A 261,980-nucleotide genomic window follows, 5' to 3' on the forward strand; every position below is an offset into this window, starting at 1 on the left:
AAACAAAACAAAACAAAAACAAGTAGCAAGTAACTGAAATAAAGGAATACTCTAGTGCAATGTTTGCCCTAGTCTGACTCTGAAGGTAGCAAAAAAGAGGCCAGACCTAGGTCTTCCAGCTCGAGTTTCCCCTCCCCCAGGTCCTGTGGCCTTAGGCTCCTGGATTGGCAGGTGCAGGAAGGCTCGGGTTTCCTGCAGCAGGAAGATGAGTGACAGGGCTGGTGATTCCTGGAAAAGCAACAGGCAGGTGGACAGTGAGCAGCAGTGCTGCCCTAGGACTGAGGAGGGACAAGATCTCCCCATGATTCTATTCTGGCCATTCGGTTGGGCACATTGCACTGGGGACGTGGGGCCCCTTCTCCCACACAGCTCTCCTCTCCCACAAGCCTGGGCTAAGAGCTGCTTTGAGCTGCCTGCCTGCAACTTGGAATTTTACTGCCCCCTTTGGGAGCCTCTTAGGCCTGGGTTGGAGTCCCAACTGCAACTTCCTAGTTGTGCGATCTTGGGACAAGTCACTTTACCTCGTGGAGCCTCAGTGTTTCCACCTATGAATTGGGACTAATATCTCCTTAGCTTACTAGACTCAGGTGCAGAAACTGAGATGATTCGGGTCAAGAGCTCAGAGATAGGCAGATTGTTTGTGCTCAGGGAATATGATCCTTTCACCTTACTCCCCACCATGTGCATCAGGTGCCAGTGCAGAAGGTAAGCCCCAGCATTGTGAATGGGTTTGTTCTTCCCATTGATGTCTCCTTTGTGTCTAGCTGAAGTGAGTTAAAACAAGCATCCTGGGGAAAACTCGAAGGGGTGTGGATCTTAAAGGGTAACCAGAGGACAGGTGCAGCGGCTCATGCCTGTAATCCCAGCACTTCAGGAGGCCAAGGCAGGAGGTTCAGCCTGGGCAACATAACAAGACCCTTGTTTCTACAAAAGATAAATTTAAAAATTAGCTGGGTGTGGTGGGGCACACCTGTGGTCCCAGCTACCCGGGAGGCTCAGGATCCCTCCTGGGATTGCTTGAGCCCAGGAGGTCAAAGCTGCAGTGAACTATGATCACACCACTGCACTCCAGCCTGGGCGACAGAGAGAGACTTTATCCATTGAAAATATATAAATATTGAACCTGGGAGGCAGAGGTTGCAGTGAGCTGAGATCGAGACATTGTGCTCCAGCCTGGGTGACAGAGCAAGACTCCGTCTCAAAAAATATATATATATATATATGTGTGTGTGTGTGTGTGTGTATAAAATGTTATATATGTGTATGCACATGCAGGAAACGACATAGAATTTGCAGGTATTTTTAGCTGCTGGAGCTGCTGCCTCCTCCACCCCGTGTCTGTCTCTGAGGGTCACTGTCCAGTTCTCAAAGCAGAGCTGAAGCAGCCACCCTGTGTGTTACTTCCTGGGCATGGAAGTTCCCATGGGCGCATCCTCTGGGGATGGCACAGAGACTGGCTATCTGGGTTACCTGCAGCCTCCGCAGGCTCATTCCCTGGAAATTGGGCCCCGGTGTTCCAGGCTGAGTGGTTTTGTCGGGGCTGAGATAACATCCTCTTCGTCCTCAGATGCCCTGAGAGTCGGGTGGATGCTGGGCATGGGGAGGGGAGGGGAGGAGTGACAGCCTCCTGTGATCAGCCAACAGGCAGAACTCCATGGGCACGGTGAGGAGGGGAGCTGGGTGTTTCCAGAGGGTGGGCTTCTGCTGCCTCCACAGGGCCTGTGGCTGACTTCCCCTCTGGCTCAGGTTTCTGGGTCTCATGAAGACACAGGTCTTAGGAGTCAGCAGGAGCCTCAGAAAGCATTCAGTCCAAAGCCTTTATTTTCCAATAAGGACATTGAGGCCCACAGCAGGTTAGCAACGGCCCTTTGCACAAACAGTGGCAAAGCAGCCCCTGTTCTGCTGACTCCTAGCTCAGTGCTCTCCCCTCTGCCCTCTAACCACACTGTCATGGAGTCAGATATAGCTGGTTCAGGCCCTGGTTCTGCTACTTTCTTGATGTGGTTGCTAAGGCTGTAGCCATCATTTCTCTATTCCATCATCTGTGAAATGGAATCATAATATGAACCTCATGGGACCATTCTGGGAGTGAAATAAGACATGCAAGGTACCTGGCTGAATGCAGTAGACAATGCAAGTGCGCAGGGAATGTTTTAAGTTGACCCTAATTGCTGACTGTGTGCCCAAAACCATTTCGGTGCTCTCATTCATCCTCCCAACTGTCTCTCAAGGCAGGTGCTAGTTCAACCTCACTTTACAGAGGAGGAAACAGAGCCACAAACTCATTGAGTAAGTCGCCCAAGGTGGTGGCAGAGCCAATCCAATCAGGCAGCCTGGATCCTGAGTCTGTGCTTTCACCGGTCCCTAGTGGACCCCAAAGCCGCTGGGAATTCAAGCTGATTATCCAAGGTTGTGTCATGGTATGCAAGAGGCATTGATCTATCTGTAAAATGTTAGGACTTAGCAGGACTCCTGCAGGTTAGGAACGGGAGACTCCCTAGAAGTGATTCTCAACTGGGGGCTCTGAAAATGGAGTTGGGGGCATAAGTTGTCATGATGACTGAGGCCCACTGCTAGTATGTAATAAAATATGGGGAATGTCTTGCAATGCACAGGACAAAGAATTATACAAAGAATTGTCCTGCCCCATGGCCAGTAGCCCCAAGTGAGAGACTTTCCCATTAACAAACATCCAGGGACCGGAAGTGATAGCTCATGCCTGTAATCCCAGCACTTTGGGTGGCCAAGGCGGGAGAATCACTTGAGGCCAGGAGTTTGAGGCCAGGAGTTTGAGGCCAGGAGTTCAAGGCCAGCCTGGTCAACATAGCAAGAGCCCATCTCCACAAAAAATTAAAAATTAGCTGAGCATGGTGGCACATGTCTGTAGTCCCAGCTACTCAGGAGGCTATGGTGGGAGGATGGCTTGAGCCTGAGAGATTGAGGCTGCAGTGGCCATGAACATAGCACTGCACTGCAGTCTGGCAACAGAGCAAGATCCTGTCTCTAAAAAACAAACAAAAACAGAAGCATCTAAGGCACGAGGGACTGTCTTGTGAGGACAGAGCCGAGCAGTGCAGGCCTCTGATCTGACAAGACATTTGGGGAGAGGGAGCCGGGCACCTGCAAACTTCAGGTAAGGCTCATGCATCCCCTGGGTGCCTCATCAGTCATCCTGGAAAAGAAATAAGAAGAAAGGATAGGATTAGATTAGGTCAATGTTTAGGCCAGGCGCAGTGGCTCACGCCTGTAATCCCAGCACTATGGGAGGCCAAGGCAGGCAGATCACTTGAGATCAGGTGTTCGAGACCAGCCTGGCCAACATGGTGAAACCGTAACTCTGCTAAAAATACAAAAATTAGCTGGGTGTGGTGGTGGCATGTGCCTGTAGTCCCAGCTACTCGGGAGGCTAAGGCAGGAAACCTGGGAGGTGGAACCTGGGAGGTGGAGGAGGTTGCAGTGAGCCGAGATTGTGCTACTGCACTCCAGCCTGGATGACAGAGTGAGGCTGTCTCAAAAAAAAAAAAAAAAGATTAGGTCAATGTTTCACAAACTTTGGTACCTGTAAAAACATTTATCATTTTAACAGTTATGCATCTTACTATGTACTAGAAAAATAACTAAATAACTAGCACATCAGATCCATGATTAAACGAATATTCGTATTGTCCTTTTAGTACATAGAAAATGTTACGTATTAGGACCAAGGGTAAGTAGATGGGATATTGTGATATGATAAGAAATATATATATATAGGTCTTTCTCCCAGCTCCTGGCCAGAGCTACTAAAACCCTTGTACTTTCCTAAGTGATAGGAGTGAAAGGACCATCATGTATGACAATATTTGTGTTTTTGTCCCCAGGACCTGAAATAGCTCCAGGGTAATAAAGGTGTCATTCATAACAAGCCCCTTTTGTCCATAGCTGAGTCTGTGTTAGTGAGGAGACTTTTTTTTTTTTTTTTTTTTTTTTTGAGACAGAGTCTCGCTCTGTCACTGAGGCTGGAGTTCAGTGGCATGATCTCAGCTCTCTGCAACCTCCGTCTCCCAGGTTCATGCAATTCTCCTGCCTCAGCCTCCCGAGTAGCTGGGATTACAGGCCTGCTCCACCATGCCCAGCTAATTTTTATATTTGTAGTAGAGAGGTGGTTTTGCCATATTGGCCAGGCTAGTCTCGAGCTCCTGACCTCAAGTGATTCGCCCACAGCCTCATAAAGTGCTAGGCTCACAGGTGTGAGCCACTGACCTGGCCTAATGAAGTGACTTTTGAAAAGGCCAGAGACTGGGAGACAGTGTCAGGATGGGGCTGGTTGCCATGGGAACCAATCATTTTTGTTGGAGCTTTCAGCCTCATCCCTGACCTCAGAGGAGGAGAGGATCCAGAGGTTGGGTTAGTTACTAATGGCCAATGCTTTCATCCATGTGCCTACATAATTAAGACTTCATTAAAACCCCAAAGGACAGGGTTTTGGAGAGTGTCTGGGTTGGTTAACACATTCAAGGTGCCAGGAGAGTGATGCGTCCAGAGAGGGCATGTAAGCTCCACTCCCTTCCCCATATCTTGCCCCATGCATTTCTTCCATTGAACCATTGGAATGGAACTTGGATCCTTTATCATAAACCAGTAATGTGCATAAATGTTTCTCTGCTTTTTTCTTTTTCTTTCTGCTGCAAGTGTCAAGTAAATGTTTCTTTGAGTTTTGAGGGCTGTCTTAGCAAATTATTGAACCTGAGAAGGGGGATTATGGGAACCTCCAATTTGTCAGACAGAAGTTGTGGGTAACCTGGGGACCCACTGTTTGTGATTGGAGGCTGAAGTGGGGGACAGTCTTATGGATCTGAGCCCTTAATCTGAGGGGTCTATATGAACCCAGGTAGCTACTGCCAGGATTTAACTAAATTATAGGACACCCAGTTGGTGTCTGCAGAGATTTGGGGAATTGCTTGGTGTGGAAAACCCGCACTTTTGGTGTCAAAAGTGAGACATGATCTTGCTCTGTCACCCAGGCTGGAGTGCAGCGGTGCAAACACAGCTCACAACAGCCTTGACCTCCTGGGCTCAAACAATCCTACCACCTCAGCCACCCAAGGAGTTGGAACCACAGACATGCTCTTCTCTGTGGGCATAGAAGAGAAGAAGGTGTGTTTCCCTTTGTAGTTTGCTTTTTAGTAGGTCTGCAAAAATCAGGGAAGGTTATTAGAAAATGACAGATAGCTGGGGAACTCTAGACCTTGGTTCCCATCAAGCCCTTGCATTCTTAGAACAGACATTAAAAACCCTGTCGTATCCCAGCACTTTGGGAGCCAAGGTGGGAGCATTGCTTGAACTTAGGAGTTTGAAACCAGCCTGGGCAATGTAGCAAGGCGCCATCTCTACAAAAATTTAAAATTAAAAAAAATAAATAAATAAGTCAGGTGCAGAGGCTCATGGCTGTAATCCCAGCATCTTTGAAGGCCGAGGCAGGAGGATCCCTTGAAGCCAGGAGTTTGAGACCAGCCTGGGCAACATAGCAAGACTTCATCTCTACAAAAAATGTATCAATTAACCAGGTGTGGTGGCACATGCCTGTGGTCTCAGCTACGTAGGAGGCTGAAGTGGGAGGATTGCTTGAGCCCAGGATATTGCAGTGAGCCATGTTCATGCCACTGCTTTCTAGCCTGGGTGACAGAGCAAAATCCTGTATCAAAATAATAATAATAGGCCAGACACAGTGGCTCATGCCTGTAATCCCAGCACTTTAGGAGGCCGAGGTCCCACCCAAGGCAGGTGGATCACCTAAGGTCAGGAGTTTGAAACCAGCCTGGCCAACATGGTGAAACCCCATCTCTACTAAAAATACAAAATTAGCCGGGCATGGTGGCAGGCGCCTGTATTCCCAGTTACTTGGGAGTCTGAGGCAGGAGAATTGCTTGAACCCAGGAGGCAGAGGCTGCAGTGTGCCGAGATCATGCCACTGCACTCCAGACTGGACAACAGAGTGAGACTCAGTCTCACAAAAAAGAAGAAGAAGAAGAGAGAAGGGGAGGATCGCACTCTAATGCAGTCTCCCTTCATTGGTGCAGGGGCTACAGTTGTTTAGGATGTAACTGAGCAACTTTGGTGACTTCCACTACTTGTGGTTTTGCAGGCACACAACACGGAGTAAAGCCACTTCGGAGGTGAAATCTCCAAAAGCTCAAGGCCAGGTATCTTCTGACCATGCTTCTGTCTCCATGGGGTGGAGGAAGACATAGACATACCCTCCCCGGGACCAAAGGCAGGGTTGCCTCAGCAGAGAAAGCGTAGAGGAGATCGGGGCCTGGAGAGTCAAGGAGAAGTCCCCGCTGCAGGCCTGGGGCAGTGGGGCCTTTCTTCCTAGTTGCTGAACATGCCTGTTAGGGATTGAATTGGTGAACCCCAAGAGATGGTGAAGTCCTTACTGCCAGTACCTGTGAATGGATGGTATTTGGAAACAGGGTCTTTACAGATGATCATATCAAGATAGATTGAAATATATATACATTTCATCATATATATGCAAATATATATATAACTACCTATGTCTATCATAGTCCAGGATTTCATAAGCCTGGTGTTTTGGAATCTGGCCTGGGGTGGGATCTCAGCTCCATCATACACTCTTCAAGCTCATGGTGAGTGTGGAGGAAACAAGAGGCATTACTACCACCACCTGGCACCCAGGGCCAGCCTCCCACTGCACCCCAAACACGCTCCAGAGTTGAGTAGCAGCTTTCCCCTTTTTATTGTTTCTACTGAGCTCCAAGAAGTTAATTAGCTTATCAAGTTCACACTGCCAGATCATCTCACTTTTTTTTTCTGGAGATTCCAGAAATATGGTTTTTATGTGAAATGTCTTGACTTTTGAATTACTATTTTTTTTAAGCAACAAGAAAAACCATTGTTGAGGCCAAAGAAAACCCATCTGTAGACCAGTTGTGGCCTGTGGGTAATCGGTTTGCTTTGGAGTTGGGCAGGCTTGGATTTGCGTCCCAGCTCTGCCACTTACAAGATGCATGACCATGTCACAGTTGGTGACATCCTCATCTGCAGAAGGGCAATGACAGTCACTCTGTATGATTGCATTTAATTGATTGATTGTTCCTGTGAAGGACTTGGCGTACTGCTGGTGCTCAATAGACAGTAGATCACGGTTATTGTTATGGCAATGACATTAAATGAAATCAGGACTATGGTAGGCGGAGGTGTTGGAGGGAGGATGATTATTTTGAGCTTGACAGGTTTTAAGTGTTGAGGAGACACCCAGATGGAGCTGTCCAGAGGCAGCTGGACATGTGGGTGGGGGCTGGAGATTTTCATACGGGGGAAGGGTGTCTTCCATTGAGAGTTCTCTTTACATGGATGTGAGACTTGTTTTCCTTTGTATAACTTTGTGTTTTGAAAGTTCATGGGCTTCTGGTCACTGCCTCCATATTGGGTGCTCTCATGGTTGTGGTCATTGTTTCCTGGAAAAGAGCACAATTCCCTGGACAGGTTGCTTTTCCATCGGGAGGTAAATCTGCAAAGAAAAGGTCTAACTGGGGTTGATTCTTAAGGAGAAACCACAGTGCGTGAGGCAGAGAAGGATGAGGGTAGAGGCTCCTCACGTATCATCATGAACGACGAACAAGGAGTTCAGCGGATGTCAGCCAGCATTGACCAAGAATCCTTCTCCACCTGTGGGGCTTGCTCTCACTTTTTGGAACTCCAGTTAGGAGAAAGGAGCTCTCATTGCTGTTCTGCTTTGTATTAAATATTTTCTCTGTGACATTGCCCAAGTCACCTCTACCTTTGGACGAAGGGTCATTATTTGTAAAGCAAGTATGTTGGGTATGTTATGGTATCTCCATACTTGGGCTGTTATTACTTTGCTGGAGGTACCATAATAAAAGACTGGGTGACTTTAACAACAGAAACTTATTATCTTACAGTTCTGGAGGCCAGAAGTTCAAGACCAAGGAATCAGCAGGGTTGGTTTCTTCTAAGGCCTCTGTCCTTGGCTCATAGATGGCCATCTTCTCCCTGTGTCCTCACATGGACTTCCCTCTGCGTGTGTCTGTGTTCTAACTACCTCTTATTATAAAAACACCAGTCATTTTGGATTAGGGCCACCCTAATAATCTCATCTTGCCTTAATGACCTCTTTAAATACTCTGTCTCCAAATATAGTCACATCTGAAGTACTATGGGTTAGGACTCCATCATATACATTTAGAGGCAGAGAGGACAAGATTCATCCCACAGTGACTCATGCCTATAATCTCAGTACTTTGCTAGGCCAAGGAAGGAGAATCACTTGAACCCAGGAGTTTGAGACCAGCCTGGGCAAGATAGCGAGACCCCATCTCTACAAAAACTTTAAAAAGAAATAAAATAAAATAAAATAAAATAAAATAAAATTAGCTGAGAGTGGTGGTACACACCTGTAGTCCCAAGTACTCAGGAGGCTGAGGCAAGAAGATCTCGTGAGCCCAGGAATTTGAGGTTGCAGTGAGCCACGATCACACTGCTGCCCTCCAACCTGGGCAACAGAGCAAAACACTGTCAAGGAAGGAAGGAAGAAGGGAGGCAGGGAAGGGAGGGGAGTGCAGGTGAGGGAGGGCAGGGGAGGATTTTAAATTGTGGTAAAAACACTTAATAGAAAATTTACCATCTTGGCCTTTTTTAAGTGTTCGGTTTTGTAGTGTCAACTATACTCACATTGTTATCCAGCAGATCTCTCGAACTTTTTCATCTTGCAAAACTGAAAGTCTATACAAATTGAACAACAACTCTCCATTTCCTCCTAACCTCAGCCCCTGGCAACCGCAATTATTTCTGTTCTCTGAGTTTGACTTCTTTAGATACCTCATATAAGTGGAATCATACAGTATTTGTCTTTTTATGTCTGGCTCATTTCACTTAGCATAATGTTCATCTATGTTGTAGCATCTCATTTGCCAAGGCAGAATAACATCAATCATATGTATCTACCACATTTTCTTTATTCATATATCTGTCGATAGACATTTGGGTTGTTTCCATCTCTTGGCTATTGTGAATAATGCTGCTATGAACATGAGTATATAAACTATAGTTCTTGCCGGGTGAAGTGGCTCACGCCTGTAATCCCAGCACTTTGGGAGGCCAAAACGGGCAGATCACCTGAGGTCGGGAGTTTGAGACCAGCCTGACCAACATGGTGAAACCCCATCTCTACTAAAAATACAAAATTAGCCAGGCGTGGTAGCGGGTGCCTGTAATCCCAGCTACTTGGGAGGCTGAGGCAGGAGAATCGCTTGAACCCAGGAGGCGGAGCTTGCAGTGAGCCGAGATCGCATCATTGCACTCGAGCCTGGGCGACAAGAGCAAAACTCTGTCTCAAAAAAAAAAAAAAAAAAAAAAAAATTAGTTCTTTGGGGTATATATCCAGAAGTGAGATTGCTGGATCACATGGTAATTCTATTTTTAATTTTTTGAGGCGGCTCCTTGCTGTTTTCCATGATGCTGACCCATCTTGTGTTCCCACTAACAGTGCACAAGGGTCCTGATTTCTGCACATCCTCACCAACACGTGTTATTTTCTGGGTTGTTTGTTTGTTTTTGAGACGGAGTTTTGCTCTTGTGGCCCAGACTGGAGTGCAGTGGCGTGATCTCAGCTCACTGCAACCCCAGCCTCCTGGGTTCAAGCAATTCTCCTGCCTCAGCCTCCTGAGTAGCCAGGATTACAGGCACCCGACACCACGCCCAGCTAAGTTGGTATTTTTAGTAGAGACGGGGTTTCACCATGTTGGCCAGACTAGTCTGAAGTCCTGACCTCAGGTGATCTGCCCAGCTGGGCCTCCCAAAGTGCTTGGACTACAGGTGTGAGCCGCCACACCCGGCCACTGGGTTTGTTTTTTTTGCTTTTGATAGCGGGCATTCAACATTTTCGTTTTATTCCTCCATGAGAACAAGTAGGATTGGACATCTGTAGACGGTCTCACTTGAACCATGGTGAAGTTATGGTTCTGGGAAGTTAAATCAGTTGTCCCAAAGCACAGGGCTCGCCAGTGAATGAATTGAATCAGAGGGTTGTGTGGTTGTGTGGTTCATAAAGCATGTCCTTCCCAATAAGTTCCCTGGCCTTTAAATTTGCAGTGCTTCTTTAAGAAAAGAAAGGAAGGGGAGAAGACCAGCTCCTTGCTTCTAAATTCCTGCCTGTTATGTTTCAAACAAGGGGGGAATAATCTACAGAGGATTGTTGTTCTTGGACCCACAAGCCAAGCAGCGTTTACCTCCACCTAGAAGGAAGCCGTATCCTTGCTAATACCCCAGACGGGAAATGTGTGCCCAGAAGATTAGCTCCATTGTGTGGGCCTGGATGCTTTCCACTGGCTTTGTTTATGGGACAGATTGTTTTTGCTAAGTTGTTTGCTCCGGTGAGTCTCCAAGCTCTTGAGGCCCCCTGGCCCTGGAGAGGGTCAGATTTACGGGTAGTCCAGAGCTTGGGCAGGAAAGGCCCGCAAAGGAACAGGTCCTCTGGGAGATTTCTGGAGACTGTCTGGGGCTCCTTGGAAAAGCAAACTTGTGGCCTCATTTTATTTTATTTTAAAAATGGGCTATGCAATGGGTGTTGCACTGTTCTTCCTTCTTGACTGTGGCACTGATATTTTTGTGCTGCTGTCTACATGTTACCACATGTTATGTCTGCTCACCTCTGTGGAATTCCATATGTGTCGCTGGGATTTGGAGGGGACTTTGGGTTGTGTTTTCCCCATTCTTTCTGCCAGAAGCATCATGCATACACGTAACAGCACAAGCTCTCAAGCACCCATTTGTTCCAAATCGGTTAGCAGATGGGTCCTACAGAATGTGCAGTTAACACTCCCCATTCAGAGGCCACGAGGCATTTCTTCTCGGGTGGTCCCGGCGCTGTGGTCCTGTGTCTGGCATGCACTGTGGATGCCAGCTGCTAGCATGTGCTCTTTCTTCATTGTTCCATCTTCCTACCCACCCACCCAGCCAACCAGACCGCCTCATCACCCTGAGGTTTATGCTGTTCCCAAACCTCAAGAATCTAGGCCAGGCAGTCTGGCAAAGAAAGATATAGAAATATCAGGCTGCTTAGCATCTCTGAGCCTCAGCTTTCCTACCTGTACAGCGGCATGATACGGCGGCCCTGGCTCCTGAGGTTATTGAAGGAAACAAGCATATCATAGCTAAAGCATTTAGCCCAGCACCCAGTACCTGGAAAGCCCTCAATAAATGGCTCCTGTGATTTCCTACATGCCCACTTTGGGCCGAACCTTGTGCTAGGGACACAGGGAGATGAAATGAGACATAATCTTGCCTCTAAGAACTCACTGTCAAGTGAGAAAACCTCAATGGACAGACTAATCCATATAGTGCTGTGATAGGAGCACTCAGTAGGTGACTAAACCAGACTGGGAGTATCAGGGAGGTCTTCCTGGAGGAGGTGACATCTGAACTGTCACCTTATGAGACTTATGAGACTGAAAAATGACTTCTTCTGCCATTTAGGTGATCCCACCAAAACACGCTGGAGCCTCACATGACAACACCTGGTGTCCAAGTCTCCTGTAGTCACTAGTAAAGGCCTTGTCATTCATTCATTCATTCAGTCAGTCAATCAGTCAGTCTACTAAGTGTCAATAAACACCCACTGGTGACAAGATGAGCCTCACCTAGGTTCTCCACAAGCATTAAAATGAGGCCTGTCTCTTTCCTGTCACCAAGCTGCCATTCAGGTCGCAGTTGGCTCTAGGTGTCTCTCATGACAGCGTCCATGGGAAAACAGTGGGGTGGAAGGCAGGGAGAGTCTTGCGGTCCCATGTTGAGCATGTGACCTTTGTCATGCTATTCATGGCGCCAATCTTCACTTTACCCTCATAATCCTGGGAGGTGGCCCTTATTATTCCCATTTTAAAAGCAAGGAAATTGAGGCTCAGAGAAGGTAGGTGGTTTTCACGGTGACTTCCAGTTTGCTTGTCTGCTAAAATCTGGAGAAAGTAGGAATTCTGTGTACCAGAACTAAACAGTAGCACACACTGTCTCTGCAGCTCAGCTGTGCAAAGCAAAGGTTGCTTCTGGATGGTCCATAACTGCACCAATCTTCCTCCCAAGTTTTGCCCATAAGGTCATCATTGATTGAGAGGAACCAGAACCTGCCAATGAATGATATTGCCATATCCTCTTGGTTTGAGAGACTTTGTCATTTCTGAGTTCCTTCTTCTCCTCTGTCTCATCAAGGTGGCATTCTGGATATACAGAAGAGAACCCAATGTTTCAGAATACTGCCCAGGAGGCCCTTGCTGACCTCTGTGACAATAGGGTCCCTTGCCCCCACTCTGTCCCAGCAGGCCACAGTTGCTGGGTCTACAACCGGTAGGCTCCTGGATAGCTGGTGGTCAACTTAGTCCACTCAAGGCATCTTCCCACTGACCAGCCCTGCCTTGCCTTTTTCTGGTGCCAAATTTCATCTGGGGTCTGGTTGCCATGCACCTTTTACCCCTGTCTTATTTCTGGTCGCCGTGTGGCTCTGAGTTTGAGAGCTACTGCACCCCTTCTACAGCAAGTTCAGTCTCACTTATTATCACCATCAGCACCCTTCTATAGATCCCTCCATAAGGTACCTGGAACATTCTGGAAACTTCTGAATGCAAAATTTGAGCCCTCCCTCTGCCTAACTCCGTTGTAGGCTGATATTAATGTTGTCTCTTTCTAGGACATCACATGAAAAATGATGCAAAAGCTCTTCTGCTTTTGGCGTTCTCCAAGCCCTAACACTCACCTCCTAGGAGTTCTGCCTAGATCCTGACACAGCTGACCGCCACTCAGCTTTCTCTCCCTCTTTGTCTACACTCTCCACTCCACTGGACTGGAATAGGTTAACCTTAAAAGCGAGGAGGGAGGTGACTCAGAGAGTGAAACCAGCAGACAGATTAGAGAACATATATCAGCAGATATTTGAAAACCTTACCTATTATACCACCTGCCAAGTTATTGGGAGGGTTAAATGCAAGAATATTTGTATGTGTTGTCTGTACAAATGGGGAAAGACCAAAAGAATAGAAAGAACGTAGGTTTCAGACTCAAATTGCTTGGATTCACACTCTACCTTCATCAGATAGAAGCAATTCATGTAAACTCTCCAAACCTCAGTTTGCTCCACTGTAAAATGGGAATGACATCAACCTCTATCTCACTGACTTCTGAGAAATGAACAAAACAGTACCTCTGTGTCCATTAGGGCATATGTTTGGATGCTAATAGTCAGATTGCGGTGCCTGTGTCCTCTGGTGCCCCGTGAATGAAAGTGAGTTTTTTTGTGAAAGAGAAGAGGGAAATCGATGTTAAGTTCCTAATGAGTGGTACTGGCTGTAGTTGGTAAAGTGGTCTCAGCAGAATGTCTGGTACAGAGTAGATACCGAAAAATATTAGCTAGTAGCAGTAGTACTGGTCATGAAGTAAGTCATGTGCGATCTGAAATTTGGGACTGGCATCTACTTTGTTGCAAGGCAATTAGGAAAGAAAAACTGTGGGATCCCTTGGAATCACCCCGTGTGACCATTTCAGTTAAGACAGTACTTACTGTTTCTCTGTCAGATCCCTCCCTACATGACACATAGTAGGTTGTTGAATGAGGCCGGGTGTGGTGGTGCACGCCTATAGTCCCAGCTACTCTGGAGGCTGAGATGGGAGGAACACTTGAGCTCAGGAGGTTGAGGTTGTAGTGATCCGTGATTGTGCCACTGCACTCCAGCCTGGGTGACAGAGTGAGACCCTGTCTCAAAAATATTTACATATATTTTGTTGAATGAATGAATGAACCTCTTTGATCCCAGTGGGCTGTAGCCCATCCCCGTACAACACATGTTGAATTTCCATCCCTATAAACTTCAAGTGACCTCCGAGTGGCTTTCACTGGGCACCAGTTGCAATGGACAGTTCTGTTCTTCTTCCCACGGTGCACAACAGCAAAACCTCATATTGGGTTTCATTTCCAGCATTTCTTGGCCTGCCCTTTGGAATATGCCAGGCTTTATGCACCCTACCCTTTTGTGTGTCAGCATCTCTCCCCCGCTCCACCCCCTAAAGGTGCTAATCCCCCAGCTCACTGTAAATGGTATGACTTTCTTCCAACTGCCATGGTCATGTTTCTTAATCAATAGCCTGACTTGTCAGCACCGAGTAAACACAGCTTTGATTTGAAGGGAAGGAGGAAGCCAGAGGACATGGCTGCAGAAGCACACAGAGAAGGAATCCTTTCTTCCATAAATTAATTACTTCATTAAGTCAATAAATAATAGCAACTCTTTATGCAGTGATTATGTGCCAGGCACTGCTCTAAGTGCTGTATATAATACATATTGACTCATTTAATCCTTATAATCTGTCAAGGTGTTGTGACGATCCCTATTTACATGTAAGGGAACTGGAGAACAGACAGGTTCATAGTTATTGAACTCAGTCATCAGTCAGGCCCTGTGCCTAGTGGCTGGAGATGTGGTTGTGAATAAGACAGACATGAATTCCTGTCTCATAGTGCAGAGAGTATACTAAAGGGATATGGATGAAAAACACACAGCTAAATTTACATAGGAATCTCACCTAGTATGTCGATTAGGGATGCTTTTGCCTGCAAGTACTAGGCAACCTCACTATAGTGGCTTAAACCCTAGGGCTTTATTTTTCTCTCTGGAGCAGAAAATGAGAGGATGCTGGTGCTGGTTCTATGGCTCAAGGATCTTCATGTGTATGGTCTTTCCCTTACGGTCATAGGATGGCTGGACAGCTCCAGTCATCACCCTTGTAATTCAGCAGGAAGATGAAGAAAGGGAAGGGGCAGTCCCTGTATCAGGGAGTGATAGCCAATTTCGGCATCTCTCCTGGGCCAGATGTGGGTCAGATGGCCACCTCTGCCTGGGTGGTCACTCAGGAGAAGGGCACTATATTAGTCTGTTTTTATGTTGCTGTTAAAGGCATACCTGAGACTGGACAATTTATAAAGAAATAGAGGTTTAATGGACTCACAGTCCCACATGGCTGGGGAGGCCTCACAATCATGGTAGAAGGCAAGAGGCATGTCTTACATGGCAGCAGGCAAGAGACACTGAAAGCCAAGCAAAAGGGGAAACCCCTTATAAAACCATCAGAACTCATGAGACTTATTCACTACCATGAGAACAGTATGGGGGAAACTGCCCCCATGATTCAATCATCTCCCACTGGGTCCCTCCCACAACATGTGGGAATTATGGGAGCTATATTTCAAGATGAGATTTGGGTGAGGACGCAGCCAAACCTGCTCCCGGCCCCTCCCAAATCTTGTATCCTCACATTTTAAAACCAATCATGCCTTCCCAACAGTCCCCCAAAGTCTTAACTCATTCCAGCATTAACTCAGAAGTTCACAGTTCAAAGTCTCATCTGAGACAAGGCAAGTCCTTTCTGCCTATGAGCCTGTAAAATCAAAAGCAAGTTAATTACTGCCTAGATACAATGGAGGTACAGGCATTAGATAAATACACCCATTCCAAATGAGAGAAATTGGCCAAAATGAAGGTGCTAAAGGCTCCAAGTTCAAAATCCAACGGGCAGTCAAATCTTAAAGCTCCAAAATGATCTCCTTTGACGCCATGTCTCACATCCAGGTCTCACTGACGCAAAAGGTGGGTTCCCATGGTCTTGGGCAGGCACTGATGGTGAAAGTCGGTCAGCCAACCTACAGTGTCAACCACAGGAAATGCGATGGAAGAAATCAAACAGGTTAATGGGATACAGGGCTCCCGTATATAAAGTGGTTGGGGGAGGTGATGTTTGAACAGAGACCTCGTGACCAAGAGCCAGTTCTGCAAAGACTTGGGACAGAATATTCCATACAGAGGACATCACAGTGCTAAGACCCTCACTTGGAAACAAGTGTGGTGAGGCCTTGGAAGAGAGAGAAGTCCAGGGTGGCTGGAGCCTGGGAATAATGGGCAGTGAGGCAAATCCAGACGACAGAGGAAGACACAGGGGCCAGAGTGTGCAGAGTCTTTGAGGTCCTGTGAGAAGTTTGGATCTTATTCTAAGTGTGGTGGGAAGTTACTGGAAGCTTTTAATCAGGGAATCATATGATGTGATTCATGTCTTCAAAGGAATTATTGGGGCAGAAGAGCTGTTGTGAGAGTCACGAGGTTGAGACTTAATTCTGGGTGATGATACAGCTTTTCCCAGCTCCCACCTTTTCTGCTTCTTGGACATCCACCACCCCCCTTTTGATTTCAATGGAGATCCTGGAGGGCTGGACTGTGTCCTGCTCATCTGCCTCCCTAGGACCTATGCAGAGCCAGGCACGTGGCAGCACTTGGTAAACACTGGTTGAGCCGAACTGGACAGAGGCTCTACTCTATTCCCAAGCTCCTGTCAATCACACTCCAGTCTCATGGTTTTTGGCTATATCAGTGGCTCTTAGCTGGGTGAGTTTGCCTCCCAGGGGACATTTGGCAATGTCTGGAACCAAATTTGGTTGTCACAACCAGAGAGAGAGAGAGAGAGAGCAGGGGATGCTACTGGCATCTAGTGGGTAGAGGCCAGGGATGCTGCTAAACACCCTACAGTTCATAGAATAGCCCCCACAACACAGAATTATCTGGCCCCAAGTGCCAATAGTGCTAAGGTTGAGAAAACTTGGACTAAATCTACATGCCAGTTCTATGACTTCCTTAATGTTTTCCTTTAAATTAACTTACTTCTTAAATGAAAAACATTAAAGAAATCAAAGATCACTCCCCTAAATAAGAAGCCAGTGTCACTTGCCATAAATAGATGATAAGTGAAACATAAATACTCAGAAAACAAAAACTGATTTTATTCTAGCTGGATATTGTTACTAGTACGAGGCTCTGAGCCTGAGGCTTCGACTATCTTTGTTAAAAAGAGAGTTGGGTCAATGTCATGAAAGACTGAGGAACTGTTCCAGATTAAATGAGAGTGAAGAAAAATGACACATAAATGCAATATGATTGCGGATTGGATCCTGCATCAGAAAAAACTAAAATGACTGAAATGACTTCATTGAGACAATTGGCAGACTTTGAATATGGATTGTATATTGGATAATGGCATGGTATCAAGATTAAATTTGCTGAATTTGGTAACTACAGTGTGGTTATGAAAGAGAATGTCCTGTTCTTAGGAGATAGATGGAGTATTTAGGATTTTTTTCTTTTTTTTTTTTCTTTTTTTTTGAGACGGAGTTTCACTCTTGTTGCTAGGCTGGAGTGCAATGGCATGATCTCGGCCCAGTGTAAGCTCTGCCTCTCTGGTTCAAGCGATTCTCCTGCCTCAGCCTCCCGAGTAGGTAGAACTACAGGCATGTGTCACAAGGCCCGGCTAATTTTTGTGTTTTTAGTAGAGATGTGGTTTCACTATGTTGGCCAGGCTGGTCTCAAACTCTGGACCTCAGGTGATCCACCCACCTTAACCTCCCAAAGTGCTGGGATTACAGGCATGAGCCACCACGGCTGGCCAGGAATGAAAGATCATGATATTGGCAACTGATTCTCAAATGCTTTTTTAAAAAGTGTGTGTGTGTGTTGTATGCATGTGTATATACACGTAGACTTATAGATACGTATATACCGAGAAAGACAGACAGACAGACACACACAGAGAGACAGAACAAATGTGGCAAAAATGTAAACAGAGGTAGAATCTAGATAAAGTGTATATAACAGATTATTTTACAGTTCTTGCAACTTTTTCTGTAGTCTTGAATTTTTGTAAAATAGAAATTAAAAGCAAGCAAGCAAACAAATAAAAACGCTCCTAAATTTACCTCTAACATGACCAAAGTCTCATTTTTTTTTTCTTTTTTGATACAAAGTCTCACTCTGTCACCTGGGCTGGAGCGCAGTGGTACGATCATAGCTCACCACAGCCTTGACCTCCCAGGCTTCAGCAATTCTCCCATCTCCCTTGATGCACGCCTGTAATCCTAGCTACTCCACAGGCTGAGGCAGGAGGATCTCTTGAGCCCGGGAGTTTAAGTCCAGCTTAAGCAGCATAGCAAGACCTCTATCTCTAAAAATTAAATTTAAAAGGATTGAAAGCAAACAGAAAGGGGAATGACTTTCTCACTGTGATTCAGTGTTTTCACTCAAAGGTCAGTCCAGCCAGAGGCTGCTGCTGGCTCAGCAGTCGGGCCCTTCTCTTCAGTCCAGTAAAAGAACTAGTTTACAGACTCAGTTTTCTCAGCTACAAAATGGAGATAACACAGCATACTCCAGGTGCAGAATGAGGGTGGGTCTCCCTGCTCTTGGAGGTCTGGATAATACTGTCTTGACTCGCCATCCCCACCCGCATTCCAGACCCAGGGAAATTCCCTTGCAAAGATGTCATCGAATTCCTGGCACCTTACATTCTCACTGTCACCTAGGGCTTGACTTCCTCCTGTGTCAGCTGACTTATTGTTCTCCCTCTGATTCTTATGGCGATTTCTTTGTGTTTACCATCACAGGAATTCAGTCCTGTGCTGTGATTTCCAACACACACACAAAGACAAAGACACACACAAACACACCTGGACACACACAAACTCACAAACAGAGGCACACAGAGATAAAGACACACCGAAGCAGAAACAGACACAATGGTACACATAGACTCAGAGACAGAAACATTCACAGACGCAGACGCAGACACACAAAGACACACACAGACACAGTCATATAGACATGTACCTACAGACATACAGACACACATGGACACATTCATATAGACACACACCATAGATGTACAGACACATGCACACACAGACATTCACAGGCACACAGACACATGCATACATACCTATGGGCATACGAACACAGAGACACACTCATACACAGACACAGACAAACAGACGCACTCATACTTACCCATGGACATACAAACACAGAAGCATTCATACAAATACACACATCCACACATACAGACACAAAGTCATAGATACACTCATACAAATACACACCCATGGACATAGAGACACACACAGACAGTACACTCATACAAATACATACACACAGACATACAGACACACGTATATGCACTCATACACACACATACAAGACACACACATAGATATACAAACACACTCATATAGACACACATTCATACACACACAGACACAGACACACACACAAATACACTCATACAGAACACACTTACTCACAGACACACCAGACCTGCCTATGTGGCAGACTTTACAAGGTTCAGGGGCTCTGGAAGGAGTTTCCAATGTACACTTATGAGTATTGGGTATCTTTCTTCAGAATCCCCCAAAATCCTTCCTTTCCAATCTTCTTTTACCTTGCCTCCCAAATATTCTTCTCCACCTTTTTTCTGATCAGAACGATTCATTTATTTTCAACTCCCTGATTTTGAACTCTATCCTGGACTTCCCTTTATACGTCTTCCCTCTGGTGAAAGTGCTCTGCTAAGACCCAGGCCTTCCAATCTGGTCTCTTCCTCTCACATCAAATTTTGCAAGGGGAAAAGATCAGCAGAGAAATGCATTTCCCCATCGAGGTGAAGCGCACCCCCTACCCTTATACAACCTTAAAATACAACGTGGTCATACTTTGTTTTATTATGACCATTTAGAGAGAGTTTTGCATGGGGCGTGCTGATGGTTCCTTTGTTCTTTACCCGGTAGGATTGTTGGGAGGATTACATGAAATGAGGGAGGAGTCATGGTGGCAGTGGTGGTGTAGACAAGGATTAAGGTTTCTACTCTTGTTTAAAAAAATTTTTATTGATACATAATGATTGTACATATGTATGGGGTACATGTGACCTTTTGATGTATAGAATGTGTAATGATCACATCAGGGTATTTAAGGATCCATTATCTTGAACATGTATCATTTATCTGTGCTGGGAACATTTCAAATCTTCTCTTCTAGCTCTTTTGAAATATACAGGCCGGGAACGGTGGCTCACGCCTGTAATCCCAGCACTTTGGGAGGCCAAGGCGAGCGGATCACTTGAGGTCAGGAGTTCGAGATCAACCTGACCAACATGGTGAAACTCCATCTCTACTAAAAACACAAAAAATTAGCCAGGAACGGTGGCTCATGCCTGTAATCCCAGCAGTTTGGGAGTATGAGGCAGGAGAATTGCTTGAACCCTGGAGGCGGAGGTTGCAGTGAGCTGAGATTGCACCGTTGCACTACAACCTGGGCAACAAGAGTAAAACTCTGTCTCAAAAAAAAAAAAAAAAAATACAATAAATTGTTGTTAACCACAGTTATCCTGCTGTACTATCAAACACTCAAATTTATTCTTTCTATCTATGCTTGTACCCATTAACCAAGCTCTCCTCATCCCCACTCCAACACTTTGGGAAACTACCATTCTACCCTCTGCCTCCTTGACAGCACTTTTTTAGCTTCCACACATGAGTAAGAACATATGATATTTGTCTTTCTGTGCCTTACTTATTTCATTTAACATAATGACCTCCAGTTCCATCCATGTTGCTGCAAATGCCAGGATTTCATTCTTGTTTATGGCTGACTGACATACAATGTTGTTCCATTGTATATATACATTTTTCTTTTTTAGAGATGGGGTCTCACTACATTGCCCAGACTGGTCTCAAACTCCTGGCCTCAAGTGATCCTACCAGCTTGATCTCCCAAAGCATTGGAATAATGGACACAAACCACTGTGCCCAGCCCTGTGTGTGTGTGTGTGTGTGTGTGTATACATGGATATATGTAATATCCATTTATATCATGTCTATATACACATTTACATTTTCTTTATCCATTCATTTGTTAGACAATTAGGTGGAATCCACGTCTTGGCTATTGTGAATAGCACTGCAATAAACATTGATGTAGCCGAGGCAACACGGTGAGAACTTGATTCTACAAAAAGTATTTTTTAAAAAAATTAGGCCAGGCACAGCGGCTCACACCTGTAATCCCAGCACTTTGTGAGGCCAAAGTGGGCGGATCATGAGGTCAGGAGTTCAAGACCAGCCTGGCCAACATGGTGAAACCCTGTCTCTACTAAAAATACAAAAATTAGCCAGGCTTGGTGGCGGGCGCCTGTAATCCCAGCTACTCAGGAGGCTAAGGCACTTGAACCCGGGAGGTGGAGGTTGCAGTGAGCTGAGATTGCGCCACTGCACTCCAGCCTGGGCAACAAGAGTGAAACTCCATCTCAAAAAAAAAAAAAAAAAAAAAAGAAGAAGAAGATGATGATGATGATGAAAAAGGGGGAGGAAGGAGGGGGAGAAGAAGCAGAAGTTAACATGGGTACAATATTATTATTATTAACTAATCTATAGACTGTATTCAGCTTTCACCAAGTTTTCCCTGTAATGACTTATTTCTGTCCAGGATCCCACATTGCCTTTAGCCATCAGTTCTCCTTAGTCTCTTCCAGCCTCTGACAATTCTTCAGCCTTTTCCTTGTCTTTTATGACTCTGACACTTTTGAAAAAGACTGGAGGGGTGTTTTGTAGGATGTCCCTCCACTTGGGTTTGTCTGATGTTTTCTCATGATTAGATAGGGGTTATGGGTTTGGGAGAAGAATCGTAGAGGTGAAGTGCCCTTCTTTTTGAATCATATCTATCATATCAATGTATCAACGTGACTTATTACTGGGGATGTTAACTTCAACCACTTGATTTATGTGGTGTCCGTTGGGTTTCCTCGCTATAAAGTTACCATTTTTCTTTTTGTCATTAATTAATCTCTCGAGGGAGATACTTCAAGACTATCTTGTTTCTCCCCAAACGTTTGCTCACTTAAACTTTAGCATCCATTCATGCATCTTACCTGCAGCAATGTCTACTGTGGTGTTCTAATGGTGATTTTTTTATTTCCCTCATTGCTTCCACATTTATTAATTGTTTTGTTTGTTTTGTTTTTGAGACAGAGTCTCACTCTGTCACCCAGGCTAGAGTGCAGTGGTACAATCTCGGCTCACTGTAACCTGCGCTTCCTGGGTTCAAGTGACTCTCATGCTTCAGCTTCCCAAGAAGCTGGGATTACAGGTGCACACCACCAAGCCCTGGTAATTTTTGTATTTTTAGTAGAGACAGGGTTTTGCCATGTTGGCCAGGCTGGTCTTGAACTCCTGACCTCCAGGAATCCCCCAACCTCGGCCTCCCAAAGTGTTGGGATTAGAGCTGTGAGTCACCACGCCTGGCCTATTAATTGTAATTCTTCTTAAGGAAAGAGTTCCTTCCTTCTTTCTTCCTTTCCTTCCTTGCTTCCTTCCTCTTTTCCTTCCTTCCTTCCTCCTTTTCTTGCTTACTCCTTTTCTTCCTTTCTTATTACTATGGACTCATGGGTATTTATTCTATGACTTATAATCCAATATTACCATTAGTTTGTTGCTCAAATTGTTCCAGCTCTGGCCATGAGGAGCTCTATATCCTTCCAATAAGCCCCCATTATTTTTTGAGCAATTCCCTATTTTCTGGAACTGCAGGGTATTCTAGCGGTATTTTGTATTTTCTCTGCTCCAGTTCTGGAAGTAATCACTTCTCCAAGGAGCCCTGGTCTCTCCTTTTTGGAGAATGGTATTTAGAAACCAAGATCTGAGTGGTAGGTGTGCTCACTGCTACTGGAAAATCTTTGCTGCTGGGGTCTCTCAGTGTTCAGAGCTTGAGAATATATTATGTATACCAATCCATGCAGGCATGGATATCTCTATCTGTCTGTCTGTCTATCTATCAATCTATCTATCTATCTATCTATCTATCTATCTATCTATCTATCTATCCATTCACCCATCTATCCACCTATACCTATCTCTACATATTAAGAAACCTTTAGTTCATACCAATACTGCTGATTTCAATTCATCATCACAGCACTCAGTCTAACATCCCTCTTTTCCCTATTTGTAACTTTGTTTTTTAATTGAAAGACTGATGCTTAAATCCTGGTAAGTTGTAAAAATATGCTCCCCTCTCACCCTTGCTCTCATCTTTTCTCCTGTGGAAATGGTTGACATAAGAATGCAACACTGAATGCTAGATATTGCAGACAGAGGCTACAGGAAAGAGAGCCCAGCTGACATCATGGTCCATCCTACTGCAAAAAGCACTAATTACACATTTTATACTTTATCGGCAGTGGGGGTGCAAGAGGGTCGGCTCAGGCTCTGGAATGTGAGCTCACTGTTCCAGCCAAAAAATGAGTCAGTTGAGATGGGAATGCAAATTTATTTGAGCAGTTGTGTGTCAACATAGTTCCGGAAAAGAAAAAAAATTGTGTGTGTGTCTGTTTTCTGCTCCAGTCTTCTGGAAAATACTGTCACCCGATGGCCCTCTTACTTTGGCGACAATCTTTGTTCCTGGGGGCACCTTACCTCTTGTCTTTTAACCTTCTCATTGATTTCTGTCCCCTTGATCTTCCAACACACATGTTGTTCCCTTTCCTTTTCTTCTGACTTCCCATCTTTATTTTCCTTTTCACAGACCCTGTGAATTTTCACCTCCAAGCAGATCCTAGTGGAAACCATTCACGGCTGGATCATCAGAATCTTTTCAATCCAAAAAGCCAAGTTTACATTTCCCTTTATTTTGTTGTCTGGGACTTGGTTTTTTCCTTAAGTTCCCTGTTCTTGTAATACTTTGGGTGTGGAGGAATTTTCTGTTTTTCTGTCTTTTCATAACAGTTCAGAGTTGTTCACTATGAAACCCCAAGGAATGCCTCGCTAAAAACCCAAATTCCGCCTACCACACTCTGGATATGTGAAAAATAAGTACGGAAAGGTGAGATTGGCTCACTCTGATGGCAAATGGAGCACTTGTTATTCAAAACTAAAGGGTCCAACTCTGAGCTCCTCCTGGGAGGAAAGAAAATAAGCGTGTTCCAGATATTATTCCTTTTAGTGTTATCAACAATTCCAGAGGCCCATGGCCCTGTTTGGGATCCTGCCATTCCCAGAGCCATGGGTGGGGGCCACCTTCACAGTGACCTGAGCTGACCAGGAATAAACCCAGAATACCCCAGAGCGGGGAGATGTCAAGTCAGTGGGAGGGAGAGCCTACGGAGAACTCGTCTTTTCTTAGCCATATCCAGGAAGCCTGGATAGAATGGGCTTGGCAGGCACCAACTTCCTGGGGAGCCAACCGGGCAGCTTCCCGGGGGTGCCAGGAGTGCAAAATCACCACCAGGGCACTGAACCATCACAAGACAATGAAGAACTCATTTCGCGAATTCCAAGAACACTATCCATTCTCGGAAGGAATCTTTAGCAAAGTCACTCAGGGTTGGCGGGAAGAGAGGGAGGATGTGGTGAGTAATCATAAGAATAACGGTAGCTACAGGGGCATGCTATGTAGTTGTAATAATAAAAAGAAGAAGGCAACAATAATAGAAAGAATGAAGGCAGCTGGAATTTTGTCCAACTCTTCCTTATGAGCCAGGCAATGTGCCGAGTTTGTTGTACACATTAATCTCATTGAATTCTCACAATGACTGTGTGAGGTAGGTACTGTCTCAGATGTCATTTCCCATCTGGGAAACAGGTCCAGAGGAATGAAATATGGTGCTTGTAGCTGCAGAACTATAAAGTGGCAAAGACTGGATCAGAACTCTCAACTTGCCTTCTTAAATATTCTTCTGTGTGGTCTTACTGAAAGGGCCTTTCTTTAAACTAATACATATTTATTTATTTTTTATTTTTATTTTTATTTTTTGTCTCACTCTGCCTCCCAGGCTGGAGTGCAATGGTGAGATCTCAGCTCACTGCAACCTCTGCCTCCTGGATTCAAGAGATTCTCGTGTCTCAACCTCCCGAGTAGCTGGAATTACAGGTGCCTACCACAAAGCCCAGCTAATTTTTTCTATTTTCAGTAGAGACAGGGTTTTGCCATGTTGGCCAGGCTGGTCTTGAACTCCTGGCCTCAAATGATCCGCCTTGGCCTCCCAAAGTGCTGGGATTACAGGCATGAGCCACCACGTCCAGCCTAAACTAATACATATTTAATCCTTTGTATAACTCATTATTAACATAATATTTTTTCCTTTTATTTTTATTTGCCACATAATAATTGTACATATTTATGGGATACAGATATTTTGATACATACAGACAATGCTTGAATCAGTGTAATGATCAAATCAGGGTATTAACGTATCTGGCCCCTCAAACATTTATTATTTCTTTGTGTTGTAAATATTCAAAATCCTCTCTTCTAGATTTTTGAAAATATACAATAAAATATGTTAATTATAGTCAGCATACAGTACTACAGAAGGCTAGAACTTACTGCCCCCATCTAGCTGTAATTTTGCTAATCCGTTAATCAACCTCTCCCTGCCCCCTCTGCCAGCTACCTGGAAGGGTCTGCCTTGTAAGCTGTAGGTTTTGGTTTTGCTGAGCTAAGTATTCAGGTGGTCATGGCTGATATTTTAGTATAAGTGTTAAGATGCTAGTCAGATGACCCAAGGACAGGACGACAAGCTCTGCCTTCCACACAGATACAGTCTAACAACCGAGGCATCCAGTCGACAGGTGCAAGGCCATTCGCAGGGCCACACTGTGGGAGATGGTCACAGCACATCAAACTGAGTGTTCAAGGATTATGCCTACAAACCCTGAGTGTTCCAGTGTTTGGAGGCAAGGCTGTGAGAATGGAGGAAAATCATGCATGACAGAAAGACAGGCATGAGCCAAAACACAGAGGAAATGGCACAGCATGTGCCTAGAAAGAGAAGCTTGGAGTTGGCTAGAAGATAGGGTTCACGGTGAAGGGGAAGACAAGAGCTAAAGCTGGAGAGACAAGCAGGGGCCTTGTGCGAACCAGTGGGGCCTTGGACTTTAAATATAGAAGGACCTGGGTCTGAATTCCAGTTCAGCCATGTGCTCACTGCATGATCATAGGCTACATTTCAGAACCCTTCTCAACTTCAATATTCATATCTGGAAAACAGAGAGACATGTATTTATTTATTTGCTTATTTATTTATTTAGAGATGGTGTCTTGCTCTGTCACCCAGGCTGAAGCACACTGGTACAATCTCAGCTCAATGCAATCTCTGCCTCTTGGGTTCAAGCAGTTCTCAGGCCTCAGCTTCCAGAGCAGGTGGGACTACAGGCGCCCGCCTGGCTAATTTTTGTACTTTTAGTAGAGATGGGGTTTCACCATGTTGGCCAGACTGGTCTCGAACTTCTGACCTTAGGTGATCTGCCCGCCTTGGCCTCCCAAAGCGCTGGGATCATAGGTGTGAGCCAAAATGCCCGGCTGAGACACATAATTTTATGATATATATGGTAGGCTGAGAACCTATACACCCGGTCTTGGGTCACACAGTCGATGCATGGATTTGCCAGGAAGCACATCTATTTTTATTCCAGGTCAAGCTTTACAGTTCATAAAGCTCTCATATATTCTCACTTCATTTCGCAGGTTTCAGGTCTCTTACCCCATCTGAATTGTCATTTTTCTCTCTCGGCACTAGTCTTCTCCAATCTATGTGGCCCTCAAGGGTAGGGACCACATCCTATTGTACCATCACAAGTGGTGCATGGTAATACAGGGGTCTCAGGCTGGGCAGTGCAACAGAATCACTGGGGAGCTCCAGAAATCTGCAGAGATCTGGGCCTCATCCAAGGTGTGTTGAAACAGAATCTTTAGGACTGCTGCCTGAGCTTTTTCTCTTATCCAGGTGGCGTTTGGAACCACAGCAGAAACATGTTCAAGGGATTCAGTGAGCAAGTGACCAACCTAGATATATCAGGCGGGATAGGCTAACGCATGCTACGACAGCCATCAAACCAAAGTTTGTGTTTTGCTCATTATGTGCCCACGATGGGTTGGCTGAGGGCTCTTCTCAACACAGCCACTGTCATCCTGGACACTGCTATTTGCCCTGCCAGAGAGACAGAGCTCTGGCCCAGAAGAGATACATACTCCCTCCATTCACACTCCTAGGCCAGAGCTACTCAGATCACCTCACCCAAGTGGAACAGGAAGTACAGCCCTGCATGTGCCCAGAAGCCGGGAAGCCTGAAATCATTGGTGAACAGCACAGATAACTACCAGGTTCTATGAAGCTGGCATCACTGACTTCATTTCACAGTGAGACTTAAGAAGCTTGTTTAAGGCCAGATAGCAAATACGGAGCTGGATTTGAGTTTTTTTTTTTTTTCAGTCTGGCTCAAGGTCAGGCTTTTTTTTTTTTTTTTTTTTTTAATGTAACAAAGCTGGGTAGTGCATGGCACTCAACCTAGTGGTTAAAAGCCTGGAATCTGTACTGCCTCCAGACCCTCATCTCTACCACTTACCAGATGTGCAAGCTAGGCAAGTAAGGGAACCACTTTATACTCATTGAAGAAAGAGTCAATGGAGGGGGAGGGCCAAGGAAGGATGTATTTTCTGGAATGAAGTGTTGGGAACCAGGCAGGACTTGCCTGAGTAGGATTGGTAAGGTGGGAGGGAATAGATTTTAAAATTGCACAGAATTTAAGGTGGTTCCTGACATAGCCAGGAAGGACGCATGCTTATTCCCCAGAAATTGCTCCCTTCCTTCCTGTACCAGTGTAAATATTTGGGCTTCAAAGAACAGAGAAGCCAACTAGAGTTGGTTTGACCACATACATTAGCTCAGGGAAGAGAGTGGCCAGGGCTTTGTGGGTCTGGGGTCAGTCCAGCAGCTTGGTGATGTCATCAAGGACCCAGATTCTGTTTTGTTTTGTTTTGTTTCTTGAGATAGGGTCTTGCTCTGTCACCCAGGCTGGAGTGCAGTGGCACAATCACAGCTCACTGCAGCCTCAACCTTCCAGACTCAAGCGATCCTCCTGCCTCGGCCTCCTGAGTAGCTGAGGCTACAGGCACATACCACCACTCCTGGCTAATTTTTATATTTTTATTTTTTTGTAGAGATGAGGGTCTCGCTACGTTGCCTAGGCTGGCCTTGAACTCCAGGCTTCAAGCGATCCCCGTGCCTTAGCCTTCCAAAATACTGGGATTACAGGTGTGAGCCACCCACCCAGCCTCCAGGATCTTTTGGTGTCTCTGCCATGCATGCCCTATCTTAGGGTTCATTCCCATCACAGCTGCGGGGAAAGTCATTGGTGGCAACGGAGGTTCCAGGTAAGCAGGGGGAGTGGGCTGGCTTCCTGGGTTCTCCCTTACAGCAGAGAAAGTTTGCCTCCCCACTATCCCCAGTGAGCCCCTGTCCAAGTCTCACAGGCTCTGATTGGTTTTGGCCTGTAAGGGGTCGACGTCCTTGGATGAAAATGCGAGCTGGTTTAAGTAGAATCGGGAATGCAAGAGAGGATGTTAGGTATCCCACAGACACTGGGAGGGCCAGAGAAAAGAACTTGAGGCTAAGCTTCTAGGAAAAATGCCCCAAACCACACTGCAGGCCTGGCCGGATGAACCAACCTCCACCCTGCTCCTGTGCCATGAAGCATCAGTGCCAGGAGACTGCCCTCACTGTAGCTGCCGCTGCCATCAGCACGGGGCCCACCATGCCACTGGGACACTATCGACCCTGGAACCACTATCCCCAAAGCCGGCTGCTTCTGCCACTAACACTTCAACATTCTCATGGGGTGCCTCCGGGTGACAGAGCCGACATTATACGGCTTGTGTTCGTTGCAAGGAAGGCAGGAGATCTGCATCTCGAAATCTTCTCTGGGGTGCCTGGATTTACAATGTGAGATTTCCTCAAAGACAGATAGGTTACAGATATGATGCTGTCTGCTACATCCTGCCCATCTTTGACCCAGCACTGGGTGCGGCAGAGGTGACAGGATGAGCTCAGACTGACCAACAGGAACGATGAGTATCTGAGTACCAACCACGTTGCTCACAACACCCTTCTGCTTCTGGTCTGGTTTCTTTCTCTCCACTGCCTCCATGTGCCCAGGGTGCACATGTGTCTCAAGATGTCTTATTGTTTTTTAAAATCCCATGTATTATTATATATTACGCCCAAATCACATAACCTATTGTTTTTTAAATTATAGTTTCAGGGGCACACGTGCAGATTGGTTCTATAAATTGCATGTCGACAGGGTTTGGTGTACATATTATGTCATCACCCAGATAATCAGCACGGTATCCAATAGGTAGTTTTTTGATCCTCACTCTCCTCCCCAACTCGACCCTCAAACCCAAGTGTCTGTTGTTCCCTTCTTTGTGCCCATGTCTGCTTAATGTTTAGCTCCCACTTATAAGTTACAACATGTGGTGTTTGGTTTTCTGTTCCTGCACGAGTTCACTTAGGATAATGGCCTCCAGCTCCATCCAAGGTTCCTGTTGGTCAATCTGAACTCAGTCCTACCACCTTTACTGCACCCAGTGCTACGTCAAGGATGGGCAGGATGCAGCAAACAGCTGTCTTATCTGTAGCCTATCTATATTGAGATGTCCATCCTGCAAAGGACATGATCTTTTTCTTTTTCATGGCTGCATAGTATTCCATGGTGTATATGTACCACATTTTCTTTTTTTCTTTTTTCTTTTTTTCTTTTTTTTTTTTTTTTTTGAGACGGAGTCTTGCTCTGTCGCCCGGGCTGGAGTGCAGTGGCCGGATCTCAGCTCACTGCAAGCTCCGCCTCCCGGGTTTATGCCATTCTCCTGCCTCAGCCTCCCGAGTAGCTGGGACTACAGGCGCCCGCCACCTCGCCTGGCTAGTTTTTTGTATTTTTAGTAGAGACGGGGTTTCACCGTGTTAGCCAGGATGGTCTCGATCTCCTGACCTCGTCATCCTCCCGTCTCGGCCTCCCAAAGTGCTGGGATTACAGGCTTGAGCCACCGCGCCCGGCCACCACATTTTCTTTATCCAGTATACTGTTGATGTGCATTTAGGTTGATTCTATGTCTTTGTTATTGTAAATAATGCTGCGATGAACATACACATGCATGTGTTTTTATGGCAGAATGCTTTATATTCTTTTGGATACATACCTAATAATGAGATTGCTGGGTCCAATGGTGGTTCTGTTTTAAGTTTATTGAGAAATTGTCAAAGTGCTTTCCACAGTGGCTGAACTAATTTATATTCTCACCAACAGTGAATAAACATTCCCTTTTCTCCACAGCCTCGTCAGCATCTGTTATTTTTTGACTTTTTAATAACAGCCATTCTGACCAGAGTGAGATGGTATCTCACTGTGGTTTTGATTTGCATTTTTCTGATGATTAGTGATGTTGAGCATTTTTTCATATGCTTGGTGGCTGTGTATATGTCTTCTTTTGAAAAGTGGGCCGGGCGCAGTGGCTCAAGCCTGTAATCCCAGCACTTTGGGAGGCCGAGACGGGTGGATCACGAGGTCAGGAGATCGAGACCATCCTGGCAAACATGGTGAAACCCCGTCTCTACTAAAAAAATACAAAAAAATAGCCGGGCGAGGTGGCGGGCGCCTGTAGTCCCAGCTACTTGGGAGGCTGAGGCAGGAGAATGGTGTAAACCTGGGAGGCGGAGCTTGCAGTGAGCTGAGATCCAGCCACTGCACTCCAGCCTGGGCGACACAGCGAGACTCTGTCTCAAAAAAAAAAAAAGAAAAGTGTCTGTTCATGTCCATTGGCCACTTTTTAATCGGGTTGTTTTTGGTTGTTAATTTAAGTTCCTTATAGATTTTGAATTAGACCTTTGTAAGATGCTTAGTTTGCAAATATTTTCTCCCATTGTGTGGTTTGTCTGTTTAGTCTGTTGATAGTTTCTTTTGCTGTGCAGAAGTTCTTTAGTTTAATTAGGTCCCATTTGTGGATTTTTATTGCAATTATTTTTGGCATCTTCATCATAAAATCTTTGCTGGGGCCTATGTCTAGAATGGTATTTCCTAGGTTTTCTTCAAAAGTTTTTATAGTTTTAGGTTTTACATTTAAGTCTTTAATCCATCTTGAGTTGATTTTTGTACATGGTGTAAGGAAGGGGTCCAGTTTCAGTCTTCTGCATATGGCTAGCTAGTTATGACGGCACTATTTATTGAAAAGGGAATCCTTTCCCCATTGCTTGTTTTGGCCAACTTTATCAGAGATCAGATGGTTGCAGATGTGCAGCTTTATTTCTGGGAGTTCTATTCTATTCCATTGGTATATGTGTCTATCTTTGTACCAGAACCATGCTGTTTTGGTTACTGTGGCCTTGTAGTATGGTTTGAAGTCAGTAATATGATGCCTCTGGCTTTGTACTTTTTGCTTAGGATTGCTTTGGCTATTTGGGTTCTTTTTTGGTTCCATATGAATTTTAGAATAGTTTTTTCTAAGTATGTGCAGAATGTCATTGGTAGTTTGATAGGAATAGCATTGATTCTGTAGGTTGCTTTGGGTAGTATGGCCATTTTAACAATTTTGATTCTTCCTGTCCATGAGCGTGGAATGTTTTTCCATTTGTTTGCGTCATCTCCGATTTCTTTCAGCAGAGCTCTTTCCCCTCCCTGGGTAGCTGTATTCCTAGGTATTTTACTCTTTGTGTGGCTATTGCAAATGTGATTGCATTTTTGATTTGGCACTCAGTTTGGATGCTATTGGTGTATGGAAATGCTACCGATTTTTCTACATTGATTTTGTATCCAGAAACTGTGCATCAGATCTAGGAGATTTGGGGGCTGAGCCTATGGTTTTCTAGGTATAAAATCATCATATTATCTACAAACAGGGGTAGTCTGACTTCCTCTTTTCCTATTCGGATGCTTTTAATTTCTTTCTCTTGCCTGATTGCTCGGCTAGGACTTCCAGTACTATGTTGAATAGGAGTGGTGAGAGTGGGCATCCTTGTTGTGTTCTGGTTCTCAAGGGGAATGCTTCCTGCTTTTGCCCACTCAGTAGGATGTTGAAGATGCCTCTTAAAGCCCGGTGTGATGGTGCACCTGTTGTCCGAGCTACTCAGGAGGCTGAGGCAGGAGGATCACTTGAGCCCAGGAGTTCAAGGCTGTAGCATGCTATAATCACACCACTGCACTGCAGCATGGGCAACATAGCAAGACCCCATCCCTAAAGAAATTTTTAAATGTATTTTAAGGCTCTAGTCCACCCTGCTCGCCCAGCCACCAACACTTAGCACTTACCTACTCTTTGCTAATCTCTAGAATGCTCTCCCCTCTCCTTCCTGCCTAGTTCTCTCTGATGCATCCTTCAGAACACAGTCCAAGCAAGTTATTTCCTACCCTTCCATTCAGCCATATTTTTGTCATTTGCTCTTCTTTTTCATTCTACTTACTACATTGTATTTCAACTTTTATTGGTTTAATTATTTAACTAACATCTCCCTCTTTCTCTAGACCATAAATGCCACAAAAGCATGGACTATACCTGTCTTGCTCATAGTTACTAACATACTAACTGGCACTTAAGTGCTTAATACATTTTTTATTGAATGAATGTGCATAAAACAAACCCCATTAGAGGACTTTATACAATTCCTCTTGGATCAAAAGACATTTTAATAGTGCTTTTTATGGAAACCATACCTTATTTTTTATTTTTAATTTATTTTTATTTATTTATTTTTTTGAGATGGAGTCTCACTCTGTTGCCCAGGCTGGAGTGCAGTCACGTGATCTTGGCTCACTGCAGCCTCTGCCTCCTGGGTTCAAGTGATTCTCCTGCCTCAGCCTCCTGAGTAGCTGGGACTACAGGTGCATGCCAACACACCCGGCTAATTTTTGTATTTTTAGCAGAGATGGGGGTTTCACCATGTTGGTCAGGCTGGTTGTAAACTCCTGACCTTGTTATCTGCCCACCTCAGCCTCCCAAAGTGCTGGGATTATAGGCATGAGCCACTGTGCCCGGCCTATTTTTTATTTTTAAAAATCTCTTACTTTTAAGCTCTGTTGGACTTGATGGAAACCATACCTTAAACCTTTAGGGGCGTGCATATGAGAATCATCTCTGTTTGTGTTTTTGTTTTTTATAGAGATGTGGTCTCTCGCTTGCGCCCAGGCTGGAGTGCAGTGGCACGATCATAGCACCCTGCAACCTCCAACTCCCTCTCCCTCCCACCTCGGCCTCACCAGTTGCTAGGACTACAGGCACAAATCACCATGCTTAGCGAATTTTTTAATGTTTAATTTTTTGTAGAGACAGGGTATCGTTATGTTGCCCAGGCTGGTCTCAAACTCCTGGCCTCATTGGATCCTCTCTCCTCAGCCTCCCAAAGTGCTGGGATTACAGGAGTGAGCCACCATGCCTGACCAGAAGCCCCGTGGTCTTGTTATGTCCGCCCCTTCCCCATGAGGGTCACTTCCACAGGGAGCCATTCTCATTGATGGGAAAGTATAGCACATCTTGTGTCAGGACAGAAACCTGAATTTGGCACAGCAAGGCCTGAGGGCAGTGGCAACTTCAGTTCCTATAAAACATTCCCTCAAATAATCATGATGTCACTTTGGTGTTAACCCCTTTTTTTCTTTTTCTTTTCTCTTTTTTTTTGAGACAGAGTCTCGCTCTGTTGCCCAGGCTGGAGTGCAGTGGTATGATCTCTGCTCACTGCTAACCTCTGCCTCCCAGGTTCAAGTGATTCTCATGCCTCAGCCTCCAGAGAAGTTGGGGTTACAGGCGTGCACCATCACAACTGGCTAATTTTTGTAATTTTAGTAGAGACAGAGTTTCACCATGTTGGCCAGGCTGGTCTCGAACTCCTGACCTCAAGTGATTCGCACACCGCAGCCTCCCAAAGTGCTGGGATTATAGGCGTGAGCCATGATGCCCAGCCTGGTGTTAACTCTTAACCACACCAAAATTCTCTTAAGAAGTTTCAGCTCCATTTTTTCTTTGCTTTTGTTTTTGCCTATGAAGTGACTTCCAAGTCATATCTTTAAAAATATTTGGGTGGCTTTTACCACATAAACAGAGTCCTTTATAAAGCAGACTGCCCCTCCCCCAGGAAACTGGGAAGAGATTGCTTTAGGAGAAATGGTATCCTTTCGTGATTAGGGGGAAGTACTGGAGTAATTCTGTCCATTTCGAAAATATTTATTGTTCTCAGAATTATTTATTTCATTCGGAAATATAATTTAAAAACTAATTTTATTTTTATTATTTTTGAGACAGAGTTTTGCTCCATCACCCAGGCTGGAGTGCAGTGGTGTGATCTTGGTTCACCGTAAGGGTTCAAGCAATTCTTGTGCCTCAGCCTCCCAAGTAGCTGAGACTACAGGCGCCCACCACCATGCCTGGCTAATTTTTGTATTTTTAGTAGAGACGGGGTTTCAACATGTTGGCCAGGCTGGTCTCAAACTCCTGTCCCCAGGTGATCCTTTCACCTCAGCCTCCCAAAGCGCTGGGATTACAGGCATGAGCCACCACACCTGGCCTAAAAACTAATTTTATTTCTATATCTGAGCCCATCCTCCTACTTGAATTGCTGTTTCTATTGGGCAATGAGGAAAGGATGAAATATCACAGAGAATCCACCCATGGTAATAATAGCTATGATTTACTGAGTGCTTAATCTTGTAAGGCGCTTTTCCATATGCTTCACATATATTAAGTTGGCTAGTTTTCCCTACTCATGTCCTTATTTTAGATGAGAACACTGAGGCACTGGCCACCCAGAGGAGAACATAACAGCATCTTACACTGGAGTCCTGACCTCAGGGGATTTGGGGATTTCCTGTTTCATAAAGATACAGGCTTTTGGGGTAGGGAATAGCCTTGTTGGTCATGAAAGCCAAAGTTTGTGCGTCTGGAAACAGGCTGATCTGGGGTGGAAGGAACCACTGACAACTGTGTGTCGAGTGTTGTTGTGTGTTGTTGTGTGTGTTTTTGGGCACGTCCTCTCACCTCTTAGGTTCTTGGTTTCCTCATCTGTAAAATAGTGACAACCATAACTTCCACAGGGGATTTGTGATGGTTGATTTTAGGCATCTGTTTGGCTGGATTAAAGGATACCCAGATGGCTGACAGAGCATTATTTCTGGGTGTGTCTGTGTGCGTGTTTCCAGAAGAGACTGGTGTTTGAATCAGTGACTGAGTAAGGAAGATCTGCCTTCATCACCATCAGCTGAGGGCCTGGATAGAACAAAAAGGTAGAAGAAAGACAAATTCTCTCTTTTTCTTCCGGAGCCAGGACACTACCTTCCCCAGTCCCTCGACATCAGAAGTCCAGATTCTCCAGCCTTTTTTTTTTTTTTTTTTTTTTCAGACTCAGTCTCACTTGACGCCCAGTCTGGAGTTCCATGGTGCAATCTCAGCTCAGTGCAACCTTCTCTTCCCAGGTTCAAGGAATTCTCCTGCCTCAGCCTCCCGAGTAGCTGGGATTACAGGCACCTGTCAGCACGCCCTGCTAATTTTTGTATTCGTAGTAGAGATGGGGGTTTCACCATATTGGCCAGGCTGGTCTAGAAATCCTGACCTCAGGTGATCCACCTGCCTCAGCCTCCCAAAGCACTGGGATTACAGGTGTGAGCCACTGTGCCCAGCCCAGGTTCTCTAGCTTTGGACTCTAGGACTTGTGCCAGTGGCTCCCAAATTCTCAGGCCTGCCACTTCGAACTGAGAGTTACACCATCAGATTCCCTGGTTCTCAGGCCAAGACTGCGATTGAGCTATGTCACCAGTTTCCCTTGCTTTCCAGTTTGGAGATGGCACATTGTAGGACTTCTCAGCTTCCATAATACATCCCGTTATAAATCTGTATATTTTTTTCTTTTTTAGAGACAGGGTCTCACTCTGTTGCCCAGACTGGAGGGCAGCAGCACAGTCAGAGTTCACTGCAGCCTCGAATTCCTGGGCACAAGAGATCCTCTCACATCAGCCTCCAGAGTAGCTGGAACTCCAGGCATGTGCCACCATACCCGACCAATTCTTTTTATTTTTTTGTAGAGACGGGGTCTCACTATGTTACCCAGGCTGGTCTCAATCTCCTGGGCTCAAGCGATCCTCCTGACTGGACCTCCTAAGGTGCTGGGATTACAAGAATGAGACCTGTGCCCATGTGTATCTATAAGCTAGTAGTTGTGTTTCTCTGGAGAACCCTAATACAGGGTTGTTGAGAAGACTAAATAAATCAATAAATAGCACCTGGAGCAGGGCTCACCACCTTGTAACTGCCCATCAGGTGTGATTTTCCTTCTTCACCCACTTCCTCCATCTGGTGAGTTGAGTGAGGTTGAAATATGCAAGGGCACCCATATGCTCTGGCCTGTACAAAGCAATTATTGCCGGGGAGAGTGGACAGGTTTGGAGCAGGGCAGGCCAGCTCTTGCTGGCATTGATGTGATGATCAGGTGGGGCTGGGTAAGCCCATGCAGACCCTGTTGCAGGTGGAAGGCTACCTAGAACCTCCAGGGCTCCTGATTTTACGGCAGCTGGTCCAGATGAGCTAGCTCATGCTCCCTTGCTTGCAGAACAGGACCTTCCTACAAGTTGGTGCTGGGCTCCAGACTCAGACCCAGGTTCAAATCCTATCTCACAATGGAAACAGGCTACTTTCTCCACCTCCAGGATTTCAAGAAGATTGCTATGACCTTGATATGCCCGCAGTAAATGTTAGCCCCTCCTCTTTACAAACAATTATTATTACATTAAGACTTACTCCTGGGAAGAAGTCATACTTCTCTCTGTGCTAACATCATGTACGTTCTGATTCTCTGTCCTGTTCCTGTGTGCCATTCCATCATGCTCTCTACCAGCAAAATGCCACCAGTCTAAGGAGGAGACAGAACCGAATAAAAATAGCCACAGTCTTCAGAGCCTGCACAGGGGCTGGCACAGGGGCTTCACAAACCTTAGGAAGTTTGTGCAGTGAGGGAGAAGCACTTTACTGTCGCCAGCTCCATTGAAAACAGAGAGATTGTAGCAAATGACTTCCCAGGAGCTCCTCCTCTCACCTTGGTGAATCTTGGAAGAGAATGAAGACTGGGGCTGAGAGGCAGCGCCTTGAGCCTTGGCAGGAAGGAGGGACAGGGCCTGGGGGCTGTCACTGAGGTGCAGAAATGGGGTTTGGGCTGGGCATCAGACAACACCAGATTCCAACATTGGCTCAGCCAATTCCTGGCTGTGTGACATGAAGCCGTTACTGTACTTCGCTTGCCAGGCCTCCATTCTTCCCCTCTCTAGAATGGGGAGGCTGGTAATACCCACTATGGGGGGCAGTGTGAGGACCGAAGGGGGCTGTTAAGTGCTCGGCGCGCAGCGAGCACTCAGGACGGGTGGCAGCGGTCACCTTTGTCGCCGCCGACCAAGCCTTTGCAGAGGCTCAGGGCCGAGCCCCCGGACATGCGCATGCGCACGCGCACCCGGCCGGCCAGGTGAGACGGAGGCGGCCGCCTTGCACCTGGGCTTTAACCCTTCTCCATCACGGGGAGTGGGCGGAGTGCACGCAGGGAGGGAGTCGGGGGCAAGTAGCGAGAGCGGCCGGGCTTGACCCTTGAGGCGGGGTGGGCAGCGTCCGGAGAGCGCGCCGAGCCGCTTCCAGCCTGGGGTCCGCGCGCGCCGCGGGGAGGGAGGGGGAGTGCCGAGGGGAGCGAAGTCTCGCGAGATCGCGCGGCGGCGGCGGGAGCGGCGGCGGCGGCGGCCGGGGAGGTGAGCGGCGGGCGGTGGCGGCCGTTGGGGGCTGAGGCCGGGTGAGAGCGGCCGAGACCGAGGGCTGGGTGGGGGAGCTGGCCCGGTGAACGTCCCGCGTCCCAAGCGGCCATCCCTGTTAGTCCCCGCAGCAGCTGCGGCGCCGCTTGGTTCGCGCGGTCCCTGGGACTCGCGCGGGGCGGGACGGCCGGGGCCGCGGGCCGGTGCTCCCTTCAACCGGACCTAGCGCCCGGGCGCGACCCCGGGGCCGCCTCAGTGTCCCTCTCGACTGCGGGGTTGGCCCCGCTGACAGTGGCAGCAGCATTTATTGAGCCTCTGCTGTGTGCCGAGCACTTAAGTTGCGCGCTTCCACCCCGGGGCTGCACAGAGAGGTGGAGCGCCCGGGCCAAAGCCACACTGCGGAGAGGCGGTGGGAGGGGACCCGGACCCCGGCACCCCCTTCCTCCTCCCACCTCCGACTTCCCACTGCCCTCAGCCCTTCTCTCTCGGGATCCCGATGGGGCTGTAGAGGGGGTGTCTGGGAGCGCCCTGAAATTGGATGAAGCTTGGTGTATGGGTTTCTCGGGAGAGAGTTTTTCCAGGGCTTTTGTCTCGTTCCTAAAAGGGTCCCGGATCCCCAAGTGGTCAAGAACCATTGTTTGGCTCTGCATGGAAGCAGAGGTGGGCTGAGAGCAGCGGGCGTGTGCTGGTGGTGGGGTGTCAGGCCCAATGAAGTGGAGTGTTGGAGCCCAGGGCTTGCCTTAGGCAAAAGAAACACTTCTCTAAAAGTTTAATTTTCGTTTCAGCACGCGATTCCACTCTTGGGAACAGTGGTTCTCAACCTTGTCAGACTCAAGGTCCCTTCTTCCCCTTTGCAGCAAACATGTCTAAAGCCCACTTTACTACCCTGAAATGAAATTCATAAACAATGTAACCTCCCTACACACATCACTGAAAAGCAATATAATGGTTTGATTGAAGTGTAAGGGTGAAATAGAGAACAGTATATGACAGATGTTGATGTATCATTCACATCTAGGGCATACGCTTATGCTAGAAGATAGCATATACTGGGGTGCTTGTGTCAGCTTCTAATGAGTACGTTTGTATTGGTTAAAAAAATTATGAGGCGCTGTTTCAAACAAGAGCAAGCCTGGGCAATGTAAGCAAGATTCTGTCTGTACAAAAAAAGAAAAAATTAGCGTGGTGTGGTGGCGCACACCTGTAGTCTCAGCTGCTCGGGAGGCTGAGGTGAGGGGATCTCTTGAGCCCAGGAGTTCAAGGCTGTAGTGAGCTATGATTGCACCACTGCACTCCAGCCTGGTCTACAGAGTGAGGCCCCCACTTCAACGAAAGAGCAGAGATGCAGACGGAGGTTGGGGGGAAAAACACCTAGGCTGGAATAACCTGTTTCTTGCGAATTAAAGAGAGAAACAACCTAGACTGAACTAGAGATAGCATGGCAAGACAAATAACGGACTGTCTCATCCACATATAAATACTAGCATAAGCCCTCCACGGATCCATATTTTTAAATTGTATTGTAGAATATCTTTTGTGTCACACACTCGAAGGGACAATACTGGCTTCCTAGCAATTACCATTGGTAATAATAAAATATTTAACAAGGTTGAATATTTTGGGTTCAATATCAGTATCTCACTTGTTTATATATTCTCAGTATTCTGATATTACAATTGTATGTTAATGGTGTGTGGTGTGAGGAAACGATCGCTAATGTTTAGACAGTTTTCCCTTACTCTATTTAAGCTTTCCTTGCTACTTTCTCCTACATTACTGGCGTTTCCCCGCAATTTCTTGTAAAAACTTTTAAATATTATAAAGTAATGCCAGTTTATAGTGGGCTTAATCTGCCCATTCATTTGAAAGACTCTTGTACCAGGTGAATCTTCGTTATACAGATGTGTCCCACCTATGTGTTGTGTGAAGTCTTTTAGATCCAGGCCCCCAGTCTCTTTGATAACTAAAAATGTTCCTTGGGGGCAGTTCCAGCTCCTTGGAGAACCACTCCAAACAACAATGTTATCTAGTAAATTATTATAGGAATTATAAAAGGAAATTTAACTGACAGTTTTTGCTGAGTTTCTTTTTTCTTCTTTCTTTCAGAAGTGTCTGACGTACAAAAGCATGCTTTTGGTTAGTGGCGCTTTCATTGATTATTCTAGAATCTCAGGTGGGAGGCCATGTTAGTACCTGTGTCCCTCTGTCTGAAAGATTGGCTGTGTTTAATGGAAATGTTGACAACTAAACACTTGAATCAAGTAGCAGATTGAGGTTAGAATGGAGTTGGGAAGCAACAGCAATAATGTGTAGAAATAAGTCTTAGCTAAGTGTAATGTAAACTAGTGTAATCACCTTTTAAATAGCTTCGTCTGCTTACTAATATCTGTGTTAGGGAATTTGGAAAATGTAGATGTATTCAAAGGTAAAAATTAAAATTACTTGTACTCACATATGCCAGTAGTCCTCATGGTGTGATTTGTTAGGAATTGTCTTTTCATTTCAAACTCTGTTAGTCTTGCTGCATGGGGGAAAATGCAAGTAGAGTTAAGAAAGTTCAGCTCAGACCATTTATATGTTACCTAAGTATAAAATTTATATATGTTACAGTGTTCCCTACATTGTAACATTATGCATTTAACTCTCGCTTTAAAAAAAATTTATTTGGCTTTTTTTTGGTTGAATAGATAAGTTGTTTCTTGATGTAAGATGTTTATTATTAGTTGCGTGTTACGTTTGAAAGGTGCTATGGAAACAGACATGTAGGTAATGACTGTTGTCAAAACAGAAGGTTATACTTTAAATTATCTAGAGTCAGAGACACTGAACACCTTTGAGATGGAAATTTATCCAAATTGAGAGTAATGAATTTATATTAATTTGAGCAAGTAGTATGTTGTTCCAGGGTAAAAGAGGTCATTACTGGTTTTTAAAATCAGAACTTTAAAAAATATTCACCTGTATGTAAAAAATGTAGATTGAAAATGTTCCATTTTTCTAGGCATAGGGGATAGATTGTCGAATGGATAAAAGTTCATGCCTTTATGAAGTTTTACATTTGAGAGATACAAATATTAACTAGAAAATGAATACTATGCACATATCTCTGATTTGTAATTAAGGTGTTTTATTGATTTTTAAGATACATATGTGAGATAGAATGACATCTTAAAATTAGCACGTTGTTGGCAACTTCTTAGTAGGACATTAAATAGGAGTGTGTCTTGAAATTGATGGCATGTTAGAGTCAATGAAATAGGGAATATGTAAAAATTATTACATAATTTTACTACATGAATAGGGAATATGAAATGATGATTAATGTTTAACACCAAAAACTTTATTCAAAGGGTGACTTGCAATATGAAGATACACAACATTTCTAGACCCTTCCATTTAAACTAGAATTCTTTACTAAGAAGATTCCTGTAGAGATTTTCTCTTCATGTAAAACAAATGGAGAATCAATGTTTGTAAATATAAGAACCGTTTTTTTTTTTTGAAAATGTTTAAAAGGAAACAAACTGCTTGATGAATGTTCACGAAGAGCAATGGTGTGGTTAGTGTGTTTGAGGTAAAGTTAATCAGATAATATAATCAGGCAGTTGTATGAATATGGTTTTTTTGTGTTTTTTGTTTGTTTCCATTCGGGAAGACCCACTTATACATGAAAGTTTTCTCAAATGGGACATCCTTAAATTGGATCTCAGTGAATCATCGTTGTTATTGTTGTTTAAGAAATATATTTGAAAACGTACTTACTCTGTGTGAAGTGCACAGTTTTTATGGGAAGCTAGTTCCATGGTATACCTTAGCTAGGAAACCTGTGTAAGGACTTTTTCTGTCTAATGTTGAGTGCAGGTTTCACAGCAAACTCAATCACGTGAAGACCCTTTGCGTACCTTCTTCCCCAGGTGGACCTGGGCTTTACGTTCTAAAATGTGGTCCCCACACCATCAGCACATCAGCAGCATCCTGGAGCTTGTTTGAAATGTGGACTCTGAGCTCAGCTCCAGACCAACTGGCCCAGAATTTGCATTTTAAAAGATCCCTTCCTGGGCAATGCACATGAACATGTAAAAATCATGGGACCAGATCTGTGTCTGTCAAACTTGAGTGTGTATTAAAAGGATTGCTAGCCGCCGCCTCCAGAGTCTCTGATTCAGTAGGTCTGGGCTGGGCCCATAGAATTTACATTGTTAACAAATTATCCGGTGATGATGATTCTGCTAGTCCAAGGACCATACTTTGAGAACCATTAGAGTAGAGCTCCTTCTCTTCACCTTTTTCTGTTCTCTCTTCTAATTCCTCACCCCAGCTTTTAAAAATAGATTATTATAATCATATACTTTGGCTCATTTGGAGGAAAGAAAAGCACCTTGTCTTATAATTTACGGTGATAGCCACACTAAAGTTGCTTGACACCAATGTCAGAGAAAATTTAGACTCTGGTTTATAGGTAGTTCTTTTTCACTTCTTTTTGCAAGGTGCTCTTAACATTTAGAAATTCTTTTTGTGTAGACAAAATGTTCATATGGTTCAAAAATTAAAATGATACAAGGCATATTTTAAGAAATCTAAATTCCAGTTGTCTTAATTCTCTCCATAAATAACCTTTCATTTGTTTCTTATAGATTTTTTTTTGTATAGATACAGATACAAGCAAATACTAATATACTGTATATACTCTTTTTATATAAAATATACAGACTGTGAACATTCTGCTCCTTACTTTTTTTTTAAAGTTAATATTATCTTGACATATCTTCAAATAGTATATAGGAAACATTTTTTTACACTGTTTTTCTTTTTTTATTTTTTTTGAGACAGAGTCTCGCTCTGTCGCCCAGGTTGGAGTGCAGTGGCACCATCTCAGCTCACTGTAACCTCCAACTCTCAGGTTCAAGCGATTCTCCTGCCTCAGCCTCCCACTGGGAGTGGGACTACAGGTGCACGCGCCACCAGGCCTGGCTAATTTTTGTATTTTTAGTAGAGATGGCGTTTCTCCATGTTAGCCAGGCTGGTCTCGAACTCCTGATCTCAGGTTAGCCACCTACGTCGGCCTCCCAAAGTGCTGGGATTACAGGCAAGAGCCACTGCACCTGGCCCAGAAAACGTTTTTCTAAACAACTGTAAAATATGCGTTGTTGGGCTGTTTAGCCTCCAGTGATCAATATTTGAGTTGTTTCCAGTCCGAGACTCACAGGTGACACTGTGCTGAATAACCTTGTGCACATATTTTGCATATTTGCAGGCATTATCTGTTGGATACATTCCTAGAAGTGGGATTGCTGGTTAGTGGGCAATGCATTTGTAATTGGTATAAATACTTTCTTCTTCCAGAGCTGCACTATTTTGAGCTCGCATAAGTAATGTATGAGACTCCTTATTTCTCCATAACCTCTCCAATGGTTAACCTTTGGATTTGTGTCAGTCTCGTAGATGAAAAATGATAACTCCATGTAGTTTTAATATGCATTGCTGTCATTATGAATCGGGCTGAGCACCTTTGCATGTGCTTAAAGGCTATTCGTATTCCTTTTTCTGTGAGCTATCTGTTCATGCTCTTTGCACATTTTTCTTTTGGATTGCTTTTTCTTACCAATTTCTATGAATGCATAAATTAGAGAGATTAGCCCTTTGTGAGGTTGCAGTTTTGCTCAACTTGTCACTTGTTTTTAAAAATGACTTTCATGTTTTTTGATATAAAGAAGGCTTAAATATGGCTTTCTTTACATTTTATGTACTTAACATTAATCTCTTACAGTGTCTGGATTTTACGTCAGAGGCCTCCACGACTTCTGGAATTCGCCCATGTTTTCTTTTAGTGCTTTTATGGTTTCATTTTAACACTTAAATCTCTGATCCATTTAGGATTTATTGTGGTGTTCAGAGTGATATATAATTTAACTTTTCCTTTTTCCATGTGGCCACCAGTTATCTTTACCTATTTGTTTCAGTGTTCATCTTTGAATCCAGTTTATGGTGGTGTGAGTTTTTGGATGTATTGGGGTACATCTCTGCACTTCCTATTCTATGACATTAGTCTTTCTATTCATATACCAGTACTACATTGGTTTCATAAAATGTTTTAATATCTTTTAAAACTAGTTTCCCCTTGTTGCTCTTTTTTTTTTTTTTTTTTGGCAATTCTTGCTTATTTATTTTTCCATGTAACTTTAGAATCGTTTTGTCTAGTTCCAGAAAGCACCTTTTAAAGAATAAAGATCATGCTAAGTTTATGAACTTAAAATCTATTTGACTTCTCTGAGCCTCAATTTCCTAACCTGTAAAAGGAGCAATAATGTCTGTAAGAATGCTAGAGGGATTAAAAGAGAAAACGTGTGAAACTCTATTAGTGCCCTTGGTCCACTCCCACCATTGTTGCCAACATGGGCTGAGGTTGCCATTCCCTCGTTTTTTTCCCACTCTTACCCTTCTCACTTTCAAAAAAGAAAAAAAGAAAGGACCCATAGAGAAAAACAGTTACAAGACATTAGAATCGAAGTTAAAACTAAGCTCTTGTTCAATTTCAGCAGGACAATTAATGTACCTGAAAACAGAGAACAAACTCAGCCTGGTATTCAAGGCCCCTTCCTGCTTCTTGCCTTGCTGCCTTAGTCTCTCTTGGATGCACCCTAACAATGGTGCTGGTTCTGTTTCCCAGAGGCCCTGTGTTTCCTGGAACCACATTCCTCCGACCCAGAATATAGTGCTACCTAATTCTGCCAGTTCAGATCTGTTACTGTCCCCCACCCAGTCAAAAACAGTATCTGTCTCTGCATATAGCTTGTCCATCATACAGCTTGGGCCTTGATGTACTGTAAACTCTGTAAGGAGAGAGACTGTGTTCGTCCTGCACACCAAATAATGCCCTGCACACAGCAAAATACTGGCAAAGATTGGACATTCAGATGTTTGTTAAATGAGTGAATAATTGACTTTGATCTTTCTTTTGCTTTATATAATGTGTCTAGGTAGCTCTTATTTCACCCAGGATACTGTAAGCCCCTGGAGTACAAAGCTTATGCCCACCCCTCTCCCCTTTTTTTTAGAGATGGAGTCTCTCTCATGCAGGCTGGAGTACATGACACGGGCAGTGGCACAATTATACTTACTGCAGCCTTGAACTCCTTGGCTCAAGCAGTCATCCTACCTCAGCCTCCCGAGCAACTGGGACTACAGGGGCACCACCACTCCTGGCAAAATTTTTTTTTTTTTTTTTTTTTTTTTTTTTTTAAGAGAGACGGTCTTACTGTGTTGCCCCAGGCTAGTCTCAAACTTCAGGGCTCAAGCAATCTGCCCACCTTGGCCTCATCAAGCCTGGGGATTACTGGTGTATGCCACTGTGCCCAGCCAATTAGTACTAATTATTGTCATCATAAATAATGCTGGTGGTGGAGATGGTGAGAGGCAGATTTATTATTATATAATAACATTATAATAAAAATAGTATTTATTGAACATACATTTCAGGAACTGCTTTAGAGTCCCTGATGTGGATTATTTCATGTAATCCTCAGCAGTCTTATGAATTGGGTACTATTATTACACATATGGAAAACAGGCACACAGAGAAGTTACTTACCCCAGATCACACAGGTAGAAAGTGGTAGAACTGGGATTCTAATGCAGATGCTCTGAGCCTAGCACCCCAACTCTTAACCTGCTGCAGTTCTCCAGACTTGTTTGTTGAATACGATTCTTTGAATACAGTCATTTATAGATTCTTGAACAATTTAGGAAAAGTTTTAGTTATACTTTCAAATTTTTACTTTCCTTCCTTACCATTCTATTTTAATAACTTCTATTTTGTTATTTCCAGTTTATCTTAGACTTCACATTCTCCAGGAGATACCACCATGTCTGGCATATAGCAGGTGCTCAATAAAAAGTAATTTTTGCCTTTTTTTTTTTTTTTTCAGGTTCTCAATAAAGGTGCTAAGAAAGAGAATGTAAGACAGGAAAATAAATATTCTTACTGAGGTAAGTTTTTTAATAATTGTTTTAACAAAGAAGCTGTAATTTATTTTTTTTTTTACTTCCTCTCACACTCTGCTTTCTTGAGGTCTAACAGGGAGATTGTTTTAGGAATGGTTAAGTTCATGGAACCTACAATTCTTAAGGTAGATGCCAGGAATGTGGGCTGTTCAAATAAGTTCATTTGACGTTTTCGACCTCTTCGAATCTAATCTTTAAATTCCTGTTTTCTCATGGTTTTAAAGCATGGTACTGAGAAGGAAATCTAGCAAGTAGAAACCCATAGCTATTTGGTGGTTATATATACTTTACAGCATTCAGTGAGTACTTTTTTCTTAAAATAGAGAGTTGAAAGAATTTTAAGCTGCTTTTGGTGAGATAGGAACACTTCTTTTTCTTAAATAAAATTCTGGGGTTTTTTATTATAATAATGAAAAAAAATTCTATCAGTGTAAAACAACATAATGATAAAAGTTAGCATCCAACTTCTGCCACCAAGAAATGATTGCTATTAATATTTTGGTGAACATACTTTTAGAAATCTATCTGTGGATATAGAAGAATTAATATACAAAATTTTAAATAAATTGGTTTCCTGTATATAGTAGCCTTTTTTAATGCAAAAATATGTTTTGTACATCTCTCTGCAGGAATTGGAAAAGATATGCATAATCATACATGATGATTTTACTGGCTGCCTAATGTTCCATCTTTTAGAGGCACCATACTTTATGCCTTTGATGACCTTTTAGATCGTTTCTAGTTTTCCCTTGTTGTAGATAAAGATGTATTGATCAACCCTCTGCTTATATCATTGTATACTTGTTCATTTCTCTTCTTAAATGTGTAACTGCTGGGTCAGAGATTATACACATATAAAATGTTAAGACATGGCTAACCTGTCCTCCAAAGAGACTACCAGTTTCTAACCCCACTCAGAATCCACTAGAGTCCTGCTTTCCATATGCTTGCCCACACAGAGTTTTGTTAATGTTTATGTGTGTGTAACTTTTTTCCAAATTTGTTTATTTTACATAGACAAATAAAATTGTATGTATGTATTGTGTACAACATGTTTTGAAGTATGTGTACGTTGTGGAATGTTTCAATCTAGCTAATTAAATTATGCATTACCTCACATAGTTACCGTTTTTGTGGTGAGAACGTCTTTGTATTTACTCTATTTTTGGAAGAATACAATATATCGTAATTAACAGTAGTCACTGTGCTGTACAATAGATCACTTTAAATTATTCCTTCTAACTGGAATTTTGTATTCTTTGACTAACATCTCCACACCACCACACGCCCCCGACCTTCTAACGCCTCTGGTAACCATCATTCTACTCTCTTCTTCTATGAGATCAACTTTCTCCGATTCCTTATATGAGTAAGAACATGTGGTATTTGTTTTTCTGTATCAGGCTTATTTCACTTAAGGTAATGTTCTCCAGGTTCATCCATGTTGCCACAAATGACAGGATTTCCTTTTTTATAGTTGAATAGTACTCCATTGTGTATATATGCCACATTTTCTTTATCCATTCATCTGTTGATGGACACCTAGGTTGCTTCCGTATCTTGGCTGTTGTGAATAGTGCTGCAGTAAACATGAAAGTGCAGATTATCTCTTTGACATACTGATTTCATTTCCTTTGCATAAATACCCAGTAGTGGGATTGCTGTATCATATGGTAGTTCCATTTTTAATTTATTTGAGAAACCCACACACTGTTTTCCATAATGGCAATAATTTACATTCCTCCCAACAGTGTTCAAGGGTTTCTTTGTCTCTACATTTTTGCCAGCATTTGTTACCTTTTATCTTTTTGATAGTAGCCATTCCGACAGGGGTCGGATATGCAGAAACAGGGTCTCACTTTGTTAACCCGCCTGGTCTTGAACTTCTGGTTTTCAAACTATCCTCCTGCCTTGGCTTCCCAAAGTGCTGGGATTTGAGCCATTGCACCCAGCCACAATCTTGAATAAAATAAAAATGTTGGAGGTATCACACTACCTGATTTCAAATTGTACTATGAAGTTATAGTAACCTTTTATCTTAGCCAGTAACCTTTTATCTTAGTAGCCAGTCCGACAGGAGGCGATATCTCATTGTGGCTTTAACTTGGATTTACTAGTGCTGTTTAACACTTTTTCATGTATTTGCTGGCTATTCGTATGCTGCTTTTTGCTTTTTTTTTTTTTTTTTTTTTTTTTTTGAGATGGAGTTTCACTCTTCTCACGCAGGCTGGAATGCAGTGCTGCGATCTTGGCTCACTGCAACCTCCGCTTCCCGGATTCAAACAATTCTCCTGTCTCAGCCTTGCAAGTAGCTGGGATTACAGGCATCTGCCACCATGCCCGACTGACTTTTGTGTTTTCAGTAGAGACGGGGTTTCACCATGTTGACCAGGCTCATCTTGAACTCCTGACCTCAGATGATCCACCCTCCTTAGCCTCCCAAAGTGCTGGGATTCAGGCATGAGCCACCACACCTGGACATTTTATGCTTCTTTTGAGAAATGTCTATCCAGGCTAGAGTGCAGTGGTGCAATCACGGCTCACTACAACCTTGACCTTCCAGGCTCAAGTGATCCTCCCACCTCAGCCTCCCAAGTAGCTGGGACCACAGGCACATGCCACCACACTCTGCCAAATTTTTTGTGTTTTTTGTAGAGACAGTGTCTCGCCATGTTGCCCAGGCTGGTCTCAAGACTCCTGAACTCAAGCAGTCCACCCGCCTTGGCTTCCCAAAGTGCTGGGATTATAGGTGTGAGCCACCACCCTTGTCCATTTTTTAATCGGATTTTTTTCTTGCTGTTGAGTTAAATTTCTCACATATTTTGGATGTTAACCCCTTACCAGATGTATAGTTTGCAGATATTTTCTCCCATTCTTTAGGAAGTTTCTTCACTGTTGATTGCTTTCTTTGCTGTGCAGAAGTTTATTAATTTGGTATAATCCCATTTGTCGATTTGTGCTTTTGTTGCCTGTGTTTTGGGGTTCATATCTAAAAATCATTGTCCAGACCAATGTCATGGAACTTTTCCTCTATGTTCTCTCCTAGGAGCTTTATGATTTCACATCTTACATTTAAGTCTTTAATACATTTTGAGTTGGTTTTTGTATATGATGTGAAATAAGGATCTAATTTCATTCTCCTGCATGTGGGTATCCAGTTTTGCCAGCACCATTTAGAAGAGACTGTCCTTTCCCCATTGTTTATTCTTGGCACCTTTATCAAAAATCAGTTGACTGTAAGTGCATAAATTTATTTCTGGGTTTTTTATTCTGTTCCATTTGTCTATGTCTGTATTTTAAGCTAGTACCATGCTGTTTGGTTACTGTAACTTCATAGTACAATTTGAAATCAGGTAGTGTGATACCTCCAACTTTTTTATTTTATTCAGGATTGTGGCTGGGTGCAGTGGCTCAAATCCCAGCACTTTGGGAAGCTACGGCAGGAGGATAGTTTGAAAACCAGAAGTTCGAGACCAGGCGGGGCAACAAAGTGAGACCCTGTTTCTGCAAAAAATAAAAATTAGCCAGGTGTGGTCATTTGTACCTGTAGTTCCAGTTACTTATGAAGCTAAGGTGGAAAGATTGCTTGAGCCAGGAGTTTGAGGTTGCAGTGAGCTACACGATTGTACCACTGTACTCCAGCCTGGGCAACAGAATGAGACTGTCTCAATAAAATAATAGTAATATATAAATAAAATAAAGTAAATAAAATAAGAAGATTGCTTTGGCTATTCATATCCTTTGGTAGTTCCATACAAACTTCAGGATTTTTTTCTCTTTCTGTGAAGAACGTTATTGGTATTTTGATAAGGATTGCACTTAATCAGTAGTGCACTTTGGGTAGCATGGGCATTTTAAAAATATTCTTTTGATCCATGAGCATGGGATGTCTTTCCATTTACTTGTGTCTTCAGTTTCTTTTACTGATGTTTTAGTTTTCGGTGTAGAAATCTTGGCTGGGCGCGGTGGCTCAAGCCTGTAATCCCAGCACTTTGGGAGGCCGAGACGGGCGGATCACGAGGTCAGGAGATCGAGGCCATCCTGGCTAACACGGTGAAACCCCGTCTCTACTAAAAAATACAAAAAACTAGCCGGGTGAGGTGGCGGGCGCCTGTAGTCCCAGCTACTCGGGAGGCTGAGGCAGGAGAATGGCGGGAACCCGGGAGGCGGAGCTTGCAGTGAGCTGAGATCCGGCCACTGCACTCCAGCCCCGGGAGACAGAGCGAGACTCCGTCTCAAAAAAAAAAAAAAAAAAAAAAAAAAGAAATCTTTTACCTCCTTGGTTCAATTTATTCCTAAGTATTTTATTTTTTTGATAACTCTTGTAAATAGGATTATTTTCTTGATTTTTTTTTTCAGATAGTTCATTGTTAGTATACAGAAGTATTACTGATTTTTGTATGTTGATTTTGTATCCTGCAAATTTACTAAATTCATTTATTAGTTCCAACAGTTTTTTTTTTGGTGGAGACTTTAGGGTTGTCTGTATGTAAGGTCATGTCATCTGCAAACAGGAACAGTTTTACTTCTTCCTTTCTTAATTGGATGCCTGAATCCTGAAGCCACTGAGGGTATCAGAAGCCCAACCCTGCTGTCGTTGGCTGGCAGTGATGTGGACTGGAAATGGAGTCTGTCTCATAGGGGATACAGGTTTCCACCTGGATCCAGGACAGGTCTGAAGGCACAGTCCCCGGGTACTGGCCTAGAGTCAGGGGCCATGGAGGTCTTCTGGGTACTGGGTTTTATTATGTTGGGCCTGGTGTTAGGATTCAAGGCACAGTCCTATGCTTACTTACCTCTCTTTCCCCCATCTGATGGTATCTCTCTCCACACTGTGCTGCCTATGGTTGGGGGTGTGGGTGATGTGGGTAATGTAAAGCTATCCTTTCTACCACCTTCAGTGTGTCTTTTTTAATTTTTGTGCTATAAGCAGGTACTATAATCTCTCACTTGTTTTTCTTAGCTCTTGAGAAGGTGTTTTCCGGGATGGATAGTTGTTCGAATTGATGTTTCTGCCCTGGGACGAATACTGGAGAGTCTTGTTCCACCATCTTGCACCGCCTTCTTTTGTATGTAACCTGTTAATCTTTTTAATCTTTGGCAATCCAATAGGAGACAAAAACAGTATTTTTTTGAGATAACAAGGTTTCTAATTGGAATATACCTTTTAGGTTTTCAAAGACCTCCAATTTGATATTTTTACTAACGTGAAGAGTTTTCTTATTGAGAAAATACCTGTGGTTCTCATGCATAGATGAAACGCTCTTGGATTTTAAATGTGATGAGAGTGTTGAAGTATGTTGAATTCTTTGTTTTTCATCTGTTGCCTTCATTAACTCATTATAAATACTTTTAAACTATAGGTCAACTGACTGTTACTATTTCCAATACTGAAAGTTTTCCTCCATAGAGAACTCTCCCTTTGTTTTTTACTCACTTATAGTGCAGTTTCAAGAAGCTTTAAGGCTAGGCACAGTATCTAACACGTGTAATCTCAGCACTTTGGGAGGCCGAGGCAGGTGGACTGCTTGAGCTCAGGAGTTCAAGACTGGCCTGCTCAATAACATAGTGAAATCCCATCTCTGCAAAAAATGCAAAATTAGCTGGGCATGGTGGCTCACGCCTGTCATCCCAGCTGTTCAGGAGGCTGAGGCAGGAGGGTCACTTGAGGCTAGGACGTGGAGGTTGCAGTGAGCCAAGAACATGCCACTGCACTCCAGCCTGGGCAACAGAGCGAGACCCTGTCTTGAAAAAAATTAAAAAGATAAATAAAGAAGCTTTAAAGACTACTTTCTTAACATGCCTCAAACATGGATATCAATTGTAGAATAGCATGTAGAATATGACTTACAAACTTGGGTAATGATACTGAGTTATGTGGATTATGAATATGCATTCATATGTAAACCTATGTTTACTGATGTTGAATCTCTTCTGTCTAAATGATTTTAACAGTTTCTGATGTGTGATCTTTAATTTTATATTTGCCTTAGATTTTATTTTAATCAAGTAAGATTTACTTGAGGAAGGTTTCATATGAAACATATATCAACTTTGTCATTGACCTATGGTTGTTCTTTAACTTAATAAAAAGCCAATTAACCATCAGGAGCTATTTCAAACAAGAAAATCAGAGAGCCAGCGTAGGCAATATAGTGAGACCCTGTCTCTACAAAAAAAAAAGTTTAAATTAAAATAAGAAAAAATTAACAGGGCATGGTGGCAAATACTTATAATCCCAGTTACTCAGGAGGGTGAGGTGAGATGATTATTCGAACCCAGAGTTGGAGACCATCCTGGACAATATAGCAAGATCTCATCTCTTAAAGGAAAAAAGCCAATTAAAAGTCACCTTTTTTTCTTCAGATAGAAAATACATCTTCTGGCCAGGAGTGGTGGCTCACCCCTGTAATCCCAGCACTTTGGGAGGCCAAGATGAGTGGATCACCTGAAGTCAGGAGTTCGAGACCAGCCTGGCCAACGTGGTAGAACCCCGTCTCTACTAAAAATACAAAAAATTAGCCCAGCGTGGTGGCAGGCGTCTGTAATCCCAGCTACTTGGGAGGCTGAGGCAGGAGAATCACTTGAACCCGGGGAGCAGAGGTTGCAGTGAGCCAAGATCGCGCCACCGCACTCTAGCCTGGGCAATAAGAGCAAAAGTCCATCTTAAAAAAAAAAAAAAAAAAGGAAAATATAGCATTTAATAATATAGATTGCCTTTAATGTCATTGCTTTTCTTTTCATTCCAAGTTAACATTGTTGACCATATACCACCAAATCAGGGACCAAGTAGTACAACTGGTATTTTAGTCACCGGTTTACATCTAGCACCTAATATAATACCTGGCATGCACACGGCAAACACCCACATTGTGTTTGAAGGAATTAATGGTTGGTAAATACTGTCATTGTTAGAATTAGGATGGAAATGAGAAGTGCCTTAAATTTTAATTTGGATAAGAAAACTAGCATCTGTGATTTTTATATGTACTTAAATCTAAACATAGACAATTACAGTGATACTTGCTACCATAACATTTTGTGACATTTTGTTTGAAATGTTGAATTGGCCTGTATCCCATTTATTTTCCAACTCTGCTTTTTTGTTTGTGTGTCTTTGTTGTTGTCAAGGGAAAAGTAAGTATCTTAACTAGGTAGGATACTAGATCTTGTTAAATAATCAGATTTATGTTTCATAGTATAGACATGGGAAAGTTTTTCATAGTTATGTTATTTGAAGACAAGGCTGAAATGAATGTCCCAAAATAAATTTTTAATTATAATGGAGATACATTGAGCTATATTTTAATTGTGGCTCAGCATTTCATTAAAAATAGAAACAGAGAAGTTGATTGCTAGCCTTTGAGAAGAATGGATAATACATCTTTGTCCAGTATCCTGTCTTTTAAGTCTTTCTGACTCCTAACCAATTTTTCACAGCCAAACTAAACAGAGGAGATGGAATAATTAATAGATTGAAGCAGTGTTTTTGCCTCTCTTTTCATACACTTTGTTTCTGTTGGAATATGGGATTCCAGAGAGTTCATGAGCTAGTTTTAATCACTATTTGAGCAGCAGTTATTTTTCCATGTATAACATCTTATATTGACTAAATAATCCTCTAGCAATTTTTATTTGCACTTTAATTTGCTTAGCATCCCCTTTCTTAATAAATAATCCAAAGTTAAATGTAGGCAGACTTGAAATAATTGAGTCTTCAATAGTAGGGACTAAATTAATGAAGTTTTTCTAGGCTTTAAAACTCTGATATCTTCTTGTGGCTAATGGTATAATCTTGTATTTGTTTTCTAAAATAGCCAAATTTCTGGTTTCTTCAATCTTTTTTATGTGGCAGTGTAGGAATTTGCTTATATGGTAGTTATCATTTTACTGATGACTTTATTTAATTGCATGCTTTAAAGCCCTGATTCTAAAAATACTCCTGGAAAGTGAGGAATTACTACAGTAAACAGAAGTCTTAATGAAAATTAAGGCTTTATTATTTATTTCTCCTCTTAGCTGCATTTGTAATAATTTTTACATTGTACTTAAACAGAAAGTTTAAGACTTTTTCAGCATCTTTAATGACTTGGATTTTGTGCATTTGCAACAGTTTCTTCCTATTTTAGGCACAAAGCTTAAAGTTTAGTCTGGCAGGGGAAGTAGTCATTTGATTGAAAAGTTGGGCAGAGGAGAAAAGTTTTGTCTTCATATACAGAATTTGTAGCAGTAGAATATTCAGATGGAGTTATATTAAACTCTAACCCTGGGAAAAAAAATTGAAGTGCTTGTATGCAGTACAGAGAATAGATCTCTAGCAAAGCCAATGCTCAGGGCTTACTTCTGTAGTATCTGCAGCTGAACTGGTCTCTCCCAAGAGTATTCTCAACTCAAAGTCTTAAGAGTAGAGTTTGGAAAAGGGAGGAGAGAACAGTAGCTTTGGGCCGTCCATGATGAGCTCAATAGTCAGTGAAACTCTCTAGGTTAAGGATATGTACTTAACCTCCGAATGTCCTATTCCCCTTGAGAAATTTCCTTCCTTCCTAACTCTGGGCACTTTGCTTAGTGTTGTGGGATGCTGGAAATTTATCTTGAGTTGAGGAGAGTGAGTCTGACTGTATTGCTGCAGAGTCTAGGCTACTCTCTTTAAATAGATGTCCAACGTGGGAATATGGCTGAAAACCATCAGTTCCTTCCTTATCATAGCTAGGCAATGGCAAATATTAGAAATGCAAGCTTTTCCTTCTTCATTTTGCTCGGAGAGGACACCTAGTTCAAGGTGAAGATTATGTGTTTGTGTATGTTAAACCCAGTAAGTTTTATTTTAAATATATTTCAGTCTGTTCTAATGTAACAAAGTTCTTCAGTCTGATTGTTCTAGCAGCTATCACTCAAACATTAATTGCTGTCAGTGTGAAAGGATATCCTCCTACATCTTTTTTGGCATACTTGAAACCATCCCACTTCCTTTTTCTTTTACCTTAAGAACTGGTAACTGACACTTGAGAATTACAATCAGATTGCATCAATCTTTATGGAAAGGTTGCCAATTATTGCACTGCAAAATATGCATTTTCCTCTAATAGTAAGTGTTTCTCTTCATGTGTCTCTCAGTTCAGTGCTTTTAAATACCTCTTAGGTGAATGAATGCTTTGTGCCATGCCCTGATTTAATACATTTGAAAGATTGTATTCATGGCTTTGTTACCTTCAAGTCTATGTGAGGTGGAGATGGATGGAGGGGAATAATTTATGTAATGCGAAATCTTCATAGGATCTTTTGATTGATTAGATTTCTGTCCTTGGGTAGAAGAAGGATGCCAGTGGCCATTACTTATACTGTGATATAAACTCTAAAATGAGCATGTTCTTTGAAGAGTTAAGAGCAGTGAGGAATTTTATGGTGGGGAATGTACATTGAGCCTTGTACGATGTCTTTTGTGTGCATTACCTCATTTTGTTTTCACAACAGTTCTGTGAGGATAGATTTCATTACCCCAGTTTTAAAGAGTAGAAGGACTCAATGAGATTGTGAAATCAGGACTTGGGCATGCAGCTTGTAGGTTAAAAACAAAACAAAACGGGGCCAGGCGCGGTGGCTCAAGCCTGTAATCCCAGCACTTTGGGAGGCCGAGACGGGCGGATCACGAGGTCAGGAGATGGAGACCATCCTGGCTAATACGGTGAAACCCTGTCTCTACTTAAAAATACAAAAAACTAGCCGGGCGAGGTGGCGGGCGCCTGTAGTTCCAGCTACTCGGGAGGCTGAGGCAGGAGAATGGTGTAAACCCGGGAGGCGGAGCTTGCAGTGAGCTGAGATCCGGCCACTGCACTCCAGCCTGGGTGGCAGAGCAAGACTCCGTCTCAAAACAAACAAACAAACAAACAAACAAACAAAGCAAAACTGTGACTTGAGTACACATCTCTCTGGCTCTAAAATCCATGCTTTTCTTCCCTAGGACAGGGAGAGGTGGTGTTAGAATGCTTGAAAGTTGTTAGAATGTTGCCGTTGTAGACCATGGAAATGCTGAACAGAATGAAGATAATGCTACTTTATGAGCACCCCCACCATCATTTTCACCATCCTCTTTATTTCTAATGCTCTTCAACATCAACTCATGAAGCTGAGGAGCCTGCCAGGGTGTCTGGCTCATCATGTTCAATACAGCAGAGACTTGTTTAATTTAGCAGCGCTCTGAGATGAAAGCTTCATGACTGCCAAGTACAAACAGACCTTCTGCGGGATGTTAATTTGGTTATAGGAGAGAATGCTTGTTTTTCCTTGCTGTGTGCTAATAAAGAAGCTGGCACATTTTTTTCATGAGTAAAAAGGACTTTGACTTGTTAAATCTGTGTAATCAAAGAGAAGTAAGCAGTTCTGATAAACATTTTTCTTTGTGCCGTCTTTGGTTAATTCCATTCTGTACCTGCCAGCAAATTGCAAATTGCATGCTGTTTTGTTCTTTCCTCTTTTTTATTTTGGATTTGGTTTTATGGTTGGTCACTGTAGGGATTTATTGGTAGGAAAATAAACTATTTCCTCATTTGAACAGCTTGTGTGTTTTTACAACAGGTTATCCTGTAGCAAGCAGAATGATTCAACAGGCCTCTGCACAGAGGTGTTACTATATGACTTTGACCATTTTAAATAATAACAGCTTTATTGAGATATAATTCATATACTATAAAGTTTACCCTTTTAAAGTGTAGAACTCAGTGATTTTTAGTATACTCACAGAGTTGTACACCCATCACTTCTGACTAATTCCAGGACACTTTCATCACCCCAAAAAGAAATCCCATACCTACTCTCCATTCTCCTCTCTGTCTCTCTTGCCTCTAGCAGCCACTCATCTACTTTCTATCTCTGTGGATTTACGTATTCTGGACGTGCCATATAAATGGAATCATAAAATATGTGACCTTTTGTGTCTGGCTTCTTTCTACATTGCAGCATGTATCAGAACTTCATTCCTTTTTATTGCTTAGTATTCTATTGTATGGACAATACTACATTTTGCTTATTTCTTCATCAGTTGATGGACATTGTGGTGGTTTCCACTTTTCGGTCGTTATGAATCATACTGCTGTGAACATTTGCGTATGCATTTTCTAGTGGACACAGGTTTTCATTTCCTTTGGGTATATACCTAGGAGTGGAATTGCTGGGTTATATGGTAACTCTGTATTTAACTTTTTGAGGAACTGCCCGTCTGTTTTCCAAAGTGCACCTGCTTTTGTGTGAAGGTGCACCTTTTTCGTTCTCAGCAATATTTGAGGGTTCCAATTTCTCCACATCGTTGCCAACACTTTTCCATGATTGTATTTTTCATAGTAGCCATCCTAATGGATGTGAAGTGGTGTCTCATTATTTTGATTTGCATTCCCTGATCACTAATGGTATTGAACATCTTTTCATGTGCTTTTTGGCCACTTGTATATCTTTGTTAGAGAAATACCTATTCAAATTATTTGCCCATTTTTTAAATGCACTGTCTTTGTATTGAGTGGTGATAGTTCTTTATATATTTTGTATACACACACATACCCCCAAACACCCCCACCCTTATCAGATATCTGAATTGTGAGATCTTTTCTCCCATTCTGTGATTGTCTTTTCACTTTCTTCATGTTGTTCTCTGAAGCAAGTAGTGTTTTAATTTTGATGAAGTCCAATTTTCCAATTTGTTTTGGTTGCTTGTGCCGTTCTCTCTGTCGGAAATTTTCTTTAAGTTAAAAAATTACACCTTATTTCTAGACATCTCCCATTTTAAAAATTTGTACAAAATTAAATAGTTTATTAACTATACAATGAGTAAGAGGTATTAAACGTCTTTTGTGTTGCAGATGTTCTCAGCTCATTCAGTGTGAGAAAACCAAATTTCCTAACCTTACACGCAGTGTGCTTTTTTGTTTTTTAAATCAGAGAGATGTCTTTTGTTGTTCTGCGTCATTCAAAATGCACGCATCATCCCATGAACATTTATGTGTCTAATACATACTGAGCACTTTGTGGGGCTTGGGGATTCAGAGGTGAGTGGAACGTGGCCCTATCTTTAGGAATAGGAACTCACATTGCCATGCTGGAAGCTTCCACAGAGGACCATGGTAGTGCCAGGCGGGGAAGGCAGCAGTCTCCTCTTTCGGGTGAGAATGCTTTATAGAAGAGTTGGTGCTGGTGCTCAATCTGCAAAGATGGGTGGGTGATCAGAACTTTTTGTTACAGTCTATTAGTCTGTCTTCTGGTTACTTCCTGCTGTGTACCCCAAGTACGCTAGCACCAGATACCTCACAACAGCCATACCTAGGATTATTGATATAATAAAATGTAGACAGAGGTGTGATGACTCTGATGCCTAAAAGTGAGCCCAAAGAAAACCACTTTAATTTTTTCAGGTTTTCAAAATCAGTTCAGCATGGGGTGTGTGTGTGTGTGTGTGTGTGTGTGTGTGTGTGTAGTTTTCTGTATAGTCAAAGAGTATGAAATACGAGGCAAGGAGTGACAGTTGCTTGGTTGGAGAGGAAGATTGATTATAGACAGTTGGATGTGTCCCATTAAGGAATTTAGATTTTGCCCTCAGTGATGGGGAGCCATTGAAGAGTCCAGCAGCGGGGAGGTGATAGGGTCACTCTAGTTACTATACTATGAATGCTGGATGCGAGGGGCAGGTCTAGAGACAGGCAACCCATTAGACTGTCACACGAGTCCAGGTGACAGTTGATAAGGATGTGAACTAGGGCACTGGTGGTAGAGTTGTAGAAGACAGAGGCTGGAAATGTTTAGGAGTTACTAGTCAGGGCTCTTGACTGCAAGTTAACAGAAACCTCACTCAAACTATCTTGAGTTAAAAGGGGAGCTAATTGGAAGATTCCTGGAGAAGGTTGCAAAAGGAATGAAGTGCTGCAGAAACCAGCACAATTTCAGGGACCTCAGAGATTAGAAGTGGTACGTTGTCACAGGGCAGGAGCCATCTTCACAGTCACCAACCACGAGGAAGGAAACAGTTTTTCCCTCCCAGCTTTGGTTTTAAAATCCCAGGGGCACTCTTGGCCTTGGGAGTTTGTGCCCCGCTGGCCAGTCACTGGGGTCTTTGTTGGAAGCTCTCTATCACCGTCACACTGAGAGTTCCTAGAAGAAGTGGAGAAGGATTATTCTGGCAGAGCCATCTGTGCACATCCACTCTAGGCATACGGGTTGGACCCAGAGATTGAAACGATCTGAGAATAAGGGAAAGGTCAAGAATGCCTCCCAAGGCTGAGCGTGGTGGCTCACACCTGTAATCCCAGCACTTTGGGAGGCCAAGGTGGGCAGATCACTTGAGGTCAGGAGTTCGAGACCGGCCTAACCAACATGGTGAAACCCCGGCTCTACTAAAAATACAAAAATTAGCTGGGCATGGTGGCGGCTGCTTGTAATCCCAACTACTCAGGAGGCTGAGGCAGGAGAATTGCTTGAACCCGGGAGGCAGAGGTTGCAGTGAGCCGAGATCACACCACTGCACTCCAGCCTAGGCCACAGGGCGAGACTTCGTCTCAAAAAAAAAGAAAAAAAGAATGTCTCCCAAGTTAGTGGCTTTGGTAACCTATGATGGCACCGCTTCTGTCCAGTGAAAAGGTTCAACGGTATGCAAGCCAAGTACAGTGAGTAAAGTTTAGATCAGCTTAGTACCACACTACTCAGAAATTGTGGCTGTGTTACATAGTTTTGTGATTATTTGGTTGACTTGGTTTCCTTCACTATTAGAAGCCCTGAGAGGACAGGGACTGGTTTTTTTTGCTGCAACTCTCCAGAGCCCAGCATACTGAACTTGGCACATAGTGGGCATGCAGTATGTATCTATGTACGAATGAATAAATGCAGGTGACCATGTACGGTAGGCAGTTGGATTGATTGATTGGATCTCAAGTAAGGGTAGGAAACAGATTTAGGAGTTAGTTACCTGTGTAGGGCTAGATGGTTGACAACTCTTGACAGTTATTAGGGAAGGGACCTTTATAAAAGTTTGGATATTGTCTAGACCTGTAATTTTTATGTCCAGGTAATGAAATTGTGCCTTTTCTTTCCTTTTTTGGCCTGTTTAGTTTTTAATGCCAGTAATTATCTGCTGACAATCCTGCCAATGATTTTTTAAAAAATTTGTTACAGATTATAATTAGACTTGTGATAGATAGGAAAATAAAGGTGATAAAGACAGAGATTCTATTTCCTTTTTAAGAATAACTGACTCATGGGATTAAACCTTGGATATGATTTCAGATCACTCCTGTAAACTCTCACAAGAGATGTTTATAAAACACTTGGAACAATACAGATTGTACTAAGAAAATGTGCTTTGGTCAACTCTGGAGATACAAAGCAAGAAACTTAATAAATCAAGTCCTATTTGTGAATGGAAAGGATTGGAAGTTCACCTTAAAAGTAAGAAGTCAGCTTACATCAAGACTTAAATTTTGTAGTCTGAATAGCAGATGTTAACTTAGTTTCATCTTTTATATAAAAATAAAATGAATTATAGACTTCAGATCTTGGCATCTTGAAATCTGACTCCTGATTCCTCTCTCTTAATGACTATTGGAACACTAGACTAGAAATGGAATTTGACTTTGGTTTTTTTACCCTTTAATTTTTGAAGTCAGTGTGCTTCCAACTCTGTCTTACCTCTGTAGTCAGGAAAACCAAACCATTGGTAGCTCAGATATGCTATAATTTTTATTATGTAAATATTAGAGAAGCATAGTTGTATTTATATAAAGAGCGATATTCATACTTGAGGTTTTTTTTTTTTTTTTTTTTTTTTTTTTTTTTTTTTACAATTTAAAGCATAAATACAATTGCATTACTTTTATAGGCTAAGCACTCTTGTCCTGCCACCCTTCCATATGACAAGATATTACAGTAAACTGCATCTATTTTTAGTGTTTTTGCATATTGCCTAGATTCCTTTCTTTAAATTTGCAGTAGAGATGTGAGCCATTTTTATTTATTTACTTAATTTTTCACCAAAGAACTTTCATTAAATTTGGCTTTGAATGCAGGTCAGCATCTTAGCAAGTTGTAATTTAGTAGAGCATTTCTCTCTTAAGAACTCAAATCGAGTTACAGCATCTCAGCTTTTTAAATTAATCTAAGGGATATATAGATATTATGATCTTTTAAAAAATAGCAGATTTTCATTTAAATCACAGATTAATGCTTGTTCTTTCAGATAAAGTTTGAACAAATATCTAATAGACTAAGACTTTGTATATTTTGAGTTTTACCAAAGCGACTCAAAGACTGGGAGAGTATATTTTAGATTTTAATGATGAGGTCAAAATCCTGGATTTGAGTTCTGCATTGTTTAGTTAAGTAATTACATGGAAGATTTCTGTGTCAGGATCCCAGACCCCTGCAAATTGTATCACTTTTAAAATCAGTTATAAAACTGAAGTTTTAAAAATGTTGATTTCTGGAGGCACCCCTTATCAGCTCCTGGAAAAATAATTACAATCTAACATGATACAGCTTTTTCTATTTTCTGAAATGATTCTGTTATTTAAGAAGTAGTCAGCTTTGTTCTTTGCTCATTAATTCTTCAAAGGTAGTGTCATTCAAAGTGGAGAAAAAAGTTCCAGAGTAGATGTCAGGGAGAAAGGAAGCAGCTCTTTTAGATGATGGTAAACATGTGGCCCCGATGAAAGAAGCCTGAGTCCCTTGCAAAGTTTGTCTCTGGGCTTGTCCGGCTCACTCCTGTTGCACGTAAAATGACAAGATTGCTTTCACATATGCAGTATTTCCACTCGTTTAATTTGTTTTTTTAATGACTGATAAATATAATTCAAAAAGGAGTATTCAATAATAGGGCATTAAACAATCTCTATCTAGATTTAGTTGAATTAAGGGAAGAATTTGAGTATAGAAAGTATAAAACAATTAAATGCATTTGTTTAAATGTAGGTAGAATTTAGGCTGAAGTGTTGCCTAGCAGATGCAATGAATTTGATAATTGATTATAAATTTTACATACATATGTAAGGAGACAAGATATTTCTAATGTGCTTCATCTGTAGTTTCTATAGTTTTAAGTAGCTGACAAATCTTGTTTATGCTCCCTACTAAATAATCTTTCTTAATGGACAGAGAATGCAGAAGCTATTCACCTAGTTCTTGCTACTGTTAATAAAATCTGAGTTTCACCTTGCATCTCAAAGTTAGCAAAATGGTGTACAGGAATTCTAAAAGAGTGGGAATTATGTAGTTTGTAAATTTCTTTAATTTATGCGTTTTCCATGAAACTCCAGTATATAAAACAGGTAGAATAAGGGTTTTAGTCAGGGAATAGTGGAAAGCCGGGCTGGCGCTCCGCAGCACTCCAGGAGTGTCATTCTAAAAGCCACTGTTCCATGCTGTCATTAATGAATGTGGAGTCTTTTTTGGAGAAACAAAGGATAAATTACCCATTTATGTATCCTTTTTGTTACAGCTTTATGCTAACTATTTGCTTGTATGATAAACACTGACATTTTATATCAGAATTATTTTAAATATATAAAGCCGCTTTAAACATCACCAGAAATAATAATAGCACTGCTGGTTAGGCCACCCCATAGGTCTAAAATAGTCTTCTTATCTTACCAAAGAGAACTTGCCTGACTTTGCAAGATTATGGTAACAAACGCTACCTGAAAGGCAGTGCATGGAAGGTAAATTGTTGGATATACCTAGTCCTGCCACAGCGTTCCTTCCCATGTTAAGACACGCAGTCAGATTAAAGTGAATTAGAGAATAATAACTGAGAATAATTAAGTATCAAGTGCTTCTGGTGAAATGAGTCCACATTATCAGGCAAGTATGGTTCCCCTTGGGGCCTGGCTTAGGAGACTCCCTAGTAAAGGATTCAAGATGCCCTCTGTGCTATTAGTAATGGGAAATGGCTCTGTGACCTTGGGCAAGTTACTTAAGCTTGTTAACACTCTACCTGCCTGTAATATGTTCCATTATAGAGTTGTTCTGAGGATGAATGAAGATGCTGCATATAAAGTACACATTATAAATTGCCCGCAGATGTTAAGCCATGGAACAATATCTTCCTTCAAAAGAAAGGGCAATAATTGGCAGTGCAGGGATCATGAGATCCGCACCTTTGTTCTGAACTTGAGTAAAACGCAAACTGCATCAGGTGTCATTTCACCATTTTTTTTTTTTTTTTTGAGACGGAGTCTCGCTCTGTCTCTGGGGCTGGAGTGCAGTGGCGCGATCTCAGCTCACTCACTGCAAGCTCCACCTCCCAGGTTCACGCCATTCTCCTCCCTCAGCCTCCCAAGTAGCTGGGACTACAGGTACCCGCCACCGTGCCTGGCTAATTTTTTGTATTTTTAGTAGAGATGGGGTTTCACCGTGTTAGCCAGGATGGTCTCGGTCTCCTGACCTCATGATCCACCCGCTCGGCCTCCCAAAGTGCTGGGATTACAGGCGTGACATTTCACCATTTTAAAAGTAAATACTGGAAATGAAATGGACAAATTTCATCATTTTAACTATCAGCTATTGAATGTCTCTGCTTTTGAATACTTTTCTTACCATTTTACCCAAAACAGAACCATCTTCACTTTTCAAAATCTGAAAAACAAAAAAGAGAAGGTAAAATGACTGAATACTGTGGTTTATTTTTTCATCTTTTGTTTTAATGATTATTGCTTCTCTATGGGAATAAGAATATTTACAAACTGTACTGAATGCAGTATTTACAACAGTGCTTACAAGCAGTGTCGAAGGTAGGTATAAATTGGGTATGATATGTTCAGAACATGTGATGGAATCATGTCAGGTAAAATTTACTAAAAGTTTGTTGGTTAGTACAACTGTTCTTTTGAGAATAAAAACATGACAGTTTAGAGGCAAGCTGAAATTAATTAATTAATTAATTTATTTATTTATTTGAGACAGAGTCTCTCTCCGTCGTCCAGGCTGGAGTGCAGTGGCTCGATCTTGGCTCACTGCAACCTCCGCCTCCTGGGTTCAAGTAATTCTCCCACCTCAGCTTCCTGAGTAGCTGGGATTACAGGCATGTGCCACCATGTCCAGCTAATTTTTGTATTTCTAGTAGAGACAGGGTTTTACCATGTTGACCAAGCTGGTCTCAAACTCCTGACCTCAAGTGATCTGCCTACTTCTGCCTCCCAAAGTGTTGAATTACAGATGTGACTTACTGTGCCTGGCTGGCAACCTGAGATTTAGAAAAGGAATAACTATTTCTAAGGAATTCTGAAGCACGTGTCACCAGCAGTTATCTTTAAGAAGAGATTTTTATTGATTATATGTCCAGTGTAGGAGTTCATTGGATTCTTTTAGAGAAAAAGTCTAAAAGAGAAGTACTACTGCAGGGGAAAAAAGATAATAAAAGGTTTTCAAATGGATGCCCTTAAGAAGCTATAAAATAACTTATATATTGTGGCAAGAGATGTGGACCTTTTGGGTTTTATTTGTGACAAGTTCATAAGCTCACATCTTCTATAAAATGTAACTTTCATACTTGGTCTAGTTAGCATAGAATTCTCTAAAATCAACAATAAAAGATATACTATGGTACAGAATGTTGTCTTTGATACCAACCTTTAGAGAATTTACTTAAAATTTCCTAGTTTTTTTTAAAAAATCACTTTGGTTCTCTGTTACTAAGCTTTTTATATTCTTTGGTATTTGCAAGCCAAAAGGACCTCTTGGAGCTGACAAGCGCCATTCTTCTTGCTGTATGTATAAGTAGTTTTCTTTATATTTGTCCTGAATTCACTAGGTTTCAAGAGATACCTCTCATTCTAGAATTCTAAGCTCTTGGACTACAATTCTTTAGTCATTAGCATTTATTATCTTAACTTTGTATTAGAAGAATCGTTGTTTTAGTCTACCTATGGCCTATTTCCATTTATTTTCTTTAATTGTGTTATTTAAATGCAATGATTATGACCTTATAAATTATTCTAAGAGAAGATGCAAAGTGGCTTTGCAGTTCAGTACTGACCATTCTGTATGAAATCCAGCACTTACGACAATGCCAGACGTATATGTGCAATAAACGTTTATTTGAGTTAATGAATTCCTTTAGGGCAGATTGCGGTTATAATATTTTCAGTATTAAGTGACCAAGCATTCAGTACTGATAGTTTAGCTAAACATTCAGGTTTCATTTGAAGCTAATAAACAGACCACTGTGCAATCCAGGAAGACCGGTTTGTTCACTTTCCCATTCAGTAGTAATTTACTTTTGCAGTTCTGTTTATATAGAGTAAAGGTCAAAGGAAAGGGTGTATTTGAAGCAGTTACAGCAATTGCTTTGCAATAGTGAAAGATTTTCAGTGTGCTCATGAAAAAGGGACAATTTAAATGGGATATTATAAAATTTAAACTGTTCTTTTTGTAAACAGCTTTATTGAGGTATAATTGACATCCAGTAAATCATACGTTTAAAGTGTACAGTTTAATCAGTTCTGACATGTGTACACCCATGAAACTATCACTACAATAAGGATAATGAACATGTCCATCACCCCCGAAAATTTCTTCGTACGACTTTGTAATCCTTCCCTCATGTTCCTTTGCCCCTGTTTCCTGGCAACCATTGATCTGCTTTCTGTTTCTGCTTTTTGTCTCTGTAGATTAGTTTGCCTGTTCGAGAGTTTTATATAAGTGGAATCATACCATATGTACTCTTTTTTGTTTGACTTCTTTCAATCAGCCTAATTATTTTGGGATTTGTCCATGTTATTGAGTACATCAGTAGTTCATTTCTTCTTAGACATGGTTGTATAGATATGCCACGATTTGTATATCTGTTTACTGTTTTTGTTGATGTTGTTGATGTGTTTACTGTTGATGGCCATTTGGGTATTTCCAGTTTTGGGCTATTACAAATAAAATCAATCTGAACATTTATATACAAGTCTTTGTATGGACTCTGTTTTCTCTTAGGTAAATACCTAGGAGTAGGATGGATGGGTGTCTGTTTAACTTTTTTTTCAGAACTGCCAAACTGTTTACAAGTTGTCATTTCCTTTTATATTCCCACCTGCAGTACATGAGAATTCCAGTTGCTCCATGTCTGGAATTTGGTATGGTCAGTCTTTTCACATTATTCATTCTAATAGATGTGTAGAAGTAGCTCATTGTGGTTTTAATTTGCATTTTCCGAATGACTAATGGTATTGAGCATATTTTCATGTACTTATTTGCCAATACTTGGTAAAGTATCAAATATTTTATATGTTTATTTATTGGGTTGTTTGTTTTCTTATTACTGAGTTTTGAGAGTTCTTTGTGTACTCTGGATATAGATTATCAGATTTATGATTTGCAATATTTTATCTCAGCCTATGACTTACCTTTTCACCCTCTTAACATTCTTTCAAAGAGTAGTTCTTAATTTTGATAAAGTTCAATTTATCAATTTGTTATTTTATGCCTTGTGTTTTTGGTGTTATAACTAGGAGCTCCACCTAACCTGAGGTCACAGAAGTTATCGCCTTTGTTTTCTTGTAGAATTTTGATAGTTTTGGGTTCACACTTGGGTATATGGCCCATTTTGACTGAAATTTTGCAATATGGCCCATTTAGATTTAGTTGTTGCATGTGGTGAAAGATGTAGATCAAAGTTCATATTTCTTGCATATGGCCATTTAGTTGTTCCAGCACCATTTTTTGAAATGACTGTTCACACTTCATTGAGTTGCCTTTGCATCTTTATAAAAAAATCAGTTGTTCATATATGTGGGTCTATTTTGGCCTCTATTTTGTTTCATTGATCTATTTGTTTGTCTTCACACCAGTACCACACTGTCTTAATTTTTGTAGTTTTATAATAAGTCTTGAAATCTAGTAGTGTTAGTCCTCCAACTTACTTTTTTATTTTTTTGCAAAGTTGTTTAAGCTATTCTAGGTCCTTTGCATATCCATTTGGAGTTTAGAATCAGCTTCTCAACTTACACAAAACAGTCTGCTGGGATTTTTGACTGAGATATTGACATTATAAGTCAGTTTGGAGAGAATTGACTTCTTAACAACATTAAGTCTGAGTCTTCCAAACCATGAACATGTTATTTCTCTCAATTTATTTATATTTTTTAAAATTTCTCTCGGCAGTGTTTTTAAAGTAGAGCTCTTGCACCTCTTTTGTCAAATTTATTCTATTAAAATAGTATTTTTAAAATTTTCAATATAAAATTATGTGGGGTTTTTTGGTGGGGTTTTTAAAAATTATTATTATTAGTATTATTTTTTGGTGTTTTTTTTTTTTTTTTAGACGGAGGTTCTGTCACCCAGGCTGGAGTGCAGTGGCACAATCTCAGCTCACTACAACCTCTGCCTCCCTGGCTCAAGTGATCCTAAGTAGCTGGAACCTCAGGTGCATACCAGCACGTCCGGCTAATTTTTTGTGTTTTTTGTAGAGACAGGGTTTCACCCTGTTGCCCTGACTGGTCAAGTGATCTGTCTACCTCGACCTTCCAAAATGCTGGGATTACAAGTGTGAGTAACCATGCCCAGCCATATTCTGCATCTTTTCTTTGTTTTGTTTTGTTAGTTTGTTTTTGGGACAGAGTCTCGCTGTGTCGCCCAGGCTGGAGTGCAGTGGCACAATCTTGGCTCACTGCAGCCTCCGCCTTCTGGGTTCCAGCAATTCTCCTGCCTCAGCCTCCCAGGTAGCTGGGATTACAGGCACAGGCCACCACACCCAGCTAATTTTTGTACTTTTAGTAGAGATGGGGTTTCACCATATTGGCCAGGCTGGTCTTGAACTCCTGACCTCAGGTGAACCCACCTCAGCCTCCCAAAGTGCTAGGATTACAGGTGTGAGCCACTGTGCCCAGCCATTCTGCATCTTTTCTAAACTCACTTACTATTAGCTTTTTTTGTAGATTTTGTTGGATTTTCATAATCATGTTATTTTTTAAATGAAGACAGTTTTACTTCTTCCTTTCTAATCTGAGTGCCTATTACTTATTTTTCTTGCCTTATTGAATTGAGCAGAACCTCCAGCAGAACCTGGAGTGTGTAATGTTGGATAGAAATGGTGAAAGTGAGTGGACATGCTTGTCTTGTTCCTCATACTAAAGGGAAAACACTAAGTCGTTTATTATTAAGTGTGATGTTAGCTGTAGGTTTATTGTGGACTCCTTTATCAGGTTGAGGATGTTCTCTTCTATTCCTAGTTTGCTGAGAGTTTTTTTTTATCAGGAATGGATGTTGGATTTTGTTAGATATTTTTCAGCATCTATTGAGATAATCATATGGTTGTTATTTTTTAATTCATTAACAGGGTGAATTATATTGTGTATTGCGTGGCAAACCAGCCTTACATTTCTAGGATAAACCCCATTTGGTCATGTACCTTTTCTTATGTGTTGAATTTAATTTGTTAAAATTTTGTTTAGAATTTTTGTATCTCTGCTTATGAGGGACATAAGAGCCTCTTGTAGTGTCTTTGGTTTTGGTATCAAGTTAATGCTGGGCTAAAAGAACAAGATGGGGAGCATTTTCTCCTGTTCAGTTTTATGGAAGAATTTAGATAGAATTGGTATTACATTTTTCCTTAAATGTCTGCTAGAATTCACTAGTGAAGCTATTTGGATCTGATGTTTTCTTTGAGGGATTTTAAACTACAAATTCAATTTTTAAAATAGATCTATGGTTATTCAGATTATCTGTTTCTTCTTGAGTGAGTTTAGTAGTATCTTTCAAGGAATTTGTCCGTTTCATCTAAGTTGTTGAATTTATTGGCTTAAAGTTTTTCATAATGTTCCCCTATTAGCATAGAATCTATGGTGATGTTGCCTCTCTCACTCCTGATATTGGCAATTTGTATCTTCTGTCTTTTTTCCTGATCAGTCCACCTGGAGGTTTATCAATTTTATTTACCTTCTCAAAGAACCACCTTTTGGTTTATTGATTTTTCTCGATTTTTCTCTTTTCTGTTTCATTGATTTTTCTACTCTTTTCTTCATTGCTTTCTCTTTTCTACTTACTCTCTCTATGGGTATATATAATTATGTAGGTTTTTTTTTTTTTTTTTGCCAAGTTTTTCTAATTTTAAGGGTAAAGTGTTGTTCATTTAAGGTGCTGATTTGAGCTATTTCCTCTCTAAGACATATAAGACTTTGAGGCTCAGAGAAGTTAAGACAGACAGTTAAGATGTATAGCCTCTGTCCTTTTTCTTATAGTATAATAACTATGGTAGGGCAAGTAGAGGTGCAGAGGGAATACACAGAATGGTGCTTAGCTTGTGAGGAGTGGCATGAGGAGACCCCCTTGGAGAAGCTGATGTCTCAGGTATCGTATTTTGGTGAAGTCTGTGGATAAATCTATCAGACCAAACTCAAATTATTAGTTCTTTAAGTTTATTTTACATTGACTACAGATCTCCTTCTTGGTTGCTGTATTGTGAAAAATGAGTTAGAATATGCCAGGAGTAATTCTGCACACAGCTAATGTTCCTTTGGGTTTAATTGACAAATCTACTTTCAATTTCTATTAAGCCTGTTTGCAGTGGTCATGCACTTGCATTTGGCAAGTGTTGCTGACAAGATTCTGTTGAAGAGAAGGAAAACTTGGGGGTAGAGTGAGGTGAGATTATTATAAAGATCTACATCAGTATTCCACTGAAAACTTAGGCTCACTTAGTAACAGGTATTTCTCCAACAAACTATTCCTTGTTTAAGAGAAGTTCCAAGTTTTTTTTAAAAAAAGGATTTTCATCATTAAAAAGTTATAGAATTCTATGATTTTTTAAATAAATGGAGTGAAACCAGCCTAATGTAATAACATCTTCTCAGTGTCCCTATTAGAAAGTTTGAGTTCCTCTCCAATTTAAATCAAGGTACTATATTTAGGTATTTTGAAAAATACATAACAGCTGTTTGCTGAGAGGCACTAATGGGACCGGTGGTCAATTGTAGGGAAGAAACAAAAGGAGAAAAATAGAGGAGTTATTTTCAAATGGCCATGAGGGCAGAGGGTTTGTGTGTATTATTTTAGTTTCTCTTTAAAGAAAAAAAAAGTGCAACCTGAGTCTTTAAAAAAAGAAATTGTGGTTGAAAGAGCAAGCTACTCCTTTGATAGTTTGATTTTCAAAGTTAAAACTTAATTTTGTAGAGGAGAAAACAGCAACTGGGCTAAGCAGCTAGTTTTGTGACAGTGCAAAGACCAGAATCCAGACACTTGAGTCAGGAAACTGGGTTCTAATCCTGACTTTTAATCACAGGCTTAACCTCACCTCTTCGTTGGTAAAGTGAAGATGATAGTGATACCTTTCTGCCAGTTGGGGGTGAAATGAGAAAATGTGTTGAGTTATCACTTGTACATATTTAATATTATTTTGGGTAGGGCATCATTTTCCCCTGCAGAGACTCAAGAAAATAATTAAGGGTCATATACAGATAAGAAGCTATTTACTTTAGAGTTTTTGTGTTTTCTAGAGTAAATCCAACTCACCCATCACATCTGCGTTTAGACTTACAGATACTCTTTATTCTAATTAAAAAAATGCAACTGAATTTCCATGTGTTTATACTTGCTTTAAAAACTGTTAGCTCTTCAGTGTTAAAGATTGGCTCTTCAGTTTCATTTGTTCTCAGACTTTCTGTGTCCAGCATACAATACTGTGTATTAAAACATGGTATTATTTCTCTTGTTACATGCCTTGGAGTTTAATAATATTCGCATAGTATGTGTGTGTGCCTTTTTCCCTTTCATGGTAGGTACTTTAGAACGTGCAGTTTTCTCTATCTGGGGGCATTCTGTTGTGTTAGCTTTAAAGTGAAAGGAGAAAGTGAAGTAGAGCATGTTGAGTGATACCAAGTCTTGAAGTAGAGAGACCATTTGGGTATCAGCTCCCTTTGCCAGGAGTGCCCTCTCTTCCACATCTCCCTCTCCTTTACAATCTTAATCTTTGAGACTCAGCTTCAGCACTTACTTCCTCTTCTCACAACTTACTGCTGGAGTAAGTTATTCAAAGTGTTGGGGTTTCACTTTATAAACAAAAAGTACTCCATTTGTCGTAGGGAATCCAAACCAAAAAAATGAGAATTGTTTTCGTTTATATGCAGTTATTTCCAGCAGTAAGTTGTGAGAAGGACACAAAGAATCCCATTGCTGATCCTTGCCCAGTTGTGTTAAAACCCATCCCCCTGCACACCTCCTTGCTTTCACAACAGTTTATTCTCATCTAATATTCTTTACCACACTATGTTGTGATGTCTGTTTTCTTGTCTGACTTCCTAACCTTAAAGTGAGGGAATAGGTCTTACTCATCTCCATATCCCAGCACCCAGCAAAACTTACTCAACTCCATATCCCAGCACCCAGCAAAACTCCTAATCAAAGGTGCTCAGGGAAATTGCATTGAATAGGAAGCCTTGAGTTCAATGAATAAAGTTCAGAGAGTGATGAGAATATACAATTTATTCTAACAAGGGTATTTCTGCTTCCATATTTGGAGGGTGGATATGGGGGAGGGTGTTTGTTTTTTCACTAAGGAAATGTCTGAGCTATAAGAATCAGTTCAGGGATTTCCTTAGTGCCCTTGACAGCCCTTGTGCCTTTACTCAGTGCTGATTAAATTCAGGGACTTTGTGGGACCCTGGAATACACCCATGGATTCCTGTTTCCATTGCTGAAATCAGGAGAAACGGAATCCTGCCGCAGTGTACTACACTTTTGCTTTAGTTATACACACTGGTCAGTTTGCTACAAATATTGTCTGCTTCTAGTGCCTTTATCAAAGTCAATCCAGCCAAGGATTGGCATAAATTAGATAATGAAATAAAAATGATTGAAATTGAAAGAGCAGTTTTAAAGAGGCAACTGGCCTCTGTTTCTCTTACCTTTACTGTAGAACAATATTAAGAGTTTAAGCCCATGGCCGGGCACGGTGGCTCAAGCCTGTAATCCCAGCACTTTGGGAGGCCGAGACGGGCGGATCACGAGGTCAGGAGATCGAGACCATCCTGGCTAACACAGTGAAACCCCGTCTCTACTAAAAATACAAAAAACTAGCCGGGCGAGGTGGGCGGCGCCTGTAGTCCCAGCTACTCGGGAGGCTGAGGCAGGAGAATGGTGTGAACCCGGGAGGCGGAGCTTGCAGTGAGCTGAGATCTGGCCACTGCACTCCAGCCTGGGTGACAGAGCGAGACTCCGTCTCAAAAAACAAAACAAAACAAGAGTTTAAGCCCTCTGCAGTCAGGTGAATTTGTAACTTCCCTGTGGGAGAAACTCTGCCTGGTTTCTGGCTGCTGAGACATAGAAACCATGATTTAGTATTGACTGGGATTGAGGAAAAAAATAATGAAATGACATGATGAAGTGACATTTGTACTAAAGTATAATCTCCCTACTTCATAGATGACAGTTTCTTTTCAGAGGGTGCTCTTAACCAGAGTGAAAAAACTTATAAAAATTACAAAAGAATTTTGACATGTTATAGAGTGGAGGGTGTGTTTAGGTATGAGGCCAGGCCCTGAACTGAAATTTAGCCAGAAAGACTGAACACTGTGTATTTATTCCGATAGGAAGGACCCCTAAAAATGTGACTGTCTGGGCTGAGCATAGAATGAGCACTTTCTCTTTCCTTACCTTTTCACCATTTCTAAGGGTTTCTGATAGAGACATCAGGGAGCAACGTGACATGGTCTCATGTATTCCTGAAATTCATGTTCTCCACAGCAGCAGAAGCACTGGTAAGCAAGTAGACTTTATAAGGAAGCTTATGCAGATTTAGGTAGACTGATGCCTGTACATTTTACACTCAGGCGGGATGACGTGGTGCAGTTCTATGAGTCTCTTCCTATAGCAGAACCTTAGCTTTCAGATGTATCAGTAAATCTCAGTACTATTTGAAGGCTTCATTATTCAAAGTGTTGGGGTTTCACTTTATAAACAAAAAGTATCCCATTTGTCATAAGAAATCCAAACTAAAAAAATGAGAATTATTTTCTTTTATATGCAGTTATTTCCAGCAGTAAGTTGTGAGAAAGGTTTTTAAAACATAGGCATGAGAACCTCAGTAAATTTTACATGAGATCTTTTCCTTTAGGATTTACTTAATGCATGGATCTAGGCACCACAGTCCATTTTCACGGAATAGGTATTCCATTTATTGGATAGCCCTCCCAATTCGATGTTTGATTGATCATATCTACATTTTGTTGGCCTGCCATGCCAAAGACACTGTAGCTGAATAGTTAAGAGGACACTTGCACTGAAGCGTATTGACATTTCTGCTTCATTATCCTTGTAAGAACTTAGGGCTGTCAGGATGCCATCAGTGCCCCTTTCTTGGTCTGATAATTAAGAATGGAGGGAGTAGATGAAAGTACGAGGCCATCTGTTTAAAAAAAAAAGTAAGTGAACTGATGCCCAGAACTAATGGAAAATTTAATGTTATAGAAGTCAGTAAACTCTCAGAAAGTGAGCATTCTAATTAAGAATGAAAAATGGAACCCGTTATTTCTTTCTTTTGAGTTAAAATAACTGAACTGGTAGAGGCCTTGGGAAGTTCTCATACTACCCCTTGTACCTCATTGCTGTCTTTTAAATTAGACCAGAGAAGTTTCTCCTTTGTCTCTTTCCTAAATTGTTGATGATATCTTTTATAAAAGGTCATTTGTCAGAAAGGAATGATGCTTACTTAAAAAAAAAAAAAGTTACACTTTATATAGCTATGACCTGATTAGATGTATCCTTCTCTTACAATTTTTTTTTTTTTTTTGAGACAGGGTCTCACTCTGTCACCAAGGCATCAGTTCAGTGACATAACCATGGCTCACTGCAGCCTTGAACTCCTGTGCTCAAGTAATCCTCCTGCCTCAGCCTTCTGAGTAGCTGGAACTATAGGCACATGCTACCGTACCCAGCTAATTTTTAAAATTTTTTGTAAAGATGGGGTCTCACTGTGTTGCCCAGGCTGGTCTCAAACTCCTGGCCTTAAGCGATCCTCTCACCTCAGCCTCCCAAAGTGCTGGGATGACAGGTGTGAGCCACAGCACCTGGACTCTTACGGGTATTTTAGATTTGTGAAGTAATAAGATGCTGTCCTTTTGTTAATGAAAACTCTAGTGCATATGAAAAAATAAGCTTTACTGTTATTATTAAAGTTAAGGTGTTCTTAAAGAGGTAAAGTTAAATGCTGTCATTCTGTCTCTTCACACTAAGAACAAAAGCAAGTGATTGTGAAGTGTTTCAGTGGGTTGAACCTTAAGGTAGAGCTTGCCTTTCCTAGCATTATAAGGAGCACTTTCCCTAGTTGCTATGGAAACAAATAAGAATTGTTGAAAGTTATGATGTAGATTGTGATACAGATCTGCTGTGAAAGATAGATGTTGCAAACTAAGTCTCTTAATGCTACCACAATAATGATTTCAAGAAGAAATATTTACTGTACACTTGTGTGTGTGGTAGGTACTGTGCTAGAAACCTGGGAATGGAGGTGAAAAGGCAAGGTTCTCAACCCCATGGAGCTCAGATTCTCCTGGGTGAATAATAAACAGACACATGGACTAGAGCAGGAGGTAGATAGAATGGCAGTGAGTGCCAGGTGCAGTGGGAGTGCTGTTGAGGGGAGTTGGGGAATGCTTGCAGCGACTTTAGAGGATGTGTAGCAATTTGCTAGTAGAGAGGTGGGACGAAGGTGGTGTTCCTACAAGGGAAACTGCATAAGTAAGGGCTGAGAGGTGAGGATTTACTTTTTAAATCAGTTCTTTCAAATCACTATACTTCTTCTTACCCATACTGTTAGGAAATATTCGGGGGATCTTAAATTTTTGCATTCATGGGCTGATCAAGTGTAGACTGAATCAGCCTATCAGCTGTTCCACTTGACTGTGTAACTATATGAGTGAGTTATTTAGCCTCTCCAAAACTCATGGGGTTGCTGTGAGGATTAAATGGGAGACTCTCTCTAAAGGGCAGAGCTCAAAGTTTGACATTTAGTAAGCTCTAAGTAAACATGAATTGCTTTTTGGCAGCAACAATATTATCTTCTGGTAATTTTGAAGGCTTTTGTAAGAGTGAGGGTATCATGTTTTAAAAACATTTCCCATGCTTGCTGGATGACAAATCTTGTTTGTAGTACCCTGTTGAATACCTAGTATGAGCTCAGCATTGGGTTAGGACTCAGTGAGAGGAATTATACATCACTCCTATCCGTAGGCAGCTTCCAACTTAGTTGAGAATGAAAATGGACAAATAGAAAATAAAAGTAGAGTTGTATAAGTGTGCTAAATGGCTGTATACAGGTTTTCAGTATATCACAGTAGTAGTATTGCTTGTGTGGCCCATTTACTGTTTTCCAGGAGGTCTAGGCATAGGTTACTAGAGAGAGAACAGAACATAGAAATGGCAGTTAAAACCAAAAGAGTTGAAAACTCAGAAAAAAAAAAATTAATAGAAAAGAGCTTAGCTGAGTATGGTGGTGCATGCAATTAATCCCAGCTACTCAGGCGGCTGAAGTAGCAGAATCACTTGAACCTGAGGGGTGGAGGTTACAGTGAGCCGAGACTGCTCCACTGCACTCCAGCCTAGGTGACAGAGTAAGAGTCTGTCTCAAACAAAAAAAAAAGGGAAAAGTAGGAAACAGTCTTTTCTGTGTGGTGAACCTGCTGGCCATAAGAGAGAAGCAGTTGCCCCTGTGGTGTGATTCTGGGGCTGACGCCTAGACTCTCTCTCCCATTCACATCTAAGTAATTGAAATTCCATCATTTTGCAGGACCACCAGGAGTAGCCAACCATACATCTGTCATTTTCGTTTTAGCACAAAGGGGTTTATCATATTCTTTCAGTCGTTTTGGACCAGATATAAGGTTTAAGAACACTAAGCTTAGAATAAATGGTGAGCACAGTTGGGGAAAGAGGGTGAATGTACTGGAAGACAAACTTCATTTTGGTCTCTAGGACACTCTCCAACAAATAGTTCAAGAACCAATTCTGCATGACTGCCATGTGCCAGCTACTGTGTTAGAAACTAGGGATAGATGCATAGGTGAAAGGATGAGCTCCTCCACCTCAGTGAGCTTTAGGCTTATGGACAGATGAAAAGATAAAGATAAACAGATAAATGTAATGCACATGGGGAACAGTTGCTGGAGAGGAGGATACCGGGTCAGCATACCCAGTGTGAGGTACACCAAGGAAGAGGGCACAGTAGGCGTTGTTGGGATCTTTAGAAGACATACTTGCCTTTGGTCTAACACTGCTTTATGGTCTTCTCCAAGTGTCTAATCCCAGGTAAGGACAGGAAGACCTGAACTTTTGTTTCAGATATTCGCCACCCCTGCCTTCTATTCCCATTGCTGCTTCTCTACCAGGGACCCCTTTTCTGCAGTGGGTCCAGGCCACAGCAGTGGACTGTGGTTCTTCCAGGGTTGGTGCTTATAGTAAATTGAGCTAACAATTTCTACCTGGCTTCAGTCTTTAGACCAGGGTCACATGCTTCTGGGACCCCTGGATTTGAAAGAACTGCTGGGCCCGATGCTAGATGCTGTGAAGGAGTAGTATTAGGGTGGGTTAAAGAACATTCCGGAAATGGAGTTACTTACAGTTTTGCGTGTCTCTGTTGCTCTTTCCTAGACAAAACAAGTATATATGGAGTCCTCTACCACATGTGATTCTTGAATATTTGAATAAGATGAACTTCCAGCATTCAGGAAAGAACACTGTGAGGACGTGAGGTTGAGTTTCATTATAAGCTTAAGTTCACTTAACAACCCTTGATAGAACATTTCTAAATGCATAGTAGTAACATACTGAATTATGCAGGGAGAGAATTTAGAGCCAGTAGACAACATAATCATCTCTCTGGCTGTGTACGTGTTAGCTGTTAAAATCAATATGTGAGAGATGGTCAAGTAAGCTAACTGCTGGGGAACTTGGCCACTTTGTAGGAGTTTGGAAAGTAACATTTAAGACTTGTACCCCAGGAGGTTACTTCTCTCTCCCCTTGGATTGGAGATTCTGGATCCTTTTTATTTTTATTTTTAAAGAGAATACTCAGTTATTTCTGAGAATAGAAAATAATTAAGTATTATTAGAGTTAGATTCTGAAAAGCTGTATTTATTAGTGAACTTGGTATGTGTGTGTGTATATGTTTTAAGCAAAACGATTTCGTGATGATAGCAGCAACTTCATTCACTAACAAAGAAAACCTTTCCCCCATCATCTCCCCTGCCAAATACAGTAGCTTGATATTTGGGACTTTTAAGGCCAGAAGTGTTAATGTCTGTTATTTACTGGAAGCAAATGTGCACCCCTCTCTCATAATTCGAAAATTGTATAATACATTTTAAACTTTGTACCAATTTCTATTTTATTCGTTATTTTTTCTATTCCTGGCTTGATTTAAATAGTAAAATTATTAGAAGAAATTGTTTGATCTTTGAAGGATTTAAGGCTTACCTGTCTGAAGGCTTAAATATAATTTCTTCATTGTTTCTTAGCAATTTCTATAAAAATATGGTATTATTTTTATACAGGAAGCTGAAAAAGCAGGCTGTTCCCAAGGAAGCTGTTGTGTAGTTCCTTCCTTTTTAAAGTTTAAGCTGAATGCTTTTCCTCACTCTAAGTTCAAGGGCTTAGTTTACACGCATAAAAATAAACTGAACAGCACCTGCCACTTAGTCACAAAAGAGAGTATCTCGAAGCCACTAAGCAAACAGATGTACTCAGTTTGTTTTTGAGATGCTTGAAGTGTGTGGTTTAAAAAAAAGATTTTTAATTTCAAAATGAATAGTATGAGGAAATCAAGAAGAAAACATAAACCAAAAGGTCAGGTTTGATACCTGAATTGGGTACATTTTAATTGCAGAATTGTCGTCACTGCAGGTACTGGTACTTAATACATTCAAATAGTTCAGTACAATCCACTCTAAATAGCTATTTTATTATGGACAGTTTGCCAAAGTCCGTGGTACCTCGTTAAAGTCCTTGTTGACACTGATGGAGAAAATGAGATCACCAAGTTGTCCATTTTTTATTTAGTATAAGTAATTGTCCCTGGTTACCATAAGAACCGTGGAACCTATGTTTGTGTAAACTTATTTCAAAGTTCTGAAGTCAGTAGGAAATTATCTAGAAACTCCTGTTTTATTCATGAATGTTGCCTGTAAAGAAATGTAGAGGCCTTGCTAAAAATTATAGAGTACTTCTTGTTATCAGTAGAGTACTACGAGCTGACAGTATAAAGAATATCCAATACAAATTCCAGTGTTTGCCAGGGAACCATACACATGGCTCAAGATTTTCGTCACAAATGAGCAAAACAGCATCTTAAATTCTGTTCCTGAGTCAGAAAAGGAGAGGAAGAAGGAAACCATAAGGATCAATATGGTTTGCCCTTTAATCTCAAAATCATTTTAATGATCCTTAGAGTAGAGCTTGTGTCTTATTTACTCTACTACCTTGAAATATGGACTTACTAGAAACATCAAAACAGTGTCTGGAGGAGTCTCAAAGTCTGAGCTGGGCTCCCTGTGAAGGGGCAAGGCAAGCTTATCTTCAGGAAGGTCGTGGGGTAAAGCCTAGACCAGCAGCCTTGAAGCCCTGGTGGCCAAGAGCTAACCCTTCTGGACCAGATATGTGCAGAGGCCAAAACCACATGGCTGGTTCCCTGATACAGTTTTTGTCAGTGCGAGTTTAGCCCCTAGGGTCAGGGTGGGCAAGCAGGAAACTGAGAATGGATCCTGTAAGAGGCAGTAGAGTAGTGAAGGAGCTCTGAAGGCAGTCAGGGAGGTAGGGTTCTAGTGCCAGCTCTGTCAGCAACTAGTTTTGTGACATTAGACAAATCTCTTCATGTCTTTGGGCCTCAACTTCCTCCTTTATAAACTGGGGGAGCTGAATCCCATAACCTCAGAGGTTCTGGCCCCGTTCAGCTTCAAAGTGCTGTGATTCCAAGCTCTCTACCGGTACAGCGCCATGCCTTCCATTTTGCAGCAGCCACACCACCCTCTCCTGGAATTTCGGCTTGAAACTCATCCACAGCATGCCATCAGTCACCAGGTTCTGTCCATTTTTTCTCTAGGAAATGTCTTGTCTTTTTCCTTTCTCCTCCTCACTGCTCCACGTGAGACCAGGCTTTGGTTATATTTGTCAGGATAACGACCTCACCCTCTTGCCTTCCACCCTTTCTCTGCCCCAAGGCCCCAAACTCACGTCTATTCCCAGTGCGAATCCCTCCTTTCCCATCCTGTCCCGCCCCATCCCATGCTCTGAATCTCATCTCCCTTAAACACTACTTCCATCGTGAGCATTTTCTTGCTCAGAAATCATCAACTGCTCTGTGGTTTTTTAAGATCCTCTATAATCTGATCCCACCCTATCTATCTAACTTTGTTTTCTCTTTCTAACACACCCTGCAGTGTAACAATACCAATTTTTTGCTGTTTATATAAGCGTTCCATGTTTTTTCCTACTTCCATAACTTCCTTTGTTTCTTTCCCCTAAATATCTTAGCCTATAAATTTAAGAAATTGAGAGATGAAAAGAGATAGTATAAATGAATAAAGTTCTGCAGATTGGAGGTGCAGGTAGTAGAAGGAGAGGTGGGGTTAACCCTAGAAAGAAGAAAATAACATTTGGGAGGCAGGAGGCAAAGACAAGTAGATGTTAAACATGCAGAGATTTTGAGTCAGAGAGAAGGAAGTTTTAAGAAGCTTACTCACATCAAGTGGCCTTTGCCCTTAATAAAATAGAAGCCAAGCTTATCTGCTCAGTGATGACGGATGGTGCTGGGTCCTGAAGGAAGTAGAAAATCCCCACTTGCTGTGGACATTGAGGTGAACATTCACTAGAGGTGAATAAAGGACTTAAGAAACATTGAGAATCCAGTTGAAGTTACTTAACGTGAATTTGGTGGACTCATTTCAGTTTTCTGGATGTGCTCAGTGGTGCTTGGCTTCAAGGACCTGGATGGGCAAACCGAGAGTTGGGCATTGGTATTGCTGAAGTGGCTCTATCCCCTCCACCACCTGCTGCCAGCTTCTAAACTAGATGAAGAGGCAAACAAGAGGGAGGGGCTGACTAACCCGGAAGACGGAGGTGCTGAAGCCTCAGAGAGGTGCTGTGTCCATTCATCCTTCACTCTCCGGTTCCCCCTTTTTCTCGGTCCTCTGGTGCCTCTTTCCTCCTTTCACCCTCACTTGATGGCTTTGCTTCCAAATGCTGAAAACACAGAAGCAATGAGAAGAGAACATCTGCAGGCTCCACTGCCCCACCTACCTGGGTGTGTGCTTGTGCTCACCTGTCCCTCCATATGGTGGCTGGGTGCTCTCAGCTCCCGTCCATGGCGCTCATTCTTACTGGGTACCATCCCCTCTGACCTCTCAAGGGCATTGCTTCACTGATTTGTGTCCTCCCACCCCATCAGTTCTTCACTGTCAAGGGCATTGTGGAGTAGGGGCAGAGGGGGATTTAATGAGTGCTGAAGCTCTGCCGAACAGGTATAAAGAAACAGTGGGATTTAAATGAGTGAGCCTGAAGCAGAAAGAGCAAGAGCCCATATTAAGGGAGGTAGGAAAGGGAAAAAGGCGGTAGGATCAATGGTGTGGAGACCCTGGTGGGGTTAACGGATTGTTGGATCCAGAATTTGAGAGATAGCTAGGAGGGAGTGGTCAGAGGTAGGTGCGTGAAACTGGGGAGATCACGGAGTGTTCCTGGTTTAGGGAATGATCATGAGGTGAGTGGCTGAGGAAGGGTGGGTGAGGGAGTTCAAAGGTAGGAGATTCAAAGCTTAGGGCTCCAGAGAGCTGGCAGGAAGAGTGGTTTGGAAACAACAGTGATGAGCTGGCTGGCCTCCAAGCCTAGTAAAGTAGGAGGATTGTGAGAGGCAAAAATCACCACCACTTAAAAGAACTGCAAAGGAAGCAGTGTCTTCCAGGTGAGAGCCAGGTTTCCCTGCTTCTTCTCTTATTCCACCACAGTCTGTTCTTCACGTAGAAGTCTGATGTTTTCATTTCTATCTGTCCAGGCCTGTGTGACCTGACCCTTAGCTGAGTTTGCTGTTTCTGCTCCATGCACTGGCCTGCTTGGTGTGCCCAGCGCACCAGGAATATTCTTACCTTAGGGGCCCTTTGCACTTGCTATTGCCATCCAGCACTTGTTCTCCAGGTATCTTTATAGCTTGCTCCCTCACCTCCTTCTGGTTTGTGTTCCAGTGTCTCCATGGACAGAAGTGTCAGGGCTTCTCTGGCCACCCTATCTGAAATGGCACTCCTCTTGTCATGCACTCACAGCCCCTTTTCCTGCCTTAGTTTGTTCTTCAGCACTTACCACGATTTGACAGTATATATTTTACTTACTTACTTATTGGTATATTCCACGAGGGCAGAAATTTCTGTCTAGGTTATTATGTCTTTGTTTTTTTAATTTTTATTTATTTATTTATTTATTTAGAGATGGATTTTCACTCTTGTTGCCCAGGCTGGAGTGCAATGGCATGATCCCGGCTCACTGCAACCTCTGCCTCCCAGGTTCAAGCCATTCTCCTGCCTCAGCCTCCTGAGTTGCTGGGATTACAGGTGCCTACCACCACACCCAGCTAATGTTTGTATTTTTAGTAGAGATGGGGTTTCACCAGGATAGCCAGGCTGGTCTCAAACACCTGACCTCAGGTGATCCACCCGCCTCGGCCTCCCAGAGTGCTGGGATTACAGGCGTGAGCCACCGCGCCCAGCCTATGTCTTTATTTTTTTAATTGCTTTTTCCCTGCACCTAGCGGAGAAATTGCCAAATAGCAGATGTTTACAAATATGAGTTGAATGTAGAATGAATGAACGAATGGATCAGTGAACAGATACAGGAGGCCTAAAGGAGGAGGAAATGATTTATTCACAGTAGGTCGTTTCAGAATTCAGGATCTAGAGTGGGTGTAGGATGTGATTGTTATTGTGGGAGGTTGAAGTGGAGAGAATGGGATGGTTCCTGTTGTTGAGGAAGTTGAGTTACTGGGACATTGGATAATTAGAAGGAATTCCAGCTCCTAGCACGATGGCAGGAGATGACATGGAGAGAAAAACTACCAGTCAGGCCCATAATCATTAAGGAATTTAGGAGGGGCTGGGTGATCAATAGAGAACTCTTAACAAAAATTGGAGAAGTGGGTTGGTTTTTTAAAAAGCATGTCCACAAGGAAAATAGCAGTTGTGAATTTTTTTCCTTAAATTTTCCAGATACATTTAGTTAAATGTAAACTCTTTTGGTTTTATAGGTCTCTTGAATTTTTTTAAAAATAAAAAAATTACATACGTAGAACTAATGTGTCAATGCTAGTTTTTAAAAGTATGTTACTCTGACATGGGCTACCAAGAGCCTGTCAGTAAAAATAGTTGCTATGGATTGCCAGTTCCTTTGAATCTTTAGGGTCAAGTACTAGTAGTTGCTTCTCAAACTGTAATAGGTTCAAAATATAGAGTATGATTTATACTGATATATTTGTGGTTGGAAACTTTAATGTTGCCAATGTCTTCCCAATTGACATCTGAATATCTCAATTATGCTTCTGGTAAATTTATTATTTTAAAATGCCCTGCCAGACCATAGTGCTTTACAAAGTTGGCAGCATATTGCTGATGACCTAATTTAGAATTTGGACTCATTGTGAATGTTCTAAATGTTTCAATGTAGAACTATTCATTTTACCTGTTTGAAGAGCATTTTAGGTATGTTTTAATACATGGAAGGATTATTTTCTTCTAGCCCAAATAAGCAAAAAACTTTTAAGTATGTATTTTCAATCTCAATTCCCACATTTATTCTATTTTTAGGTTCTAGCTACCTTCCAGAACATCAGAAAGAGTAGTCCAATTTCAAATAGGATTTCTTCTGGGTAAAAGCTCCTTTCCTGCCTGCAGTTGAGGCTACATTCCACCATGCTTGTGCTGGCTCTGAGCTTCACCGAGTTTTGCCTCCCACCCTCAATTTCAACCATTATTTTATCCTCTTCTCTGGTTTGCTTCAGTTCAGTTTCTTTCTGTCTGTAGTTTTTTTTGGACCAGTAATTTCTAGTTATTATCCTATAGGTCTCAGTTTAAATGTTGCATTTTCAGGGAGGTCTTTGTAGATTCCTTTCTAGTGCATTGGGTCCCTGCTGCTGTGTATTGTCATCACTGTGCTTTCCCATCATAATATGTTACACCTTACTGTAATTATATGCTTCCTGTCCAAATCCATAACTTTCAAGGGGCTATCTGGCTACCTTGTCTGTCTTGTTAATCGCTGTATTTTCAGCACCTAGAATAAATAGTGCCTGGCACACAGAAAGCTCTTCATAGATATTTTTTGAATGAAAGGATGAATGCATGAGAGTGAGTCTTAGGTTCTTCCTTCTTGCCACCACAGCCATGGCTAGTGACCACTTAATGTAAGTATTTGCAGCACTTGTCACCAGTATGGAAATGATCAGCTCTCCTCTACTGGGAAAAGTCCAGTGCTAACAGTTACTGGGAGGATGACCTCAAGTCCTTTTCAGCGCCACTCTGACATTACTTGGAATTATGCTACTGAGGGGAGGATCTGGTTCTTGCTACACATTGTACCTACTCTTTCGTCTGAGCAGCAATGTCAGGAGGAGGAATTATCAACTAAATAAGTAGATTTTTGTGAAATATATATTTTTTTAGTTATTTCCCCAAATCCTACTACTTCAAATCTGCTATCATTACATTGCCAAATTTCTGAGTTTTTAAGGTAGAGTTCCAAAAAATTAATCATGTGTTATCTGGATGTTTCATACTGTAAGTAAGCATAGTGACAGATAAATATTTTGAACAAGTGATCATTCAGTAACCTAATTTGCCCCATTTAATGTAGTTTGATGAAACTTTATTCAGCACCTTATACAGGTCCTCAACACCTTTTCTTAAACTCTGTGGCCCAGCTGCCTTTTAAATACAGGTTTTTTTGAATTTTAAAAAGATGACATGTACTACCCAGTGAAGTTTGGGGCAGTACCCCATAATCAAACATTAATATTTCTGCCTTGAAATAGTCACACTAAATAGGAAATGCACTACAAATAGCCTCAAATCAGCTCAGATTCTGATTTTGCTGCATGTAATTCTGGTCAGGTTGGGTCACAGATGAATTATGAAAAAACTCCCAGTTTTAGACTTTTGGGTCTTTGGAGTTACTTGCAGAGAACTGTAATAAGTGCACATTGTGTTGTGATGATTCTACTGTCTGATCCACCCTTGAGTGCTTCCCCTCCCCTCCATGCTCTGGGCCACCATTAGGATAAGCCGTGACTGTCACCTGGATCACAGGGGCCTCCTCCCACTCCATCTCCTTGCCTCTTGTTCCTTAGCAATCCAGTCTCCAGAGTAATTGGCCTAAAACAAGTTTGGTTCATATTGCTCCTCTTTGTAAATCCTTTCATTGACTTCTTACTGCTGTACAGATGGGGCACACATTTCTTAACCCATCATACAAAACTCATTGTGATCTGGGCCCATTTTACCTTTCCAGCCCTTCAATAGCCACTCCTTATTTTTTTTTTTTTTTTTTTTTTTTTTTTGAGACGGAGTCTGGCTGTGCCGCCCAGGATGGAGTGCAGTGGCCGGGTCTCAGCTCACTGCAAGCTCCGCCTCCCGGGTTCCCGCCATTCTCTTGCCTCAGCCTCCCGAGTAGCTGGGACTACAGGCGCCCACCACCTCGCCCGGCTAGTTTTTTGTATTTTTTTAGTAGAGACGGGGTTTCACCGTGTTAGCCAGGATGGTTTTGATCTCCTGACCTCGTGATTCGCCCGTCTCGGCCTCCCAAAGTGCTGGGATTACAGGCTTGAGCCACCGCACCCGGCCCTTTTTTCTTTATTATACTTTAAGTTCTAGGGTACATGTGCATAACGTGCAGGTTTGTTACATATGTATACTTATACCATGTTGGTGTGCTGCACCCATCAACTCGTCAGCACCCATCAATTCATCATTTATATCCTGTATAACTCCCCAAGGCAATCCCTCCCTCTTCCCCCCTCCCCATGATAGGCCCCAGTGTGTGATGTTCCCCTTCCCGAGTCCAAGTGATCTCATTGTTCAGTTCCCACCTATGAGTGAGAACATGCGGTGTTTGGTTTTCTCTTCTTGTGATAGTTTGCTAAGAATGATAGTTTCCAGCTGCATCCATGTCCCTACAAAGGACGCAAACTCATCCTTTTTTATGGCTGCATAATATTCCATGGTGTATATGTGCCACATTTTCTTAATCCAGTCTGTCACAGATGGACATTTGGGTTGATTCCAAGTCTTTGCTATTGTGAATAGTGCCGCAATAAACATACGTGTGCATGTGTCTTTGTAGTAGAATAATTTATAATCCTTTGGGTATATACCCAGTAGTGGGATGGCTGGGTCATATGGTACATCCAGTTCTAGATCCTTGAGGAATTGCCATACTGTTTTCCATAATGGTTGAACTAGTTTACAATCCCACCAACAGTGTAAAAGTGTTCCTATTTCTCCACATCCTCTCCAACAACTGTTGTTTCCTGACTTCTTAATGATTGCCATTCTAACTGGTGTGAGATGGTATCTCATTGTGGTTTTGATTTGTGTTTCTCTGATGGCGAGTGATGATGAGCATTTTTTCATGTGTCTGTTGGCTGTATGAATGTCTTTTGAGAAATGTCTGTTCATATCCTTTGCCCACTTTTTGATGGGGTTGTTTGCTTTTTTCTTGTATATTTGTTTGAGTTCTTTGTAGATTCTGGATATTAGCCCTTTGTCAGATGAGTAGGTTGCAAAAATTTTCTCCCATTCTGTAGGTTGCCTGTTCACTCTGATGGTAGTTTCTTTTGCTGTGCAAAAGCTCTTTAGTTTAATTAGATGCCATTTGTCAATTTTGGCTTTTGCTGCCGTTGCTTTTGGTGTTTTAGACATGAAGTCCTTGCCCATGCCTATGTCCTGAATGGTACTACCTAGATTTTCTTCTAGGGTTTTTATGGTATTAGGTCTAACATTTAAGTCTCTAATCCATCTTGAATTAATCTTTGTATAAGGGGTAAGGAAAGGATCCAGTTTCAGCTTTCTACTTATGGCTAGCCAATTTTCCCAGCACCATTTATTAAATAGGTAATCCTTTCCCCATTTCTTGTTTCTCTCAGGTTTGTCAAAGATCAGATGGCTGTAGATGTGCGGTATTATTTCTGAGGACTCTGTTCTGTTCCATTGGTCTATATCTCTGTTTTGGTACCAGTACCATGCTGTTTTGGTTACTGTAGCCTTGTAGTATAGTTTGAAGTCAGGTAGCGTGACACCTCCAGCTTTGTCCTTTTGACTTAGGATTGTCTTGGCAATGCGGGCTCTTTTTTGGTTCCATATGAACTTTAAAGCAGTTTTTTCCAACTCTGTGAAGAAACTCATTGGTAGCTTGATGGGGATGGCATTGAATCTATAAATAACCTTGGGCAATATGGCCATTTTCACGATATTGATTCTTCCTATCCATGAGCATGGTATGTTCTTCCATTTGTTTGTGTCCTCTTTTATTTCACTGAGCAGTGGTTTGTAGTTCTCCTTGAAGAGGTCCTTTACATCCCTTGTAAGCTGGATTCCTAGGTATTTTATTCTCTTTGAAGCAATTGTGAATGGAAGTTCATTCCTGATTTGGCTCTCTGCTTGTCTGTTACTGGTGTATAAGAATGCTTGTGATTTTTGCACATTAATTTTGTATCCTGAGACTTTGCTGAAGTTGCTTATCAGCTTAAGGAGATTTTGGGCTGAGATGATGGGGTTTTCTAAATATACAATCATGTCATCTGCAAACAGGGACAATTTGACTTCTTCTTTTCCTAACTGGATACCCTTGATTTCTTTCTCTTGCCTGATTGCCCTAGCCAGAACTTCCAACACTATGTTGAATAGGAGTGGTGAGAGAGGGCATCCCTGTCTTGTGCCAGTTTTCAAAGGGAATTTTTCCAGTTTTTGCCCATTCAGAATGATATTAGCTGTGGGTTTGTCATAAATAGCTCTTATTATTTTGAGGTACGTTCCATCGATACCGAATTTATTGAGCGTTTTTAGCATGAAGGGCTGTTGAATTTTGTCAAAAGCCTTTTCTGCATCTATTGAGATAATCATGTGGTTCTTGTCTTTGGTTCTGTTTATATGCTGGATTACGTTTATTGATTTGCGAATGTTGAACCAGCCTTGCATCCCAGGGATGAAGCCCACTTGATCATGGTGGATAAGCTTTTTGATGTGCTGCTGAATCCGGTTTGCCAGTATTTTATTGAGAATTTTTGCATCGATGTTCATCGGGGATATTAGTCTAAAATTCTCTTTTTTTGTTGTGTCTCTGCCAGGCTTTGGTATCAGGATGATGTTGGCCTCATAAAATGAGTTAGGGGGGATTCTCTCTTTTTCTATTGATTGGAATAGTTTCAGAAGGAATGGTACCAGCTCCTCCTTGTACCTCTGGTAGAATTCAGCTGTGAATCCATCTGGTCCTGGACTTTTTTTGGTGGATAGGCTATTAATTGTTGCCTCAATTTCAGAGCCTGCTATTGGTCTATTCAGGGATTCAACTTCTTCCTGGTTTAGCCTTGGGAGAGTGTAAGTGTCCAGGAAATTATCCATTTCTTCTAGATTTTCTAGTTGATTTGCGTAGAGCCGTTTATAGTATTCTCTGATGGTAGTTTGTATTTCTGTGGGGTCAGTGGTGATATCCCCTTTATCATTTTTTATTGCGTCTATTTGATTCCTCTCTCTTTTCTTCTTTATTAGCCTTGCTAGCGGTCTGTCAATTTTGTTGATCTTTTCAAAAAACCAACTCCTGGATTCATTGATTTTTTGGAGGGTTTTTTGTGTCTCTATCTCCTTCAGTTCTGCTCTGATCTTAGTTATTTCTTGCCTTCTGCTAGCTTTTGAATGTGTTTGCTCTTGCCTCTCCAGTTCTTTTAATTGTGATGTTAGAGTGTCAATTTTAGATCTTTCCTGCTTTCTCTTGTGGGCATTTAGTGCTATAAATTTCCCTCTACACACTGCTTTAAATGTGTCCCAGAGATTCTGGTATGTTGTATCTTTGTTCTCATTGGTTTCAAAGAACATCTTTATTTCTGCTTTCATTTCGTTATGTACCCAGTAGTCATTCAGGAGCAGGTTGTTCAGTTTCCATGTAGTTGAGCGGTTTTGATTGAGTTTCTTAGTCCTGAGTTCTAGTTTGGTTGCACTGTGGTCTGAGAGACAGTTTGTTATAATTTCTGTTCTTTTACATTTGCTGAGGAGTGCTTTACTTCCAATTATGTGGTCAATTTTGGAATAAGTGCGATGTGGTGCTGAGAAGAATGTATATTCTGTTGATTTGGGGTGGAGAGTTCTATAGATGTCTATTAGGTCCGCTTGGTGCAGAGATGAGTTCAATTCCTGGATATCCTTGTTAACTTTCTGTCTCGTTGATCTGTCTAATGTTGACAGTGGAGTGTTGAAGTCTCCCATTATTATTGTATGGGAGTCTAAGTCTCTTTGTAAGTCTCGAAGGACTTGCTTTATGAATCTGGGTGCTCCTGTATTGGGTGCATATATATTTAGGAGAGTTAGCTCTTCCTGTTGAATTGATCCCTTTACCATTATGTAATGGCCTTCTTTGTCTCTTTTGATCTTTGATGGTTTAAAGTCTGTTTTATCAGAGACTAGGATTGCAACCCCTGCTTTTTTTTGTTCTCCATTTGCTTGGTAGATCTTCCTCCATCCCTTTATTTTGAGCCTATGTATGTCTCTGCATGTGAGATGAGTCTCCTGAATACAGCAGACTGATGGGTCTTGACTCTGTATCCAGTTTGCCAGTCTGTGTCTTTTAATTGGAGCATTTAGTCCATTTACATTTAAGGTTAATATTGTTATGTGTGAACTTGATCCTGCCATTATGATATTAACTGGTTATTTTGCTCGTTAGTTGATGCAGTTTCTTCCTAGCCTCGATGGTCTTTACATTTTGGCATGTTTTTGCAATGGCTGGTACCGGTTGTTCCTTTCCATGTTTAGGGCTTCCTTCAGGGTCTCTTGTAAGGCAGGCCTGGTGGTGACAAAATCTCTAAGCATTTGCTTATCTGTAAAGGATTTTATTTCTCCTTCACTTACGAAACTTAGTTTGGCTGGATATGAAATTCTGGGTTGAAAATTCTTTAAGAACGTTGAATATTGGCCCCCACTCTCTTCTGGCTTGTAGAGTTTCTGCCGAGAGATCTGCTGTTAAGTCTGATGGGCTTCCCTTTGTGGGTAACCCGACCTTTCTCTCTGGCTGCCCTTAAGATTGTTTCCTTCATTTCAACTTTGGTGAATCTGGCAATTATGTGTCTTGGAGTTGCTCTTCTGGAGGAGTATCTTTGTGGCGTTCTCTGTATTTCCTGAATTTGAATGTTGGCCTGCCCTACTAGGTTGGGGAAGTTCTCCTGGATGATATCCTGAAGAGTGTTTTCCAACTTGGTTCCATTTTGCCCCTCACTTTCAGGCACCCCAATCAGACGTAGATTTGGTCTTTTTACGTAATCCCATACTTCTTGCAGGCTTTGTTCATTTCTTTTTCTTCTTTTTTCTTTTGGTTTCTCTTCTCGCTTCATTTCATTCATTTGATCCTCAATCGCTGATACTCTTTCTTCCAGTTGATCGAGTCGGTTACTGAAGCTTGTGCATTTGTCACATATTTCTCGTGTCATGGTTTTCATCTCTGTCATTTCGTTTATGATCTTCTCTGCATTAATTAGTCTAGCTGTCAATTTTTCCACTCTTTTTTCAAGATTTTTAGTTTCTTTGCGCTGGGTACGTAATTCCTCCTTTAGCTCTGAGAAGTTTGATGGACTGAAGCCTTCTTCTCTCATCTCGTCAAAGTCATTCTCTGACCAGCTTTGATCCGTTGCTGGCAATGGGCTGCGCTCCTTTGCAGGGGGAGATGCGCTCTTATTTTTTGAATTTCCAGCTTTTCTGCCCTGCTTTTTCCCCATCTTTGTGGTTTTATCTGTCTCTGGTCTTTGATGATGGTGACGTACTGATGGGGTTTTGGTATAGGTGTCCTTCCTGTTTGATAGTTTTCCTTCTGACAGTCAGAAGGACTGTCTGTTGGTCTGTTGGAGATTGCTTTAGGTCCACTCCAGACCCTGTTTGCCTGGGTATCAGCAGCAGAGGTTGCCGAAGATAGAATACTGCTGAACAACGAGTGTACCTGTCTGATTCTTCCTTTGGAAGTTTCCTCTCAGGGGTGTACTCCACCCTGTGAGGTGTGGGGTGTCAGACTGCCCCTAGTGGGGGATGTCTCCCAGCTAGGCTACTCAGGGGTCAGGGACCCACCTGAGCAGGCAGTCTGTCCGTTCTCAGATCTCAACCTCCGCGTTGGGAGATCCACGGCTCTCCCCAAAGCTGTCAGACAGAGTCGTTCGCGTCTGCACCGGCACCCTGCTTCCCCTGTTGGTCTTCAGCTGTGCGCTGTCCCCAGAGGTGGAGTCTACAGAGACAGGCAGGCTTCCTTGAGCTGCTGTGAGCTCCACCCAGTTCGAGCTTCCCAGCGGCTTTGTTTACCTAAAGCCTCAGCAATGGTGGGCGCCCCTCCCCCAGCCTCGCTGCTGCCTTGCGGATAGATCGCGGCAGACTGCTGTGTTAGCAGTGAGGGAGGCTCCGTGGGCGTGGGACCCTCCCGGCCAGGTGTGGGATATATTCTCCTGGTGTGCCTGTTTGCTTAAAGTGCTGTATTGAGGTGGGAGTGACCCGATTTTCCAGGTGTTGTGTGTCTCAGTTCCCCTGGCTAGGAAAACGGATTCCTTTCCCCCTTGCGCTTCCGGGGAGGCGATGCCTCGCCCTGCTTCAGCTCTCGCTGGTCAGGCTGCAGCAGCTGACCAGCACCGATTGTCCGGCACTCCCTAGTGACATGACCCCAGTACCTCAGTTGAAAATGCAGAAATCACCGGTCTTCTGTGTCGCTCACGCTGGGAGTTGGAGACTGGAGCTGTTCCTATTCGGCCATCTTGCTCCGCCCCCCCTTATTTTTTTTTAACTTGCAAACATACATCTTCTGTTCCATAGTCCTGCTTGCCTATTGACTGTACCTTCTATCTGAAATAGCTTCTTTATCCTGCCTCCATCCTCGCGTCCCTTTTCTAACTCATCTATTTTTCAGGTCTTGGATTCGATTTCACTTCCAGGGAAACCTTTCCACTCCTAGTTCTAGATTGAGTACACTGCCTTTGTGTTTGGGCAATGTCTCATGCTCCTGTTGCATTGTGATATAATTATGTTACTAATTCTCTGGAGCAAGCATCTCAGCCTTAGCACAATTAACTTTTTTTTATATGCTTATTTCATGACCTGGTGTTTAACACCCTCCTGAGCCTCTGACACTTGACCTGCTGTGCGTCTCATACTTGGCCTCTGACATTTGCCTTGCTTTAGCAGTCAGCTTCTAGGCGTGGTTCTAAATAATACTTACCAGATGTCTCCACCTTGCCACTATTGACATTTTGAACTGGGTAATTCTTTGTTGGTGGGGCGGGGGTGGTCATTGTAAGCACCATTGTAGGATGTTTAGCACATCCCTGGTCTCTACCCATTAGATGCCAGTAACCCTCCTTCCTATTGTGACAACCAAGAATGTCTCCAGACATTGTCAGACATCCTCAGGGGTGGGGAGGCACAGTCACCCATGTTTGAGATCTACAGGTCTAGAAGGAAGACTTTGAGGAAGGGGCTGTGCTTAAGGGCATCTTCATATTCCTACCTTGGCACACATGGGTCACCTTAAACATATTGAATTAAATTAATAAGGCGGGAAGGAGGGTACTGGGCAAGGAAAGGGATGGATCTAGCTCAGCTCTCTCGGGACATGGCATGTGAGAATATATAGCAAATGATTTTCAAGGGATTGAGGTACCATACCTAAGGGGATCAGACTCTGTTCTTCTCTTTGAATAACTACTCCTTTTGCCTTTGGGCCATCCCCCAAGGAATTATTTCGTCCCTTAGAGTTACAGGCCACAGAATCTCCTGATCTGCTGGAGGCTGCGTTAGAATCAACCAGGAAGCATTTGTTAAAGCACTGTACAAATAATAGGCACAGATAGGAATCACAAGCAGTCCTTGTCCTCGAGGTACTCCCAGCCCAGTGAGAAAGACACTGGTGGATTTTGCCTCTCTGTCCAGAAGACCCTTACATCCTTCCTTTCCTGGCATATTCCTACTCCTCCTATCCAGTCTTGATCAGGCCTTCCTAATATATGGTCCCGTAGCATCTATTCTTTTCCTTCACTGCAGTTTTCACAGTTTTAATTGTATGGTTTTTTCTGTGTTTTACTTAAATGTTTCTATTCCTTGAGACTAAGTTCAATGGAAAAAGGGACAATGTCTGTTGTGTTCATTTATGTTTCTCCAGCTCCTGGCACAAAAACTGGCACATTATAGGCATTAAAAACCTAATTTATAGACAAATAAGAATACTTGTGGCTGTCCCTCCTAGAACGTGGATTCCAGTGGAGGAGATGGTGCCAACTGCAGTGTTCAGTTCTGTACCAAAGGGACAGGAAAGTGCATGGTTGGTTTTGGGAGTGAGATGGAGAATAATCTGGACTAGAAGTACCTGGGATGACTTTATAGGGAAAAAAAAGTTAGAAAATCAGGAAGACGCCGGCTGGGCGCGGTGGCTCAAGCCTGTAATCCCAGCACTTTGGGAGGCCGAGGCAGGCGGATCACGAGGTCAGGAGATCGAGACCATCCTGGCTAACACGGTGAAACCCCGTCTCTACTAAAAAAATACAAAAAACTAGCCGGGCGAGGTGGCGGGCGCTTGTAGTCCCAGCTACTCGGGAGGCTGAGGCAGGAGAATGGCGTAAACCCGGGAGGCGGAGTTTGCAGTGAGCTGAGATCTGGCCACTGCACTCCAGCCTGGGTGACAGAGTGAGACTCCTTCTCAAAAAAAAAAAAAAAAAAAAAAAAAAAAGAAAATCAGGAAGACTAGACAGGAAAAAAGAAAAGTCATTCATAGGTTTAATATAAAGAGACAACCATTTTGGTAAATTTCAGCCTCTTCCCCCTTTTTCTCTTTCTTTAAAAATATATTACTTCATACTTTGAAATATTTCATGAATACAGAAAAACATAGAGAATAATATAACCTCACCTAGCTTAGTCAAATCTTAACATTTTGCTACTTTTGATTTACATTAAAACAAAAAATGATAAAAAATAAAATGGAACATTGCACATAGAGTTGATTCTCTCTGTGCGCGCCTCTCCCAGATGGCATTTCCCCATCTTCTTTTTTTTGTGTGTGTGTGTGTGTGTGTGTGAGACAGGGTCTCATTCTGTCACCCAGGCTGGAGTGCAGCAGCATGATCTCGACTCCACCTCCCAGGCTCAAGTGATCCTCCCACCTCAGTCTCCTGAGTAGCTGGGACTACAGGCATGCACCACCACACCCAGCTAGTTTTTTTTTTTTTTTTTTTTTTTTATAGAGATGGAGTTTTGCCATTTTGCCCAGTCTGGTCTTGAACTCCTGAACTCAAGCGATGTGCCTGCCTCAGCCTCCCACAGTGCTGGAATTACCAGCGTTAAGCCACTGTGCCAAACCTCCCCATCTTCTTTCTGCAGAAGAACCATCATCCTGAAGTGTGCGTTTGTCTCTCCCATGTGAAAAAATGGGGGAGGCCTGGCATGGTGGCTTAATACCTGTAATCCCAGCACTTTGGGGAGACTGAGTTGGGCCGATTGCTCGAGCTCAGGAGTTCAAGACTAGTCTGGGCAATGTGGCAAAACCCTGTCTCTACAAAAAGTACAAAAATTAGCCAGATGTCATGGTGCATGCCTGTACACACTATTGAGATAGATAGATAGATAGATAGATAGATAGATAGATAGATAGATAGATAGATAGTGTAAGTATTTACATATATATGCACACACACATATATATAAACTATATATTGTTTGTATATTATTAAAACAATTATTTGGCTTGAAGATTTTGAACTTTGCATAGTAGGGTATCATACTGTATATGTATTTCTGCGGCTTGCTTTTTTCATTTAGCCTTTGGTGTGAGATTTAGCCATGTAGATTTGTATAGCAGTAATTCTTTGAGTTTTGTTGTATGATATTTTAGGACTAGACTACAGTTTCTCCGTTCTTCTGTCAATGAGAGGTTTTTGTTATTTTCAACATTGTGGTACCTGTCTCGTGCATGTTTGACAGCTTCTCTAGGGTTTGTACTATTAAAAGAAAAACCTTAGACAAATTAAATATAATAGAATTTAATTGAATGAAGAACAGTTTATGAATCAGGCAGCCCCCAAACTAGACTAGGGTTAGAGAAGCTAGGATTAGTGTAGTCATGTGGTTGAAGATTTATGGACAGAAAAAGAAAAGTGCCATACAGAAAATGGAAGTGAGGTACAGAAACAGTCAGATTGGTTATAGTTCAGTGTTGGTCTTATTTGAATATAGTTTGACAGTTGACTGCCTCTGATTGGCCGAAACTAGGTGGTTGGCACAAGAGTAGGTTATAGTTTGTTTATGTATTTAGCTAGGTTATAGTTTCTTATGTATGGAGAAACCTTTAAGCTGAATTTAAAATATGTAATGAGGCAGGTTTAGACTAAATTAAATTTAGTAGTTTTTCCCTTTTGATCAGTCTCTCAAATTTTCACTTTCGAGAGATTGACCAAAACTTTAGGCATTAGTGTCACTTTGGTTTTAAATTTTTCCAGGAAATAGTAGACGAGTGGACTTTGCAAGGTGGGAACAAGGGCTGCAGATAATATTTTTTTTAAGGGTTAGAGTTAGAGGGAACCTTTTTTTGTTGGAATTTTTTGTTTATAGGAGAAAAACAAAATCTGGTCTGTTTTAAGCTTATTTTTTTTTTTTTTTTTTTAAGTTTTAGTTTGATTATGTCATATTTAGTATAACTTATTGTATTTTGGTTGGTTTGGTCTTTTGGGGCTTAGTGTAGGAGTTTAGTCTAAAATAATGGCCTTGCATAGCAGCTTTAGGCTAAACTGAATGTAATAGCACCTGCAGGTGGAACAGCTGACACATAGGGTCTTAACATTTCCTCAGCTTCACTGGACGTTGCCAGATCATTCTCCAGAGCAGCTTTGAGGTTTTGGCTCCTGACAGCACTGTCTCAGAATTCCTATTGCTTCATGTTCTTGCCAAGACTTGGTGCTGTCAGACTTTCAAATTTTTGCCTATGTGAATTATTACATTTCCTTCATTTCTAGTGAATTTGGGCATCACTTCTTATGTTTATTTGGCTGTTTCCATTTCCTCTTTTGGGGCTTGTCAGTTTTTCTTTTGTATTTTTTTCTTATGTATGTTTATATCCTTATATATTTCAGATTAACCTTTTGATATTTTCCATTTCCTGTTTTCCATATTTCAAATATGTTCTCCATCGTGGCTTATCTTTCCACTTTGTGGTATGCTTTGTTGGTTGCCAGTTTCACGTTATAATCAAGTCATACTTGTCAGTCTGTTCATTTATAGTTAAAGCTTTTTGCATCATGTTTAATCCCTCCGTTCTCTAAGTACTTTGGGGTCATAAAGAGATCCTACCATGTTTTCTTCTGAAAGTTTGTTCTGTTTTTTTCAGTATAGGTCTAATCCATGTGCAATTTATTTTTGTATGTGCATATAAGATAGGGAAAATTTTCCATGTGAATAAACTGGTTGCACAAGCCATTGTCACTGATTGCATAGTCTATCTTTTTCCCCTCTGATTTGTGATGCCACCTTATCACGTATTCAGTTTCCTGAGTATACATGGGCTGCTTCATTTTTTTTATAATACATTCTGTTAAAATAATGTATGCTTGTGTCACTTCCACACTATCTTAATCACTATGGCTTTGTATATTGATACATTATGCAAGGCCCTGTTAAGAACCTTGAGTGGATGGTTATGATTGGAACTTAGTGTGTGGGAGATAGAATAGTGGGTGGTTGTGCTAGGAAAGTAGGTAGACTTGATTTTGTGGAGGGCTTTGAGGAGAACTTTGAGGACACAGGTTAGGTCTGTCTGTGGGACCATGGGTCACTGGGTGCTGGTAGATACAGCAGTAGGGCCTGGGCTATAATCTTGCAGCAGCAGTGAGTGGTTTTTTTAAAGGAGATTTCGGGTTTCAAGAAGTTGTTTGTGCATTCCGCATAAACTCCTATGTATGTATAATGTATTTTTGCAGAAGTCTTTTAACTCTTCTTTAAACTGTTGCTCTCTTAAAACCTCACCTCAAACTTCTCTTACATCAGAAAGTCTTTAAAACTGGTTATTATGAGTATTCTTTGCTTTGGTGTTATAGTCTTCATTTGAAAGCTGGTTCTTAGCATTGTCGTTTTCTTTTTCAGTTAATGTGTGTGGTTTTTTTTTTACATTGAGCTTTAGGCTTATTTTTTCCCCTTTCTACTTTGTACTGAATTGAATCAGAAAAAAAATGAATGCTATTTTTAAGTGCCATTATTCTTTTGAAGAAAAGCTTCCATTTAAAATGTTTGTCTAAACTGTAAGGGGTTTCTGTCAACCACTCCTGCTTCTGCTGAGAATGAGTAATACGACCTTTTTTTCTGTTTTAAAGAACAAGAGCGATGTCACGATGCTCCAAGTGTATGTTGTTGTATTCCTTATTTTGGTGACATTTGAACTCTTATTAAGTAGAATTAGGTCAGTAAAAATTAAATAACTTAGAAAAAATTGACTATTGCTTAGATTCTTAAGCCCTTATGAAAACTGTAGTGCTTCTGTGGTGTTTGAAAAGGAGATACTAAAAGAGATGCAGAATGAGGGGGAAAGCCCTGAACGTGTTTTTGTTTTTTTTTCAAATTGGAAATGTCTTTATTCTCTTTGCAGACTGTAAAGGTAGCACATGCTCATTATAAAAATTTGACGCAATACCAAAGGGTATAGAGTAGAACTCCCCAGTAGAGTTTTCTGCAATGATGGAAATGTTCTATTCTGTACCATCAGTATAGTAACCATTAACCATATGTGGCTGTCAAACCCTTAAAATGTGACAGGTACAACTGTAGAACTGAATTGTTTATTTTAATTTAATTGTAATTGATTTGTATTTAAGTAGACACATGTGGCAAGTAGCTACTGTATGGTACACTCAGAGATAGCCAGTTGGGTGTGTACATTCTCTGTCACTCTCTACCAGCCTCCTGACTTTCTTCTCTCTTTGACCTCTGCTCTGTCCCTTTTTTCTCACCTTCTCTCTCCATTGCTTTGGCATGCAGCCTGCCAGCCTGCCTCCACTCTCCCTGCCTGCCCCGTTCTTTCTCTTGTTCTTTCTGTGTAAATGTTATATATATACACATAGGACATTCTGTTCAGCAGTTAACTTTTTCTGTTTAATTGTGTATCATGGACATTTTCCCCTTTCAGTACTTATAGATGTCTTTTTTTTTTTTTTTAAGTTATAGCATAATTTCACTGGAATTAATGTACCAACATTTATTTTATTTTTTTATTGTACTTCTGGGGTACATGGGTAGAACGTGCAGTTTTGTTACATGGGTATACACGTGCCATGGTGGTTTGCTGCACTCATTAGCCCATTACCTACATTAGGTATTTCTCCTAATGTTATCCCCTCCCTGCAACAGGCCCCAGTGTGTGATGTTCCCCTTCCTGTGTCCATGTGTCCTCATTGTGCAGCTCCCACTTACAAGTGAGAACATGCAGTGTTTGGTTTTCTGTTCTTATGTTAGTTTCCTGAGAGTGATGGTTTCCAGCTTCATCCATGTCCCTGCAAAGGACATGAACTCATCCTTTTTTATGGCTGCATAGTATTCCATGGTATATATATGCCACGTTTTCTTTATCCAGTGTATCATTGATGGACATTTGGGTTGGTTCCAAGTCTTTGCTATTGTGAATAGTGCCACAGTAAACATACGTGTGCATGTGTCTTTATAGTAGAATGATTTATAATACTTTGGGTGTATACATAGTAGTGGGATTGCTGGGTTAAATAGTATTTCTAGTTCTAGATCCTTAAGGAATCGCTACACTGTCTTGCACAATGGTTGAACTAATTTACACTCCCACCAACAGTGTAGAAGCATTCCTATTTCTCCACATCCTCTCCAGCATCTTTTGTTTCCTGACTTTTTAATGATTGCCATTCTAACTGGCGTGAGATGGTATCTCATTGTGGTTTTGATCTGCATGTCTCTAATGACCAGTGATGATGAGCATTTTTTCATGTTTGTTGGCTGCATAAATGTCTTATTTTGAGAAGTGTCTCTTCTTTACCCTTTGCTCACCTTTTGATGGGGTTGTTTTTTCTTGTAAATTTGTTTTAAGTTTTTTGCAGATTCTGGATATTAGCCCTTTGTCGGATGGATTGCAAAAATTTTCTCCCATTCTGTAGGTTGCGTGTTCACTTTGATGATAATTTCTTTTGCTGTTCAGAAGCTCTTTAGTTTAATTAGATCCCATTTGTCCATTTTGGCTTTTGTTGCCATTGCTTTTGGTGTTTTAGACGTGAAGTCTTTGCCCATGCCTATGTCCTGAATGGTATTGCCTAGGTTTTCTTCTAGGATTTTTATGGTTTTAGGTCTTACATTTAAGTCTTTAATCTATCTTGAGTTAATTTTTGTGTAAGGTGTAAGGAAGGGGTCCAGTTTCAGTTTTCTGCGTATGGCTAGCCAGTTTTCCTAGCATCATTTATTAAATAGGGAATCCTTTCCCCATTGCTTGTTTGTGTAGCTTTGTCAAAGATCAGATGGTTGTAGATGTGTGGTATTATTTCTGAGGCCTCTGTTCTGTTCCATTGGTCTATATCTCTGTTTTGGTACCAGTACCATGCTGTTTTGGTTACTAGCCCTGTCATATAGTTTGAAGTCAGGTAGTGTGATGCCTCCAACTTTGTTCTTTTTGCTTAGGATTGTCTTGGCTATGAAGGCTCTTTTTGGTTTCCGTATGAAGTTTAAAGTAGTTTTTTCCAATTTTTTGAAGAAAGTCAATGGTAGCTTGATGGGGATAGCAGTCAATCTATAAATTACTTTGGGCGTTATGGCTATTTTCACGATATTGATTCTTCCTATCCATGAGCATGGAATGTTTTTCCATTTGTTTGTGTCCTCTCTTATTTCCTTGAGCAGTGGCTTGTAGTTCTCCTTGAAGAGGGCCCTCACATCCCTTGTAAGTTATATTCCTAGGTGTTTTATTCTTTTAGTAGCAATTGTGAATGGGAGTTCACTCATGATTTGGCTGTTCGTCTGTTATTGGTGTATAGGAATACTTGTGATTTTTGCACATTGATTTTGTATCGTGAGACTTTGCTGAAGTTGCTTATCAGCTTAAGGAGATTTGGGGCTGAGATGATGGGGTTTTCTAAATATATAATCATGTTATCTGCAAACAGAGACAATTTGACTTCCTCTTTTCCTGTTCGAATACCCTTTATTTCTTTCTCTTGCCTGATTGCCCTAGCCAGAACTTCCAAAACTGTGTTGAATAAGAGTGGTGAGAGAGGGCATCCTTGTCTTGTGCCAGTTTTCAGAGGGAATGCTTCCAGTTTTTGCCCATTCGGCATAATATTGGCTGTGGATTTGTCATAAACAGCTCTTAATATTTTGAGGTACGGTCCATCAATACCTAGCATATTGAGAGCTTTTAGCATGAAGGAGTGTTGAATTTTATTGAAGGCATTTTCTGCATCTATTGAGATAATCATGTGGTTTTTGTCATTGGTTCTGTTTATGTGATGGATTACATTTATTGATTTGCGTATGTTGAACCAGCCTTGCATCCCAGGGATGAAGCTGACTTAATCGTGGTGGATAAGCCTTTTGATGTGCTGCTGGATTCGGTTTGCCAGTATTTTATTGAGGACTTTTGCATTGATGTTCATCAGGGATATTGGCCAGAAATTTTCTTTTTTTGTTGTGTCTCTGCCAGGTTTTGGTATCAGGATGATACTGGCCTCCTAAAATGAGTTAGGGAGGAGTCCCTCTTTTTCTATTGTTTGGAACAGTTTCAGAAGGAATGAGTATTAACATTTATTAACCCTACTGATGGGCAGTAGGTTGTTTTCTGTTTTTTTCCCTATTAAAATATTTTTTAACCAATACATTATTTCATGTTATACATTTTCCTTTATGTTTTCTGCATACCTTGCTGGTGTATAGGGTTGAGTTGTTCAAAACTGAAATCTGCGTTTTCTTTTGTACTTTGATACCTAGTAGGATTTCCTTAGAACTTCAAATAAAGACCCCACTGGAATCCTTGGCTGCAGCCTGCAGATTAAGGTTGGCATATTGTCTTTCACTAGTGCAGTAATAATGGTTCTGATTGCTTGCTGTCCAGTGTGCTAAAGAGAAAGAGACTGGGATGTTACATTAACATGAATGAATGCCTACTGTTGTCTCTCTCAGAGATATGGGCTGGCTGCAACTGCCTCTGCCTTTCTTGAAGCCACCTCCGCAAGGGTATTTGCAAATGTAGCACGAGGCACACCTGCTGCCAGCCCCTCCAGCACGACCATTTCTGTTTCATGGGCAAAATTCCTGGGGGTAAATACTGTGGGCTTGAGGTCTCATCTTAGATTTCAGAGAAAATCTGAATTCGGTTTAATGGCAGTCTAGCCTGGCAAACAGAATGGTTATGTCAGCTGGAGTGGGCAGCTTGGAGGGGAACCCTCAGAGGTGCTGCGTCTAGCAGTAGGGATGGGTGAAGGTGAGCAGACTCTTCTGTAGCAAGCACCTCAGTTTTTCCAGTTGTAGTTTTTTACAGTATCTCCCAGAAATTTTGTAAACATACTGTTTCCACTCATCTGATAAAACCTTCTAAATCTTTTTCTTTTTGGAATAACTTGTTTCATGAAATTGTTGGCAGTGGTTGCTTTTCTTATTTGGCAGATGGGTTTTTGTACTTGACGTCTGTCTGAGGTTTATAATATGCTGAGGTCATTTCCAAGGGATTTTACAAGTGATGGTTAACAATTTTTCATCTTTATCTGAAAAAATATTTATCTTAAGGACAACGATGTATTTATAGGAAATAATTAAAATAATGCTGCTTGGAAAACGAAGAGTTTGCGGAACACAGAAACCTGAGCTGCCCTCCCCTTCCTTAGTTTAGTCATTTCCAGCACAGAAATTGTAACCCTGAATAATTACTTTCAAGGACTAAACTCAAACTTGTTAACTTCTCTGTCTACTCTAAAAGAAAAGCTAAAGAGATAATGTAGTAAGGAATAAAAAGTACATGGAGAAATTTATTTTACTGATTGAACTTTAGAAAATAAAACCTTAGGAAATTCTTAATTCACTAAGATTAGTTTGGGTACCTAGTTTCAAGAAGTAACTTTAGAAACAATACCCACTCTCTAAAAGCCAGAGGGTTTTTTTTTTCTTTTTTAAAAAACCTTAGTTTATATGTATAGCCATGTTATGTTGCCAGATACCTAGAAATCCAAATGTCTGTTAAATCCCAAATATTGGAGAAAACAATGCAAAATATAAATATTAATTTCAACCTCTGTTACTTTAAGAGCTAACCTGTATTATGCCTGGGCTAGGAAAACTTTAAAACCCTGTTATCATTTATTCATCAGAATATTTTTCTGTGTGTGTCAGAACAGTTGGTAGAAATAAACTTTTTTTATTTGGAAGTTTGAAGTTTAATTAGAAAGTCAAGACAAGCTAGAAAGGGTGTTAAATTTTTTAAAATAATAATGTTATACTTTTTATATTATTTCACATAATCGATTCAAGAAACCAAGAATGTGGTAGACAGAATAATAACACTAATTGCTGACGTTATTGACATTTACTGATTTATTCATAGCTCTACTGTGCACCTCACATCTATTATCTCTTCACTTCTCCCATCAATCCTGTGAAATAAGTACCTTTGTCACCCCCAGCTTTAACTAAAAGATGCTGTGGCTTTGAAACTTTAAGTAACTTGCCCACCAGCTAGAAAATTTCACAGCTGGAATTTGAACCCAAGCAGTCTGACAACAGAGGAGAAAACTTTAACTATCACAGTTCTAATTTAACGAGGTCTCTCCTGAAACGGGCTAAATACTATGATTGCTAAGTGAATACTTCATCCAGGAGACAACCGTAGCTAAAAATGAAGCCAATGAGCAATTTTTTAATGGTTTCTCACAACTAAATGTAATTCCAAACACCTGACATATAGTATCTCACTTAATTTGCACTGTGCAAGGGATATATTATTTATACTCATTTGTCAGAGAGGCTTAGGGGGTTAACTAACTTGCCCATAGTCATGATTTTTATAATTTGTGAAGCTGGGATGGTGCAGAATAATGGATTAACATCCATTTATTAAAGATTTTTATTAGTTTGTGCAAGGATTGCTTTAGTTCAGTATTTTCATCAATTACTAAGATGAATATGCAAAAGGCAAATTTCAGATGACACAAAACGGAGTGAAGATATTACAAAATGGAACAATATTCAAAAAGATTTTCAGCCTTAAATTGTTTGCTTTTTAAGCATAAACAACACATTCACACATTCAAAGATAACAAGACTAAGGGCCGGGCTTGGTAAGTACCTTTGTCTTACACCAGAGGTGGGTGGATCACGAGGTCAGGAGATTGAGACCATCCTGGCTAACGTGGTGAAACCCCGTCTCTACTAAAAGTACAAAAAACATTCCGGGTGTGGTGGTGGGCGCCTGTAGTCCCAGCTCCTCGGGAGGCTGAGACAGGAGAATGACATGAACCCGGGAGCAGAGATTGCAGTGAGCCGAGATCACACCACTGCACTCCAGCCTGGGGGACAGAGTGAGACTCCATCTCAAAGAAGAAAAAAAAAGACTAAAATCCACTCTAGCCTTGGCCAGTGACCACTCCATTGCACTATCCCACTCCTGCTCACACACAGCTGAGAACCACTCTACTCCTTTCCTCTTTCTCCAGGGTGTCATTTTTAGCGAAAGTGAATATATATATATATATATATATATATTCTTCTTTTCCCCTTTTCTAGTTCACTGGTGTTACTGGCCAAGTCCAAGTCTTTCTTATGTCTTTGTCCAGGGTGTCATTTTAGCATATATTCATTTTAGCAAAACTGAATATACATATAACTGTCTGCATGCAGTAAGTTAATTACTGTGACTTGGGTTTTACAAAAGAGAAGATTTATTCTCAAGGCTGCTGAGCAAGGAGATGGGAGAACAGCTCTCAAAACCACCTCCCTGAAGATAAGGCTTAGGGATATTTATAGTTGAGGAAGTGAGGTAGTCTAAGGCATGGGGGAAAATGAAGTAAGAGGTTCATTCTGTGCAAGTGTAGTTGGGTTTCATGCCATTTCATAGGACATATGTGCCAAAAGTGGCGTTAGCATGATCTGAGAGTGGAGTTTTCCCCTACCCCGACCTCAAAAGGTCACCTCTTAGGCTCTTAACCCAGGCCCAGTTGAAGGATTGGTGGTCTCAACCAGTTGGAACTGGACAGGAGCTGGCCCAAATTCCTGGAAAACAACTGAAATGGCCATTACTATGATGACCTATGATGTTATCTATAACATAGCCAGTGAAGTTTCAGTGTTTAGCAGTAAAACCTTCACCTACTGTGGCCTTCAGCTTCTTAGAAAAAGGAAAACAACAGCAACAGCAATAAAAAGCAAGTGACCAAAAGCAAACGGGGCAGGCAGACCTGACCAAGTTAACCCCCTGCTTTCATTAGCAACAGATCTTAGATATCTTTTCATATCAGTATCACCTGGAGAGAGCTTCCTCATTCATACTTATAATTGCATAGTATTATATTGTATGAATGTACAACGATTTAACCCATCTCCTATTGATCGTGGCTAGAGTTATTTCTACTCATTTGCTATTAAAAACCATATCGCAATAATCTTGGACAGTATCATTGTTTTAATTATTTGTAATTTGTGTATCATAAAATTCACTATTTTTGGCATAAGTTCTAGGTTTTGACAAAGACACAGAGACATGTAACCACCACAACCAAGATATAAAACAGTTCTATCACCCAAAAATCCCCTTGTTGTCAGCCCCACTCCTGGCAGCCACTACTCTATTCTCTGTCCCTGCAGCTTTGGCTTTTCCAGCATGTCCGAGTATTGAAGCCCTTTGAGTACAACTTCTTTCAGTTAGCATAATGTGTTTGAGATTCAGGCGTGTTGTTTCACCTATCAGTAGTTCATTCCTCTTATTACTCAGTAGTGTTCCATTGGATGCATGTGCCATAATTGTTTATTCCAATCCATTTAGGTCATTTGGGTTGTTTCCAGTTTGGGATCTATTATGAATATAGCTGTTAGGAACATTTGCAAACAGATAGAAAATATCTTTTTGTAAAGCAGCCTTATTGAGGTGTCATTTACATACCATAAGATTCACTTATTTAAAGTGTAAAATTTGATGTTTTTTGGTAAATTTAGAGTTGTACCATCATCACTTTTGAGTCTTAAAATTTCATCCATGTTGTATCATTATTTCTTTGCATTTTGCTGCTGAATATTATTTCATTAGGATATACCACATTTTATTTATCCATTCACTAGTTGATGGACATTTAAAGTTTTGGCTCTTTCAAATTATGCTGCTATGAACATTTGCCTGCAAATTTTTGGATGGACATATGTTTTTATTTCTCTTTGGTAGATATGTAGGAGTGGGATTGCTGGATCATATGGTAAGATTATGTTTAACATTTTAAGGAAATGCCAGCTGGATTTCCAAAGTAGCGTTTTACATCCTCACTAGTGCTGTGCTAGGGTTCCTGTTTCTCCACATCTTTGTCAGCACTTGCTTTTATCTGTCTTTTTAGTATCTCGAACCCACCAGTAGGTTTTAATTGCATCTCCCTATTAAGTGATTATATTGAACATTTTTTCCATGTACTTATTAGTTATGCGTATGTCTTCTTTAGTGAAATGGTTTTTGTTTGTTTTTTGAGATGGAGTTTCGCTCTGTTGCCCAGGCATGAGTGCAGTGGTGCGATCTCGGCTCACTGCAGCCTCCGCCTCCAGTATTCAAGTGATTCTCCTGCCTCAGCCTCCTGAGTAGCTGGGAACACAGGCTTGCGCCACCATGCCCAGCTAATTTTTTTGTATTTTTAGTAGAGATGGGATTTTGCTATGTTCACTAGGCTGGTGTTGCACTACTAGCCCCCAGTAATCTGCCCGCCTCGGCCGCCCAAGCTGCTGGGATTACAGGTGTGAGCCACTGCATCCGGCCTAGTGAAATGTTAATTCAAATCCTTTGCCCATTTTTAAATTGGGGTTTTTATCTTTTTTTCTTTATATTTTGGATACAAGTCATTATCAAATAATTGATTTGCAAATGCCACAGAGTCCTTTGTTTTTACTAAGGGGTCAGTCGTTTTGTCTAAAATAAACACTTCTCTTGTTTTATGCCTTTTGTCAATTTCTAGAGTTCTGAAACCATTGTTTTTTGACAATTTTGTCCTGTTTTACACTACCCTTGGGAAGAGGATTTGCTACCTGCAGGTTCATTTTGAATATATAAATTCCTAGAAAATCAGTTCCTGGGTCAAAGGATTAATGCATTTGTAATTTTAATAGATGTTGGCAAATTTTTCTCCACAAAGAGAAAATTTATATTCCTCTCATACGTGAGTTATAGCCCAGACTTGCCAGTGATGTGTGTTATTAAACTTTCAGAATTTTGCCAATACCATATATGTGAAAATTCGTTTTGATTGGTGAAAGCACTACAATAGTAGCTACTTGTATGTGTACATTTAATCTGTATAATAATCCATGAGTTAGGTACTGTATTAGTTCATTCTCATGCTGCTAATAAAGACATACCCAAGACTCGGTAATTTATAAAGGAAAGAGCATGGAGCTGGGGAGGCCTCAGGATACTTATACAATCATGGTGGAAGGGGAAGCAAACACATCCTTCTTCACAGAACAGCAGGAGAGGGAACAGTGAGCAAAGAGGGAAAAACACCTTATAAAATTATCAGATCTCATGAGAAGTCACTAACTGTCACAAGAACAGCAGCATGAGGGTAATTCCCCCCATGATTCAATTACTGGGTCCCTCCCATGACACGTGGGGATTATGGGAACTAAAATTCAAGGTGAGATTTGGGTGGGGACACAGCCAAACCATGTCAGTGTACTATGACCCAAGCTTATATATGGAGAATTAAGCTTTATTGAGGTTATACATTGCTCAAGTTCATATAATTTATTAGTGATAGTGCTGGGTTTTGTCCCCATATCTAACTCCAAAACATGAACTCTGAACTGATACCCTATACTATACTGTCTCTGTTGTGGAAAGGATTTCAAAATTCATCTAGTATAAATTCAAACCAAATTAATAAGAGCCTCGTCAGTAGGTGAGGCAATCACAATCTCATGCTTAAGAGAATGTAGTTAAACTATGTTTTAGCTAATTTAGGATAGAGTGACCAGAATTGTGAATAGATGCAAAAGGTTACGGATGTGCATTTGGTGATGGTTTCTTAGGTATGATATCAAAAGTACAAGCAACCAAAGAAAAAAATGGAAAAATTTGACTTAATCAAAATTAAAATTTTTTTGTGTGTCAAAGCACATTATCAAGAAATGAAAAAGCCCACAGAATGGGAGAAAATATTTGCAAATCCATAAGGATCTAGTATCCATTAGACTTACATACAATGAAAGAAAGAACTGTTCTAACTCAACAATGAACAGACAAGTCAGTCACCCTATATAAAAATGGGTATTTCTCTGAATAAGATACATAACTGGCCAATAAGACATGAAAAGAAACTCAGCATCATTAGTCATTAGGGAACTGCAAATCAAAACCACAATGAGATACCACTTTACTTTCACAAGGATAGCTATAATTAAAAAAAAAAAAAAAAGAATGTGGAGAAGTTGGAACCCTTGGAACCCCAACTTTTGCTGGTGGGAATGTAAAATGGTATAGTCACTGTGAACAGTTGGGCATTCTCTCAAATAGTTACACATAGACTTACTCTGTGACCCAGCAATTCCACTCTTACCTGTATACCCAAGAGAATGGAAAAAATACATACACACAAAAACGTGTGTACTCATTTCATAGCAACATTCGTAGTAGCCAAAAGGTAGAAACAATCCAAAGTCTATCATCTGATGAATGGGTAAACAAAAGGTGGTAAATTCATACAATGAAATATTACTCAACCATCAAAAGGAGTAAAATATTGATACTTGGATAATATAGATGAATCTGGAAAATATGTTAAACGAAAGAAAATACACACAAAAGGCCACATATTCTATGATTCTGTTTATGTGAAATGTCTGGGACAGGCAAATCCATAGAGACAGAAAGTAGATTAGTGGTTGCCAGGGCCTGAGGGAGAGATTAAGAAATGACTGCTGTGCTGATGGGTGCAGGATTTTTGTTTTTTTAGATGTGATGAGTATGTTCTGGATTTGGATAGTGATGGTTACACACCTTCTGAATACATTAAAAGACTACCAAATTTTACACTTTTAAGATGGTTAAGAACCCAGAAGTATTTTGAAGGACTTTGATAAAATTAGAATAGATGATCTCATGTTTAACTAACAGTGTTAGAAACTTATAGTTCTACTACCTGCTAAAGTGCTTTTGTGAAACTCTGAAGATTAACTTTTATTTGGTATGTACTCTGAGCTGTTGTCTCAAGAGTACAGTATTAACACATTTTACAAGAAGTTAAACGGTAATGAAATAATATCTGAGTTGTAATTTGTATTAACAGACTCCAGAAAACCTAAGAACCAGGTTTCTGATTTGAGATGCCCCTGAAATTAACGTATTTTTTAAAATGCTTAGTGGCAGAAGCTCTGTTAGCCATCCTCCACTTGACCAGCTTTCTGGATTACCAACTCTCTCCATTCCCTTTGTTTCAGGACATGCTGAGTGGTTATGGCCAGGAGGTGTGCTAAAGTCTGGCGATGTAGTTCTGTTCTGACTGATTGATTGACTTGTGTCCTAACCAAAAGTCAGCTGTGTTTGTTCCTAAATCTGTTTATGCTAGTTGTAGTAATTTAACTAAATATTATGTAAACTGACAAAATATGAATGCAAAAAAATTTAGATGTTTAGAAACAAAGATATGTTGCTTAAATGATACTACAATATATCAGGTATGGGTGAGAAACTAAAAATATTGGGTTAAAATTATAAAATATAGATGCAGTCTGTACTCGGAATCTTTTCAATTTTTACTCCACTTTGAAGAAGGAAAAACTCGAAGTCATAGACAGTGGTGGCTTATGCCAGAAGACCAGCACATCTGCAAAGAGACAAGAAATAGCCTTGACCCTGTATCAGAAGGCTGGCAAATGAACTGACATTTATGTACCCTAATTCAAGAAAAATGTTTTCAGATTTGTGCTTATCATTTTTAATGACTTCTCTTTAAACTTAGTTTTTCAGTTTACCAACTAACTGGCGTGATTCGTCAGGGTTTCTGACTCTGGCTAATTAAGTGCCAAAGAACAGAATTACAAATTAGGGGACTCATGGTCCCACTACTGCACTTAATTAGTCATAATGTCTTAGACAAGTAAATCAAACTTCATTTTTTTCCTGTATTTTAAATGTAAATTTAAATTCCATTGATTGCTAATAGCAAAAGTTAAACACTGGAAAATAAAGTCTTCCCTTTTTTTAGTTTCCCTTTCTCTTTCCCTTTCTTTCTTTCATCTCTTCCCTTTGTCCTCTTCCCTTTGCTTTTTCTCCTTGCCTTAGAGAACTTGGAAATAGGAGTATAATATATTTTTTATCTGTTAAATAAAATATTTGTTTACTCTGTAAACATTTACTTCTTATCATTTAAATCATGCTAATTATAATTCAACAAAATTACAGTTTGCTTTTAACTCAATATTTGCTAAATATGGAAATCATCCTTGCTTAAAATTAATCCTCTAATCAATTCTTATTCTCTGAAATTCATTCATTATGAATACACATAAAAACACAGTTGTTCAAACTGAAAAGACTTGGGTTTGGGCCGTTTTACTTGGAGAACAAATAACATTTTCTAATTCCTTGTCTTTTTATGTAGTAATTTAAAAGCTACATGTGTCTGAAACTTCTGCTAGTTCAAATTTTTATAGATGGATTATAATGAATATTTCAAAAAATGGTGTTTACTTAAGTGTTACAGTACTTACTAAGAATGTATCATGTTGGAGGGTTAGTGTGCAGTTTGCTTCATGTTGTATTCGTTTGAAAGTTATTCCTCTAGTGAATAAGTTAAATCCTCACATTAGCATTCTTAGAACTGTAATAGCCGCTTCCAGCACAGGAATGTTATATAACTTTTTCTATACAGCGTATTGTCAGTATTTGCTATTTTTATAGTACATTTTTTCTGTATACTTAATGGCTACATGTAAAAATCCAACAGCTACAAATAAAAACTCTGCTTAGAAGTTGTTTATTTGAAAGAATTGTAACCTAACATCAAAAAGATGTCCGGTTTGTTTGTAGTGCATCTACTACCTCTCTGAAATTTAATTCCAGTCACGCTTTCAGCATTTTGCAAAATGGAACGAGAGGAGAGGGCTTCCTTCATCGGCCATAAAGCTCCTGTTAAGCACTAAAGTGTGGTAACTGCCTGTTTGACTAGGTCTTGCCCCCTTTGAGAGCAGGGATCATGAATGATTCATCATTGGAAGCCCAGTGTCCAGCATAGTGCCTAATAATGTAGGCCTTCAGTACACGTTAAGGATTTGTACAAATGAATTTTTTTCACAACCTTGTGTCCCTCTTTCCCATCTCCCTCCACCTCACTCCCCCACATCTCTCTCTCCCAATTCTTTGCTCCAATTTATTTGCATTTTGGCACATACATACCATGTTATCAGGGCAGGAATATGAGCTCTGAAGTTGGAAATGTGGCTTTGATGTTAGTCTCTTAATTTTGTTTAATCTTTCCAAGCCTTGGCTTTCACATCTATAAAATGGGAATGTTGATACCCAGAGAGGGGTCATTAGGGCAAAATTAAGGAAAGTCTAGATTAGATTTAGTGTCAAGCAGAGTAAATATTCTTCCCATCTCTTCTTTTCAGTTGTCATTCCCATTTTTTTAAATTAGGAAACTAGGTCTCTAAGAGAGAAATGACTTGCCTGAAGTCAAATGGCTATCTCTCCAGCCATACCCTTTTTTCAGCATTCTGGCCTTGGGGACCTGTAGTTTCTCCAAGTGAACACTCTTTGTGAGTAGCCCCTCACTACTCGTTCCTGCCTTGGTGTTAATGACACCACCAGCCTTTCCAGCTGCCCAAATCTGGAAACCTCAGCCATCCTCAACTCTTTAATCTCTACCTTGCAAATGGGCCATCCTCAAGCCTTGACATTTTGTCTCTTCAGTAATACAATCTTGCACCATGTAACATTGGTCCCATACAATTATAACGCTTTATTTTTCCTGTACCTTTTCTATGTCTAGAGACACACATACTTACCATTGTGTTGCAGTCATCTGCAGCCTTCACCACAGTAACGTTCTGTACAGGTTTTTGTAGCCTAGGAGCTATAGGCTATGACCTGCAGCCTAGGAGTGTAGTAGGCTGTACCATCTAGGGTTGTGTAAGTGCACACTGTGGTGTGCACAAAACAAAATAATCTAACAAAGCATTTCTTAGAGTGTATCCCTGTCATTAAGCATGACTATATTTGAATTTATTCCTGTTTCTGCATTTCCACTGTCTTCGTTCCTCAGCATTTCAGCGTGAGACTTTATCAGTAACTGATCTCTGTCAGAATTAAATCATATCACTGGTTTTTAGAGTCCACATTCCTTTACAATTGTGCTTTACTGCAGCAGCCTTATCTTCTGCCACTCTGTATCATGCCCTCTACCCTGGCCCCGTCCAACTTTTTGCTGTTAGGTGATCTCTGTTTGTGCTGCTTTCCTTTTACTGATGAGAAGAACTCTGTGCCTGGTGAACTCGTACTCATCCTTGAAGACTTCCCTAACTTACCCAAATACAATTAGTCATTTAATTCTTTAGGTTCCTAAGTAGAGGCCGGGTGCGGTGGCTCATGCCTGTAATTCCAGCACTTTGGGAGGCCAAGGCGGGTGGATCACTTGAGGTCAGGAGTTCGAGACAAGCCTGGCCAACAAGGTGAGATCCCTGTCTCTACTAAAAATACAAAAATTAGGCAGGCGTGTTGGTGGTGCCTGTAATCCCAACTACTTGGGAGGCTGAGGCACGAGAATCACTTAAACCTGAGAGGTGGAGGCTGCAGTGAACCAAATTGTGCTACTGCACTCCAGCCTAGGTGACACAGTGAGACTTCATCTCAAAACAAAAAGAAAAAAAAAAGTTCCTAAATAGCACCTTGTACCTACTTACCCTATTTGTATTCTACTGTTTTTTACATGTGTATTAATAATTGCCTTTGACCTCTCTTCCCACTCATTGGGCAAATGATTTATTCTCTGTATAAGATGAGAGGTTCTGCTAGACCAGTGATTCTCAATGCTTGGTACACAGTAGGATCACTCTGTCCCAAACCAATTGTAGCAGAATCTCTGGAGATTCCCCGCCAACAACCCCTACCCATCAGGGATTTTTTTTTTTAAGCCTCCCCAAATTATTATATCGTGAGGAGAGTTGAGAAGCACTTGTGAACACATGTTAGCACTGATTTGGGGACTTCCTTAGCCCAATAGCCCAGTATATTTTAAAATATAAGATCATTATTATTGGTTCTATCTTGACTCCATTCAAAAAAAATAGTGAATCAATAGATGAAAAATGAAAGTGTAATGCCTCTTGGGGTTTTTTTTTTTTCTGTATTTTTTTCCACTACCTCTGGCATAGTATCTCACAATGAACTGGTTTGTTTTTTGAGAGAAGTTGTATCCCAGGTTGATCTTCCAGTATTATGCTGTACTTTTACTTAGTGCTGGATAAATATTGGCTTTGTTTCATTTTGAGCTGCAGTTATGTTATTGGGATTTGTAAGATAGTAACTTTCTTCATTCATGCTGTCAGTTCTAGACAAATTAATATTTTATCACAGTTTGTCCAGTGAAAGCTAAATGATTGTTTTACTTTTGTAACTAAATTATGGCCCAATGAAATAATCTGTTCTAATTCCATTTCTTTAATATCTCAATTATTGACTACTATACAGAGAGTAGTCAATTTTATATTTGATATTGGATCTTATTTTCAAAAGAAAATCATCAAGTAGTTAAGTAGACTTTAAGGTGACAGCTTGCAAAATTTCAGAGTAGATTTAGTCTATACTCTCTCAAAAATGTTCATGAATATTAAGTTAAAATTTTTTGAAAACTTAGTATTTGCCTTTGCTACATTTTATAAAGATTTCCTTAGCTTATAATTTTCATAATTGGGAGGGATGTGTGGGAGTTTAAGGTGAGCATAAAGTCAAGCCATAATAGATTGAAAAAATTCTTCAGTATGTAGAACAGATAATACTGCATGAAAATATTTTTTTAAAATCTGTGCCTAAAGGATCTTCCAAATCATTAGCACGGATGTTCAGAGCTTGTACATCTTTCCATTATAAGGGCATTATGGTACTTGTATCTTAGAATTAATTTGATGTGAACAGATTTTACTTTGTATGAATAATTTGAAATGAAAAATCATAGTTTTGAAAAAGTCTAGGAGTTGTATTTTAATATTCCTTAGTGAAATAAGTAATTTGTCATGCAGATTCACCTAACATCTTTTTTGAAGTCTACTTTATTTGATAATAATAATAGTCATCACAGGCTTCTTGGAATTCCTGTTTGCATGACCTGTCTTTTTTCTATCCATTTTCCACCCTAATTGTGTCTTCATATTTAAAGTATGTCACTTATATGCATACATTTATAGACTTTTAAAAATTTATTCTGTCTCTTTTAATTGGAGTGTTGAGACCATTTACATTTAATGTAATTATTGATAAGGTTGGAGTTTAGGTCTGTTTTGCTGTTTGTTTTCTGCTTGTCCCATCTCTTTTTAGTTATTCATCTTTTCCTTCTTTTGGGTTAATTGGGTATTTTTAAGAATGCTATTTTAATATCCCTGCGATGTTTTAGCTAAAACTATTTGTATTTTTTAAATAGTTGTTTTAAGTAATTGTATATGATCTTCTCAGTCTACTTAAAGCTAAAATTACACTGTTCTCTTATGATATATGGGAAAGTAAAGACACTGAACACTACCCCTCTTTCATCTTTTATTCCATAGTTGTCATATATATTACATCTACATGTAGTATAAACCTCACAACAGGGTGTTACAATTTTTGCTTTGAATGCTAATAATAGAGAAATTCAGAAGAAAAGCTAGTCTTTAGTTTTTTTATCTACACATTTACTATTTCTGATGCTTTTCATTTCTGAAATCTAAGTTTTTATCTGGTATCACTTCTCTTCAGTCAGGTTTTAAAGAATTTCTTGTAGTGTGGATCTCCTGGTGACAATTTTGCCTTCATTATCAAAGGATATTTCCATTGGATATGTAATTCAGATTGACAGTTGTAGAGACTCTAGATTCTGTTAGGTTCCTTCTTAAGAGTGGTGTTTTGTTAAGAGCAGGCAGTTAACTTTGCTGAACTCTTGCAAGCTGTCTTTTCTTTGGTGGGCAGCACCAGAGATCTCAGTTCAGTTCTTTTTGCCTTAGCTGGGCTGCATGAAGTCTGCCCTCCATGTATATAGTTTAGGGATCAGCCAGAGACTTGGAGCACAGTGCATACACCTGGCCCCCACCCCGCTTTGTGGCTCACTCATTTTGGGGAACTAAATAGAAAGTCAAGTAATAGATCTATTTATGCATACTCAGTTGAATTTCAGCAAAGGTGCAAAGGCAACTTAATAAAGACAATCTTGTCAACAAATGATGATAGAACAATCAGATATACATATGCCAAAAAATCCTGAAAAAAAGTTGACTCATATTTCACTGCAGAAATAAAAATTGACTCAAAATGGATTGTAGACTTAAATGTAAAACATAAAACTAGATCTAGAAGAAAACAGGAAGTAATCTTTATTACCTTGAACTGATCAAAGATTTATTAGCTACAGCAACAAAAACATGATCCATAAAAGAAAAAAAATTGATCAATAGTGGATTTCATCAAATTAAAAATATTCTTCGTAAAACACTATTAAGAACATGCAAAATAGCCTGGGATAAAATACTTATAAATCATATATCTGATAAAGCACTTGTGTCCAAAATATATTTTTAAAACTCTGAAAACTCAATAATAAGAAAATAAACCACCTAATTTAAAAAGAGAAATATTTGCTCAGATACTTAGACAAAGAAGATATAGGGATGGCAAATTAAAAGATGCTCAACATCATTAGTCACTCAGGAAATGCAAATTAAAACCACAATGAGATACTACTTGCCCATTAAAGTGACTGAAATGGAAGAGACTGACCATATGAAGTACCGAGGATGTGGAACAACTGGAGTTCTCATACCCTGCTGGTAAGAATGTAAAGTGGTACAACCACTTTAGAAGACAGTTTGTCAATTTTTTAAAAATTTACACATAGAACTGCCATGTGATCCAGCCATTTCACTCCTGTACAAGTATCTATATGGATACGTGCTTTCACTTCTCTTGGGTAAATACCATCTTGGTATTTACCATTTGGATATTTGGTATTTACCCAAGAGAAGTGAAAGCATGTGTCCATATAGATACCTGTACGGGAGCATTTGTAGCATCCTTATCTGTAATAGTCAAAAACTGGAAACAACCCAGATGTCCATCAGTAGGTGAAAAGATGAACACACTATGCTATGAAATGCTACTAAATAAGCAGACAGCAAAGAATTTGATCGAATGTTTTGCCACTGCCATAACAGGGACTGACCATCCTTCTAGCCTCCAGTAACAGTTTTCTGCTGCCTACTTTGTAGTCCTTAAGCCAGTGTCACATGTTTAGAATTTTTGATGTATCTTTGGTACTTCTGTTGCTAATTTTCATATCAATCAGAATGAGCCAGGTTTTACTGTGATAACAACCCCAAATTTCAGTGACTTAAAAGTTTGTTTCTTTGTCTTGAACCGTATGTCCACTGTGGGTTAGCTGAAAGCTCTGTTATCTGTTGTTCTCACCCTGAGACTCAGGCTGATAGAAGTCATTATCTGAAACCTTACTGGTTGCTGTGAATGTTGACTAATTTAAACTTGCTTGATATATAGGAATTAAGAAGAATTTTCAAGCCAGACTACTTCTTTGTTTTCATCAGTATTTATTGACTGTTTTTTTCATTTTAGCATGCATTAAATCTTCATTGCCACCAATGGCTATGACTTTCTTAATAATTTGTGGTATTAAAAAATACACAAAATATATTTCAACTTTTATTTACCTTGTAATTGCTTGTTTTTAAGTGGGAAGTATGTTATTCCTGTTAGATAAAGAACCTGAGGTCCAGAGAGGGTAAATTGATTAGTATGACCATACAGCAGTAAAACTGGACTAGAACTCAGGATTCCCATTTTAATACTTTTGTGCAAATTGGAGAAACATAACTGCACCATCTCTTTACACATTCTTTATTTTGGCAGTGTCTTCAGTATTTTGGCCACATTTGAGAGGCGTCTTGCACTCCCTGTTGCCAGTGGCTGGAACACAATGGATCACACAGGGGCGATAGACACCGAGGATGAAGTGGGACCTTTAGCCCATCTTGCTCCGAGTCCTCAGAGTGAAGCTGTGGCTCATGAATTCCAGGAACTCTCCTTGCAGTCCAGTCAAAACTTACCCCCTCTGAACGAAAGGAAAAATGGTGAGTTCAGCTTGTGCAATGGGATCTTTGATTTAAAGATTTCCCCTCTTTGGGAGCCCAGTTTGTTCCTGTTTGGTAGTAGTATTTTGGTCAGTTCAGCAGTCTGTCATGGAGGAGAACCCTATATAAGTACTGGATGGTTTTTAATAACAGGCGGAATTTCACTTTCCATCCATTTCTTTCATTATTTTCCCAGCAAGTATCTTTGGTAGTTACCTTTGGAAATAAACTTTAGATTCAGCCATTTTAGCACAAGCAGATGATTTCATGCTGGAATGGCATTGGAAAATAGGTTCCTGTGCTGATGCCAGGGAAATAGATTGTGGATATGACTACATTCTCCTCCCACTTTCTCCATCTCCGGTGTGTTGCACCTTAATTTCAGAAGTGGCAAAGCTATCTCAGTGATGACTAAGAAGTCAGGAACTTCTTATTTGAGTATTTATTATATTAATGTGTATGGATATAGCCATATTCTCAGTCTTTGGCTGCCTCATCTTTGTCTACAAAATGAATATTTTCTATTCATTATCTGTTCAGGAAATTTTCATCACTCAAGAGATATTCCAGAGTCTCCAGAAGACACAATACTGTCAATTTTAAACATAAACAAATAGAGATAGATGACATATACTTTTAATGCTTGAGATATAAAATCTAACAAATACAAAGTAATGTTAAAATTTACAAACACTCGAAGCATACACATTAAAAAACAGAATTAAGGATTTTTTTCTGGAATTACTATACCTTCCACAGTTCTGATGAGTCCTACACTCACAAGTATATTTGAAAATTTCAATTTTTTAAAAGCCAGAAGAAATAAAACTGCTTTCCCTGCAGAGTACCTCATTATGTACCTTGTCACTTATTTTCCTGGGTGCTGAGTGTTTTCCAATCCTCCTACTTATTGGGCTTACCTTATTTAGGAAAATGGATTTAAAAAACCATATATATACCACTCTTCTTAGGCCTTTAGTACATGTCTTTGGTGTGTACTTGTTCTCCTTCAAATAAAATATGTTTTGCTTTGTATCTGAATCTTGTTGCTATGCACAGCCCTTGACCATTTTGATAGGTTTAAAACAGCATCTTAGCTTAGGTGCCATCAGACCTTCAGGATGCTGTGGTTAACTCACTGGTGATGGCTTTTAAACCTTCCATCTTTTATTTTATTTATTTATTTTTTTCTTTTCTTTTTTTTTTTTTTTTTTTTGAGACGGTATCTCGCTCTGTCATCCAGCCTGGAGTGCAGTGGCTTGATCTCGGCTCACTGCAAGCTCTGCCTCCCAGGCTCATGCCATTCTCCTGCCTTAGCCTCCCGAGTAGCTGAGACTACAGGCGCCTGCCACCACACCCAGCTAATTTTTTGTTATTTTTAGTAGAGAGACGGGGTCTCACTGTGTTAACCAGAATGATTTCCATCTCCTGACCTCATGATCCACCTGCCTCAGCCTCCCAAAGTGCTAGGATTGCAGTCATGAGCCACAGCGCCCAGGTTAAACATTCCATCTTTTAAGAACCCAGATTTACCTTAGACAGTGGCTGAGAGGATATAGCCACATTTACTGAAACATGACTAAGTGTGATCAGATTTACACAGTACGTTTGGACCAGTATAATGTCCAAATTATTACCCTGAAAGAAAAATAAGAGTTGAACTGTTATAAAATCAGAATACACAGTTGTGCACAATAATGGTCTTCTGTAATGGCGAGGGAAGTGTGAGGAGACTTTATCCTTTATGGTCATTTGCAGCAAAAAGTTAATATGTATGCCAGAATATAAGGTGGTAAGCCCAACTATAGAGCGTTCTCCTCTTATAAACTTTTAAGGAAGTAGATTAAATGGTAAAAATTTTAATTTATTAATGTAGTTACATTTTATGAAGCATTGCAGTAATGTAGAAGGATTGCTTTAACTACTCTCATTGTTCATAAAACCATCCTACTCAAAGTGTATATGTGAATCTTTGTGGTCAGTGTTTTTATCAGCAGTAGAACCCCTGTGCATCATCCATCTGGCACTGATTTCCAGGGTGCATCTTCATTTCTGTCTCTTTGGTTTGAGTTACAGCAGCTCTGTAACATGTGCATGATTTGGCACTGAAAATTTAATGTCTAAATCACAAGTACTATTCACAAAACAGTTTTTTAAAAAATTGTTTTAGTTATATACTCATAATCTCTATAACATAATACTTGTTTGATTTGTCATTGGTTGTTACATTTTATGGGGTCTAGTTTCTGTTTCAGAATTTTGCCCTTTTTAAAGCAGATAATGTATTCGTGTGGTTTAAAATGTTATGATTACGTAGTGAAAAGTAGTTACCCTCCCAATCTTGTCCCTTACCTGCACAGTTACTTTCCCAGAATTAACTGTTACTAGGGTTCTTTCTGAGAGAATAATATTTGACTACTTTTTAAAAAGCAGTTTTTAAACGGCTGCTTTGTAACAACACCCAACACTTTGAATTTTAAGGTTTTAACTGGGAATAATGTATTGATTTTTTTCTCTCTTCCTTTTTTTTCTGATTCTGATTAAAATATTTCTGTAAACCTGAAAATAGTTTCAAATGAAGTTGGTTTTTAAGCCAGTGTGTTTTCTTCAAGAGTCCTTTTTTGTTCAATATGGAGTAAATGAAACAACATCTCATATTCTGAGATACCGTGCAAAGACTCCACTGTGAGATTGTTCCCTCTTTTCTAATAAATGACTTCAGGAAGTTATTATAGAAGCCTTATTTTATATTCAGACATATAATTTCAGGCTTATGATATATTAACCTAATTTGCATATACATTCCGAGGCATAAAAGACATCTTTATTTGGCTGTCAGAAATCTAGGTTTTTGGGGAAATGCTGGTCAAAGGATACAAAATTTCAGTTAGATAGGAGGAATAAGTTCAAGAGATTTATTGCACAACATGGTAACCTAGATTAATAACAATGTATTGTATTGAAAATTGCTAAGATAGTAGATTTTAAATGTTGTCACCATGAAAAAAAATAGTAAACATTTGAAGTAATGATATGTTAATTCAATTGAGCAATTCCACAGTATATACATATTTCAAAAAAAGGACATAGTAAATATATATAATTTTTGTCAGTTTCAAAATAAAAGCAAATATATTAAAAAATTTTTAAATCTAAGTTTTTGACAGTTATATGAGCAGAGTATATTCACATCAAGTAATGTATACGTGAAAGGACCGTAATATTCTTACTTTAATGATTTTTTCCAGGCACGTTCATTTTTTAGGTCTTCTTAATGCAATGTTTAACTCATACAAAATGCAGTTGTTGGCATCAAAATTAATCAATACAAAGTATTGTTTAGATATTATGAAATAAATGAAGTCAGATTTTTTTGGTGATTGTGTTTTATTGTTACTCCTAAACATTTGAATTTCACTTATTAGAATTATTTTCTGTTGAGGAAAAAATGGAGATATTTCAGTTTGGGATTAGTATCTAATGGGTAATATATAATAGTTTATAAATACACTTTACAAGGAAAACCAAGTTGACGTTTAAGTAATGATTCCAGGATCTTCCCTTGTTTTACATTCATATTTATGTTACTGATGATAGTGGAGCTGCAGGATATTCCCACTATTGGAGCACACAGGGGAGATACATAGTAAAGAGAAGCTGGGATTTTCCTTTACCCTTGAATGTGACCAAAATAGTACCTCAAAAGTAAAGCAGCCATATTTAAGCAATTAACTTTTCCTAACAAGTGAGGCCTTAATGAAGGATAATGGATATATAGAAACACATGCATAATCTACCTTTACTAAAACAATGCATACAGGGGATTGAGCTTCATTTTGACATTTTAAGTACATGTTAGATCCATCTTTTTCACTATTTACATTCCTTCACATGAGCAGACTGGGAATAAAAAGGAAACCAGTCAAAGGAATAGGACTTTAGAGTTTGAACCGGAAAAGCTCAGCAAGGAAAGACAAAGTGGGTAGAAATAACATCACTGAAAGAGCTGCAGCCCTTTGCCTGTGCCTACACTCTGAGGGGACCCTGCGAGAGAAGCTGTTCCTTCCTGAGGTTGTGTGCAAGACTGGTAAGCTGACAGGCAGAGCAACCCTCAGGGATGCTGGCTGGTGAATTTAAGCTTTTAAGTCATTGCCAGTATTATTACAGAGTAGGCAGAGACGTTAATATAGATTTTCATTTTTAAAAACTGGTATTTTAATACTTGATGGTATGTCTTGAGTCCAGGTATTTTTAAGGTGAGGAGCAGTCATGTCATGTTTACGTGGTCACAGAAACAGCATAGGCCAGCCGATTTAGACTGTTGTAAAATCAGTATCATCTACCTCCCTCTTCCTGAACTAAAAGGCTTTTTCAAACTCTGTTTACTATGAAGTAGTCAGTGTGTTTTAGGCCTCAATAAAGAGGAATGACATTTGCCGTTCTTATTTTAAACTTTGGTATTACTAGTTACTGCAGTTGTTAGAGTTTTGAGCTTATAGTCCCATCTTGAAATCTTTTCTTCTAAGATTTTCCATTCATTAAATTTATACTGAATAAATTTAGATAATCTCTTTTTCAGTTCTTGAAATGATCACTTACTAGAGAGAAAATAATTTATTCAGAAGTTTGCTGCACACAAGGGAACCCAAGATGGCTCTTTGCTTTGGTTTCAATACATGTATTAACATGTTTGCAGACATTCAGGTGAACTTTGCCTAGCCATGGAACCCAGCCAAAGAAAACTGCTTGCCTTACACAATAGAAAATGAATGGCATATATTTACAGCTGGCTTTTTTGGGGGGTTTTATTTTGAGAGCGTTTCCCTGCTTCTCATTAACCTGCTGGGCTTACTGTTGGTCCAAGTATCTGGAAATACACGGTGGCATTGAGCATTTTTCTTGGACAAAACTGGGTTCTTGAGGCCGTAGGTGAGCTGGTATAATGAATGAATGGAGATTGGTGAGGAAGAGAGAAGAAATTTCTACTTTTCTGTGGAGCAGATAGTCAGACAAAGTTGTCATAGTGTCATAAACGAGCAGGAAACAAATAGATGCTCAGTAGCCAAGACAGAGCTGTGGAATTCTTGCTTTTCCCTTTCTATAACTGGAAGTAATAGAAATGAATAAATTTCTCTCAAATCTTGTCGTTGACTTTGCTGTTAACATATTTAGGATGTGGAGTGGGTCATGTCATTCTCAAGGACATCAATGAACATTCTGATAAGTCACTTATTTTCCTGCTTTCAGGAGTTAGAGTACTTACACTGAGAAGTATATACTCTGAATATAATTTTCCTTAGTTGTTTTAAATTAATATTTTTTAAAATTGGGCTTTAGGATTTATACTAAACACAATTATAGCTTTAAAAGCAAGCTGTAAGCCTCCTGACAACTGCAAATGAAATTCTTAATTGTGGCAGCTCTCATACTCTTTTTGTTTGTGAAAATCTCTTCAAAATGAAAAAGAAGCCTTGTAAGTACCTTAAGGGTGAGGTATTCTCTTTCATAATAACCTTTATAATGTCTCCTATTAGTATGTTTTGATTCACAGTGTAAATAAGCACCTGTAACGCTGTCTGCCTTCTGTTTTTCTAGTCTGAGTGTCTTATTTAGACAGTTTTTGTTGTTACTGAGGATTCTGTTTGCTTCAGTGCATTGCAGAACACACCCATGCAGTGTGTTTGGAGCGAGGGAGGGGGCTGTGTGTAACTTTACTTTCTCCCATTTGTAGCTGGCAGTGCGTTTGCTCTCCTGCTGGAGTAGCAGCATCAGAATGCTAACATGGGCTTGCTTTAGTTATCAATGAGGGGTGGATGAAGCTTTGTGCATCAGCAAGACCATGGACCCTATTACAGCACCCCTGAAGCTCATTTTGAGTAATTTATTTAGTCTTTAAATTGTGTCCTTTTGTTGAAATACACTTGGGGCATCACAGTGAACACATTTATTAACAGTAAGATTTAAAACATAACAGTAATTAGCAGTTTAAACCGATGAGAAGACCACATCATCTTAAACTTGTTTACTTGTTTTATGTTTACTTAACATTTTAGACGACTTTTCTATAGTTACTGAAGTCACAGAAGTACATTATTTTCTATATAGATTGAGATAATTCTCATAAAAGTAGAGCCGACCGTATCATTTATATTACACATTGGACCAGTGAATAAACTAAAACAAATTTATTAAGAAATAGTCTTTGCTTTTCCTCAGAAAGCAATTATAAAAGATAATATACATAATATAAATGATTAGTTTAATAAGTATGACTCACCTATAACCTCGTAGCTACTTAGACCTCACAAGACTTGGTGGAATTAAGTAATTAGCTTATAATTAGTTCCTCTACTGGACTGAGAGACTTAGGAAAATTAAAGTGGGGCTCCATTTACTTATGTCTGCCACGTAATTCAATCACAAGGACCTCTTGTAGCTAAAAAAGAGAAAAGATAGTTTTGGACACCTGTTCTCTACCTTACCTATAAAAGAGCCAGTAAATACAGGGAATGTACTTGAAAAAAGTGATCCATGACAATTTTTCTTTGTTACTTTGCTTATATTTTAAGACATCAATAATAAAGTACTCTTGTGACAGAAAATAGTAAGACTGATATGTTAAAGTGACAAATGTGTTGGAATTTTCTCTTTGGCTTGTAATTAATAATTACCTAGACTAATTAGCAAATATCATGTTTTTCTGACTCCTTTACATTAATCTGTACGTTGGCTCTCCTGCCCTCACCGACTGCCCTCACTATTATTGACAGGAAGTGTAGTCTTTTGGGAGTCAGGACTTCAGTCTACTCTGCTGACTCAGTCTGTGAGCATGGGTAAGTCTAAGGCGCTCTCTGTGTCACAGCTTGCCCATTATGACATCTGTACAGCAGCCTCCAGCCCATGTGTCTCCCTGCGGCCCTTCTTCATTACATCATGTGTTCTTATATCTCATTGTCATGTTTGCCATGTGCTATTCATTGGGCAGCAGAAACAGAAAGCATGGAAGATAACTTCCATCTCAGCTAACCAGTGGAATTTTCCTTAGATACAAATTAGTCGACTGTGTTGCTGTTTAATACAGACCTCACAGCTGTATTACTAAACATACTTGCCAGCTCTCTCAATTAGTCAGACTTTCCTGCCATATTTAAAGAGAGTAATTGACTTATTTGTTATTCTCAAAAATAATGTGTCTAATTTAGAATATGTAGTTTCTATTGATGGTTTTTAAGGGTTGGCAGGTATGTGTTAACATTTTTATAATAGCATCAAACTGTCAGTTAAAAGACAATTTTCAGCTCTTTTTAAAGCCCAAATTCATATTTTTATGGTATTTGTGTTGTTGTTTCCATTAAGCTAATGCTAATCATTGGGTGTCTGTTTCACCAGTTAAATTTTTGATATATGGCCTCTGCGTTTAATGAAGACATAACAAGAAAAGCAAAAAGTCTGATTCACAGCTTGCCTTTGGTTCTCATAGTTTAAGTTTAAAAACTGACAAGTGTTACAGTTGGTCAGCACTCTCTGCAGATTTGCGATTCATAGCTACAAAATAGAAGACCCTCTTTGACAGAAGCCTTGATCCTGACATAGCAGTTAAGAAGAATGTTGCTTGGATTGCTTGATCAAACCACTGTCACATATTATAGGAAGGAAAAGTGTGCTGTATCAGAATACTTTGCTCTCCCCAAGTATTAAAAAATTGATTATTTCAAGAATGGAAATGATACTTTTAAAAATTATTGTTCGCAAACATTTATTGAATGATCATTGTGCCTCTTACTCTAAAATAATTTCTAGATTTTTAAGCCTCTAGTACAATGTTGAAAGTTTATGATGTAGTATATTCTCATAAACTTGTTACACAAAGATCTTTAAAAGACTTTTCCCTGACTGTATACAGAAAAATAATTGGAGATGATTCTTGTGGATAACTGAAAAGAAAAACCTAGTTTTAAAGAAGGAGGGCTATAGAGTTAAGCCTAGCAAGAGGCTGCTCTGTTGCACTAAATGTGTGGTGGCAGGCCCCTCAAAGCCATAGTCGGAATAATCTTACATATGCCTCCTAGATTGTTGGGAAGATTGAATGAAATAAAGCATCTAAAGTGTCTAGCACATACATGCCACATCTTAGGCTCTCAGTACATGTTATAATTAACCCAGCCTTGCATGCCTGACGTGAGAATACCATGACGGAGGCACTAACTTTGGAGCCAACCTAAGCCTAGATCTTAGCCATACCATTACTAGCTATGTGAATTTGGACCAATTAGTTACCTTCCCTTTGCCTCAGTGCCCTTATCTGCAAAGTGAGGATCGCACTAGTATTTGTTTCGTAAGATTGCTATGAGGATTAGATCAAGTAATCTAAACCAAGTATTGAGAATAGTACAGGCACATAATTAGCACTTTATTTATTAGTATGTATATTTTGAGAATGCAGTATCGTTAACCCTTGGACAATGTAGGGGTTGGGGCACCAACCCCCCGTGCAGTAAAAAATCCATATATAACTTTTGGCTCCCTCAAAACCTATCTAATGATAGCCTGCTGTTGACTGGCAGTCTTCCTTATAACATAAACAGTTGATTAACACATATCATGTATGTTATATGCATTATGTACTGTATTCTTACAATAAAGTAAGCTGGAGACAAGAAAATGTTATTAAGAAAAATCATAAGGAGCTGGGTTCAGTGGCTCCCTGCTATAGTGCCAGCTACTCAGGAAGACCCCTTGAGCCTGGAGTTCAAGACCAGCCTGGACAATATATAGCAAGACCTCATCATAAGAAATAAAGGAAATTATGAGGAAGATATATCTACAGTATTTTACTGTATATATCAATACTGGAAGATTACACAGTCTGTTTGTAAAATGAATCATTTGTCTGAGGTGGGCAACTGCAGCTGCAGACCTCAATCTATGGTACATATCAAGCAATTCAACTTTTTCTTCTAATGTCATGACGTTTTTCTGCTTCTTGGGAGCACCTCCAGAATCACCAGTGGCACTTCATAGGAGTCTCATTATATAAAGTTTAAGGTACTGCACTAAACATGATGAAAAATATGTGAGAACCTCAAGAGATTACTTTTTACTTCAATGCGCTGTTTCCTGGAGAGACAACTGCTCACGCGGAGATCATGAGCCTCACTTGGTGTTCTCAGCGGAACTCGCAGCTCTTGAGCTTCACCATGATAGCAACAGGAGGTGACTGCAAAATTGTCACAGTAGTACAATATCCACTACAGTTGATTTATGTTCATTTACATTGCTCAACTGTAAATGGTTCCTCGTATGGTCTGTATGTGTATGTAAGTTTTGGTAAATTTTAACTTTTTATAATAGATTTGTGTATATTTTATGGTAGTAAATGACAAAATAGACTAGTTTCCACGTATAGTTTATACATTCATAACATACCTTTTTCTTAATTCCTTCGATATTTCTAGGCTGTGTGGTTCATCTGAACTTTTTCAAATTTTCACACATCTCCAAAAATTTTTGCAACACATTTATTGAAAAAAATCAAAATATATATGGACCCATGAAGTTCAAAGTCATGTTGTTCAAAGGTCAACTGTGTTTTAATTCATACTAAGTCAGTGTAGTTTTTCAGAATTTTCACCATGATGTTTTATAAGTTAGCATTTCTTTCAGTCGTCCCAGTGACTTTTGCTCCCATTTTCTGCAAGTATTTCTTTTTTAAAAAAGGCAAAATGACATTCAGTTTCTTAATGTCTCACCATGTACCTTCATAACATTTGAGGAGCAGCTTATCTGATGAGTGCTGAGAGGGCAAAGGCAGTGGGCACTGATTTCCCATGAAGTTCGTCTCTTGTTGGTACTGCCAGTTCCCACAATCCTAGCATTCTCTAGGCATCAGTCAGTGTCTGCAAAAAAGGATTTTCAAATATTAAAGCATGTGAAAAGACAAACAGGCCAAAACTCAGAGCTCTCTAGGGACTATGACCTCCAAAACAGACTCCATTCTGACATTTTCACAGGCTACTTGAAGGAATTCCAGCAGGGTTGTTCCATTTGGTAAACTCCTAAACAAACCCTCTGTCATCGAGGACTGATTTATAGAATTTTCTCCTTCTTATGTACTTGTTCTGAAGAGATTAAGATAGTAGATATGGTTGCTGAGACTCTTTTAAAAGGCATTTGATATATATGATAAGTACTATACAGAAGACTTTTGGTATTTTGAAGTAATAAAACAGTTATTTTTAATGTTTAAAGAGATTTTGTGTTCTGAGTTGTCTTCTAAATTCTTTTTCTTTTTGATTCCAGGAAATCTATGTCATAATCACATCTCTAAATTAAGTTTTTTTCCTTATAAACCCAATCATTTAACAAAGAAATTGAATAAATTTAGAAATTATCTTTGTATAAACAAATATGTTAAAATGTATCTGCATATATATAAATATATACATATGATATACATATGTCATATGTTTTACAGTGACCTTTAGAATATGTGAAACAGAAACAGTTCCAGTGTTGTAGAATGTTCTTCTGTGAAATCTTGGTGTAATGGCAGCAGTTTAGATGATGCTCTAAGGTCACTGGAGGGGGTGGATCTATAAGTTGTTTTTCAATTAATCTGGATCCTCTTAAAATATTTTACTGTGTATTTTTATGCATTTCTTTTTTAAAAAAGAAGAATATAATGCTAAAAATAAATGAGAAGGGCAGAACCCAAGAGATTTGGAGCCTGGAGAACTTAAGGAAATGGGTAATTAGGATTTATTTGGCTTGTAGTTGGCCTTAACTGCTAACAGCCTCATGGTGGTCTCATCTGAAGTCTGTGAGTGGCATGTATGAAATTCCAGGGTGAACAGCATTCCACATTGGGAGGACCAGGTTTGTTGGGGAATTTTGTATGGTTTGTTTCCTTCTTTGTGTGTTTCTTTTTAATCCTTTAAATGAATTCTTTAATTGAATTAACAGAGTTTTAACTGCTAAATGTAAGTCCTATACAATCAAAAATTTCTTAAGATTTGATATCTGATTCTGTTGTAGGAATGTAATATATTTTGGGAAAGAGTTTAAAAATGGGACACAGGCAAGTAAATTGATTTATAATGCTCTCAACCAAGCTTCACAAAATTAGTACTAAAAATAAAATTCATGTTATCATATTCTAATAACCTGTCATAAACCTAGCATATTTTAGATCTCCTTAGTGGAAAGAAATGAAAGTGAAATAATAAATTGCTTAATTGGTCAAAATTAGTTATTGAGTTATTGACTGTACTAGAGAATTGTGTGGCTCTTGATTGATGTTTAAAATATAAATAAAATCTGCTGAAAAAAATAAAATGTGTGTATTACTGTTTCTCTCAAGCCAAGAATAACAGTGATACTTAACTAGACATGATCTTAATATGAAAAAGTATTACTTTTCTAATGTTTTCTAACAACTTTTTTATTTCTCTATATTTGTTAGTCTCTTCATCTTTTTCAAAGAAATGGAATTTGGTTAAATAGCAATTTGCAGATGAACCAGTGAAACCTCTGGTTGCATACTTTTGTACTTGTTTGTGCATAGAAATCGTGTAGCTGTTTTGATGGATTGCTCAGTGCTTCTGAACCCTCAAGAGAAGGGAAATGCTTGTACCTTCAGAAAGTTGAAGATTTTATTTGAATACCCAAATATTATAATTTGAAGGATTTTCTAGATTATGGAATTTAAACTCAATCATAACAAGTTAGGACTAAAAAATTTTCATTTGAAGAAATTCAAGAACTTAGTCTTAAATTATAACTGTCACAGTCCAGTGGTGTTTGAAAATACTTTGGTTTTTGTTTTTAACTATTACAATGAAACTATTTAAAATGAATTCTCTCATGAAAAAAATATATATTTCTTTAATGACCCCAAATGTTTCATGTACCTTTGAGGGTTATATAAATGTCAATTAGGTTCAGTTGATTAATAAAGTTGTTCAAATCTTCTATACCTTTATTGATTTTCTTTTTACTTGTTCTACCAATTAGAGCGGAATGTTGAAAACTCCAACCACCAACATGTATTTTTTCTCCTAGAGTCTACTCTGTTTTATATTAATAGTCCCTCTAAGTATCATGTGCTTACAACTACATGAAATATATTTTTCTCACACTTTTACCTTTAACCCATCTGTATCTTTATATTTAAAGTGAGTTTCTGGTCGGACATTGTGGCTCATGCCTGTACTTTCAACAGTTTGGGAGGCCAAGGTGAGAAGATCATTTGAACCCAGGAGTTCAAGATCGGCCTGGGCAATAAAGCTAGACCCTGTCTCTACAAAAAATTTAAAAAATTAGCCAAGCGTGATGACCTATGCCTGTAGTTCCTGCTACTTGTGGGGGCTGAGGTAGGAGGATCGCTTGAACCCAGGAGTTTGAGGCTGCAGTGAACTAGGATCACACTACTGCACTCTAGCCTGGTGACAGAGTGAGACCTCATCTCCATTTTTGAAAGATTTTTTAAATATTAAGGATAAGCTTGCTGTTAAAGTAGAAATGAAAAAAGAAATTTTAAAAATTAGTGGGTTTTGGCCGGGCGCGGTGGCTCAAGCCTGTAATCCCAGCACTTTGGGAGGCCGAGACGGGCGGATCATGAGGTCAGGAGATCGAGACCATCCTGGCTAACACGGTGAAACCCTGTCTCTACTAAAAATACAAAAAAAAAAACTAGCCGGGCGAAGTGGCGGGCGCCTGTAGTCCCAGCTACTCGGGAGGCTGAGGCAGGAGAATGGCGTAAACCCGGGAGGCGGAGCTTGCAGTGAGCTGAGATCCGGCCACTGCACTCCAGCCCCGGCGACAGAGTGAGACTCTGCCTCAAAAAAAAAAAAAATAAAATAAAATAAAAATAAAAATTAGTGGGTTTTTTTATAGATAGCATAGAGCTGAATCTTTTTAAACTCTAGTCTGACGATCTCTTACAATTTTAATTGCAAAATTTAGATCATTTACATTTAAGGTAATTACTGGTATATGTGGTGTAATAGTTATCTATTGCTTTGTAATAAATTACTTTAAACCATAACAGCCAAACACAGTATGCATTTATTATCTCACAGCTTCTGTGGGTCAGGACTTCAGGCATGTCTTAGCTGAGTACCTCTGCCTCAGAGTCTCTCATGAGTCTGTAATCAGAGTGTCAGCCAAGGCCAGAGTTTCATTTGAAGGTTCAATTAGGGAAGGGTTCATGTCCAAGGTTACTTAACATTGCTCTTAGCAAGATTCCATTCCTTTAGGACTATTGGACTCAGAGCCTGAGTTCCCTGCTGACCATTGGCTGGAGGCCATCCTCAGTTCCTTGCTACCTGGGTCTCTCCAACATGACAGCTTTCTTTATGAAAGCCAGTAAGAGAGAAGTCTTCTGGCAAGACAGAGTGGTAATCTTTTGTAACATTCCTTAAACTTAACCATGTTCGACTGATTAGAAGCAAATTACTCAAAGGGAGAGGATTATACAAGGCCATAAAAACTAGGAGGCAGGGATCCCTGGGACTACCCTAAAGGCTGCCCATCACAATTGAGTTCAAATCCATCATCCATCATCTTGCTCTCTCTCTCTCTATATATATATATTTGTCTTAGGTGTTCTCTCACACTTCTTCTTGTCTTGCCTTGTTTAATTTTTTCCCCATTTTACTTTATTTTTATTTTACAGTGCCTTACTAGATATACCTCTTTTTTTCAAGTACTCCCTGATCTTTTAAAATGCATATCTAATATGCAGCTAATCCCACCCAATAAAAGTTTATTTTCCTTTTACCTCTAGAAGTTTTATTTTGTTCTTTTTTGTACTGTCTGTGTTTCTCCATGTTATATTTATGTTTTCTTCTAAATACTTATATATAGTTATAGTAGCTGTTAACAGTTTCATTTATTTTTGTCATTCTGGGTCTGTTTTTATTGATGAATTTTTCTCCTATTTAAGAGTTGCATTTTGCTGCTTCCTGGTGTAAGTAGTATAATAATTTTTCATTGGATATAACTTTGTGAATGTTGCATTACTGAGTGTCTGGAATTTGTTTTTGTTGTCTTCAGTTAAAGAAAGTTGGGCTTTGGTTTGGTAGGCAGCTAAGTTACTTTTGGATAACCTTCAAGGCCTTTCTTAAATTTTTTTAGGAAAGATCTAGGGTAGCATTTGTGGCGGGGAGACCCCCTTTAAAGGTATTTCTGCTGCATGCCCTGCTAAGTGCCCCAGGGAGGGCACTCAAGCTCCAACCGGCTTGAGTGAAATGTCCCGACTTTGTATACACTCTGGGAATTATTTAGCTTATAGTCCCTGGTCATTTCTTGCCCAAACTCGTGAAATTTTACTCTGTGTACGTACAGCTTAGCACTCAGCAAAGACTCCAGGGCACCATTAGGCAGGTTTCTGGAACTCTTTTTCAGCATAGATCCTGTTTTTCACAAATCTTCCCTGAAACTTCAGCTGCATTAGCCTGCTTAAGCTGTCCTCTCATCTCTGCCTCCTCAGTTCAGCAAGTCTAACAGGCTCCTCTGTGATTTCTCCCTCCTCTCACCCACAGTCTAGAAATTGCCTCCAGGTAGAAAGTTAGGGCAGTTATGGGCTCATCTCATTTGTTTCCCTTCTCTCAGGGGCCACAGCCCTGCATTACTTGTTTCCCAATGCGTGAAAGCAATTGTTTCATGTATTTTGCCCAGTTATCTAGTTTCCTATGGCAGGAAGTTAAGTCCAATGATTGTTATTCCATCATGGCTGGAAGACAAGAGTCTGGAATTGGGATTTTCACATAGGACCTTTGCTTTTCCTGTGACACATGCTTCCTCTCAGTACATATGGATGAACTTTCTGACTAGGATTACAGTAGCAATATCAGTTTATTTTTGGACCCACCCAAACGCTCAGACCTTACTGGAAGTACCAAGTTGCTCTGCTTTTTGATCAGTGGATGAATGAAACCAATTTGTTGGTTAAAGATCAAGGCTAATAGTTATGTCTGGTTCTCATGGCAAGTAGCTTTTCACTTTTGCTGTTGATGCAGAATGGTCAGCGAGACTGTCATAGAAGATACCATGCTAGGGCCTCTGGGATTGCTTGGAGATAATGGCGTAGTCATTCCTTTGGTTCAAGAAGTCATCTCTTTTTTTAAATTTGAAGCCTCAAGGAGGAAAGGTTTCACTGATTGGCAGAATCCATTCTTCATTTGTATGTTATTTTCTCTTATAGAAATATTGAAATTTTAAAATATTCTCTTTTCCTCAGTATTTGAATTTGATTCAACTTGGCAAAAGATTCAGCCTTTAAAAGAGACAACTAAAGACTGTATTTTCCTTCTCACATGTATATTAAATGGGAACTTTCTTGTCAGGATAATCTCGGTTATAATAAGAAAAAAAACAAGGTGCAGCTAACCATCCTTTTCACACCCTCCCATCATGCGTTCCTCCTATCAACCACTCCCCACTCCCCCATGCGAAGGAAAAGGTCTTGGAATGAAATATATCAAATTATTTTGGAAATTTACATACATATAAACTATTCCCATCTCTTTCTATAGTTGGCATTTTTCATAATGTGCACATAGTACTTTTATATCAAGGTAAAAATCTTTTTTAAACAAAAGTCATATAATAGGGAATATCAGAGTGATTGATAGTGATTTGGTAGCTCATGATTATATCATGATATTGGGTAGCCCATGATTATATCATGATATTGGGAGGATTCTACTTAGAGCTGACTAATCGTCAAGTCGAATCTTCACAGCATGTCATAGATTCTCATTAACACCAGAGCTTTAAAGAAGAATTTAGGTTGATAAAGAGTTTTGAGTGGTAGAACAGAAATAAGATAGAATATCACTGAGATTATCTGATAACACCACTCAAAAGTATACGTCAGCATAATCATGGAAACATAATCTGATCAAAATCTCTGTGGTCTGGCTCCCCAAAGTTCGTACTCCCTACTTTTTAGCCTTGGGCCTAGTGGTTTAAGGTTCCCATCTTGGTTCACAGGGCCACCCCTTACTGCCCACATGAGCTGTGGTGTGCCTGTCTCACAGTGGCTGAGAAGCCAGCATGGGAGTTAGGAGACAGGGAACAGATGGGAATCTCTAGTAGTGGGCTTGGGGAGGGAGGCTTCCATGTCAAAACTAGCCACAGAGATGGAGAATAACTGATCTACAGCAGATAGATGCTGCTCCAACAAGGAACTGTTGAGTTTGGTTCTCAGATTCATTTGGTCCAAGTGACCTGCTGATACTACAGATACTGATACTACAGATAGAAGCCAAATAAACGAGACATCACTGAATAAATGAAACGTGAAAAGACTGTTTTTTTGAAAATTAGAATTGTCAGTGTATACTTACACTTTGTACTTTAGAATATATCATATTCTATTTTTATCAAATGACTTATATATACAGTTTCATTTTATTGGTCCAAATGTTTGAAAATGTAATTATTTGAATTAATGTATTAATTAGTTTTAATGTGTTGTTGCAGAATGTTTTCCAATAGAATTTTTATTTTTAAGCTATACAGTTTTTATAAGGGACAGTTCCCCCACTTTTGCTTTGTTAAGGACTATAATCATGTAAATTAAATACCTAACACTGCTATTTTGACTTTCTTAGTTACCATGTGTCTTCTCACAAAAACAAACCATTTCTTTTCTCATTCCTTTTGGTAATGTAACCAATCAACACATATTTTTATAGATCCACCTACAAACAAGGCACTGTGTTAGATTTTTCCATGTGTTTCTGCATATTTCCACATTCTTCCTTCTTGCCTACACGGTAGGCCTAGAACCAATTGGTAAATAGTGAGTTAAACTATTAAATTCTGCCAGTAGTGAGAGGATGTCTTCCCTGACTAGGCAAAGGTATTTTACCTTTCAAGTAGATTTTAATTGTTTCCATTTTATAAAACCTATAAATTGAGGGTCAGAGAAATTAAATAATGCAGAACACCCAGCTAGCTAATGAGGAATAAAGTTTTAAAGTATATGGTTGGTTCTAAAGCTACCTCTAATGGTTATAAATAGTGCTATTACAATAGAAAAAAAATAACTTTCATTTGAAAGGTAGTTAATTAAAGATATGTTTAAGATTATTAAAATGCTGTTATTTTTTATATAATGAATATGGCTATAAAAGGTGTAAATATAATCTTATGCAAAGCTAAAAAGAGGTGATTTTACTTGAGCAAATTGTTTTATTTTAAAAGCCTTTTGAAGGTTAAGACATTCTATAGTCAACCATCTACCATGTTGAACTTGCCTAGATTCCCTTTCATTTAAGTTTATTCATATATAATAGATACTATATAAAGTTTATTCATGTGGAGAGCTGGGCGTGGTGGCTGACACCTGTGATCGCAGCCACTTGGGAGTCTCAGCTAGGAGGATCACTTGAGGCTAGGAGTTCAAGATAGCAAAGGCAACTTAGCAAGACCCTATCTCATAAAAATTAAAAGAAAAAAAAAAAAAAAGGAAACTAAGGTGTTGTGACATATGCCTGTGGTCCCAGGTACTTAGGCCGAGGAGGGAGGATTGCTTGAGCCCAGGAATTGGTGAGCCATGATCATACCACTGCACTCAAGCCTGAGCAACAGAGTGAGACCTCACTAGGTGTTTTCATGTGGATATTCATACAAAGAAATAAAAACTCAGTGTTCTCAAGCTGTATTCTTCTTTATACTTTTCTCAGAAAATGTTGCCATGCTAGGAAGAATTACTTTACAACCAAGGACCTTGGTAGTCTAGAACACAGTGCTGTAGTCAATTTTGTGTGTTTTCATTCTAGCTCAGTAGTTTTGAAGGTACTCAGCTAAATGAATGAAGAAATTTTTAAAATTTCTCTAGTGGAAGATGTCCAAGTAATTTTTTTTTTTTTTACCTTTTAAACAAATGTACTTTCACATTTGCCAGTAAAATTGAAAGCCTGAAAATAGATTATTATGGGAATTTATATCATTTTTAAAACTAAAATGAAAATCTCCCTTTACTAGTTCTATAAGTCAGTTGTATCTTTTCTGTGGAAAAATACAAATGGACATTTTCCCCTTCTAATTTCCTAAAGTAGGGTAACAATCTTTTTTACATGATCTTTTTAACCCCTGGAGTTAGAACAATTTATTAACTTTATTTAAGAATCATTTACAAATAAGTTACAGGTATGCCCAAATATGTCAGTATGCATCTTTAAGAATAAATACATTCTCCTATAAACCACAACATAGTTATCAGCCTCAAAAAGTTTAACATTGGTGTAGTAATATTATTTAATACACAGCCCATATTCACATATCCCCACTTTCCCCAAAAAATGGCCTTTATTGCTTTTTCAAGTGTCACTCATTGCATTTAGTTGTCATATGCCTTATTTAGCATTGCAGAGTTTCTCACCTTTAACAAATTTTTTTCGTGACTTGGCATTTTTGAAGACTCTAGGCCAGTTATTTTGCAGAATGACCCCAATTTGAATTTGTCAGATCAGTCCTAGTGATCAGTTCATGCTAAATATTGTTGGTGATAACACTAAATAGGTGATGGATCCTCATGGAATCACATCAGAAGATATATGACAGTTTTGTCTCATTATTGGTGAGATTAAGTTTGATCGCTAGGTTAAGGTAGCATTACCCTGTTCCTACTATTTCTCTTATGTAAATGTACTGTTTCATTTGTAATTAATAAGTAATGTGTGGGATAATACCTTGAGACTATGAGACTATTCTGTTTCCCAACCTCCTTTCATCTGTGATTCGAATGATGATTATTCCCTAAGTAAATCATTATAAAGGTACTTGCAAAAGTATGATGTTTTAATTCTGACATTAGTTCTCTATTTATTCACTAGCGTTCTTCTGAGGAAAAAAAAGCTTTCTTTTCAAAGGGAAGTATCACTATGGGCTTACAGATATTTTATTTTTTAAAATTGGAAAGAGTCTATCCATTATGGTCAGCATTTTTGATGCATAAATTGTCCCAAATTTGGCCCCTTTGACCCCTTTCGTGGTGGCTTTTGTATCCTTTTGGCCCATCCCCCTTAATTTTTTAGTACTTTCCTACCTTCTGGCACAAGATATTTCAGAATTCATCTTATGCTTTCGTTGGCTCCGTCTTGGAATTAGCCCTTGCTCTAAGAATTTCTGGTTCCTTTTAGTGAGGAATAATATTTAGAAACCAAGATCTGAGAAATAGACATGTTTTTTGTTAGTTGGGTGTCATTGCTTCTGTTCTGTTTTAGTAGGTAATGCCAGGACTTTTTTTTTTTTTTTTTTTTAAATCATGAGTTTAGGCCATGATTTAGTAGGCAGTGCTTAGGATTTTTTTTTTTTTTTTTTTTTTTTTTTTTTTTTTTTTTTAAATCGTGAGTTCAGGCCAAGAATAGCCATGCCATCATGAAGTAGGTGAACAAAACCAGAGGACTTACATTTCCAGATACGAAGACCTGTTACAACATGTAGTACTTTAGACAGACAGTCTGACCAATGGAGCAGGATGGAGAGTGAGAAATAGACAATATTCAGTCACCTGATTCATTACAAAAGTAACACATTTGTGCAATGGGGAAAGGATGGTCTTTAAATAAATGGTTCTAGATTAGTTGAATGTCCTGTGGAAAGAAATTCATCTGGATTGAACTCATACTCAAAAAATTCCAACTATAAAAGATAAGATAGTAAAGTTTTCACTACATGATCTTGAAGTGGGCAAAAAATTTTAAAATAGGACACAAATAGCACTACCCATAAAAGAAAAACCTGATAGATTGCATTATAGTTACATTAAGCACTCTTATGTACCAAAAGACATCACTGAGAGAGAAAATCAACACACCCAATAAGAAGGGGTAAATCTCAATACGTATATTGAACAGAAGACTCTTCTTTAGAATAGAGAAGGACTTCTACAAGCCAGTGTCATCAGCGGACAAGAGCTTTGACAGATACAGATACTTCACAAAAGAGGATATCCAAATGATGCACATATATATGGGTAAAGATGTGTATTCATTAGTACCTCAAAAATGACTAAAATGTGAAAAAGAAAATACCAGATTTGTCAAGGATTTAGAGCAATTGATGGGTACATATACTGGTATAACCATTTTAGAAACATGGTAAGTGTAATTCTACCCTGGGTGTCAGATTTACACTTCTAGATTTAGTCAACAGAAATGCATATATATGTTCATCAAAAGATGATGTTTTGGTCAGGCGTGGTGGCTCATGCCTCTAATCCCAGTGCTTTGAGAGGCCAAGGCGGGAGGATCACCTAAGCCCGGAAGTTCAAGACCAGCCTGAGCAACATATGGGGACCCCCATCTCTACAAAAAAAAAAAAAAAAAAAAAAAAATTGTTGTTATTATTATTTTTTCTTTTTTTTTTTTTTTTTTTTTTTTTTTTTTGAGACGCAGTCTCGCTCTGTGGCCCAGGCTGGAGTGCAGTGGCCGCGTCTCAGCTCACTGCAAGCTCCGCCTCCCAGGTTCACGCCATTCTCCTGCCTCAGCCTCCCGAGTAGCTGGGACTACAGGCGCCCGCCACCTCGCCTGGCTAGTTTTTTTTTTTTTTGTATTTTTTAGTAGAGACGGGGTTTCACCGTGTTAGCCAGGATGGTCTCGATCTCCTGACCTCGTGATCCGCCCGTCTCGGCCTCCCAAAGTGCTGGGATTACAGGCTTGAGCCACCGCCCCTGGACTAAAAAAATTATTTAAATAATTTTTTAATAGCCAGGCATGGTGACACATGCCTGTGGTCCCAGCTATTCAGGAGGCTGATGCTGGAGAATCACTTGAGCCTGTGATGTCGAGGCTGCAGTGAGCCGTGATCACATCACTGTTATCCAGTCTGGGCAACAGAGCAAGACCCTGTTTCCCCCTCTTTCCCCAAAAAGATGATGGTTTTTTTTTTTTTAATTATATGACATTACCGTGTTTTGTACCGTCGGCAGTTCTATATGGTTCATTCTAGGTTGTTCTGCTCATAGCAGCACTATTTGTTGTAGAGAAAGACTGTAAACTACCCAAATGCTCATCTGCAGTAGCATGGTTAAATGAATACTTCACACAGTGGAGTATAGCATTGAGAACGAACACACTACAACTACTTGCAAGAATATGCATGAATCTTATGAAAATAAGATTGGACAAAGGCAGCTAATCACAAGAGTATATACCATATGATTCCATTTTCACAAAGTACAAAAACAGGCTGAACTACTACTCTGTGGTATTAGAAATCAGGATAGTGGTTACACTTGTCAGGAGGAAGTGACTAGAAGGGAAGCACAAGGCCGGAGCTCTTAGGATGTGGGAAATGTTTGATTTCCTGATGCCAGTTGTGTGGATGTGATCAGTTTTACAAATTCAGTGAATCGTATACTTACGATGCATTCCTTTCTCCATGCATATTGTAACAAATAAAAATCCTAAATATAATTTCAATCTAACACCATGGGTTTTTTTCTTTTGCTTCCCCCAGTTCTTGTTTGTCTATCTTTTGTCCTATAATGAAAAACCTTGATTCCCAAAAACATCAACGTATTTATTCATTTGCTCAATTCTACAGTATATAAAATCATTTCAGAATTACACCACCAACAATATTACTACTGCTAACAAACCTATTAAGGTCAAGATTTATTTGCAGTTCTTTTTATTCTTAGACTGTATCTCGTTGAGGGTATGCAATCAATACTGCATTCAAAAGCTGCTTTCTTTCATTTCATACTAGTTTTTTTACAGTTGATATCTTTTGGATAGATTTTCTTGAAACCCAGTTGGAAATAAGTCAGGTATGACCATTTAAAGAGACTAAAGAAGTGATTCAACTTCTCATGTAAGGAAAATATTTTAGTTTGTAGGGAGATCAAGTCATTGCAGCCTAGACTGTGATTATCTTCAACACATTTTCTAATATTATAGCATTATCCTGTCAATTTATGTTACATATAAGCCTCAGCTGTGTTTACTGTTCAGTAATATTGCTTACTGAAAGATCAAGGCCACATGAAGCCATTTTTCCCAATAGTTCACATGTATCTATATTGCACTTAACACACTTTTGGCCGGGCGCAGTGGCTCACGCCTGTAATCCCAGCACTTTGGGAGGCTGAGGCAGGCGGATCATCTGAGGTCGGGAGTTCAAAACCAGCCTGGCCAGCACGGTAAAACACCATCTCTACTAAAAATACAGAAAAATTAGCCAGGTGTGGTGGCAGGCACCTGTAATCCCAGCTACTTGGGAGGCTGAGGCAGGAGAATTGCTTGAACCCGAGAGGTGGAGGTTGCAGTGAGCTGAGATCATGCCATTGCACTCCAGCCTGGGCAACAAGAGTGAAACTCCGTCTCAAAAAAAAAAAAAAACTTTTTTATTTATTTTATCTTATTTGTGTTCAGTAGAAAACATAAATACTAGAGGGAATGTAAAGAATACCTTTTTTGATACATAATACTTGTACATATTTATGGGAGTGGTGTCATATTTGGTTACATGTAGAGAATGTGCAGTTACCAAGTCTGGGTATTTAGGATCTGTGTGTTGGGAACATTTCACATCCTCTCTTCTGTTTTGAAATATATAATACATTGTTGTTAACTAAGTCACCCTATTCTGCTGTTGAACTTTAGAACTTAATTCCTTCTATCTACCTGTATGTTTATACCATTAACCACTCTCTCTCCATGCCCAGCACCCGCCCCACACCCCCACACCCTTCTCAGCCTCCGAACTATCATTCTGTTACCCTCTATCTCCTTAAGATCAACTTTTTTACCTTCCACATGTGACTGAGAACGTGCAGTATTTGTCTTTCTGTGCCTGGTTTATTTCACTTAACATATAATGACCTCTAGTTCCATGCATATTGCTGCAAATAAAAGGATTTTATTCTTTTTTAATGGTTGAATAATATTCCATTGTGGGGGAGGCAGGTGTGTACACACACTACATTTTCTTTATCAATTCATCTGATGGACACTTAATTTGGATCCCTATCTTCGCTATTGTGATTAGTGCTGCCATAAACATGGGAGTGCAGGTATCCCTTTGATAGACTAGTTTCCTTTCCTTTGGTACCTAATTTTATTAGTGGCTTCACATGTGCCAGGCACTGCACTTGGTACTTTTTGCATTGTCCCATTTAATCCTCCCAGTAATCTTGCAAGGTGGATAAGAATTATCTTTTATGTTTTACAAATAAGGGACTAATAGGAACTGAAGCTTTGAGAGATTTGGAAACCCAAAGTCACGTGGCTGGAAGTGGCAGACTGGGATTTGTCTGAACCCACATCTTTATGACACCAAAGCTGATGCTCAATTATGAGCATTTTTGCTTTCTTAAAGAAAATAATTATCGAGAGTTAGGGTTGACTCCATGTAGAAGAAGGAAAAAAGAGCTGAAGACAAAATTTAAAAAAAAAAAAAAAAAACTACCTGACATTTCTAACTGCATCATCCTTTCTTTTCAGGTTTCAGATTTCAGATTTTAGCACTTTTTTCCAGGCCAAAAAAGGTCAGATGGTTGCTGCTATCTTGGCTCCTAGAAACATAGTTTCCAGGATGAATCTTTTGTCCCAGTGCTTAGTTTCCTATCAGATGGGGTTGTATCTAGTATTAGTAGGTTGTAAGTTTAGAGAATTCAGTTGCTTGATATATTGCCGCAAAGTTTAGTCCTCACAGCCAATTGAGGATGGAGCATGTGGTGCATAGAAGGATGATCTGAGATGTGATTTCTGATCTGTTCTTTTTGCATCTCTGCTGCCGTGGAGAATTGGAATAGGCTGCTAATTGATCTGTTCCTTTCTAGTCTGATGCTCCTCTACACCCCAAAAAGGCTGAGTGATCTTTGTGATGCATGTATTTGGGCACGCCACTCTTGTCTGTAGTTCTTCAGTGACACCAATTTGCCTTTAGGATAAAGACCAAACACCCTACAGACTGTGTGTCCTGTGATGTCCTAGACTTTGCCTAGCCATGCGGCCGCCTTTGCCTTCTACACCCTGTGCTCCAGCCCTGCTGTACTACTCGCTCTTTGCCATACATTATTCTGTCTTGGGACTTGGTATTTTTGTACATGTTGTTTTCTTTGCCTTCTTGTACATGTTCTCACTGTCCTCCTCTTTCCCCATCTCATCCCTATAACCTTGTTCATGTGACATCATCTTCCAGCACTCCTGCTTTCTCCATGTTCATCCAACTAGATGATTCAGAGAAAATAGTTCTTAGCTTGTCGTTCTGAGCCGTAAAATGGTTAACAGCCTTTGCCTTCAGTGTTAAACCTGAATTTGTGATTACTGTTAATGTGTATCTTTTCAGTTCTGGTATACTTTGTTCTGTAAAATATTTAGCATTCCCTGTTTTTCAGAGACTGTTTTGTAATTTAACCCTCTTTGGATGTTTTACTTGAAATGACAAGAGATACAGCATTTGTGCAGTGAGAGCCATATGTTTCTATTTCTCCTTCCCCATAGTTGAAAGTAAGAAGTAGGGCATAATTTTTCGAAAGAAGAAAGTATAATACTTGCTTTCTATGCAAAATAGAGCAGCCACTTCCAAATGTGCATGTTAATCTTACTGTTTAGAAATGAAGAAGAATGGAATAACGTATTACTTTCTAATTACAGAAATTAAAGGATACCTTGTGTGTGGAGGAGGAAATTTTTTTGGTTTTGTGTGGGTTTTCTTTTTTTTTTTTTCTTGCCAACATCTTATTGTGAAACAATTCAACCATAGAGAGAAGCTGAAAGAATTGTACAATACATATCCATATAATAAACACCTAGATTCTATAATTAACATTTTTCTATACTTGATTTATTACATATGTATTCTTTTATCCACTTACCAGTCCATCAAAATTTTTCATGCATTTCAAAAAAGAACGTCAACATCAGTACACTTTACCTCTAAACAATTCAGAGTGAACATCCTTATGTAAAGTACAAAAGTGGTTTACCTTTTTGTTGTTTGTTTAAGTTCCAGGATACACATGCAGGATGTGTCAGTTTGTTACATAGGTAAATGTGCGCCATGGTGGTTTGCTGCACCTGTCAACCCATCACCTAGGTATTCAGCCCAGCATGCATTAGCTATTCTTCCTAATGCTCTCTGGCCCCCCATACTCGCCCCTGACAGGCCCCAGTGTGTGTTGTTCCCCTCCCTGTGTCCATGTATTGTCATTGTTCAGCTCCCACTTATAAGTGAAAACATGTGATGTTTGGTTTTCTGTTCCTGCGTTAGTTTGCTGAGCATCACAGCTTCCAGCTGCATCCATGTCCCTGCAAAGGACATGATCTTGTTCCTTTTTATGGCTGTATAGTATTCCGTGGTGTGTAGGTACCACATTTTCTTTATCCAGTCTATCATTGATGGGCATTTAGGTTGATTCCAAGTCTTTGCTGTTGTGAATAGTGCTGCAATTATACATGTGCATGTATCTTGATAATAGAATGATTTATGTTCCTTTGGGTATATACCCAAAATGGGATTGCTGGGTCAAATGGTATTTCTGGTTCTAGTCTGTGAGAAGTTGCCACACTGTCTTCCACAATGGTTAAACTAATTTACATTCCCACTAACAGTGTAAAAGTATTCCTATTTCTCCCCAGCCTCACCAGCATCTGTTGTTTCTTGACTCTTTAATAATTATTCTGACTGGCGTGAGATGGTTTCTCGTTGTGGTTTTGATTTGCATTTCTCTAATGATCAGTGATGTTGAGCTTTTTTCCAGATGTTTATTGTTCGCATAAATGTCTTCTTTTGAGAAATGTCTGTTCATATACTGTCCTTTGCCTGCTTTTTAGTCTTTTTTTTTTTTTTCTTGTAAATTTAAGTTTCCTGTAGACTCTGGATATTAGACCTTTTTCAGATGGATAAATGGCAAAAATTTTCTCCCACTCTGTAGGTTGTGTATTCACTCTGATGACAGTTTATTTTGCTCTTTAATTAGATCCCATTTGTCAATTTTTGCTTTTGTTGCAATTGCTTTTGATGTTTTCGTCATGAAATCTTTGCCTGTGCCTATGTCCTGAATGGTGTTGCCTAGATTTTCTTCTAGGGGTTTTATAGTTTGCATTTAAGTCTTTAATCTATCTTGAGTTAATTTTTGTATAAGAAAGAAGGGGCCTAGTTTTAGTTTTCTGGCTATGGCTAGCCAGTTCTCCTAACCCCATTTATGAAATAGAGAATTCTTTCCTCATTGCTTGTTTTGTATCGGGTTTGTCAAAGATCAGATGATTGTAGATGTGTGGTCTCACTTCTGAGTTCTCTTATTCTGTTCCATTGGTCAGTGGTTTACGTTTTTAAAGATAAAATGTGTGTGTGTGTGTGTGTGTATGCTTATCTATATATAACAAAATACACAAATCTAAGGCACACTATTGGATGAGTTTTGATATATGCATGTGCCTAAGTGCCTGAAACATTTACCAAGATATAGAGCATTGCCATCACCCCAGAAAGTTTTTTTCTGCTCTTTCCCAATCAGTTTCTACCCTAGCACCTCTGAGACAGCTATTGTTGTGGTTTGGTAGGTTTATCTTTTTTTTTTTTTACGGTTTCAAGTTTCATCTGAATAGAATCATGCATTGCGTGCTCCTGTATAAGGCTTCTTGCATTCAGCATGTTTTTGAGATTCATTAATGTTGTATATATCAGTCCTTCTTTGTTGTTGCTTAGTGGTATTCCACTGTATGAGTAGATCACAGTTTGTTTATTCATTTTCCTTTTAGTGGACACCTGGACACTTTCCAGTTTGAGGCTAGTATGAATAAAGCTGCTATGAATAGTCTTGTACAGGTATTTATTTATTTGGGTATATATGTGGGAGAGGAGTTGCTGGGTGAATATTTAGTTTTCTGAATCTGCATGCCCAAAATGGCTGCATAATTTTATGTTCCCATAAATGTATGAGAGTTCCAGTTGTGCCACATTCTTACCAGTATTTGGCAAAGTTAGTCTTCTCCATAACCATTCCTGTGGGTGTGTATTGATATCTCATTGAAGTTTTGATTTGCACTTTCATGATATCTAATGATATTGAGTACTTTTTAATGTGCTTATTAGTATTCATGTGAAAGATTTTTTCCAAATCTTTTGCTCATATTTTCCAACTTTATATTATAGTAATTTTTAAACATACAGTAAGTTAAAGAAATGAGCTCTCATGTACACCCCACTTGGATTCTGCCATTAATATTTTAACATGCTTTGTTTTACCTCATGTGTACTCACTTACCTATCCCCCTCCGACCATCCGTCATTTTTTGATATATTTCAGATATCTGTACACATCTTTCTAAAGACTCCAGCAAGTGTATCATCTTCAGTGTTTACTTAAAATGTCCTTATTTGAATAAGAACAAATTATCCATGCTTCTCCTTCTTATGTTCTTTCCCCCAAATCCATTCTCTGCTTTTCCTGCCTGTTTGTACTCTGAGATTATTGTCAGTCCCATTCAGGTCCGATTCTGAATATTTCATAAAACATAATAGCACGAAAACACCTTTTTTTAACTTTGCCCATTTTTTTTTTTTTTTTTTTTTTTTTTTTTTTTTTTTTTTTTTTTTTTTGAGACGGAGTCTCGCTCTGTCGCCCAGGCTGGAGTGCGGTGGCCGGATCTCAGCTCACTGCAAGCTCCGCCTCCCGGGTTCACGCCATTCTCCTGCCTCAGCCTCCCGAGTAGCTGGGACTACAGGCGCCCGCCAGGTCGCCCGGCTAGTTTTTTGTATTCTTTAGTAGAGACGGGGTTTCACCGTATTAGCCAGGATGGTCTTGATCTCCTGACCTCGTGATCCGCCCGTCTCGGCCTCCCAAAGTGCTGGGATTACAGGCTTGAGCCACCGCGCCCGGCCACTTTGCCCATTTTTTTAACTTGGTTTTTGTCTTTTAATTATGAAATTTTGGAGTTTTTTATATACCCTTGATTTATATACCCTAATCCTTTGTCAAATATGTGTTTTACAAATATATTCTGATCTGTGGCTTCCATATTCATTTTCTTGAATTATCTTTTTATGAGCAAAAACTTTAGTTTTAAATAAGTCTAATTTATCATTTTTTAAATCAGTTTTTAGAATTATAATACCTTAAAATTTATTTAAGTGAATTACACACAGGCAGTTACTATGAAGAGACAGTTTGGGTTACCAATTAAAGAAATTGTAAGCTATGCATGGTGGTGCATGCCTGTAATTCCAGCTACTTGAGAGGCTAGGGCAAGAAGCTTGCATGAGTCAAGGGGTTTGTGACCAGCCTGGGAAATATAGTGAGACTCCATCTCAATAAAAATAAATGAATAAAATTTTTTAATTAAAAAAAGAAATCTTAACATACAAAATGTCTTTTTAGGGGTTGGCCTTTTTTCCTCATAGATATAACACATGTTCATTGTAGACCATTTATAAAATTCAGAACGATAAAAGGCAAGGAATTTCAATAAACTATAAGCCCTACCACTCAGATAACCACTGTAACATTTTCAAGTATTTTGTCATGATTTTTTCTTTTAATTGGAGATGGTACTGATCATGTTTTTATGGCTTCCTTTTTTCCTGTCACCCTTACAGCGAACATTCTTCCATGTTATTAAATATTCCTCTCAGCTGGGCATGGTGGCTCACACCTATCCCAGCACTTTGGAAAGCTGAGGTAGGAGGATCATTTAAGGTTAGGAACTCGAGACCAGCCTGCACAACACACCAAGACTCCTCTACAAAAAATTTCAAAAGTAGTTGGGCGTGGTGATACACGCCTGTAGTCCCAGCTACTCACAAGGCGAGAGAGAGGTTCCCTTGAAACCACAGCCTAGGTGACACAGCCAGACCCTGTCTTTTCCTGTCTGTTAAAAAACAAAAACTTTTGAAATAAAATAACTTTTTACTTCTTTGGCTCATTGTAAGCACTCAATAATTATTTTTTGATTTTGAAGCCTAATTTCAATGGCTCTACAATATCATTATAAATGTGCCATAACTTAAATCACTCCCTGATTAACATTTAGATCATACCTAGAATTTACTGCTATGGTTAATGCTGGTGTGAATACCATTGCATATAAACCATTATACATATATATCAGAGTATGTATCATATGTATATATTCCAGAATATTCATTTAGAATAGTCATAGGTATTATAGGGTCAAAGAGTTTAGACCTGTTTCTGGATTCTTGAATACATTTCCATTTCTATTCTAGAAATATATTATTTATACTTTTATTGACGGTGTTTGAAAGTATTTACAGTATTCTGGTCTCCTTGAAAAAATTTGTTATTAAATATGGGTAATTGCTAAGTGGTAATAATTCCATCATTCCTTATGTTTATTAACAGATGACATTCTACTTTTTAAAAAAGTTTTCATTCTTCCTCCCTTTATTAACTTATATGATTACAGAATCATGGAGTCTGTGGGTTATACTCTGTTACTGTTATTTATTTTGATGCTCAAAGTGTCTCAGATTTGGCCACCTCCTTCAAGCTAGCCTCTATGTCCTTTTGACAGGCCCTGACATCATTCTCTGAGCATTTATTTGCATTCTGGCACAACAAAATACTCCAGGCTCAACCGGAGCTTTTCTTGCCCCAGCCCTGGAGCCAGCAATTTCTCGAAGAAAGTGTGGTACCTTTTAGTAGAATATTTATAAACTAAGATCTGGGAACTAGATGTGTTCATTGTTTCTAGATCCTCTTGAACAGAAATAGAAAATACACATACTCTGGGCATGGTGGCTCACGCCTGTAATCCTAGCACTTTGGGAGACCCAGGCAGCCAGGTGTGGTGGCGGGCAACAGTAATCCCAGCTACTCGGGATGCTGAGGCAGAAGAATCTCTTGAACGTGGGAGACAGAGGTGCAGTGAGCCGAGATTGCACAACTGCACTCCAGCCTGGGTGTCAGAGTGAGACTCCATCTCAAAAAAAAAAAAAAAGAAAAGAAAAGAAAATGCATATACACACATCTCTGTTTCTGGAACGATCACTGTATATATTAAAAGCCAGATATCCTTAGTGATAACTCCATTTTCATTCCTACATCACTGGGTTCCTTTAGCCTTTCCCCTTTATGTATTTGTAACTCCACTTTCTGACAGTGAGAACCTAGAACCTGGCTCCCATTATCCACAATATATTTTATGTGTTTAATTCTAGAATATACATAAAGTAGTTTTAGAATTGCTAACCTATTCCACTGTGAAAATAAATGTGTTACATTTAAACGTGAACTTTATGGTTTCTAAATTATATCTCAGCAAACCTGTTTTAAAAATACCTACTAACTGGAGTTCAGTATTTGTTCATATCTTTTTGGTTTTAGCCTACAGGTATATAGTCAAAATCTGCATTCAAAAGTTGTTAAGGTTGATTCTGTCTTTTCTTCAGCGTGTTCATGTTACTTGAAATGCAGTTGCATTCATTTATTTTATGTTCAAATTTGGGTTGTCTTCTATCCTAGCTAATTTTATTCATTTCTGAGTACCTGAAATATTAATAAGGTTCTGAAAGTCAAAAATATACAAAAAGATGTCCTCAGAGAAGTGTCACTCCTCACCTTTCTCTCCTATCCCGTTCCCATCCCTTCATCCTTTCTACACTGTGTCTCCACCCAGTGAAGGTAATAAATCTCATTGATTTCTAATTTGTCCTTCCTGCCCCACCACTTCCCCCCAACAAATAAGCAGCTATATTTTATTTCCTCTTTCTCATACAAGAAGTAACATATTGACCCTATTTTGCAGTTTGCTTTTTTCACTCACTGTATTGTGAAAAACACTTCATACCAGTTTGTAAAGATCTTCCTTGTTTTTAATAGCTATATAGTATTCCATTGTATGGTTGTACCATAGTTTTATTCAGCCAGTCTCCTATGTGTGAACATTTTAGTTGTTTCTAAGATTTTGCTGTTACAAACTGCTGCGGTAAATAACTTTTGGCTTTTATTTTTTTTTTTATGATGTCAGAGATTTATCTGTCAGGTAAATTCCTAGAGAGAGGGTTGCTGGGTCAAAAGGAAAATGCATGTGTAGTTTTGTTAGACATTGCTTTCCCAGAGGGTTGCATCACTTTGCATTCCAGGCAGCACTGTAAGAGAATGTTTATTCCCCCACAGCCTGGAGGAATAAACAGAATGTGTTGTCAGACATTTTTACCATCTAATGTTTGGTATAATTTGGGTTCAGTTTCTCTAATTATGAGTAAGGGTAAACCTCTTTTCAATACGTTTAAGGACCATTTCAGAATCTTTTGGAGAGGGAAAGAATGAATTATCTGTTTATTTCTCTGTCAGGTTTTTGAACTTTTCAATTTTTAGAATTATTTACATATTTGGGCTATTAGCCTTTCCTCTTCAGTATGTTTTTGGGTTTTTCCTTTAATGTGGCCAAAATGTATCAGTCCTGTTTTAACTGCATCTAGATTTTGGGTCACAGTGTGAAAACTTTTCCCTATGTCCAGGTCATAAGAATCCAATCAGTATTTATTCAGCATACTCATATGGTTTGATTTGTTTTCTTTTCTTACATTTAGATCCCAGATCTCTGATCCTCTTGGAATTTGTTTGTTTGTTTGCTTTTCTGATAAGGCCCCTCCCCCCACATTGCTTTTCTTTTTTTTTTTTTGTTTTTCTGGCTTACCTTGGATTTTTTTATTTTTTCCATATGAACTTGTGTATCAACTTGCCTTAGCTCCATTAAAATGCTTGTTGGTGTTTTTACTGGGATTGCACTAAATTTGTAAATTAACTTAGAGAAACTGACATCTTTATGATGTGTTATCCTATCCAAGACCAAGGACTGTCTTTCTATTTGCCCTAGCCTATTTCAGTAGTTTTTAGGAGTTTTATACGTTTCCTGTTTAGTTTATTCCTAAGAGTTTTTATCGTCTTTATTTGCTATAATTAATGGAGTTTTCTCCACTATTATAATCTCTAACTGCTTATTTATTTGTATATCTAAAGGCTACTGAATTCTGTATGTGTTTGAATTTGCCCTACTTGAAGTCAGGTTTCTTGAATCTGTAAATTTATGTTTTTCAGATTCAAAATGTTTTTCAAATTCAGATTCATGGAATTTTCTGGCATTCTTTTTGCAAATATGTCTTGTGCCTCATCTCTCTGCCATCCTTCTGGGACTCCACTTGCATGTAAAATAGAACTTTTGATATAATCACATAGGTCACTGGGGTTCTGTTCTTTGTTTTTTAATCTTTTTCCTCTTTGTCATGTACTTTATTTTCATTCTTTCATTTTTATTGATATCATGGTTTACGGATTTGAATTTTTCTCTGATCACTGCTTAAATGCATGCCATAGGTCCTGATATACAAAACAACTATTTTTTTAAAGAAATTCTTCTATTTTAGATTGTATTTTTCCCTTTTTATGAGTTAATAGAAGATGTAATTAATTTCAAGATACACAATCCTTTTTAGTTTTTATTAATTATACTGGTTTTACATTGAGATCAGAGTGTTGTTTGTAATTTTTTTTACCTTATGGAACTTGTTTTTCCTGTGAGTTAATATATAATTTGGGGGGGGGGGAATTCCATGTATATTTGAGAAGATGTATTCACTATTATCAGTGTGATGATCAGTTCAACATGCATCAATAAGATCTCTTTATTGATTATGCTATTTTGGCCTTATATATCCTTATTTTGTATCTACATCATGTGTCTTGTGCTAAGAGTGGCAGATTAAAGCCTCCTATTAATTGTGTCTGTGTCACATTGATCTATTGTCCTTTTTGTTTTGTAACAGTGGTTGTTGTGTTGTTTGGTGCATGGTCATACTGTTATAACTTCATTTTGATTATATAGCTTTTAGCATTAAAAAATGTCTTCGTGTGGCCGGGCGCGGTGGCTCAAGCCTGTAATCCCAGCACTTTGGGAGGCCGAGACGGGAGGATCACGAGGTCAGGAGATCGAGACCATCCTGGCTAACACGGTGAAACCCCGTCTCTACTAAAAAATACAAAAAACTAGCCAGGCGAGTTGGCGGGCGCCTGTAGTCCCAGCTACTCTGGAGGCTGAGGCAGGAGAATGGCGTGAACCCAGGAGGCGGAGCTTGCAGTGAGCTGAGACCCGGCACTGCACTCCAGCCTGGGCGGCAGAGCGAGACTCCGTCTCAAAAAAAAAAAAAAAAAAAAAAGTCTTCGTGGCCAGGCGTGTTGGCTCACGCTTGTAATCCTAGCACTTTGGGAGGCTGAGGCATGTGGATCTCTTGAGGCGAGGAGTTTAAGACTAGCCTGGCCAATGTGGTGAAACCCCGTCTCTACTAAAAATACAAAAATGAGCAGGGCTTGGTGGTGTGCGCCTGTAATGCCAGCTACTCAGGAGGCTGAGGCAGGAGAATCACTTGAGTCTGGGAGGCGGAGGCTGCAGTGAGCCGAGATCATGCAACCGTACTCCAGCCTGGGCCGCAGAGTGAGACTCTACTCCCCACCCCCCAGAAAAGTGTCTTCCTTTGTCACATACAAATATTTTTACTTGAATTTTACATTTTCTGTTTTCAGGATCACCACCCCTTTTCCATCCTGATCTGTAACACACATCAGTTAACCAAAATAGTATAGGCTTGTCAGTCACAGCTCATTGCATTATACCATCAGTGTGCACTGTAGAAATCATTCTTCAGTTATTACAGGTGGGATTTATTTGAATGGATGAATAGGTTTTGTTGTTTTGGTTTTCTTTTTTTCTTTTTTAAGATCCTTTTGAGCAGTTCTGCTCAATCATTTTCATGGTTTAGAAGCCCAGGTAAATAATCTCTTGCATTAAAGTTTTGTAATAGTAGAGACTGTTTCGGGGTTATTGTATTACATATAGGAATTTCTGTCTTCCCACAAGTACCATTATGGGTTTAAAAAAACAGATTTATTGAACTATAATTGACATACAATTAACCACACATACTTAAAGTATTCAAATTGAAGAATTTTGGCATATGTATGCAACTGTGAAACCATCACCACAATCAAGACAACAAACATTTTCATCACCCTTAGAAACTTCCTCACACCTGTTTGTAATCCATTCCTCTTTCCATCTCAGTCTCTAGGCAACTATTCATATATAAATGGAATCATACATGGTATGTGTTCTTTTTGTCTGCTTCATTCAGCATAATTTTGAGATTCATCCTTGTTGTTGTATATAATTCATTTTTATTTCTGAGTAGCATTCTCCTCTATGCATTTACTTATTTTTATTTATTCATTCACTATGGGTAGATGATTGTTTGCAGTTTTTGGCTATTACAAATAAGACTGCCAATAAATTTATATTGAAGAAACCACAATTTCTTTAAAAACTAAGCATACACCTTCTACATGACCAAGGCTTTACACAGAAGAAATGAATATAAATGTGTACACAAAGATTAATAGACATGTTTATAACAGACTTATTCATAGTAGCTCAAAGTTGAAAACTTCCCAGATGTTCATCAAACAGATGAATGGATAAACAAAACATGGTATATCCATACAGTGAATTACTCAGTAATAGAAAGGAACCAACCACCTATGAGGTGCAACAATGCGGATGAGTCTCAGAGTCATTATGCTAAGGGAAAGAATTTAGACTTAAAAGACCACACACTGTATGATTCCATTTACTTGAAATTCTAGAAGAGATAAACTAATTGATAGTGATAGAAAGCAGATCAGTGCTTATCTGGAAACTGCAAAGGGGCAAGAGAAATCTTTTAGGAATGATGAAATTATCCTGTGTCTTAAATGTGACTGTGGTTTCACCGGTGCATGCCTCCATCAAAACTCACTAATTTATATACTTCAAATGGATGCACCTTATTGTCTTTAAATTATATCTCAGCAAAATTGATTTTGAGATGTCTTTTAAATACAACCAAAAAATATATAACAAGTAGTTTTTGTTGTTAGTTGATTGATTATAAGGAAGATGCTTATCAACTAGCCTGGACTGCTAAATATAAGAATTTATTTAATTAAAGAGAAGCTTGACCATGTAAAAATTGCTAAAACACTGGAATAGATCTTATAGGAATAAGATAAATGAGATGCAGTTCCAGCTCTCAAAGATTGTAAAATTTATGAAGATGAGGTAAGGGATTTCAGAAATGCAAAAAGTATACAGACAAGTGTTGATGTTGAGAGAAAGTATAAAAGGTTAAACACATCCAACCTTTCTCAGCCCAGAGAATTAAACCCTACTAATGTGATTTCTGTGACTGTTTTCTCAGTTCTCCCAAGGATGACATAGCAAATACCATTTTAGATTCTTAGAAGAGAAGTGAATTTATTATATACAGTGGATGCCTTTGGGTATTAGGGCTTAATTTCCTCACAGAACCCATTGAACAAAGCTAGACTGAAACCATACTAAGTTAAAAAATCTGCTGTTCTACTTCTTAAAAGCTGTGTAGCTGGACAAGTGATTCCACCTCTCATTGCCTCACTGTAAAATGGAGATAGTAGTAGAGAGAGCTATTGAGTGGAATAAACTTGAGTTAATACAAGTAAAGCACTTAACACCATGCATAAATATAGTGCTGTAAAATGTAAGTGGCATATAAACAGTAACAACTAGCATCATCATCTTCATTATTGTCATCACATGGCGTGCTGAGTCCTCTGATGACAGGTATCATGAGTGTTCAGAGTATGCAGAGGAACAGACCTGACTCTCAGGCATGGAGAGAGACATCTGGAAAGCTTCTGAAAGAGACTGATACTGGAAGTAGTTCTTAAAGATTGTTTAAGTACAGTTTCCATGGGCAGAGATAGGGAATAGGGAAATCCAGGAAGAAAAAACTTGTGCAAAAACAAGGACAATACAGAGTGTATTAGGGAATACCAAGTAGTTCGAATTAGCTGAAGCATAGGGAAAAGGTAGGGAGTTAATAACGCTAGTCAGGAAGGTGGAAGACAAAGCACTGATGGCTTTGAATGCCAAGCTAGGAAGGGTGGACTGACTTAGGTAGATAGAGGAGAGGCATGGAAGAGGTTTGGTCAGTTGAGTGGCATTTGTTTATTCATAGAGGCAGCATTAATTAAGCAGTCATAGCATCCAAGGTATTGGGACTGCAGAGATGAATAAGATAGCTTGGCATATTTTTTAAGTACATTGTCCAGAGCTGGACCAACCTGAGGTCTAGGCTAACCCATTACTCGCTGTTGTAGGTTTTAGGTTTTTGTTTGTTTGTTAATCTTTGTTTTTCCACCTAGCGAAAGCCTGTCTTCAAATTAGATGATTTAGTCTTAAGTATAGTATATAATCTTAAAATCAAGGATATCTGAACTCCAGAAAGAAAACTCATTTAGGCACTTTGGGAGGCTGCAGCAGGAGGATTGCTTGAGTCCAGGAGTTCAAGACCAGCCTAAGCAACATAGCAAGACCTTGTCTCTACTGAAAAACAAGATTAACTGGGCATGGTGGCATGAGCCTGTAGACCCAGCTACTGGGGAGGTTGAAAAGGGAAGATTGCTTGAAAAGTCAAGGGTGCAGTGAGTAATAATTGCACCACTGTACTCCAGCCTGAACAACAGAACAAGTCTCTATCTTTAAAAAAAAAAAAAAAAGAAAGAAAAGAAAACTCATTTAGAAACTGCTATTTTAGAAAGCAAGAAGTACATGAACCAGAGGTAAGGTGTGTGCATGTGTATATGTGCATTGGTGGGTGTTTAGAGTTAATAGTTGATGCCAGTACACAGTTTGAAATTATTAAGAGAGATGGTGCAGAAATGGAAAGTCCAAATCTTAGGAGATTAGAAAAGAGGAGTTGAGGGAAAATGCAAATATCTTGGTAGGCACAAAGGATCCTAGTGGAGAGGTATAGTACATTGATCACAGTTTTGTAAGTGGGCAGGAGGGATTACAGACCTAAACAAATTGTCTGGATTCCCTATGGCAAGAAAAAAATTTACTTCTTCCTCAAAGATGGAAGGAAGGATGGGAGTGGGAATGTGTTGTAGAATTTATGTCTGAAGATCTCAATATTGGTAGCGAATCTAGGGGCCCAAGTTACTTGGTGAGAAAGCTATGAGGATGGTAGCGTAGTGTAATCTTGAGGAAAATGAAAATGCTTTATGGAACAGAGGTGCAGGAGATTCAAAGTCAGTAAGAGATGAAGGAAACATTTTGGAGTTTATATGAGGGCATGGCATAACTTCATACTAGATTTGGTAGTCATCTTGGCTCCTTAACTTCTCAAGCTATGCTTTTGTTGTTCTCTACCTTTGCCGTAACTCCCAAGATAATAAAATAGGACAGTCAGTCAGATTAGGTAAACAAAGGCAAATGCTTAGTTCCCACTTTAAGAGAGTGTTGTGTAAGCCAAGCAGTAGCATCTCCTCTCTCCATATTTATACGGTGGACTAGTGTTTCACAAACTTAAGTAATATACAGACCTTTTAAAAACAGTTTTTAGATGATTAGTTTGACTTTTCAGTGTGTTGGGGGGCAGGGAATTTTTTTTGTATTTTTCCGGAGACAAGTTCTCACTTTGTCGACAAGGCTGGGGTACAGTGGCACCATCTCAGTTCACTGTAGCCTTGACCTCCTGGGCTCAAGTGAGCCTCCCACCTTAGCCTCCCAAGTAGCTGGGACCAGAAGCGCATGCCACCACACCTGGCTAATTCTTTTGTAGAGATGGGGTTTTACCATGTTGCCCGGGCTGACCTTGAACTCCCAAATTCAAGAAATCTACCCACCTTCACCTCCCAAAGTGCAGGGATTACAGGCATGAGCCACCGCGCCAGCCAGATGACTTAATTTTTGTTAATATAACATTGCTGAATTATGTACAATTATAAATGAATGAAGTGTAAACTCCTTGTACTTAGTAGCACTTATACAGTGACAAAACTGAAACACTTTGCATATTAATTATAGAAATCCACAATGCTAATGAAATTCAAATCAATATTAACTTACTGTGACATGATGCATTTTTACATAAATGTGATTGCTGCTTGACACCTGACAGTGGTCCTTACTGCTCTAGCACTGGTTTATGCTATCATGACTCATAGATCCCATTCCTTTTCTCTGTTCAAACTATTACAGTCTGGCTATCTTTTTGCCTTCTCTGGACTCAAACATGTCATTCTCACAATGTCTGGTTTTGTTACTGTATGACAACACTTGACTATAAAATACTCATCCAGGTGATCAAGGAGATTTTTTTTTCCAGGTTAACAAAATGAAAACAAATTGCATACATTTCCATAAGGAGTTTATGAATACCCAAAAATACATCTTTGGACTTGGGAAATTTATGTCCTAGTGCTTGTTCTACCAAATCCTGAGACTCTGTGATTGACTGCTTGACTGAGATTAGTCGTTTGTGGGCAGGGGATAAGCAAGGAGCAATGGCAGAATATCAAGACATTGAAAGACTTTAGTGGTTGAAATAGTTTATCCTAGACTTAAAACTAAGTCTCAAGAGGATGCAAGTAGGGCATGAACTAGTAGTCTGGGGAGTGGTCAGAGGACTAGACTGAAGTCGATGAGTAGAAAGCAGTGCTAGTCAGCGTGGTCCATGTGCTGTGCCATCCTACAGGCTTTTTGTTATTCTCCTGTGAGATAACTTGAGAAATTGGGAGTGTTTAGAAACTTTGACAGCAGCACGACACTGGTGAGACGCTCAAGTGCGTGATTAGTGGATTGCTCTTGTTCAACAGAGTGCAGATTAGTCTGGTTATTACCAAACTAATGTGACCCAGTATACTAGCAATGCATGGTGGAACCACATATTGATCTACAGCAGATTGGAAGTTTTAAAATATTTCTCTTAACCACAGATAATTACAGAAGCACTAGTATAAAGAACATTCTAATAAAAGCAAAAGAATGGAAAAGAGGAGAAAGTGGCAGTCAGAAATTGTTAAAAGCTATAGACTGTATTCTTTAAGATACAGAGATTGTGTCCCACATACACCTAACATGTCCCCAGTGCGTAGAATGATCTTAGTAAATGCACATTGGCCCTCAGTGAGTTACATTAATGAGGTCTAGACATATTTGTATCAATGAGGTGATGAAATGACATTAAAAGTCTTTCAAATATCCATAGCTAGGGAAGTTATCTCAGAATTTGAGGAAGACTGATCATATCATCTGAGGAAAGCTCTTTGTTGTAAATCTTGTAGCCAGTTGTATTTATGTAGGTAACTATAAAGCTTAGAAATGGAGAAAGGATTTGAATGACTTTTTCTAAGTTGATAAAAGTATGTTCTGTCATTTCTTGATTACTCATGCTAACAATTTGAGCAGGAAGAGACAAATGGCCCCAGTCTCTTACACAAGTGTAGTCAGAACACTTGTGTTGCACACTGCTGCCGTTTGTGTTGCACACTGCTGCCATCATGTGAACGGCTGTCTGAGGAGCCACGCAAGCTATCCTCTGCCCATGCTGCCATTCCCTTGTCCCACACAGTACTCTCCCTCAGCCCGAGCACAGGCCAGTCATGAGACCATGCATGGGGAAATTCCAACCCCAAAAAACCTTCACTGCCTTTCATGTCCTCAGAGAGGGTGAAGCAAACCCGGCGGGGAGGTAGGTGCCGCATGTGCTGGTGTGCCGGTCTGTTCCGGGGTGGGGGACAACAAGCACAAATAACAAACCAATGATCAGACTGTTTTGCCCTGTTGTGGTGTTCAATTCTGCTGCAGTACTTAACTGTGAAACATGGATGTTTTCCTTCAAAATCTTACTACCCTAGAAAGGTCAGAAAAATGTATCCTTCCTTATGAAACAGCGGTTTTCATAGGGGCTAATTTGCTAATCTGTTTACATCTGAAGTACTGTATGTTCAGTATATATTTTTAAAGTGATAAAATGAAGGACTTTTTCAATATATATTTAAAAAGTGATAACTGTAAAGAACTTTTAATACATGCTATCTGATTTGAGAGATAACACTATTTAATTGTTCTTTGTTTAAAAAAAAAAAATTTAAATTAAAAGTTGGAATTTTACCATAACCATTTAGTAACGATCTAAAGGTATAGTATTTTACAGTGGTGTTTATAAAGTTAAAAGGAAGAAAAATATGGATCAAACATGTATTTTACTAAAAATATGGTAACATTAGGAAAAAAAATTTACGTGTACCCTAGACTGAAATTTTCCTTCCTAAATATATCCAATCTCATTATCTATGTAGATTTTGTAATACTCTGACTCAGCCTTTGCAAAGGAAGTTGCAAAGTTTACTATTATTCACTTGAGTGAATAGCTGCTGAGGATCTATTACCAAGTACTGAGACACAGAAGATGAAAAGAAAAGGTCATCTTTACTCAATCTTTGTGTCAAGAATGCTACCAGAAAAGTATGCCTCAGTATTTACCCGTCTCTTTGCATTTGTTACTAATTATTTTATTCATTACTCTTGAATGTTTTTACATTGTGAAACATTGCCCAGTTGAAAATATTATCAGGATTTTTCATAGTGAAGTACAGTATCATCACAGCAATACTCTTTTTATCAGTAGTTTTATAAGCATATATTAACTCTGCCAAGTTTTTGTGTAAGTCCCTTGAGCTGCATTTGTTTGTATTCTGATTCCCTGAAGACTTTCTTGGATTGTTCCTATTCTCTAAGCCATACAGTTTTTCTCACACTTATTAAATATCTGCTTGGGGTGGTGGGAAAATGGACTTGATTTATGGTCATCTCTTTCATACTAAAACAGCTCTTTTTCAGTGTGCATACAAACATACACTGTGGAAGCAGATTTATCATAGCAGAAGTGACTTTCATCACATATTATTTGAAGTTAAATGTCACTCGTGACATTAGAGCCAAATGATAGTGAAGATGATGTACCATATCTAGTAAGGAACAAGGGCAAACCTACTGGAAAGCAATTCAGGTGACAGTGGTGTGGGCTTCTTCTACTGAGGGATACTGCAGGTCTCCTCCATCTCTCCCTAATTCATCCGAAAAGGCATTGTGTGGGGCTGAGCTGGGCAGCTGCCCTGTGGGAGAGGGGGAGGCAGGCCAGTATAGGGTGAAGAGGCTTCTGCACAGTTTTAGCCACGGCAGTGGTGGTGATGTATACAGGGTGTCCATGAGTGGAGGGGCAGAAGCTATGGGAGACAGGTTTCTTCCTGTAGGAGAAGGGGCCACAAATACAGAGAAAAAAAAAAAAAAGTGAACCTGTGGCACTGGAATGGAATTGAAGGCATTGGGATGAACTCATGGTTTTCAATACATAAAAATAAATACAGACATATGTACTTAAATATAGATGTATATTTACATCCATTCATATATAGAGATATAAATGTTATGTAGATGTGTGTGTATACATCCATATACATATAAACTCAGACATGTTCCCCAGCTCTGTCTGCAGAGAAGGCCTGGGAACAGTGACCCCCTTGCGGCAGTGAGCACACCTAGCATTCAGACCTTGGGTTCTAAACAAGGCAGGGAAAAAGTACAAGATGAGCCTGGGACATCTTGTGCCAGGGAGTAAGAAGATAAGAAACTGCTCAAAGAATGATAGAATTGTGACAGTAAGGAACTGTGGGAGTTCCCACTAGCCAAATCTGGGACAGTTTGGGCATCAAAATAAATAATGAAAGTCACAGATTATAAGCTATTGCATGAAATAGGAGACTGTAAATAGGGAACATAAACCATGTGAAGAGAATTTTTTTTTTCTTATAGCAGGATGTGCCACTAATAAATGAAGAGGGAATGATGGAGTTTTCAAATTCACCATTTGGCAACCATCATAGTGATAAATAATTTAGCCAAGTACACCAATGACTTGTTCTCAAAGCACCTTCCTACAGAATAATTATATACAAAAAGAATAATTTCGCCATGGAGAAATCTGGCCAGTACCAAGATGTCAAAATAAACATCATCAGTTTTGAGACATTTACTGAATATACTTGAATTTGTGTATTATCTGATAGGATGCAAATATTGCATCATTATTTCTGGGGTATTCCTGTTGAAAATGCATTACCAGAACCTTCCTAAGGACACAACAGACAGACTCAAATTGAGGATAATACTACAAAATAACTGGCCTGTAATCATCAAAATTCAAGGAAAGATAAGTGAAGAAAGACTGAGAGAATGTTAGAGATGGACAAAAACTAAAGAGACTTAAGAACTCAATGCCATATGTGATCCTGGTTTGGATCCTTTTACTATACATGATATTGTTGGGACAATTGGTGGAATTTGAATGCGGATATATCAATGTTAATTTGTTTCCTCTTTTTATGTGTTTGCTTTTTTTCTTATCAATGTTAATTTGATATATCTATACTGACTAAGCAATCATCAATATCATTTTGATATTGATGATTATATTTTGGTTCTGTAAGAGAATATCCTTGTTTGTAGGAATTATACACTAGAACACTTAGGGTAAAGAAGTATCATGTTAGAACCTATTCAGAGATGATTCTGGGGGAAATGCTCTGTAAATTCGAAATTATTTCAAAAAAAAATTTAAATAACTAAATGCTCTTTCAGGTGCGTTCACCACTAGAGAAATTACTTTCTTTGAGAACTACAAAGACACAACATTTGATATAAACCTATAGCAGAATAATGTGTTTTCTTGTTGGGATTTTGATATCTACTAGATATAAAAATAAGCATGCAGAGGTTTCTTAAAAGATAGCTTTTTAAAAACCCATTTAACACACACTGAAGATGCATACACACACAGATATGGTAAAGAATTTTAAAGTGGCTGGTGTAGTTGTGCATCTACTCAGATTTATAGGCTTGTGGTCTAAAAACAGTTGGGCATTTTTCAGAATTTAAAAGCAACATCCTGAAATTTAAAAAAAAAAAAAATGTTGGAGTTGATTGTTTTTGTTGTTCTTTTTGCAAAGTAATTAAGCATGTAGGCCCTGGAGCCAAGCTGCTTGCTTTGGAATCCTGGCCACCACTTATAAGATATGTCACCTCTGACAAAGTATTTGATTTTCTTTTTTTGAGATGGAGTCTCACTCTGTGGCCCAGGCTGGAGTGCAGGGGCACAGTCTCAGCTCACTGTAACCTCTGCCTCCCGGGTTCAAGTGATTGTCTTGCGTCAGCCTCCCAAGCAGCTGGGATTATAGGTATGTGCTACCATGTCCAGCTTATTTTTGTATCTTTAGTAGAGATGGGGTTTTGCCATGTTGGCCAGGCTGGTCTCAAACTCCTGACCTCAAGTCATTCGCCCACCTCGGCCTACCAAAATGCTGGGATTATAGGCGTGACCCACCACTGATTTTTTTAAGCCTGCATTTTCCCATGTGTAGATCGGGAAAATAATGTTGAACTCACAAGTCTTGCAATAGGATAAATGAGATAATATAGTCTGTAGCATACAGTGAGCACTAAATAAAGTTGGCTGCTATTATTATTTCATGAGTAATTAAAATGCTTTCATAAAATCATTTTAGTATGATTATGTTGGCTTGCTTTTCTCTCAGCAGGAGTAGAATTACTAGGGGACCATCAAAGTCATGGCTTCTGCTGTTAAGCCTGTCTCAAGATGAAATTAAAACCTGGAGCTGGAGCATATTCTAGAAGACAGAAAGCAGGGCAAGGCCACAGACAGACCTGGGCTTTGGAGAACTAAGACTGGTTAAATTCCATACCTGCTACTTACAAGCTTTGTGACTTGAGCCTTGGCGTGTAAAATGTCTGTAACGTACACAAATAATCATAGCGACCACACAGATTGTGGAGGGTTAAATTAGATAAACTTTGCAAAACATCTAATTAAGTGACCCACCTAAAGAATGTCCTCAAAGAACTATGGTTATTTTTATTACTCCTTTAAAAGTGCAGGAGTAGTTTCTTTAGAGGAATACAAGCATTGGGGTCAGAGATAGTAACAGAACGTTTGAGGGCATTTTTGAGAGTGTGATAAGCTTTGTTCCTGCTAAGGTTTGGACTGCCAAGGATGGACTTAAATTGCTTCAGAAGGAATTTCAGTTGACAAGAAGCATGTCCTGTGAGATGCTGAAAAAGGATAGATAGCAATCTTTCTAGAACAATATGGGTTTAGTGCATACCAGCCTTGGAACCAGGGACAAAGGACAGATTACTTCATCCAGTCCCACCTGTGTTTAAGTGGTGGAAAGAATATTGGTTTTTCTGTCTGTAAACATGTAAGCCTTTATCCCACAGGAGGGTCTCATCAGCTGCACGATTAAAATGTGTCTGTATATTTTCTTTTAAAGAGAAAATGTGCTTCCTTTAGAGAACTTACTTAGTTGCTCATCTAAAATTAGTGACTCTTAGTTATTGACCCAGGACTTCTTTAGAATTCTGGGTATTATTAAAGGAAGTTTTCCTGATACACTGTCTTCTGCTTTAATTCATTCACTCAACCATGCTGCAAATGTTTATTGAGAACACCTGATATTCCAAGCACTCTGCTAGAAGTTATTAAAAAAAAAAAAAGTGGACAAAACAGAACCTCATGTAACAGTATTCACAGTCTACTGCTCTTATAACCTCTGATGGGTTTTATGGGAACTCTTTGCAAAGGAACACACTTTGAACCATTTTTTTAAAAATCAGATTATTTTGGCTACAGAGATATATATCTGGAGTATTTGGAGACAGGCTTATCTCCACATTTGCCTGGAATTCCTGTATCTAGAGAGTTCCTTCCAGCAGTGTCCCTATACACAGTGAACAGCAGCCTGTGACTTGCAGGAGAGGTGCCCATCCTTGATAGCTCATGTAAAATTAAACTTGGGCTGGTCGTTGGTTTACTCTGTTATGAAATAGAAGCTCTCAGTGTTGCCGCTTTTAATGCATGGGAGGAGAATTTTCCTTAAAAAAAAATCATGGCGATGTTAACTCTCCCATCCGACTAGTGGCACTAAGGAAAACTGCTGCTTGAGTCTGAATTGCCAAAGGAAGAAAGCTGCAATTACAGTACATTTCCCTATTACAAAGAGCATCGGCTTTGCCAGGAAGAGCCATATGCAGCACAAAGCACACCACAAAAGAACTTTGGTAGTGAAATGACTCTGTCTTCATTCACATATGCTGGTAGCATGTTTATTCAGTGTGTGCCTCTGCGGAGATAAGAGCCGCTTCCTTCAGATGCCCTAGACTGCCGTTTGTGTAGCTGGAGAACTTAATGAGTAATGGATGTGCTTGTCTGGCCAGTATAAAGTATTTCCACAGCCTGTGGCTGTGTTTATAGAGAGCGGGAGAGAGACCACAGGCAGCAATTTGTCTTCTTAGGTATCAGCAAAGTCTTCTCTTTTAACAACTAGAAGATTTATTTTTAACTGCTTGACTCAGTGTTTGTCAGATGATTCGGACCATCAAACTGCAGATTGAAGTCCCCAGCGCGGGGGAAGCTGGAATGGCAAGGGAAAGGGGGCTGGCTGGGAAAAGGGGTGGGATTTTAGAATCGTGCCTGTGTGGCTCTGCCTCCCGATGTGGGAGAGAGTTAAGGGCTTCCAGCGGCATGAGTGTATTTGCGGGTCAAGCTGGGAACTAAAGGGTAATGGCTGCCTTCAGCTGCTTAAAGATATAATTGGCCAGTGATTGGGGTATTGTGGGGAGCAACCAGGGACCCAGGGACCAGAGTGTTCTGAGCACCACACTTCGCTCTTCTGCAAATTAAGCTTTTCTCCTGCTTGATGCTGCCTGTCTCCAGAAGCCTCTCACCATGATCGATAGCTCCAAGAAGCAGCAACAGGGCTTCCCAGAGATTTTAACTGCTGGGGATTTTGAACCATTAAAAGAAAAGGAATGCCTTGAGGGGAGCAACCAGAAAAGTCTCAAGGAAGGTCAGTCTGTCTGTGGACAGGGGCAAAACTGCCAAATTCATATTCTGGTCAGCCAGCTGAGCGTGTCTTGTCTGTTACCATGCCGTGTGTCTGCTCTCTCTGTTCACTCATGTACCTTACACGTTCTAAGTTATTTGAAATGAAAGGTTAATGCTGTTCTGGGTAGCTGTTACTAAAAATTCATTAGCTGATGGAATTGTAGGGCTTTTGCAGTAGTTAATACAGTAAGGGTACTTGTACAGCCTGTCCTCATTTTAGTAAAATCTTCCCAGGTTCATTTTGTATATTTTCTTCCTTTTTTTTTTTCTCTTCCCTCTCTCTTTTCGGAGAGGCCATTTCCTTTTCTGTGTTAGTGAGAACACTGCTTCTTTTAGGTTTCCAAACACATAATTCCAGCAAAATTCATTTTTTCAGTTAAGATGCTCATGATTTTTACTGTTTAAAACCAGGAGGGTAGCTAGCTCTTAAATCCTACAATGATAGGTTAATTGGTTGTAATGCGCATAGCATCGTTTTTGTTTTGTTTTAAAAAGCACATTGCATAGCTTCATTTTGTTTTGTAACAAAGCAAGCAAAGAATAAGCTTGAGAATAAAAACGGTCGATTATTATTGTTAGTAAACACTGCACAGGCACCTCACTGATTGATTTAAGGAAAGAGCCAAACGTGTGGGCATTGCTGTCCTCTGTCCTGGCATACGGAAGCATGGCAAGACTGGTACACAGCTTGCCTTCCTGTAGCCAGTGTTGAAGAAATTCAGGGTCTACAGAGAGTAAGTTTTCCTGAATTTGAGACATGAGGGTCACTCTTCTCAATGCTTGTTTAATTTGAAAATTGGTTTCCTAGTCATTTTGGGAAGCAAAAAAACCCACAACAACCCCTTTTCAGCTGCTGCCATCAGCCACCCCCTCGCCTCCCCGCTCGCTCTTGCCTGTCTTATAGAGACCCAGAGAGTAAATGTACACTTAATTGGCCTAACTAGTGCTTTGAGCTTCTTCTAAAAGATAAGAAGAAGAAACAAGAGTTAGACCTGCTGGAGTTGAACTACTTTTGTGTATGGGTAGGAAGAACTCCTAGGTCGAAATAAATGACACACAATGAAGTATAAATAGCTGTTGCTAGGAACCAAACAATGGAGTTGCCTCTGCTTGTGCACAGCATGTCTTACTGTCGATTTTTATAAAAATCAATGCCAGTGGAATTTTGAGGACGCATTTCTGGAGACTCATTGAAGGGAACTTAAATTTCTTAAATCATTAATTTTTTAAAAGTTTGAGAATTATCTATCATTTAAGTCAAGTTCAAGTGTCAAGCTCCTAATAATACTATAAATTTAAAACATTTTTGTGTACCTGAAAAACTAGGAAAGTAGAGGAAAACGGAATAGTAGAAATAAAAAGATGTCACAACAGCAATGGGATTAAGGCACATAGAAAGCAAGGATTAAAAATATAAAAACAGAGTAAGGGAATCATCAACAGGAACCACAAAATAGAGTTGAGACAATTACATAATGTACAGATTCTTTCCATAACAATTCTGACCATGCTTTCGATTTATACAGGTGCAATAGTACAATGGCAAAACAGCATAGACCCTAGAGTGAGAAATACTTGAATTCAAATCCTACATTCACCATTTACCAGGTTTGTGATCCTGGACAAGCTTACTGCTCTGAGCTTTAACTTCATCGTTTGTACAATGAGGAGAAACAATACCTACTTCATAGTGATTTTATAAGATGCCTCATTAATGCCAGTTTCTCATCTCTCTTCTTGCTTTTTTCATATTTCTTTTTCCTTCTATTTAAAATTTAAATTTTAAAATCCTACATATATTTACAAAATACAAGTATTATATATCTTATTGTTTTGTTAAATTCATTGATATAAAGAGGTAGAGGTGAGAAACTTTAAAACACTCCACAGAAATAATCGGATGATAAAATTAATGTCTCACTGTAGTTGCACTGAACTGGGTTTTGCTTTATATTTCAACAGACTAAATATTTCTACTCATTTAATAGATTCTACTCATCTAATAGATAGGGTTGAAGCTAAAATAACACATATAGACATTAAGGGCGATTTGCTGCCTCAAAGTTAGTGACATTGAAAGGATTAGATGTGGATTTAATTAGAATGGAAAAAATAAAAATGATAGGCACTTTTAAAATTTGGAGTCATATAAAAATAACTTGGTTCTCTTTGCAAAATTGAACTCCCAAAATTCAGTATATCACTGATCCTGCCTGCAGATGAACAACAATGTTTAGCTCATCAGATTTGTAGAATTTAACTTTGGGACAAGCTCCTGGTTAACTTCATCTGCTTTTAAGTATTGGGTCCTGCATCGTTTACATGAATCCATGGAAGTTGATTGAGATGGCAGCAGTTGTTCAAATACTTTTGGTTAACTTTTTACTCTAAGATACCCTGGAGTCGAATTAGATCTGTGCTGTTTTGTCAAAAGAGACAAATATATAAATGACTATTAATAATATCCCTAATAGTTTATACCTCATGTTTTAAAGGACACTGATTAAAAATATTTATCATATTTTATATCAACAGTGGTTTTCTACTCATTTTTGAAAAACTTGTTTTGGGGTTGTTTGAAAGAGCAACCTTTAGAATTTTTTTAATGTCTGAATTATAAGTTTCTGGGTAATGAAGGAGGGATAAATTTGGGTTCATTTAATTTTTTAATCACATAGACACAAGCTTGGGCTCTCATATTTCTGATATGTGTCTATTCTCAGGGCTTGGAAGGCTACTCTGCTTCTCAAGTAGTTGCTTGCTTGCTTCCTTATATTGGGATGTTTTAGAATCTTGTAATTGTTGACAGTGCTAGTTGGCTGAAATTATTATGAGGGGAAAACAGCCTTTATTAGCAAACACTGTAGGATTCAAGAATTGATGGAATGTCTTAACAAGAAAATTTAGCAATAACTTTTGAAAATTTAAAAGAGGAAAAAGGTTCTAACTGCTGACCACCTGTGAATAGTTGTCATCACGCAGAGAATTGTTTGGATAATAAAACATATCATCTCACAGCTTTGTTGATGCTTATATAAGCTTTTTGATAAATACCAGCCAGTGTATGTAGTTGGAGAATTTAATTATTTTCTCCTGTAGGAGAGAACAGCAATAAATGTCATGAATTCCCCTGAACAAATTCAAAACAGAAAATTCTCCTTAGACTAGTTTCTTTTGTCAAAGCAGCAATAGGAAATCTCAACTTTTAACTTGTCTACAAACGGCTTCAAATATTCTCTAATTACACTCAACATACATGAGCTTTTAATTTCTGGATCTACAACTAAGAAGAGTATTACAAACCATTCTGACATGACAACTGAAGAATTGATAATTATGAATTTTCAGGAAAAAAATCAAATAAATTGAGATGATTTAATTCAGATAAGTGTTTTAACCTGAGTCATTATTGAGATAAGTGAATCATAATTCTAATGCTACTAGCTAGTTATGTTCCATATTTATTATAGGCAAATAGATTTTAAGAGGAAAAAATGATATTTGATATAAAGGACTCTCTAATGGTAAAAAATAAGATAATACAGAAAGAAAACTGAGTTATGTGTTAATTGCTTTGACTAAAACTGCCCTGGCCGGGCGCGGTGGCTCAAGCCTGTTATCCCAGCACTTTGGGAGGCCGAGTCGGGCGGATCACGAGGTCAGGAGATCGAGACCATCCTGGCTAACACGGTGAAACCCCGTCTCTACTAAAAACTACAAAAAACTAGCCGGGCGACGTGGCAGGCGCCTGTAGTCCCAGCTACCCGGGAGGCTGAGACAGGAGAATGGCGTGAACCCAGGAGGCGGAGCTTGCAGTGAGCTGAGATCCGGCCACAGCACTCCAACCTGGGTGACAGAGCGAGACTCCGTCTCAAAAAAAAAAAAAAAAAAAAAAAAACTGCCCTAACAGTCAACCCCCAATCGCAGTGTTTTAACCATTCAAAGTGCATTTCTTGCTCAAAACACAGTCCAGTGTGGGCAGGACAACTATCCTATACAGCTGTCCTCCAAGAAGTGACCTGGGGACCTGGGCTTCCGTCATTGTGTGGTTCAACCATGAGTGTCAAGGGAGTGGGGAGGAGTTACAGACTTGGGGGGCCACATTTCCATTTCTGCCACACACTGGCTAATAGCCAAGATGAAGTACATGAAAGCTCATGGTAGATGGCCCAGCCAGCAATGCAGTAAATTAACATACTGTACTGGGATGTGTCTGTGGTAGCTTTGAGAAGAAAATGAACATTTGTCTGAGATATTATGAATATTCCAACCTGGAAATACATCGAGATTAAATAAATCACTTTACCAAAGCACCAGAACTTTTTTAAATGAAGGAAATTATGCATACTCTACCTGTACTGTCCACTATCCACATATGGCTGCTTAAATTTAAAATAATTAAAATGAAATAAATTTGTTTTAAAAATTGAGCTCCTCAGTCACATTAGCCACATTTCAACTACTCAGGAACCACATGTGGCTAGTGGCTGCTGCATTGAACATTTCCATTTCTGCCCTCACAGAAAGCTCTGGACAACGCTACTCAGTGCTTTGCTCCTCTCGCTCCAGCCTTGCAGGCCCTGTCTCTTAAAACCCAATTCCTGTGCCGTTTTTTAAAGAAAGGCACTTGATCCCATCAGCTAATGATAATTTCTTCTCTCCTGTGTATTCCCAGTAACTGTATCTGTACCATTCTATGGCATTTCACCTTATGCTCGTGTAATATACATCTGTGCTGTCTTTGCTATTAGCCCCATAGTATTTCTTGGGGAAAGAATTCTTGTCTGGCCTATTTTTCCCCCTCATCCCCCAATGTCCTGCATCTCATAGACACATTATTATTATGCGTAAGTATTTGAAGAGTATTATACCCTTCTCTGCCTTCTTAAACAGAATATAATAATTGGAATTATCACCTTCAGATATAATTTATAGTTCCATTATAAATTAATGGCTCACCCCAAATGTAATGCCATGGTGCCCCGAAGGCACTGTTAAGGTATGTAAGATTGTTGTCCATGCACAGAATGATTGCTGGATCATTACTAGATTACTCAAATGGTTATTTGTTGTTTGATTTTTAATCATCTGCCACTTCGGGGTGCTCTTCCTTTTTTGATTGCTGCTTCTAATCATCTTCAAAAATAAAATAAACAATTAAAATAAATGGTTAAAACGTACAGAAGGTGTTATAAGCACATGAATTTTGCAACATCTATTTTGATTTCTTTTGGAATGTCTTCTTTATTTTCTGCAAACATTCTACTAATTGCAAGTGTTATACAAGTGAGTTGCCACTAAATGTTTTTTAAAAGAGTGGGGCACGGTGGCTCACACCTATAATCCCAGCACTTGTGGGAGTCTGAGGCAGGAGGATCACTTGAGCCCAGGAGTTTAAGACCAGCCTGGGCAACATAGCAAAACTCCGACTTTACAAAAAAAAAAAAAAATTAGCCAGGTGTAGTGGCTCATGCCTGTGGGCTTACCTGCTTAGGAAGCTGAGATGCAGTAATCCCTTGAACTCAAGAGTCTGAGGCTGCAGTGAGCTGTGATCACGCCACTGCACTCCAGCCTGGGCGACAGAACAAGACCTCTGTATCAAAAAGTAAATTTGAAAAGATATGAGATATGGTTCTTACACAACAGGAATGAAAAAGTGAAAGATCTCTCTTCACAGACACTATTCAATATTTTTAAAAGGTGCATACTATTGAGATGAAGTTATGTAATTTTTTATTAGAAATAATTTTATTTAGCAAAGTTTGAGTGCTTTCACAAAGCACAATGCCAGTTATGTTAAACTTCTGTAAGCCCCTGCATCCAGGGAGCTGATAGCCTAAACAGTGAGAAACTAAATGATAATAGAAGTTAAAGCACAAACACATTCATGAGGTAACAGAAAAAAACTGTATACACTTTGGTCCAAATGAGCAAGCATTACAGATTGGGGGCTGGGCCTCTCTTGTGCTGCAGACCTGCACAGCCATCTGCCTCCCTGATGTTTCCAGTGGGCCTTTTATTCCCTCCCACCAAACATTCTTCCAGGGTTCCCCATCTCAATAAACAGCACCTCTGTCCACCCAGTGGCTCCTGCCAGGAACCTAGTTGGGAGCAATTCTTGACACCTTCCTTGACCTCCTCAGAACCTGTCACCAAGTCCTGCCGCCAAAGTTGCCAATTCTACCTCAGAAATATTTCATCTGTCCACGGCACTGTATCACCACGGCCAACAGCCCTGTCCAGGTCCCCTTTACTCAGATCGCATATTTACGGGCATCTTTACTCCAGCAGAAAGAGCGCAGCCTCACTGGCTTTCCCTCCCCCTACACACATTCTGGCCCCTTTCATTCCTTCATCCTCCACCAATGTCAGGAGTGATCATTGTATTACAATGGTCATTATACAATGGTTGGAGCATCGCTGCACTCCAACCTGGGCAAGAGTGAAACCCTGTCTCAAAAAAAAAAAAAAAAAAAAGATCATGTAATCCTATTCCGTTGTGTCACTGGCTCACATCTTGTAATTGATTTACATTGTACTTGGGATAAAATAAAAAATCCGTGGGGTAAAAGACCCTGCCTATGTTTCCAGAAGCCGCTGGACTCCCTCTCCCTCATCTCTCATCTCTCTAAAATGCCTCCCCTCCCCAGCCCCTGGCCTGAACACCTGCAGGTCACCCTTTCAGTTTCACTTCAGATGTTGCCTTCTCACAGAGGCTCTTCAGTACCACTCCTCCCTCCTCAAACTGACTTAGATCCTTGTAGTCTTTGTATGTATCTATCACTATTATTTTATTCAATATCCCTCTCCCTCTCTAGACTGTAAGATCTATGAGGATGGTGCTAAGTCTATTTTGTTAACCACGGTGCTTGCACCTGCCGGCCCATGACATCTGCTGCTCACTTGGTAAATATTGTTTCACAGGAGGATGTTTATTTCCTGGGATAGAATAATCAGGAAAGTGTTCCTAGGGCTGCTGTGGTTATTCTGATTCCATCACCTAAAGGAAAAAAGCACATCAAAATTACCATTAAAACCATTTTAAAGCCTACATTCAGCATCAGGATAGGCCTTGATTACTATTTCATCATATCAGTCTCACCTCATTAAGGTGATATAGTCCCTGCTTACAGTGGTTCAAATTAGGATTTTTGACTTTATTATGGGTTTATCAAAGTATTAAATGCATTTTGACTTACAGTTTTTGACTTAAACCCATCGTAAGTGAAGGAGCATCTGTACTATCATAACACCAGTCTAATTTATTAAAAGCTTTCAGGAAAAAACATAGGTAAGTTTGAAACATTGGGTTTTCCATTGTTTCCTAAAGATAGCTTTATCAGGGTTTTTTAGCAGGCATCAGAATGGCAAAGAGAATCTCAACATTTCTTTGTGTCTTCCCAGTTGTGTTAGTCAGCTTATACTGCAATAACAAAATACCATGGACTACATGGCTTAAACAGCAGAAGTCACTTTTCTCACAGTTCTGGAGGCTAGGAAGCCTGGTAGGGCCAGTTAATGGTAGTGGGTCTCTTCCTGGCTTGTAGCCTTCTTGCTGTGCATGCACAGGGAGAGGAAGAGGGAGGGTGAGCTCTCTAGTGTCTCTTCTCATGAAGACACTAACCCTGTCAGATCAGGGTCCCAACCTCATGACCTCATTTAACTTTACCTCTGAAAAGCCGTTTTTCCAAATACAGTCACATTGGGGGTTAGGGCTTCCATGTAGGAATTTGAGAGGGATACATTTCGGTCTATAACACCAGTGAACTCTTAACTGATGTAAGAACTTTCTCTATTGGAATGTTAAGGTACAAGATTTCTTATAAAATAGAGATAGTGTGAGCGAAAGCACTGATGAGGTTAATTGGTACAGTGACGAAAACTTAATAGCATATTAGGAAATACTTCTTTTTGTATGCTTTTTTTTTTTTTGAAAAATTATCTTGTGGAAAGACTAAATTTTCCTCCTTAATTCTGGCTCTGCTTCTCACTAGCTGTGTGATCTTGGATAAATGCTTAATTCCTCTGTAAAACTCAGTATTGGTACCCACCATGTAGGGTTGTTATGAGGATTAGATGTGGTGATAGCCATAATGCTCCCAGGATGGAGTCTGACAAGCAGTGACCCCACATTAAAGCTCCGTTTGACCCACTTGGCCATCCTTTCCAGTGAGGGGCAAAGTAAAACCAATTTCTAGGCTGCTGAACCAGGTGAATGCACACAGGCTGGCGATTTCCCAACTGAATACGATTTCTGAGGAGGTGCAAGTGTCCAGTCTCTGCATTCTACCATGCATGATCATCTGCTAGAGTTGCCCTTTTTCTCGTTTATTTGAATCTAAACAGTAGAGCAAGTAGACTGTCTATCTTGGAGTTTAAACACCAAAAACATCCAAACATCAGAACTTTTCTCCACATACTACTGACATTGAAACATGTCATGAAACATGACATTCTAATACCAAAACAGTTGCCTCTTGTGCATGGCAAGGGATAATGTGGCAATCCTCCATGCTGCGCATAGCTGCTTGGTCCATCATTGTCTGGATCATCTCACACAGTTGCTATGATATTAGGATAACACACACGTTATGGCAGTTCTTAGTTGTCTTTATGTTTTGCTAGGCAAATTGCACATGTGTGTGTATATAGATACACAGGTATATCTACAAATGTGTATAAATATATTTGAGTGTGTGTTTGTATCAGCCCTATTCCTGAATCCACAAAATGGAAAGAAAAACCAAGATACTGAGTCTGGATCATCTGACTTCAACAGAGTAGTGTGTGCTTACTATTGTGGGAAAAATTGGAGGTAAACAATATTCCCCTGTTTCCCTGTTTCGTTGTTAATTGTTCTTTTATTCAGAGGGCCCACCTTACGAATTTGTGTTAAGAAACGTGAGAACATTCTATACAATGTACATTTTTCCATTATAGAGGGATTTAGAAGCAGAGCTTTAACTTATAGCACTAGCTCTACCTATAGCTGCACACTGAAATTCTAAACCATGGTGGAGTGTAGAATTTTTTATTGCCCTAAAAATAAGAAAAACAAACATTATCTTCTTTGGGAACCATATAGATAAGGAATTTAGAACTTTAAGGATAGAACCAACATGATCTTACAGGTTAAAAATGAATCGTTTGAAAAATCAAGTATTGTTTTAACCTCTGCATTGTTGGTGATCAGACAATTAAGTGGATGATTTTGCTTTTGAAGTGCCTGTTATTCGTGTTATACTTAACATTTATCCTACTGTAGACTTTATTTCTACTACTTTTTAACCAAATGAGATTTTTAAATGTAAATATTTGTAAAATCTTTATGTATATCTGTCACAGGCTAATGTTATCTCTGCCATTCTGTACTAGGCCCCTGGCTTGACATCATACTGTCATATCACGAGAAGCATACTTTAAATTCATTCCAACTTTTGACAAAAAGGAGAAAGGAATTTGTGTGAAGGTATGATGAGTTTAAAGAAACATGCCCCATTTTTAGCAGTCTGTTTCCATGGCAACAGAAGCAGCAGCCAACCAGAGAGTTATCAAAGCTCCTGTAAATTTCCAAAGCTGAGTGTTGAAACATTGTCTTCCTGACCTCATGCTGCAGATTATTGTAGGAAACCTGAAGTGTATTAGTCTGGAATAATGGCGGTCCTGTTAGCATTTTAGTTTTTACTTTAATTTTGCTCTTTAATTTCTAAGGGAAGATAGATGCTACATTCTAGATTGTGGGACTTCCTTACAGGCAAGGGATGGTGGTTTAGAATTCCCAGGTCTATACCACCTGCCATTTCCCCTCCTTTTCCAATTCTGTGTACTTAATAAGAATGCAGTAGACTTTCTTATGTTGAAATCAAAAGCAGTATTACCACTTGGTCTAGAGCCTTTTTTCAAACACTAATTTGAATAGTTTTTCAGTTAACTTGATGTTGTTGCTCCCTTTTTCATCCGAAAATAGTCATAATATCAAAATTCCTGATGAAAATGCTGTTTGCTCTTTGTAGTGTCTGGGGTTGATATTTATGTGCACACTGTGGCGCTCTGCTTTTGTTTCAGACAGGAAGTGCTGGTGGAAGTTTGCTTACTCAGTGCAGATAGCACAGCTTTTACAGAACAAACCACCATTTTATTTCTGGCCTGTTTGCATTCCACTTTTTAAAATTATTTGAAGAAGCACCTATTTTATAATTGGCAAATTAGCACCCTTGAAATATAACGCAAAATTTGTGATATTCAGTTACTACTTTTTATCATCCATGAGAGTACGTTAGTGCTTTCTCTTCTTTTTGTTTTTGTTTTTTCTTTTTTTTTGTTTTTTTTTTTTTTTTGAGATGGAGTCTCACTCTGTTGCTGGAGTGCAGTGCCGTGATCTCGACTCACTACAACCTCCGCCTCCTGGGTTCAAGCGATCCCCACCCCACCTCCACCTCAGCATCCCAAGTAGCTGGGATTACAAGCGTGCGCCTCCACGCCTGGCTGATTTTTGTATTTTTAATAGCGGTTTCACCATATTGGCCAGACTGGTCTCGAACTCCTGACCTCAAGTGATCCACCTGCCTCAGCCTCCCAAAGTGCTGGGATTACAGGCGTGAGCCATTGCGCCCGGCCAGTGCTTTCTCTTCTTTAATGCAGCTTGAATTTCGCATTAATTCTAAGTGGAGAAATCTACCACTTTTTCATGCCCTTCTTTACTCTTTTGCTCATAGCCTCTCCTTTTTAGTCTTTTACCCTTCAGAACAACATAATTACATTTTGTCTTCATTCCTACCATCATCAGCAATTCAAAAATAACCCCAAACTCCAGATCCCCACAGTGAAGTCAAACAGTGTGGGTTTTGCCCCCATGATAATCACTTGCCCATAGAAAATTATTTTGGTAATTTATTCTTAAATGTGACATTGTATTCTGTTTCCTTAGAAAGTAGCAACTCAGTTATATGCTCTAAGTATACCGTGCAAACTTGAGTAAAATAGGTTTATTAAACTTATATATATGGTAAGCATTGTGGAAGGTGCTAGAAATGTAAGGATGAGGTCTAGTAGGGCAAATAGAGGCAAAATGTAGATATCTAGAGTGCAGTGTGATGGGGAATATATAATGTAGTTATTGTAGTTACTAAATTGTTAAAAGATGAAATCATTATCAGTGGTTAATGGAATTATGGTGGTGAGAGGGGCCAGCCAGGGGTGGGTAGGAAATAAGATGTGATTATTGAGAAATTAGTTTCATAATGTCTGTTCTGCTAACTGTTTCTTTTTTTTAATTGTTGAAGTGAAATTCACATAACGTAAAATTAGCGATTAAGCAGTTGCTCTCATGCTCCCTTCCCCCCAATCCCTGGCAACCACCAATCTGCACTCCGTCTCTGAATTTACCAATTCTGGATATTTCATGTAAGTGGGTACTCTTACAATATGTGAGCTTTTATATCTGGCTTCTTTTCCTTGTAATGTTTTTCAGTTTCATCCACATTGTAGTATGAGTATTTAATTTCTTTTTATGACTGAATAATATTCCATTGTATGGATATGCCACAATTTGTTTATCCATTCATCTGTTGATGACATTTGGGCAGTTTCTGCCTCTTGGCTGTTGTCAATAGAGTTGCTGTGGACATGTGTGTACATGTACTTGTTTGAGTACTTGTTTCCAATTCTTATTTCACCTAGGAGTAGAATTGCTGGGCTGCAGTTGTTATAAACTCAAATTATATTCAATTTGGAAAAGAACTTCTTTAGGAAAGACTTTAGAAAGAACTGCTAAATGTTCTAATTATGTACCTTGTGGTATTTTCCTCTGATAAAAATGATACCATTTAGAGCCAGTGAATAACTTGCCAAGCAGTTTCCTGATTTCTCTCCCCTTGGCTGTTGCCTTTACTAGTTGGAGCATTTGGTAATGCATAACCATGTTTCTCTTTTTGACTTTCTCTTCACAGTCTACCATGGTTATTCCAAACCTCCTTCACTGGCCTCAAAATTAACTTTCCCTTTGCCCATCTCACTTGGAACAGATGACCTTTCTTTCAACTTCTCTGAAAAGTTAAAAAGCCATCATCTGGGAACTCCCTGGATGTCCCGGACCAAAGCTATAAAGCTTCCTGCAGCAGTAGCCAATCCTCATTGCCCTCCTGTTATGATAGAGGAAGTGTCTCTTAATAAAGGATGTCTTTGTACATCTGTCCCCTTCCTGCTGCCTTCAAGAAACCTGCTCTTACGCTCTTACTCATTCTCTCATTTGTATTCACTCTCATTTCTTTCTTCTCCCCTTCCCTCTCTTTTGCTCTTCATCAGTTATAAACTTGCTCAAGTATTTTCCAACTTAGTGTCACACCCTCAAGTTTTCACTTTCTTCCTTGCTCTTCCTGGGCATCATCTTGAAAGCATGCTTACACTTGGTGCACTCACACTCTTGCCTCTCGTTCACCCCTGACCTCCTCCAGCCTGACTTACATCCGTCACTTCACAGAAGTAGCTCCTCCAGGGATTAAAACAGCAGCATTTGACACACTTGATTATGCCTTCTTTAAAAATTCACACACACCCTCCTGGTTCCTCCACCTTTTTAGGCAGCTTTCTCTGCCTTCCTCTTTGTTGGATCTTCCTTCCCTATCTGACCTGTAACTGGTTTCTATTTGTTGGCTTTCTTAAGTGCTCAGCCCCGGGCTTTCTTTTCCTCTCTATTTATATTCTGTACCTCAGCAAACTCCTGTGGCTTCAAACACTACATAAGCAACAACTTCCAAATTCCAGTCTCTGCCAAGACCTTCTGAAATCCGGACCCATGTAGCCAACTGCCATTTTGACATCTTCACTTCCTATTCAAACATGCCCAAGACTGTGCTTCCTAATAGCCAGCATGCAGTCCTTATCTCAGTAAGTGGTCTACCCAGGTGCTTAAGCCTGAAACCCAGGGTCATCTTTGTGACCACCTCCTCCTTCAAACCCACTATCCACTCCCTTACCATCCACTGTTGATTTTATTCTAAATGTATCTCAAATCTATTCTTTACATCTCTCAGCCATGATGGAGTTGAAGAAAAAAATAAGTCCTGTGCTCTAAGTTTCTATCCTGGAACATCGGAAAATTCTGTGAAATTTAGAAAAAAATGTTTGGTTTCAGGAGAAAGCTTACCCTGAGCTTTTGACAACCACAGTAAATATTTCCCATTGAGTCAGAAACCCAGCCCCATTGTCCTCACTAATTGTTTTTATATTTTACAGTTCTTCAGTGCTTATTAGTTATTTATATTATTTGACATAATATCACCAGTACCCTTAGGTGAGAGGAGGTAATCTTTGCTTCCAAATTTAAATTTACCTTAAAACTTAATGTTATACGTTGTGGGGAAGGGGAAAAATAAAAATGTACTATCTTGTAGGTGGGACTACAGATTGGCACAACCATTTGGAAGGCAAAGTGACCCTATCAAAATTTTAAGTGTGTGTTCCATCATTAGAAATTTACTGTATAGGTATATCATCAGAGGATGCCCCCAGAATGAATGACGATATTCATTATACCATTATTTGTAATAGCAAAAAATCTGGTATCTTAAGTATATGAATAATACATCCATATGTTAGATACAGCCTTTAAGAAAGAGCTAGATTCCATGATATTCTTGAAGCAAATTACCAAACTATATAAATAGTATTATCTGACACATATACTTCCTTTGCACGTTTTATATATAACATTGGTGGACAATTCACAAAACATCTTCTGGAGCCGTAGAAATCTAACAGTGGTTACCTCTGGAGAGAAGGACTGGAGGTCTGAAGTAGTATGGATTAACTTTCACTTTGCTTTTTAAAATCTCTTTTATGTGCATGTATACTTTATTTTAACAAATAAAAGTAAAACATATTATAAAGCAGGGATTCTTAAATCAAGATACTAGCAGTACACCTCGTGTTCTGTTTGAGTCCCGGGCTCAGAAGGAGACCCTCCATGATTTGACTTTCTCCCCTTTGACTGCAAAATAAACTGTTCACAACAGAGAACTATAAATGTGTGAATCTTTGTGGAACTAAAATGTTTTAAGCCTTATGGTTTTATATTTGGAGAAAAAAGTATTATTTTCACCAGGTGTCTAATGTAACAGTAGTGGTAATAATTAGTAATAGCCACCACCATTTTAAACATTTATTTTTAAGAAAAAGGAAAAGTAGTTCATCAGTCTTTTGCCCTTTCAGTATAATTGTTTTCAAGTCCTTAGCTGATTAAACAAGTGCAATTCTACATTTGGCCACTACACTGCTATCTGATGAAACACTGAAACAACTATTGAATGGAATCCAATTAATCCCTCCTGTATCCAAGCTCAAAAGATAATATGAGGAAGTTGGCTTTTCTAAACTGTCTTGTTTTTACAGGATCAGGCCTTCACTTAATACTGTTTAAACAATGCATAATAAATGTTTGCCAAAGTCCAACCACTTCATTCTCTTAACTACCCTGACATCTGTTTGAACAATAAACAACTGAAATTAGGATCTGTTTATTACCTAGTACTGACTTCAGAGTCAATACATAGTCAATTCTACAGTATTCTTTAGTTTTCCGTCTTCAGAGATGGTTCTTCTAACCCTCACTTGACTGCTCAGGTTTTTTTTTTTCTTTTTTTTCCACTCCTTATGATCCTGAAGTTTATTCTGTCCATTGTCCTGTAATTAAGTAATATACGTTGGAGCTTCTCTCTAACTCACAGATAGTGGCTCATCACCTCTCCCCTCTCCCCTTTCCCACCCTCCTTCATACCCCATAACTGAAATCCAGCTATTCATAAGGAATTTCCAAGACCATGGCTGCCTGCCATTATGCTTCCCACAAAGTGTCATTTCTGCTTTGTTTTGGTAACATGCAATCCTCGATGTCCCACTGAAAACTCAGGGCCAGAGCCATGCTTTGCTTCGGCTTGCTCAACTCAAACTAAGCTGCTCTTTGTTATTAATATGCTGCATACAACGTGTTGTTTCCTTTAAGGGGAAAAGACACTTTAATTACATCATATTAAGAAAACATTTCACACTTTGGGAGGCCAAGGCGAATGGAACACTTGAGGTCAGGAGTTTGAGACCAGCCTTGTCAACATAGCAAAACCCAGTCTCTACTAAAAATACAACAAATTAGCCGGGCATGGTGGTACACACCTGTAATCCCAGCTACTCAGGAAGCTGAGGCACAAGAATCACTTGAACCCGGGAGGCAGAGGTTGCAGTGAGTCGAGATCTCACCACTGCACTCCAGCCTGGGCAACAGAGGAAGACTCTGTTTAAAAAAAAAAAAAAAAAAAAAAAAATTCCACATTCTACTTATGGAAACAAAAGAGAAAAGACATATCTTGGTTCAAAAGCATGTGAAATTTTTGAATTAGGTTTATAAGTATCAGAAGTTACTGTATTTTAAAGGTTTTGTTTTGTGTGTTTGTTTGTTTGAGACAGAGTTCTTGCTCTCTTGCTCAGGCTTGAGTGCAGTGGTACAATCATAGCTCACTGTGTAGCCTTGAACTCCTGGGCTCAAGTGATCCTCCTACCTCAGAGCCTCCCAAGTAGCTGGGACTACGGGTGTGTGCTACCAGGCCAGCTAATTTTTATTTATTTATTTATTTATTTATTTTTGGTAGAGACAGTGTCTCACTATGTTTGCCCAGGCTGTTCTCAAACTCCTGGTCTCGAGCCATCCTCCCTCTTCAGCCTCCCAAAACACTGGGATTACAGGCATGAACCACTGAGTTTGGCCTTACAGCTTTTTTATATTGGAAACGAATCTTAAAATTTTGTTCTAAAAGCACTCTGAACCATTTAAGAAGCAGGGGAAAGGAACTAAAAGAAGATACTTTTTTTTTTTTTTATGGAAAACCTGCTAGACAAATTCTAAAAGAGCTGTAACACTTAAGATACTTTATATCTAAACTACCATATTGCTGGGAATGACATTTCAATATATCATTAGATAAGCTACCTTTCATTCTTCTGGAATTGGGATTAAAATCAAATTTTTACTTTTCTTGCATTAAAGTAGAGCAAATTCACAGCACTTCTATTGACATAATATTGTTTTTATGTGTTGTGATAAGGAATAAGGATTAAGTAAAAATTTCAAAATTGGCCGGGCGCGGTGGCTCAAGCCTGTAATCCCAGCACTTTGGGAGGCCGAGACGGGCGGATCACGAGGTCAGGAGATCGAGACCATCCTGGCTAACACGGTGAAACCCCGTCTCTACTAAAAATACAAAAAAACTAGCCGGGCGAGGTGGCGGGTGCCTGTAGTCCCAGCTACTCGGGAGGCTGAGGCAGGAGAATGGCGTAAACCCGGGAGGCGGAGCTTGCAGTGAGCTGAGATCCGGCCACAGCACTCCAGCCTGGGCGACAGTGCGAGACTCCGCCTCAAAAATAAATAAATAAATAAATAAATAAATTCAAAATTATGCACCCTTTAAAACCTTATTGAAATGGAACAGGAAACTGTAAATGTTAGCCCTAAGAGATAAAAGATCATAATTCAGTAATTAAATTTTTTTCTCTAAATGAAATAGCCACCTGTATCCATGTTCACAGATGTCTCCTACAATTGCAAAAGATGACAGTTAATACATGAGGAAATTAGTCTCATTACTTTATGATCATGCTTTATATAGATTACCTTGGAATAGTCTTCCTTTTAAGAATTCAAATTAAAGGAATAACTGAAATGAGGAATTTCTACACAAAAATTCCACCACAGCATTTTTTATAGTTAAAAAACTGGAAACAAGTGATAAGCAGGGACTATTAAGTAAACTATGCCATATCCACCTAACAGAATATTTTATGTAGCCACTAAAATAATATTTATCATTGTAGTTACAGAGTGATTGGAGTATGTAGAAGCAGAGAATCAAAATTTATGCTTAGAGAAAAGACAGGAAATATGTGGTAACTCTAGTTGTGTGTCTCTGGATGATATTATCGGTGATTTTCTAGTTTTTTATCCTACTGTTTTCTATTTCCATATTTTGTGTAATGAACATATTTGGCCCTTATCATGTGTGAAAAGATTTTTTTAATAAAAATTCCTGGGACCTAGGCTAGTTAGGAAAGATGGGATACGTACAGAAGTAAATGGATTTATAACCTCATCTCCCTCCATCCATGAGGGTGCTTTGCCTGCCTCTTGTGAGTTTTGTCATCTGGAAATATACAACTACTGTAGAATTCTCAACTTGGGGTTAATGTTTTGCCCAGAGAATACAATGCTACCTGTATGAGATATGCTGTTTTATATCTGCCCCCACCTTTGACAAAATGAAACAGGTTTATACCCTGTTTTAAACCATGATTCTAAACTTCAGGATTTCTTAGGACCATGTGTTGGATTGTTTAGCCTTTACCTTTTTCAAAATTAATATTCTTTGAAAATGTTCAAATGTAATTGTAACATGAAGTCTATTTCTCGTTATTACTTATGTCCTTTGTTTCTGAAAGGATGTACACAGTGTTTTGAACTATTTATTCCCGTGAGGATTCTATAGTTTGTACGTGTATCCTTTTCTTGTATGCTACTATTTGCAAAATGGCCATGGAAGATACTGAATGTTACTCAACTTACTAAGAGGATGGAGGCTATGATGTCAACCCAATAGTACGGTTCATCCACTCAACAAGTCACCAGGAGAGAATGCTCTTGGGTTCAGTTTTGACACATGAGGCCGTTGCCAGACTGCCTCTGCCACAGGAAAGCAGTACCAGGCCAGTGTCTAGTCTTTGGTTGCAGCTACAGATATGAAATCTTGTCAACACAAGCACAGTGTGTCAGACAACAGTGCAAGGTTGAGTGACATTCAGTGATCTAAGCCTTTTTTCCCTCCATGCAGATATAAACACGGAGGGTGAGCATGGAGGCTGAAAAGGGAGGAAGAAGGTCTCCAGGCTTAATCCATGAAGGTCCCAGGAAAACTTGATAAAGCATTCCTGATCCCACAACCGTAAATGCCTCTCTGATCATTAAAAGAGTCTGGTCCTCTGTTTTCAGGGTCCCTTACCCCTTCCTCAGTTCTGAATAAGCACCAGCACATTCTGCCTAACTTCTGTGTGGCATGACAGTTAAGCTGTCTGTATCATTCAAGCCGTGTTCTTCCTGGCCTTGGATGGTCTCCGTCTAAGGTGCAGATATCTGCTCTGACTTATACGTTAATTTTGTTACTAATTTGATGAACAGAAGTTCTGAAAGCAAGTTTGATATCTGCTAAAATTATGAGTCTATACCTATATGATTGGTACTTTTTATAAGTAGTAGTTGCTCTCAGAATAGCATGTGTCAATTGTGAATAACTGGTTTTAGTTGACATCAACAAATAATACTATAATTGTGTGTTTCTGTTTCGAGACAGAGTATCGCTCTGTTGCCCAGGCTGGAGTGCAATGGCACGATCTCAGCTCACTGGGTTCAAATGATGCTTCTGCCTCAGCCTCCTGAGTAGCTGGGATTACAGGCATCTGCCACCTTGCCTGGCTAGTTTTTGTATTTTCAGTAGAGACAGGTTTCACCATGTTGGCCAGGCTGGTCTCAAACTCCTGACCTCAAGTGATCTGCCCGTCTCATCCTGGCCTCCCAAAGTATAATTGTGTTTTAATACTAACCCAAAGTAGCAATGTACCTGAGCTCTTGCTAGGGCATAGTGCCTCATATTCAATATAATATGTCCAGTACTGTCCACCTATGGGTGCAGATAAAAGCTAAAAAAAAAAAAAAAACTGAGTAATGAACATACTTAACAGAATGGCTAGTTACTTGCAATTCTGCCTCCCCTCCCATTCATGTTCTTCCTAACATCGCTTTAAAAAGATCCGTTTACAGCTACTGCTGCTGCTCTTTCCCATGGATTTTTACCCCATACAGTACCCAGACACCTAACAGATATGCTCTAAATAAATGAATGTGCCTGGGGGAGGCTGATGGCCACAGCTGCTTTGAATAATACTTGTATTGGGAGGTTCTTGCTTCTTGGGAAAGTTATATAGGCAATGATGAGAGCATTAATTGGGGAAATTATTCTCCTACCTTCAAGCAGTATAAGTACGATTGTTTGGTTGCTTCTTTGGCCACATAGAAAACACAAATTTTTTGTTTTATTTTAATAATTAGTGGTTGGTGTCTACGATATTGTGAATACAATTAGAAATGTATATGTGTTCTCTCTCTCGGGTTCCTGGCACAGAACTCCTAAAGTTCTCCTAAATGTCCTGAGTAATAGGAGCATCATTTGTTACATATTTGGTCTTAGTCGCTAGTTCTTGACAAAGAGCTTCTTTCTAAGATCCTTGGACTCTCTAGAGTGATGAGAGTGATTTTTGTATGCTACTGAGATGACAGGTAGTTGAAAGCCTTTAGGTAGCTTCCAGATAGGGGCTGATCACCAGAAAGACCAAGGCATGGCCAGAGGAAAGGTGGTGTACCTAGAGAGGGCATGGGAGCTCTGTGCCCCTTCTCCCATGCCCTATGTGTCTCTTCCATTTAGCTGTGTCTGAGTTATATCCTTTATAATAAACTACTAATAATAGATAAAGTGCCTTCCTGAGTTCTGTGAGCTGTTCTAGCAAATTATCAAACCTGGGGAGGGGATTATAGGAACCTCCCAACTTTATAATTCACTGGTCAAAAGTCTGAGTGGTTTGGACTAACAGTTGGCATCTGAAGTGAGGGCAGTCTCTGGGGATAGAGCCCTTTAACTTGTAGGATCTGACACTAACTCCAGGTACCTAGTGTTAGAATTGAATCATTGGACACCCAGTTGGGCATCCAGAGTTGGAGAACTGGTTGGTATGAGGGAAAAAACCCACACATCTGGTGTCAGAAGTGTTGGAAGTAGAAACAGATGGGAGTGACATGCATCCATGTTGTGTGTTACCCTCCTGATAGCAGGTACCTTTTTCCATGTTGGCATGAAAGTGTGATTTCTGGTCATAGATGATTACAGCTGACAGGATTGCTGTCCTGGTAAATGAAGGCACCTGAAATGACCAATGTACAATCAAGAGATGCTTCTAAGACTAACCAGCTGTTGTCATCAGAGTGTTGGTTTGCAAATCAAGTTGTTGCAGATGTATGCATCATTCAAAGATGTCATTCACCCAAAAAACGTATTATGTCTGATAGATTTGTCTCACAAATGTGTGCTTTGTTTGGTTTTTGTTTTAAATCAAAAAGGGGGCCATTGATGTTTTCATTACTCTTTGTTTTTTACTCTTTTGAGGATTCCCTTGGGAGAAAGGAAAGATTTTCCTACTAGAGGTTCTCCAACAGACATGGACCCCCATGTTCCAGAAGTATCAACCTTTGAACTGGAGAATTGTTCTAACCTTTTTCTCCTCTCAGTTGTCTTTTTCTTGAGATTCTGCTTCTTGAATATGATTATCTTAAATGCAGACAAGCATTTACTTTAGCATTCCTAGAAGAATGTTAAAGTACACAGGTCTTTGGGTGCTGTACTACGCACAGGTCAGCTCCTTGGTTATTTTGTTCCTAGTAAAGTACAGTGGGAACATACTATCCTCCATCAACTTAGGAAAAAGATCTTTCTGATTGAGCACAATTGATTCAAAGTATCACAGAACATCTTAATGTCAGGAATGTGCGTATCTTTTTTAAAGAAATTGTATTTCTTTTGCTTTGTGTAGCAGAATCTTTATCAGTTGCTTCAGTTCTAAATAGGTATCAATGAAGCTTTGTGATCCTTTGGCCCCAAACCAAACAAAAACCGAAACCTATTTTTGTATCTGATAGATGATGACATTCATATCAAACAATGATAAAATATTTTTAAAAGCCATGTGACAACTTAGATTCTTTCTGAACTTTACCTAAGACTGCTCTGCTCTGCAGTCAGCACAAGACCAACTGAAAAACAAGGGATGAGGCCACGTGCCTGCGTTTGCAGGCCTCAGGGTTTTATTTTAAGGAGGAGACCCCATGCGCACTGCATTTGAGCCTCTCATTCCAGCCATCACCACTCACTAGAAAATTCTGTCTTCTCTTTCCACCGTTTAAGAAAGTCACATAAGTAATTTTTTAAAGCATATTGACAACCCTTAAGCAGACTCTTAATCATTCTAATCTTGGTTTTCATCCATGGTTTGAAACAGAAATCAAAGTGGCAACTTAAAATCACAATGGAAACTTGGTTTGAATGTAAAGCAAAGCAAGAAAACTATTTTTCACAGTCACCTCCTGTATTTCCCTTATTTTGAAATAGTCTCATTTTCCACATAAAAATATGTAGATGCTTATAAAACGAATCTGCTTGAGAAAACTAGAAAAAATTAATTTTTTTATTAAATTTGGCAAACTGGATGTCTGCATTTCATAATGTGTATCTTGTTCTCTGCCAGTTCTAATAATTTACTTTTATTAAAATAATAAGGTGTCAATTGATTTGTGACTTTCTTAGAACTTACAGACTGAGATATGGTATTATGTTTGTGCAAAGATTACTAAACTTTAAATTCCTAATTTAGAAATTTCCCTTTGGGTCATTAGGAATATCTCATAGGTCCAATTTTTATTACACAAGCAGCCCTCCTTAAAGCTGTTTATAGTCAGTCTTTCCTTAAAATAAATTTTTGCTATTAATTTGCTTTTTTAAAAAAAACTAAGATGTGTCAAAGAATTTCACGTCTCTTATTTCTATGAATTAGATTTATTAGCAAGTCTTAATGTATAAACCAACTATTTTTGTTTATTTTCTTGAGTACTATGAATGTTTTAAACAACAAATACATAGCTTTGGTCATCAAACTAGGATAAACTAAACAAAACATTTATGCTGTGTAAACTTTAGTGTTCACTAAACAGGCAGAAATTACAAAATAATTTCCCTTTTACAACTTACGTGGTGCCAGGTAATATCCTTCTTGTTTAATTGTGAAATAGAAGATGCTTGGTAAAGCTTAACTGCGTCTCCTCTGGAATCACATAAATTGGATCCCACAGTTGCTGATAAACTGTAATGGTGATTATTTCCTTTTCACAGTGCTCCAGCTGAGGCTTCAACAAAGGAGGACGAGAGAACAACTAGTGGACCAGGGCATCATGCCACGTAAGATTTATACCATCACTGCCATCCCTAATGTGACAGAACATGAAGGGCGTGTCCAAGAAGAGCCTGCATCTTGCTCTGCTTTCAGTTGTATCCATTTAATCAACAATTACCAAATGAATTTCCAAGGAAAAATGAGGCACCTAAGTGTATCATTTAGAATACATTTTAAAAACCAGATGCAGTTTAAAAGAGGGACTTGAATTTTATCTTACACAGAGAACACTTTTACACTGTAATAAGGCTAACATTCATTCTTTCTTTAAACTTTAATATTTGTTTTAGTGTTTGAAATGACTAAAGTAATCGCTATACTAATAGATTTGAAATTCATTAGACTTGCCAAAAAACATAAAATCAATTTATAACTTTTACTTAGACTTATTTAATTCCAATTAATTATATTTAGTGCTATGCTATGATCTATATACAGTAATTAAATGTATCTCAGTTACAGGACTGATAAACATTCCATTTATAATTCATATTTTTGGCTCAAGTACAGATATTTCCCTAGTATCCCTAGGGTTTGTTCCTTTCACAAATTTTTCAGAGTTGATTAATTTTAGAATGTTTGTTCTAGTTGTTTTCTTTACCTTTAGTCACCAAGTTTGGAGGTGGTTTTATATTTTAGTGGGGAGGAATGGCCGTTTTGTGGAGGCCATTAGGATTGTGTATCTGGATTTTGTGTAAAAATTGACCTTTCCAAGAGGTAACTTACTCAGTTTCAAAACACTAGAAAGAAATTACAAAATTAATTTATGCTATCCAGTCTTCTGAATCACGGCTATGATAAACTGTTTTCTTGGTTTGTGATATGGAATGATTTTTCTCTTTAGTATATATTTTTCCCAGTAAAACCTTTTTTTTCTGGACTACTATTAATCGAGAATCTCAATATTTTAAATCTAGCATTGTGATAGTCAAAAGGTGCTTTGATAATCTGCCAGATTTCTCCACCACCACATTCCTGACTATGAACCAATCAATCAAAAAGGATCAAATTAGGATATTTAAGACACCACTGCTAGGCCAGCTCTAATCTGCTTTTGGGGGCTGGTCCTCAGCCAAACCTGATTGGACTGGGCTCCTGGGAGTCTCTGTGGTGCTTCATGTGCCAGAGCTGAAAATAATGCTGTAAGAGCTGATTGGTCAAGTCTTGGAAGTGACAGCCCAAGGAATCCCGGTCCTCTATCCCATCCGCTCATCTGACTGCGCATGCTTGTAAGTGCAGGGTGTTACCAGGCAATGGTGGACATACGCAGACAAGATTTTGCAAAGATAATTGATAGAATACTGTTGTAGGTAATGTTTTGGTAAGCACTGCTTACCCTCACACTGGGATTCCAGAATATTTGATTTACCAGCAGTTAGCATATTAAGGAGTCACTGTGTCTTTACAGTGAGTTGCCCTGTGGTATGGTAGAAAGAGCATGAACCTTTCAAATTCAAAATTCTAGATTTAAATACCACTTTGACCACCATCTGGTTGTATGGCCTCAAGAATTCGCTTACGCCTTTCACCTGCACTGGGGCTTATACCTACCTTGTAAGCTTATTGCAGGGACCAATAGCAACATAGCCTTGGTTAAGCACAGAGCCTGTTATGGGCTCTAAATAAATGATACTGCAAATCTGTTGGACACAAAGTGCAGTGTGATGTTCAAGGTTACATCACTCCCAAGGATATATGGACTTTTTCTATAGCTTATATGACCATTAAGAGCAAAGACTCATCAAGGGGTCATCAGACAGTCCCCTTGGCAATGGAGATTTGCTATGAGTAGTCAGAACTAGTCTGAGCTGATATTTGCATTGTCATTTTGTATACAACTGTGTTTTAAATGTCTACTTTATTTGTGAAATACATAATTTTTATCTTGTAACATTTAAGATTTCAAATTTTGTGGGTCTCCTAATGGAACTAGTAAATTAATGGAACTGTAGATGTGATCTATTAATAATAGGATTGTCAACATGATATACTATAACATTGGATTGAGGTATGAACTCCATTTATACTGTGGAACCCATTTCTTTTCTCACAGCTTTGAAGAGCCCAGCGGCATTCCATGAACAGATAAAAAGCTTGGAACGAGCCAGAGTAAGACATTTCATTTTAAAATGTTCTACTTCTCTCTCCTCCTCTCCCTGTGTTCTAAAATACCTGTGTACAAGTAGCAGTCTTACTCCTAAATGTGTCAATAGAGAAAAAAATAGTGTATTTTCAGGATACATGGCATAGAGAACATTTACTCTGGGACAGTTTGATCTGGAGGTTTGTAGAAAATACATGACATTCAAATTTTGTTCTTTTTTTTTTTTTTTTTTTTTTTTTTTTTTTTTTTTTTTGAGGCGGAGTCTCGCTCTGTCGCCCGGACTGGAGTGCAGTGGCCCGATCTCAGCTCACTGCAAGCTCCGCCTCCCGGGTTTGCGCCATTCTCCCGCCTCAGCCTCCCGAGTAGCTGGGACTACAGGCGCCCGCCACCTCGCCCGGCTAGTTTTTTTTGTATTTTTAGTAGAGACGGGGTTTCACTGTGTTAGCCAGGATGGTCTCGATCTCCTGACCTCGTGATCCGCCCGTCTCGGCCTCCCAAAGTGCTGGGATTACAGGCTTGAGCCACCGCGCCCGGCCAAAATTTTGTTCTTTTAAAACCAGTTACTAGTTTTGTACAAAAATGACAAATCATACTTCTTCGCTTTCTTGCTCTCAGAGCATAACAACAGTTTTTAGAGGCATAAGAGGGGGTAATTCTGTCATTTGTTACCCCTGCAGAGAGACAGCCAAGGATGTGCTGATACCAGATCCTTTGGTGATTTCCCTACTGGGTCTCTGTTACCTGTACATTTGACCAACGGTAGGGGAATATGGCTAAATCAGAAAACATTGCTACATTCAACTCTGCTTTATTCTTTAAGATGGCACCATCATACTTGCACATGATAATTGTTAAGATTTTTCTTTAAAAAATGCCATTATGAATATTCATTCATTTTGTTTGTTTTGGGGAAAATTTCTATCATGCAACATGAAATAAATATATTCCAAAATTTTTTTAAAAATTTTTCTAGCATGCAATAATGATCTCTTACAGTCTTATAAAACCTATATTAAGGCTTTCTTCCTTAAGAGTTGAATACATTTCTAATTAAGAAAATCTGATCAAGGATATGAACTTAACAAAGAAAATACATTAGTACTTTTAGGAAATTGTTATCTAGGTGGATTTTTACTGGACCTGAAGTATAGATTTTATTGATTTTAGATATTTAAGTGATTTAAATCCTATGTTTATTAAAAAATTAACTTTAAAAAATTATCTTCAAAGCATGACCTTTCAATGTTGATAAGTTTTAAAAGTTTATAAAGTGCTTAGTTTATACCAACATACTCTTCAAGTCCCTGTACAATTTTGAAGGCTACACTTTAAATCATGTGTTGGATAATAGTTTTTCTAAGTGCTAATTTCTACTCTTCCTCTCAAACACATGACCATAAGGGTATTGTTTATTTAAATAGAGTGCCTTAAACAACATTTAAAACCACAATAAATAATAAATAATTTATGGTAACACTTTTTTTCTTTTTAAAGACCGAAAACTTTTTGAAACACAAGATTCGGAGTCGACCAGATCGTTCTGAGCTTGTCAGGATGCACATTTTAGAAGGTAAAGGATTTATTTCTTCTTAATTTGCTGTATTTTTTCAAGAAAAGAAGTGAGAATTTCACCATTTCTGTTTATTCCCATTTGAATAACTTTTTACCCCACAGCCTTACTTCCTCCAAACTGGATAGCAACATGAAGACCCAAAGCTAAAACATTATGTTAGATACACAGGGAAACTTTGATTCTTCACATAACCAATTAATGGACTAACACTTCCACACCAGCTGGTACCACAGATGCCTCTACTATACAGTTACATTAAAAAAAATTAGTGTCCAGAGGACCCCATCTAAAGTGGATATATGTCCAGTGAGGAACATATATCCAGTTTTTAAGTCCTAAAGAATGCAATAGCCCAAGTCTAACCCTAGATTTTCAACTACTTGGACCTTGTCTGTGTCTTCCTGGTATAGTTCCACACCCAACGTTTTCTCTTTATTGCCACTTACCCACAACAAGCCACCTTGAGCTGACCATTAGCACCTCCCACCCCCTCCGCCAAATGATCTCAGTCGTCTAACCTCATCACATACGAGGCTGGTAAGGACAGTTCCACACCCAACGTTTTCTCTTTATTGCCACTTACCCACAACAAGCCACCTCGAGCTGACCATTAGCACCCCCCATCCACCTCCGCCAAATGATCTCAGCCATCTAGCTTCATCACTTACGAGGCTGGTAAGGACAGTTCCGTTACATCTTTGGTTAACACATGGGTCAGGCCAGGATGTTTTTCTCTCTAAAGGCAAAGCATTCTCGAAAGCTTATACCTCTCCACCATCAACTCCCAACTTACATTTTCTTTCATTGTTTTGCTTCTCCAACGAATTTATTAAGACTAGAAGCTTGAGTCTTTGGTAGCCTTGGGTCTGTTAAGTATTGAGAAGATACGGAAACAGTCTGAAAACTTCTCAGACATTGAGAGACAATGGTCAGGTAGAAGGGAGGTTTGTTCTCTGGGCCTAATGATAGTATTAGAGTTAGTATTAAGTTAGGTTGAGATTACCAAGTATTAGATTGTAGGTCTACATAAGAAATAATATCTTAAAGGTCAGACATGTCCAGAAATGAAATCTTCACGAGGTGATATGGCTACCATTATTAGAGGTGTTCCTTCATTGGCCAGTGTGCTAGACTACAGAGACCCAACAACTGAGCGAGACAGATGGATGCCTGACTTCACGGAGCTTGTAGTCTAGTTTTGCTAACAAATAAGCAAAACAAGTGAATTACAGATTGTGAGAAGAGCTCTGTGGGGAGTAAACAGACTGCTATGAGAGAGAAAAAACTCAATATTAAGGATGTGGTAAAGAACTTCCAAGCATTAAGGTGGTCTCTACGACCTCAAGTAGGGGCTCTTCTATTGTAAAGAATCTTTGATTATATGGCTGTCCTCCTCATTCCAGGAACTCAATATTAAGGATGTGGTAAAGAACTTCCAAGCATTAAGGTGGTCTCTACGACCTCAAGTAGGGGCTCTTCTATTGTAAAGAATCTTTGATTATATGGCTGTCCTCCTCATTCCAGGGGCAGGAGGTGAGAGGTATGTCCCTTTCTCTACTTTGGGTTGTGTTCTCAGAAGTCCGCTGGACTAAAAAGGCTTTTCCAGAACTCCAGTAGTAGGGTAGAGCAGCTACCAGTCAGGGATAAGTGAATCTTCAAAGAAGCAAGTTTAGTGGTAAGTAGCCAAGTAAGTGGTTGCTTCTTTGCCTGAAAACATCTTGACCTATAAGGGACATTTTTGTAGTAACAATGCTATCTGTTTCAATTTGTCTTCTAACTGTAACAAGCTTTATTAATATAATTAAAATCAAGGAAAATACATTTAACTCTCAAAAGAAATCTTTTTTTTAACGACTACCCACCATTTAAAAATCTAACTATTTATGAATGAACCATAAGTGATGTTTTTAGGACATCTGTTCTTAAGTTGGGATTTTTGAAATAAGAAAGAATGTCATTTTATTTTTTAAAGTATCTTAAAACCACCACCACTCCCAACTGTATTTTAACATTAACCCAATTTTGATTGGATTGGATATTTGGCAGGCAAGGGTCTAAATTACTTCCTGAAGTTCAGCAGCTAAACTTCAGCCTCAGTCATGGGGATAGAGGTAATAAGACCAGTAACAGAAACGTACCAAAATTCCAGTCTCTACTTACTTGGGAATATTTTCTTTCCATACATATTGCTATCACTTAGGTGGTAGTAATGTAAGAGAGGAGAAGGACAGAAGTCTGTCCTACCTAGATCTTAACCAGAAGCATTGAAATACCAACCTGAGAGTGATTCTTATGTTCTGATTCTCCCCAGCGATCATCTTGTATGGTTACAAGTGTTATGTCAGAAGATTGGGGCCACAGTTGGTTGTATGGGAAAATGATAAAAATGAGATGGACACACATTTTAACCTGTAGATGTCTACATTTATTTACCACTATTCCAACATTGTGCTAGGGCCTTCTCTTTGGGTAAGACTTTAATGAATGGAGTTTACATCAATCTGAGCTTTAAAATCCTAGATTTCACAACCTTTTTCTCAAATTTCTTGCAGTTGTTAATTGCCCAAACAAATTTGACAGTGATTTTTTTAATTACTCACCTTTATCAAATCTTTCCAAAGCATTTACGTTTCCAAGAAATGATCTTTTATTTTTTGAAGTTTTATCATTTTCTCATAACATTTAAATTTTGTATTCACTCACAATAGCAGTCACAACAGATATGAATCATTTTGTGGACAATCAAGGCTCACTTTTGGCAAGCATACAGCTCAGCTGGTGGATAGAGAAGCTGCACAGATGTGCTGCAGGGTAACCTCCTAGCCATGTGCTTTCAGTGAGCCTTGGGCTTCACGAGAACATTCTATTAATACTTGCAGAATAAAGAATATCAGTTCATCCTACGCCGACATACGGGGAGTTTCATTAAAAGACCTTCTACTGTATGACTTAAGAGGCAAGCAACTTTCAACTCCAAATTTGGATAGACACCACATCATTATTTTTCATCATTTCTAAACATTTCTTAGAACAATGGATAAAACATTAACAAGAGTTACCAGGAATACAAGTATGACAGAATGAAGCAGATGGATGAATTATGGTATTTATAGTTTTACATTGGTTATACCAATTTTATGCAGTTGTAAGTAGATGAGTTGATGCCTCTATACAACCATTAATTACTGTGTATTATAGTTGAATGTTCCTAACAGACACAAGGATATATATCCAGAAATAAACGCAAATTCTTAATTATGATGACCGACCGAGACACAGGGGATCAATTCAAGAATATGAATGATAGCTCTTCCTATTGACCTCTGAAGAGAAGCTTATAAGCCTAAGAGGCAGTGTCTCCCTTCTAAGAATTGACTTTCCAATGAAGCCAAATCCAGAACTGTCAACTTCTTGAACCGTGGGCCACATCTGTCTCGCTCATCCTCTGTATCTCCAATACCTAATAAATGTGAATTTGACCCTCCCACCGTAAACAAACAATAGCAGTACCCTTTGGTTTAAGGTCCTGTTAATTTAAGTCTGTGGGCATCCAAATTACATAGAGAAAGTAAAGCTATCCAGAACTAAAAAATACAAAATGCATACTGGAACGTTCTTAAACAGTCATTTTCTCTTTCCATAAATATGTCGAGAACACAAAAATATGTCTAAATCGGTTTAAATTCAGTTAGTTGGCCTGAAATAACATTATGGAATAGAAATAGTAATTCGAGTAATGGTTAAAATTGTGTTTCCTTTTTTAGAAACATTTGCAGAGCCATCCCTGCAGGCTACTCAGATGAAGTTGAAAAGAGCTCGACTAGCAGATGATCTGAATGAAAAGATTGCTCAAAGACCTGGTCCTATGGAGCTGGTAGAGAAAAACATCCTTCCTGTGGACTCCAGTGTTAAAGAAGCAATTATAGGCAAGACTCTAAAAATTTACTGTTTGGGGGGAGAAAGAGAAACTTGGAAATTTTAGATAAAACATATAATTTAAAGGCTAGCACCAATCGTCAGTATTGTTTTCTGGGTTAATTAGAAATTAACACTTAGAGTGATTTCTGTTACTGTCATTTCATTACATATTATAAGTCTAGTTATCTGCCGCCGATTAACAGATTCCCTTGTTAAGTCTGAGGTTTAATTCGTACATTCTTGATTTCATCTCACCTTTTGGGGTCCATCTCTTTAGGACTGCATGGAATCATGGTTGATTGTACTGCTTAGACATCTTGACTACAAATTGCCTAAGCTTTAAAGTCATACCAGTGCAAAATAGGAAGTCCCCAGGGGTGATGAAAATGACAACAGTTTTTAAGATAGGATATTAACTTTTCAAAATTGCTTGCTGAGTAAGTAGCATTATTATTGAAATAATTTTCTAAGTTAAACTTAGTTTCTGTTTAATATTTTTACTAACTTTATTTCTGTCTACTTCTAGGAAATATAAATAGCATGTTCAGTGTTAGTTCAGCAAGGTGAATAGCAGATGAGTACAGAATGGTAGTATCTCTCCATTTTATCCTGGTCTTATCACACTTAGTTACTGATGTTTCTCTTTTTATTTCTGGCATAAGCTTGAGCAGAAAAAAAGAAAAAATCATGTGAGATGTCAGTGTAGCTGGGTTGCTCCCTAAAGTGGGAACTTATCAACATACACCTAGTCGTGGCCCCATTTTCCTCCTTATCACGTGTTTTGTTTTTTGGTTTTGTTGTTTTTTTTGAGATGGGGTCTGGCTCTGTCTCCCAGGCTGGAGTGCAGTGGTGTGATCTCAGCATACTGTAAGCTCCTCCTCTCAGGTTCACGCCATTCTCCTGCCTCAGCCTCCCAAGTAGCTGGGACTACAGGCTCCTGCCAGCATGCTCAGCTAATTTTTTCTATTTTTAGTAGAGACAGGCTTTCACCATGTTAGCCAGGATGGTCTCAATCTCCTGACCTCATGATCCACCCGCCTCGGCCTCCCAAAGTGCTGGGATTACAGGCATGAGCCACCGCACCCGGCCTGTCACGTGTTTTTTTTTTAACAGTTGGATTTCCTGTCAGGATCCAAACAAGGTCCACACATGGCCTCTGTCTGATACTTCTCTTAAATCTTAATCTATTGGGTGGATCTTCTTTTTTTTCTTACTACTTATTTGTTGAGAAACAGGCTTGTTTTGTCCTCTAGCATGTCCCACATTGTGGATTTTACTGACTGCATTTGCATCCCCAGGTGTTAAGATTCCTGGCACTTGTACTTCATGTAACTGGTAGTTGGACCCGAAGTCTTAATCTAATGAAGGTTTGATTTTTCTTTTTCACCCAAGAATACATCATGGTTACTGGTGTGTTCTTGCACTGGGAAGTACATTGTGTTCAATTTTTTTTAAAGCAGCTTCGTAAATTTTCATAGGAAACAATGTTTTCCTCCTTCACATTAAGCTTGGTATTCCAAAGCCAACATAAGTCAAAAATCATTTCTTTCTTTAGGCGTTGGGAAGGAGGACTATCCCCACACTCAGGGCGATTTCTCATTTGATGAAGACAGCAGTGACGCTTTGTCTCCGGACCAGCCTGCGAGTCAGGAGTCACAGGGGTCAGCCGCGTCCCCAAGTGAGCCAAAAGTTAGTGAATCGCCATCTCCTGTGACTACAAACACTCCAGCCCAGGTATTACCTTTCTGGTTTTGAGCCCTAAAGAAAGAAAATGCTTTTTTTTTTTTTTTTTTTTAAATATATTAAGGTAATAAACTGTCACCAGAAGAAAATTCTGAATTGAATTTAAATTGATTAGGCAAAAGGCAGGCACTTAACTGCCCTCCAGGAAGGTAATAAAGATTTCCAGCCACTATGTCTTTATCACAAGTAGGTAATACCATTGCCTGAAATCTTGGAGAGTTGAATGTTTTGATCATTGATGGAACTGAATTTGTTTGTTCAACAAACACACATTGAGCACCTATTATGTTTCAGATTTATTGGGAACTGAGAATCTAGTGCATACAAAGGAATGTAAGAAATATCTTGGTAATTGCATTGGAAATTTACATTTCTTACCTTTTAATGGGTGTCCATGTTTCCTTTGGCTTTATAATAATTCCTGTGCTATACATGTTTTTTCTCCTTATGGTACTTTTTCCTTACTGAAATTTTAATAGTGTTATTTTAAAGTCAAAACTATTGAACTACTTAATGGGAGTGATCAAGTCAGCAGAAAATGTTCTTGTTAAGCCTGGTATCATAGAATTTTTGAGTCGGAAAGGAATTTAGCAATTATCTGCTTTAACCTCATATAAGAGGCAGCCTGGGTTCACAGAAGTATGGAAGTTTGGGGATTAAAAATGCCCATTTTCTTACAGCATTTCTTCTCATTGATGACCATTGATTTGTTAGGAACTATGTCTTTCAGCATTATTTTCTTCATTGCATTTATCACCATGATCTGAAATATGTTAATTAATTTGTTGTCTCTATGCCTGCAACTAAAATGTGAGCCTATGAGAGGGATTTTGACTGTTAGAAGATAAGAGCTACTTTGGAGAGGGAGGGAGGGGGAGAGAGAGAGCAAGTGTATCTTGAGCATCTAGCACAGGGCCTGGTACAGAAAAGGTGCTTAGTAAATGCTGACTTGAATTAAGCACCTTGAATGCAGACTGACACAATGGTTGTGGAAGCTTGTTTCTGTTCTTCCATGTGCATGTAGAGCCTCTACAGCTTGGACTCATCAACAGTAGTGTGGATGGCTGCAGTTCAGATTGTCCTCTCCAAGTTCACAGGGCAGGGGTGACCGTGGCCCCTCAGTTGTACTGGACCCTGGCCTAGAAGAAGTATAAGGGTCAGTGACCAGCCCACAGTCTGAGGTCTGAGCAGGCAGAAAGCAAGAGCGAGGGAGACTAAACCCTACTGTGTTCTCACATATTTGCTGCACCCTGGTTTTGAGCTTTAAAAATTCGGTAAAAAGAATGTCAAGTATGCAAGTAGATACCATTAACAAACAGTTACACTTATCCATTTGGGTTGTTTGTTCTCTGTTTCTGTTTTGAGTAGGTTAGGATGTCAGATAGCAATTAGCATGGCCTTAACTTTTAGTAATACAGAATTTGTGTCACAACAGCCACCTATTGTTTAAACTTCAAGACCATTTCACCTGCATGACAGATTATAATTCTCTTCCTTGTATTGCTGGTACTACTGTGTTTTATTTCTGTAGTCTTAAAACATGGTCTCCAGCTAAGTTTTTAATTGAGACACTTTAACCAGAGGCATTCCCACACAGTGAGCTGACAGTCCAGAATTCCTTGAAGGAAAATAGTAATAACAGTGTTTCTTGAAGAATAAATATGGTCTGTTTATTGCCAGTGCAACACACATTAAGCCTTGGGTCACTCCTGAATTTAAGCAGTAGTTTTCAAAGTACCTTCAGTGCTGCTGCAGTACCATTTCTGCCTGTTACATGCAGACCATTAACAGTCAGCTTTTTATCTGTCAACTAGGGCGATGAAGACCCACTTTTCAGGATGTTAACAGTTCCTATGTATACATTCAAGAAAAAGAACCTGGAGTCAGGATTGGCTCCACTGTAGCTTTGCCTGTTAAATCATTTCTGTCCTATGTGCCTTGAGACCTCTTAAAATTGTGTCCTTCATGAAACCCCCTTGTATTAAGTGTTCTAGTATTTATAAGTAAGGAATCTGACAAACATGATTATTATACTTTTATTCATGTAATGAAAGAAGCATGTCCCTGGTAACTATGCCATACAGATGTCAAAGAAAGATAATTCTTAAGTAGGATTATTAATACACTGTAGGTGCTTTGTTTTGACTTCTTTTTAAAATTTACTACAGAGGTGAACTTTATGATGCTGGTAAAGTCTTGGGGATTTTTGTGTCATCTAAAGGTGATAAGTTTTGTTTTGGCAAATTTTGTACTTTATTTTCACTGTTATCCAGTGTTTGGTTATAGAATTTGTCCAGGCATCTCACTTGCTGTATATAAAATATATTTATCTACCTAAATATACTTATTTTCATATTCGTAGCTCAAGGGGAAAGGACCTTGACACATTGCTTCTCCTTAGACACCAAGTTCCTAGAGGGCAGGGATTTATCTTAGTAACCTCATACTGAGCACAGGGGTCCAGCACACAGCAGGTACTTACCTTCCTTAACTGATTTAACACATGACAGATTCTTGGAGACTCTCTTTGCAGTCTGTTTTTTCCTGCTTTAGAATTACCATCATACCACTGCCACAAAGATGAGCTATGACACAATTTATTAAAATGTGCTTGTAAAACAAAGATAATAAAAGAGCAACATACATGTCTTTCGGGGTTCTTTAAGATTCTTAATTTTTAATCTTGAAAATAACTCATTGTCAGAATTTGATGGTAAATTTCATTGCTGTTGACCACTCCTCGAATTGGCTGTAGTGAAGGACTAGCTTGATTTTTTTAGATATTTCTTTTTTGGGGGTGGGGGAGGGAGTCTCACTCTGTCACCCAGGCTGGAGTGCAATGGTATGATCTCAGCTCACTACAACCTCTGCCTCCCGGGTTCAAGCGATTTGAGTAGCTGGAATTGTAGGCACCTGCCATCATGCCCAGCTAATTTTTGTATTTTTGTAGAGACAGGGCTTCACCATGTTGGCCATGCTGTTTTGAACTTCTGACCTCAAGTGATCGGCCCGCCTTGCCCTCCCAAAGTGCTGGGATTACAGGCATGAGCCACAGCACCCAGCCCATTTAATTATTGATGCATGGGGACTAATCCTCTTGTAAAGTACAAGTGGTGGGGTAACATCAAATTTCTATGTGACTTTCGCAGGTAACAGAGGGCCACAGACCATACTTTGAGTGAAATCTCTGCCATAGATTTCACTTTCCTTCTTGTTTGCCTGAGCCAAATTTTGTCATGTATTTATTACTAATTGTGTGCTGCATGTTTAATACTGTGGCTTAAACTAAGCTATCCAACCTACAGCCCACAGGCTGCATGCGGCCCAGGACAGCTTTGAATGCAGCCCAACACAAATTCGTAAACTTTCTTAAAACATTGAGTGGTTTTGTGTGATTTTTTTTTCTTTTAGCTCACCAGCTATCGTTAATGTTAATATATTTTATATATGGCCCAAGACAATTCTTCTTCCAGTGTGGCCCAGGGAAGCCAAAAGATTGGACACCCCTGGCTTAAACTAAACAGAGAAATTAGAAAAATGTGATTTTTTTTTTTTATGCCTGACTGAGGCAGGGGGCAGTGGCTCAGGCCTATAATTCCAGCACTTTGAGAGGCCCAAGTGGGAGGATGACTTGATCCCAGCAGTTCAAGACCAGTCTGAGCAACAGCGAGAACTTGAACATCACTGATCATTAAAGAAATGCAAATCAAAACCACAATGAGATACCATCTCACGCCAGTCAGAATAATTATTAAAAAGTCAAGAAACAACAGATGCTGGTGAAGCTGCGGAGAAATAAGAACACTAGAAATAAGGAGAGGTGGCTGTTTTTTCACATTCCAAATTTTCAACAAAAGATGCAAAGAAGGCAGGCATGATAGCACACACCTATAATCCCAGCTTACTTGGGAAGCTGATGCAGGAGCATTACTTAAATCCAACAGTTCAAGTCTGGTCTGGGCAACATAGCAAAATCCCATTTAAAACAAACAGACAGAAGGCTGGGTGCCCTGTCTCAGACCTGTAATCCCAGCAGTTTGAGAGGCCAAGGCAGGTGGATTGCTTGAGCTCAGGAGTTCAAGACCAGCCTGGGCAACATAGTGAGACCCCCATCTCTACTAAAAATACAAAAAAAAAAAAAGTAGCTGGGCGTGGTAGTGCACACCTATGGTCGGGAGGCTGAGGTGGGAGGATCACCTGAGCCAAGGGAGCAGAGGTTGCAGTGAGCCAAGATCACACCAGTGTACTCCAGCCTGGATAACAGCGAGACCCTACACACCCCGCCCCTACAAGAAAGAAAAAATCTCCAGAAACTATCTTAGAAGAAACACACATATGTGCCTTACTAGACAAAGGCTTTAAAGTAATTATCTTAAATATACTCAAAAACTAAAAGAAAACGAACAACTAAAGGAAATTATGAAAACTACCTATGAACAAACTGAGAACGTGGTAGAAATTACTTTTTAAACCCAAAGAAATTCTGTAATTGAAGATACAACGGAATTGAAAAATTTACTAGAGGGCTTAAACAGTAGACTCAAACAAGCAGAAGAAAGAATCTGCAAATGAATTGAAATTGAGTCTGAAGACAAAAGGAAAAAAGAATGAAGAAAAGTTAACAGAGACTAAGAGATTTATAGGACACCATCAAGCAGATCAATGTATTCACTATGAGAGTTCCGAAAGGCGCAGAGATGTTAATTAAAGAAATAATGAGCCTGTAATCCCAGCACTTTGGGAGGCCGAGACGGGCGGATCACGAGGTCAGGAGATCGAGACCATCCTGGCTAACACGGTGAAACCCCGTCTCTACTAAAAATACAAAAAAAACTAGCCGGGCGAGGTGGCAGGCGCCTGTAGTCCCAGCTACTCCAGAGGCTGAGGCAGGAGAATGGCGTAAACCTGGGAGGCGGAGCTTGCAGTGAGCTGAGATCCGGCCACTGCACTCTAGCCCGGGCAACAGAGCAAGACTCTGTCTCAAAAGAAAAAAAAAAAAGAAAGAAAAGAAAAAGAAATAATGGCCCAAAACTTCACAAATATGAGGAACAACATGGATATACAAATACAGTCATGCTTTGCTTAACAACAAGGATACATTCTGAGCAAAGCATTTGTAGTAGTCAACTCTTGCACTGCTATAAAGAACTACCTGAGACTAGGCAATTTATGAAGAAAAGAGGTTTAATTGACTCACAGTTCCACAGGCTGTACAGGAGGCATGGCTGGGGAGATCTCAGGAAATTTATAGTCCTAAGTGGAAGGGTAAAGGGGAAGCAAGCATGTCTTCACATGATGGCAGGAGAGAGCGAGTGAGCACAGGGGCAAGTGCTACACACTTTCAAAAAACCAGATCTCATGAGAACTCATTCACTGTCATGAGAACAGCAAGGGGGAAGTCTGCCCCCATGATTCCTACCAGGCCCCTCTTCCAACTCATGAGGATTACAATTCGACATGAGATTTGGTCATGAGCCACATTATATCAGCATTGTTCGACAGTTTTGTTGTTGTGAAACATCATAGAGTATACTTACACAAACCTAGATGGTATGGCCTACTACACCTACTACAGTGTACCTTTGTACTGTAAATATTTTTTTTACTACATTTACCATGTAAGTGGTTTTTTAAAATACTACACCTGTGTAGAGCAAGTCCATTATAATCTTAATATGTGCAGTCCGTTGTTGACCACAATGCCTGTACAAGAAATTCAGTAAACTCCGAAGAAGATGAAGTCAAAGAGATCCACAGCAACACACAATGTAATCAACTGTCTAAAGTCAAATAAGAGAGAGTCTTAAAAACAGCAAGAGAAAAGTGGTCACATACAAGGTCAGTAAGACTGTCAGTGGATTTCTCACTAGAAACCTTGCAGACCAGAAGGCAGTGGGATAATATATTTAAAATGATGAAAGAAGAGAAAAGTCACCTGAAAATCATATCCAGCAAAATTGTTTTCAAAAATAAAGGAGAAATTAAAACATTCCCAAACAAAAGCGGAGGGAGTTTATTACCACTAGAATTGCCCTATCAGAAATGCTAAAAAGAATCCTTCAATCTGAAATGAAGGGATGCTAGATAGTAACTCAAAGCCATAGGAAAATATAAAATTGGCCAGGCACGGTGGCTCACACCTGTAATCCCAGCACACTTTGGGGGGACAGAGCGAGCAGATCACCTGAGGTCAGGAGTTCAAGACCAGCCTGACCAACATGGAGAAACCCCGTCTCTACTAAAAGTAGAAAATTAGCCGGACATGGTGGCTTGGGCCTGTAATCCCAGCTACTCGGGAGGCTGAGGTAGGAGCATCGCTTGAACCCGGGAGGCGGAGGTTGTGGTGAGCCAAGATCGCGCCATTGCACTCCAGCTTGGGCAACAAGAGCAAAATTCCATCTTTAAAAAAAAAAAAAAAAAAAAAAGAAAGAAAGAAAGGTAATACGTGGGCAAATATAAAAACAGTATTATAATTTTGGTTTGTAACTCTACTTTTTTTCCTACAGAATTTAAAAGACACATTCATTAAGAATTACAAATCTATGTTAATGGCCACACAGTATATAACAACGTAGTTTGTGAATGACGTCAATAACACAGAGGGGGTGAAGCTGTAAAGAAGTAACATTTTTTTATGTGACTGAAGTTGTTATCAATGTAAGATAGAATGTCATAATTCTAAGATACTATTTGTAATTCCTATGGAAACAAACAAAAAATTTGTAGAATCTGAACAGCCATATGCAAACCTACCCCCAAAAGCTGAGGAAACTCAGAGGCCAAAGAAAGAGGCTGACAAATCCAGTTTCTCAGAGAGAAATATTTTATAGGAACTTAAAAATAGAAGCAATGTCTCAGGTGGCTGTCCACACCTGCCATCCAGAAAGTATTCATTCATTCATTCATTCCTGGCTAATTTTGTAGAGACAGGGTTTCGCTATATTGACCAGGCTGGTCTCGAACTCCTGAGCTTTGGGAATCTACCCACCTCAGCCTCCCAGAGATATTCTTTATATAGCAAGCTTTTGGGATAAAACATGTGCAGCTGGTCACACCTTCAGACTTTCTTGTCAAGACGTGACCACTGGGGAAGTTTGATAGCATCTTTATGAGGGGTTTTCTGTGCTATAGGCATTGTTTAAAGACCTTACTGCAAAACACCTTGCTGTGGAGGGGCCAACCACCAGTCATCATGGTAGTTTTGTTTCAAGATGGCATCAGACACTCTTGGCCATGCAACAGCCTATTTTCCTACAATGCAAAAGGAGAGGAGAAGGGAATCAAAACAAGGCACTACAAAGTATCAAACACAGACATCCTGTGTTCATGGAAGACTTAATATTTTTAATATGTCAATACTACCCCAAACAATCTACAGATTCAGTACAGTCCTGTCAAAACCCTAATGTTGATTTTTGCAGAAATAGAAAAATCTTAAGGAATCCTGAAAAACCAAAACAGTCTTGAATTTTAAAAAAGTTGGAGGTCTCATGCTTCCTGATTTTAAAACTTACTACAAAGACACAGTAATTAAAACGGTGGTATTGGCATAAGATAGATAAATAGAATGGAACAGTGAGCCCAGAAATAAGCCCTTAGATGTGGGATCAAATGATCTTCAACAAAGGTGCCAAGACCATTCAGTGAGGAAAGGATAGTCTCATCAACAAATGGTACTGGGAAAACTGGATATCCACATGCAAAAAAGAATGAAGTTGGACCTTTACCTAGCATCATAGGCAAAAATTAACTCCATAGACAGAGATCTAAATCTAATAACAAACTATGGAACTCTTAGAAAATATAGGGGAAAGCTTCATGACACTGGATTGGTTTCCTGGATATGACACCAAAGCAGCAAAAGAAAAGATAATTACATTTCCTGAAAACGTTTTGGCCAGGCATAGTGACTCACGCCTGTAATCCCAGCTGTTTGGAAGGTCAGAGCAGGAGGATCCCTTGAGGCCAGGAGTTGAAGACCAATGTGGGCAACATAGTGTGAGACCTCATCTGTACAAAAAATAAAAATTAAAAAACTTAGGCCGGGCGCGGTGGCTCAAGCCTGCAATCCCAGCACTTTGGGAGGCCGAGATGGGCAGATCACTAGGTCAGGAGATCGAGACCATCCTGGCTAACCCGGTGAAACCCCGTCTCTACTAAAAAATACAAAAAACTAGCCGGGCTAGGTGGCGGGCACCTGTAGTCCCAGCTACTTGGGAGCTGAGGCAGGAGAATGGCGTGAACCCGGGAGGCAGAGCTTATAGTGAGCTGAGATCCAACCATTGCACCCCAGCCTGGGCAACAGAGCGAGACTCTGTCTCAAAAAGCAAAACAAACAAACAAAAAACTTAGTTGGGCATGGTGACATGCACCTATAGTCCTAGCTACTCCAGAAGCTGAGATGAGAGGATGACTTGAGCTCAGGTTTGAGGTTACATTGAGCTATGAAAGCATCACTGCATTCCAGCCTGGGTGACAGAGCAAGAACCTGTCTCTTAAAAGAAAAACAAGCCAGGCGCGGTGGCTCAAGCCTGTAATCCCAGCACTTTGGGAGGCCGAGATGGGCGGATCACGAGGTCAGGAGATCGAGACCATCCTGGCTAACACGGTGAAACCCTGTCTCTACTAAAAAAAAATACAAAAAAAAAAACTAGCCAGGCGTGGTGGCGGGCGCCTGTAGTCCCAGCTACTCGGGAGGCTGAGGCTGAGAATGGTGTGAACCTGGGAGGCGGAGCTTGCAGTGAGCTGAGACCCGGCCACTGCACTCCAGCCTGGGTGACAGAAGGAGACTCTGTCTCAAAAAAAAAAAAAAAGAAACAAGAAAAAAACTTTAGTGCATCAAAGGACATCAACAGAGTAAAAAAGCAATCCAAAAAATGGGAGAAAATATTTGCAAATCATATATCTTATAAAGATTTGCTATGGTTTGGATATTTGTCTCCTCCAAACGTCATGTCAAAATTTGATTCCCATTTGTTAGAGGTAGGGCCTAATGGGATGCATTTCTGTCATGGGGGCAGATCCCTCATGAATAAATTAACAGCCTCCCTTGGAAATAAATGAATTCTCACTGCATTAGTTCCCATGAGAGAGAACTTGCTAAAAAAAAAAAAAAAGAAAGAAAGAAAGAAAGAAAGAAAAGAAAAAGAAAAAATAAAGAAAAGCCTGGATCCTCCCTGCTCTCTCTTGCTTCTTTTGCTCTGTAATCTCTGTACGCTGGCTCCCATTTCCCTCTCACCATGAGTGGAAGCAGCCTGAGGCCTTGCCAGATGCACATGCTGGTGCCATGCTTCCTGCAAAATCTGCAGAATCATGAGCCAAATAAACCTCTTTTCTTTTATAAATTACCCAGCCTCATTTTTTTTTTTTTTTTTTTAATTTGAGACGTGGTCTCGCTGTGTCACCCAGGTTGGAGTGCAGTGGCGCAATCTCAGCTCACTGCAACCTCCACCTCCCAGGTTCAAGCGATTCTCCTGCCTCAGCTTCCTGAGTAGCTGGGATTACAGGTGCACAACACGATGCCCAGCTAATTTTTGTATTTTTAGTATAGACAGGGTTTCATCACATTGGTCAGACTGGTCTCGAACTCCTGACCTCGTGATCTGCCTGCCTCGACCTCCCAAAGTGCTGGGACTACAGACGTGAGCCACCATGCCGGGCCAAATACTTTTTAAAGCGATCCAAAACAGACTAAGACAGGACTAATATCTAATGTACATAAAGAACTCCCACAACTCAACACCAAAAAAACTCGGTTCAAAAGAGGCAAAGGTTTGAATGTGGTTTTTGTTGCAGTCTATCTTTAAAAAAAAAAAAGGGCAAAGGACTTGAATAGACATCTTTCTTAAGAGGATATGCAAATGGCCAGTAAGCATCTAATAAGATACTAGATATCACTAATCATTAAGGAAATACTAATCAAAACCACAAGATACCACCTCATGCCCATCACATTGGCTACTATCAAAAGAACAGAAAATAAGTTTGGACGGATGTGGATAAATTGGAACTCTTGTATACCGTTGGTGGGAATGTGAAATGGTATAGCCACTGTGGACAGTGTTCAGTCTTCAAAAAATTAAAATAGAATTGCCAAATGAACTAGCAATTCCACTTATGGGTATATGCCCAAAAGTAAACAGGGCCGGGCACAGTGGCTCATGCTTGTGATCCCAGCACTTTGGGGGGACGAGGTGGGTGGATCACGAGGTCAGGAGATCGAGACCATCCTGGCCAACATGGTGAAACCCCGTCTCTACTAAAAATACAAAAATTAACTGGGCGTGGTTGTACATGCCTGTAATCCCAGCTAGTCAGGAGACTGAAGCAGGAGAATCTCTTAGAACCCGGGAGGTGGAGGTTACAGTGAGCTGAGATCGTGCCACTGAACTCCAGCCTGGGCGACAGAGCTAGACTTCATCTCAAAAAAAAAAAAAAAAAGAAAAGGAATGGAAAACAGGAGTTAGATCGTTAGATCAGAAGATACTTGTATATCCCTGTTCCTAACAGCAACATTCACAATAGCCAGAATGTGAAAGCAACCCAAATGTCCACTGCCGGATGAATGGATAAACAAAATGTGCTATACATGTACATTGGAATAGTATTCAGCCTTTAAAAAGGAAGGAAATTCTGCAATCCATCATGAATGAAACTCTAGCATTATGTTCAATGAAACAAGCCAGTCATAAAAAGACAACTACTGTATGATTCCACTTATGTAAGATTCTAGAGTAGTAAAAATCATAGAGGCAGAAAAGAAAATGATGATTGCCTGGGGGTGAGGGGAATGTGGAACCAGGGGGACATGTTTAAGGTATAGAGTTTGCTTGGGAACGTGAAACAAGTCTGGAGGTTCCAGTAGTGTTGGTTGCAGAACAATATAAATGTAATTAATGCCATATACTTAAAAATTGTTAAATAGTAAATTTTATGTTATATACATTTTAGTATAATTTTTTTTTCTTTTTTCTTTTTTTTTGAGACGGAGTCTCGCTCTGTCGCCCAGGCTGGAGTGCAGTGACCGGATCTCAGCTCACTACAAGCTCCGCCTCCCGGGTTTACGCCATTCTCCTGCCTCAGCCTCCCGAGTAGCTGGGACTACAGGCGCCCGCCACCGCGCCCGGCTAGTTTTTTTGTATTTTTTTTTTTTAGTAGAGACGGGGTTTCACCATGTTAGCCAGGATGGTCTCGATCTCCTGACCTCATGATCCGCCCATCTCGGCCTCCCAAAGTGCTGGGATTACAGGCTTGAGCCACCGCGCCCAGGCCATTTTAGTATAATTTTTTAAATGCACTTTTAAAGCAGGGATACGTGCACATCCTCACTACCAATCAGGTCATGAAGCACTAGATTCTGTGCAAGGAAATTCACTTTTAATATTCAGTTACTTATTAGGCCGGGCGCGGTGGCTCACGCTTGTAATCCCACGCACTTTGGGAGGCCGAAGCGGGCGGATCACGAGGTCAGGAGATCGAGACCACAGTGAAACCCCGTCTCTACTAAAAATACAAAAAATTAGCCGGGCGCGGTGGCGGGCGCCTGTAGTCCCAGCTACTCGGGAGGCTGAGGCAGGAGAATGGCGTGAACCCGGGAGGCAGAGCTTGCAGTGAGCTGAGATCCGGCCACTGCACTCCAGCCTGGGCAACACAGCGAGACTCTGTCTCAAAAAAAAAAAAATTCAGTTACTTATTCTAAAAGTGAAATGCTTAAACATATATTACAGGAACAAATGGTCAGTGCTAGGTGATACATTTTAACAAAGCTAGAGTTTTACATAAAATGTTCATCTATTAAACATGCAATGTGTGATTTTTGTTTTATTCAACTCATTCATTTTTCATTTTATTTGGGGATTAGAATATGAAAACAATATTTAAAGAGTAATTGCATTTTGACTTTCTTATTTGCATATGCCATCTTAGTTAAGAACTCTGCTGCATCCTAAATTAAAAACATTTATTATTGACTTAAAATCTGTAATACAGAAAAGCTTTGTTTTTAAATATCTAGTTTCTGTCCCTCAAGACCACATAAAGAAATTCTAATAAAAAGGAACAGTCCGGAAGCAATGACTGGCCCCTGGCCTATGCACTGCATTTTGCAGCAGGAACAGTGCAGACATCTGAAACAGGATAGAGCTTTAATCAGCTGAGAGGTTTGCCCTGACTTCTGTTTTTTTGTATTGTGGCAAAGCTTTCCTGTAGCCGTTTCTAGTAGGAGAAAAGTCAGTGTTTATGATCAACAGTGCCTTTTTAGTTGTTTTTTTTTTTTTTTTTAATGCATAAATATCCATTAAAAACCATCTTTCTGCATTGTCTTATATGGGTTTCTGATGAAAATTAAAGATCTGGCCCTTGTGAGACCTGTAACCTGTAATGAAACAGTGGTCGGATCCAATAAGACAAAGCAAAATTTGCAGCTTTTTTTGTTTCTTTGGGGAAGCAATTCAGAATCATTTTGAAATTAAATTTTTGTAGAACATAAGTTGAACTTAGGTCTTGGTGGCAATTTAAACCTATTTACATTTTAAATCTTAAAAGTATTCTTTTAAGAATTTGACATATTGCTGAATTTACAGTGGAACAAAGTAAGTTTAAGTATCTCTTATGGCCTGAATACTTTAACTTTTATTTTAGGTTCACAGGTACACGTGCAGGTTTGTTGTATTTGTAAATTGCGTGTCACAGGAGTTTGATGTAGTTTCTTTTGTCACCCAGGTACTAAGCCTAATACTCAATAGTTATTTTTTGTGCTCCTCTCCCTCTTCCCACCCTCTACCCTCAAGAAGGCCAGTGTGTGTTGTTCCCCTCTATGTGTCCATGTGTTCTCATCAGTTAGTTCCCACTTGTGAGAACATGTGGTATTTGGTTTTCTGTTCCTGCATTCGTTTGCTACTATAATGGCCCCCAGCTCCAGGCCTGGATACTCTTTTAATCCTTTTCGGAGTACGTCACTTCAAGATTACTCACATTTAGATTCTTTTGCTAACTTTAGCCACTAGGAGCCTGAGCCCTTGATATGGTCTAAAGTGGGGTTTGGTAGGGGAAGGGAGGGGCTTTTGTTGTGTTTTGGTCCTTTCTAAAGCACATTAAAATGGCTGGCAAAATTAGAAGTTTTGATATATTTATCTTTAGATTAGGTAGAGTCAACAATCCCTGTATTTCAGTTGGGTTATTCTTGTGTTATGCTGGAATCTGTGGTTTTCTGGGTAGTAAAGTCATGCTGAAATACCAAAAGCGCTAATAAGATAGGCGTATCAGTAATCAAGGCTACAGTTAGGAACAGTCTAGAAATTTAGGCAAGACATAAATATTACATTTGATACCACATCCATGCTCCTGGATTATTTTTCATATGATTAACACTTACTGCTCTCAAATTCATCACACTATCCTCAGTCAGTGGGGGCTGTACTGGTAAAATAGCTTGCCAGGTAAGTAGGATTTATATGCCAGGAAATCTATATAGAGTTCAGAATTCAAACATTTTAGTCTGCTTCACATACCAGTTACACAATAGCCAAGGAATGTTTTCCCCTCTGTGAACATTGACCCACAGGTAAGTATCCCCATTTCAAAAAAATATGCAAGGTGAAAGGAAAACCAACCACGTAAAGTCATATTCAGTAAAGAAGTGATCAGCTAACATCATCTTCCACTTTATGTGTGAGTCTTGGTTGGTCAGAGATTCACTGAGGATCCAGATGTCTCAGGGCTCTTTGCAGGCAGAAGTCTGCTGGAACGTAAGTGTCCAGTCTCTTAGATGAGCCCTTTCCCTTCATTTCTGTTTAAAAATGAAATTGAATGCAGCCATCTTTCAAAGTAAGGTCTTTCATATTGTCAGCACTCACAGTTACTAATAACTGAAAAGCTGAAATTAGCAGCTGAAGCCTCAGGGAGCAAGAGAGCTGACACGGGCATGCACGATTAATTGCACACTCGCACACACATGGTCTCAGCTGGGCTTGAGAACATGACCTACCGTGAGTAAAGCCAGAAGGAATGCCCATTCATCAATTAAACAAATATTTGTTTGAGTTAACCAGTATGTGTCAAACTTCATATTTCATGCTGCTAATAGCCCTCCAAGTTTTCAGGTCATTTATTTTAGGAAGGAAAAATACAGTTTGCTATTTTAAAATGCAAATACTTTAACAAGATTTTGATTGTTGGTGTAATGAATTCAAGAGTTGTTCAGGGAAGTGGAAGTGATAAAGGAGGACATTTTTCCTTAAGATAAAGCTGGTATAAGTAAGTCCCAAGTAGTAATCAATATGCAAATTTTGACTAGTTTATTAGAGTAGTAATTGTTCTTTACAATAAATGAATACTTAAAATCTATGTAAAATAGATTGCTAGTGAGAATTGATAAAACCTAGTAAAGACTTCTGTAGCTTCCTTTGTTAATATGTAACCCCAAACTGAGATTCAGTAATTGTTGATTTTGGCCTGGGTAACAAAGTAACTTCTTGTTTTAAGTATAGAGAGAGAATATTGTCAGTAAAATGGGTCAACCTTCCCAAAATATATTCTTCAAATCTTCTGTTGCAAGAAATGGGGGAATATGGTTAATGAGAGTTCTAGTCAGATTTGGAGAGAGGAACTGAGGGTGTAAGCACATTTACGGACACATGGGGGGCATGGGCATTCGGGAAGGATGCTGCCGGAGGGTGGGTAGAGTGTGATACTGGGATTCACCAGGCTCTGCAGGGAAGCCTGAAGGTCATGTTTAGATCAGCCAGGGTCAGCATGACCTATATAGCAAAGGGACTTTATGAATACCATGTATTGGCCAGGCACAGTGGCTCATGCATGTAATCCCAGCACTTTGGGAGGTTGAGGCAGGTGGATCACTGGAGGTCAGGAGTTCGAGACCAGCCTAGCCAACTTGGTGAAACCCCCATCTCTACTAAAAATACAAAAACTAGCCGAGTGTGGTGGTGCATGCCTGTAGTCTCAGATACTTGGGAGGCTGAAACTGGAGAATTGCTTGAACCCGGGAGGCAGAGGTTGCAGTGAGCCAAGATCGCCCTGCTGCATTCCAGTCTGAATGAGAGTCCGTCTCAAAAAAAAAAAGAGTACCATGTATTGTTTTGATCATATATACAAGTGTCTTGGACTTTTCTTTCCCTGCCAATAAAGAGTGGTTCTGACCGTCTTTTTGAGAAAATACCCTAGTATCGTCAATCTAACCTTACTTGGCTTTAGTTCTTCACTGCTCTTGGAGCTCCACTGAGGCATAAAGCATGTTATTCCACCATCTGGCCTCAGACATACATTTTTCCTTTGCTGCTTTTCTAGTGGACTTAAAAACTAGGTCATTCCCTTGTAATTCTAATTTTTCTGTTTTTATGATCATTAATTTCACAGACTTGTTCCTTTTTGCCTTTTCCATCAGTTTGCTTCAGTGTCCCCAACAGTTCCTGAATTCTTGAAAGCTCCTCCAACTGCAGATCAGCCTCCCCTCCGGCCTGCAGCTCCTGTCCTCCCCACAAACACTGTGTCCTCAGCAAAGTCTGGCCCAGCGCTGGTGAAGGTGGGTACTTTGGATACACCCTGGGTTTGGTGGCTTTGTGACTCTGTCTATCACCTTCTGAATGGAAGACAAAGGCATTTATCCAAGTTGCTCAGCCTGCCTTTTAGCCCAAAGTCTCAAAAACCAAGCCATGCAAAGTCTTGCTAGACTGGGGTCTTCATGTTTGAAATTGTGCTATAGTCATAGAAAAATGGCACAAATTTTGGTCTATTTAAAACACTAGGGGCCAGATGGAGTGGCTTACCTCTGTAATCCCATTGCTTTGGAAGGCTGAGGCGGGAGGATCACTTAAGGCCAGGAGTTTGAGAACAGTCTGGGCAACATAGCAAACAACATAGCAAGACACTATCTCTACAAAAAATGTAAAAGCCAGAGGTGGTGGTGCTTGCCTATAGTCTCAGCTACTCAGGAGGCTGAAGCAAGAGGATCACTTGAGCCCTGGAGTTTGAGGCTGCAGTGAGCTATGATCACACCATTGCACCCCAGCTTGGGTGACAGCAAGACCCTGTCTCTTTAAAAAAAAAAAAAAAAAACTTCTAGGGCTATGCAGAAAGCCCCAGTTCTGCCACCCAGGCCACTAAGATAAAACAAGAGAAAAACAGATTTAAACTTTTTAGAATTGTGCTTAGAACTTGTAGATAAGGTGGGTGAAGAGAATAAAGTGAGGAATAGTGTAGCAGAATATACATCTCAAACTTTTAAAACTAAAGAAGGATATTATAGTTAGCTAACTTCTCACCACCTTTCAGATGGGGAGACTGAGGCCCAAAGAAGAAATGACAAAGCCAGGAAGGGTCCCAACCTCCTGAATCCAAGTCTAGCTCTCTCCTGCCTCCCCTACCTGTTGCAGCACTCTCCTGAGGCAAGGGAGCATCTTTCAGATGAACACAATGCATATCCTCATGGCCGTCTGTCCCCCACGACTGTCCTTGTCCTTGACCTTCCTGGAGAGAAGGCTCTTGTCAGCATGGCTGAGTATTGTTGGCTTCAGAACACACATCAGTGTATTTCCCCATCTTCTGTTGCTTAGCATTGGAGTCAGAAATTCCAGCCGGTCACAAGTGGCAACTCTGCCAATGAAATCAGTTTTTACCTCCTCTCCCAACATCCTCATGCATGCAACCCCGACAGCACAGAGAGGGTCTGCATGCACAGCCCTTCTTCCCTGCCAATCCTCAAAATGAGTTCTCTGCCTCTCCCGTTCTCTGAATGTCTGCTCTTCACTAATGTCTTTAAGGAAGGCTTTGGTTCTAGAGGAAGAAGCATTGTTTAAGAATGTGAAATTCAGGGATTGGTTAGAGAATTCTAGGACTATGCCAAGAGAGGAGGGGACAGGAAAACATTAGGAAACAGACCAGAATTCTTTCAGTGTTTCTATGAGGAAAGCTGTTTTCCATCCTTCGCTTGTGGGGGCTGATAGGTAATAGCAGATTCCGTCTGAGGAACACTAGTTACTATGTTTCTGTGCCCCTCCTCTACAGGTGCCTTCCGGACTGTGGCTGGGTCAATTATTTTATCACTCCACAACAGTTATACTCAAACCCCATTTTGAGTATAAATTATCCTAGACCCCGTTCATTCTTATGATCAGTTTTAAAAGACTAAAAATAAAATGTATAGCCAGTGCAGTGGCTCATGCCTGTAATCCCTGCACTTTGGGAGGCCAGAGCAGGCAGATCGCTTGAGGTCAGGAGTTTGAGACCAGCCTGGACCCACATGGCAAAACCCCATCTCTATAAAGTGTACAAAAAAATTAGTTGGGCATGGTGGCGCACACCTATGCTCCCAGCTACTCGGAGGCTGAGGTGGGAGGATCACTTGAGCCCACGAGGTTAAGGCTGCAGTGAGCCAAGATTCCAGCCTTAGTGACGGAGTGAGACCCTGCCTCAAAAACAAATAAGATGAATTATTGATAATGAAAAAAGCAGGTAAATAGTGAAGAGGTATATACCTTAAGTGCCTGATAATTAAAGTGATTTCCAGTTAGCATGCACATTCACCATTCATTTGTTCAACAGATACTTTCTCAAGCACCTTCTGTGTGCCAGGCACTGTTCTGGGTACTAGGAATAAAGCAAGGAACAAACGATCACTAACATAGAGTATGCCAGGTGGTGATGAATAATGTGAGGATGGGGGTGCTGGGGAGACAAGGAGAGACGTGTCTTTTAATTGAAGTGGTCTGGGGATATGCAGATGACATTTGGAGATCTGAAAGAAGATCTAAAGGAAGTGAGGGTGTGAGCCATGAAGATACCTATGGGAAGCAAGTTTGACCAAGGCAGCCAGTATGAGCTGCCTCCACCATTGCTGACTCCAACAGCAATGGCGGAGGCAGACAGGGTGTGGCCACAGAACAGCGTCTGTAGAGCCTTGTAAGAAGTTAGGCTTTGTATTACCACTAAGGGAAGAAGGTGCTGGAAGATTTTTGAGCTGATGTGTTAGAAACAGTAGAGCACAAAGGTAGAAGCAGAGACAGGTAAAATGCACAGCAGGAGACAGTGGCAGCTGGCGAGATAACAGAAGTGGTTGGATTTTGGCTATATTTGAAGGCTAAGCCGGCCGGATTTGTAGACAAGTTGGATGTGTGGTGTGAAGAGGAGTTGTGAACCATCTACTGTTGTATGTCTAAGCGACTAGCAACTTGCAGTTGCCACATCCTGTAATGGAAAGGAGTACACCTGGAGTGTGAGATGCTGTGCAGGCACCTCTCGTCATGTCCTAGAGGCAGCTGGATAAATGAGTGCAGATGTTAGGAGAGAGGTCTAGGTTGGGAATAGAAATGTGGATCATCAGTGTATAAATGGTGTTTAAAGCCATGAAACCCAGTAAAATTACCTACAGTCTAAGTACAGGTGAAAAAGCTGTGTAAGAAGTGAGTCCTTGGGAACCTCCATTTTCGAGAGGAGAACGAGCAAAGGAGACTCAGCAAAAACAGCCAGCAAGAGTGAGGCAAGGCAGTCAGACATGATGTTTCAAGAAGGGAGGGACTAAATGTATCAAAGGCTGCTGTGCCCCAGTTAAAATGAGTGCTGGGAACTGGCCTTGGTTTAACACTGAAGCACAGCGACCTTGACAAGAACAGTTTCCGAAAACTTAGTTGAAGTGGGCACAAGAGAGCCTGAAAGGCAGAGCTGGAGATGGTATTACAGAAAGCTTTTCTTGAGAGCTCACAGAAATGGGTCTGTAGTTTTATTGGACTGTAGGGTCAAGGAAGGCTGTTTGTGATCCAGTGGAGTGATCCAGGAGAAGAGTGGGGAACCACAGCCAGGTGTGGGCAAGGGAACACAGAATCCAGTTGAGGAGGGAAGGGCCAGCCTGAGACAGCAACACCAGCAGGAAGGAAAGTGCAGAGTCTCGGTGCAGGCAGGCACTCAGCTCTGTGCTGATCACTTACATGTTGTTCTCCATGTTTAGGCAGCGAGGTCATCAGTTGACAGTAAGGATGGAGGTGAAATACTAAAGGTTTAGAGAGAGAAGAAAAGATAGGCGGTATTCTAGAAGAGCAGGAAAATTAAAGGACCAGAAAAATGTAACAGGATGGCCAGGTAGCACTGATGAACCCTTGAAGTTGGTGGTCATGAGTTTAAAGTGAGACTTGTCAGCATGATTTTATGTTTTTCCTGTAGCCACTTTCAGTTATATGAGTACAGGCATGAAGTGGACCACTGGTTCTCAGCAGGGGTAAGTTTGCCTCCCATCACAGACATTTGGCAATTTCTGGAAACGTTTCTGGTTGTCACAATGCGGGGGACGAAGTGGATGGGTGGAGGTTGCTAGGGGCATCTAATGGGTGGTAGCCAAGGATGCCGTTGAACATCCAACAATGTACAGGATGGGTTCCCACAACACAATTACCTAGCTCAAAACATCAGTAGAGCCATTGTCGAGAAACAGAAGGAGACAGAATTAATTAGATAAGGGTTTTGCCAGGTGTGTATGACCAAGAGGGGACTGTGCAAGTGAGGGGACCATTGGATATAGCTGGGTAGGGAGGGAAGTGAGAAAAAATTGTTGTAGTTGGCATCCTGGATGGAGTGAACTGACAAAACACATGGTGGGTATCAGAGATTGGGATACTGGGAAGCAAGGGAGGGTCAAATAATTACGAGATCTAGGCTATCATCACACAGTGGCTGGCTGAGAGAGGAGATGAGATATCTGGAAGCAATGAAGTCAAGGAACTAAGAGACCCAAACGTTAGAAGGATTGTACGTGTGGATATTAAAATCATCAAGAACAGTGACTGAAGTAATGTTAAAGAAAGTAAAAGAGCAGTGGGAATGTCAGATGTGTCATAGGAGTCAGTAAAGAACTAGAAGGAGGCCAGGTCCTGATGCTCAAGTCTGAAAGCATGAGATGAGATTAACAAGAACCAATCATTTCCAATACATAATTACTTTTTATAAATTCTTATTTACCAGCATTTAAAAATAGGCTCCTAGTTAATTGGATTATATTATGTCCAGTAGTATTGCAGTAAATGTTTAATAACTGACTGGGCTCAGAAGGCAGATTATAGCCTTTGCCAATTCCCATGGTGTAAATATTCCCACAGTGGCCAGTTTCAGGCTACCCGTGTGATATTGCTGAATGGCAAGTTGGGAGAAGCACACATTTGGTTCTCATGAGTAAGAGCTGGCTCCAGCACCCCGCTGGCTATGTCCGTAAACTGTTATGTAAAAATGGCCATAAAAATGTTGTTGCAGAATCATTCTTTTATAAAGGGATTTAAGAATTCATGACATATCAAGTGAAGAGAGAGAAAGGCACGTTTCTAATAAGCATATATGGTATCATCCCAATTATATTAAAACATATCCAAAGGAAGGATATAAAAAAGAATGTTAATAGTCATATTCTATGAATGTTAGAATAGCCTAACATTAGAAATGAGACTATTCCTAGCCTGCAGAATGCAGTGAGTTTTTATTCTTCTTTGATTGCAGTGTCCTAATTCTTTGGATATGAATATGATGTGATCATATCAATAGCTCCATTTAATTGAGTACTTCTCAAAGTCTTTGTATTAAGTTGGATATGTTCCCTAAAGAAGCTTAGGAATACATTCCTGTATTTTTTGTTTGTTTGGGTGGGTTTTTTTCAGATGAAGCTATCTTAGAATCTGAATACTGAAAAGTATAAAGTGATCTGATAACTTAAAAACTGAGAACACAACCAGAACTCAGGAAAACATCATCTGATTCCTAATCTTAAGATGAGAGATACATGGTCTCACATCCCAGTTTCAAAGGAAAAATGTAATATTTTTGAAAAATGTTTAAATTCATGTTCATATCACTCAGTATTTTAGTCTTTGTGTTATATTCCTTAGAGATAGTTTATATTCTGTTTTCTTCTCATTGGAAGCATTTTTTCATTTTTACATATTCTCCACAGAATTTTTAGCTGTTACATGGTTTTGGTGAAGTATACTTAATCTTTTCCCATTGGATATTTAGCATGCAGCTTGTTTTTCACTAGGAGATTATATGTGTAAGCACTTGGTAGTGTGTTCACACAGGAGACCTAAGGTCAGTGTGCGTTGAGTTTGAATAGCTCATGCTGAGCCCCTTGCCCATACCCTGAGGGAACAGTGCAGCAGGAGAACATTTCTTGGTCAGAGTTAATATGCAAAAGTTTTCATGGCTCTTGAAATGGATTTAGCATATTGCTTTCCAAAGTGGCTGTACCCGTATCTAAGGTACATTTCTTTTTAATTTCAAATAATTTAGGCATACAGTACAATAGATTTCATGCGGTGACATCTCTTTAAATGTTATTTTCTTTTCCTCAAAAATAGCAAAGCCATCCCAAGAATCCAAATGACAAACACCGTAGCAAAAAGTGCAAAGATCCCAAACCACGGGTAAAGAAGTTAAAATACCACCAATACATTCCACCAGATCAGAAGGGTGAGAAGAACGAGCCGCAGATGGACTCCAACTATGCCCGCCTGCTCCAGCAGCAGCAGCTGTTCCTGCAGCTGCAGATCCTGAGTCAGCAGAAGCAGCACTACAACTACCAGACCATCCTGCCTGCACCATTCAAGTATGGCGGGGCCCATGCTGTCCTCAACGCGGGGTTTTCTGTGGTTTTTTCTTTTTTTTTTTTTTTTTGAGATAGAGTCTCGCTTTGTTACCCAGGCTGGAGTGCAGTGGCGCAATCTTGGCTCACTGCGAGCTCCGCTTCCCGGGTTCACGCCATTCTCCTGCCTCAGCCTCCTGAATACCTGGGACTACAGGCTCCTGCCAGCGTGCCCGTCTAATTTCTTGTATTTTTAGGAGAGGCGGGGTTTCATCATAGTCTCAATCTCCTGACCTCCTGATCCACCCGCCTCGGCCTCCCAAAGTGCTGGGATTACAGGCGTGAGCCACCATGCCCAGCCTCTGTGGTTTTTTATGAGGAACTATAAGTTACCAAAAGTTGAATATTGTCATTTATTTGTGCTCGGTGATGATTTTCATTTCTTTGTTATCAGAGCTTATCATACAGTGTCTGAAGTCCACATGGTGAGAATGGCCTGCATTCCAGTCCAGTTTCTGTCCTCCAAAATAGGTTCTGAATTTTTACAATTAGAAATGCCTTTTCACAATTATTCATCCAGATTTGCCTATTATTAGAACACCAAAATAGTACTAGATGCTCTGAGAAAAGCATTTAAGTAGTATAAGACCTGTCATAAACAGCTAAAATAGGAGAAAGATGGGCATGAAAGCTGGAGTGGTCAAAGGAAAGCCTGGTGGAAAAGGCAGGATCTTTGTATATAGAAGGCTCAAGAAGTGCCTTTCCAGGCACAGGGGAATGCTGTGAGCACTAGCACAGAGGAAGGAATAGAGTAAGTAGTGCCTCTCTTCATTGGAAGATGAGAAAAATTGCCTAAACAAAGAATCTGATTAATTTTTAAGAAAAAAAGTGGAAGACAAAAATCGAGTATAGCCAGTGTCTAAGGGGACTTGAAGCTGGGCAGAAGACTCTTACTCGACACAGCAGATAGACAATGGAGTGCTTCAGAGCAAGCTGCTAACGTGGGGAGGCTGAAATGTAAGAAAGAACAGCTGGATGCTGGTGTTGCAGGGACGTCTAGAGACAGTGAAGAGCTCTGGCAGCAGAGGGAGTGTTTCAGAAGACAGTTAAAGGCCTTGGTGACCAGCAACTGCTAAGAAGAAAGGTGTTTTGAAAGTTTTAACCCAACTGGGGGGGACAGAAGGGAGTGAATTCTGACAATTTCTGAAACTGAGTTCACAGCAAGACATCAATGGCTAATTTTAATTAATGTAATAAAATTTCTGGATATACATTCCCAATATGCTTTTTCTGGGAAACAGATAAAAATGCAAAGATGTTGTCTTCATTTTCCTCACTTTTCTGGAAAAAGAAATACTTTCATTTTACTCTTGAAAAAGATGCAAACGTTCATGATAATGAAAAATTACTAGCCATGATCAAGTCATTCAACTTATGATTACATGATCTGTAGAAACTTCTGTTTTCTACATGTAGCCTAAGCATTCCCTCATAGGGAATGCTTTTCCCTCTTAAGATTCAGATATGTTGAGGAAGATTAAACCTGTTAGTAATTCAGACCTGATTGTGAAGTACTTAAATCTAAAACATCAGGGTATGGAGATGAAGAGAGAAAGGACTTTGTATCCAGTTACTATTTTAACAGCAAGCAGGCCCAAGTGAGCTATTGACATTGGAAGGGAATCAGGAGATACCAAAGAGAATTGCAGGAGAATCAGAGACAAGCTGCTGCTACTTTGCAGCTTTGTCCAGGCCCTAGGGAGGCCTCTTCCACTGCCATCCTCCTTTGGCATTGGGCATCAATAATAATAATAATAATGGTAATGATGGCTCACAGTTACTATGTATAATGCATTGTGCTTAAAACTGTGCATCATCCTCATCTTTGCTGCAAGTCTAGGAGGAATTGCTGTTACTGACCCCATTCCCAGATGAGGACCTGTTAAGGTGAAAATCCCAAAGGATTTTTTTGATATCTTTGAAACAGTCTTTTCTGTAATGAAAGAATTTGGCTGTGCGGCTGGCTTTGTAGATGGGAAGAATCCATCAGAGGTGTGGGCTTGCTGAACTGTTACCAGTTCTTTGTCCTTCCATTAAGGTTTCAATTCCCCTCTCCTCCTCAGACATTCAGCACCTCTACAACAACCAGGCTCACCCAAGAACATTATCATACAAAAAGACCCAGGATACTAGAAGGAGAAAGAACACTTGTTTTTGTGTATTATTTAACCACAAAAAGAATGTAAGTCCTGTTCAGTTTCCAGATCCTAAAAATGGAGACCTTGTTTCCTACCGCACTGTTTATATTTATCAAAATTCCATTACAAGAAACTGAATGTGGAAGTCCTACAGTGCCCATAGTGGTAGGATTTTACCTGAATCATGTAGCCCTTTGCCACCACAAAGGAGCAAGCGCCCAAAGGGACTGGGCTTTAGTCCAACCCAGCTTGTCCGCACAGTGGGAAGTCACTGGAGGTCCCCGAAGGCCACTGCATCCCTCTGAACTCAGGTCTCTCATCTGCCAATCACATTCATCAGTAACCCTTTCCTTTTTTTTTCTCCCCCTCTATTGATTTGGGAGAAAAATAGATTAACATGTTTATATTATTTTAAAGATTGAGTTAAATACCAAACTGTTCATTATAATAGGTAGAGTATTATAGAATCTCAACAGGAAAAAAAAACAGCATGAGTAAAATAATTACATTCATTCTCAAGGGGATAATACCATTCACAAGGAAGCAAAAGGTGGCTCAGCAGGGAGATTACTCTTATGTAATAAAGCACAGACTTACGTGCAGTCCATAAACACATGCAGTATGTCTGTGGTGTTGAAACTTCATGGGGAGAGAGATTTGGAGGAAAATGTCTAAAAGGCTCTTTCGGGGGACCCTAATGAATGAAAATAACGTGGAGAAACATTGATTTAAAGAAAATGTTTTCATAACTGAGATTTTACAGTTGAATTTTTATAAAGGAGAATAATGATGCATAAAATATTTGTCATTTCATCCAATAACAAGAAACTTCATCCCAAAGATTTCAAGTATTTGACTTCAACAAAATTCAGCCAGGTTTTAGAATACCCCCAAAGTGAATGTCAAGAGTTAGCTATTGACAAAGCCAGCACTGGCTTCAACCACAGACCTCCCAGAACTCCCCAGAGAAAGCTCACCCAACTATGGCCGTCACCCCATAGGCACTGTCACCTCAAATCCCTGTTTCAGAATGTGGAATTCCAAGTCTCTTGGCTTCAGCACCAAGCCTGAAGCTGCAGTGGAATCGGCTGTATGGTAGCAACCATCCAGAAAGGAAACACTACTGTTACCAAGAGTATCACAGTTGGAAGATGTTAGGTGGGGATCTGGTTTTAATACTGAAAATTTAGGGAAATTAGTAGAAAGCACCTAACTGTAGTAGAATTTGACAAGTGATGCACCAACTTCTCTTAAATAAGCTTTTTAAATTGAAGTATAGCTTACATACAGAAAAGTCCATAAATTGTAAGTGAAAATTGATGCAAAAATGAATACACTCCTATATCCAATACTCAAACCAAGATCATTATCAGTACCCCAAAAGCCCCCTTTGTGTCCCTTTTCTGTGATGATCCTGACTTCTATCTGCAGAGATTAGTTTTGCCTGTTTTTTTTTGAGACAGAGTCTCGCTCTGTCACCCAGGCTGGAGTGCAGTGGCACAATCTCGGCTCACTGCAAGCTCCGCCTCCCAGGTTCACGCCATTCTCCTGCCTCAGCCTCCACAGTAGCTGGGACTATAGGCGCCCACCACCATGCCCAGCTAATTTTTGCATTTTTTAGTAGAGATGGGGTTTCACCGTGTTAGCCAGGATGGTCTCGATCTCCTGACCTCATGATCTGCCCGCCTCGGCCTTCCAAAGTGTAGTTTTGCCTGTTTTTGAACTTTATATACATGCAATCTTACAGTACACCTAGGAGCATCTTTGTTGGTGCCAATAGCAGTTCGTTTTTTTGTTGTTGTTTAATATTTTGTGGCTGACTATACTGTAATTTAACCATCCAACTCACTCTTGATGCATAGTTGGGCTGCTTCCAGTTGGGGCTATTATGAATAACCCCGTAGTAAATAATCTGTCTTTTGGTATACATACATGTGTCTTTCTGTTAGATGTCTATCTAGGAATGGAATTGCGGGATCATAGGATAGGGAGATGTTTTCCTTTAGTACTACGGAAGAGAAGTTTCAAAGAAAAGATGTTTTTCTTTAGTACAGTTTTCCAAAATAGCTGCATCATTCACACCTCTGCCAGCAGTGTGTGATTGTTGTGGTTGTCCCAGGTACTTGGTATCAGTCTTACTTATTATAGCAATTCCACTGAAAATGCAGGGCTATTCTGTTGTGATTTGCGTTTTCCGCATACCTAATGAAGTTGAACCATTGTTCCTTTATTTATTGACCATTGGGATATGCTTTCTTGTGATACATCTGAGATTTTTCCCCCACTTTTCCACTGGGTTTTCTGTCTCTTTCTTACTGATTTTAAAAGACCTCTTTATATACTCTAGATATGAGGTCTTTGTCAGAAATATGTATTACAGATCTGTTGTCCTGCACTGTGGCTTGACTTTTCACTGTCTTAAAGATGTCCCTTTTACTTAGTGCTTTTTATGTCCTATTTAAGAAATCTTTGTCTACCCAAAGACCATGAAGATACTATTCTATTTTTCTGAAAGATTTTCATAATTCACATGTAGATTTTGGGAACAAGGTGAGGTGGGGCCAGTCAAGGGCCATGTTTTTTCTGTGTGAATTTACAACGTAGCGTGGCGCCATCAGAAGTCCCGCCCTCTCTCCACTACATCAGTGTCCTCTTTCTGGTAACTCAAGGGTCCAGGTATGCAGAGGGCCGTTTCTGGATTTGCTGGGAGTCTCTCATTTGCCTGTCGTTCTGTGCCTGTATCAGCAACATCCTACGTTAATTATGCATTGATGTCTGGTAGTGTGACTCTTCCAGCTTTGCTTTTCTTCAAGGATTCGTGGCCATTCTTGGTCCTTTGCATTTCCGTATAAAGCTTAGAATCGCCTTCTAAATTTCCACCATGCTAGCAAACAAACAAAACCTGCAGGGATTTCATTGAGATCTAATGTAATTGGCATCTTTACAATATTCAGCCTTCCAAATCCATGACCACGGTATCTTTCTCTTCATAAGTTAGTCAACTTGTTAATAGAAGCAATGTCAAATCTAGATTATTATAAACTAATTTTCTTTTTCTTTTGAAGGCCACTCAATGACAAAACTAGTAACAGTGGGAATTCAGCTTTGAACAATACCACACCTAACACACCAAGACAGAATACATCTGCTCCTGTGAGAAAGCCAGGACCTCTGCCTTCTAGCCTGGATGACTTAAAGGTGACAATTCCAACTGGAGCTTATTCATCCCTGAGTACCACAAACATGTAAATGATTTGCCAGATTTGACTAGCAGACATTAAGTTGTTTTCAATAGACATTCAACTTTACCAACAATATGATAATCTTTATAAAGGTACATTCTTTTTACTTCCACTAAATTTTCTTTTAAAGCAACCAATAACTGTCATTTACTGAGTGTGTACCTTGTGCGGGCACCTGCCAGTTCTGCTGGATTCCAGAGGCTGTGATTTTTTTTTTCTTCCCTGCTCAATGCCAAGTTTGGGAGAAGCAGGAAAATGTAACAGTTAAGAATATGAGCTCTAGGGCCAGCCTTTTTAGGTTTCTATCACAGCTCAGCCTTCTATTATCTGTGGTACCGTGAGTGAGTGCTTCAACCTCTTTCTTCTGTTGCCTCCTGATCTGTAAAATGGGAAGAATAATGATACGGACACCTCATAGGGTCATGTGAAGACGAGTGGAAAGAATAGAGCACTTCCAGCAGTGTCTTGCACATGGCAGCTACTCAATAAATGCAGCTATACCATCATCATTCCTGGTAGTCTCTCTCTGCTTTGACATAAAAGCGGAATTACCCTCTAAAAACCCTTACTGTATCGCTGGCTCCTCAAGTACGTCTAGTCTGTAGTTATCTATTTCTATGTGCTTCAATAGAAAACCAGTTCCACTTTCAGGTGTGCAGTAACACAGAGTTATCTGACAGACGTAGGCACCTTTCCCATCACAAAAGTGTACTGTAGATTTGCCAGAAAGCTCCAATACCAAGAGATCTGCTTTGTTTGTACCTCCAGGTGTCAGAACTGAAGACAGAACTGAAGTTAAGGGGTCTGCCAGTGTCAGGCACCAAACCAGACCTCATTGAGCGCCTGAAACCCTACCAGGAAGTGAACAGCAGCGGCCTTGCTGCTGGGGGCATCGTGGCAGTGTCATCGTCAGCCATTGTCACCAGTAACCCAGAAGTCACTGTGGCCTTGCCGGTTACAACACTACACAACACTGTGACTAGCCCAGTCTCTACTCTCAAGGCAGAATTGCCATCTACAGGAACCAGCAACACAGCCCGTGTGGAAAATGTTCATTCCCCTCTGCCCATTTCACCATCTCCCTCTGAACAGTCCAGTCTCAGTACTGATGAAACAAACATGGCAGACACTTTCACCGAGATTATGACCATGATGTCTCCTTCACAGTTCTTGAGTTCATCTCCTTTGAGAATGACAAATAATGAAGACAGTCTGAGTCCTACCAGCAGCACTCTGTCCAACCTGGAACTGGATGCAGCTGAGAAGGATCGCAAGCTTCAGGAGAAAGAGAAGCAAATCGAAGAACTGAAGAGGAAACTGGAACAAGAGCAGAAGCTCGTGGAAGTGCTGAAAATGCAACTTGAGGTTGAAAAACGAGGGCAGCAACAGCGGCCCCTGGAACCCCAGCCCAGTGCCCCAGGTCATTCTGTCAACAAGTCAGATCAGAAGCACAGCAGCCTTGGCTCCTCCATCAAAGACGAGGCCTCACTCCCCGACTGCTCCAGCTCCAGGCAGCCCATCCCAGTAGCCAGCCACACTGTAGGCCAGCCTGTCTCTACAGGTGGCCAGACCCTTGTTGCCAAAAAGGCTGTAGTTATCAAGCAAGAGGTCCCTGTGGCCCAGGCAGAGCAGCAGAGTGTCGTCTCGCAGTTTTATGTGAGTTCCCAGGGACAGCCACCGCCTGCTGTTGTTGCTCAGCCCCAGGCTTTACTGACCACACAGACTGCTCAGCTCCTGCTCCCAGTGTCCATCCAGGGCTCGAGTGTCACCTCAGTGCAACTCCCTGTAGGCAGCCTCAAACTCCAGGTGTGAAGTGTGTCTTCTAACTACTTTGCCTTACAGCACGCTTGGAATGCAAACCCTGCTAAGGAAGGAACCATACCTGAGCTCTTTCATAAATGCATCCAGAGCAGACCTCACAGAGGAAACATATGCATGTTGTGAGAGGGTTATTTAGAAATCTGAATATCTAACACTTTTTATATAGTGAAAACAAATACAGGGTGCTTTTCTAGTTGTTACCTTTTCCCTTGAATGAACACAGTATCATCCATGCAGACATTTTTTTTACACACCAGTGACATGATCATTGTGATCATAGTCTCTGCTGCTGAGCACTTCTTCTGGCAAGGCACAGCATCTAGTATTTTAAATGGCTGGCTTCACTTAATCCTCCCTTCTCCTAGAAGATGTAAGTGATATGACCCCTCTCTGGATAAGGAGCTGAGGCCTAGGAGTACTCAAGTGAGTTCCCCAAGGATGGAGCTGGCATTTAAACCCAGGTGTTCTGCCCGCAGAGCCTTTATTCTTATGCCCATTCTTATATTCTGCCTCCCACATTTAGTTCTCGAAAGTCACTGCTTATATGAAGATGTCTAAACTAAGGAAAACATGACCAAAAAGTTAGGAGTGAGGATATAATTGAAAAAGATGAGAAAACACTGATGAGCATGAAATTCCCTTTTGTGCCTACATAACCTATGTATTTGCCTGAGGTTGTTCCGTGTCATGCAGTTTTGGTAAGTTTTAACCAAACATGGACCACGAGTGAACAAGAAACCATTTGAACCAGTGCTCCTCAGCCTCGACACCCAAATACCTGAAATAGGTGAGAGGAGTCATCTTGTATCCCTGTGGTTAGGAGGCAGGGCCCGCAGACCCTTTGGCACATGCAAAAAATTCTAATTCCTCTGTTTTATCTTTAGGGTATCTGCAAAATTGAAAGTCTATTCCATAATAAATCCTTAAATTTTTTGGTCCAAATCTGCCATTGCTGTAGTAGAAACGAGAACCGTGTTTTTATCCTTGGGTCTGAGGGCGCCCTGGCCCCTTGCCGGCTCTCCCTAGGGAATGCACGCGTAGCTTACCAAAAGCAATTGGGACAGTTAGGTCTCACAAGTTTCCTTGTTGCTCTTCAAGTATTACAATACCTGAGCTATTATGTGTAGAACTGCCTTAGGTTCCTATTATTTCCATTTTCTCAAAATTTTCAAATGAAAATCTTAACTACTTAGGAATAATAAGAACATGCAGTGACTGGTCTGGTGTTTCCCTCTCTGGTTTAGAATCATTCGAGTTCAGATCTCTGTGCAGATGAAGTGTGTGTCTGTAACCTTGGTCTTGCTTCATTTAGATACAATCCCCAAGTGGCCAGTGATTCTGCATCTAAGTTGTGATTTCTGACTTTGATTCTGACAATTAAATTGACTTTTTTTCAATTCACCTCCCTAGACTTCACCACAAGCAGGAATGCAGACTCAGCCTCAGATAGCAACTGCTGCACAAATACCAACTGCTGCCTTGGCCTCAGGCTTGGCCCCAGCTGTACCTCAGACACAAGACAAGTTCCCACAGCATGTGCTCAGTCAGCCTCAACAAGTCAGAAAGGTTTGTAAATGCCAAGGAGCAGTCATCTGTCACTGATTTTTACCACCCTCCAATCATCCATTCAACAAGCGTCTTCGTAAAATTAGCCTTGGGAAGCTCCTGTTTATTCTGTTCTGTGATCCATCTCCGATGGAACGAGCCTTAGGTCAGATGCCATTTGGCTGCAGACTTCCCAGTTATTTGGAATGGAGAAAGCTTTTCATTACTGAAAGATAGCTTGCCTTCACAGTTAACCCCTTTTCCAAGGGAAAGTTTCAAAAGTATTTGTTTTCAATCCTCATATATTAAATGTACTGAATTTTAAAATCATTTTTTTCAAATTAAACATACTGTGGAAAAAAAGATACGCTGTTCCCTTGGAAAAGGTATTTGAAGATGAAAAATATACTCCCAAAATGTTCATGTTGAATAAGATCTTGAAATACATTTGTAAGACTTTGCCATCTCAGATTAAGAGCCCAGAAGGTCTTATCAATTCCATTTCACCATTGCCCAGGTGTTTGGCCTCACACAGAATTCACTTACCTTCTCTGAGAGTCCATTACCTCATCTTTAAAATGAAGTTGGTGGTCTAGGATTCAGTGTCCTCTACACAAATACCTACCAAAAAAATTCTCCCACATTCCCCAGTAGCCAGTAGGTGGAGCTATGTGCACATCTCCTTGCTAGAAAAATCTTAGGCCTCAAAAATAGGTCTTACTCTTTTAAACCTTGAAAATTATTAATCCCAGAGTTTTACTCTTCAACATAAAAGAACCCAGGTAATGAGTTGTGCCTGTGATCTGCCTCAGGATAGTGTGAACTGTCTGGGTGAAACCAGCTTTGGGGACAGAAAGCAGCAGTCACATGTAACAGATGTGCTGCTTCAGAATCTCCTCTGCTAAAGGAATCATGGTTGTATGTTACTGAGTTTGGGGAAAGCTCAAAATGCCATTTAGTGTAATTAAAAGCTTAGTAAATGTTCAAATGTTAAGACAATTTGTTTTAGGGAGGAAAGGGAAAAATATGTAGATAGGATAAATAAGGGTTTTTTCACTAAGTCTTAAGATACTAGAATTTGCAATCATTACTTCTAGTGTAAAGGAAGTAATTTTTTACCAAATATAAGGAAATTTAATTGTTTCAAATAGGAGTATATTTACAGAACTCATCACCATCGAGGTTGTACTGTTTGAGGTATATACACATAGACTTTCCTGCTTACGAAATACAGAGGTTTTTCGGAGTATTAGTAGTATAGAACGTGTTAAGTATTTTTATGAGCAAACCAAGTTCTATGAAATACAGTTACAATATCAGCAATATAGACACATATTTGTAAAAGACCCTAAAACTTGTGGCTCTTGATGGAGGTGCTAAACAAAACGTTTTGGAGTTCTGCAGCAAGAAGTTCTCACCTTTGCATGTTAGAATAGAAAATAGCCTCTCCAAAGGGGGCCAGTTTTAAATGGGGCCTTGCTTGTATTTGAAGAAATTTTCAAGAAACTGGAAAATTGAGTGTGACCATAGCAGGTTGAGGTTTTAGGTAGGATGGAAAGGGACCAGGTAGTAAGCAGCTTACATGCCAGGCAAAGATTAGAGTTTTACCCAAATCAAGAGAGCCAATGAGTGTGGTAGGGGCCATGCCTTGAGAACACGTTGTGGCAGGGGGTCTGTGCCGCAAGGCTGCTGCAGAATCCCTGTGATAGATAGTGAGGGCTAGGCGCAGGACAGCAGAGAGCAGCGGCAGATTCAAGAGGCGTCGTGAGATGTGTGAACACTGAGGGAGAAAGCAGAGTTGACTGATAGTCCTATTTACTTAAGTTTTTAAAAAGGCAGAACCAAGAATTATTTTCCCTCAGAAGCTGAGAGGCAGGGGGTAGTGGGAAAAAGGAGAAAAATCATTTGGAATATTTTTAATTTGAGATACCTAGGAAGATGATGTAAGTGGCTTTGATGCCTGGGAGCAAGGTTAGAAACAGAGCAGTGACTCGGGATTATTAGCTTAGTCATGGCAATTAAAGATTTGAGAGTAGGCCGGGCATGGTGTCTCACGCTTATAATCCCAGCACTTTGGGAAGCCAAGGTGGGCAGATCACAAGGTCAGGAGATCAAGACCATCCTGGCTAACAGGGTGAAACCCCATCTACTAAAAATACAAAAAATTAGCTGGGCATGGTGGCGGATACCTATAGTCCCAGCTACTTGGGACTGAGGCAGGAGAATGGCATGAACCTGGGAGGCAGAGGTTGCAATGAGCCAAGAGTGCGCCACTGCACTCCAGCCTGGGCAACAGAGCGAGACTCTGTCTCAAAAAAAAAAAAAAAAAAAAAAAAAGAGAGTGTAGATGAGCTCACCTTAGAGAGGAATAGAAGAAACTCAGCTATCATTTAAGAGGAGAATTATAAAGAGCAAGCACTGTTTTTCCTCAAATCTCTGTCTGTACCACCATCAAAGGCAAGTTACTGCGTAAAGGAACCACATATGCTTGTAAATAGGGGTAAGCAAAACCTGGCCTATGGACCAAATCTAACCCACCGCCTGTTTGTGTGGATAAAGTTTCATTGGCACACAGCCACACCCGTTTATCTGTGTACTATCTGTGGCTGCTTTTAGGCTGCAATGGCAGAGCCAAGTGGTAACAACAGAGGCCAGGTGACCCACAAATCGTAAGCTGTATACTCTGTGGCCCTTTATAGAAAAAGTTTGCTGACCCCTGCCCTAAAACATGGTTTTCTTTACTTCATTAGGAGAAGCCAAAGAACAAATTAATGGAGAAACATTTATTCAATACAGGTTTTCACAAACTCAGCATCAAATACCGTTCTTCCATATCAGAGACATCCTGCTCCAGCTGTCCAGCAGCCCTTTATCAATAAGGCCTCCAACAGCGTTCTTCAATCCAGAAATGCTCCACTTCCATCCCTGCAAAATGGACCTAACACACCCAACAAGGTAACCCTGTGAGGCTTGTGCATTTGTGACAGTTCTACAGGGGCATAAAATCATTCCAAAGCCTAGTGCTTTGGGCTTGGAGTGACTAATAGTAATGGGATAAAATTGTTGAAAATTCAGTGATAACTTGTGAAGGAGGAGCTCAGCGATTATCACAGTGAAGACGATCCTTCCCACATTAGGTGGCCACCAGTGCTGTCAGCCTCACAGGTGCTTAAAAGAACCTGCTCATGAATTCCCTGATTTGGTCACTACATAGAGAACAGCAGAGCCGAGTCTAGCCAGGAAAAGGGAGGGTTTATTGCCAAGATGTAATGTGCACTCCTCCTTTATTTGACACAGCCTAGTTCACCCCCGCCACCCCAGCAATTTGTCGTCCAGCACTCTCTATTTGGGAGCCCAGTCGCCAAGACAAAAGATCCCCCCCGCTATGAGGAGGCCATCAAGCAAACACGCAGCACACAGGCCCCCCTGCCAGAGGTGAGTGAGGGCAGGGTCACGGTGCATAAGGCTATGGTGGATGTGCCCATCTTCAGTCTCGGGCAGACCTGTCCAGAATCCCTTGTATGAAACTGACTTGCCTCAATAGAAATACAAAAATAACCTTGTTATTTTACATGGTTATTTAAAATCAAAATGTCATTTATCATGAAGACCTTAAACAGCTTTCAGCAGCAGTATAACTGCATTTACTGTTTATTCAGAAGTTCAGGGTTTCTCTCTTAACTTTTCCTTTGGGGTAAGGTTATCAGTCATGTTAGAGATAGATCTGATTATGACCAGGACACATGGTTTATACATGTCCCTTTTCTAAAGCCACCGTGTGTCAGGCCAGCATCAAAATGACATATGGTATCACTGTTCCACCTGTCTGACATTCAAGGCCACCAGCACCTAAATTGACGTGGTCCTGCTTCATCTCTCTGGTCTCTAGCAGCCTCTGCCCCCAGCAGGCCAGCCCATCCAAATGACTTTGCTCATACACTGAGCAAATGCGCTTGGAGGTAACAGACCTGAGGTTCTCCTGGTTTCACCACACATGGTGACCATGTGGTCTCTGAGCCTTCCTGGTTTCACTGATAAAACAGAAGTAGCCCCAACTATACCAGGCAATGGAAGAAGTTAGGGTTCCTATTTGTAAAAGCAGATGGCCCATGGTGGGTGCCAGCCACAACAGCACTTGTCATACATTACCCTAACCACTCCTCCAATCTTCCTATCTCTCTAAAGCTTTCTGTCAAAGCTTAAAACTAACCTTTCAGGGAATAACCCCAGCCTCATAGAGAGTTCAAGGAGTAGCCCTGCTACCACTCCATGGGCGCTAAAGGTGGACACCAAGAGACAGTATCCAAGCGGGACTGTTTATTATCCACGGCAAACAGCAGGAGCATCAGCGCAGTTGTGCCAGTTCCCCCGCTCCCGTGTTCCATGGGGTAACTTGTTGGGGCCACATGGTGGCTGTGAATGCAGTGGGTCAAGCTGCACCCAAGGAACGTGGGGCCAAGGGCTCTGCGCTTTTTCTATCAAGCACCTAACAAGCCAGTCCCTCACCCAGGGAGTATGCAGTCATGCCTACGCTGCCTTGACCCACTTGGTTGCCTGAGTGAGCATCTACAGAAGCTGCTTAGTCCAGGCGACCTTGTCAGTTTGGCACCCTCACCAAGGACATCCAGGGACGCTCAGGACCCGAAGGGGGCTGCCTCTTGGAGGAAGTGGAACCTGAAATATGCTTCTTTGTATTCACTGTATTGAGGGGACGTGACTTTGAGTTGTAAGACGTTCCTTACTTACAGACTCAGCAAAGGCCCTTGTCTGCGAGGGAGAAGTCAGATTTCAAAGATAGGTTCAAACATATGCAGTAAGAAGTCAAATAGGTGGTGCTGGACTACACTTCTCCCTGATGGTCCATTCGTAGTGGTATCTATTGTCTTCACGGGGAGCAGAGATGAAGTGAATTGCCAAGAGCTTAACTGCAGTTTTTAAGAAAACAAAAGGCCGGGCACGGTGGCTCAAGCCTGTAATCCCAGCACTTTGGGAGGCCGAGACGAGCGGATCACAAGGTCAGGAGATCGAGACCATCCTGGCTAATACGGTGAAACCCCGTCTCTACTAAAGAATACAAAAAAAAAAAAAAAGAGCCGGACGAGGTGGCGGGCGCCTGTAGTCCCAGCTACTTGGGAGGCAGAGGCAGGAGAATGGCGTAAACCTGGGAGGCGGAGCTTGCAGTGAGCTGAGATCCGGCCACCGCACTCCAGCCTGGGCGACAGAGCCAGACTCCGTCTCAAAAAAAAAAAAAAGAAAAGAAAACAAAAAGGTAGCACCCATCCTTCCTAAGTCCTGCTTACTTGACAAATCTTCCACTGTAACGTAAGACAGCTTATTGGAATCTCTGGTATTTACATGTCTCTGGGTTCCTGTTTATAGACTGAGGTTCTACATTGGTTTTTGGTTATTCAAATGAGTAGCCACCTGTAGGACCTTCTTATATGCCACTGAGCACCAAAGTTCGTTTAAGTACCTTTACTCAGACTTGCAATTCCACAAGTGGCTAAGTAAGGCCCTACTGGTTCAGTCTTCCCACAGATAATAGCTGTTAATCTTGGTCATAACAAAAAGCAACTACCTGAAAGCATTGAAGAGTAAATAGAAGCAGTCATTCTCTGGTGGGGAACCCACACTCAAAGGAAGGGAGTGATGTGGCATGATTTCCCTCTTCTTGCTGCTTTTACTCTGGGGTCCAGCTAAGTGGCATGGTTACTGGTGGAAAAGCCATAGTCTTTATGGCCTGGAAATCCAGAGAACTGAATTGAGAGCAACCAGAGGGAAAGAGCTAGAGAGGAGATCCCCAAATTATGTGTGCCCACATCTCTGGCTGACCCCTAAGCCATACAGGCGTGGAATAGATGCATAGCAGCTCAGCTGAAGACAAGATCTAAAGTGAGATTGGAACACCTACCCAAGAAACATTTTGAAGTTTAAGTCTAACCAAGTTAATAGCTTGTTAAAACAATAGAAACCATCTGAAAATAACAGCAGAATTCATAGTCACCACGGTTTAACATCCATAACACTTATCCATAACATGCATCATATAAAGAATCAGGAAAATGTAACCTGTTCTCAAAGGAAAAAGGCTGAGACCAATCATGAGCTCATCTTGATGTTAGAATTTGCAGGCAAGGTTTTCAAAGCAACTACTATTACAACTGTCCTCAGTGATGGAAAAGGAAATATGCTTGTAATAAATTAAAAGGGATCCATATATATACAGAAATGATTTTTAAGAGAACTAAATGGAAATTTGAGAACTAAAAAAGTACAGTATCTGAAATGAAAAAAATATATATAGATGAACTTACCAGAATGGAGATGGCAGGGGAAAAAATGTCAAGAACCTGAAGATAGATCATAACTTATCTAATCTGAATAACAGAGATGGGGGCAAAAGATTTTTTTTAAGTGAACAAAGCCTCAGAAGTCTGTTTTATATAATTCAAACAGTCTAACATAGGTAGAAGAGAAGTCCCGGAACAAGAGAGAAAGAACTGGAGAGGCAAGTATTTGAAGAAACAATGGCTGACATGTTCACAAATAGGATGAAAGACAAATTCACAGCTTTGAGATGCTCGATAAACAAGCTGGATAAATCACATCACAGTCAGATTGTTGACAAAACAAAGAGAAAATCTTAAATGCATCAAGAGGAAAAACACGTTTCACACAGAGCAAACAACTAATTGATTAATGTCAAGCTTTCGTCAAAAACTATGAAAATTGGAAAAGAGTGTAACAGCACATTTAAAAGCTTTTAGGGAGGAAGAAGTGGAAGAGACTGTGAAGCCAGAATTCTATTATCAAGTTAAAATATTCCTTAGAAATGAAAGTGAAGTAAAGATATTTTCAGATAAAGAAAAACTGTGTTAGTTCATTACCAAAGATAACATTGTCTTAAGGAGTGTATAGCATGTGTAGACGATACTTAAAATAATTAATAGACCGGGCGCGGTGGCTCACGCCTATAATCCCAGCACTCTGGGAGGCCGAGGCGAGCAGATCATGAGGTCAGGAGATCGAGAGCATCCTGGCAAACATGGTGAAACCCCATCTCTACTAAAAATACAAAAAAATTAGCCAGGCATGGTGGCGGGCACCTGTAGTCCCAGCTACTCGGGAGGCTGAGGCAGGAGAATGGCGTGAACCCAGGAGGCGGCGCTTGCAGTGAGCAGAGATGGCACCACTGCACTCCAGCTTGGGCAACAGAGCAAGACTCCGTCTCAAAAAAATAATAATAATTAATAAAGGATAGGGGAGGAAATGAGTGGATCTGTGTGGTTTTAGGATCTCTATGTTTTATTCAGTGTACAACATTAAGTAGCCTATGAGAAGTTAAGGATATATATTGCATATCTATGGTAACAATTTAAAAAATTCGAGATAGCTTAAAAAAAAAAATCAATAGAAAGGTCTGGTGTGGCATCTCACACCTGTAATCTCAACACTTTAGGAGGTGAAGTGGGAGGATTGCTTGAACCTAGGAATTTAAGACCAGCCTGGGCAACATGATGAAACCTCATCACTACAAAAAAGACAAAAATTAGCCAGGTGTGGTGGTGCACACCTGTAGTCCTAGCTACTTGGGAAGCTAAGGCAGGAGTGTCACTTGATCCCAGAAGGTTGAGGCTGCAGTGAACCAAGGTTGTGCCACTGCACTCCATCCTGGGTGACAAAGTGAGACTGTCTCAAAAAAAAAAAAAAAAAAAAAAAAGAAGAAGAAAAGAAAAATTAGAATACAAAAATGTCAAATTTTTTTTTTTTAAGGAGACAGGAAAGAAAAACAGGATAACAAAAAAAAAAAAAAAAAAAACTAGATAGGATGAATGGAAGACAAATGTAATATAGTAAACCCAAACTTAACCATGTCAGTAATTATAACATATATGACTAAACAATTCAATTAAAATGCAAAAAATTGTCAGAATGGATATAAAAGCCATACTCAACTGTGTGCAATTTTAAGATATGTCTGCACATTCTTTGACATTCCTCCCTGGGTTGGATTTAGCGACTCACTTCTAACAAACAGAATTGGCAGAAGTGATGGTGTGTGACTCCAGAGACTGTCATAAAAGGCATGCCCCTTCTTCCTTGCTCTCCCCTGGATTGCTCACTCTGGAAAAGCCAGCTGTCATGCCATGTGGACATGTCCGCAGCCATCTGGAGAGGCTCACATGGAGGGGCACTGAGGCCTCCCGTCAATGGCCAGCACTAACTTGCCAGTCGAGGGCATTCCCCAGCCACTCCTACAGTTGACAGTAACCTAACCAACGTCTTGGCTGCAACCTCATGAAAGACCCGAAGCCAGAACCACCCATCAAAACCATTCCTGACCCACAAAACTGTGACATAATAATTTTAAGCCATTATGTTTTGGTATAATTTATAATATATCAATAGATAACTAATGCATGTATCTCCAAGAAGCATACTTTAAATACAAAGACACATTGCAAGCAAAAGTGTTGGAAAAAGATAGACCATGCAAACAGCAAGCAGAAGAAATCTGCAGTAGCCAGAAGATTTGAACATACGTTTTCCCAAAGATAAGTGGATGGCAAATAAGCACTAGAAAAGATGTTCAACATCATTAGTCATTAGGGAAATGTAAATTAAAACCCCAGTGCAATACCACTACACACCTAATGGAATATCTAAAATTGAAAAGACTGACCCTACAAAGTATTGGTGAGAATGAAGAACAACTAGAAATCTTATACCATATACTGAGGGTGGGAATATAAAATGGAACAGTTACTTTGGAAAACAGTTTGGACATTTCTTCAAATGTTAAACCGATACCTATCCTGTGATCCAGTCATTCCACTCTTAATTACCCAAGAGAAAAGAAAACACATGTCTATACAAGGACCTGTACACAAATGTTCACAACTTGTTTGTAATAGCCAAAAACTGGAAACCCAAATGTCCATCCACAAGTCAATGAATAAATAAACTGCTGTTATTTCCATACAATGCAATACCACGCAACCAAAAAAAAAAATGAACTGTTCCTGTGGTACACACTACAAGACGCGTAAATCTCAGAATAATTATGCTGGATGAAAGAAGCTAGTCCTTCCCCTACCACCAAGAAAGTACACACAGTACGAATCCATTCATATAAAACTAATCCATAGTGAAAGCAAACAGATCTGGGGGTTGCCTAGGGATGAGGGGATGAGGAAACTTTAGGGGCAATGGATATGTTCATTATCTTGATTTTGTTGATGGTTTCATGGGTATATTTATATGTCAAAACATATCAAATTGTATGCTTTACATAAGTGCACCTTACTGTATGTCAGGTAAATCTCAATAAGAGCTGAACAAATATATGTAGTGTGATCACCTATACAAATTTTTACCTAAATACAAATGAATAAAGACACTTTTATTTTATTTTATTTTATTTATTTTTTTTTTTTTTTTTTTTTTTTTTTTTTTTTTTTTGAGACGGAGTCTTGCTCTGCCACCCAGGCTGGAGTGCAGTGGCCGGATCTCAGCTCACTGCAAGCCCCGCCTCCCGGGTTTACGCCATTCTCCTGCCTCAGCCTCCCGAGTAGCTGGGACTACAGGCGCCCGCCTTGTCGTCCGGCTAGTTTTTTGTATTTTTAAGTAGAGACAGGGTTTCACCGTATTAGCCAGGATGGGCTCGATCTCCTGACCTCGTGATCCGCCCGTCTCGGCCTCCCAAAGTGCTGGGATTACAGGCTTGAGCCACCGCGCCCGGCCGACACTTTTAAAATAAGGTATTAGAGGCCTCTCAAAATGCAATTCAGTGATAGAAAAAAAAGGGAAGCATAGAAGTCGGTGGAGCTGGGTACTGACTAGCCCTGCCTGTTCTTGCTGTGTCAACTAACCAGCTGTACAGCTTGGGTAAATGGCTTAACTTCTCAGGTGACCTCAGTGTTTTCAAAATTATCACATGATAGATTAGAACTAAATCGTCTAGAAAGTCCCTTAGGACTCCTCATTGTATAATGCTTCCAGGTTTGTATGAAAGAAACCTAATTTGTACTCTGCTTCATTGTAGATTTCCAACACACACAGTCAGCAGATGGATGACCTCTTTGATATCCTCATTAAGAGTGGAGGTAAGTCAAAAGTCACATCAGATCCTCACAGGAAGGCAACTCTTAACACAAGTACATGAAAGCTTTTCTTAAGCACAGATAGCTTATCTTTAGATACTGAGAAATGTGTTCTTCTAACTGAATTTACTGTTTTAAAATCTGTTAAATATAGGCCATTAAAAGAACTTATGGCCAAGCGTGGTGGCTCACATCTGTAATCCCAGCACTTTGGGAATCTGAGCCCAGGAGTTCAAGACCAGCCTGGGAAACATAATGAGACTTCGTCTCTACAAAAAATTTTTAAAATGAACAGGGTATAGTGGCACACCCCTGGGGTCCCAGCTACTAGGGAGTTGAGGTAGAAAGATTGCTGGAGCCCAGGAGGTCAAGGCTGCAGTGAACTGTGATAGCTTAAAACAGTAATACAATGTGAGATTTATCCACAGATAGATGCCTGCTAAAAAACAAAGACAAGATAGCAAAGCAGAACCAGATTTAAATTCCATGTTGAAAAGCTTCAAAACTTGTTCCATGCGTATGTCTTTGTAATGGGATGAAAACATTCCAATACTAACTTAATTATGTGACATCAAGCTACCTAGCATGAGCTCCAGTATCTTTCTTAAAATTCAAAGTCAATGCTAAAGCATTTTCTACAATATAATATGAAATCTTAGATTTATATCATCTTTATTTAAAAGGGACATTAGCCACAAAAAGAATAAGGATATTGTTGCCTCAGCTTACATATCTTTAAAAATAAGTATAAAAATCAATATTTAAAAAAAAAAAAATCCTGGATAGTATTTGCATATTTAGAGTAGTCTTAAAATTACCCTGATGAAAGGAGTTTTATTTGAATTTTCAAAGTGATCAGAAGTTCTCCATTTATAGCATGTATCATTTGACACTGAAGTTGACGTTGACATAGAGAATTGATACTTGACTACAGCTCTACATAATGCCAATAGTATTTTTTGCTAAGAATTATATTGGCCTTACAAAAATAATTTAAGCTGGCCAACCCCAGTGACTTAGCCTATAATCCCAGCACTTTGGGAGCCTGAGGCAGGTGGATCACTTGAGGTCAGGAGTTCAAGACCAGCCTGGCCAACATGATGAAACCTTGTCTCTACTAAAAATACAAAAATTAGCCAGGTGTGGTGGCAGGCGCCTTAAACTTGGAAATTAAAATATGACACAAACAAGCTATTTTCTAAATGGGATTTTTTTTTTATGACAAAGTATCTAATAAGTATATTATTTCATCTTATTGTTTACTAACATCAGTAATAATGAGAACCAAGTTTTATATAGTTAGTTGTAAGACTAGTTACTAGTGACACTGTGCCTGGCTCTGCCTGTAATCCCAACACTTTGGGAGGCCAAGGCAAGCAACTCACCTGAGGTCAGGAGTTCAAGACCAGCCTGGCCATCATGGTGAAATTAAAAATACAAAAATTAGCTGAGCATTGTGGAGGGCACCTGTAATCCAGCTACTCAGGAGGCTAAGAGGCAGGAGAATCACCGGAACCCAGGGGCAGAGGCTGCAGTGAACTGAGATCATGCCACTGCACTCCAGCCAGCCTTGGTGACAGTGCAAGACTCCGTCTCAAAAAAATAACAAAAATAAAAAGACTAGTTACTTAGATTACACTTAAAGCTTTCAAAACAGTTTTAGAGATGACTACTGATAATTAAAAGTAACAAACCATTAAAAAATAAATGCAGTACACACAGTTGACAATTCATTTATAAGAATCAAATTTTAAGTTCCTTCTCTCAGCCATTTGTACATACCAATCATTGAGCTTTAAGAGCTATTGTTAATTAAATTTATTTTTCCTAGTGTATCTGCATATAAATGAAACCAATCATATCCTCATAAAATTTTAAAAGATATTCTATTCATATATGTAGTTTAGTGAACACTAGTATTTACAGAAGATGGTCTGTTAATTTGCTACTTGATCTGGCAGGGAACAACACATAATGAAGACATTTACCAAATCAAAATTTTATATAAACTCAGAAAACAAGACCAAAAAGTGAAAGAAATAATCAGGCCGGGCGCGGTGGCTCAAGCCTGTAATCCCAGCACTTTGGGAGGCCGAGACGGGCGGATCACGAGGTCAGGAGATCGAGACCATCCTGGCTAACACGGTGAAACCCCGTCTCTACTAAAAAATACAAAAAACGAGCCGGGCGAGGTGGCGGGCGCCTGTAGTCCCAGCTACTCGGGAGGCTGAGGCAGGAGAATGGCGTAAACCCGGGAGGCGGAGCTTGCAGTGAGCTGAGATCCGGCCACTGCACTCCAGCCTGGGCGACACAGCGAGACTCCGTCTCAAAAAAAAAAAAAAAAAAAAAATAATCAAGTGATCCACCTCACCTTAAAAGAAAAGGATCAGAGGGACCACGTGTTAGCTTTAATTCAGAAATGAAATCAAATGCCATTGTATATTTTCAGGACTTTACACAGAACGCACTTGGCTAAATTGGATACCCAGTCCAACTATAATGATAAAAAAAAAAAAAAAAAGGAAAAAAGAATAGAATTACCTCTTTCATAACACTGAGGATGTACTTCATGTCTCAGCACAAACTCAGGATGGACATTTCAACATTTATATTAGGAGTATCATGCTGCTATAGATAGATTCATAGGATGATATGAGCCCTATCTTAAAACTTTAAATGACAAAATAAGGACTCAAAGATAAAATAATCTGAAACCATTGATTCCTATCTAGTGAGATATAACTGCTTTTAATGCTTAGTCTTACTGAAAAGAATTTAAAGCACATCAGAATGTAATAAACTGGCCTTGGACAGTCTGCTGACTAAATTTACAATAAAAAAGAATGTCATAAACTTTTATGTTTATCTATTTAACTAAAATGATCCATCATCCTAAAGGTTGTCAAGGATTGTACCTGACCAATAGCATTCTCTTCCTACTTCTAAGACGGACGTGCGTAGAAGGAATCGCATAATAGTAAAGTAACTGTCCTAGTAATTAATAAAAATTTTTAAGTAGTAATAAATCTTTAGTTACTAATTACTTCATTTATTTTACACAGAGATCTCCCTCCCCATAAAAGAAGAACCTTCTCCTATTTCCAAAATGAGACCAGTGACAGCCAGCATCACCACAATGCCAGTGAATACAGTGGTGTCCCGGCCACCACCCCAAGTCCAAATGGCACCACCTGTATCTTTAGAACCTATGGGCAGTTTATCTGCCAGCTTAGAGAACCAACTAGAAGCGTTCTTGGATGGAACTTTACCCTCAGCCAATGAAATTGCTCCATTACAAAGCAGCAGTGAAGACAGAGAGCCCTTCTCTCTGATCGAGGACCTCCAGAATGACCTGCTGAGTCACTCAGGTATGCTGGACCATTCACACTCACCCATGGAGACTTCCGAGACCCAGTTTGCTGCAGGTACTCCCTGTCTGTCTCTCGACCTGTCAGACTCAAACTTGGACAACATGGAGTGGTTGGACATTACCATGCCCAACTCCTCTTCAGGACTCACTCCTCTCAGCACCACCACCCCGAGCATGTTCTCCGCCGACTTTCTAGACCCACAGGACCTACCACTACCATGGGACTAATGTCACAGATTTCTTATCTGAGAGTTGATGAGGTTTAAGAACATGAAGATTCTAAAAGGTCAGTTTTTAGAGATAGATCTATAGTTGCATTGTTGCAATCAAAATATGTTGTCACAGAAAGAATAGGTGGAAGGTCATAGCCTGGAACCCAAGTTTGAAAACATTTCATTGTATTCAGTAGTGAATTTCTACAGTTTAATATAGCACAGGGCCTTCTGAAAAACACACTAGTCAAAGACGACTCATCTGTTTCTCCAGACTTCAGTAAAGAATGAAAAGTACCTTTACATAAAAAACAAAGAGGAGTAATATATGCAGCAGTGACGTTAGGATTCTGGTAATTAACTACATTTAAATCTCTCTGATCACTTTAAGACCCTAAATAAAAGGCAGACAGCTCCACTCAAAAACTGAGGCTGATGCGAGGGAGGTGAGAGGTCACTGCACTTGGTACTTCCTAGAGATGGCCAGAGCCAGGCCCGAGACACAGCAGAGGTCAAAGGCAGTAGAGAGCCCTGGCCGGTTCAGTGACAGCTTCCGGCTAAAGACTTTTGGTTCTATTCAGAAACCTGTGTTGTTTTTTTAATGTTGTAGTTTATTTTGTGATTTTTGGAATCGTACTTTATATTTCCAAATTTAAATTTAAATGCAAGATCTTTCACCATAAACGGAAGATACCTACAAAATACTGTCAGAAGTCCAGGTATACTGATAACACTGAAAATTCTATTAGCAACCTTCTGGGTTGGTTAGATTGATTTTAATGTATATATTAGACATTTGTATGTATGCTCTAACATTGTGATATGTACAGCCTACATTGGGGTAAGAAAATGGGTATCCAAGGTCCTACTTTTTTAATAGCTCGAATATTTCTAGAGTACTTGAGCCACGTGTATTTCTCTATTTAAAGAATTGCTGACTAACTTTCAGGTAACCAGACCCATCTCAAAGAACCAAGAAAAGGCTTTAGCATGAAATACTTTTCTGAGCTGGTGAGTTAGAAGAATGGAAGGTAAGGGAAAGGTCTGTCATCTACCCAGGACATTCCCATGATGAGTACAGGTCAGACTGTGCCATGAGGTGGGCCTCCAGGTCCCCGCCCTGGCCCTCTTTCTTCTGTCTCTAACCCTGGTTATCATTTTATAGGCTTGTAACTGGATGTTCTACCAGAGCTCTCACTATATTGTCAAGCCTAAAATTGAAAAACTGGAGGCTTTATTAGTGTTTTTATATAGAAAACAGTTATTACATATTTGTTAAGTCAGGTCATTTCTTAAGAATTTTCTAAAATGCCAACTATCACAGGATTATTTCAAGCTAGTCATTGAGGTATATGACAAAATGTAAATAACAAAAAACTGAAATCTACCAAAAGAGCATGGAGGTTTTTCTTAAGTAATACTATTGTGCTCTCCACCTCACCCTTGTGTAAACCCTCGGGTCAGGTTGGTTCACCTGGGTCACAAAATGGTAAATGTTCCATACTGACATGCGAGAGGCAGCCTGACCCGTTACTTGGAAAGAATTTGTGAATCATTTCTGGGTTTGTGTTTTGCCTAAGAGCTGATCTTATTTCTGATTTGTGTGTGTGTGGTTTATAAATTTTACTACGTGTAACAAAAGTCTGCTTTTCCAGCACGAGCACGCTGAAGCCCTCTGCTCACTGACACTTCCTGACTCAAAGGCACGAACAGTGCTCATGTGCCTTCCAGGCGGTTCAAGGCAGAGGCCACTGTGCTCAGTGTAGTCTGTGATGAATAGTTTAAGTGTTCAGAAATTGGTAAACCAATGCATGGGATACAGTAACTCTCTGTTAACCAGAACACCGTCATTTGACCAAGCCCTACAGGAGTTTACCACACTAGATGTTCTGTGAATCCTCGAGTCAGTTCCATTGAGAGGGGCCTGTCTCCAGGGCCAGGCTATTTACTTGGGAAAGTATTTTTCTTACAGTTCTTGGCCACAGTGTTTTTGCTGAGGGTTTCTGTCTGGGCTTATCAGGTCCATCCTTAGACCCTGAGCATCTTCTTCATTCAGATTTGAATGGCTTATTAAATTAGCACCAAACATCAGTGGGACTGTAGGAGGTAACCGAACACTAGTGCCATTGACTCTTGTTGAATAACTTTATATGTCCATAATCCTGAATTGTATAGATAAGTTTTCTAGCTCTCTGGTCCCTTTACTGCTTTTAAAATAGGGTTTGAAACATGCCACAGGAAGGTTGCTCTCCAAAAATACACAGTGCAGTGCAAAAAAAGTGCTATCTCATTAGCCTACTCTCTTGACTATGAATTGCTAAAGTCCCCACTTCACATATGTGTTTCAACCTTTATAAACCAGTATTTCATTTTTAAAAAGGCAAGGCGTCTCTAGCCCATTAATTCTGCAAACCACTCCACTTGCACCATTCCACTTGACCCTCCTCTCTCCTGGCTTAAGTCACCAGCCAGGCACCTGTGACACAAGTGCTGCTCTCCAGGATCTCCACTGCATGTTCCAGGTCAGAGTGAGGACACGCTGTGTGCCCACACTCACGTGACATGACCAAAGATGAGGCCCTGTAAACAAGGCCCCTCTGACCCGACTCAGTGCACGTGATGGTGAGTGCAGTGAGAAAGGGTGGATGTTGACTAAAGACTGGTTGTTGTTGTTGTTTAGGTTAGTGTCACAGCCATTACAGCACAAGTCAAAGTCGCCAGTTGAAATTTTCATTATGCATGTGTGTGGTTTAAGCAGTGGTACTGTTGTGTATCATATTGCAAAGTATCATGCTGCCAAGAAAGTAACTCCTAGAAAGGCATTATCTCACATCCCCATCTTAGTTTCCTACATGTTCTCAAAACACAGTAGTGTCAGCCTTACCTTTCTGCTGTATGTAGATAATCAGATCATCCTACTGGGGGTGGGATGAATTTAAAAAGTTATACCAAAACTTCTGTAAAGTCTTTGAAAGTCTAGGGGTATGTGGTCATCTTGTACATTTCAGTAAAGCATCTATTAGGAAACCTCATAGGACAGTGTTAGTGGTTCACGTTCTAGTGTTTTTTCCTGAAATGTGCAATCTACTGTATAATATTGCCACATAATTGTACATAGATGTATTCTGAATTTGTGGACTTTCTTGCTTAGATACTATTGTGTTTGTTTCATATGAATATTTTTGTAATTCTAAAGAGATCTTATTTAAATTTCCTTCTCAAAAGCCGCATGGTTCTGTGATCCATGTAACTGACACTTATTGGCTTTCAGCGCTGTTTAGAAACAGTGGCAAAGGCAGGGTGGTGTTGCCTGCAAGCTGCTGCCTATGGAAGGCAAAGTCATAGTAATGAGATAGCACCTCTGAACTGTGCAGTCAGCATACCCTGAGTGATGGCTCAGGAGCGCACTACCTATTTTGTCACCAGAGCTGACTCAGGCTTCCTGGACCCTCAGCCCCAGATCATTCCAGGCAGCATAGCTTTCTTCAGAGTCCTTTCAGAATTCCCAGGCTGAAATCAGCCATAGCAGTTGACAAAACGGCTGTCCCCACAAGTGATGGGATAGTCCCTTTACTGTCCTCAAATGGACTTGGCCTTAGAGACGTGGTAAAGCACTTTGGCAGGGCTTAAAATATTCGTGAGAAGCCCACATTTCAGTATACATCCTCACCAGCTTCCATGCACCCACCTGCTGCTAGCCTCACAGAAGTCCTGGCTGTCACCTGGGTGGGGAGCTCATGGTACCGCTGGGGACTTTTTAAAGAAATGTAAAGAGAACAGCTATTCAGTGTCTACCAGCAGAGCAACACATGTCAATGTAACCAAATTCACAAATAACCTCCATTTTTCAGTATCCGCTGCTGTAAACATGAATGTTGAATACTGACAACAGAATACCCATACACACCACCCCACCACCCTAGAGGCCACGAAACTAGCCCAAACTTGTCAAAGAACATTAACTGGAAGGCCAGGTTTTTCAAGGAACATAGCTTACAAGGGCATCAGTGTGTATCTGGAGAGCATCCTAACTGCATTTCAACTCATCTTTTAAGTGATTTCAGTCAAAACTGGAAAACAACTAAGAGGTAGTAATTTTTTTTCCTGGTTTAAACCTTCAATAACTTGCTCATTCAGCAGTCTCTCTGAGCTACATTTTTATTTGTAAAGTGACTCTGTCTGCATGGCAATAAGCAGGTCCGTGTTTTTTCCGCATTCACCCTTTCTTGCAGTATCCAAGGAAACACATCATTACAAAGGGTTTCTACCTGAAATCTTTCATGGAAGGCCTACAATTCGAAAAGCTGCACATGTTTACAGAAGAGCTCTTACCCTCCATGCAAACACTTTGCTCTGTGATGTCCCAGTTTTGTGACAATAAGATGGCAATCTCGGATCTACAAGGTGCTGTCGGGAATCAAATATGAGAGATATCATCACATCTGTAGTGTTTAACAGAGCTTTATGCCAACTACTAAGACAAAGCTTTAACAAAGTTTGTAGAATACTGAAAGTCATAACAATTACCTCTCGACGTGATGCTGTAAGGAATCTTGCTAATTTGGCAGGAAGAAGCAGCATTTAGGAAAGGGTTTAGTATCTACCAAAAGTACTTGACCTCAAGTAACCAGTAGTGATGCAAACTTGCTTTAAAGGAACCAAAGGCATTGCCAAGTATTTGCCAAAAGGAGGCACTTTTTATTTAACATTTGAGACTAATGAGATCTCAAAAATCAGTCCCAAAAAGGTATTATCAAGGTTATAATTTTCACAAAGATGTAGATATTTCTCTATTGTTTTCATGTAAAATAGCATAGAGTCGTTTTGTTGGTTTAAGAATAACATTCAGTAGTAATACAAAGTTTTTTTTCTATGTAGAAATTAGTTTTCTTCTTTTCTTGCTTGCAGTAGAAATGCAATGTGATAGGTGTTTCTCTTCTTCTTTTCATTGTCACATTATGTCTTAGCATCTCACTTTATGAAAAAAAGGAGAAAGATACCAATCTGCAGAGCCCTGCTTGCTAAAGCACTCGTTTAATCAACACAAAATTATGGCAATCGGGGGTCCATTCATGTATTGCCTTTATGTTGTTTTTTAAAAGAAAAACCATGATGCCTTTGTATTTGCTGTTTGCACCCCTGAAATCAATTCCATATCATGTTTGAATGCCATACATTTTGCACATGTACTGTACATAGGTAATGCATACTGTATTTTTATATGTGTGCACATTTATCATCAGATCTTTTGTACATAGTGGCAGTATTGTAGCTGATCGGGAAATGTTTGATATCTCAGCAATTTTGCATTTTTGTGTCTCAAATAAAAGACATTTTGATGTACTATGATTCTTGCTGTGCAGAGGAAAGACCACTCCCTATGGGTTGGTGGAGCCATGGTAGACTGTGGAACGGGAGTGGATTTATTAGGAACAGACACTATACCTTCAGCACACAACTCACAACAGAAAGCCACCAGGCAAAGCCTGTGAACTTGTCACCCTCCCCTGGATCCAAGACCATGAGATACAAAATAGAAACTCTCACAGGCATCAGCTGAACTTGAACATGTCATGATTTGCACCAAAGTCAGTTTCTTTCTTCCACAGTGAAAGTTAGAAATACGTAGTTCTCCCTAGGGGGTTGATTTTCACACTCGCGCGCGCGCACACACTGAACACCGACTCGCTTCAGTAGTATAAATGCACCGCCACAATTCCTGAAGGACCCACATAATCCTTCAACCTAGCCAAGTTTCAAAAGCAACTATTTATATGAGGTATTTTTATAGACCGTACAAAATGGTTTAGAATTCAGTATTCTTTTAGTAAGATGGCATTTAATTTCAACTCAGAAGCCAACATTTAAAACAGAGTTTTGTTAAAATATTTTTTTCTCTTTGCTTTGAAGAAACAAAATAGTAATGAGTAAACTCTAATAACTATAATTTATGTATCAATATTTGATTAAGAAAAAAGGACAGAGTATCAACCACAGAAGGGGGAAAAGAAAGCTATTGATTACCAAAACACAGCAAAATGTTCATTACACTTAGGGAACCAGAGTGCAGCCTCAACAGACCAGTGAGATGATGCACAAAGAGTTAAACCATTTGTAAAGTATCATATGTTCCAGGCAGAGATTCTGCCCTTGGGAAGAAAATAGACCTCCCTGCTGGTGTGAGAGAAAACCTTGCCAAAGGAAGCATAGCACGTGCCCTGGGAGCCTAAGAGGAGTGAGTGAGGGATGTCACAGGGAACTCTGGGGAAGCTGTCATGGTGGACAGCCCCTTGGGCAAGGTCAGAGTTAATTGGAGAAATTGTTTTTTCCTGCAACAGATTTTTTTATTTTTTTACTTTTTTTTTTTTTTTTTTTGAGACAGAGTCTTGCTTGGTCACCCAGGCTGGAGTGCAGTGGCATAATCTCTGCTCACTGCAACCCACTGCCACCCAGGTTCAAGTGATTCTCCTGCCTCAGCCTCAGTCTCCCAAGTAGCTGGGACTACAGGCATTTGCCACCACTCCTGACCAATTTTTGTATTTTTTAGTAACTATGGGGTTTCACCATGTTGGCCAGGCTGGTCTCGAACTCCTGACCTCAGGTGATCCACCCGCCTCAGCCTCTGAAAGCGCAGGGATCACAAGTGTGAGCCACTGCACCTGGCCAGATATTACTTCTAATTTAACTTTCAGAAAGAAAGCTCATCTTGATGTCCTATCTTTTCTGTTAATATGCATGACAGGCCAATTAAATGAAACCTGCATTGTGTGATGAGACGAGAAACAAGGACGGATCAACATTTTCTGTGCCCCTTTTGTTTCATGCGATTGCATCACAGGTCATTCCACTGGGAAATCCACAAATGATGGCCCTATGGGTGCTCACTCTGCAGCATCCTCCTGCTTGCTATTGGACATACAGAAGACTTGTCAGAAGCATCCAAACCCCAAATTATTTCAATGCTAGTACTGTCCAGGCCAAAGCTGAAGTTTGATTAATGGTGAAAAAAGGGCTTTTAGTCAGGTTAATTGTTAAGAATTTAAAGTGTTTCCCATCCAAGATTCAAATAAAGACCTTTGAGGCCGGGCACAGTGGCTCAAGCCTGTTATCCCAGCACTTTGGGAGGCCAAGGCGGGTGGATCACCTAAGGTCAATAGTTCAAGACTAGCCTGACCAACATGGTGACACTCTATCTCTACTGAACACACACAAAAAAACTAGCCGGGTGTGGTGGTGCATGCCTGTACTCCCAGCTATTTGGGAGGCTGAGGCAGGAAAATCTCTTGAACCTGGGAGGTGAAGGTTGCAGTGAGCCGACATTGCACCATTGCACTCCAGCCTGGGCTACAGACAAAACTCCACCTCAAAAAAAAGGGGGGGCCTTTGAGAGCTTTGATGTGTTTTCTCACTCATACGTAGACCCACAAATCACCGTAAGCAGAATTTCAAACAAAGTTCCTCTGCACATGACAGTCCGTAGACAAAAAGTATAATGGTTCTGGTACAATACCTCTTTGAGCATTAGAAAAAGTCTACAAAGCTGTTTGAACAAGTAGCCTAGTTTCTTCACTTATAATATGTCTGTTAAGCAACTTGAAAAGAAATAAATTCCCTAGAGATAGAGAAACTACAATACAGAGACCAAAAGAAGATGTTACAACCAAAGACCAAATACTGCTTCACCCTTTTCCTCGCTCTTGTTGCACAGTGCCAATCAACAGAAACATGGTAAGAGACAGACAACAGTAATAGCAACAAACATGTATGAAACACTGCTGTATGCCAGGCTCTGTGTCATTTTATATGTATAACCTCATTTAATAAGTCTATGAGGTAGGAACTCTCATCCCCATTTTATAAATAGGGCAACTAAAGACAGAGAAGGTGGTGCCAGGCATGGTGGCTCACGCCTGTAATCCCAGCACTTTGGGAGGCTGAGGCTGGTGAATCACCTGAGGTCGGAGTTCAAGACCAGCCTGACCAACATGGTGAAACCCCATCTCTACTGAAAATACAAAATTAGCCAGGCATGGTGGCGCATGCCTGTAATCCCAGCTACTCAGGAGGCTGAGGCAGGAGAATCGCTTGAACCCGGGAGGCAGAGGTTGCAGTGAGCTGAGATCACACCATTGCACTCCAGCCTGGGCAACAAGAGCAAAACTCCATCTCAAAAAAAAAAAAAAAAAGGCAAATGACTTGCCTGAAATCACAAAGGAAACAGCACAGATTTGAGATCAAGCTTCTGAAACCCCAGAACCCAAACCATTTGTGCTAGTCTGTTCAGGGAGCTATAACAAAATACCTCAGACTGGACAATTTATAAACAGCTGAAACATAGTGCTCACAGTTCTAGAGACTGTAAGGTCCAACATCAAGGCTCCAGCAGATTCAGTGTCTGGTGAGGTCCAGATCTCTGCCTGGAAGATGGTGCTTTTTTGCTGCATCCTCACAAAGAGGAAGGGATAGAAAGGTCAAAACACACACACACACACACACACACAGGCTGCCTTTTATAAGGGCACTAAATCCCATTCATGAGAGCAGAGCCCTCATCACTTAATCACCTCCTAAAGCTCCAAACTTCTAATACATTGCATGGGGATTAAGTTTCTTCTTTTTTTTTTTTTTTTTTTTTTTTTTTTTTTTTTTTTTTTGAGGAGGAGTCTCGCTCTGTCGCCCAGGCTGGAGTGCAGTGGCTTGATCTCGGCTCACTGCAAGCTTCGCCTCCCGGGTTCCCGCCATTCTCCCGCCTCAGCCTCCGAGTAGCTGGGACTACAGGCGCCCGCCACCTCGCCCGGCTAGTTTTTTGTATTTTTAGTAGAGACGGGGTTTCACCGTGTTAGCCAGGAGGGTCTCGATCTCCTGACCTCGTGATCCACCCGCCTCGGCCTCCCAAAGTGCTGGGATTACAGGCTTGAGCCACCGCGCCCGGCCAAGGGGATTAAGTTTCAACATGAATTTTAGAGACACAAACATTCAAACCATAGATTCCTGTAGATTCTATATACAACTCTCTGCCTTTGTCCAGATACTTTGTGAATACAATTGAGTACAGCTTAACTCATGTCTATCATGAGGTTCCACTAACTATCTTGATTAGACCTCCTCAATCTCACATTTTCTAAAGTAGCTACTCACAGATGTTTAATGGCATACAATGTATGGCTTTTTACTAGATTAAATCCAGCCAGAACATGGATTCCAAGACTGGAGCATTTTAAGTGAACTCGACTGACTGGGCCATGCAAAATGACTTGTTATTAAATACTAACTATCTTGCTGGGACTTCTGTAACCATTTTAGCACATACCAAAGCTCAAGAGCGATAAGATATTTAAATACCTAGCAAGGTTGAAGACACACAAACTCTGTGATCCAGCAAATCGATTTTTTTGGTGCACATCCTTGAGAAACACAGACGTGCACAGGAAATCATGTATCAGAATGAACACTAAAGCATTCACAAAGCAGAAACTGCAAGCACCTCCTATGCCTTTCAACTAGAGAACCATCAAATGCAGCAATTTACAGGAAGGAACTAAATCTAACGTGCCAATGTAAAAGCATCTTGAAACAAAATGCTGAGGGGGGGAAAAGTTCAGAATAAAGCCTGCATAATTCAAGTAACATTTTAAAACAAGGCTGTGTGTTTTATAAAGTACAAAAATATAGGTGGTAAGGACTCGGGTCAGTTTCAAGATTCAGAATATTTCTGGAAAGAAAAAATTAGATTGGGCAGCATCTGAAAGGAGGCTTTAACTTTCTAATATTTCATTTAATAATTCTATAGCCAATATAGCAAAATGTTAATACGTTAACTAGCTGATTTTAATTATCCCTATTTTCTGTGAGTTGGAAATATTTCTTTTTTTTTTTTTTTTTTTTGAGACAGAGTCTCTCTCTGTCGCCCAGGCTGGAGTGCAGTGGCCGGATCTCAGCTCACTGCAAGCTCCGCCTCCCGGGTTTACGCCATTCTCCTGCCTCAGCCTCCCGAGTAGCTGGGACTACAGGCGCCCGCCACCTTGCCCGGCTAGTTTTTTGTATTTTTTTAGTAGAGACGGGGTTTCACCGTGTTAGCCAGGATGGTCTCGATCTCCTGACCTCGTGATCCGCCCGTCTCGGCCTCCCAAAGTGCTGGGATTACAGGCTTGAGCCACCGTGCCCGGCCGGAAATATTTCATGGTAAAAAAAGATTAGTAAGAACAGTATTTCTGATGTATATAGAAACTAAAGTCCTAAATAAAATACTAGCAAATCAAATCCAGTAATAGCAAAAACTATTATACAGCATGACCAAGTGGGGTTTATTCCTGGAATGCAAAGTTGGCTTAACCTCTCAAAATCCATTAATGCAAAACACTATATCCATAGAATAAAGTACAAAAACGACATGATCATCCCAATACACACAGAAAAAGCACTTGACAAAATTCAACGCCCCTTTACAATAAAAGTGCAATGAACTGGAACTAGAAAGAAGCTTTCTCACATCAAAAGGTCATTTACACAAAACCCACAGCTATCATTATACTTAGTGGTGAAAGACTGAATGCTTGTCCCCAGTGCTCAGGAAAAAAACGGATGTCCACTCTTAGAACTTCTGTTCAACATTGTACTAGAGTTTCTACTCAGGACAATTACACAAGAAAAAGAAATAAAAGGCATCCAGATTGGAAAGGAAGAAATAAAACAATCTCTATTTGTAGACGGCATGATCTTGCATATAGAGCATCCTAAAGAATTTCCTAAAAATTAGAACTAATAAAATGAATTCATCAAGGTCATAGGACACAAAACTCAATTGCATTTCTGTACAGTAGCAATGAATAAACCACACATGAAATTAAGAAAACAATGCCATTTATAATAGCATCACAAACAATACTTAGGAATAAATTTAACAAAAGAAGTATAAGACTTACACTCTGAAAACCAAATAAATGGAAAGACATCCATGTTCATGGATCTGAAGACTTAATATTGTTAACACATTAATATTCCCCAAAACTGATCTACAGATTGGACACACTCCCTATCAAAATCTTAGCTGGCTTTTTGCTAGAATGGACAAACTGATCCTAAAATTCATATGAAATTCAAGGGATCTGGAATATCCAAAATCTTTAAAAAAAAGAAGAACCAAGTTGGAGGACCCACACATCTCAATTTAAAAACTTACAGCAAAGCTACAATATTCAAAGTGTAGTGCTGGCATAAGAATAGACATAAAGATCAGTAGGATAGCACTAAGAGTACAGAGATAAATTCTCATATTATGGTCATTGATTTTTCACACACACACCAAAAAAAAAAAAAAAAAAAAAAAAAAAGCCAAAATAATTCAATGGGAGAAGGAACTGTCTTTTCAACAAACAGTGCTGAGATAACTGGATATCCACATGCAAAAGAATGAATTGGGACTCCCTACCTCATACCATAAAAATTTAAAATAGATCAAACTAAAAGAACTAAAACAATAAAACTTGTAGAAGACAACAGAAAATCTGTGTTACCTTGGGTTAGGCTAAACCTTCTTAAATAGGACAACAAAATCATAAGCAATAAAAGAAAAAATAGACAAGTTAGTTAGGTATCACCAAGGCTAAAAACTTCTGTGCTCCAAATAACACTGCCCAGAAAATTCAATACAACCCACAAAATGGGAGAAAAATTGTGCAAATCATGTATCTGATAAGACTTGTATTTGAAATATATATAAAAGACTATTACAGCTCAATAATAAAAAGATAAACAATTTTTAAATGACTAAAGAATCTGAAGTCACTTCTGCAAAGAAGAGATACAGATGGCCAATAGGTGCATGAAAAAATGCTTGACCTCAGATAAATACAAATCAAAACCACATGAGATACCACTTGACAGATGATAGGATGGCTATAATCTAAAAAGGTAGATAATAACAAGCATCAACAAGGATGTGGAGAAATTGAAACCCATATACACTGCTTGTGGTAGAAATCATGTGACTGTTTTGGAAAACAATTTAACAGTTCTTCAAAAAAATTTAAAAATAGAATTGCCATATAACCCAGCAATTCTGCTCCCAGGCACACACCCAAGAGAATGAAAAATATATGTCCACACAAAAACTTGTACCTGAATGTTTACCACACCATTATTCATAATAGCCAAAAAGTAGAAACAATCCAGATGTCCATCAACTCATGAATGGATAAAATGCAGTATATTCATACAATGGATTATTCGGCCAAAAAAGAAAAGAAAAATGAAATGAACTGACTCATGCTACAACATGGATGAACCTTTAAAACATTATGCTAAGTAGGCTGAGCACAGTGGCTCTCACACCTGTAATCCCAGCACTTTGTGAAGCCAAGGCAGGTGGATCACTTGAGGTCAGGAGTTTGAGACCAGCCTGGCCAACATGGTGAAATTTCATCGCTACTAAAAATACAAAAATTAGCCGGGCGTGGTGATGCACACCTGTAATCCCAACTACTCAGGAGGCTGAGGCAGGAGAATCACTTGAACCAGGGAGGTGGAGGCTGCAGTGAGCCGACATTGCACCACTGCACTTCAGCCTGGGTGTCAAAGTGAGACTCCATCTCAAAAGAAATCCAATTTTCTTAGTAAACATCCATTTATTTTAAGCACATTTATTGTAAGAGTGACTTTTTGTGCCCTCAAATCTAGTCTTCTGGTTATTTGCTGATGCATAATAAAGCACTCTAAAACTTAGTACCTCCAAACAATGACACAGAAGACTTCTGCTTTCAAGCAAAATGGAGTAACAGGGGCCAGACTTGACTTCCTACCTGAAATCACCAAGATGGACAAAATATATGAAACCCTTTGGAAAATGCTAGATGTCAAATAACAAAAGAGTTATCTCTGAGGGACAGGAAACAAGGTGAGCTGTACTGTTGTCCAGGGAAGTCAGGTAGAGCCAGTGGACTCCTAAGTTGGCAGCCAGGGCAATGAATCCAGGAGGCCGAGACAGCTTGACTTTGTAACACATAATACTAGAGAAGAGAGCTACATTGAGAAAACTCTGGAAATCTACAGAGGGTCTCTTTTAATATTCAGCACAGAGCACTAACAGGTATATGGGTGTAAACACACTACACATGACCTGGGAGAGAACAACCCCCCAAAATTACTAACAGCTCCCGGTACTCATACTGTGATGGGAATAGTGCCTGATGCCACCAGCCAAGCTGAAAAACTCATAATGCAAGGGACATTAGAAGTATTCAAGAAAATCCTTCCCCAGCATTGAGGATTATAGACTAATCCCTGTTCCAGATCCATCTAACAAATACAAGCCAAAAAATGACATATTTAATGATTGATTAATTAATTATAACAAACCAGGAAGTTGTTTTTAAAAAGAATTATTAAAGGCAGAAGTTGTTTAGAAAAAAAAAAAAAGAACTGACAAAATGTCAGTTTGCAGACAAGGACATTAAAACCATTATAACTGAATTCTATATGATCGAAAAGTTAAGTAGAAACAAAAACAAGTTTTTTAATACATTGAGCTGTCAGAGATGAAAACTACAATATCTGGAGATGAAATGCACTGACTGAGAATAATGGAAAATAATACATTACAGAAAAAATATAGTGAATATGAAGACATCATAACCATGCAAAATGAAAAAAAAAATTTAAAAGAAAAAAATGAAGATTAGTATGGTGAGAGACAACCTGCGGTAGCCTACTCTATCAGTAATTTCAGTCCCTTAAGGAGTGGAGAGACAGAAAGACATTTGCAAAATATTAGATCAATATACAAAAGTCAATTGTATTTTTATGTACTAGCAATAAACCATCAGGAATTGATTTTTTTAATAGTGCCATTTATAATAGCATCAAAAATATGAAATACACAGGATAAATCTGACAAAAGATACGAGAAGTCTGTATACTAAAAACTACAAAACACTTTACAGAGAAATTGAAGACCTAAGTAAATCAAAAGATGTATAATGTCCAGGCACTGGAAAACTCAACATTGCCAATAGGTCAATTCTCCCCAAATTGATGTACAGATTTAACACACTTGCAATCGAAATGCCAACAGGCTTTTTGTAGAAATTGTCACCAGATTCTAAAATTCATATGGAAATGATAAAGAAATAGAATAGTCAGAGGAGCAGGCCAGGCACAGTGGCTCACACCTGTAATCCCAACACTTGGGGAGGCCGAGGCGGGCAGATCATGAGATCAGGGGATCAAAACCATTCTGGCCAACATGGTGAAACCCCATCTCTACTAAAAATACAAAAAAATTAGCTGGGTGTGGTGGTGCACACCTGCAATCCCAGCTACTCGGGAGGCTGAGGCAGGAGAATCCCTTCAACCCGGGAAGCGGAGACTGCAGTGAGCCAAGATCACACTGCCACACTCCAGCCTGGCGACAGCAAGACTCAAAAAAAAAAAAAAAAAAAAAGGAGGAACAAAGAGTTGGAAGACTAATGCTACCTGATTTCAAGACTTAAGCTACATTGGCCAGGCGCAGTGGCTCACACCTGTAATCTGAGCACTTTGGGAGGCCAAGGCAGGTAGATCACTTGAGGTCAGGAGTTCGAAACCAGCCTGGCCAACATTATGAGACCCCCCCATCTCTACTAAAAATACAAAACAGCCGGGCACGGTGGCACGCGCTTCTAATCCCAGCTACTTGGGAGGCTGAGCCAGGAGAAGTGCTTGAAACCAGGAGGTGGAGTTTGCAGTGAGCCGAGATCATACCACTGCACTCTAGCCTAGCCAACACAGCAAGACTCTATATCAAAAAAAAAAAAAAAAAAAAAAGACAAGCTACATTAAGACAGTAAAGATAGACAAATAGATCAATAGGACAAAATGGAGTCAAGAAAGAGACTCAGGCATATATGGACAACTTACAACTTATTTTCAGCAAAGGTGCAAAGGCAATTAATTCAGTGGAGGAAGTATGGTCTATTCAACAAAAAATACTGAAACAAATGAATATCTATATGCAAAAAAGTGGACTTCAATCCATAACTCATATCATATACAAAATTTACTCTGAATGAGTCATAGACCTAAATATAAAACCTAAAACTATAAAATTTGTAGAGGAAAACATTTGTGACTGAGTTAGGTAGAGATTTCTTAGCTGTAACAAAAAAAGAATGATTCATAAAAGAAAAAGTTAATAATTTGATTTAATCAAAATTTAAAACATTTGCTCTTTAATGGACACTGTTAAAAGATTAAAAAGAGCCACAGACTGGGACAAAATACTTGGAAATCATATCTGATAAAGGGTTTATATTCAGAATCTATCAAGAATCTCACTGGTCTGAGTGCAGTTTACAACCATTGGTCACAACCAGTTATAAGTTTCTTTGTTCCTTCATCCATTCCCACTGCTTTACTTGCCTAGCCTTAAACACAAAAACAAACAACAAAATTTCACTTTTTTTTTTTTTTTTTTTGAGACGGAGTCTCACTCTGTCGCCCAGGCTGGAGTGCAGTGGCGCGATCTCGGCTCACTGCAAGCTCCGCCTCCCAGGTTCACACCATTCTCCTGCCTTAGCCTCCCGAGTAACTGGGACTACAGGCGCCCACCACTTCGCCCGGCTAATTTTTTGCATTTTTAGTAGAGATGGGGTTTCACCGTGTTAGCCAGGATGGTCTCAATCTCCTGACCTCGTGATCCACCCGCCTCAGCCTCCCAAAGTGCTGGGATTACAGGCGTGAGCCACCACGCCCGGCCTAAAATTTCACATTTTAATAATTTAAAATCCCAATGAAAAATGCATGGAACAGAAACTTCACCAAAGACAACAAATGAATGTCAAATAAACAAACACATGAAAAAATGCTCAACATCTTAGTACTAGAGAAATGCAAACTGGCCGGACACAGTGGCTCACATCTGTAATCCCAGGACTGTGGGAGGCCTAGGTAGGCGGATCACCTGAGTTCAGGAGTTTGAGAGCAGCCTAGCCAACATGGTGAAATCCACTCTCTACTAAAAATACAAAAATTAGCCAGGGGTGCCAGTGGGTGCCTTTAATCCCAGCTTCTCAGGAGACTGAGGCAGGAGAAACACTTCAAACCAGGAGGCAGAGGTTGCAGTGAACTGAGATCATGCCACTGCACTCCATCCTGTGCAACAGAGCGAGACTCCGTCAAAAAAAAAAAAGAGAAATGCAAATTAAAATCACAATGCAATACCACTACACGCCTATCAGAATGACTAAAAGTAAAAAGACTGAACACACTAAGTGTTGGCGAGGATATGGGGGAACTGAACTCTCCTCCACTGTTAGTGGAAATGTAAAATGGTGCAGCCACTTGGGGAAACAGTTTGTCAGTTTCTTAAAACGATAAACCTATGACCCATGGATTGCATTCCTGTGTATCTGTCTAAAAGCAATGAACACATATGTCTATTCAAAGGTTTATACACAAATGTTCACAGTAGTTTTATTGGTAATAGCCAAAAACCAGAAACAACTCAAATTTCCATACCACTCAACAACAAGAAGGAATGAATTCTTGGTACACAATAATGTACAATACAGGTGAGTCTCAGTTATGCTGAGGGAAAGAAGCCAGGAAAAAAGAGCACATACTGTTTGATTCCATGTACATAAAATTCCAGGATGTGGGCCAGGTGCAGTGGTTCACACCTGTAATCCCAGCACTTTCAGAGGCTAAGGTGAACAGATCACCTGAGGTCAGAAGTTTGAGAAAGCCTGACCAACATGGTGAAACCCTATCTCTACTAAAAATACAAAAATTAGTCAGGCATGGTGGCTCTTGTCAGTCATTCCAGCAACTTGGGAGGCTGAGACAGGTAGATTACTTGAGATCAGGAGTTTGAGACCAGCTTGGCTAACACAGCAAAATGCCATCTCTACTGAAAATATAAAAATTAGTGGGGCGCCTGTAATCCCAGCTGCTCAGGAGGCTGAGGCAGGAGAACTGCTTGAACCCGGGAGGCAGGGGTTGCAGCAAACTGATATCTTGCCACTGTATTCCAGCCTGGGTGACAGAGCAAGACTCCGTCTCAAAAAGAAATCATAACTAGTTTGTTAGTGCAAACTAACATGGCGACAGAAAGCAGAATGGCAGTTGTTGGGGTGAGAGGGAAGGATAACAAAAGGCCATGAAGAAACAACAACGAACAACTCAATTTGGAGAAAAAAAAAGAGAGATCACCTAGATTTCTATAGGCACTTTTACCTGGATGGAAATAGTACCTTTTATTTGAGATAGGATGATGTCTGGCTACAGTATTTATACTTTCTCTAAATATTTTCCCTCGAGGTTTTTTTTATTATTAGTCATTTTTTTAAGACAAGGTCTCTCTCTGTCACCCAGTTTGGAGTGCGGTGGCACCATCATGGCTCACTGCAGCCTCGGCCTCCTGGGCTCAAGTGATCCTCCCACCTCAGCCTCCCAAGTGGCTGGGACTACAGGTACGTGCCACCACACCCAGCTAATTTGTGTATTTTTGTAGAGACAAGTTTTCACCATATTGCCCAGGCTGGTCTTAAACTCCTGGGCTCAAGTGATCCTCCTGCCTTGGCCTCCCAAAGTGCTGGGATTACAGGTGTGAGACACTGTGCCCCACCTATTTTTAAAGATTGCAGAGGATTAAATGATACTAATATACCATAACAAATGGGAAACACGCAGAGGTAAACACCACAGAAAAGCCATTTAGACTTCCAGGGCAATAAGCTAGCATCCAACAAACAGCTGCAAAGAAAGTGTCGCAAGAATGACAGCATTTTAAGAACCATGAAAAAGAACAACGAGATGTTTCCGATAAAATGTTATTCACGTTTCCATCAAGAAATTCTAACGTGTCCATAATGGATAAAGGAAACACATAAAGGTCACATTTCATGTTCGACACTTTGACACCTGAGCTTCACATGGACATTTACAGGTTCACAGCACTAAAGCAAAGCTGCAAGGGAAAAACACGAAAGGTATGTTTGGCTCAGTAAGTAAATTCATCACACTTTGCTCTCATTTCCTTCCACCCATTTATCTTTTCAAGTTGCCAAGAACAGCACTGGGAATAATCACCTCCCACACCAAAAGCTGAGGAGATGATAATTGGTGTCTGATGACAGGAGATGACATTTTTAAATAGTCACTTTAAACTTCCTAACATAGATCCCATCCTTAACCACATATACACGGCTTGAGTATGTATCTGGAAGGTGGCCCAAGAGTAAGCGTAAGTTCACAAAAACACCGTACTGGTTTAAAAAAATTACAACCCAGGCCAGGCACAGTGGCTCACATCTGTAATCCCAGCACTCTGGGAAGCTGAGGTGGGCAAACCACTTGAGGTCAGGAGTGGGAGAGGAGCCTGGCCAACATGGTAAAACCCTGTTTCTACTAAAAATACAAAAATTAGCTGGGCCTGGTGGTGCACGCCTATAATCCCCAGCTACTCTGGAGGCTGAGGCACGAGAATTGCTTGAACCTGGGAAATGGAGATTGCAGTCAGCTGAGCTTGCACCACTGCACTCCAGCCTGGGTGACAGAGTGAGACTTCGTCTCTTAAACATTGCAACGCAGAAAATTGTGTCATTTATGTACCAGGGATCTTAAAATACAAGGTCTAGGAAAAGGTCACTATCAAAATCGCTTCCTGGATAATGTCAGTAAAGGTCTGAGTTTTTGAAATGTATAATATGAATACACATAAAGGGAAATAAATGATTATTTCCTATATTGAAAAATGCATACCATCTATCATTCATCATGTGAGATTCTCCTACTACGTTACAGAAAGTAGCAACATATGTGAAGGAACTAATTTTGGACATTTACATATCGTATCTTACAAGCTCATAACACTAAAAAGAACCAAAGGAATTTGGTTTGATACCGGTACACTCCAACTCATAACATGCATCTCAAGCAGCTGGGTAAACATTGGCCACGTTGTTACACAAAGGGTGAGGCTGATTATTTCCACCTCCTCTCAACTAACCCCACACAAAGCTAAAAATGAGAGAGACTCGAGCAAAAGCAAACATCACTCCTGGAGTCCAGTAGGACCGATGGCCAGCTCACTCACCAGTAAGCAGTTATTTTTAGCAGATAAGGCTGGTAAAATATAACACAGAGAGGTCATCTTAGGAAAGCAATGGACCTTATATCCATGGCCAGGAACTCCACACGTGTGCGTAAGGGACACATGCAACAATGGAAGACAAACCGTAATGAAGAAAAATTGAAAACAACCTAGGTGGCCAGCAGTAGGGGAATAATAATTATTATTATTATTATTTGAGATAGAGTTTTAATCTTGTCGCCCAGGCTGGAGTGCAGTGGCGTGATCCTGGCTCATCACAACCTCTGCCTCCTGGGTTCAAGCAATTCTTCTGCCTCAGACTCCCAAATACCTGGGATTACAGGCACGCACCACCACTCCTGGCTATTGTTGTATTTTTAGTAGAGACGGGGTTTCACCATGTTGGGCAGGCTGGTCTCAAACTCCTGACCTCAGGTGATCTGCCCACCTCAGCCTCTCAAAGTGCTGGGACTACAGGAGTGAGCTATAGCATCCTGCGGGGAATCATGAAAACTGTGGTGCAGTCACCTAGTGGATGAGAATGCGGCAAATAAAGAATGAGCTAGAGCCACAGGGAATATGGCTGGACCTCCAGTGGTCTGTAGAATACAAAATATGTACATTAAAAAATGTGTATGGCCAGGCACGGTGGCTCACCCTTGTAATCCCAGCACTTTGGGAGGCCAAGGAGGGTGGATCACCTGAGGTCAGGAGTTCGAGACCAGCCTGGCCAACATGGCAAAACCCCATCTTTACTAAAAATACCAAAATTAGCCAGGCATGGTGGCAGGCGCCTGTAATCCCTGCTACTCGGAAGGCTGAGGCAGGGAGAATCACTTGAACCCGGGAGACGGAGGTTGCAGTGAGCCGAGATCGTACCACTGCGCTCCAACCTGGGCAACAGAGCGAGACTGTCTCAACAACAACAACAAAAAAGTATACAATGTGACACCATTTGTGGGGAGAAAAAATCCTACCCAAAATTATTTCCTATGGATAAATATCAACACAAAAGCAAAAGAAAAGATAATGTGATGATTCCAAGTAAACTCCTAACAGTGGTCAACCTTGGAAAAGAGGAGGAGGAAGGAGGGAACTTAGAGCTGGGAGGGTGGGGCCCTCTGCTCCACGCAGGAAGAATGATAAGAGAAATAGCAATTTTCTTCTTTCACTGTCTACTGCTTCTTATATAGATCAACCCGTTGTCTACTCTGCATGCTAATGTTGTAGCTCAGATAATCTGGTTGACCTTTTTACAGCTTATCTGGGGGGAAGAAAAGGAAAGGAAAAAAAGAACAAAACTTTTTATTATTCATAGCTGCCAACTTGATCTTGTTCTGGCTCTGGAACGAACCAATTTAAACAGATATTTTCCAAGGTTAGAGAGGTTCAAAGATTGATTTGATGAGGTGATACCAGGGCATCCTGTACAACTGTAATTTCTGTGCAGGAAAAAAATCTACTTTTCATCCCTGTAACATTTTGTGTGTGGTTGCCATTATTTGTTAAGGGTGTTGAAACAATCATCATCACCTCTCTTTTCAAGCCAGAAGATTTTTGGTTACACAGACCACACATCTCGCCGCATTCTGCCAGTGCTGACACAATTCCCACATGTGGCGGGGATTTTCACTTGGACAGGGTGTTAAAAGGAGGTAAATACAGTTACCATAATCATTCCAACTCCTCCTCCACTGAAAAATCACAGGAAACACACATAATTCAATTCCAAAGAAATGAATTCAGAATTAAAGATTCACAGGCATCAGCATCAAACAATGGGGAAATGAAATATTCATGGATAGGAAGATTCCATACTGTTAAGTCATCAATTTCCCCCAAATTCATCTGTAGATTCAACGCATTCCCCATCAAAATCCCAGAAGGCATTTTATAGAAACTGATGAGCCGATTCCAAGAATTATATGGAAATGCAAAGGATCTATTATAGGCAAAACAATTTTGTAAAAGAAAAACAAAGTGGAAGGATTTACAGCACTTGATTTTGTACCACTATAAATATGCAATAATCAAGACTGGTGGTAATTGCTATAAAGATGGACATATGGATCAACAGAGCAGAATAAAAAGACCAAAAATAGACCACACAGACGAAGTTCATGAAATTTTAACAAAGTTACCCAGGCAATTCAATGGGGAGAGGGTAATCATTTCAACAAATGGTGCTGAGGCTGGGCACGATGGCTCACACCTGTAATCCAAGCACTTTGGGAGACCAAGACAGGAGGAACACTTGAGCCCAGGAATTCAAGACCAACCTGGGCAACACAGCAAGATCCCCCACCTCCCCGACCTCTACAAAAGAATTTTAAAATTAGGGCCAGGAGAGGTGGCTCAGGCCTGTAATCCCAGCACTTTGGGAGGCTGAGGTGGGTGGATCACTTAAGGTCAGGAGTTCAAGACCAGCGTGGTCAACATGGTGAAACAGCATCTCTACTAGAAATACAAAAATTAGTTGGGTGTGGTGGCACATGCCTGTAATCTCAGCTACTTAGGAGGCTGAGGCAAGAGAATCCTTGAACCTGGGAAGCAGAGTTTGCAAGTGAGCAGAGATCATACGACTGCACTCCAGCCTGTGTGACAGAGCAAGACTTCATCTCCAAAAATAAATAAAAATAAAAAATTAGCCAGGTAGGCATGGTGGCATGTGCCTATAGTCCCAACTACTCAGGAGGCTGAAGCAGGAGGACCAGCTGCGCCCAGGGCTGAAGCAGGAGAATCACTTGAGCCCAGGAGTTAGAGGCTGCAGTGAGCTATGATCGTGCCATTGCACTCCAGTCTGAGTGACAGAGCAAGACCCGGTCTCTTTAAAAAACAAAAAGAACCCTGCCTATCCCTCACAACACAGGGCCCCTGCCTCAAGGAGCTAGGATACTGTGAGTAGCTAAGTGTGCTTTCTTTAGATAAAATCTTTATTTAGGGTGTTAGTAAAAAGCCCACTGTCATGACCTCAGATGACCTAAATATCCAAGCTCAAGGGTTTTTTCTCTTCCACAAGCAAATGAATTTATTCAGGAATACTTTAAAGCAGTGCTTCCCAAAGTGAGGCCCTGGACCAGGGAGCAGCATCACCTGGGAGGTGAGAAAGGCAGCCCCGCAGACCCAGCCCAGACTAACTGAATCAGCCTGCATTTTCATGAAACCTGCAGGTGCCACCCAGCCACCTCCAAGCCTTACCTGAGATAACGCAGGTGCCAGCCCCTCACAGGCCAGGAAGAGCCTCTGTTGCTCACCCTCACTCTGTGGAGGGCAGCAGGCACCAGGCACACGAGGTGAGCCAGGATGGAGGAACTGAGGGAAGCCCGGGTCGTCCCTGGAGCCAGAAAGTGTCTTGGAGACACTGCCACTGAATTGTTCAGAAACAGTTTTTCAGACACCCACAGCTGTAGCTAAACCACTTTAGAGCGAGATTGTATCCCCGTGGGGCTTAGGTTAATCAGGCACCATCAGGAAGGAAGAGAGGAAGTAAAAAGACATTCAGCCTTCTAAGACCCTCGGAGGTCTTTTTGAAAATCTGATAACGGCCGGGCACAGTGGCTCATGCCTGTAATCCCAGCACTTTGGGAGGCTGAGTCAGGTGGGTCACGAGGTCAGGAGCTCGAGACCAGCCTAACATGGTGAAATCCCGTCTCTACTAAAAATACAAAAATTAGCCAGGTGTGGTGGCAGGTGCCTGTAATTTCAGCTACTCAGGAGGCTGAGGCAGGAGAATTGCTTGAACCCAGGAGGCAGAGGTTGCAGTGAGCCGAGATTGCACCACTGCACTACAGCCTGGGCGACAGAGCGAGACCCTGTTTCAAAACAAAAACAAAAACCCTGATAAATTGTGACATCCCTTTTCCAGGAAAACTACATACGCACTTTATATATACTTTTGGGGAATTCACACATTTCCTGGGCTTGAGTGCATGGGCTCAGGTTAAGAAATTTTTGAGACAGTCTCACTCCGTCTCTGCTCACTGCAACCTCTACTTCCTAGGTTCAAGCGATTGTCTTGCCTCAGCCTCCGGAGCAGCTGGGGCTATAGGCGTGTGCCACCACACCCAGCTAACTTTTTGTATTTTAGAAGAGACTGGGTTTCACCATGTTGCCCAGGCTGGCCTCGAACTCCTGAGCTCAGTCTACCCAACTCAGCCTCCCAAAGTTCTAGGATTACAGGCATGAGCCACCGCACCCAGCCTAAGAATTTCTATGTTACAGACAGGCACAGGGAAATAGAGGTGCCAGAAAAAGCCAAAACAGATTAAAGACATATATATGTATAGATATATAGATCATATAGGTACAAACAAAATATATATCTAAAATAGAAAAGAGTGCCTAAGTTTCAACACAAAGGAAAAGTGGATGCTTATAAATTATTCAGATCTAGGCAACTTAATTATACAGCAGAAACAAAATGATCAAAAGTATTCCATCATGGCACTTGGCTTTGTCACCAGATCAATTCTGACATTTCCTCACTTAAAATATCGCCTTTCTAGTCCCTTGAAACCACCGTCTGCTTCAGCCAACCCTGGTTCCTCGCCCTAGCATTTGGGAGGCCTAGGATTGGGTCACAGTTGTGTGCCATCAGGACCTAATCTGGACGACCGACCCTGTCAGAGAACAGGGAATGTTTGCTTAAAGGTTTTCAGTAAGGGTGAACGATGGCCAATTCCTTATGACTGAGAAATGGAAGGTTTTGGCTTGATCACCAAAAGCCTTGCTGAAAGTTCAGCACTGGGACATTTGTTAGTACAGTGGTTGGAGGGTTCCCAGAACCATGTGGAAGGGAATCTTAGACGTTCGACAATACTTGTTGAGGACATACCTTGTGCAGACGCCAGGGCCAGAACAGACAGCTTAACGCTCCAGGTATCTGTGATCTGGGGCTCCTCAGGTCTCCTTTTCACCTCCCAGGTAAATGGGCTTATCAGCCCAACACCTGCCACCTGTGTGCTCTATTTTAGGGCTTGCAGAGGGTCAGAGGGCCCCTACGCCCTGAGGATACAAAGTGCATCCCGCCTGCCCATCAAGGTACATACGCCCCTTTTTCTTGTGCCTGGGACACCTGAGGCTTTCAACTGCCTCCCTTCCCTCAGAAAACAAAGATTTTAAAAATACCCGTTAAAATCCAATTTCCATTCTACCTGCCAGTTAGTTTTGGACTCAGCCCCCATGTGATTTTCCTTCATTTGCTAATTTCTTTTCATAAGCCTCTGCCACTTCTGCACAGTAATTCCAACAACCCAATAAACACCCACCGCCCGCCCCAACAAAAAAAGGGACGGGGACAGTGGAGCCAGAACTATCATCTGCTATTCAGAAGCAATGCTTGGTAGTGCACGTTTTCTGATAAATGTTCTCCAAGTCTTTCTTTTAATTGGGGAGCTACCAGGTGATTTGCACTTAGAGCGCCACAGCACTCCAGGTGCAAGGCCTCAGGGTTCCAGTCCTGATGCCTGGAGGGGAAATTATACCTTTTCTACTCACCTGCCCAAACCTTGACATTTAAAGCATCTCCCTGGTATTTTTCAGCTTCCTATTTGCCTATACACCTGCATGGTAGGCTGTGGACGTTCTTAGTATAGGCCCCTATATACCCTACCGCATCACTGGTACCAGCAGGCAGAGACACACACAGCAGCATGTTCTGTGCGCAAAATACCTCCAGTCAACCTAATGCCCACCTTACAGCAATAGTTTAAATCAATTGTAGCACAGCCACTCAATGGAAAAGCATGTAGCTACTAGAGACTAAGGTAACCCACCCATGTATAATAATCCCATTATAGTATATACTTTAGTATATATGATTTGCTATTTGTGTTAATATTACACAACACATGCATGAATAATAGAAATTGTTATATTTCTCAAACAATGCTATTAGTTGTGGTGATTAAACTGTATTACCTACCAAGAGCCATTCAATGAACACATCATACATTAATTCATGAAAACTCAAAGCGCAGAGAACAGTAAATCAGTCCATTTGTGTGGAAATCAAAGGGCATGTCTGAATCTATAAATACAAGCGTGCACATTAAACTGTCAGATGCCTTGGGGCTGGCTGCCTTAGCCGCCGAGTCAGCAGGTCTGGGCGGGAGAGAAGTTGCATTTCTAACAAAATCCCAGGTGCTGCTGCTGGTCTTGGGACCGGGGATACATCCAGGCTAAACAGGTAAACTGGGGAAAGAAGAAACTTTCGGTTTTTTGTTTGTTTGTTTGTTTTATTTTTTTCTTTTCTTTGAGGCAAGGTCTCCCTCTGTCGCCCAGGCTAGTGTACAGTGGCGCGATCTCGGCTCCCTGCAGCCCGGAACTCCTGGGCTCAAGCGATTCTTCCGCCCGGGCCTCCCAAAGGCGGAAATTCCAGGAGCTTTTATTTTCTAAATCTCACGCCTCCATCCAGCAACCCTGGCTGGGCGTGGGATCCCTGCAAGGCGGCGG

The 261,980-nt window shown here is 40.2% G+C and overlaps 1 protein-coding gene and 1 pseudogene across 7 annotated transcripts; one reads left to right on the forward strand and one right to left on the reverse strand.

Annotated features, from left to right (window-relative positions):
- Nucleotides 1-27,922: 27,922 nt before the first annotated feature.
- On the forward strand, nucleotides 27,923-241,810 carry MRTFB (myocardin related transcription factor B). 7 transcript variants are annotated; one of them, XM_010366553.2, is made up of 17 exons: nucleotides 27,923-28,070; nucleotides 45,379-45,439; nucleotides 114,963-115,183; nucleotides 183,007-183,072; nucleotides 185,121-185,176; nucleotides 186,666-186,741; nucleotides 190,509-190,670; nucleotides 192,218-192,396; nucleotides 207,806-207,943; nucleotides 213,747-213,994; nucleotides 219,234-219,366; nucleotides 220,179-221,216; nucleotides 222,642-222,797; nucleotides 225,573-225,731; nucleotides 226,074-226,211; nucleotides 232,822-232,882; nucleotides 235,942-241,807. In XM_010366553.2, exons 3-17 carry the CDS (start codon nucleotides 115,030-115,032, stop codon nucleotides 236,475-236,477), a joined length of 3,300 nt encoding a protein of 1,099 aa, XP_010364855.2. In that variant the 5' UTR covers nucleotides 27,923-28,070; nucleotides 45,379-45,439; nucleotides 114,963-115,029; the 3' UTR covers nucleotides 236,478-241,807. The 7 variants fall into 7 exon arrangements, with proteins under 7 accessions (XP_010364855.2, XP_030780735.1, XP_030780732.1 ...); XM_030924875.1 differs by lacking the exon at nucleotides 27,923-28,070 and adding an exon at nucleotides 37,401-37,453 and having other exon boundaries at nucleotides 220,179-221,066; nucleotides 235,942-241,810; XM_030924872.1 differs by lacking the exon at nucleotides 27,923-28,070 and adding an exon at nucleotides 37,402-37,453.
- Nucleotides 176,849-176,892, reverse strand: LOC115895335 (annotated as a pseudogene).
- Nucleotides 241,811-261,980: the final 20,170 nt, after the last annotated feature.

Source organism: Rhinopithecus roxellana, chromosome 20, assembly GCF_007565055.1.
Source record: "Rhinopithecus roxellana isolate Shanxi Qingling chromosome 20, ASM756505v1, whole genome shotgun sequence".
In the NCBI taxonomy this organism is placed as follows: domain Eukaryota; kingdom Metazoa; phylum Chordata; class Mammalia; order Primates; family Cercopithecidae; genus Rhinopithecus; species Rhinopithecus roxellana.

What these genes read in the sequence shown, in the direction of transcription:
- MRTFB (XM_010366553.2), top strand. Translation starts at nt 115,030, where the DNA reads ATGGATCACACAGGGGCGATAGACACCGAGGATGAAGTGGGACCTTTA. An exon ending in TGTTAAAGAAGCAATTATAG is followed by an intron (nt 190,671 to 192,217) that starts GCAAGACTCTAA and finishes TTCTTTCTTTAG; the next exon opens with GCGTTGGGAAGGAGGACTAT. An exon ending in TATCCTCATTAAGAGTGGAG is followed by an intron (nt 232,883 to 235,941) that starts GTAAGTCAAAAG and finishes TATTTTACACAG; the next exon opens with AGATCTCCCTCCCCATAAAA.